We start from the raw sequence: 288,358 nt of genomic DNA on the forward strand, positions 1-288,358 counted from the left end.
CATGCTAGACGTATGTATGATGACAAGAAAGTAAGCCATGCATTTGTGCGTTTTACTTACTCCATTAAGTACTAGTTACATTACAATTAATATTCCACCCATACTTAAACTGCTTTCATAAACAAATGTGTGGGGTCTGGAATTCATTTTCATGCAAGGTCATCGAAAGCAAGGACAAAGGAATTGAACCACAATTCTCGCCAGATATCAGGGTACTGCTACTCTAGTTAGCACAACCATCTGTCGCTCCGGTACCTTGCCTTCTCACTGCAGAATGGTGTCATTTGCAATACAGGCTTCATTTTTTAGGCTCCTACCATTGCGTACCATGTCACGTTTCTGGGGAATCTTGATGGAAGTGGTTCGTATTCCTCTACCCATACAAGCTGATGTATTATTTTCCGTCTTTTCTCTTTGATAGTATCATCACTTGCAGTGCAGGATGTTCCAGTTTTCATGCGCCCCACCATCTACAAAGCATGGGCTAGAGCATTTCACTCTGGTATGTCTTTACCTTTGCTGATGCCTTCTTATTTGCGTCAATGCTAAGTTCATCTGCCAAATTTTTTTACCAGTCTGTACTTACCCTGTGCTTCATTTAAAGCATCTGTTTCTGATCTGCATGTTTGTACTCTGAATAGTGATAGATAGGGTTCCTCCCCTGATATATACTATAGCCATGTAAATGCTTACTGCTCAAATGGTCGCTGTAATAACTTACTGGTTCTTTAGGTCTGTTGTTGGAAGAAACCATTGCCTAATAGCATAGCTTATGCATGTTTTCATCTTTTCGTACTCATGAGAACTTGATAGTTGTTATGTCACTGTTTTCAAAAACTTTGCCACTCATTTGGAATGAAATGTTGACCCCCTGAATGTTGTAGATTTGCAAGAAGTTGCTCTTCCTCTAGAAGAATATCCGTCTTTGCAGGCATTCTTCATCCGCGGTCTCAAAGAAGGAGCGAGGCCCATTGATCCAGATCCAAACTGTCTGGTAACTGGTAACAAGATAGTTATTCTGTATAGCCATTAGTCTTATATGGTGATGACTAAAGACTGTGTCTGTATTGTGTTCAATTGTACCGTTAGGTGAGTCCTGTGGATGGTCGAGTTTTGAGGTTTGGAGAGCTAAGAGGTCCAGGAACCATGATTGAGCAAGTGAAAGGCTTTTCTTATTCTGTTTCTTCTCTTCTTGGCACGAGTTCATCCCTTCACGATGCCGCAGAAGAACTTTCTGGGGAGCAGATACAGGAAAATATGCCTGAGAATTGTAATGCAAAATCATGGTGGCGAGTGTCAGTTGCTTCACCTAAACTACGGGATCAAACACTATCGAGGTATTTATACCATAAATAAAGGATGATTTAGAATCACAAATTTCCGATTCAACTGCATAAGCTACTCACCAAGTTCACATCAATTAACATATTATTTCCCACCATTCAACAGTACACAAAAAAAAGCATATTCACTTGCAATTAACTCTACTTCATGCATGGTTATGTTTTTTTTATCACCCTTTATATCTGAACATTTCAACAACAATGTCTAATAGCACATAACTCCAGCATGCTGCACAAAACTGTGATATTAATGCGCAATTTATCTTCTTGAGTCATGATAAAACTTCAGAAGGGCGGGCCTAGTGCAAGCGGTAGAGTCTTACCGCCTGTGACCGGAAGGTCCCGGGTTCGAGTCGCGGTCTCCTCGCATTGCACAAGCGAGGGTAAGGCTTGCCACTGACATCCTTCCCCAGACCCCGCACAGAGCGGGAGCTCTCTGCACTGGGTACGCCCTTTAGTCATGATAAAACTTCACTTTTGTACAATACCGTGAGTCGAGATATTTTATCTCAGACCAGCAGTTTGCTTTTTCCTTCATTTCGAGGTGATTATAAAATACAAAATCTTTTCTGTTACTACTGTTTAGCGTGCCTATGTTTTGACAATTTTGTGGTATTAATTTGACTTGTCCTTGCCAGCCCAAAGAAAGGCATGTTTTACTGTGTCATATATTTGCACCCTGGTGATTATCATCGAGTCTATTCTCCTGTTGATTGGAACATTTTGAAACGTCGGCATTTCTCAGGTTTGTCCATACCCTACCAGTACCAGACTAATGTGGTAGGTTGATGTAGGAGTGATACAATACAATCGAAGTGTATTTGCAGGCCATCTTTTCCCTCAGAATGAACGTGCTGTGCGCACCATCAGAAACCTGTATGTTGATAACGAAAGGGTAATTTTGCTTAGCTGTTTTAGCATTCGTTTCAGATATGGAAGCAAGTTGACGAGGAGAAATAAAATCTGGTTTTCGATGGCTGTTAATGACAGGTAGTGCTTGAAGGGCAATGGAAAGAAGGTTTTGTTGCAATTGCTGCAATTGGTGCTACTAATGTTGGATCAATCAGGGTCATTTCTCGTGCTGTGAAAAATGAATGCCGGTTGCCAATGAATTTGTGAAGCTTTTGACGGATGGTATTTTTGGATGGCAGATAAGTATTGAACCTGAGCTGAGGACAAATAGGGCAGCGTCAAGGATGGTTCACTCGATGCCTCCTGAGGAACGTGTTTATGAGCCGGAAGGGACCGGCGTGATGGTTAAAAAGGGTGAAGAGGTACATTGTCCTTGCCTGAGCTGCTACTGCAGTGTAGCAGCTAGAGCTATATTATATTTTTAAGAAAGATATTGGGAGTGGTAACTGGAAGAAGCGCAATGGTTGGCAGGTAGCAGGATTCAAGATGGGATCAACCGTGGTGGTGGTATTTGAAGCTCCTGTGTCCAAGTGCAGGGCAAGGGAGGAGGCGGAGGAGGGCAGAGCAGATTTCGGTTTCTGCATCAGGGCTGGAGACAAGGTGAGGATGGGAGAAGCGATTGCGCGGTGGAGTAGCGGATCAGGATGACATTACTCAGCCTTTTGTGGTGTGGCTGGTACTCCGTTGTTTTTGGGTGTAAGAGGAGACGGTCCTGTGCATTGCTTATTTGCTGCTGGGGCGAGGGCTAGCTCCTAACAGAGAAGAAATCTGTAGCGTGTGTAGTGCTCTACTTGTGGTTTTTGAATTTTTGATACTGCTCCAGATCACAGAGGGATGGCTTCAGATGTACTGCCATAGATGTGCTGCTTCTGTTAATAAATCTCATGGTCCCTTCCCACATAGTGACAGGGGAAACACGGGCTTGCCAGGGGAACCCACTTGACTTACCAATCTGGCCTGGTGAAGTGCCGCGATAGCACGAAGAAATGGCGCTCACAGTAACAGGCAAAATACAGCATCTTTTGAATGTCTTTATCAAAAAAAGAAAAAAGTATAGCATCTTAGTGCGACGTATCATAGTCTGACATGGAATTAGTGCATTTGGAGGCTCTCGGCTTTCCATTTTGCCCTATCAGCAGTGAATCTTGCGCGATAGATTTTCTAATTTCGACTTATGTTTAGAGAAGGTTCTTTTTCAGAGCTGTTTTTTTTTTCTTCTTCTTGTTATTATTCTCTCAAGTTTATTGGTCTGCCGGTGTCCTGGCTTTGTGCAATGCAAAACATGAACTAATGGTAGCACTAGAAATTTGGACTCTGTATGTAAGCAAATGAATGAATGAATCCGAGGCCGATGCGATGATGAATGTAGTTGGCAGGCTATTTCACGCCACAGTATTGTTTTGTCGCGTGACGAGGCTCAAATTTCGAAAAATCATAACCCTTCGATACGATGTCGGATGAAGATAATTTTTATATGTAAATTGTAGACTTCGATGAGATCTACAACTTTATAGTTTTATTTTTTCATTTGAGGACAGTAAGATACTCGAAAAAATAATATAAAATTTCAGCACCATAATAATCGCCTACTAGCGCTTGCCGCATTAGAGCACTAATATATTATTTGTATGGAGTTAAATGAAAATATTTTTTATACCAAAGTTGTAGCTCTTAATGAGATCTACAACTTTGTAGTTTTGAGTTTTTTCATAAAAATAATATAAAATTTCGGCGTCTCCCGAAAATAGAAATCGCTTTTGAAACCAGTCGAGAACCAAATTTGTCCGGTTTTGATAGTTAGAGAGTGTTTCTTAACTGGTTTCATAGTTGAAGGTTGAAAATCGAACTTCGGCGCGAGTTGAGGGTTGGAAAGTGTACTTTACCATTATATATATAAACTACCTGTTTTTCTTCTCATCTAAACAAAAATTCTTCCACTTCTATAAAGCCATTTTGCATAGAACAGATAACGATAGGCTGGCTTATCATTGTCCTTCTCATCTCTATAGCCATAAGGTCAGCATCAACGTTTAATACGGATTTGTGTCACCTCACCCATACATCTTTGACACATATTCGTTCTTCCTTGCAGATACTCTCAGAAAGCTTCTTAAAAGCATATGGTAAAGACATTATCAATATTCATCATGGCCTTCTTCCCTCATTTAAGGGAGGGAATCCTTCAAGACAGGTATCATACTTGTGTTAACCTAATCTGCTATCTACTTTTTAAAAAAGAAAAAAGAAGAAGAGGTATTATGTTCCATTTTTCAGGCCTTCAATGCTGGGGTGAAGTTAATCGGGGCAACTAGCCATTTCGTTACTCAGGAACTTGATGCTGGGCCAATCATTGAACAGATGGTATTCATACTTTTCACTCAGCAGCTAACTTAGGTGTCGAATTGATGGATTGCATCATCAGTTACAATTGGTAGTAAACTATACATGATGCATGCCAGATTCTGTCTATCGATGTGTGGAATCGTCTTTGGCAAACAGCTAGTTTTTTTTTGAACGCACAGTCAGTTTGTTTTTAGAGTCCCTTTTAGCCTAAGACTGTAGGGTTTCACATAGTAATTAGCACTGACCTTCATTCAAGGGGACCCTACGTTCATGCTTGAAGACATTGCCATCAGAGCTCTGTGACATTTGTTGTGCAGTGAGATTCATGGATGGGAAGTTATACTAAAACATGACGCTTTTAATATCCAGTTGGTGGTTAGAGATTTAGTTTTTCTCTCTTGTTTTTTTCCTGTGCTGCAGGTTGAGAACGAGTTTCTCACCGAGACACGTTACAGAGTTTTGTTGTCAAGTCTGAGAACCTTGAGAAGCAGTGCCTAACAGAGGCTATCAAGTCATACTGTGAACTCGGTGTCCTACCATATGAACTGAAGAAGACTGTCGTGTTCTGAGCGTCCTTTATTTTCTGTCTTATACTCTTGTGGATTGGTGTATATTTTTTCCCTCACAGAACAAGTGATAGATGATTCACTTTCTAATATATCTCAACAATCGCTTCCTAGCTTTGTATGATCGTGCATAACTGTTTGGTTGAAAGTTTCTACTGCTGATACGTCGGCTGAAGCTGATTTGCTACGAGAAAAAAAATACTATTCTACGATTGATAAGCTCGAGCGAACAGGCAGGCAAGCAGTTATTCATCGAATACTTGCTTGTTCGTGGCAATTTTGATTCACGTACTTTTGCATCGTTTGAGAGAATTTTGATTCGCATACTTCTTCATTGAGTTTGACGAGGTTTCCTGGTACATATCACCGACAAACATCTACTGTGTTTATCGGGCTCATATACATTTTCTAAAGTGAGAGAACCAAACTTGGCCCCGTTCATTTGGACTGATTTGGCTTATAAGCCATGACAGAAAGTACTGTTGGCTAATTTAACGTAAGAGAAAAATACTATTCGTTAGCTGATAAACTATGGCTTATAAGTCAAATATGATCAAGCGAACAGGCTGCAACATTCTAAGATGTTTGCTTAAATATAATAATATTATTATTATTAGCTTTAAAAATATTGTTAATATGTGTTTCGTTATAGGATATATCGGGACATGATGATCTTTTTTTTTTTTTGGATGGAATGGTACGGTCGGTGTGTTTGTTTACTTTTTCACATTTCAAATCTAGTCTCATTTAATCATATTTAGTTATTTTTATCCAAATAATATGGTTAAATAAAACTAAAAAGTGCATTAACCAATTAGTCACCTAAGTGTTACTAAATGAAATTAAAGCACATCTTTTAGTCAGACTGCCTCATCTTTTATTAACTTTGGATCTAAACACCTTAACTAAAAATAACTAAAATGCCTCTTTTAATTTTTTATAGTCCACCAAACTAAATAGGGGTGACTAACTAGCTGTGAACCAAACGTGCCCTTAATTTTCCGTTGATTTGTCGGAAAAAGATGGGATGGCCCATCTGTCAGCCTATAGTCTTTTTTATTTTCTTTCCTCACTCTCCAAGTCGGTTCTTCTTCTCCTCTCCCAGTCTCCCCCAGTGGCCCAGCTCGCCCCTTCGCCCGCCGCCTGAACTCGTCTCGCCCGCGGCCGATCTCCTCCCTCCGCTCGCCGCGCCGCAACCCGGAGAGGAGACGCTCGGTCGAGCATCAACTGGGGCCCAGCGTCCTCGCGACCAGCTCCGGCGCGGCCAGCACACAGCTCCACAGGTAGGTCCCCCGTCCGGACAGCGCCACGATCTTCTCTCTCCTTCCCACGCCAACAGCTCGTCCCTCTCGGTCCCTCTCCGTCTGCTTGATTCTGCTCCTCTGACCGGCCCTCGCTCTAAAAATGTCATTACGCACCCAATCCGCTTGTAGCTGTATGCTGCAACCCTACTCTGCCTTGTCTTCTTCCATCACCCTAAGCATACCCATCAACGACTGGGCCGGCCGTCGCTGCTGACCTGCTGTCCTACTTTGCCACCCGCCACCTTCGCCAGTTATTCCCTCCCCTTGGTCTTCCCTTCCTGCTGTGCGAAGCCGTGCGCCCAAACCTTAACGTAATTCGTAGGTACGGCCTCTCCTTGGTCTTCCCTTCCTGCTGTGCGAAACCGTGCGCCCAAACCCTAACATACTATTCGTAATCGGATCTGAATCTAATTACTAGTGTATATGCATGTATTATGATTTATGCCTACTAACCTCGATTGCTTTGCAAAAAAATAATTGGGTGTACATGTGTATATTGTATCAATCACATGCTTTCTATGCCATTGTATTCGCTGGGTTCTGGTCAATACAAGTTGATTGCTCTGTTTTTAATCTTACACATATATGGGGGCATAGTTTTTCTTTGGTCTGTCAACTGTAAACATGTGGGCTATGTTTGCTCTTACCTTAAATGATTTGGTTGGGGTCAGTTTAGAGCTTCAGGCCCAAACATGACTACTTAAGAGACAGGGTTTTATTCCCCAAACTGAAAGACCCAGGGGTTACGTTTCATCTCTTCACCGCAATTACTACTTGCCAGATGTGTGGTTGTTCCGAAATTTCTTGACTATGTTTCAAAACAAAAATGCAAATAATTGATGTGTCCTGTCCTGATCCAAGTTTTTTCTTGCAGCAAATTGCACCAAAAACTGCTTGGGACTAAAAGGCTTTGTTGTTGTTGTTGCTGCTGCAAATTGCACCAAAAACATTGACCTCCTTCCTTTTGTATCTGAGATTCTGAGGTATTTTTGGCTCACGCTGAAGAATTAGTTTGCACTTTGGAGAAAAATGAGCGGTGCTCCAAAGAGGTTGCACGAGGAGGGTAGCCACACCACGCCAGCAAAACGGCCTTTGGATGACAGCAGCTTGTATTCGAGTCCTGGGAAAGTTATTCAGTCCAGTGGCAGTGATTTCCATAGTTCTTTTGAACATGATGGTAGATTTGCAAAAATACAACGTGTGGAGCCTCGTGATGATAAGAGGCCATCCCTAACACATCGGATGCCTGTTAGCTCCACCAACTTTGCTGACCACCCCATCTCGTCTGACAGCAGATCAGAATCAAAGCAAAATAAAGATGCAAGGGACACTAAGGCAGATGATCGTGAGACAAAAGCTGATGCTAGGGATGTCTATAGTGATTCAAGGATTGAAATTCAGGCTAATAAAATTCAGGGTGATGTAAAGGTAGACAATAGAGCGGATGAAAGCGAAATAAAGGCTGACAGGAGGGGCCATCCTGATTACAAAGGTGACATCAAATTTGACAAGGATTGCCATTCTACTGTTCCAGCAAACGTAGGCTGGAAGGACAACATGGAACATAGGGGTAAAAGATATTTTGAACAGCCAGCTGATAATGTGGATGGGCGTTTGACTTTGCCCCATCCTAGTTTACAAGGTACTGATGAAACTCTCAAATTTCCAATTTCTGTGGAAGAACGTAACTCCAAGGATGCACATGAATCTGTTGGTGACAACAAAGCTGAAACAAGAAGCGAAGATAAATTCAAAGACAAGGACCGGAAAAAGAAGGATGAGAAGCATAGGGACTTTGGTGCAAGAGAAGGTGATAGAAATGATCGTCGAACCGGTGTACAGCTCAGTGGTAGTAGTGTTGAGCGAAGAGAAATGCAAAGGGAAGATAGGGATGCTGACAACTGGGACAGGGAAAGAAAAGATTCCCTGAGAGACAAGGAAGACAATGATAGGGGGAAGGATTCTGCTTGGAAAGATTCATCTGTAGTAATTGAGAAGGATAACACTATAGTGGAAAAGGCTTCATCCGATGGAGCTGTTAAGAGTGCTGAGCATGGGAATACAGCAACAGAATCCAAGGCACCTAAGCATGATTTATGGAATGCTCATGATAGGGATCCTAAGGACAAGAAAAGAGAGAAAGATGTGGATGCAGGGGACAGGCATGAGCAAAGAAGAATATATAATGACAAGGAATCAGATGATAATGGCACCGAAGGAGGTATGGAGAAAGATAAAGAAGTTTCTGGAAGTTTCCAACGCAGGAGGGTGGTGCGACCGAGGGGAGGTAGCTTAGCATCTCAGCGCGAACCTCGATTTCGATCCAGAATGCGTGATGGTGAAGGGTAAGCTTGATGCAGCATCCTTGCTATACTTTCAAAGTTTTTCCAACAGCATGATAATATAAAGTAAAATTATATGACGCCCAGGATGGCATGCCCTGGACATCCAGGTGTAACGTCAAGATTCGTTTTGACAGAGAAATTTGACGGGGCTATTCATCTGTTCAATTTTATTGGGGTGGGAATGTGTGTACCTCCTTCACTGGCGAGCCCTCTTCTCTAAGATGCTGGGTTCCTTCTTCTCCATGCCCAGCGTGTTCTCCATTAACTCTGGTGTGTTAGGTTTTCGGGTTGGAGTTTAGGGTTTGGGTTTTGTGGTTCTTGGTGGCCTCCAGCGATAGAGGGATGGTCGGGGAGGTCGCCGGCCCGGGGGTGGTGGTGGTTCATGGGTGGAATGGTGAGGCGGCAGGGTCGCCGCTGGTGCTCGCTGATTTGGTTATGGACGGCGGTCGTTGGGCAGAGATGGGCCGTCGTGCTTGCAGTGATTAGGGCTGGCCATGGTGGAGGGTGGTGGCTCCAGCGGAGCCAGGAGGGGCAGTGGATGAGGTGGGGGATTGGGATCCATCATGAGGGAGGGAGGCGGCGTGCATGCTGTGGTCGAGGTCGAGACCGAGGATATGTGGGTGGGGATCGGGACGATGACAGCTCCGTTCTTTCCATCAATTTGTATCGGTTTGGATGCCCAGGAAGTCCAGGACATGCTTCCTGGTGGGCACAAAAACAAGTCTGTAATGTAAATGCAGTTGCATGGCATTTTTCATTTCTGGAAATTCAGTCTTCCGTAACTGAAAACTGAAGATAGGGACCTGATGTTAATTTGCTAGAGATTATTAATTAGTGATAGTCCTTGATATCTTTATTTTTTGTTTTGCAGGTCTCAAGGTCAGTCAAATATCTACATTCTTATAGGAGCTGAATACAATGAATACTAATGCTTTCCTTTGGAATGGGAGTAGTCGAAAGATCTGCTTCAGCATATATTCATTTTACACTTCATATAAGATTTTATGCTCAAACTTTCACTCCAGTGTTAGAAGTTGCTTACATTTTTATGTTGGGAGAAATGGAAGTTCTTTACATTTTTGTGTTGGAAGCAATGCATTTTACAGTGTGACAAGTTTTAGTGCGCTTTTCTATTTGGGAATTGTTATGGAAATTGGAAACCATGCATGCATCAGTGTTATAAAAGTTAGAAGTCCAAGTCGGATGTGATCTGTTCGCCAGTTTCTAAAAAGAGTAATATGCAGCAGCGGTCCCTCAATTTGCCCCTGGATGTCATTTGGGTCCCCAAACTATTTAACTGAGAACCATAAAACTCACTAAATAATTCACCCAAGGTCCAAAACCTGTGATAAACATTTTGGCTGCTTATTATGTTAATACTAACTAAGCATGCTATGTTGATATGGGCGCTAACAAGGTATGAACTAGGGAGAGAGAACATGAAAGAATACAATGCTTAGAGATGCTAAGTATGCAGATTAACACATTAGGTCAGTCAAATACAATGAACCACTGGGCAAGGTCAGGACCTGACATTAATAGTTCAGAAGCTGAGCTAGCCCAGCTGGTCGAGGGTGTGGATGTATACCTAGACAACCTAGGTTCAAGTCCCCTTGTCAAGGCAAATTTGGATGCCTATTTTTTTTTTCTTAATAAAATGCCACCTGGTCCCTCCTAGTTTTTTAGATGAAATCCCTGGACAAGTTTAAGGATCACTGATGTATTTCACTCTTCTTAAAACTACAAAGGTAGGAGAGGAACGAATCAAGATTCAATTTCTTTCCCACCAATCTGCTATGATCAGAGCATCTTCTCGACAGAATAATTCTGAAGATTAGAGAGTGATCAGCCCCCATGTTGCTGTATTCATCTGGTTTCACAATGTTTGGTATCATAGTGATTGTGTCTACTGCCACCTGGCCCATCACAAATTTCCAGTCATTGTTTTCACTGTATCTGTTGACTGTTCTCGCTTTTCCACTCCTGCACTTGATATTCCCTTGTTGCCTTTGCCCACAAACCCTCCTGACCACAACAAATTGGATGATGCCTCTGCATGCTGTTCTTCTGCTCCACTGCCACAGCTTCCTGCCCCAAGTGCTTGCATCAGCCGTCAAATTGCTGCCGCACATGCCCTCATAGTCTCTCTGCCACCAACTCGCATACAGCCTTTCTGCACTGAAATTGTCCTCAGCAATCCTTCACAATCAGTTTTCACCGCAATTCCCCTACTGTAGCTGTACTCGCCCTACTTTTTCACACCCGCCCTCCGATGTTGCTGCACTTGCCGCATCCAATTATTCCCATCAAACACCACCTGCTCCACTAAAACCAGCCACAAAATCATCATCTACTTTTTGCAACCATCTGCCAGCCCTTCTAGGTTTCCTGCTGCTAGCTCCAACAGCTAGCTCCACAGCACTATGATAATTTTGGATCATAAAGATAACCTTTATAATACTGATAGCATTCCTAGTACTTGTAACCTTGTTAAGACTAATAACCTTCTTAATACGGTTTCCTTATCAGGTGCATTGTAGAAATGATAAGCATCCTGTCGCGTAGACTGTAATCTTTAACGTGTTGTTTTGATATCTCAGTCTTCTTTTCATTGCAGGTAAGTCTGAGGTGTCTGCCATTGTTTACAAAGCTGGGGAGTGCATGCAGGAGCTGCTGAAATCATGGACAGAGTTCAATGCAACTCAGGATGCTACAAACGCTGAAAGTCTACAGAATGGTCCTACCCTTGAAATTCGAATACCTGCGGAATTTGTTACTTCCACTAATCGTCAAGTGAGTATACAAATTTGGCAGACAATCTCTGTTTTAGTCACTTTTGGCTACCTCAGCTCTCCATGTTGGGACTGAACTCTGTCAGCAACTCTGTTATGAGTAATACTGTAGGAGCTTCATTTGGTTGTTGTTAGTTATGGACATGTTTTCTATTTGCCTCACAGCTGCACATATGCATACCAGCATGTTTCCATTTGTTTTGCATTTTTTTAAAAAATTATCCTCCAAGCTTGCACTACTTGTTTATCTCCTTTATTCGATTGTCAAGATTGCTATTGTGCAGGTAAAGGGTGCTCAGCTTTGGGGAACAGATATTTATACAAATGATTCAGATCTTGTGGCTGGTAGATTCCTTCTTACTGTTCTAAGCTTGGAAATAGTTCAGAAAGTTTTCCTATGTACTAGTGTACTACTGTTCTAAGTTTCTAAAAGGTGCTCAGCTACTAATGTGTGTTTCTTTTAGTGCTAATGCATACTGGTTACTGCTCCCCTACATCCTCCCCTCCACCATCTGCCATCCAAGAGCTTCGTGCAACTGTCCGAGTTCTACCACCACAAGAGAGTAAGTTTCCATACATTTCGTGATAGTTCTGTCGGCCTTGGTTGGAACAGATGGTGCTTACTCATAACACTTTGTATGTGTCGCAGGTTATACTTCAACATTGAGGAACAATGTGCGTTCACGTGCTTGGGGTGCTGGGATTGGTTGTAGCTTTCGGATAGAACGCTGCTGCATTGTTAAGGTATGAAGGGTGCGGTCAATATAGAACATTACCGTGCCTCCTTTTTTGTTGGACTCTCGATGTAGCCACCTTCTGAAACCTTGTAATGGTTCTATTTCGTGGAATGTTTCCTTAGTTTCCTTTACATGCTTTTTCAGAAAGGTGGTGGCACCATTGACCTCGAGCCGCGCCTTAGCCACACATCAGCTGTGGAGCCTACTCTTGCTCCGGTTGTGGTTGAGCGTACAATGACGACAAGAGCTGCAGCTTCTGTAATTTTCTTTTGATTTTCATTTATCTTTCCCTGTTCTCACAATTTTATTCCCAGTTCAATCAATGTTTGTTTTGGTCTGAGGTAGATTTCGTAACCAGCAAACTTTTCTCTACTCTAAACTAAGAATTTTCCAACATGCTTTATTACAGAATGCTTTGCGTCAACAAAGATTTGTCCGTGAAGTGACTATACAGTATAATCTCTGCAATGAGCCATGGTACCTTTCTGATCTGCACTCAAAGATGTCATTTGTAGTTCACTACTACAATTATGTTCGGTTCATAACTTGTATTGCCATTTGTAATTTTGTATAGCGTGTTTTCAATCTTCTTGGTACAATAGACTTCGTGTGCCTTTTGAAGTTGTTCTCTTGCAGTTAGTTATCTGTTTAGTTTTAGGATGCTTAATATGATCTGGCATTTTTCTTTGTCCAGGTTAAAATACAGTATAAGCATTGTGGCAGACAAGGGATTGAAGAAGTCTCTTTATACTTCTGCTAGACTGAAGAAAGGAGAAGTCATATATTTAGAGACACACTTCGATAGGTATGAGCCTCTGCCACTATTTTTATTTAGTTCTGAATATTTGTTCATGGCTTCTTTGGTTGCTTCCCAAGTTGTACTTTGATAGAACTCACTGTTGTTACAATTTTACACAGGTACGAGCTGTGCTTCAGTGGAGAGAAGCCTCGTATTGTTGGATCAAGCTCCAATGCATCTGAAGCAGAAGCAGAAGCAGAGAAACACCAGAGCAGCAGTCACCACTCACAAAATGGTGACAGACGTGTTGTGGAGCATGAAATACGGGATGTGTTCCGATGGTCCCGCTGTAAGAAGGCCATGCCTGAAAGTGCCATGCGCTCCATCGGTATCCCGCTACCAGCAAACCAGCTTGAGGTATTTCAACTTTGTTGGTGATGAGACTTGAAACTCTTCATCAGGAGACAGAAACACGACTTACATTTGGCATTTGCTACCTCGGCAATGATGCAGGTGTTGCAGGATAACCTAGAATGGGAGGACGTGCAGTGGTCGCAGACCGGCGTCTGGGTGGCTGGGAAGGAGCATCCCCTCGCCCGAGTGCACTTCCTCTCGGCGAACTAGAAGCTGCTGATGTTTTTTTTTTGGAACCAACAAAATAGTGAACTATCAATCAATTCTTTCGGGCAAGAAAGGAGCTTATGAACATTGCGTTTTCTTCTACTGTTAGTGTACGTATGATGCTGATGCTCCATGACATGTGTAAAAAGAGAAGCTCACCTGTTGTAGGTTATTTGTGTGGTAGTCTCCTCCTCTTGATAATAACCATACTCGATAGGGTTGCTTACTTTCTTGCTCCTGCCCATTTCTCAAAGATACCTGATTAAATAATTGTGTTTTTTTTTCTTAACTTGAATTGTTATTGGATATAATATCTGAAGGTAGTATGTACTTAGAAGTCTCGGTCGTTGGTCCTAAAAACTTATTAGGGTCCGTTCGGTTTCCTTGGAATGGACCAGGAACAATTCCATCTTCTTATGATTAGTATAAATTTATGAAATAATCCAATTAGGAATTATTCCGGATTCTATTTCTAAGGAACCGAACAAGCCCTTATAAGATGCGATGCGGGTTCCTTTAAATAATCTTATTAGATGCGATGTGGGTTCCTTTAAATAATCTTTAGCTGTCTGATCGTCCAACGTCCATGTTGCAAGTACAGGACGATTCTTCTTCAGTGCCATGCCCGTCTGGCCGTCGAGTGAAGCATTTGTAGTAGATTCCTCCTGTACCCGAGGTAGTAGTAGGAAAATAACAAAATACCAAAGGTCGTGTTTAAATCCAGAGGCTAAAATTTAGAGATATCATATTGAGTGTACGGATAGTAATAATAAAATAAATTACAGTAGTCCTTAGTAATCTGCGAGACGAATTTATTAAGTCTAATTAATCCATCATTAATATATGTTTACTGTAGTATCACATTGTCAAATCATGGACTAATTAGGCTTCAAAAAATCGTCTCGCAAATTAGTCGCAATCTGTGCAATTAGTTATTTTTTAGTCTATATTTAATACTTCATACATGTGTCCAAACATCCGATATGATGGGGATTAAACTTTAGAGGAGGAACTAAACAAGTCCAGAAAAGGATGTAATTCTAGTTTCATCACTAGTTAAACTTTGTAACATAAAATATGTATAGCATGAAAATATATCGCACCATAAATTCAATGGTACTTATTTGGTATCATAAGGATTAATATTTTATTAAAAAAATTAGTCAAACTCAAGATGATTTAGCTTCCGGAATTGTATTGTTATCGGGACGAATGGAAGGAAGCACAACATAAAAAAAATCATAAACAAAAGCTGAAGCATCTTGGCAGTATGATGTAAAGTATTGGTGTTCAAGGTGCGTTATCTTATTTCATTCATTTGAATTTGATGAATGAGACGACTGATGGACATATACCCATGTGATCGTGTAATATATACTAACCCCAGGCCAGCGACTAGGGTCTATAACAACATACAGTACTAAAGCAAGTTGGCGTGAAGTAATAGCATTAGTAACAAGGAGAGTATGGGCTGGCCGGATGCTGTGTATTGCTGTAGGTAGGCCGTAGGTGCTGTATTAGAGAGAGGAAATATTATATGTTCTACACCAAGTGCGGACAAGTGGCGGCCATCCATCCACATCCACATTATTTATCCCACGTTCCACAGGCACAGCCAGGCCATTCCTTTCATTTTCATCCTTGTCAGTAGTCACAAGCTCACTCACAGTCAGTCACTCAAAGCTGAAGAGTGAAAGAGATCCATCGAGGGGGACGGACAGCTTCATTCAATTCAATTCGTAGAAGAAGAAGATCGAGATGGAGATGGCGGGGTCTCTCCCTGTGCCCAGCGTGCAGGCCATGGTGGCCGCCGCTGGTCATGCACCAGTGCCACCCAGGTATCTCCGTCCAGAGGTGGCCACGGATGTCGTCGTTGCTGACGACGGCGACGCGACGACGACCATCCCCACCATCGACTTCCAGAGGCTCCTGCTGCTCGACCCGGAAGAATCTGCGCGCCTCCATGGGGCCTGCCAGGACTGGGGCTTCTTCCAGGTTATATTAATTAATTCCCTTACTTTGAGTTTTCCTCCTCTTCTTCTTCTTTTGTGTGTGTGTGTGTGTGTTTGTGATAATAATAACTGATATCTGCTCTTGCAAAAAATAAATAAAAGCTGATAAACCACGGTGTTCCGGAGGATGTGATGGAGGCGATGAAGGGCAGCACCCAGGCATTCTTCGCGCTTCCTGCGGAGGTCAAGCAGCAGTTCCGTCAGGAGGCAGGCCAGCTGGAGGGCTACGGCCAGCTGTTCGTCGTCTCCGAGGACCAGAAGCTGGACTGGGCCGACGTCCTCTACCTCAACACGCAGCCGCCCGAGCACAGGAACCTCAGGTTCTGGCCTCACCAGCCCGACAGCTTCAGCCGGACGCTGGACACCTACTCCGCCGCCGTCAAGCACGTCGCCGACCGCCTGCTGGGCGCCATGTCCAGGAACCTGGGCCTCACGGACCCGGAGCGCCTCGTCGCCGGCGTCAGCGGCGGGATATCATTATCATCGATGATACAGTCGGTGAGGATGAACTACTACCCTCCCTGCGCCGAAGCGGCGGACAAGGTCCTGGGCTTCTCCCCGCACTCCGACTCGGACCTCCTCACCCTCGTCCTCCAGGTCAACCAGATCCAGGGCCTGCAGATCAGGAGGCCGGGCGACGGCGCTTGGCTTCCCATCACGCCGCTGCAGGGCGCCTTCGTCGTCAACGTCGGAGACGTCCTCGAGATCTTCACCAACGGGGGGTACAGGAGCGTCGAGCACCGGGCCATCGTCAACGCCCACACGGAGCGTCTGTCCGTCGCGGCGTTCCACTCTCCCAGCATACATGCCACCATAGGCCCGCTGCCGGAGCTCCTCGGGGACCAGGAGGCGCCCAAGTATAAGACGCTGGACCACCAAAGCTTCATCACGCTCTTCTTCTCCGCCAAGCTCCAGGGCAAGAGCTTCTTGGAACGGATGAAGAAGAAGCATCTCTCTGATTAACTAATTAATTAATGAAAACCCCTGCGTAGTACCTGCTGCTTCCTATCCTTTCATTAAGGCAATTAATCTCACGTTCATGCTCACGCTTGCCTCCATTAGCAGCTACTACCTTTTTTTAGAATGGAAGCAGTCACTGCACGCATTTTAGCTTTTGGAGACACTCTTCCTTTGTTGTTGCATCGCTAAGTTTCGGACTTCTAGAGACGATCCATCGTCATTTCCAGATTATAATAATAGGCCCGTTTGACAGGCTTCTGTACCGATATTTGGAGCTGTTTAGAGCCGTTTTGTGCTAAACGAGGTAAAACAAAATGATTTTAACTAGAAAGCCTCTTAAACCGTGCTCTCACAGAGATTTGATGTGGGATGGAGCCAAAAATAGTGGCTTCACCCGCCTTCACCTTATCCTACATGGCGTTCTGTAAGAGCATATTTTAAGGAACTCTACATGTAGAGCTGTTTTCCCAAATGATTTACCAAAACGACTCTAGCTCCATCGATAGAGCTGTTCATGGAGCTGAAGCTAAAAAAACGGCTTCACTAGTGAAGTGGAGTCATGTCAAACGGGGCCAATTGTTGTACAAACAGACACTACCCATCCGTATTATAAGGGCATGTTTTGCACAGCTCCACCAGCTCCAAATTCAACCAAAACAGCTTCGCTCCACGAAAAGTTAGCCAAACAGTCTAGCACCACAGAATCCCAGATTCACCAGAACAGTGGATCTGATGGCCAGATTTACCATTTTGGCGGACCTCCGTAAGGGATTGTGGACGGCAAAAATGGTCGGTCGGCTCGTCGTCGGGAACACACGCAAGCAAGCCGAGAGAAACCACGTGGAGCAGATCCTGAATTCTCCCCGGGTTTAGGGAAACACCGGACCGGATGGTCGTGACCTAGGGCATGCCAGTCAATTTGACCCTATAATTGATAAGGAGAGAAAATTGATCAGTAATTTAAGGTGGAACTTGCCGGTGTTATTCCAAACAGTTCCAAATGTGTGGCTGAGTAGCCGATGAGATAATGCTATCGACTAAAGAGTCGATATCCAGCATGTTCACGATGCATATCGAATAAAATAAACATGTCGTCAATTATCAGATATTCACGTGTATAGATCTTAATCAGCCAATGATCATGAGAACATATAAAGGTGTGATGGATAAGCATGAAAGCATCTATATTAATTGAGAAAAACACCAGCTTTTAACCGCGTAAGAACAAGTACGAACATATGAATAGCCAGTATATTCTGAATAAGCGGGCTATCGGCTAAAATAACCGTTTTCAGTGAAAATAAGCTCATAACATGCAAACACTCAACCATTAAACTTGGACAGATCCATAAACCTATCAGATCTAACCTATTATCTCTAACAGTGGGGTTCGACCGGATCAATGATAGCCATAATAAAGATAACATATTAAACCTTCAAAGAATACGAGTCTGTTCACACTCAACAGAATCATGGAAGCATGTTACGATCGTGAAAGTGCGGGCGATCGGCTAAATAGCCGATGCGAACATAGCGTGTAGCCAGAGGCTATGTTTGACCATAAGCAAGACTTATTACTTGATGATTTCCGATCTATAGTGCTAACAGTGGGGGTCGACCGGATCAATGACAACCATAATAGCAATTTTAGACCAAATTTCATCAACTAACGAGCTTACTTAGGATCAAACACGCCTTGACCACATGCTTTCTTCGATCAAGATTGGAACAAAATGGCTAATCTAGCCGAAACCATCGTCAAAGTAGGATGTGAGCAGGACAGAGCAACAAGACAATACCTTAAAGAGATATAAAGCTAATCCGTTTCAATCTTAATCAGGCAAGGGGTGATGTTGTTACAAATAGTAAGAGTACTAATTATAACAAGATCGATAACTGGCAGATCTATTAAAAACAGCAAGGAAACCCTACCAATCTTAATAGATTTAACCAATAACTAATTCGTATCAAAATTTGTATAAGATCGAGCCAGACCGATACAACCTTACAAATTTTGATAAGAATCAAGGGGTAACTTGTATAAGAGATTGTAAGAGATTCGAGCTGGACCGATGCAACCTTACAATAACTGATGATAACTAACTTATGCAAAGCTTACAAGAGGTTGAGCCAAACCGATGTAACCTTGTAAACAAAGTATAAGTCATGACAAATACTCACAAACGAATCAGATGTCAGACCTAACCGATGCAACCCTACTTGTCCGAAGAACTCACCGAGATCTACTCTACTTCTACTCCTAAGGGGTGGCGTAAGCCGAAAAGTAAAGGGACTTGTTTGGTTGATCGATGAGAGATGTCTATTACAATAGCCAGGGTCCAATATTTATACCCGTGGCTAGACTATGAGTCCTGGTCGAACAAAACTGGTTAGAAAACTTAGAAAAGAAAACAGAATATCCTAAATTAAGATAACTTGGACTCTAAACTTCCCTCTCTATGAAGTCCACTGTATCTTCTCGCTTCAGGCCATCGCTATTCCCCGCTGCCAAGGCCCATTCTTGGAATAATGACGTCATGCCACCCAGCTAATCCTGATGGTAGCTTACTCAGCCAATTCTACGAATATTTCGACTTCCTTCAATGGATTTCAAAATCTAGGGTTCTCACATATACTGGTCAAAATTTGGTGTCAACACATGCCCCTTAATTTTGGAGTAAATGATTTTATCCCAAAATTATCTTCTGTGGCCGTTGCACGTACTCTGTCTTTTGTCCACTCTAACACCCCACTTCAAATAAGCCCTAAACAGGGATAGCCGTCGATACTCTTTAATCTTCCTCCTCGCATCATCTTGAGTTCTTTATTCCTATCGGTAGCATCTAGACCGGGCTCATTCCGCTAGCCGACCTAAGTTTGTCGATCGACCCTTTTGACTGGTCAATCTCTTAGAGCGAAGTAAAAACACAAAGTCGAAGTGAACAAATTTTCAGGTCCACGGTCCGAAATTCATTGAGAATGCCAAAATTCTAGTAAATAGGATTTCAAGTCCATGATCCTACAACTGTCGCACCCTCATTTGGCCATGCGTGGACTCCTCGATCTCTGGAGCAACCTTTCACCTTCTAATAAACTCGTTTTTACCCAACCTGAGGAATTCCACCAGTGCTTCTTACTGCGGTTATAAATATAGCTTCAAGGTCTGGCCAGGATCATACCCACTTCTGCCTTCATATCCATCGTTGCACAACTCCTTCCTCTCCAGATCCAAACTATTCTCCCTCCTTAAGACCATGGCCGGTGGCAAGCGCCCTGCTGGTGATATCCTGGAGGAAGAACTCCCAATGCGCCAATGCCTCTACCGTCAGGGGTAAGGCAGATCCCGTCTACATCTTTTGTTCTTCTCAATGATCGCCTTAACTGACTTCTCTTAGTCTACAGAGCTATATCCCCCGCTAGTGCCCATCATCATGTGGTGGGGCCTTCTGGCCCCGCTCGAGATGCTGAATCGATGGCGCCGGCAGGATCTTCCGATGACTCATCCGACTCCTATAATGGAGATGACGTCTACCGTTATTTCTGTGAGTGGAATGCGGTGATGGATCGCTATTCGGAGATTGCCCTGAGTGCCTCCTAGGCCATCCTTGCCGCTGTAGAAGGGGAGACCAATGCTATCCGAGCGTAACTGGTAGCATCTGATGCCAAGGTCGCTGGTAAGTTCTTCAAGATTATCATGTACTTGATTATTATGTTTTGCTGATCTCCTCCTGACGACCTCTTTTCTTCTTGTTGTAGCTCTAACGGAGCAACTGGAGGCCCTCCAGTTGGCGGCAAATGATGTGGCCAACGCCCTAAATGCTCAGGGCGGCGTGTTGGTGGCCTGCCTCCGGGATGTCCCCGTGCATGCGAGGAAGGTGGCTCTCCACGACGCCCATCATGGAGCCACCGTAGCCCTGGCAATCACCCAGGTGCTCTCCGGGCACGATCTTCACCCGCTGCAGCCAGGCTTCCTATTGGTATTTTTTAACACAAACAGAAAGATTCCGCAAGCGCACGGAATTACCGTTGCAGCTTTCACCTAGAAGTATTCAGAGTATCGTATTTTCCACATGGAATGGATGTATTTCTTCTAGCTAATTCATCCAAGGACAACACAAGGATAGCTTGATGAGGGTAGAGATGGATTCCCATGACTTAGGGTCTAAGGATAGATAAACTCTACTATTACTTGCTTACTTCAGGCACCGGATCACACCTGGTTTGCCAGGCGAGGCCAGCCTATAGCTCTACGCCGTACCCAAACATGAGGGATTACGAGGGACAGATATGGCTATCACCACCTATTTCCTACCCCTCAATCGAAGGGTACGAGTCAAACAAAGGTAACCTCTAGCCTAGACACCACATCTATGCTATCGACTACTACTCTAGCGTCGATCAGGGTTATCCGTCTTTATCAGGAGCCCTCTACTAGAGCATCCACCACGGGAATGGACGACGAACCCACAAACAAGTAAAAGTATAGCTCAACTACTCAAAGACTTTATAACCAAAGGAACCACAAACACTTACTAAAATACCCGTCGAGGTACAAAGCTTGTGTTCGCCGAGGTACAAGCAGGGGAAGATTACTGACAAGTTCGGCACTTCTTCCCCGAACTCTCTCTCACATCTCTCCCTAACTTCTTTACTAGAGCTAGCTAGGGTCTAAGCCCATGAGTGGTGTTGCTCTTCTATTGCTCTTGTGCTCTTCTCTTGTGTGTTCTTCCAAACAGGTAGGAGAGAGCCTCCTTTTATAGCTAGAGAGGAGGGGGTCCTTGGAAATGTGCTTGATCTCCATATGGAAGGAGCAAACCATCTTTTAGGTATGTTGAATCCATCCAATACCCGTGGAACCAACGTAGCAACAGCAGTATCTGTCAACCGACCAAATTCTGGGCCAAACTGAGCTAGTGGGGGTGCGGCTGCACCCTGGCTAAGCCCGAATGCACCCATCTTTGGTAGGTCGCCTCTTGTGATCATTGTGACTCGGCCCATGGTTGTATTCTATGAAGATAAGGTGGATTTGCCTCAGTTATGGGCATGTCTTCTTCTTGTATAGGCCCTGATTTGTCTGGTTGTGGGTCTCCTCCCCCTTGGGCTCATGTTGGATGTCTATAATGTTGCATTTCTTGTATACTTTAGGCTCTTTTCCTATGTAATCCCGACATGTCCTCTTGTAAATGAATAATTACCAAAACTTGTGGAATTGATTAGTTTTAAAGCCCTATTTCTAGGTTTGGTGTTGTATGCTATGATTTTATGTGATAGTTGGCGGTTAAAAATGTGAGTTAAGGACCGCCAACAACTCCCCCATACTTAGCCCTTTGCTTGTCCTCGAGTAAAGTTTAGGACTAAGATGGGTCATCTCCTTGATATGATATCTGCATACAAGTTATTCCAAGCTTCACTTGCACTTGTGAACCTTGAAGTGTCTACCACATTATCTTAGGTATTTGAATAATGAAACAACATGGATTCAAATTCCCTTGCATCAATTAGTTCAGAAACTTGGGTTTTTCATTTTATTTTGAAATGTAAACATAGCTTAGCTCCTCAAATGATTCTCTCAAATCACTCAAGTATGTGGTTGGTTCCTCACCAAGGCATATCATAATGTTGCCTTCTTTCTTTCCTACTTCTAAAAAGCTTATGTGGATCTTTGGGTAGGGAAAGATATGAAGGCATACTTACTCTACATATTTTGCTAAGTCAAAGCTCGGATCCAAGGAGAAAGATGTCATACCCTTAGATCAATAAGTGCAAGTGTGTGGATAAAACATTTCTAAATTTATACTATACTCCATTTGTATGAGTGATCTCTCTCTAGCCTTTTATTTCGAGACATGGCTATCATTTTTATGAGCCTTCACGTGCTCATCTTCTTCATCTTTTTCAATACCTTGGGACCTTCATGTGTCCCTATTTTTTTTATTTTGGACCTTCTTGTGTCCATATGTTTTTTTTCTTTTTCATACTTTTGCATAGCCCATGTCTCTTAAACCACATATTGAGAGAGATCACTATCTTGTAAAACATGGAGTATTTTCCTAACAAAGTTTTTTTGTCTACTCCCAGTGTAGGAGCAGAATTTTGGGTGGATGGAGGCATGTTTTAGCGTATTCCCAGTGTAGGAATAGCTTATGTATGTGGGTGTACGTGTTCTTAATCTTGAGGGCATGATAACTTTCTCAACAAGGGTCAACAAGATTTGATAAAACTCAATGCAGGAATAAGTAGCATAATCATGGAGGTTTTAAGTTCTAATCACCAGATATGGCTTTGGTTGGAATTTGCATATCATTGAGAAGCATGCTATTTGAATTTTGATTTTGTAAAATAAATCCCAAGTTCTTTGCATAAGAGAGCAAGGTTCATTTTCATCCTACTATATCTCATATTCCAATTACTTAGATAACATGGGGTCCCTATGATAGTTGGTCACAAGTTATAGGAATATTAGTAAGGAATAAAAAGTATGCAAATTTTATCAAAGAATAGCACAGAGATTGAGTGTCAAAAGTTTTGCCTTTTTAATATGTTTAGTTTTTAAACTTCAAAATTTAGGAGAGATGAGGGGTAATGTTGGACAAACCAACGTTGATGAGGAAGGGGCTGAGGGGATCAGAGTGGTTTGGCTTAACCAAAGGTTTAACCAATCCTCTCTGGAACTTTCTGCTTCGTCCTTCTACAAGTTGGATCATTCGGTGTTGTGCAATGTGTTGGTGGGAGATCTTTGAATGTGTGTTAGTTGTGCCTAAAGATCTCCCCCACACTTATTCTTGTACTTGTTTATTTGATAAAGAAACAAAAACAAAGGAAATAACAAAGGCTCTACCGGTTTGAACACCGGGAAGCCTAATTTTATTATTTTTACTTTTTATTTTTGTTATTTATTATTACTATTATTATTATTATTATTATTATTATTATTATTATTGTTGGGTTCATAAACCCGGGGTCCCTCGAGGACCGGCTTCCATGCCAGGGCTCGGCCTAGGAGGATGGACTTTTTTTCTTCTGAACCGGCCCAAGAGTCTAAATTCAACAGACCGAAGCACTCGCTTCAGGCCCTGGCCACCTTCGGCCCATTTTTCTGACCGGAGCACTAGCTCAGGCTTAGGCCAACTCCAAACGGCCTCTCCAATCGGAGCGCTAGCGTCAGGCCTCGGCCGCCTTCGCACGGCCTCCACTCGGAAAGCCTGACACGAGGACCGCCTCTGACTCCGACCCCGTGTCTCCGACTAGGGTTTATAGAAAACCCTGCCGATCGCTATTCTCCGACTGGCGCACCAAAACCGACTCGGGCCATCGACCGAGGATGCTCGCTCGGAAAGAACCAGAAGGCGTACAAAGGAAGGCAAGATGGGGCTCGCAAGTCAAACCACGGCACCAGTGACCATACCTTGCGGAACAACCAGCGCCTAGGGGCTCCGATCCCAGTACCTCTATGCCACCCGCGAGCATCGCCGTATTGGCACCTGGTCAAACCGATTGGTGAGTACCGCTACTCGCCTACATCCTCGAAGAGGTTCTCCCGCCTGAAAGGACAGAGGCCCGATGAATCGCTCGATGCGCCAAGACCTTCGTCGCACTCGGTGACAAGCTCTACAAACGGAGCCCATTAGGGGTACTCATGAAGTGTATCCTCCCTAGCCAAGGGAGGGATCTCCTCGAGGTTCATGCCGGCATTTGCGGGCATCACGCGGCCCCAAGGTCACTGGTTGGAAAAGCCTTCCGCCAAGGTTTTTACTGGCCCACCGCACTATGAGATGCAGAGGAAGTCATTCGCAGGTGTGAGGGATGCCAGTTCTACGCTCGACAAACCCATTTGCCAGCACAAGAGCTCCAAACCATCCCTATCACCTAGCCATTCGTGGTCTAGGGCCTCGACATGGTAGGACCCCTCAAAAAGGCCCCAGGTGGTTTCACTCACCTACTCGTAGCGGTCGACAAATTCATCAAGTGGATAGAGGCCAAACCCATCACCAACATCCGGTTGGAGGAGGCAGTCAAATTCTTCCTTGACATCATCTACCGATTTAGCGTTCCCAACTATATCATCACTAACCACGGGACTAACTTCACCGGAAAAAAGTTCCTAAACTTCAGCGACGGATACGGCATCAGGATCGACTAGGCCTCGGTCGGACATCCATGAACTAACAGTCAGGTCGAACACGCCAATGGCATGGTCCTCCAAGGACTTAAGTCACGCATCTTTGACCGACTCAACAAATACGCTGGGCGATGGGTTGTGGACGTCCCAGCGATCCTCTGGAGCCTGAGAACAACTCCAAACCGATCTACGGGATTCACATCCTTCTTCCTAGCCTACGGAGCCGAGGCAGTGTTGCCCTCTGACCTCGACCACGGTGCACCAAGAGTGAAGGCTTTCGACCATGACCGAGCCACGGAGGCCCAACAAGACGCAGTCGACCTACTCGAAGAGGCCCGTGAAGCAACCATCATCCGCTCCGCTCGCTACCAACAAACCCTCCGTAGGTACCACGAAAGGAAGATCAGAGGAAGGATTCTTGAAGTCGGTAACCTCGTACTCCGAAGGACCCAATCAACGAAGGAAAAACACAAGCTCTCTCCACCATGGGAAGGATCCTATACGGTAACCGAAGTAGTCCGACCGGGCACCTACTGACTGGAGGACAACAACGGCAACCTTCTCAACAACACTTGGAACATTGAACAGCTACGTCGTTTTCCCCTAAATTTGGTCTAAACCACTTTTTAGTTAGAACATGCTCCCGTAAGAGCACCCCTGCCCGAAACACTTTCAGCTCAGGATGCTCGGGGGCTCCATAAGGGTACAATATTAAAATATTACCTCTCTTTTTACTATCGCACGTTAAAGCAACGGTGTCCCCAAACAGAAACACATTCCATTCCCTGTGTTTACCTTATGTAACTCTGTTCTTACTCCCAACCAAACGCACCTTGCCTTTTTGTATGGTTACGAACAGCTGAGCCTCGCGGGCCACGCCCCGGGCTCACAAGGTCGTAGCCTACGGAACAAATGGGCAGGTACGAGAAAGAAAGGATAAAAAACAAAAGTTATGCTAAGATAAACACATGGAACGAATATCGTGGTTCTATCACAAGGACAGCACAGATGTGTTCATTAATACAAAACTGTTCACACGAGGGCTAACCCATGATTGACAAGCGCAGGTACCGGTCAGATGTTTCCGACTGGAGCTCTTCGAACCCTGTCACTCCAGTCGTGCAGGCACCACCACACGAAATCTCCGCGGAGAGACCAACTGCCCCCCTAAGTCGATCGAATCGCTTAGTATCCACACATGAGATACAGGTAGGAAGCGAAGGGGCGCCCCATGCGGGCCACGCCGACTCTATCTTGAATGACGAGCATGGGTCCCGGTCGGACATTTCCGACTGAAGCTCTCTGAACCCCATCTCTCAGGTCATCAAGGCGAGCATGTGTTCATTAATACAAAACTATTCACACGAGGGCTAACCCATGATTGACAAGCGTAGGTACCAGTCGGACGTTTCTGACTGGAGCTCTTCGAACCCCGTCACTCCAATCGTCAAGGTAAAACACTATCAAAGGCCCTCTATTTCATTACAAATCATTCATACATCCATATGCGCATTCATCTCATACGCCTAAACCCCTCGAACGGTTAGGGCACGAACCGCCCGGGGGCTCGGGAACTAAGCATCACACGTGCAGCGAAATGCATCAGAATGCTCCGTGTTGTGCCACGAAGCGGTGGCTTGCCTCATTCGACATGAGCAACCAAACAGAGATAGGGGAGAAAACCGTAGATGAGCACCGTGCGGCCTTTGCCCGGTCTGGCAAACCGGGTCATCTCAACCTTCTCGTTCGATCCTGAACCTCTCGCCAAGCCCACAGAATCTCCATCGAGGGGAGGCCATTAGGCCACCCGGGTCAGTCTGATGAGGACATCGCCACGCTGGACACACCGACGCCATGGTCTTCCCCAAGTTGCAATTCGTTCCCAACTCAGCTGCCATGTCACCCTTGGATTCAGCAGACACGTCGTCACTGTTTCGGTCATAACTTCCTCATACGACATCGAAACGGGCCGTTCTTGGATGCGTTGGAAAGGGGACGACGATGCTGTCATTTTGGATCTGGTCCCAGCTCCAGAAGGTCCATGGATCATTCTATGTGACCACAACAAGGTGCTGCGTCACCTATTTGGGCCAACTTGGCCATGTATCGTGTCGGGCCTTAAGCCCAAGTTGTGGGCGCCCAACCCCTGGCTGTCCCCAACCCTAGGTCGAGTCTTAGACTATAAACACAGCCGCCGCCGCTGTTACACAATTGGGTTTTGTTTAGAGTTTAGTTTTCCATCGAGAAACTGAATCATTCATTGTAACTGTGGTGACAAATCCTTTTACAGTGATCCAGGGCCCCCGTTCTTGATCTCCTCCACTGTGTCGATTAGTCCTTTGGAACCGAGTTCTAGAACCCTCTATTGATATTCGTGTCATTCATATTTGCAATATCAGATTACGTGTTTTACCTTCTTGCTTGTGCTCTTCGATTCGCTTGCAAGAAAAGCCTTCTTGGCGAGATCAATCAAGTTGTGCTTGGTTGATAACCAACGGAGTAGTGGTGTAACAGTTGCAGGGTTCGAATCGTGTATGATTTGAAGCCGGATCGCCAATGTCGAGATCTCAACAAATCGAACTTACCGGCTACCTCTCGGAAGATCGGGCCTGTACTCATCAATTGGTATCAGATATTTCAGGTTTACCGTGAGGTATAATCTCATTTGCCTTACATTCATATTTGTTCATTACCTAGAGTCCACAAAAAGCCCAAAAATATTTCAATTTCCGCTGTCCTATCGCCCTTTGTGCCTTTGCAATTTCGTTTTAGATTCATGTTGTTGAGTTTGTGTCCGTGGTCGAGTCTTGTTGCTGGTTTAGGATTGTGTTCATGGTCATAGTTCAATCGCCCGTTGCTGTGCTTTTTGTTTTCCGCCGCTATACCATCCACCGTTCCCAAACAACAAGTCGAAGCCACCACATTACTCGACTTGCCCCGCTAGCCGCCTTGTGTAACTTCTCGCCGCCGCGCAAACCCTAGATAGTTTGCCAGCCGCTCTTATTTTGCCTGCATCGCAACCCTCCTTACATCATCATCAGGCGAATACCTACTGTTGTTAGTCATAGTGACGATCCTGTGATCGGTGTTAGAGTTTAGGGACGCTTTGCCCTAACTGCCGCTGCCGTATTGTGCCTTCCGGAAAACATACTTTGAGATACCTTCGGTAAAACAGGCATAACTTTTCGCTCGTTTATCAGAAAAATCTGAAATTTTTTCAGCAGCTTCTTGACACCATTTGGACCCGACCCAAACTGGGCTATGCCCTGTTTGGTTTCATCAAAATTGCCAAAAAAAATCGGGAAAATATAGAAAAAAAAATTGTCAAAGTTTTTGCACGCTTTTCAAAGAACGTGCTGGATTTCTGTAGACCACATCCCACCTCAGTTGTAGGTGCCAATTTTTGTGGTTGCATCTTTTGTGATCCTTGTTCAGAGAAAAGTATAAAAAAATAGTAAGAAAAAATTTTTTTGTTTCCTACTAGTGCCTTTTGGAAAAATTCAGGAAAAAGGAGAAATCCGGGCTATTTGCTTGTTCTGTGAGTTCTTTCGATATCGGGCCTGTACTCATCACAGTCTCTGGAACGACCTAGGCATCTACCGGGCTATAGGTAAAGGAGTAGTGGAATGCCACAATAGGGCTATGCCGACCCCATCATGAACGACGGACCCGGATTCCGCTCGATCACACCCGTTAGTGAGCTCACCGAGCTAGTCTTCAAGCCCGAGCGATCAGACCAGGCGTCGAAACTTAGCCCCTCTGGTTGTGAGGAACCAGATGAGGTAGCGCAAAACGACTCACACCAACCCCCACGAAGGCTCGACAAGGCTCGGGGGCTCAAATGCCAAGGGACCACGACTTCGAACTCACATCGATAGGATTGGTGACATCTGGCTATGGCTCTTGGGACCACGACTCTGAACTTGCGTCGATAGGATAGGCGATATCCGACTACGGCTCCTGGGACCATGACTCCTAAACTCGTGTAACGGCTTCAGATGGCTTCACTGCGCTCCAAAGAAATCTTGGGACCACGACCCTGAACTCGCATCGACAGGATCTATGACATCCGGCTACGGCTCTTGGGACCGTGACTCCTAAACTCGCGTCGACAGGATCTATGACATCTGGCTATGGCTCCTGAGACCGCGACTCCTAAACTCGCGTAACAGCTTCACTTAGGATCCAACGAGCTCCGGCTCATCTAATTCCTAAAAACTAACTAAGCTAACTCTCTCGATCCACGGCGTGCATCGACGCCTGGGTCCGTTCATGACTCTGCCTCACTCGATCCCGTGGCGCGCATCGACGCCAAAAGATCAGTGAGCTCTGACACAACCGAACCGAGCTATCTCCACCCATGGCGCGCACCGACGCTAGGGTCTATTCATGACCCTGACTCACCCGATCCCACAGCGCGCAACGACACTGTGGTTAAACAAAAATTCCGACTCACCCGATCCCAAGGCGTGCATCGACACCTAAGATCGGTGAGTTCTGCTTTTTTTATCCTATCCCCCACCGCCTCAGCTGTGCAACGATGCCTTGGTTAAAAAACACGCATACACGCCTGCTGAGACAACACCCCCAGCCGGTTTGGCCCAAACCACCTAGGGCTCGGGGGCTACACCCGCAGGTGTGCTCGCGCACACCCGTAGACAAAGCAGAAAAACATCCCCCGTTGACAAACTCAGAAACACCCCCAGCCAGTTCGGCATGAACCGCCCGGTGGCTCGGGGGCTACACCCGCGGGTGCGCTCGCGCGCACTTGTCGGCAATACAAAAATCCCCCGGACGATTCTGCCTAAATCGCCCCGGGGCTCGGGGGCTCCTGTCGGGTTCATAAACCCGGGGCCCCTCAGGGACCGGCTTCCATGCCAGGGCTCGGCCCAAGAGGACGGCCTTTTTTTCTTCTAGACCGGCCCACGAGTCTAAATTCAACAGACCGGAGCACTCGCTTCAGGCCCTGGCCACCTTCGACCCATTTTTTCGACCAGAGCACTAGCTCAGGCTCAGGCCAACTCTGAACGGCCTCTCCAATTGAAGCCCTAGCATCAGGCCTCGGCCACCTTCACACGGCCTCCACTTGGAAAGCCTGACCTGAGGACCGCCTCCGACTCTAACCCCGTGTCTCTGACCAGGGTTCATAGAAAACCTTGCCAATCGCTATTCTTTGACTGGCGTGCCAAAACTGACTGGGGCCATCCGACCGGGGACGCTCGCTCGGAAAGAACCAGAAGGCGTACAAAGGAAGACAAGACGGGGCTCACAAGTCAAACCATGGCACCAGGGACCATGTAACACCCCTGGTGTTTGGCTTCCACATTTGCACTTGCATTTCATGAACATGAGCATCATTCATCCATTCATGAGCTTGTATTGCCTAAAACATGTTTTTGAAACATTGCAACGTATCGTTATATTTCATGTGTGTTGTCTTTATGAAATGAAGAGTGTGTAACACTTAAGTGCAACATGTGCAACTCACTTTAGTGAAACAAAGCTAGTTAATTCCATGCAACAAGATCATGAAACATGTGAAACATGACTACGAAACAGATGTAACATTTCATGTGTTTTTCATTGTTTCAGTACATACAATGCTCGATTCTTGTGTGACCAAGGTGTGGTGTGGCTAATAATTCTCTTAAACAACTTAGTGACACCTAGAATGTCATTTGGAACATTGTTCATATTGATCATGTTGCCTAAATAGGATTTCAAAAAGTGGTTTGACTTGTTTTGACCCCTAAACCCTTTTTGTTTGACTGTTTAAAAAGTGTAGCTTAGAATATTTGCATGTCTGAGCAACCTAAAGCAAAGTTGTAGCAAATTTAGTAAGGAACAAACTTTGTTTAGAAGCCAAGTTATGAAAATGTGCACAACATGTTCAAAAGAGACCCACAAGTCAGTATTGAAGGCTGATTCAACATTTGAAAATATTTCTAAGTGTTAGTTGCAGTTTCAGTTTCATGAACTCGACTTTGGCTTGATATAACTCGTGATCCGTCGTGAATTAGCTGATGATGTCTAAAGCATTGTTGTAGCCCTATTATAGCTTTACAACTATCATGTATATAGTTTTCATTGATTCATCATGGTTTATGAGATCAAGCACCGTCAAGTCTCACTGTCAGGCGTCGAACGATAGCTGAATCGAAGCTACAATGCCTGACCGTTTTCAGAAAACAACCGACGTGTGGGTGACACTCGTCACCGGCTGTCTGACTGCACTACCATGCGCCGTGGCCGTCCTAGCATCGTAGGCCAGTGCTTGAACCCCCCACGCACCTGCCCGACCGGTTCACCGTTCATTTTCTCCATTCCTTCGCCTCCACCGTGAGCAGCAACAGAGCTCCGCCGCTCCGCCATTGCCGAGCAAGCCGCGTCGTCGCCTAGCTTGCTCGCCACCGCAAAAACGCGAACTACATCTTCACCACAGCTCCGCCGTGTTCTCCTCTACCTCCTCCACCTCTTAGCTGAGCCGATTGAGTCTTGGTAAGGGCGCATTGACCACTCCCGCCACCGCCGCCATGAGCATGTCCTCGCCGGAGTTGAGGCCACCGTGGTCGGGGTAGCTAGAAACCTCCTTGTCCTCCTATCTTTACTTGGGTAGCACCGTAGCGACCCCCTGTAGCTCATACCGAGCTCGGTTGAGGCAGCCATGGCTTGCCATCGCCGGCACCTCACGCCGGAGCTCTGCCGTGCCGCCATCACCGGCGACGAGCCACTTCCGCTAGGTCTTAGATCTTGCCACTTGCACAAATCGGTTCCCCTCATCACGTAGAGCACGTAGGTGGCCTTGGTGTCGCCGGAGTCCTCGCCGTCGGCGAGCTAGACCACCACCGCACCATCGAACGCCGCCTCCCCTGTTTCGCTGTCGCTGACCAGTGGGCCCGGCTGACGTGGGGGTCCCTGTTGTCAGTGACTGCAGATTCAAAAGCTAGCTCATTTATGCTGATTTTGATGCTATTTTGTGAATTTTGTAACTCCAAATGTGTAGATCCAAATGGTGTGATTCAAATTTTGGTAGGCTCACAGTGAGTCTAGTATTTAAGAAAAATATGACATGAGCACATGATGTAGAAATTTTGGATGAATTAAATAGGAACTTGAAATGTGTTTTTAAATGCATGCAAACTTGTTTAAATTATATCTTGAGTTTCAGTGATCCAAAAATTATGAAATTTTGTGGGTAAACTATTCTTGCTTAGTAGAAGCTCTGGTAAAAATTTGAGAGTCATTGCATGTATGGTTTTTGAGTTATAGATTTTCCTTTTATCATTGATTGATACTTGTGTGAATTTTTGTAAATTATCTAGGAACCCTATGACCATGAAACTTTGTGGGTAGTATCCTAGTACCTTAAGGATACTAGGAAAAATATGAAATCTGTTGCTTGACATTTTTCACTAAGGTTTCCTAATTATGCTATTTTAAGCCATTATGCCTTATCATTTTTGTGTAGGCTGTTATACTTACTCAAATGGTGTGAAATTTTTATGGTAGTCTACTTAGAGCATGTAGTATCTACTATAATGTTTGTAGATTTAATGGTGTAGTTTTTATATATGTTTACCATTTCCTCTAATTAATTAAATAAATTAAGAAAGGTATGAAAAGAAATGTTTTGGTGATGAACACACTACTTTTTGGTGTTCTTGTGATATGTGTAATAAGTGAGTAGAGTTAGTTTTGTCCAATTATGTGTTTACATCATAAGTTAATAATTATTTGTTTGCATTATGTCCCTCTGGACAAATCTGGGGACTTTAGAAAGTTCCCCATGATATTTTGGTTTGCTATGAATGTGATGAATACAAAAGTTGTGGATAATTTATGTATCTATCTCCTGTCAAAATTTGATGGCATTTGGCCTAGTAGTTTAGGAACTACAACTATTTGAAGTCAGGTTCCAGTTTTGTCTACTCTCTATCTTGTAGGACAGAGTTCTGTTGATTAAAGAATTTGACCTAGTAAAGGTTGGAATCGTGCTTAGAGGTCTGAAAATGAACTATAGACAATTTCATAAGCTTTCTAAATTGTCTTGTTGCTTGTCATTTGGATTTATAAATCTCCAGTTATGGCCAGTTTACTGTACCGCTATATAGTCTCCATTTTGCTGAAGTACAAATGCTTGAGTGTATGCTTGTTGCAATGTTCTCGTTGATTGTTTAGGGGTTAGCCTAACTTGAGAATATGCTTAGGTGTAGGTGCTAGGTCATTAACTGAAGATGAGTAATTATACATTAGGTTGTATAAACTTGGTAAGTAAAGTGATTTGAATAGGGCTTAAGTTGGAATATGCAGACTACAGCGAACATGTGCATTCCCCGAGCATCCCTAACATTTGTTCATGTGCATCCATGATATTTATCTTGCGCATTCATGCAATAGGTGTGCTGGAGGGAGTGACGTTGCTGGAGTTCAAGGGAGCCAACCAGGAGGAGGAGCCCGAGGTGCAAGAAGCCGACGAAGCAGCCACCGCGGAGGAGTTGCCCGAGTGCCCTGACCACTAGCCTTCCTCTTTCCTAAAAGGCAAGCCCCGGAGCATATTAAGCCTCCCATGTTTTTACAAATACATTAAGTATCTTTTATTCATTGATGATGCATTAAGTATAGGAATTGGTTGGAACCAATTGCTGCATTATATATTCCTCCTTGTCCAGATATCGCACTGGAATCCTATTTAAGTTTAGGAACGGGTTAAATGCTTAGCCATGCTTAGTATGGTAGAAGTCAGGTGATTTCCTGTCACCTGCGAGCTTTAGGATGAGGTGGATCACGGTTGGCTATATTTGATATCATGGAAAAGAACCATGTTAATAATAAATTAAGACTGGGCGGAGTCTTATGTAGGTTTGGACATAGTGACTCCATCTGAGTCATTTAAGGACCGATATGCTATACGTCCTCATATCATGTTGAACGTAGCCTAACACTTAGCTAGCCGGATAAGTCGTTCCGACCGCGAAGCCTAGTAGCTCGGTTCAGGCAGGGAACACGAGCAGGGGTCCACAATCTAGATGGAAGTAAGGATGTGCAGGGAACCATTAGCATAAGTCCAAGGGCGGGTTAAGTCACCGAGCACTCATGGTAGAGTGGTTCTCTGATTTTGCGGCACTGTTCGGACTCGCGACTTCTGAATTGTACCAACGGTGACTTGTTTGTGACCCTGACAGGGGAAGCAGGGTTTGTGTTTAGGAATACCCCTCCAGCTAGATAGGAATCGATTCGAATCGCCATCTCTCCCGGATAGTGAGAACTTGACTGAGTAGCGGCAACGTAGATTCAATTAATTTAACGATATGGTTAAATGGAGGATGATGATAAGGTTGCCACAATGTATACCTGATATGGTTATTAATGTTTGGACCCTAATAAAATGATTGTTTAGTATAGGTGCTAATACAGATGACAGGTTAATGGCTAAAAGTCACTGCTAGTTCAGGTTAAGAGTTGATCATTATTACTTATGCTTTTCTGCAAAAAGAAAGTGTCAGCCAGATCCACTAAATTAAGCTATGCATAATCCTTGGTGTCATTTGTTTGGTTTTCGATGGGTAAGTCTAGCTGAGTACATTCTCGTACTCAGGGTTTATTCCCTCTTGTTGCAGATGACCTTCTATATTAGGGATTCTATAAGTATTGTCTCCACCCGGTGGGTGATGAAGACTAGATCATGGGCATGATCTCTGTTTCCCTTATCTGAATGCTTTTGCAGGTTGTGATCAGTGAACCAGTATTTGTATTTGAACTTGGGTGTGTAAGTCAAACTATTTGCTTTCGCATGTTTTACAAGACTTGTTTTGTAATAATGATGACTCTGTGATGATATAATCTATTTGCAAACGTCTACGAAATGTTGTAATGTACAATATGTTATGTTGAATTACTGTGATCTTGGTTGTATGCAAGTTAGTTTGAAATCCTTCGAGATTTCAGTTGACTACTGGGTTTATATGGGCTCAAGTTTGAGAATTTGATCGTTTCGGCGATTGTTTTTGTACTTGTGCTCTTATAAATTGGTCGGTTCTGTGATAGACCATACCCTGCGGAACAATACTTTACAACCGCCCTGCCACAAACAGTATTGTAGGCACCAACAATTACCTCTACAGTATTGTAGGCGCCGATCAAAACACCCATATGGTAAGACCCCCATGTGCCTCTAGGCATCAACAGTATTGTGGGCGCCGGAATTCACCCTACCAGGTGAACGTGGTAAAGCCATGCCTCCAGTCGGCGAGACAACATTTTTGCAGGTACCAATGTCCTCTAGTCTTGAAGAAAGTAGCTCAACCTCCCACATATACCTGACATTCTGCAGTGACATCAACAGTATTGCGGGCGCCCACCATTATCCCATCCCCGTCGGCGTGCGCAACAAGGCTTAGAAACGACCGTACTCTCTCTCTCTTTCACTTGTAAAGCCATCCCCTTCTTCTATAAAAGGGGATGTGCTCCCTCCAAACACAGGCAAGTTAACCCAAGTCGACCTCTTCAAGTTCAGGTTCATTAGATCGATAACTCACAACCCCTCAAGCACACGCTTGGACACTTCATTCGTAGCATAGCTCCTATCGATCTCGGCCCTTCCGACTGGACACCCCATCTCTCTCTCTCATTTGTAACCCCACTACAGACTTTGAGCACCTGGGCTCAGGAATAAAGTCATCGACCGACCCACACTAGACATAGGGTACATTGCCTGAACCAGTATAAATCCTATGTCATTGAGTGCTTGGCCACCTCCGATCACAACGTGCAGCAAAACTACAAATATTTACTAGTTGGTCACTTTCTATACCGACAATTATTATTTTTCATTTTATTTTACGTGTTTACCCAACTTTTTATCATTTAGCATAAACAAGGCTAAGGTAAAGTTTGCAAAAATAAACATAGCCTCGATTTATCTCCATAGTAGATTACTTCTATTGTTTATGAAAGTGATACTCAAAGTTCATTAATCAAATTTAAACACCATGTCAAATTTTGATTAGAGAAGGCTATTTTAACCTAAGCACCATGCATAATTTAAAACGCCTATGGATGTTCCTCGAGTGAATACATCCAAACCAGAGCATATGTCATAAACAATGGAAAAATGAACTAGCAAGTCATATTCTTATGGAGACAAGCATGAGTAACGGTGTTTTGTGAACATTTATTTACCTTTGCATACCTGAGCATACTTACTGGTAGCATATGAGGATGGAAACCTTGGGGTTGCTGCACGGTGGCTTGATTGTACGAAGTCTAGCTCAGGCGAGTAGCAAGGCTAGGCCGTACACACGGTTAGTGTGCATGGGCCATGGGCCTTGGCGGTAAGGAGCAAAGGTATGAAAGAGGAGAATCCTCCTCTCTCTTCTTTTTCTATACTCTTTTTCTTCTTCTTCTCTTTTTTTTGTCATTCATATATTTTTTTATAATAGATTTTTTACTCTCTTTTTTTTAACTTCCCTTTTTTTAGCAAGGCAGAGCTGACATCATCTTTTTTAACCAAGATGGTCTTTGGTGTGAATGGAACATGTGGCGAGGTTTGCACCATCCTTCTCCACACTTGGACTTTTGTGTAAAAGTCAAGTGTGTGTGTCGGGGTCTCCTCTTGAGTGTGTTCCATCACAACATTTAGTCGATGTAGCTCTCATGTTTTTAGCATCGTATGCCCCTTATTCTTCTTTGTCTCAACCTAGAATGGTTAGTAACAAGAATACCTGAAGGTGCATACTATCTTGATAACACGTTCTTGCTTTTATTGTAAAGTAAATTTTTTTATGATAATCATTATTATTAATATATTTTTATGATAGTCTGGGGTATCTCCCGGCAGTGGTTGATTTATGGTCTTAAGCTTGACTGTGGGAACTTCATCTTGCAGCTATCAATGGTGATATAGTTCCCAGCTTTACCACCAAACATTTGAGCATTATTGTTCAAGCTGCAAAGTTAGTACTAAAGTGCTGCTATAGGATTTGCAATGTTTGTGATAAACGAAAGCATCCACAACCATCCTATTGAAAAGTTTGTGAACAAGGATTAAGAGGAGGTTGTTGTCCTAGTAGGAGCACTTGGTACTAAACAAGATCAACTCTGGAGACTCTGAAAGTGAGCATGAAACTTAAGGGTTTTCAAAAGAGAAGCTTTCATGCTCAACTATCAGGTCCTTCTTCTTGGTCCCTAGAGTTGCTTTAGAAATGTTCGTGGCATAGAAGTTTTCATTTGGCTGGCCAGAGGGACAAAGCTTTGGTTTGAGAGAGGGTGGTGATGAACGTTCTGTTTCACACGAAAGTTCATGTGAAACAAACGGAGATATGAATTTCACCTCCTCAAACAGGTTATGGTTGGGTTGCTGCTTCGCCTTTGGACTTTTGGAACAAAGGATAGGAGTGGTGGAAGAAGCTTTTCCCAACTTTTCATCATGGCTCCCATGGGAAGGTTTTACTTGAAAAAGTTTATCCAATGGGTAGCCTATGAGAAGATCAAACTCAAGGATGGCAAAGATGTGGAAATCTATGAAAACCTCGGTTTCGTTCAAAATGATTGGCATGGCCCTAGGAATCCCACAACACTCAAAGATTAGTCTCGAGGGACTTTTGAAGAGTTTATTGGTTGAGACCAACGGTATTTTGCCCAAAAGGGCTTCTGTAAGAAATTCTGACATGATGTTAGTCTCGACCATGGGGTTGTGCAGGGCTTCTACAACTATTCCCCTTAATGAGCAAGGCATGGTTGTGGAAGGTGAAAGAATCCAAATTGCTTCGGAAGAATGTTTCACTTCCATTAACCATTCCTTTGACGGATTTACCCTGGGGGAACTTCCTCGGGAGGATGTGTAAGCTTTTCGTGCCTTAAGAGTTTTGAGGTATTGCCATAATCCTTGAATTCGATTGGAAACTTCGAAGGATGAATTACTCATTCCTTCGATATTCATGGTTCAGGTGGGGGCTCATAAGTCGAACCTAGGGATGGTACGAGTTTGGATTTGACTAACGAGGACTCCTCCACACTGGACATGACTTTTGCCTAGAGGGGTTTGATTCTTATGACAGAAGAAGTGTGTTTGGCTATGAAGTGCTCAAGAAATTCTACTTATTCCGTCATAGTTTTGTGTGTAAACCATCCTCTAGTAGTCATGTCTAGGCATAGGTCAGCATCTATGTCAAGACCCAAACAAAAGAGATGCAAAATCACACCATCAGGTAATTACAAGTCTAGGCCAGCATGTATCAACATTGAAAACCTAGCCTAGGCTGCACCTATAGACTCCTTCTCATTCCACTCGAAGTCAATGATTGCCCTTGGTAGAGAGCCAATACGGGGCATGGGGAAAAATGCAAGACAAAACTTGTCTTTAAGTTCATTCCAGTCCCCATTTGTACTTTCTACGGCAAATGTGTACCATTGTTTAATCTTCCCTCTGAGAGAGAATGGAAACAACTTCCACCTTAGATTTTCTTGTGTCATGCCCGAGATGCTTAGGCACGAACACACTTCCTCAAAGTCTCATAGGTGATGGCAGGGGTTTTCATTTTCATGCCCTGAGAAGGGTAGTGCCCGAATCATGGCTATTAAGCCAGGGTAGAGTTCATAGCCAGATGAATGGTTTGGTTTTGGAGAAAGTGGTGACTCATGGAACTCCCCCTTTGAAGCAGAAAGGTTATGAATAGGAGTTTTATTCATGGTAGAAAAGGTAAAAGAAGATATTTTTTGTTTTTATAATAGAAAAGATAAAAGATACAGATACGAGGACGAACTAGGTTCGAAGAAAATAGAAACCATTCCCCGGTAACGGCGCTAGAAAGCTAGTTGGTATTTCTTAATGCAAATAGAAAGATTCTACAAGCGCACGGAATTACCATTGTAGCTTTCACCTGGAAGTATTCAGGGTATCATATTTTCCATAGGAAACAGAGGTATTTCTTCTAGCTTATTCATCTAAGGACAACACAAGGATAGCTTGATGAAGGTAGAGATGGATTCCTATGACTTAGGGTCTGAGGATAGATAAATTCTACTATTACTTGCTTACTTCGGGCACCAGATCACACCTGGTCTGCCAGGTGAGGCTGGCCTGTAGCTCTACGCTATACTCGAATGTAGGGGATTACGAGGGACGAATAGGGCTATCACCACCTACCACCTACCCCTCCACTGAAGGGTACAAGGAAAACGAAGGTAGCCTCTAGCCTAGACACCACGTCTACGCTATCGACTACTACTCTACCATCGATCAGGGTTATCCATCTTTATCAGGAGCCCTCTACTAGAGCATTCATCATGGGGACGGACGATGAACCCATAAACAAGTAAAAGTATAGCTCAACTACTCAAAGACTTTATAACCAAAGGAACCATGAACACTTACTAAAATACCCGTCGTGGTACAAAGTTTGTGTTTGCTGATGTACAAGTAGTGGAAGGTTACTGACAAGTCCAACACTTCTTCCCTAAACTCTCCCTCACATCTCTCCCTAACTTCTTTACTAGAGCTAGCTAGGGCCTAAGCCCATGAGTGGTGTTGCTCTTCTCTTGCTCTTGTGCTCTTCTCTTGTGTGTTCTTTCAAAGAGGGAGGAGAGAGCCTCCTTTCATAGGTGGAGAGGAGGGGGTCGTTGGAAATGTGCTTGATCCCCATATGGAAGGAGCAAACCACCTTTTAGTTTTAAAGCCCTATTTCTAGGTTTGGTGTTTGTATGCTATGATTTTATGTGATAGTTGGCTGTTAAAAATGTGAGTTAAGGACCGCCAACACTTCCCAGATGGTGAAGACCCCGATGACTACCAGGATTTGGTGGATGACTTTGAGGGAGCTACCGACGCCATGGCACACATAACCCTGGCTGAAGGAATCATCAACCGTGTTTTCTTTGGCCCTTAGATTGTAATAGGGCTATGTTCATTAAATAAAATCTCTTTTCGTACCCGATTCATTAGTTCTTTGCCTTATGGTCATTAAATCTATGATTTTTCTTTCTTCTGTCCTAGTATAGAAATATGTATGAAATTTATTCTCTAGGTTAGTCCAATTGGCAATAGAATTAACTAGTAACGATGAAAACCAGGTGAAAGTTGGTCCTGATAGGGACAAAGAGATGAAACAAACTCGATGAGCTTCTTTAATGGATGCTTCACTCAACTGAGTAAGATACCGACTGACATGTTCTATTATACTTGTACTATCTTGATCAGTGAACTTAGCAAATTTTGGAAGCCTGTAATTTGTAGAAAGAGCAACTAAATCATACCACTCTAGATATGGACGTTTGTACGAAAAGGTCTGCCCTTTTGGTTTTAAACTGAACTGATTCCTCATCATTTCAGTTACTCTGAGCAACAACTCATCAGCATTTGAACTTGGATTTCTTTGCAATTGCTGACCCATCTACGGATTAAAATTTTAGGTACCTTGATATCCTGGATTTGGAATCATATGAAGGGTATTATAATATGTGCCATAATGATATCCTTGTGGAATCTCTATCTGCTGGGTCCTTTGCTGATATGCTACTTGAAGTCTCTGATTGTAAATATTGGGATCTATATCTCTATGAATCCATTGAACTAATGGTGCTATTTTTTGAGCTGATGGTGGCATTTGGCCTGATGTGCCAAAATTAACCATTTGATTCTGAACTTGCCCCGTCGGCTGTTGCACATGCTGCACTAATGATCTAGGATTATACTGTATTTGATTAGTAGTAGTACCCTGAACTTGCTCAGATGAGATCTGAACTACCTGGGCATCATCATTGCCAGCTAGTGCTGCTTCTTGATTACTAGTACCGGCTTGATTAGTCTCCTGAGTCGATGGATGTGGAATGTTGTAATGAGCCTGTTCAATCTGATCAATTGGATATCCATAAAACACCTCCATGATATTGTGGAATGTGTTCAAGAAAGCTGTATTATGATTCAACATGGCATCATGAACAGATTTATTTACATTAGCTACAAAGAATCACCTATAATCAGCTTCATCTGTATCTAACTGCCCATGTATCAAAACTCTTGGTAGTGGATATTTTTGAATAACTTTATTGTCATGTGTCTTGGTGTAGGACAACAAACACCTGTTCTGAAACTCCTCTATAGCTTTACCAATGACATTTTTATCCTCATCAGGTAAGTCATCATAAAACACCATAAGAATGTCCTTATTGTTGTGAGCTACCATGACGATTGTGGTCCCATCGAGCATGCCAAAACGCGTGTCAGTGCAAAAACATGGCAATAAGCCCGACACGCGACAAGCCAGACGATCTAAGCAAAGTCAACCTGGAGATCTGCTTGGCTTCAACATAGGACCAGCCGATCCTAATAATCCGGAAAGTGTGCCAGTCAATTTGACTTGCAATTGACAAGGAGAGAAAGCTTTATCAGTAATTTATGGTGGAACATACCGGTTTTGCCTAGATAGTTCCAAGTATGCTGCTTCGAGAGCAGCCAAACAGGGGAATCGACTAAATAGCCGATATGAGGAGAAATCGACTATTAAAGACTATGATGCTCGTGGGTTATGATTGATTTATGACAACAAGTACAATACACCCAGATATAAGTAAAATAACATCATCAGCTAGATGGATGTAACCAGTGTAAAGCATTGAGCCAATAAGTTTAACGAGAAAAGATATAACATGCGAACAAATCTATGGCAGAACCTCCTAAGAAATCGGGCCCATATGCACCTATCGTTGTCTTGACAGACCTCGGATAGCGTACACGAGTTCCCAACAACTCAATAGGTCTGTTGGGTGTCCTCGGAAAACCCGAATCATCCACGATTCTCTTTTCAAATAGGATCCCAATCATAGACATTGCAGATTACAACAGTTTGTTCAAATATATATACCAGAGTAAAAGATAGCGGAAGTCTTAAGATAACATAATTACAAACCAGTTGTTTTCAAACTTATAATACCATAAGTGTCATACAACCATAGTAGCGGGATAATATTACATTAACTTTATTTATCATACAAACTAGTGCCTTGTCCAAAGGCCATTCATCATTCCTCATCGTCATTGACTTCAAACACAGAGATGCAGCAGGGACCAAAACAAACCTGCGCATGCGACTCGCCTGCAACAAGGGTTAACAAACCCTAAGTACAAAGGTACTCAACAAGACTAACCTGACATAACAGGATGTAAGACTTTAGAGATGCAGGGGTTTGGGACAAGGTAAGGATGTAGCAAAATTCAAAGTACTTTGCCAAAAGCTTACTATTCTTATCCTATTTTTCAGTTTTACCCTTAAGTCCTTTTAGTTCATTATCTCAAACTAAATGTGCATTTCCCATATTCCATTCCTTCTCATTTCATTCTTTTCTCATATTTTAGTAATTCACCAGTCCTGCATTGCTTCTGTAATGAATCGAGTCTCCATATCCGCGGAGCACCGGCAATTCGAATTGATTCAAGTCCCAGCTGGGGATTCCTTATCACACGACATATGTAGAACTTAATCTTGCATATATCAACCTCGCTACCGGATCCTCCTATACTAAGCCATCTCCATGCCACCCGAGAGCACAGCACACCTCAAATCCGGCCACATTCCAGCCACGAGGGTACACGCTACTCCCGCCATCTCTCCACTTCCAGTGCGTGGGCATTCGTCTTAGTATCGGATTAGTCAAAGTAGGCTTACCGGAGTATGTGACCAGTACTACAAAGTGTCTCGTTCAGAAGATCCACAATGAGTGGCCTTTAAGCGACATAGTCGGCAACATTACCCAAAATTCAAGATAAGTCACCTGACTAGTCTCTAGTTCATTCTATCTTCTTTCTTTCTTTGGCCAGTATGCCATCTTTGATTGTATCAAAACTTTTATTTGGAAATCCTACCATAAAGCATACTAAGCATTCTACGCCTTTGTAAATGAAAACATCTTCAAGGATGGTAAACAAGTAACAAGGTAGGCAATGCATCAAGTAGGTAACATTTGAATAAATCAACTTAATGCAATAAGTAACATAGGTGATAAACTTTTCAAAGTAAACGAGGTAAGGGTTTAATGCATAAACCAGGGCTTGCCTTCGTTGACGATCTCAGGTTCCGGATCAGCACCACTATTATTGAATCCCGTGACAACCGGGGATTCTTCCAGAACTTGCTCAACTAGAATCGGTTCACTCTTGGATTCTACACGAAATAATAGCATATGCTTCAACATGATGATAATGTAAACATGATGCTTTCATAGTGCATGAAATATAACAACACCTTGAATACAACTTTCCTTCATAGTACAATTACAAGCCAAACTAACCAAACCATATTCATAATGGATGTGACCACGTCAGCACCGACCACTTCGGCGAGCTCTCCGACCACTTCGGCGAACTCTCCGACCACTACGGTGAACTATCCGACCACTACAGTGAACTCTCCGACCACTACGGTGAACTCTCCGACCACTACGGTGAACTCTCCGACCACACTGATCTTGAAACCCTACTGGTCACAAAACATGACCCAAACAAAAATTAAACCCTAACCCTAACAATTAGGGTTGCTTTTATTCAATTTTTTTAATTAATTTGAAATAAGCCCAAAAAAAACTTGTTCCAAATGACCTAAAAATTTTATGTAAGCTTCCTCATGACAAATTAGTGTACCAAAACAAATTTCATAATTTTTGGAATTATACAGTGACCTACAAAAATTATGGAAATTGCATTTTTCAATTAATGGACTGAATATTTGAACATTAAAAATTTATCCACATTTCAAGTTTCAAATTTTTAAATCATACTAGAACATGTGCAGAAGCTACACACAAAATTTCAGAATTTTTGGAGCTATCATGAATTTCCTACAAATTCTCAAAGTTTCAGCACTATTCATAAATTCAGAAAATAAAAATTTTCACTGTTCTTCTTCCTCACTCATACTGACAGGCGGTCCCGCTTGTCAGTGACATAGAACAAGACACGGCGGCACAGCCAGCTCTGACCAGCAAAATGCACCGGTGGTGATTCTCCAGTGAGACGGACTGCACCAACATGATCTACACCATGTCGCGAATCTAACCCAACCCTCAGAAGAGCAACAGGCACACCAGATGGAACCCTACGCTGGCCATGGCGACTTGGACTCGACGGCGGTCGACGTAGCTATGGCCACGGTGTAGTAGAGTCAAAAGAAGAGCGAGCATCATGCTTAGGAGCTCACCGTGATCACGAGGGTGTACTTGGTGCAGGCGGAGACGTACTTAATCGCCCTAGCCACGGTGAGGTGGGTCACAGCGGAGCTTCGGCCGGACTCGGGGAAGACGACGTTGCGCGGTGGCGCTGGACTTCCAGGAGCGACACGATCAGGCTTGTGAGGAGCAGGAAGACGAGGCGGAGCTACTGGCGGATGCTACTGACTCAAGATGCTACGGCGGTGGCAAATTTTGCGAGCGCAGCGAGGTCGTCGGCGGCGAGCAGAGGCAGGAAAGGAAGAGAGGGACGACGACAGTACGACTATTTATAGCCGGGAGGAGCTCGTCTGGCTTCGACAGCACACAACGAAGACGCCACGGCGATGAAGACGTGCCAGGGCGCGAGGAAGTGGCGCAAAACGCTCGGCGGCGGCAGAGGCGTGGCACCGGCGGTAAGCGGTGATGTAAATCTTAATTTTTGAATTATTTACAGAACTGCCACTGAGTCTATTTTTCAAATTACTCCCAAATTTTCTAAAGAAGTTGAAAATCTCCAAAAATGAAAGTTGTTTAATTTTTCAAACTCTACAACTTTGCTTCTAGAAATATTTTCAAATTCTGCCTCCATTTTGAAATTTGAATTTGGGGTGCATTTGAGCATTTGAATAATTTCAAAATTACTCCAAATTTTATATGTAAACTTGAAAAACTCTGTATACCAAAGTTGATCTACATAAAATAATCTCCAACTTTGCCTTTTGCCTCAACCCCAAATTCCACATGGATTTTGAATTAGTTAAAAGGGGCAAAAAGGACTTTTATAAATTGAATTTGAATTCAAATTTGATTTGTCTCCCTTTTACTTAACTTTTGATTTTTGACCAGTAACATGGCCCATTAGGGTTATTTGAGTCAAATGACACATGGCCTCACATGATCACATGAAATTTGACCCTTGTGGTCATGATCTTTATTTAGGGTTTTTGAAACACATCACATGAAATAACAACGTTATGAAATAAACCTTATTCAGTGAATGCATTCAAAACTTTATACTATATGAATGCTTTGCAATGCACATGATGACATGTCAAATTTTAGTGTTAGGTCAAAACACCAGAGGTGTTACAACCCTTCCCCCTTAAAGAAATATCGTCCCGAGATTTAAAACTTAAGGCTAAGTAATGGAAAAGGAAATGTGTCAAGCTAACACATCATAACTTTATTCAAAAGGCTAGTGAGGGGGGTTTTCCATTCTGTTAACAACAAGATAAGTTACAATATAGACAAGGTATTGCAACTAGATAGAAGCGAAGAAGTCAGGAAAGTTCTCTTCTAAGTAATCCTCGGATTCCCAAGTAGCTTTATCTTCCGTGTGTTGATTCCATTGTACTTTGTAGAACTTGATTGTACGTCTGCGAGTGACTCGATCTTTCTGATCTAAGACTCTAATGGGGTACTCGGCATAAGTCAAATCCGATTCTAGTTCTACATCACCAAAGTCAATCTCTTGGTCAGGTACTTGAAGACACTTCTTTAACTAAGATACATGAAAGATATCATGCACAGCTGACATGTGATCTGGTAGCTTGACGCGATAGGCGACTGGTCCACATCGTTGTTGGATTTGAAAAGGACCTACATAACGGGGTGCCAACTTTCACCGAATCCCAAAACGATGAACTCCTTTCATCAGTGATACCTTGAGGTAGACATAATCTCCCACTTTGAATTCTAGCGGTCGTCTCCTCTTATCAGCATAGCTTTTCTGTCGAGATTGAGCTACCTTCATATTAGCTTGTATGAGTTTAACCTTCTCTTCAGCTTCCTTGACCACATCTGGTCCAAAGAACCAACGTTCTCCAGCTTCTGACCAATTTAAAGGTGTCTGGCACCTACGGCCATACAATGCTTTGAATGGTGCCATTTTAATGCTCTCTTGATGGCTATTGTTATATGAAAATTCAGCTAAGGGAAGGCATTCATCCCATTTAGCACCAAAAGAAAGAACACATGCTCTTAACATATCTTCAAGAATTTGATTTACCCTTTCAGTCTGTCCATCTGTTTGCGGATGATAAGTAGAACTACGGATAAGTTTAGTTCCTAAAGACTCATGTAGACTTTTCCAAAACTTGGATATGAACAATGACCCTCTGTCAGAGACAATGGTCTTGGGTGCCCCATGCAGACTGAAGATTCTATCAAGATAAATCTTTGCATACTGCTCTGCTCGATATTTATCTCTGACTGGTAGGAAATGAGCTATCTTGGTTAGATGATCAACAATAACCCATATTGAATTGTAGCCTGCAGATGTCCTAGGCAACCCTACTATGAAGTCCATACAGATATCTTCCCACTTCCAAGATGGAACTGGCAAAGAATGTAATGGACCTGCAGTCTTCATATGAACTGCTTTGACTCTCTGGCAAATATCACACTTGGCCACATATTGAGCTATTTCTATTTTCATTTTGGTCCACCAATATCTTTTTCTCAAATCATGATACATTTTGTTGCTACCCGGATGAATGGAGTATCTTGTAGAATGAGCTTCATCAAGAATCTGCTTTCGCAGCTCTAGATTTTTGGGTACTACCAATCTATCCTTGAACCATACGATATCTGATTCATCAATCTTGAAACATGTTGGTTTTCCAGATTTGACTTTATCCTTAATATGGGCTATGCCCTTACTTTTCTGTTGAGCAGCAATGATCTGATCTTTGATAGTGGACTCAACTACAATATTGGACAGGGAACCTTGTTCTATGATTTATAAATTCAGATGCTCCATCTCTTGACCCAATGTTCACTGCATAGGTTCTACAATCAGGCAATGACAATGATGCTTGTGACTCAGGGCATCGGCAACCACATTAGCCTTGCCCGGATGATAGTGCACTTCTAAATCATAGTCTTTGATATGTTCTAACCATCTTCTTTGCCTCATATTCAACTCTGACTGAGTGAAGATGTATTTCAAACTTTTGTGATCCGTATAGATATGACAGACATTGCCCAATAAATAATGTCGCCAAATCTTGAGTGAATGGACAACAGCAGCTAATTCAAGATCATGGGTGGGATAATGTTCTTCATGCTTCTTGAGTTGTCTGGAAGCGTATGCTATGACTCTGCCTTCTTGCATTAGAACACAGCCAATACCAATTCCAGATGCATCACAATAGATATCAAATGGCCTCTCGATATCAGGTTATGCTAAAACTGGTGCAGTTGTCAGCAACTTCTTCAATGTCTGAAAGGCCTCTTCACATTCTGTTGACCATACAAACTTAGTTTGATTTTTCAACAGTCCAGTAATTGGCTTCGCAATTCTAGAGAAGTCAGGGATAAACCGACGGTAATACCCTGCCAACCCCAGGAAACTACGAACTTGATGAACGGTGGTAGGTGCTTTCCAATTAAGGACTTCTTCTACCTTGCTCGGATCAACAGCTATACCTTTAGCAGATAGCACATGACCTAGAAATTGTACTTCCTCTAACCAAAATGCACATTTGCTGAATTTGGCATATAATTGGTGGTCTCTTAACCTTTGTAGAACAATACGGAGATATTCCGCATGTTCCTCTTTGCTCTTAGAGTAGATAAAAATGTCATCAATAAACACCACGACAAACTTATCCAACTCAGGCATGAAAACTGAGTTCATCAGGTACATGAAATGAGCTGGGGCATTGGTCAGCCCAAAAGACATGACTAGATACTCATATAGACCATATCGGGTAGTAAATGCTATCTTCGGCACATCTTCTCGTCTGATCTTAATCTGGTGGTAGCCTGATCTTAGGTCTATCTTCGAAAATACCTTAGCTCCCGCAAGTTGATCAAAAAGCAAATTAATTCGGGGTAAGGGGTATTTGTTCTTGATGGTGACTTCATTTAATGGCTGATAGTCAACACATAACCTCAAGGTTTGGTCCTTCTTCTTCACGAAGATAGCAGGGCATCCCCAAGGTGCTGAACTGGGTTGAATGAAACCCTTGTCTAATAACTCTTGTAGTTGCATTTTTAATTCTGCTAGTTCCTTGGGTGGTATCCTATATGCTCTTCTGGACACTGGTGCTGTCCCTAGTTTTAGATCAATTTTGAACTCTATGTCTTGGTCTGGTGGCAGACCAGGCAGATCATCGGGAAAGACATCCATAAATTCACATACCACTGAAATTTTCTCGACTCCTTCAATAATAGTTGCACAGACTGTTTCCACTGTACTCTTAGGAAAGGGAAGTTGGATGAGAAGTTGGGCTTTGCTGCCAGGTGCATTTACCCTTATGGTTCTACGCAGGACATCTATGATAGCCCCGTGTTTAGTTAACCAGTTCATACCAAGGATCACATCTATATCTTGATCCTTTAATATCAGCATATTGGTAGGGAACTCATAACCTCCCAAATCAATAGGTACATGTTGAACTACCTCTCTTGTACAGATTCGTCCCCTGGGTGACTGTATATGATAGGGTTCTTTTGTTTCCCCAATAGCTATCCCATGCTTCACAACAAATGTACGATTGATGAATGTATGGGATGCACCAGAATCAAATAAGGTAATTGCAGGGTGCTTAGCAATGGGAAACATACCCATCATAACTGGTTCTCCTTCTGGAATAGATTCCACTTGAGTATAGAAGACCCTTCTAGTTTTCTTCTCAGCCTAACCCTTTTGATTGTTCTGAGCATTGCCCTTGTACTGATTCTGAGCTTGATTAACAGGGGCTTTGGGTGCATCAGGATTGTTCTTCCTAGGATACGGACATTCTCGAGAAAAGTGTTCGGGTTTACCACAATTATAGTATGGAAAATTGTGATTCTGGGGAGTAGCATTGCAGTTTGCATTATTAGTATTATTTTGCTGCTGCGATGCTTGATGAGTATAAGGCGTATTAGTTGCAGAGCGAATATAGATCTGCTGCTGGCTTTGGCCTTGTTGTGGGCAGAATGGTGCACGGCCATGATTCTGAGGATGGTATACGATCTTCTGACGCTTTCCACTCGATGATCCGGAAGCAAATATTTTCTTCTTCTTCGCCTCCTTGTGTCGGCGGTAATTCTCCTCTGAAGCGATAGCAATGTTGATTGTCTCGTGGTAAGTTGTGTTACCACAAGTTGCCATCATGGTTTGAAGTTTAGTGTTCAGGCCTCTAAGAAAATGATTCTTTTTCTTCCTATCAGTATTCACATACTCAATAGCATACTGCGACAGGTGGTTAAAACGCCCAACATAATGCATCACTGGGTGCTCCCCTTGCTTAAGAGCCAAGAACTCTTCTAACTTCATGGTCATCACACCGTCTAGAATATAGTGTGCCCTAAAGGCATCCTTGAACTCCCTCTAGTTGATTTGGTGACCAGCGGGCTATACTGCTACCAAATTTGCCCACCAGGCACCAGCAGCTCCTCGGAGTTGCTGTGCCGCAAACCTAGGTTTCTGAACCTAGGTACAGTGAATCAGCTCGAACTTTTGCTCTATTGTCCTAAGCCAATAGTCTGCTTCTAAAGGTTCGTCTGCCTTAGAGAACACAGGCGGACGTGTGTCAGTAAAATCCACATAAGTTGACTCATCATTTCCATTACGACGACCATGATTAGGGTATGGTGCCTGCTGGTTCTGCGCCAACTCCCTTAACACCCTAGCATTCTCTGTCGTTGCATTGACAAGTGCGGCTATGGCATCTGCCATAGTCGAAGGCATTGGTGGAGGATTAGGGCACTCATCATCGTCATGTGAGCCACTAGCACCAGTTCGGGTGATAGGACGAGGCATCTGTTAGAGAAACACGTTTACTTACATTATTCTTTATTGAAAGTATTTAAAAGGTTTCATACTACAAAGGGTCCTTATTTATATTCCATGTCTTGTATCCCACAAGACAACCCTGGTTTTTCTAGGAAAGTAGTAAAGGAACTACTACTACTCCAAGCTCTCAGTCTTCGGCATCCATGCCCATATCAGATGAAACCTCATCTTCATCTGAGAAGTACACCAACTCCTCAGGATCCGCCTCCTCTTCTTCATTCTTGACTTCTCCTGGAGCTACAATCATTTCTTCATCGGTAACTTCACCATCCCCATGAGGTGGATGAAGTTGAGCGTACAACATGTGGACATTCTCATGAAGAATAGCATTGTCCATCTCCAGGTCCTCTACGTAGAATTCCAACTCATTGACGCATTCATTGGCCGCATCCTCTCGTGTCCAGGCTTCATTCCGCAGCTCCATGGTTATGGTGATGCCCCTTTGCATTTCTGCCAGCTCTTCTTGGTCTTTGGCATGAGCTCGACGAAGAGTGTTGAGCTCCTTGTTAAGGTTCTCGACGTTGGCGGGGTTGCTTGAAGATCCTTCATCTCCTAGGGTCTTGGCACTACCTTCACCAAGCTCGTGGTTTCTTGGTGCCAACTGGTGACAAGGGACTCCATGAGGTCCGGTGGACTTGCATGCAATTTTCTTGATCTTTGCCATAGCCTATAGAATTTAAGGTAGGACTATAAGAATAGCTTGAGGATAATGGAGGTTAGCAAGAATGGGATTGACATTACTTACCCAACCACTTTTAAGGGGAATTATTATGCAAGGTGCTCAAGCATGATGCATGAATCGATCTTACAAATCTAAGTACAAAAGATTTATATAATCATAAGTACTAGATTTTTTTAATACATAGGACAAACCTAATCATATTATCCACCACAAACTTTCAAATAAGACAGGATTGAGTCTAGATCAAAGGTAAGAAGAAAGAAATTGAACTTTCAAAATATCATGTTTACTTTCCTTGATCCAATTCATTTTGAAGGTTTTCAAAAGTAACCTACAATGATCTTAGATGGGAACTGCTCTGATACCAGCTATGGCAGAACCTCCTAAGAAATCAGGCCCACATGCACCTATTGTTGTCTTGACAGACCTCGGATAGCGTACACGAGTTCCCAACAACTCAATAGGTCTGTCGGGTGTCCTCGGAAAACCCGAATCATCCACGATTCTCTTTTCAAACAGGATCCCAATCACAGACATTGCAGATTACAACAGTTTGTTCAAATATATATACCAGAGTAAAAGATAGCGGAAGTCTTAAGATAACATAATTACAAACCAGTTGTTTTCAAACTTACAATACCATAAGTGTCATACAACCATAGTAGCGGGATAATATTACATTAACTTTATTTATCATACAAACTAGTGCCTTGTCCAAAGGCCATTCATCATTCCTCATCATCATTGACTTCAAACACAGAGATGCAGCAAGGACCAAAACAAGCCTGCGCATGCGACTCGCCTGCAACAAGGGTTAACAAACCCTGAGTACAAAGGTACTCAACAAGACTAACCTGACATAACGGGATGTAAGACTTTAGAGATGCAGGGGTTTGGGACAAGGTAAGGATGTAGCAAAATTCAAAGTACTTTGCCAAAAGCTTACTATTCTTATCCTATTTTTTAGTTTTACCCTTAAGTCCTTTTAGTTCATTATCTCAAACTAAATGTGCATTTCTCATATTCCATTCCTTCTCATTTCATTCTTTTCTCATATTTTAGTAATTCACCAGTCCTGCATTGCTTCTGTAATGAATCGAGTCTCCATATCCACGGAGCACCGGCAATTCGAATTGATTTAGGTCCCAGCTGGGGATTCCTTATCACACGACATATGTAGAACTTAATCTTGCATATATCAACCTCGCTACCGGATCCTCCTACACTAAGCCGTCTCCACGCCACCCAAGAGCACATCACACCTCAAATCCGGCCACATTCCAGCCACGAGGGTACACGCTACTCCCGCCATCTCTCCACTCCCAGTGCGTGGGCATTCGTCTTAGTATCGGATTAGCCGAAGTAGGCTTACCGGAGTATATGACTAGTACTACAAAGTGTCTTGTTCAGAAGATCCACAATGAGTGGCCTTTAAGCAACATAGTCGGCAACATTACCCAAAATTCAAGATAAGTCACCCGACTAGTCTCTAGTTCATTCTATCTTCTTTCTTTCTTTGGCCAGTATGCCATCTTTGATTGTATCAAAACTTTTATTTGGAAATCCTACCATAAAGCATACTAAGCATTCTACGCCTTTGTAAATGAAAACATCTTCAAGGATGGTAAACAAGTAACAAGGTAGGCAATGCATCAAGTAGGTAACATTTGAATAAATCAACTTAATGCAATAAGTAACATAGGTGATAAACTTTTCAAAGTAAACAAGGTAAGGGTTTAATGCATAAATCGGGGCTTGCCTTTGTTGACGATCTCAGGTTCCGGATCAGCACCACTATTATCGAATCCCGTGACAACCGGGGATTCTTCCAGAACTTGCTCAACTAGAATCGGTTCACTCTCGGATTCTACACGAAATAATAGCATATGCTTCAACATAATGATAATGTAAACATGATGCTTTCATAGTGCATGAAATATAACAACACCTTGAATACAACTTTCCTTCACGGTACAGTTACAAGCCAAACTAACCAAACCATATTCGTAACGGATGTGACCACGTCAGCAACGACCACTTCGGCGAGCTCTCCGACCACTTCGGTGAACTCTCCGACCACTACGGTGAACTCTCCGACCACTACGACGAACTCTCCGACCACTACGGTGAACTCTCCGACCACTACGGTGAACTCTCCGACCACTACGGCGAACTCTCCGACCACACTGATCTTGAAACCCTACTGGTCACAAAACATGACCCAAACAAAAATTAAACCCTAACCCTAACAATTAGGGTTGCTTTTATTCAATTTTTTAATTAATTTGAAATAAGCCCAAAAACAGACTTGTTCCAAATGACCTGAAAATTTTAGGTAAGCTTCCTCATGACAAATTAGTGTACCAAAACAAATTTCATAATTTTTGGAATTATACAGTGACCTACAAAAATTATGGAAATTGCATTTTTCAATTAATGGACTGAATATTTGAACATTAAAAATTTATTCACATTTCAAGTTTCAAATTTTTAAATCATACTAGAACATGTACAGAAGCTACACAAAAATTTCAGAATTTTTGGAGCTATCATGAATTTCCTACAAATTCCCAAAGTTTCAGCACTATTCATAAATTCAGAAAATAAAAATTTTCACTGTTCTTCTTCCTCACTCGCACTGACAGGCGGTCCCGCTCGTCAGTGACACAGAACAAGACACGGCGGCGCGGCCAGCTCTGACCAGCAAAACGCGCCGGTGGTGATTCTCCGGTGAGACGGACTGCACCAACATGATCTACACCATGTCGCGAATCTAACCCAACCCTCAGAAGAGCAACAGGCACACCAAATGGAACCCTACGCCGGCCATGGCGACTTGGACTCGACGGCGGTCGACGTAGCTATGGCCACGGTGCAGTAGAGTCAAAAGAAGAGCGAGCATCACACTCAGGAGCTCACCATGATCACGAGGGTGTACTTGGTGCAGGCGGAGACGTACTGAATCGCCCTGGCCACGGTGAGGTGGGTCGCGGTGGAGCTTCGGCCGGACTCGGGGAAGACGACGTCGCGCGGTGGCGCTGGACTTCCAGGAGCGACATGATCAGGCTTAGGAGGAGCAGGAAGACGAGGTGGAACTACTGGCAGATGCTACTGACTCAAGATGCTACGACGGTGGCAAATTTTGCGAGCGCAGCGAGGTCGTGGGCGGCGAGCAGAGGCAGGAAAGGAAGAGAGGGACGACGACAGTACGGCTATTTATAGCCAGGAGGAGCTCGTCTGGCTTCGACAGCACACGACGAAGACGCCATGGCGATGAAGACGTGCCAGGGCGCGAGGAAGCGGCGCAAAACGCTCGGCGACGGCAGAGGCGTGGCGCCGGCGGTAAGCGGTGATGTAAATCTTAATTTTTGAATTATTTACAGAACTACCACTGAGTCTATTTTTAAAATTACTCCCAAATTTTCTAAAGAAGTTGAAAATCTCCAAAAATGAAAGTTGTTTAATTTTTCAAACTCTACAACTTTGCTTCTAGAAATATTTTCAAATCCTGCCTGCATTTTGAAATTTGAATTTGGGGTGCATTTGAGCATTTGAATAATTTCAAAATTACTCCAAATTTTATATGTAAACTTGAAAAACTTTGTATACCAAAGTTGATCTACATAAAATAATCTCCAACTTTTCCTTTTGCCTCAACCCCAAATTCCACATGGATTTTGAATTAGTTAAAAGGGGCAAAAAGGACTTTTATAAATTGAATTTGAATTCAAATTTGATTTGTCTCCCTTTTACTTAAATTTTGATTTTTGACCAGTAACATGGCCCATTAGGGTTATTTGAGTCAAATGACACATGGCCTCACATGATCACATGAAATCTGACCCTTGTGGTCATGATCTTTATTTAGGGTTTTTGAAACACATCACATGAAATAACAACGTTATGAAATAAACCTTATTCAGTGAATGCATTCAAAACTTTATACTATATGAATGCTTTGCAATGCACATGATGACATGTCAAATTTTAGTGTTAGGTAAAAACACCAGAGGTGTTACAAAATCGACTGTCTAGTACAAATAAATCTACAAACGCTCTGAATCTAATATGTTACCATCAATAGTGAGGACCGACCGGATCGATATAACTATGATAATAATAAGAAACTAAAGCCAAAGAATCTATAAAACCATCTGTATATTGATAGGTTCACAAAAAACATGCTATATGTGTGAAAGCACAGGCGAATCGGGTAAAATAGTCATTGCATGCATAGCAAACAAGCAGAGTACATATCTCGATCATGAACAAAACCACTAATCGATAATCTCTAATCCAAAGTCTTACCAGTGAGGTTCGACCGGGTTGATGCAACTATGGTAGTGTCATTAGATCAGATCTCATTAACTAGTGAGTTTATTCAAGATTGAAACATGTCTTTGAATGCATACTATGTTTGATTGGAATAGAGATAAAATAGCCGATCTAGCAGAATTAAGCCATCAATTATGAGATTCAAAGTATGTCCAAAATAGAAGATGACCAATTATGATGATATGATACTAATCTATCTCTATCTCAATCAGATGATTTGTTATGATTAATGAAACATTAATGATAACAAGATCGATAACTGGTGAATCAACTAAAAACAGCAAGGAAAATCTTATTAATCTGAGTAGATTCAATAACTAGTGATATTGTATTAAATAATAAGTTATTTAACACAAGATCGATAACTTTGATCTATATTATGATTCGTACGAGATCAATCCACTAATGCAGCCTTACAAACTATGATACAAATCGATAACTAACTTATATTATACTCGTAAAAGATCAATCGGCTAATGCAGCTTTACAAGCATAACACAAGTCATGATGGTACTCACAAGCAAGTTGGATATCGATAAGTCGATGCAGCCCTATTTGTCGAAGAACTCGTCGAGATCTACAGTACTCCTACTCCTAAGGGTTGGCGTGAAGCCAAAAAAGTAATTGTATTGATTGATTGTTTATTTTTTACAATAACCAGGGTCCAATATTTATACCCGGAACCTAAACATGAATCCTACTCAAATACGACTCATTACAATTCTTGGAATAAAAGAAAACATTCCTCACTTAAGATTACTTTGACCCTAATCTTTTCCTTTTTGTATAATCTGACATATTTTTCCCCGACGCCATCCATACGTAGTCCATTGATGTTATCTGTTGATGTCATCCAAAAAAAGCCGATCCTAGTACTGCATCTGAATCAGTTGATATCGATCCTTACACAATCGATTCCTTGATGACACAATCCTAGAAGCTTCGAGTTCCCATGTTCTCCTTCCCAAATTTCGGTGTAAACATGAGCTGTGCTGCAGGAGTCCTAGTTTTAAGTGCTTTATTTATTTGTCGTATTCCTTTAGCATGGTGGTATGCTTCTTGACGAATTTTTTTTGTTGTAGTGCAGAGTCGACGGAGGTCCTGTAGCCATCTACTACTGATGATGGAAGGCACATGGAGGAGCCAATAGCTCCCCATGCCAAGCAAACACAGGCAAGGGTAGAACTGGATGCCCCCACCGTGGAGCAACCGACGGTTGCGGAACCGACCACCCCTACTATGGAGGAGCCCTCAACAATTAGACCAACCTCACCTGGTGAAGAATTGAATGACAAGGCGATCCTGGTGTAGAGGAGGTGTGGGATGCTACGGCAACATCGAGTAGCCCTACCAGAGCAGGTACAGCGCCTCCGAGGGACACGCCGAGCAGTTCAGCGCAAGTTCCACCCATGGTTGATGAACAAGCATTGTCTACAGTGGCGTCAACGGTGGGAGAGGCACTCGGATGCTCTGTCAGAGCACAACAGCAGCCAAGGAGGGTATCTTTGCTGGTGGCCGCCATGGAGATCGAAGAGATAGTGCAGGAGCCCACCCTGCTGCCCCAACTCCTCCGCACGGTCATTCAGCATGGTGAAGAGTTTGAGATGCTGGAGGAGGTGGAGGTGAGAACGGAGATAAAGAAGCTAAGGGCTGATCTGACATCGCTGATGGGCCGTATTGAGGTAAGCCTGAAGAGATCTTCTTTGTCCTATAAATAGTGCAGTCTGTTAATCTATTTGTCCGCTATAGAATGTGATGAAGGTGTCCGAGTAGCGCTGGTGGCAGCTAGAGGAGATGGCTCCGGTACTAGAGGAGAACAAGAGTACAAGCATCGATGAAAGACCTCTAGGCATACCTGCTCCAAGAGCGGCACCGTAGGGAAGACCTAGAGGTGAAGGTTCTAGCATTGGAGAAGGCGCGCCAACAAATGGAAGTGGAGAGCCAGTCGATGGCCGAGCAGCTCAGCCATAGCACTGATCGGCAGAAAGGTAGGTCTTGGAATTTCACTTTGGTGGTATTCAGCATTGTGAGATGTCTGATTGTTATACATAGCACTGGAGATGGAGCCCAGCCTTTCCTAGGAGGCCTTCAACCAGATTCAGGAGGCAAAGGAGAAAGCGGAGGAGAAGGTCAAGAAAATCACTGAAGATCTTCGACGTGAGTGTTTTTCACGCTATTTTGAATTGTGTGACGTTACCCGCATGCTTAGCATATGGTTGTCTTGTTTGTAGAGTATCGACGCTAGGCCCAAGCATAGTTCTAGGTGCTCATGGAACAATTAAAAGCCCATGATGAAAAGCTGGAGGCGATGATCGTGGGAATCTAGCCTGTGCTAGATGGCGTCGATCTTGAGCAACCCAAGGGAGCATGGCTGCTCGGAGACAAGCCGTACCAGTCGGTCGTGGATCATTGCTAGATAGCATGGGCAAATTTCAAGGAGTTCACACACAGCGCCACCCATGGAGCCGTCGTCCATGCACTCATGTAGCTACGGTCACACTACCCTTTAGTGGATCTCCAACGGGTGGCGACTAGGTACGCATAGGGCAAAGACACGGAGAAGATCACCAGGTTGGAAGACAATGCAGAAGAACTGGCAAAGAGGTTGGCTAAAGATGTCGATCTGTTCAGTGAAGGGGGAGCAATGCTCTGTAGAGTAGAAAAAACTCATGTTGAATCATTGTACAAAAGTGCTTAGCAACTTTTGGTGAGCACTTGTTGTTATGGAATATTTGTGTTTATATTTGATATAAACCATCTGATTAGAAGTGTATAGCTAAGTCCCTAGCCCTAGCTAGTCTATTGACCATAACGTGGGGCACAGGGGCCATGTGCATGTGGGAAGAATAGGGCATCGCTAGGGAACCATTGCCGACCACCCATGATGAGAGGGTGAATGTTCATGCACTTGTAGGGAGAAGTTAGAGACAAGGCTATCTCTAGAGGCATTCGAGCGTCAACATGTCTGTTCGGGCATTTGCCTTAAGCACAGTTGGCATGTCATCTTTAAGATGTTGTATGCATAAACAGAATCGCTTAGAAAAAAGCACGAACATAACAGTATGGAGAAACATTAGAACACAAATTTTATTGAATACTTGAATATGAGTGGTACATATCTTTGAAAGGAGACCCTTCAAGGGTAGAAGTGCCTAAGAAGATCAATGTGCCAAGAATTTGGGACATCTCTTTCATCCATGTTGCATAGCCGGTAGGAACCTAGTCGGGTGACCGCCTTGATGATGAAGGGGCCCTCCCAGGGTGAAGATAGCTTGTGCATCCCGTCGGTCTTCTGCTTCTTGTGGAGCACTAGGTCTTCGACCATGAAGAACCAATCATTGATGTTGTGGTTGTAATATCTTTGCACACTATCAAGGTACTTCACTGTCTGAACACACAAAACTAGACGCTCCTCCTCTAGGCTGTCTAACTCAACGAGCCAGGCTTGGTCGGAGTTTTCTTTGTTGTAGTTCTCCACTCTGGGTGCTCGGAAAGCGATGTTGGCTGGTAAAATAGCCTCGGAACCAAAAACCATGAAGTATGGGGAGACACCAGTGTTGCGACTAGGCTGGGTCCTTAGTCCCCAGACCACAGCTAGCAATTCCTTGAGCCACTTGCCAGGGTGCTTTTGCTCGTTCTTGTAGAGCCTTTTCTTCAATGCATCAAGCATCATGCCGTTGGCGCGCTCAACTTGGCCATTAGCCCTGGGGTGCACGATCGAGACATACTTAACTAAGATGCATCTTTCATCGTAGAAGTCCTAGAAATTGGCACCGGTGAACGTGGACCCTAAGTCGGTGATGATGCTGTTCGGTAGGCCAAACCGGTGAACTCGGCTGCCTTCTTCGCTGTAGCTTGGACTAGGGGTTTGTATTCGATCCACTTGGAGAATTTGTCGATGTAGACATAGACCCAGCGAAAACCTCCCAGCACGGGCTTGAAGGGCCTGATCATATCTAGTCCCTAGCATGTGAAGGGCTAAGACATAGGAATCATTTGCAATGCCTGGACCGGGACATGGATTTGCTTAACAAAAAACTAACAATTCTCACACCGGCGAACGAATGTCTCAGCGTCGGCAACTGCTGAGGGCTAATAGAAACCTGCATGGAAGGCCTTGCCAACCAGTGTTTTAGAGGCTGCGTGACTGCCGCAAGTGTCGGCGTGGATCTCTTTGAGTATCTTCTCGCCCTCTTCCATGGAGACACACTTTTGGAGTAGCTCTCCTTTGGCATTCTTGTGATACAACTTTCCTTCAACTAGGACATAATGCTTGCCGTGGCAGGTGAGGCATTCTCTCTCTGTATTGTCAGCTGTGACATCTATAGTGGTGAGGTATTTGATGAAAGGTTCCCTCCAATCACTGCTTGGGCCAGGGACCGCTACGACTAACATCTTGGTACGTGGTTTTCTTCAATGCCTTCTTACCCCTGCTTGATGGATGGCGTCATGAGGTCCTAGATGAACACTCCAGTAGGAACTTCAGCCTAGGTCGACCCTAACTTTGACAGCTCATCGACTGCTTGGTTATCAGCCCAGACCACATGGTGGTACTCGATACCGTAGAACTTGTCTTCTAACTTTCTTATTGTGGCGTAGTAAGCGTCCATCTTCTCATTGGTGTAATTCCAATCGATGTTGAGCTAATTGATCACAAGGGTGGAGTCGTTGTACACCTAGAGGCGTTTCACGCTGAGCTCAATAGCTATACGGAGACCATGAAGTGCCACCTCATATTCAGCGATATTATTAGATGCTCGAAAGTATAGGCGAAGAACATAGCGAAGCTTATCCCCCAATGGCCAGATGAAAATACACCTACCCCAACACCATCGAGGTTGAGAGACCCATTGAAGTACATGGTCTAGTGCTCGGGGTGGTCAACCGAGATAGGAATCTTCATATTCGTCCACTTGGCGATGAAGTCAGCGAGCGCCTATGACTTGATCATGTGGCAAGGCCTAAAGTTGATGGTATAGGTGTCGAGCTCAACCGCCCATGTAATGATGTGGCCGCTAGCTTCCTTATTGCGGAGGATGTCGTCGAGTGGGTACTCAATAACTACCGCTATGTGGTAGGCATCGAAGTAGTGATGGAGCTTCCGAGATGTGATCAGGATGGTGTACATCAGCTTCTAGACCTGGGGGTAGCGAGTCTTAGACTCATTTAGGACCTTGCTGATGAAGTAGACTGGGTGCTGAACTTTGTATGCGTGTCTGGCCTCTTCTTGTTCAACAACAATGGTAGTGTTGACTACCCGGTTGGTCGCAATGATGTAGATTAGAAGGGTTTCATCCTTTTGGGGGTCGGTCATGATCGGAGGTGTGGTGAGGAACTGCTTGAGCTCAACGAATGCCTTGTTAGTGTCCTCCAACCAGACAAATTTCTCTTGAGCCTTGAGTAGCTTGAAGAAGGGGAGTCCCATTTCGCCTAGACGGGATATGAAATGACTTAAAGCCGCCATGCACCCTGTTAGCTTATGGACGTCCTTGACACAGGTCAGTGGCTTCATGTTGGTCACCGCCACTATGTTCTCTAGGTTGGCTTCAATGCCACAGCGACTAACAATGTTGCCTAGCAGGATACTGGATGGAACACCGAAAATGCATTTAGTGGGATTCAGCTTCCATCGGTACACTTTTAGGGCTTTGAAAACTTCGATGAGGTCAGCGATGAGAGTGTCAGTAGTCTTAGACTTAACCACCATGTCATCAACAAAGGCCTCGATGTTCTTCCTAATCTAGTCCTTAAGGCTATGTTGGATGGCTCTTTGATAAGTCGTACCCACGTTCTTGAGCCTGAAGGACATGGTCATGTAGCAGTAGACGCCAAAGGGCATAATGAATGACGTCTTAATATGGTCTTCTTCCTTCAGCGTGACCTAGTGATAACCAGAGTAGCAATCTAAAAAGCATAGGAGCTCGCAACCGGCTATAGAATCTATGACCTCGTCAATGCGAGGTAAGCAAAAAGGGTCTTCAGGGCATTGTTTGTTGAGATCGGTGTAATCAACGCACATTCTCCATTCTTTATTCTTTTTTCTATTAAGAACTGGGTTGGCTAACTACTCTGGATGATACACCTCTTTGATAAACCGGTAGCTAAGAGCTAGGTTATTTCTATCCTAATGGTCGCCTTTTTGTCCTACGTGAATTGTCAAAGCTTCTGCGTGATCAGCATGGCAGTCATCGAGAAATTTAAGGAGTGCTCGATCAGCTCCTAAGGCACACCGAGCATGTCCACCGGTTTCCATGCAAACATGTCAACATGCTCCCTTACGAAGCTGATGAGAGTGTCTTCCTATTTGGGATCGAGGTCGGCCCTGATCCGAGTAGTCTTAGACTGGTCGCCGGGGACAAGGACCACTTCCTTCACCTCCTTGGACTTGGTTGATGCTCGAGCGGCCTCCATGGTTGGGATCTCTAGGTCCTGTGGGGAGATCTACTACAAAGACGTGAGGCAGTCCTGCATGTGGATGGAGATGCCAGTAGCCTCGGTGAGCGCAAAGCTTTCCTTCTCGTAGGAGTAGGAGACATTGAGGTTGGAGCATAGGGAGAGGACCCCTGCTCCGTTGGCATCTTTAACACTAGGTACATATAGTGTGGCACGACCATAAACTTGGTGAGGGCTGGTTGGCCAAGGATGGCATCATACGCAATGTTGAAGTTGGCAACCAGGAAGTTGACTGTAAGGAAAATGGACCCTAAGCCCATTTACTTTGGATTTTGGTGTTTGATGACCAACACAACCAAATTGGACTAATGAATCTACAAGTGTTTGTTTTGTAGTCCAACAGGGTGCAAGACATGACTTGGATGAAGGCGACGTGATGATCTGATGATCAACACCTTAAGAAAGACCTTAGGAGCACAAGAAAAGACCCAAGATATCAAGCAAAGTCCAAGCATGAAGATAGGAACCAAGCCGTATGAAAGATCATGAAGAAATGAGCTCGTAGATGCAACCGGACGCAAGGACTGGACGCTGGACCAGTGGCTCAGCAGACAAGCAACCGGACGCGAGGACCGGACACTGGCGGCAACCAACCGGACGTAGGAACGCAGCGTCCGATCGAGTACAGAAAGGTTCCAGAGCGGCATATCTGTGGCCAGACGTGTCCAGTGGTAGGCGACCGGACGCTAGCCAGCGTCTGATCAGTGTTTTGCCGGCTCAACAGTTGGGATGATCGAACATGTCTGGTCAGGATGATTCAGCGTCCAGTCAGTAGCAGTTTCGCGGGAATTTGACCCCAGCGGCTACTTTCTCAGTGGGGCTTCTAAATACAACCCCCAACCGGCCATTTGAGATGTGTGGAGCTGAGGAAACATACCAAGAGTGTTGATACACCATTTGAGTGATCTCCACATGCATAGTGCTTAGTGTTTTATTAGGTGATTAGCATAAGTGCTTTGCGAAGTGCTTAGGTTGATTAGACCACCGTTTATGCGCTTGCTCTAGGTGTTTGCCTTGTGTTTAAGTGAGGTTTGCATACCTCTTGCCACCCCATGCTTGCGAGCACAAGTGTTGTACATCGGAGGGGCTTGAAGTCTTGCGAGATCACACCAACAGCGTTTGTGGTGTGGACGCCACCGTGTACCGGAGGGAACAAGGCCTGCGGCATTTTGACCGGAAGCTTGATAGTGAAGACGGCGGGGAGCATCCGGGAGAGGCTTGCCAAGAGGCACATCGGAGACCCACTTGCATGTGGGGAAGGCCCGAGGCTATCCACGGAGTTACCCGACTGGGAGCTTGGCCCTTGCGAGGGATTCCTTACTATGGGCTCCAACGAGGACCAGGGGGAAGCTTGCGCGCTTCTCGATACCTCGGTAAAAATACCAGAGTCGTCGACGGGAGTTTGCATATCTCTACCTTGCTCTTTAGCTTCCGCATTTACATTGATTACTTTACTACGTTTGCGGTAGAGATAGCAATAGAACTAGCAAAACCATAGTTGCACATCTAGATAGCTTATCTATTGCATAGGTTTTGCTAGGGTTAGAAGAGGCCATAGTTTAGAGTTAGATTTTTAAGTTGCCTAATTCACCCCCCCCCCCCCCTCTTAGGCGTCATGGTCCCTTCATTGACGTAGTCAATGTGGAAGTGCTTGGCAGTGCTGAATTGTATCGGTAGTGTAATCTATCCTAGAGGCAAGGAGGCTTTTCTGGGAAAGATGCCCCACAATGGAGAGTCCATGGGGGTAAGGTCTTCTTTCTTGGTCCCTAGCTCCTCTAGGGACCCAGTGAACAGGATGTTTAGGGTGCTCTCTCCATCGATGAGGACCTTCTGGAAGCGCACGTCCTTGATGATGGGATCCGGGACGAGTGGGAAATGCCCTAGGTATGGGATATTTGACCACTGGTTGGCCCTAGAGAAGGTGATCGGGTGCTCCGACAAGTTGAGGTACTTGGGATCAGCGATGGGGCTATCATATGAAGCGACCAACATGACATGTCAAGCTACAAGCTTCTACTCCCGCTTATCTTCAGATATAGCTCTCCCACCAAAGATGGTGGTGACGGCCTTGGTGGGGTCCTGGTATGTTGGGCCCTTGTTCTTGCCTCATTCTCCACCTTGACCATCCTCGGTCTCATCATTGTCATGACATGGCTTCTTTGAGGATTTGCTGTCGAGCGCTGTTTTTAGGCCTCTACACTCTCGCATGGTGTGCTTGGCATCCTTATGGATAGGGCATGGGTTGTCTAGTAGCTTGCCAAAATTAGCATCGTAGGTGCGCTTGGCACGAGCGTTGACAGTGTTGATGGAGTTATTAGGTCAGCGATGGCAGCCTTATCTGCCTCTAGAGCTATCCAAGTGGTCGTTACACTAGGGCTCGCGATCATCTTGGCAGTGGTCGTAGTCATCACGATAGTCTTGGTCATCATGGCGGTGGTCACGGTCGTCGTAGTGCCTGTCTTCACAATAGTCATCGTCGCGGCATTGGTGGTGAGTGGAACATGCAGCCCATTCAGCTTCTTCGATGTTGGCATATCCGTTTGCTATTTATATCAGTTCGTCAATTGTTGTGGGCCTCTTATGGTATAGCTTGCCTTGGAGTTGCTCATGTCGGAGCACCTTGGTGAAAGTGTGGTAGAACCGCCCGAAATAACACACTTTTGGAGGTGCTTGTCTTCCACTAAACACTAAGCGCTTCGAAAGTTAGCTACATTGGACAGTTCCATCGAGCACACCCCAAGGTAGAACTCAAAACAATCCACGTTTTACATCTAGAATCCAAAAATGAGTACGAGTTTACAATACTTAGTCCATTTCATACAACAAGAGTTCTTGAAAAAAAATTATTACGATACCAGAGTTTAGAGTGCGATACAAGGATCCGTCTGTGCCCACCAGAAGAATCCTCCACACAAGAGCTACTCCTCAAGCTGCACCTGTAACAGGGTAAAATAAACCCTGAGTATACAATGTACTCATAAGACTTACCCAATTAGTGGGAATAGTTTCTCGACTCCAAGGGGTATGATAGACAATATGGGTTTGCTATTTTCTTTTTGTTTGTGAAAAGCATTACTAGAAGTACATCCTTTAGATCAAGTTTATTTAGCAGTCATGATTACTTCATTAGCTAACCATTCTAGGTAAGCACCTGTTCTACTTTCAAGCAAGGGTTGAGCAATCAGAACCAATTTACCATCTTTCATCTTCCAGTTCTTACTACGGTGCTAGACCATAGACAAGTCATACCATCTCATAGAAACAGTGATTCGTGAACCAATGTATCCCAACTGGGTACCATGAAACACACAACTTGTTTATACCCTAGGCACAAACAAGACCAACCCATTTCACTCTTGTTAGGGGTCTAAGTCCCCGTCCAAACTTGGACTCTAAGCCCCCACACTTGAGACCCAGTCTCAATATGGTGCTTAGACCTCCACCTTTCCCCACCTCTAATTAGTCAGTTCGGAAAGAGCCAGAACCCACGACAAGAGCATAATGAGCCTTCTCGCTCCCATAAGCAAGTATGTGCTCAGAATAAAAAGTCTATGACCTAACTACCATCCACAGCAATGGACGATCCTAAATCAACACGGACAGGGAAAATAGTGTAACCAAGCTAAGCCCTGTGGCCGCGGGACACAACACGTCACACCCACCATAACCCATACCATATCCCTGCCCGGTCTCCATTTTCCTTTCATCATTTTTATCATGAGAGTAATTATAATAATCACCTATTATGAGTAACGGCAGGTTACTCACGCTACCAAAAACCTAAGTATAGCACCTACTCGAACCTGTACTAGTAGGACTCATAGGACAGTTATATCTATGCAGGTGGTTTTCATAAGATTCCTATAACGTAAATGCACATACAATATATAAACAATGATTATAAAAATAAGGGGTTATGCACTAGGGCTTGCCTTGGGCAGGCGTGGTGTCAACTGAGTCAGTCGGTGGTGGCTCTAGGACCTCCTCCTACACAAGAATATCCTCCTCGTACTCCTCGATGATCTCCTTGAACTTGTGCTCACTGTGGTAGAACCGCCTAATCTAATACCTCCTAGGAGTACTAGTCTTCCATTAGACACTAAGTACCCAAGGGAGGACACCAAATTACACGGTTTTGTCGAGCACACCCTAGGGGAGAACCCAAAAATCCATATTTTTCTATCAGGATCACAAATGAGAGAAGAAAGCTTACAACATTTTAGCCATTTCTTACATCACTTTCCATGTAACATCACAGTATAATATTTATTATTTACAATAGTGGAACATGAACATGTTATCAGAGTTATGAACAATTTAAGTTAACAGCGGAATATAAACATATGATCAGAATTACAGCGGAAATAAATATCTATTCATGAAATGATGAAGCATTGATATATAAACTATAACAACAGATTATAAAACTTCCATTTATAAAAACATTTAGTGAGAGTTATAAATAAAAACTATGATCACAGCGTAAAGGAATCATCTCTGAGCCCACCAGGAGGAATCCACACACAAGGGTCAGCTCTAGCATCCACCTGTCACCTACAACAGGGGAAATAAAAACTTGAGTACTCAGTTGTACTCAACAAGACTTACCCAACAGGAGAAAAGAAAATACTCCAAGGATATGCAAGGCCATCTGGCTTGTGGGTTTATTGCATCTGTAGGAAGCATTACTAAACGTGCGTCCTTATATTCGATTTTTATTAGCAGTCGCATTAGTTCATTAACTAAACATTCTATGTAAGCACCTATGCTACTTTCAAGCAAGTGATAAGCAATCAGATTTCCTTTTACCATCTTTCATCTTCTAGTTCTTACTATGATGCTAGACCATAGACAAGCCATACCGGATTACCTGGCAATTCATGAATCAATTCCCCAGCTAGGTACCCCAAAAATACACGCCCTGCTTATACCCTAGGCATAAGTAGGACCAACCCACTACCCTCCTGTCAGGGGGTCCAGGTCACCGTCCAAACTGGGACTCCAAGCCCTCGCCCCTAAGTCCTAGACTCAGTGCGGTGTAAGGACCTCCTACCCAAAAACCACCCTGACAGTCGGTCCAGAAAGAGCCGAAACCCATGACAAGAGAGTAACAAGTCTTCCCTACGCCCATACCCAAGTATGTGCTCGGGATAATAAGTCTATGACTTGCCTAGAGCCCAATGCAACGGTCGGTCCTTAATCGACACAGATAGGAAAAATAGTGTAACCAAGCCATGTCCCGTTGGCCGTAGGACACAACCTCTTACAGCCACCAATATCCAAACCATATCCTTGCCCAGTCACCATTTTTCCTTTCCACCATTTATATTTTTCAAGTGATAATAATACAGTAATATATTTCCTATCTCTCATGAGTGACAGACAATCACTCGACTTCTACCGGAGTCCTGTAACATAGCAATCCACATGATCCTATCATACTAGTAAGACTCATAGGATCAAGATATATATGCAAGTGGGTTTCATTCAACTCCTTAAAACTTAATGCACAAATATAATTTAAAGTGCAGAAAAGTAGGGGTTGTGCACCGGGGCTTGCCTGGGTAAGATTTAATTAGAAGTTAGCTTTCCATCAAGGCGACACGATCTCCAAAAGTACCATTCTCCAGCAACTCCTGATGACTCTGTGATCCATCGACGTCCCTATTATGATATGCAATATGATGCAATGCAAAGACGTAATTAATCAACTGCAACCGTGACTCGTAAAATACGATTTACGCATTTCAAGTTAACGAGCTAGTTCTAACGACGACCGTACTTAGACTCCATATCCATGTTGTCGAATAAGGCGTTATTTCCCAACAACTGTTTTAGTTATACAAACCCAAGTTGTTACTTTATTCCATTTTATCAATTTAATCTTTATTTGAAATAGGACATCATTATCTATCTAGCAAACTAATTATTCTAGAACTACAAAAATTACCATGAGCAGCTAATAATATTAGTAATTTACTGTAAAATTTTTAGAGTTAATACTATCACCGATTTATCACGGAAATTCCTATAAGTTCACATTTTAACAATATTAAACATTTTAAAAATAATTAGAGCAACCCTAAAAACATATCGAACAAAATACACTATTAAATAGATCATGCTTTTAGGAGCCTAACAAAATTGGTTTCATAATTTTTGGACAACTACACAAATTTATATTGATTTTACAAGTTTATTTTTGAAACTAAATTAACAATTACTTTAGAAAACTAAAAGGGCTAGTGGCTTGGCTCGGCCCGTAGACACGCGTGAGGCCCATGCGGGAGTGGCACATGGCCAGCCCAGGCATAGGCAGACCAAGGCCAGTAGACCGATGGGATATCCACCACCTTGGTTGCGCGGGCCACCGCTGGGCGTTCCGACTCCATCCTGACCACGTCCCCCATCGACGCCTTCAGCTCCAACGATAAGGGTGAGCCATGCAGCCCTCCACCCAGTGAGGCAGGGAGCTCAGCCTCCCTTGCCTCTTCTGCCACAGCCGGTGGAGGAGGGGCCATGAGAGTTACCTCCAACGTGACCTCCGCCATCAGCACCGGGATCACCACCAACGCCGCCGCCTCCGCTGCCACCATACTAGCAACCGACTCGGGGGGCACCACACCCGGAAGGGAAGACTTCGTCACCGCCACCCTGTTCCCCCCGTCACTCGCCGTGACACACTACAGGGTGGGCCACCAAGTCTCCCACATGGGAGTTGGGGCGATGCTCAACCCCGACATCGCCCGGCCACTGATAAAAAGTGTAGATAAGTCACACTCCAAAAAGACTCAATAGCAAAACATCGAAAAGGGACAAAGAAAAACATATCGGGAGGTGAGCAGCATGACTCTAAAGGCAGGACCCGACATCAATGGGCCTACAGGGAAAGGACCGCTCCCAGGCTGCGACCCGTGCCCCCTCACTTCAGCCGAGGGCGGAGTCCTCCTAACCAGTTCATGTCTGGCCTGCAGGTCACCGCGACCCACGGCTCAGGACTCCCTGACCGGAGCAGCGGGTGGGGCATCCTCTGGCTGCAAGTCGCGCGATGCACGGGTGCCAGTCCACTCCTTAGACCACCCAGCTTGCATGGCCATGCCCATGGCAGGCAGGGCATCCTCCGGCTACAAGTCGCATGCTGGCACCGCTCCCGGCGATGCACTAGTGCCAGTCCACTCCTTAGACTGCCCGGTTTGCTTGGCCGCATCTACGGCAGGCGAGGACAGGACCGGCGACACCACCAAGGGGCACGGTGACTATGTCCACTTTGCCTCCCATTCACCGATGACATCTGCACTCGCCGCGCGCTTCCTCGGCACGGGAACCGCCGCGCGCCGCTCCACCTCCTGCTCATCACCAGCGGATGTCACCGTAGGGTCACGACACTCCGCCGAGGTCACAACGACCTCCCGACTTTCCTCCTCCTCAGAGAAAACCATGTCATCCACATCCATGGGATCCTCTGACGTGTGCTCCGACTCGACGTCGCTCCTATGTTCCCCGGCCTTCATGCGTCGGGCGATCTCCTGCTCCTTCTCCTAGTTTCGCCGAACCTCCTTGGTTCTCTTCTTCTTCCTGGCGTCTACCGCCTCCTTCTGGGCAGCCTGCCAGGCCATGCCCTTCAGTCCCTTGGGAAGTTGTGACCGGGACTTGTAAACTCCAAGCCCCTACGAAATGGATGGCCCAAAATCAAGAATTAGGAAAAGCAGAGGAAGAAGCACAGATGAAATAGAAGGGAGCATACCAGTCTCGACACGATCGTGGAGTTGAAAGGTGCGGGCTTCCCATCGACTATCTCTTTGGGCTTCAGCTACATCACCCAGCCAAGGTGACTCCAGACCTCATCATCCGGCAGATCCTCCGACAACGCACGGTCCAGGTCCGATGGGCCGCTGTACATCCACATCAGCCGCATCCTCTCCGCCAACGGCGCAACCCGGTGGCGGTAGAGGGTGTGGAACACCCACACCCCATCAAGGCTGCACTTTATGAGCTTCTGGAGCTCCTCCTCGATGACCCCCACCTTATGCTTCTCCTTACGGGAACAATGCCATGACCAACTGTCCTGCTTCTCTGGCCTCCCACCGGCGAACGCCAGGAACGGCACCTCCGCTGGATTCCTGATGTAAAACCACTCCCCACGCCACCCCCAGTTGGAGTCATAGGGGATGTATGCAGGATACAAGCCTCCCACGCTCGGTTTCCTCTATAGGGCGAAACCCCCCACCGGCGCGATCTCGGTAGGATTCCCCGCCGTCAAGGCTCTCCTAGAGAACAACCGTCGGAAGAAATCCGCGTGTGGCTCCATCCCGAGGAAAGCCTCACAGACGGTGATGAAGCCGGCGATGTGCAGCACCCCCATCGGATTAAGGTGTTGTAGCTTTGGACCCCACTCATTGAGGAGCCCATGCAGGAACCAGTGCGCGGGGTACCCTAACCCATGCTCATGAAAGGTGAGAAAGGACACCACCTCATTAGGCTGAGGTTGTGGGAACTCCTCCCTCCTAGGAGCCCTCTAGTGCGCCACCTCCTTCGGCAGTAGAAACCCCTTTGCAACGAAGGCCTTCAACACTGACTCCCTCATGGTGGATGACATCTAGTCTGACATTTTGCTCTAGGATCGCAAAAGGATTTGTGAGTTTTTTCTCTTCTCCCTCGCTCTCTCCCTTTTCTTTCCTAGAAACCATTGTGGCTCTCAAGAATGCTCTCTGTGAGGAGAAAAAGGAAAGCAGGCGGCAGATGAGGAATAGGCAAAGGAACAGGGTGAAAACCCTCTCCCTTCTCCTACTTAAGGAAAAGATCATGGCAGTTGGAAAGCACGGCGATCGGGAGAAGGCAAAACGCTGGGAGCGAAAAACCCTCTCTTTCCCATTTAATGCAGATGAGACGCGCTCTGACCGATAAGATGTGCCCTACCTAGTGGAATGGCTCCTGATCAGATGGGACATGGCCTAGGCATGGCCCACCACTACCGCACACCAGCAACTACTGCGCGACAGGCACAAGAACCAAAGCACCACCGCACGCAGGCGGCTCTCCACATCCCCAGGCGGGACATGGAAAAACCCAAAGCGGGATCTCAATCGGGAGAGACCATTGGGCTTCCTAAGTCAATCGAACGGCTCAGAAAAACATACCAAGGCAGGTAGGAAGCGAAGGGACGCCCCATATAGGCCATACCGACTCCATCACAAACGATGAGCATGGGTCCCGGTCGGACATTTCCGACTGGAGCTCTCTGAACCCCGTCACTCAAGTCATCAAGGTAACACTGCTGACCCCCTCTATTTCTTTATAAATCATTTCATACATCCATATGTGCATTCATTCCTTACGCCCGCGCCTCCCAGATGATTTGGGCCCTGAACCGCCCGGGGGCTCGAGAACTAAGCATCGCACATGCAGCGAAATGCATCACAACGCTCTGTGTTGCGTCACAAAGCGGCGGTTGCCTCATTCGACATGAGCAAACAATAGAGACAGGGGAGAAAAATGCAGATGAACCTCGTGTGGCCCTCACCCAGTCTAGTAGATAGGGTCATCTCAACCTTCTTGTTCGATACTGAACCTCTTGCCAAGCCCACAGAATCTCCATCGAGGGGAGGCCGTTAGGCCACCTGGGTCGGTCTCCGGAATGACCCAGGTATCTACTGGGTTGCAGGTAAAGGAGTAGTGGAATGTCATAAGAGGGCTATGCCAACCCCGTCACGAACGACGGACCCAGATTCCACACATAGAGGAAACAAGGACGGGGTAACACACACAACTCACACCGACCCCTACTAAGGCCTAATAGGGCTTGGGGGCTCAAGACACAAAACGCCTAGGTCTGCGACCCCGAACTCACCCCATCTAGCTATGATCTGACTGCACTCTAAAACTACCTAGGTCTACGACCCTGATCTCGCCCCATCTAGCTACGCTTCAACTACACTCCAAAACTACCTAGGTCTGCGACCCCAATCTTGCCCCATCCGGCTACGCTTTGGCTACACACCAAATGCCTGGGTCCATGACCCCAAACTCACCCCACCAGGATCCACGACTCTAACTCGCTCGATCCCACGGCGTGCATCGACACTAGGATCAGTGAGCTCCATCTCGTCCGATCCCTTGACTAACTGCCTCGCCCAATCCTATGGCGCTCATCGACGCTAGGATCAGTGAGCTCTGTCTCATCCGATCCCTTAACTAACTGCCTCACCCGATCCCATGGCGCGTACCGACGCCAGGATCAGTGAGCTCTATCTCATCTGATCCCTTGACTAACTACCTTGCCCAATCCCATGGCGCGCACCGACACTTGGATCAGTGAGCTCTGTCTCAAACTGATCCCTAAACTAACAAAACTAACCGCCTCAGCTACGCAACGACGCCTTGGTTGACAATTTCGTCTTAAACTGAAAAACACGCACACATGCCCATTAACAAACACCCCCATACGGTTCCGCCCGAACCGCTCAGGGGCTCAGGGGCTACACCTGCGGGTGCGCTCGCGCGCAACTGCTGACAAAACAAAAACCTCCCCCGCTGGCAACACGGAAAACCCCCTAGACGGTTCTACCCGAATTGCCCAGGGGCTTGCTCGTGCGCACCCGCCGTCAAGGCAAAAATCCCCCAGATGATTCTGTCCGAATCGCCCGGGCGCTTGAGGGCTCCTGTCGGGTTCATAAACCTGGGGTCCCTCATGGACCGGCTTCCCCGCAAGGGCTCGGCCCAAGCAGACAACACATAACTCTTGGGCCGGCCCAAATATCAGAACGACAGTCTAGAACGGCGATCTAATCACCGACCGGAAGGCCCGGCCGAGGAGGAACGACACCTACTTTCTGACTCTAGCCCACCTCTCTGACCAGAGCGCTCACTTCAGTCTTGGTCACCGCCGGACGGCCTCTTCGACTGGAAGGCCTGGAAAGAGCACTACTTCCGACTCTGACCCCACATCTCCGACCGAGGTATGCAAAGACCCTTCTCACTACTCTTTGCAAAGACCCTGCGCAACTAGAGTCGACTGGGTCCAACCGACTGGGGACGCATGCCCCGAAAGGACCAGAGAACGAATGGAGAAAAGCAAGGCAAGGCGCACAAGTCAAACCACGATACCAGGAACCATACCATATACACCTGCAGAAACAGTACTCTACAACCTCCCTAACACACAGTGTTGTAGCCGCCGACATTTCCCCTGCAGTATTGTGGGCGTCATTAAACTCCCATATGGTAACGCTCCCCCCCACATGCCTCTAGGCATCAACAGTGTTGTGGGTGCCAGGATTTACCATACCGAGTGCACATAGTGAAATCCCTCGCATGCATCTAGGCATCAACAGTGTATGTAGGTGCCGACATCTGCCGTACCTAGACAAGGACGATGGAACCTCCCATGTGCATCTGACATCCAATAGTGTTGTAGGCGCCTACCATCATCCTATACCTGCCGACGTGGGCAACAAGGTTTAGAAACATACATACTCTCTCCCTCTCACTTGTAAGGCCATCCCCTTCATCTATAAAAGGGGATGCGCTCTCTCCCAAAGAAGACTCAGTTGATTCAAGCTCATACTAGTTGATCCAGGTCGATTCAAGTAACTCTAGATTCATTAGATCGATCAAGCTCACTAGCTCACAGCCATAGAACCGCTAGGTTCAGACCTCAAGCACACACTTGAACACTTAGCTCATAGCGGAGCTCCCGTCGCTCTTAGCCCTTTCGACTAAAGCCGACCAGACCTCTTGTACACCCCTTTTCTCTCCTTGTTTGTAACCCCACTGCAAACTTTGAGCACCTAGGCTCAGGAATAAAGTCACCGACCGACTCAAACTAGACGTAGGGCATGTTGCCTGAACCAGTATAAACCTTGTGTCATTGAGTGCTAGGCCACCTCCAATCACAATGTACCGCAAAACTACAAATATTTACTAGTTGGTCACTTTCTGCACCGACACTACCATAAAAATTTCAGGACTAAAGCTATCACCATTTTACCCAAAAAATCCTACAATGATTAATTTTAATAATATGAAGCACTGTCAAATGATTTAATAGCTCCTGGTATCAACATGTATATATATGAACTATATACATTATTAGATATATCATAATTTTAGAAACTTAACAAAATTTATTTCACAATTTCTAGACACCTACATGATTTTTTATTAATTACCAAAGATCAACTCAGAAATTAAATTAGGAAACTATTTACTAATCCCTTGGAAAAAGAAAACAGATTCTCCGTGCATCCCACAACATGCGGCCCGCGCTGCGCAACGCACGTTCACAGCGGCCCGCTGAAGTGGCCCACGCGACGTCGGCCCACGCGTGAGACGACCCATGGCGGGGGAATCCCGCACACGATGGCACTTTTGCAAAATTGACCTCGAACTTCTTTTGAACTACAACTAAGTCCTAATACTATTTACCCCTCTCTTAGACCATCTCACTTAACCCCTCGATCTTTCCCTAATTCACCCGTGCACACCCTCGGCAACTCAGTGCACAGCAGCGTGGCGAGCGGTGGCACTGGGTGCCTACGCCGACAACCTAGGACCTATGTGGGCCCACCTAACGGGTCGATCACCAACTTCGATCTCGGTGGCTACGCTAAGCAGCGGTGATGGGTGGCAGGACTCGCTAGGGAAGGTTGCAGTGGTGGGTGGCCATCTACGACTATGACACAACTATTCCAATGAGCTCGGGCGACTAGTAGCCTAACCAGCTAACGTGCGAGCAACAAGGCTCACCGTGGACCTAGCCAAGGTTATGGTTGGAGTGGAGGATGATGGAGGAGGGTTGGCCATGTGTCAACCGGGGAAGTGATTGACGTTTCGCTAAGGCACGTAGGGTGAAGAGGGGATGGAAGCAAAGCTAGTTGTGCACTTGAATTAGTTCGGGGTGGATCGATGGAGGGCTGCCCTCGAGAATGGCCGAGCGCAACCTTATCGACACAGCGGTGGGAAAACCCCAAATTGGAGCTTGGTCGTGCCTACTTCAAGGCTAGGTGGGGTCGGGTGGCTAGAGGAATTAATGACAAGGCCATGGACACATTGAATCGGATTGAGGTGAACTCTCCCTGGCTGATTACGAGGGCATGGCTCAGATGACAGAGGCAGCAGGGAGAGGGGATGGGTTCGAGCTCTGGCCGTCCTCACCTTGATGGCAAGCGGTCGGTTGGACCTAAGGTAATGTCTTTGCACTTGTTACGTGACAATGTGGCCAGACCATGTGCACGCTCGAAGGCAGGTGGGGGCACGGCATGTGTGGCCGCAGCGCCATTAAGGCGAGGCGATGGCGCGAGGCAGCTGGGACAACCCACATGCGCACAGTGACAAGGCAAGCAGCAGCAGCGAAGCATGGCATCACGGCAATAGCAGCAATGCACGACAGCGGCCAAGGGTGGCAGTGGCTATGCCCCAATAGCTCGACAAGGTGGCAGTGGCGGTGACAGTGGCACGGTGGCAAGGGGAGCAGCAACACAGTGGCCTATAGCGCTAGGCCACAGCTAAGCCATGGCCAGGCCGAAAGCTACCTCGATCGGCCACACACGGCAGTGCACGTGCACGTGGGGTAGCCAGTGTGGTGACACCGTGCGCCCAAGCATGGTGACCGTGCCCACGTGGCCAACCAGCCCGAGATCGTGTCGTGCACGAATTTTAAAGCGTCGATAGCAACTAAACTGTTGAGGTTAACACTGAACCGCCTTCACTATGCTAAAGAGGGTCTATTAGGATACCAATCCGAACTAAAACATGACACCACCTCTTAACTCAATTTCACAAAATAAATTCCCAAACCTGGCATTGTCTTGCTGTCAATAAACTTAAAGAATCTTCTAAGTCTTGAGCTGAATTCAATTTCAAGTTCCATTTCTAAGCTATTAGAAATACTAGCTAGCAATATTATTTTTCTACAGCAAGAGTTGCATTGTCATCTACAAAGTTTGTACTTCAAACTTTATTTAGTTGTCGCACACATGTTCTATAATATTTTTGCTCAATAAAAATTGGTTTTCATCCCTACTTGACATAACATGAGCTATTGAATCAATTTTTATTTAACATTTTTATTGGTTATTTTAGGTTATAAGAAATTTATCTACACACTTTTATCATATGCTTTATCACATAAACATGATGCTCATGACATGGTTTAGTAGTTTGTTTAGGGTGTAACACCGAGGGTGTTATAGAAAGCATCGATGGCCTCGGCATCAGTGATGTTGGAAACGGAATTTCTTGTCTCCGAGAAGCACCTGATGAAGTCATGCAGGGACTCCCTGGAGGATTGATGAAGCTTCTCCAAGTCATACTTGGTGCGGAGCTGCTCGCACATAGCCATGTAATTGTCGGTGAAGACTTTCTTGAGGTCATCCCAAGATCAGATGGAATTCTCTCACAGGCTGAGGAGCCAATTGTTTGTAGACTGGTTAAGCATGATGGGTAGATAGTTCACCATGATGTCTTCATCTCTGCCTATGGCTCTTATGGCGATCTCGTATAGAGTTAGCCATTGAGCGAGGTTGGCCTTTTCCGTCATAGGTGTTAACACCAAGAACCTTGAAACCCACAGGCCACCGGATGGCTTGGAGCCTTTCCGTGAAGGGGCAAAGTCCTGATGCGCCGACAAGAAGTGGCACTTGATGGGCAGCAAATCCCTCATGTTTGGCGTCAAATTGCTAAAGACGCTTCATCTCTGCTTCGTAGCATGCGGACTTGTTGTTCTCGATGTGGCCGCAAACATCTACGTCGGCATTGATGTGGTCACGAAGGTCACAAGGGGGTTGATTGACCTCCTAGTTGCGGTTGCTGCCCCAACCTCCCTAGGGGCATGGTAGGCGGCCATCGTGGCATGAATGAGCTTCATAGTTGCCTCTGGATCCTTTATAGATGTAGGGACCTCCAGCTTGAGGTTGGGGGCCCTCGGCGTAGTGATGTTGGTCTCCTTTGTCATGGCAGGAGCGGTGGCTATGAGCTAATGCGGTGGAATAAGATGGGGATTCATTCTAGAACTCGTTGACTTGGACTTACGCTGCTATGATATGTGCTCGGAACTTCACAACCTCTGGAGTGTGAGGGAGTTTGTCGAGCTCATTGAAAGCAATAGCTAGATTGGCGCTTGGAGTCTGGTAGACTGGTTGGTTGCCCACTAGGTCAAATGCCTCCTCTAGATTACATTGATGGCAGGGTGGGCCGCGACCATCTTCCTTGGCCACTTAGGCTGCTTTTGCATCTCGGCGACATTGGCGATCGGCGTTCTTTGCTAGATGAGCTTCGCACTCTTTAGAGGTTTCACCGTTCTTAGTGATGTTGTCGTGGCTGACATGGAAGATCATGCCCCCAAACCCTAGAGGGAAAGTAGGGCAACTCGATGCGGTCTTGGTTGAGCCCTTGGAATAATCGTCGGGGCTCTCATTCAGAATGTTGTGGAGAGATTCAGTTGGAAGAGAGGATTTATCCAAATGCTGGTGAACAACCACCATGTTGACCACAGGTGTGGGCTAGCTAGAGTTAGTCAGGTCGATGATGTAGACATCGGTGATGTGGTCACGCTCGATGTGGTCAACAAAGAGGTGGTGGATGGCGTTCTGGTATGCAAATCCTGCACCCTCTAGTCTAAAGGGATAGGGCTTTGGTAGGTCCTCCATCAGGGCCTCATAGTCGGCCAAACATAGGCTGGTAGCGAGAATTGGTCAGCATCGCACCATGTGCCCCTCTAGAGTAGCCATGATCACCATATCAGAATCTAGCTGTCTTGAACGATGTCACCGAGCAGGTCGCTAGGTGACATCGTTCAAGGCGGCTTGGTGATCTTGGAGTATTAGAAACTCATCGCTCGCTCTAGATTGATTTGAGACTAAATCCATGAGGAGCTAACATTCTGCTAAGCGGTCTATGACCTGATCGATGGATCTGATTAGATCATCATTGTTGATGGATCTCCTAACCCAGCGGTGGGGCGCTAGCATCAAAGATGTCATTGTAGGTGTTGGCGTGATTGGCGCAGGGTGATCCGGCATCGTCTCCACGATCTCCCCGTTGCCGTCAGGGCCGATGACCCAAGTCATAGATCCAACCGTGAAGATCTGGCCTGGCTCGAGAAAGGCCATGGAGCTCGGAAAAGTGACCATCTAGTACGCCATAAATTTAGCACGCACACCCTCTGCCAGGTGCACCACTATCGACGAAATACATCTAGTAGTCTATCGAAGGGTATGCCCATGGTAGTAGATGAATCAGTGGAGGTGCACGTGAGGGAGCCAGATGGTGACACAGAATGCGAGAGACAACGATTAGATAGGTTTAGGCCATCAACTTGATGAAATACCCTACGTCCTATGTCTTTGTGGATTGTATTGCTTATAATCAGATAAAAACAAGGGGTTCCCTACCCGCCTTATATAGCTTGAGGGGTAGGGTTATAGATCGGTTGTTTCTATCCTGATCAATTTTATAAGATAGGAAGTTACAGATTTTACGAGATCTGGCATATCCGAGCAGGTTTCCTAGATCATCGAAGATCTTCACGTAGTCTCGCGAGGCACGTTGACCTGTGTAGTGCCTCGCAAGGCGTCATCTCATAGGCTGGGCCTCCACCAGTGGCGTGGCCCATGCGTAGTCTTGTGGGCTGGGCCTTCCCTAGCGGATCGGCCCATGTATAGCCCTGCTGGTTTTGGGGGTTATACCCCCACAGCTGATACACAAATTCCCATGTTGTTATCAGCTGTCAACGATCAATTTTCAACTGTTCTTTCTAGCAAGACTTAAAATCTGGCCTCTTGTAGCCATTTTTAGCCGATTGGTCCTTAAGGCCAGCCTCCGGTTCTGATTGGAAACACAAAGTCGCAGCGAATAAACTTCTAGATCCGTGGCCCGAAACCGGGTGAAAATGCAAAAAAAACCCCAATAGATGAAAATTTCACGTCTGTGATCTCTGCAACCATTGTTTTCCCATTTGGCCACGCGTGGCCTCCTCGATCTTTGGAACGGCCTTTCACCTTCCATTAATTGCACTTCAATCCAACGCGGCTCGATAAACCTTCGCACATCAATCTTAGCTATAAATATATACCCTCAGGGGATAGCTGAGAGATCATATCTGCACTCGCCTTCGCTCTCGCCACTGAACAACTTCTCCTTTCTCATTTCTAGATCTAAGAATTCATCCTATTAAGAGGAATGGCAGAGGGCAAGCGCTCTGCCAGTGAATTTCTAGAAGAGGATCTTCCACCACGCCAGCGCCTCTACATCCCAAGGTATGTCGGATTACATTCCAAATCTCATGATAATCCTCTAAACTTGGTGATTCTCTGCTTCATAGGAACATTTCTCGTGCCAGCATTCAAAATCTGCGAGCGAGATTTGAGGCTCAGCCAGCGGCATCGGTAGCCTTTCTAGGGACTCTTCCGACTCATATAATGGAGATGATGCTCAGTGTTATCTTCATGAACGGAATAAGGCGATGGGTCATAATTGGGAGGTGACCCTTGAAACTAAGCGCCTGGAGACCGCTTTGAACGCCTCCCAAGCCACCCTCGCTGCCACGGAGGGGGAGAGTAGCGCCGTTAGGGCACAACTAGTGGGGTTTGTCGCTAGGGTCACGAGTAAGATTCTCAGGAGAGCTTTGTTTCTTCCTGCTACCTTCACTTCATTGCGATCTTCCTAATGATCCTTGTTCTTTTATTGTAGCCTTGACGGAGTAGCTGGAGGCTCTCCAACTGGTGGCAAACAATGCCACCGGGGCTTTGAACGCCTAGGATGACCTACTTATGAATCACCTCAAGTGCGTGCCGGGGAGATCGCTCTTCACGATGTCCACCATGGGACCATGGTCGCCTTGACCATCACCCAGGTGTGCTCTGGGATTGAGCTCTGATGGCACCAGCCCAGCTTTGTAAGTGGCAAGGACCACCACTGTAACACCCTAGGTGTTAGGCTTGCATAATTTGATTTGCATTGCATGAGCATCGAGCATTCATATATAAGCTTTTACAATTGAAACATGTGATTGAAACATATGAAACATGCTTGTTATTTTATGTTTCCTTGTATGTATGCATATGATCATGTATGAATGAGTGCAAGTGGTTGATGTGAGTCACTAAAACATCTTAGCTACACTTAGGATGACTAATGGAACATTGTCCATGAAGATCACTTTGTCTAATTAAGCTTCTAAGTGATGCTATGTATGTTGACCTAGAAAGTTTTATGTGTAACCAATGTATGAAATGATTGTGTGACCCTAGGAATAGCTTAAACATGTTTAGAATGTCATTATGAACAACTTTGGTATTCATGACTAAGGGTAATTTGGTCACTAAGTCATAGTTCAAGTGTTAGTCATCATTTGAATGTAGTAGGTTTGACATAGTTTGAACTATATGGTAGAGACTTTGCATGGAGGTGTCACTAAAGCAAAGTTGTAGTATTTGGTGAGAGGAACAACTTTTATTTTTGGGTCACAAGCTATTTCAGCTCCTAACATCCTTGAAATTGGCTCACAAAAATCAGCTTTGCACTGTTTTTAGCACTTAAGAAAAATTTTCTAAGTCTTATACATTGACAGTCCGACAGCCTCAACTTGGTGATGATTTTACTCACTAACTGTTGAGATTTGGACTTTGGTTTCTTAAGATAATTTGTAGATGGTACTTAGGGCTACAAGATCTGTTCAGGTTGTTTGCACTAACAAGCTATGGATTAGGAGATTTAAACGATTGAAATTCGCTCTGTCAGGCTTGGGTTCAGGCACTGAAGAATGCCGTGCCGCGCGCTGTCATGGCCGACCATGGACAGAGCATGGCCGTCGTGCGGCCGCCGTTGGCCGATGCCTGGCCCTCGACGCCACGCGCTGGCAGCCAATATCTGAGAGCCGCGCGCCTCATTTCCGCTCACTCCCGCCCGCTCTCTCACTCTCTAGTGCTCGCCCTTCCTCTCACCGTGGAACTAGAGCAGCGCCGCCGAGCATAGCGTAACTCCGCCATCGTCTAGCACCCATGCCACCGCACCGTCACCGCTTCCATCTCGCCCATAGCTGCGCCACACTCCCCTCTATCTCCTCGACTTGATAGCAGCAGCTAACGAGCTTCGGTGAGGGCATATTCGCCATTTTCTTCCTTGCCGGAGATCTCGGCCGCCATGGCCGCCTCCACGGCAAGCTCGCCGCCATGTTGCTTGCTTGGGCATTTGCTTTGATTCCTTGCATTAGGGCTAGTCTATGGTGTGTTCTTTCTTTGTGCATGATGTTACCGCGGTTAGTGGTCTCGCCGGCGCGAAACACGGCGACCCGTGCCGCCGCGCTCACACCTCCATGCCACCACGCATGTGGCCAGAGCACGTCGGAGCACCTCGCGTCACCTAGATAGCCGTAATAGATCTGTGTTGTCACCATGGTTTTGGTGCGCTCTTCACCGAGCTCCGCTATGGCCTTCCATGGCCGGTGCACCGCAGCACCGTGCTGCTGTGCCGCCATGGCCAGCGATGAACACGTTCCTATGCACGCGCGCCTCCACTACCTAGGTCATACGATGCGCCTTGATGTGTAGAGCATGATGTTGGGGTTGGGTTGGCTGGAGAGCTCGCCGGCAATGAGCTGAGGTCGATCCACGTCGAGCTGCGCTGCTCCCCTGTTTTGTTTCGCTGACGCGCGGGCCCGTCTGAAGCATGGACCCCGGCTGTCAGCGACAGTTTCAAAGGATAGCTCGTTTATTTTTAGATTTACAAGCTAGCTTTGGAAAATCATAAGTTGAGTTGTAGGGATCCAAATCTTGTGAAAAAAATTTCGTTGTGTTCCTTGGGAAGTTTAGTACTTTATAAAAATATGATATGTACAGTTTATGATATTTTTATTGGAGATTTAATCGTGTTTAGATAAATGCTTTTTGTATGTTTATAATCTTGTAAATTAGATATCTTGAGCTAGAAAAATGATAAAATGGTGATTCCAATTTTGTGGGTTTTGTATTGACATGCTCTAGCTAGGAAAAATAATAAGCTTCCTGTAAACTTGATTTAAAAATGGTCTTTCTATTTATTAATTAATAAATGGCATTTTCTAAGGAAATTTGTAGGGATAAAAATACGTAATATATTGCTATGCAAATTTTTGTACAGTAGTATGGCACTAATATGAAGCTAGGAAAAATATATAATCTGTTGGTTGACACTTTTCTATAGGGTTTACTATTTTCACTAAATTAACCCTCGCTAGCTTATCATTTTTTGCATAGGATGTTATACATGTGTAAATGGTATGAAATTTTCATAGTAGCCTATTGTGAGCATTAGAAGTCCACTGTAATTTTATGAGAATTTATTGTGCAACTTTGGTGTATGTTTATTATTTACCCTAATTATTTAATTAAATTAATAAAGGCATTTAAGTAATTAAATTGGGGTTCACCATGATGTTTTCTATAATTCTTGTGATGCATAGTAACTGTTGATGTTCATAGTAAGGTGTAGAAGCCATTGATTGTATGCAACTAACTAATTATCACTTTATAATTCAAATACCAGGCTGCATGTATAGTTTTGATTGTGTGAATGATTTCATATGGATAATGGTCTTTGCTGTAAAACTTATTAATAATAAAGTTGTAGGTAACTTACTAATCTACCTTGTGTTAAATTTTCACAGTCATAGGACTTAGGGTTTTAGAGTTATAGCTGTTATAAGTTTGCTGTCCGAAATATTTACTTCCTAGACAGATTTGATTAAATGGTTTGTTTGCCCTATATAACTATTGAATCACAGTAAGAGTATTAAAAGAAAGTTGTAGACAATTTCTTAAGCTTTCCAAAATGTCCACAACCATATGATTTCGATGTATATAACTCTAGTTATAAGTAAAACAAGAAGTTGCTATTTTGTGGTGTAGTAAATGAATTATAGAAGTGTTTGATTAAGTAATTAAGAAGAGATATGCGCCTACTCAGTAAAAATATGATGCACTTGTTATTACTTTAACACCATGCTATTAAGAATACTTATAAGAATGCATTCATCATGTGTCATCATACTATACTTGTCAGCATGTATGCATTCACAATATCTTATGCCATATTCATGCATATAGGATCGACAGAGGAAATAATGTTGCTGGAGTTCAACGAAGGAGAGGAAGGGGACCAGCAGGAGATTCCTCAAGCCACAGCTCCCGAAGAAGAGGAGCAGACCCCAGAAGAGCTTCAGGAGTGCCCTGACCACCGCCTCACTTCCTTTCTAAAAGGCAAGCCCCGGAGCATTCTAAGTCTACTTGAGTCCCTTATGATTAACGCATTAGGTTATAAGAGTTGGTTGGAACCACTTGATGCATGGAACTACTTTGTCTAGATATATATACACCTTAACCCTGTGTAGGTCTAGGATCGAATATATGCTTAGCCCTGCTTAGACCGGTAGAAGTCGGGTGATTTCCTGTCACCTGTGAGATATAGGTGGATACCGAAGCACGGTTGGCTATATTTGCTATCGTGGAAAAGAACCATGGGATACAAGTAAATGGAGGCTAGACGGAGTCTATGGTGGGTTGGCTCATGTGATTCTGTCTGTACCGATTAAGAACCGTACCGTTGTTGGACCTTTTGATAAGATTGAACGCATGCCTATCACTTAGCTGGCCGGATAACTCGTTCCGACCGTGAAGCCGAGTAGCTCAACTCAAGCCAGGCCCTGCTCTATAAGAGTGCACACTCTAGATGATAGTAAGGATGTGCGGGGAGCCAGACGTGAGCCCAAGGGTATGCTAGGCCTAAATGTCCTGGCAGTTGGTTGTCCCTAATTATGCGGCGCTGGGCGAACCCGCGAAATGTGTACTTGAGTTGTACCAAAGGTGACCTAAGGTGACCATTGATCTGGTCTACCTAGGTTTGTGTTAGAAATAAATTCCCAGCTGGTTGAAATCGATTCGAATCGCCGTCTCTCCCGGATAGTGAGAAACTTGGCTAGCTCCAGCATCGTAGTAATTGTATTATGGAAGATGATGGTTCGGATAAACATGGGATTACTATACCTGCTATGGTTACTATTGTATTCTCTTAAAATGATGTATCACATGTTTGGCACAGGATAGTTGCTAATTTAGAGATGGATAGTTATAATTAACTTGATAACAGAATTATAATTATATAATTGAGTTAATCGCTTTTTATGCAAAATGTTGTCAAGCTACCTTCACTTATAAAGCCTTGCATAATCTTTGGAGTCAATTTATTTCTGGTTTATGACGAGTAAGTCTAGCTGAGTACCTTCTCATACTCAGGGTTTTATTCCCATCGTTGCAGATGGCACAGTATATCATGGATATTGCAAGAGTTGCTTCTATCCCGCTGTGGATGAGGAGTAAGCCTTGGCAGGCTTCTTTACTAATCCCTCTATATGCTTTTGTGGACTGTGATTGTATGTTGGCACTGTATTAAACTATGTTGGCAAATGCTACTTTTGAACTTAATTTGCTTCCACTATTATCTATCAAACTTGGTTTGTAATAACTTTATTTCATACTCTGATGATGGAAATGTATCTACGAACTTTTATGTAATATGTGACATGTATGTTGAATCATGTACGATCTTGGTTGTTTGTGGATCATTTATCGAGACCCATCGTGGTACTCGACAGACTACCGAGTTTATATGGGCTCAAGTATGACAGTGCGACCGCTTGCGGGCTGCCATTGTACTTGTGCTCTTATAAATTAGTCGGTTCTACGACAACCATGACTTGGTGGTGGACTACGAAGGAGTAGCTCATGCCATGGTCGAAGGAATGGTGAACAATGTTTTCTTTGGCCCTTAGTTTGTACTTAGGGTTATGAATGAATCAAAATTCCTAATCTATTTCTCTGCGTTCATCTTTGTTTGATTCTATGTGAGTGCCTCCTCGCAATGCCACCGACGTTCCACCGAATCGATCCTATGTGATTTATTTTCTTTTCATTTTTGCACTATAGGCGATGCATGCCACACCGGCTTCTTCCTTCTTAGGCCAAATTAGGATTATTTCTTTTTGTTCTAAAGGCGATACTTTGCTAGTACCGGCTATCAAATCTGATGATGACGCAATCAAGTGCTAAGCAATCTTCTCTAAAAATAGTTCTAAAAACATAGCCGATGACACAAGAACTCTAGAATCATCGGTGGCCAAATTTTCTTGGAATGTTGCGTGCTTACATCCTATCTCGATTCCTTGAAATAGAATAGCTATATCCCCCACAAATTAATTTATAAAGGCATTGTTTAGCTATTCTGTAACAATCAACTGGAGAACCTATTAAAATAAACTTTTAGAGCCGATTGCTTAGATCAGCTGTTGACATTCATCATTGATCTTGATAATGCCTCCTTCCTAGATTCTACCAGAGAAGCACTCACAATCCTCAAACTCCTAGTACGCTAGATCAGCTGTTGCTACGCTTACAGACGTGTCGGCTTGGACTACCTCGACATTGTCTCCTTGCCACTGGATAAAACATTAGTGCATTGTTAAGGGGATGCAGCAATTAGCATGGATCTAGTCATGACCAAGGAGCAAATTGTACATCCCTTTGCCATCGATGATGAAGAAACTAGTAGGCAGAGTCATACTCCCAATCGTTAACTCGACGCTAACTGTCCCCTGGGTCTTAGATGCATTACCACCAAAGTCCTTTAGCATCATGTCAGTTTCTAGCAAATCTCTAGGACCTTTTCCAAGCTTGCAAAACATGGTATAAGGCCTTCCCATCGACTAACATCTTGGTCATTGGCTTCCCATCGACAAATCCTTTCATGTACAAAGCCTTTAAGTGTCAATGCTGAGATGGCTTGTCAAATATTGCTTGTTGGGATTGGAGGGTTAGCTGAGTGACTACTTCTCCCAATTCTTCTTCATCATACTCTTCTTTATCACACTTGGAAGGAGCCCTGAACTCTGCAGGTAGGATGAAAACCATATCAATATTAGTCGATGGTTTACCCTTATCAGCTGTTTATTTGATGTGCCATGCCCAAGGTCTGTTAGATTTCTGAGCTTCCAATTCTTTGTTCCTTAAGTGCTGAACTCTTCTTTTTTGACTCCTTATTAGACCTTCTAGACACCATTGACCCTCTTGCCAAACATACTCTTTTTCTTCTTCATCACGACCGGCCTAGTTCTGATCATATCCACACTTGCCTAGCCGATTGTGAACTTCTTCATTTTTTACACGCCGGTCCATATCGTTAGATTGATAACTTAAACGCTCATGGATAGACTGGCGGTTGGTTTGAGATCGCCTAAACTCTGAATACTGATTACTACACTCGGGGCAGTTACATCTTGTAGACAATTTCAAACCTTCATTCCAATAGTGTCTAAAGAAATGATAGTTTCAATGTAACTCAGCTTGCTCTCTCTCATACCTTTCTTCTTCACACTGGTGTTCATATTCTTTTTCTTCAAGCCAGCGCTGGTAGTCCTTCTTCTAGTGTTGCCACTTGTTCAATAAAATCCTAGAAGTCATGCGAGGATGCATAGCACTAGCTCTAGAGGTTTCACCTTGCTCATATTGGCTCTTTTGCTAATAGCGCTGCTGCCCAGCCTTCTTATACTCATTAGTCGATATCTAAACTTTGGGGTTGACTGACACATCTTCTTTAGCCTTAGTCGATGTCAAGACCTTCGTCTTTCCTTTATCCAACTAGAACTCTACCATATGCACCTCTGGAAAAGGATGCTTATCTATGTCCATTGCTGGTTTCTTGGCTGGCTCAAACTTGGTCTTCCCTTGTTCAATGGCCTTCTGAATATGTAGGCAAAAGATTATGTACTCATTAGTGTTATGATTAGTAGCACTATGGAATTTGTAGTATTTTCCCCTTAAGTTCTCTAGCCGAAGGGATCACATGCTTTGCAGGTAACCTCAACTGCTTCTTCTCCAGCAGCAAATCAAAGATCTTATCAGCATTCTTGATATCAAAATCATAGGCACTTTCTATTTCTTTCACCCAAGGAAAAGATACGGGAGCCTTGCCCCATGTCCACTTGGCGGTTACAACTTCTGGATCATCTCCATCAGAGTCTGTATCATATGGATCAGACATAGTGGCAGTACCCTTTAAATACTTATCTCTGCGCATGGTTCGAAGCTGGCCTTCAAAAGCATACACTCTCTGAAGCAGGTGAGCCAAATTAACAAACTCTTGGCCATTGAACTTCTCCCTAATTACTGGGGACATCCCTTGAAGGGTCAATTCAGCCAATTGGCCATCGGACAGATTTAATGAGTAACAATGGCTCCTTACTTCTCTGAACCTTTGAATGAACTCAGAGCCTAACTTGTTGTTCCTCTGCCTTATGTTTGTCAAATATGTGATCTTCTCTCCTATCCCATTGTAGAAGTATGCATGGAACTTGTTTTCTAGATCGGCCCATCCAGTGATTGAGTTTGGTTTGAGCCATAAAACCAACTGAAGGCCGGTCCAGACAGAGACAAGGGGAAGTACCGAACTTTATGCACGTCCTCAACAGATGCTTCTCCAAGCCAGATGAGATAGTGGCTAATATGCTCCATGGTTGACATGTCATCTATCTTGGTGAATTTGGAGAAATTAGGGACTCTATAGTGCTAGGTAAGCTACAGAATATCATACCAGGCCAGATACCAACACTGGTAAGAGCTAATCTGATTCTTAGGCTTCAACCCAAACTAGCTCTACATCATAGTTATTATCCTATTGACTAGCTCTTCAGTATTCATGCTAGCAACTTGTTGTCTTGGGTGTCCTTAGACTTGAGCCTGAGAGCCTTGTACTTGGAGCTATTGACCCTAAGCCTGAGATTGCTGCCCCTGAACTTGAGGTTGCTGTGCATTATAACTGTATGGATTCTGATACCCAGGATGTGGCAAAAGCTCATATGTGCTGGCATCAGAAACCAAATGATATCCTTCGGGGAGTCGATCCGAGCATTATGAGTGGCATATCCTTGCAATCGACTATTGAAATAATTTGGATCAACATTCTTGATGATCCTTTGCACTGATGGAGCAATTTTATGGGCTGACTAAGGCGTCTAGCAGAAAGTGCTGAATCTCCTCTAGGTCGGCCGTTGCCCAACCTACTGAGTAGCTGGTGAGGTTGGCTGCTAAACTACATATGTCTGGGTCTGCCAGTAGGAAGCTGAGTCATATACGTGACAGGGGCACTTGGTGACTGTTGTATTGGTGGTTGCCCCCTATAATTTGCTCTTGCCCCCCTGCTATTGGCAGGGATTGTCCTTGCCCTCCTGCTGTTGGATGAGCTTGTAGGTCTTGAGTTTGTCCTCATGGAATCTATTGTGCGGTGGCTATTGATACTGCCCATCATTCGGCTGTTGGCTAGAACTGGGCACACTACTCCTAATAGGCGAAGGATTATAGCCATTGAAATATGATGGTCCTACCTGATCAACTAGCGCTCCAAATAAAACTTCTTTCATAATATTGCCAGTTGTATTAGCTCACACCCGATTATGATTTGTAAAGGCTTCATGAATGGTTTTATGGACCATCTAGGCAGCAATTATAGTTTCAGCTTCCTCGTTAGGATCATTCTGTTCATGTAGGAGAACTCTTGGCAATGGGGTCTTCTGAATGACTGAATCATGCGTCCTATTGTATGACAGCAGATACTTTCCTTGGACTCTTCTATTGCCTTATCGATGAGCGCCCTCTAATCATCAGGCAAGTCTTCAAGGTTGACCTTGAGGATGGCGTCATTGTTCATGTTGACGATTGTGGTCCCACCAGGCGTGCCAAGAGCGTGTGGACGGCAAAAACGGTCGGTCGTCTCGCTGTCGGGCACACATGCAAGCAAGCCAAGAGAAACCGCGTGGAGCAGATCCTAAGCTCTCCCCGAGTATAGGGAAACACTAGACTGGATGGTCGTGACCTAGGGTGTGCTAGTCAATTTGACCCTACACTTAATAAGGAGAGGAAATTGATCGGTAATTTAAGGTGGAACTTGCAGGTGTTATTCTAAACAGTTCCAAATGTGTGGCTGAGTGCCGATGAGATAAGGATATCGACTAAAGAGTCGATATCAAGCATGTTCATGATGCATAGCAAATAAAATAAGCATGTTGGCAATTATTAGATATTCACATGTATAGATCTTAATTAGCCGATGATCACGAGAACATGTAAAGGTGTGATTGATAAGCATGAAAGCATCTATATTAATTGAGAAACACACTAGCTTTTAACTGAGGTAAGAACAAGTAAGAACATATGAATAGCCAGTGTATTCTCAATAAGTGGGCTATCGTCTAAAATAGCCGATTCCAATGAAAGTAAGCTCATAACATGCAAACACTCAGCCATTAAACATGGACAAATCCATAAACCTATCAGATCTAACCTATTATCTCTAATAGTGGAGTTCAACCAGATCGATGGTAGCCATAATAAAGATAACATATTAAACCTTGAAAGAATACGAGTCTGTTCACACTCAATAGAATCATGGAAGCATGTTACGATCATGAAAGCGCGGGCGATTGGCTAAATAGCCGATGTGACATAGCATGCAGCCAGAGGCTATGTTTGATCATAAGCAAGACTTATTACTTGATGATTTCTGATCTATAGTGCTAATAGTGGGGGTCGATTGGATCGATGGTAGCCGTAATAGCAGTTCTAGACCAAATTTCATCAACTAATGAGCTTACTTAGGAACAAACACGCCTTGACCACATGATATCTTTGATCAGGATTGGAACAAAACGGCTAATCTAGCCGAAACAATCGTCAAAGTAGGATGTGAGCAGGTCAGAGCAACAAGACGATAGCTTAAAGAGATATAATGTTGATCCGTTTCAATCTTTATCGGGCAAGGGGTGATGTTGTTACTAATAGTAAGAGTACTAATTATAACAAGATCGATAACTGGTAGATCTATTAAAAACAGCAAGGAAACCCTACCAATCTTAATAGATTTAACCGATAACTAATTCGTATCAAAATTTGTACGAGATCGAGTCGGACCGATGCAACCTTACAAAGTTTGATAAGAATCAAGGGGTAACTTGTATCAGAGATTGTAAGAGATTCGAGCCGGACCGATGCAACCTTACAATAACTAATGATAACTAACTTATGCAAAGCTTACAAGAGGTTGAGCTGGATCGATGCAACCTTGTAAACAAAATATAAGTCATGATGGATACTTACAAACAAACTGGAGGTCGGACCTAACCGATGTAGCCCTGCTTGCCCGAAGTACTCGTCGAGATCTACTCTACTCCTACTCCTAAGGGGTGGCGTAAGCCAAAAAGTAAAGGTATTTGTTTGATTGATCAATGAGAGATGTCTATTACAATAGCCAGGGTCCAATATTTATACCCGTGGCTTGACTACAAGTCTTGGTCGAATAAAACTGGTTATGAAACTTGGAAAAGAAAATAGAATATCCTAAATTAAGATAACTTGAACTCCAAACTTCCCTCTCTATGAAGTCCACCATATCTTCTCACTTTAGGCCATCGCTAGTCCCCGTTGTCAAGGCCCATTCTTGGAATGATGATGTCATGCCACTCAGCTGATCCTGATGGTAGCTTACTCAGCCGATTCTATGAATATTTTGGCTTCCTTCAATGGATTTCAAAATCCAGGGTTCTCACATATACTGGTCAAAATTTGGTGTCAACAAGGGTGCTCCACCAAACTCAAATTGGTGGAGTTGAAGAAAATTATGAATCTGGCTAGCCAACAACTGGTTGTTTTAGCCTCTCCCAACAACCGGATTTTTTCCATGCACTTATATTGTCATATAGCTCTATTTACACCACCTTATTACTATTTACATTGATTCTTTAGTGTGATTTATTGGATAGAGTGATGTAATTTGGGAATTAAACAAATATATGCCAAATTTATCAAAAAAATTACATTTTTTCTATGGATTCTAGATACCAGAGAAATATATATCAAATTGTTCACAAATGTCATCAAACTGTTCACGAACTTACAAATTTACAAATAGAACAAATGGAAGAACACATGGCAGAGAAGAAGAGCAGAGAAGAACATAGAGCAGGGGCCTAGGGGCCATGGGGACAATGGTGGATGGCCGACCTCATTTGCAGCGGCAGATGGCCGGCATGGGGATGGGCGGCGCAGAGGGGGTGGCTCTAGAGGCTGGCAGCGGAGGGCCATCTAGGAGCATCTGAGGCAGCACCACAGGCTGGCCTAGGGGTGGCGGGGGTGCCGGGGATGCATGCACATGCGCCCTAGGATGGAGATGCAGCGCTCCATCAGAGGGAGAGGCCCACAGACTGAGGATGTCGGTCGTCGAAGGGAGTAGCGGCGGTGGTGGCTCGTAGTAGTAGCTTCCACAGGCAAAGACGGAGACATACAACCAGACAGATCAGAAAACAGAGAGGGACATCAGATGCCCCATGACACTCTAGGAGCCAAATCCAATGATGCTAAATCCAGTTGTTGAGATAGCTAGAAACCATCGGATGTTGTTTAGCAAATCTAAAAATTATACACCACAGCCCCTGGTTACACGAACTTATCGGTTCATTCTAATTTTTTTGTGTCTTCTTCTCTTCACCCGTGGTTGCACCGTGCACCCTACCCTGGCCATGTGCACCCACCTGATGAGGCAAGACCCCACCTTCCTTCGGCCACCATGTGCCCTTCCCTGGCCCTACGAGCCTGCCTAGCGAGGTGAGGCCGTGCCCTCCTCCGGCCACCGCGTGCCCTAACTTGACCCCATGCTCCTGCCAGCATGGCGAGGCCACGCCCGTCCGACCCCATGTGCACCCCTCAAGCCACCATGCCCGCCACTCCCTTGGTCGTAGCCATGCCAAGCGCCCCTCCCTTGGCCATAGCCAGCTTCCCATGGCTGGCCGCTGGCCACCCCATGCCCAGCCGAGCCGGTCGAAGGATGAACAAACCAGGAAAACCTATCTAAGGGCAAATCTATCTATTCTAGTTAAAGTGCCCTTGCATGGATCTGGAGCTACTATGTTATCCAAACGGTTCCCTGGTGGATATCAGATCCACTAGTAGAGTTGCTACATGGTGAATCCAAGATCTAGATTCACTTTTTCAATTGTGGAGCTGTCCCAAATAGACCATAAATTTCAATCACTACTACACTAAGACCTTTCACAGCCACGTCGTAACCCCCATTGCAGTCCAATTTTGGCCTCAGTAGTAAGCTATCGACAGTGATAGTCATAGCCATCACCGTCGGCATCTGAGACTAACTTGGTGTACACTACACCACCGTATTGGATTATCATCCGTCCATGATAAGGTCCTTACTTCCGTCGTATTAGAGCATGACCCGACTATGGGTATACACTAACACCATCATATTGGCAAATTATCTGCCTATGTCGAAGCTATCAAAACCATCGTGTGGCCACATCAATTGCCTGTGTAGTGTTCACCAGCACCATCGCCTTGTACTTTGACCTGACTGTCTACGGTGCGGGTTCATTGTCCCTTCGACGACCGAGACATCTGTGTAGAGGTTAACACCACCATCGCTTCAACATATGAACCACCAGTACAAAGGTCATGGTCACTATCACCTTGCACCATGATCCTCCTTTGATGATCGTTTAGTCGGTGTCGGGTTACTAAATGATTCGGCAGTGATATACTTTTGATCCTTGTCGCATCATACATATAGCGACGATGTTGGATGTTTGAACCACCACCGGCGGTGGTGATAAGAAAATAATGAACAGTGCTTACATCCGACGGTGACAGAATTTCATCCAGTTTCACAATAGTTACTAATTCAGCTAGGCCCTTAATAGCTTCATGAACACAAAGCATATAAATTTATAATCATTACATCTAGAAATCATGTACTTTTTAAAATAACAATGGATGCTACCATAACATCTTTCTTAACTAATGTCCTAACACAAGTGGTACATAGAGCATACTAAAGGTACTGATCTATACAGACTTACATAGCGAAACGAAGTAGATGTGCTCCTTCTAGGTGGCACACCTGCTTGCAAGGCAAAATCAATATAATTAGTGCATCCTTCGGATTGGTAGCCACTGCACCATGGAACCCCTCTTCTTCACCTCGGATCCACAACCTAAAAAAAGCAGTAGAATTAATAATATTGAATATACTATTCCTTTAGTTAACAAGTTGTGTTAGAACCTCGGATCCACTGCACCATGGAACCCCTCTTCTTCACCTCAGATAGGGACGAGGATCCGTCTGAGCCCACCAGAAGAATCCTCCACACAAGGTACTTCTCATGCATCACCTGCAACAGGGGTAAATAAACCCTAAGTACACAATGTACTCGCAAGACTTACCCGACTAGTGGGAACAATTTCCCGACTCCAAGGACTATGAGAAGCTTTATGGCTTGCTGGTTTATTTTAGTAGAAAGCAATACTAATAGTGAGTCCTTATTTAGGTTGTTATTATTGGCCGCATTAAGTTATTATCTATGCAGTCTATATAAGCACCTATTCTACTTTCAAGCAAGGGCTGAGCAATCAGTTCCATTTTATCACCTTCCATCTTTTAGTTCTTACTACGATGCTAGAGTTAAGACAAGTCGTACCGACTCGGCAGCGATTCACGAACCAATGTGCCTAGCTGGGTGCCCTGAAAACACACGCCCCGCTTATACCCCAGGCACAAGCAGGACTAACCCATCACTCTCATGTCCCGAGTGTCCAGGTCCCCATCCAAACTTGGACTCCAAGCCCCCACTCCTGAGTCCCAGACTCAGTGTGGTGCCAAGACCTCCGCCATCTCTGCCTCCAATTAGTCAGTCCAGAAAGAGCCAGATCCGTGACAAGAGAGCAACAAGTCTTCCCTATGCCCATACCCAAGTATGCACTCGGGATAATAGATCTGTGACTTGCCTAGCATCCATTGCAACGACCGGTCCTTAATCGACACGGACAGGGAAAAAGTATAACCAAGTCATGCCCTGTTGGCCGCAGGACATGACCCCTTACACTCACCAGTACATAAACCATATCTCTGCCCGGTCACCATTTTCCTTTCCACCATTTTATCATGAGTGATTATATTTTATCACCTATTTGCGAGTAACGGCAAGTTACTCACGCTACCGATATCCTAAGCATAGCAGCTACTCGACCTGTACTAGTCGGACTCATGGGTAGATATATTTATGCAGGTAGTTTCCATGAAATGCCTGTAACTTAAATGCACATCACACACACACACACACACACACACACACACACACACACACACACACATATATATATATATATATATATATATATATATATATATATATTCAGTGATCATTAAAAATAGGTGTTATGCACCGGGGCTTGCCTTGGGCAGGCGACGGGCCAGTAGGGTCAGCACAAATAGACTCCTGGGCTCCCTCCTACATGAGGATCTTCTCCTCGTACTCCTCAATCACCTTGTCATACTCTGGCTCGTCGACGGGTACAAAGTCTACCAGCTCATAATCTATATGCATGAAATGATGCTACAATGCTTAGGAATATAGCAACAACAACTTTTAAAACAAAAGCACATCTGTCTAACTACTAAGCTAGTGCTACCGACCATAGTACTAAGCTATCTCTTGTTACCAACAGCAAGTTTGAAGTATGATATTCATTATTATTATAGCAACTACAGGTATTCTTACTCCTAATGTTGATTTACGCTATATAAGATAAAGCAAGGATAATGGCTACTCTATTTAACAACATATTCTAAGGCTACAAAATTTACAGCAAGTACATAATAATCTAGTGAGCCTACTGTAAAATTTTTATATCCATAGCTATCACCAATTTTCCACAAATATTTCTACAAATATTAATCTACATAATATTAGCTCTCTCGTTTTGAATTTATGACCCAATACCTTCTATAGCTAACTGCAATCTAACTATACTAACAAGTAGATGGTATTTTTATGATCCTAACAAACTTGGTTTCACTATTTTTGGACATCTACAAGATTTACCACAAATTATCAAAGTTTAGCTTGAAAACTAAATTGAATAAGCATTTACAGTTTACTGGAAATTGGAAAACGCCATTCTATTGCATGGCCCACCCCGGCTTCCCGCCCACGTGCAGGCACAGCAACTGGCGCGGCCCGCTCGGTGTTGCGAGCCACGGCCCAACTCAGGCGGCCCACAGCGAAGCCCGCGCACGGCTGGCGCATTAGCAAAAGAGCCCTCGCACATTACCCTATTCGCAAAACTAACATGGGCACTATTACACCGAGTCACTGGTTTTTCATCTACAACCCTGCCCTTTCCCATCTTCACCGCGGCGACATCCCTCGGCACCCATGCGCGCACCGGCATAATGGCGCGGGCACCGGGCGGCTACACCGGCCACACTCGACCCTCCAATCCCAACCTAAGGAGCCTATGCTCACCTTGACTTCAATGCACAACGATTGGAGGTGATACGATGAACGGGGACGCTGTCCCGAGCTCCCTCCCCGGCGATGGCCCTTTCCCTGCGACGGTGGACGTGTTCCCGTGAGCCACAACCTCGACAGCGTGAACCAGCTCACGGGTAGGCAATGGAACCTCACCCCATGCTTACCGGTCACGGTGGCTTGACCAGAGACGGCTCAAGTGGACCTAGCCACGCGCACCCGGTAGGCCTTGCGGTGGCGGCTATGGTGAGACTACGGTGGCAGCGCTGAGCAGGCCATAGTAGGGCGAACTAGGGCACACACGTGGTAGAGTGGAGTAGGGCAAAGGTGCAGTGACAAGCAATTGGACAGCGGTGGACTTGGGTGCGGGGAATTTCACGGTGCGGCTGCGGGTCTTAAAACGACCGACGACGATGGAACTGTCCAATTAATCATGGCCAAGGTCGGCAACAGCAGTGGACGCATTCGGCGTGCGGCTAAGTACTTGCTCCATCCCAAGGCATGTAATCTCCCTACCTTTGCAAACGCTGCGCTGTCTTGGCGCGGCCCAGCGACAGAGGAACAGGGGAAGGTAGGCACGCCGCCCTGGCACTATCGCCGTAAAGGCTGGCAGGGCAGGGGAATTGTGGCTTAGCGTGGCAGCAGACACGGACGCACTGGTGAAGTGTGTAGCCATCCCACGCGCGTGTAGCTATGGTGGGTCAACGGAAGCAGTGCCGCGTGTGGTGATGAACGGCGCGTAGCGTGGCCGGGCGCCGTGCGACGCGAAGGCGAGGCAGAGAAGCCGGTCCACTAGCGTAGTGTGAGTGTGTGTGTGCATAGTGTGTCATGCAGCAATGGCAGCATGACCAGTAGCGCGGGACCTAGCGGCGCAACCAACCTGTGCGTGGACAGGGCGTGGGCCGGTGTCTAGGATGTGGCACGGCAGCCGCGGTGGTGCTAGCTACACGCCAGCGTGTGGTGGCAGGCGGCCATGGCTTGCAACGCAAGGACCCCACGCGCTATGTGCTTGCAGGGGTGGTAGCGAGGACGCGGCCAGCGCGGTAGCACGCTGGGCGGCCAACAGCGGTGCCAGACCGAGCCAAGTGGTGATCGCGGCCAGCAGCGACTCTGTTCATAGATATGTGACCTGCACGCTTTTTAAAGTGGCTAAAAAACTCAAATTCGATGCTCCAAATGCCAAACTAGTTGATCAATACCCAATAGGGTACCTAGGGCCATCAAACTAAGTCAAAACCTCTTGCCGCTACCTAACCCAATCGTTCTACAGAAATTGACGAACATGGCTTTGTCGACCCCTTTTCAAACTTACGCGAATGACTTAAAATTCGAACAGTTTCGCGTCGAATTCTAATTCTGACCTACTTGGTATACTAGCTAGCGAACCTCGTCCTCGTCCACACCTATTTCATTGTCGTCTACGAAGTACGTACTACAAACTCTATTAAAGTTCGCATAAACGTGCTATAGCATTTTTGTTCGATAAAAATTCGCTTAGAATACTAAACGATACTTTGAACGTTTCAAGTGCCGAACATTGATTTATACTTCATGTTACACACTATGGCACATAAGTATGATGCTCATGTAATGTTTTAGCAAAAATAGTACAATGTAACACTGAGAGTGTTACACAAGTCAAAATTGGCCTATACATACATAGAATGAAAACAACTCCCTACCTAAACAACGACTGTCGTGACGATGAAATACAACAAATGCACCTTTACTACTTTGCAAATGACTCCATAAACAAGGGAACATAAGTAAGATAGTAAGGCATGTTCATATAAAAAACACCCTCTTGATCTACAAAAGAAGATGGCATGAACCTTTCTGCGGTCCATATCATATGCAATCAGTGTTCTATCCTTCCTAATAAGGAAAATGAAATTCTATTGTGGGTGAACTATAATCACTCTGTACTCTACATCACAAAGCTCAGAACCAATTTTAATATTCATGTGTCCAAATAGTTCCTCCATGTCCACAACATGCTTCAATCTCTAGTTATCAGTACCATAGTCTTCAAGTATCCACTCTAAAAGCCAAGACATATTGTGAAAATTAGCACAACACACACAGGTGACCCTGAGCTTGATGGATGGACATTTTAGCACCACATAGTTTATGAATTATCCTCCATGTCTTTCCCTCCATATCCACAACAACTATCATAGAGTACTCAAGCATGTGCATAAAACCATTAAGAAAAACACTTCTCGATTTTGAACATAGTACAATACTATCGCCCCATTTAGATTCCTTAAAGATCCATACTATAGTTTTAGATGAGTAGATCTCGATACCTATGCATGCACCATCCACCTCAATAAATTTAATCACATGGAAGTGCGAGGACATTGGGTCGAAACCTAAGCGAGCCTGACCAATAGAACGGATGCTACGTGGCAGTACATGCCATTTGTGGGTCGCTAGATTGTAGACAACATAGCAACGTAATACATCAGGCCCAGCACACCAGCAAAGGATGAGGCCGCTGTAACAATCTGAGACTAGGACTTTTTGAAGTGGGAAGGGCAAGAAGGACAAGGAGGGTCGTTCACCGGTGATGATGGTGAAGTGGCGATTGCCTTCCACTAGCTGCCATAGAAGAAGTCGACAATAGTCTATGAAAGCTGCTTACGGTGATAGGAGTCAGAGACGACACGCTTCCAGGAGCGACAGACACACTTATAGCAGCACAAGGACCGGATGGGGAGGTAGCGGAAGATGTCGGCAAGCACATTGTCTGAGAGGCTATCCACCACGTTCCTCATGTTGGGGTCTCCTTCATCTAGAAGGACACCACCAGCCGCAGAGATGAGGCTGCCTTGCTGTGGAATTGCATCAATAAATATGAGTAAGGAGATGAGTTTCAAGGAGAAGGGACATCGATGCAAGTAAGGCCTTATTACACTTGCCTTTGGATCTGGCGACAGTGACCATGAGTGGTAATGCCCATGACTATGGATGAAAACGGTATGGATATTTATTCGACCGTCCGTTCGACCAAACAAATATGAACACTTATCTGGATAGTTACTCGGATATCCGTAATTTTTTTTGGATACGGATAATAAAACAGATATCTTAGGCGGATATAAATTACGAATGTAATATCATTGATATCCAACGGATATCGGATAATCCGGTTAAGTATCGGATATATCTGACCTGCATGTAATGGATATTATCCGAATATAGGCCCAAACGCCACAGCCCAATAACCTTCCTATGAAACCCTCGGCACTTCGGCAACACAGACACGGCGTCCGCACTCTGCACTCCGCACTCGCGCCGCTGGCCTGCTCCATCTCTACTGCTCTGCCGGCTGCCACCTTCAACCCTCCGGCCTTCGCTGCTCGGCTGGCGCCTGCTGCCCTACTCCATCTCTGCCCCTCGCATTCGCAACTCGCAACCCGTACGCCCTCTCCGCTGCTCACATCTCGGGTTAATCAGATCCGCGTCGGCAACCTGTGGTGTGTTGGTCGGCGTCTGAAGGAGTGGACGCAAGAGCAAGAGGAGGAGGAATGAAGCTACTGTGAAGTACTCTTGTGCGTCATGCCGTCGTCGTCCGTTGTCTTCGGCCAGCCACTGCCATAGACCCACAGTCCACAGATCAGGTAACGCCTCTCTTCTCCTCTGCTCCAAGCCTCCAACCCATCCTAGGGTAGTTAGTTAGTTACCCAGTAGGGTTTTGATTTCATAAGCTTCTATGTCAGGCTCACGATTGTTGGTTTTTTCTTTGAATATGTTGGATTTAGGATGGCTGCTGCTAGTGCAAATGAGAGTGTATGTGCAAGCACGGGAGCATCCCCTGCTACTGCTCCGGTTGGCACAGGTGAATCAGCACCTAACCCCCAACCTCCTGCTGCTCTGGCATTGAAGGAAACAACCACGGTTGCTGGAGGTGGACGTGCTGCAAATGTTGTCATTACCGAGGAAGAGACTAGAGTAGATGGAACTTGCAGTGTAGGAGTTGAGCCTTCTACAAAGAGACAAAAGAAGACTACCTCAAAGGTTTGGGATTTTTACACCAAGCTCACAGTGACACACAAGAGAGATGATGGAACGATAGAGGTACAAGTTTGGGCAAAATGCAAGAAGTGCAGTTACAAAACTCGTGGTGAGTCCAATAAGGGAACAACAGTCCTTTGGAATCATGTGAATGCAAAGCACGATGTAAAGAAAGGGTAGCAGCAACTTAAAGTTGAAAAGAGTGAAGGTAAAGATATCATTGAAACTTATAAATATGATCCTGAAGTTAGCCTGAAAAAGTTCTATCAAGCAATTGTCATGCATGAATATCCCTTTGTGATGGCTGAGCATGAGTTCTTTGTTGATTTCATCAAGTCTTTGCGCCCTAACTTTTCATTCAAGAGTCGTATAACCACTAGGAAAGAGATATTGGACATGCATTTAGCTCAAAAGAAGAAGTTATTTGACCAACTTAAAACTATATCTTGTCGGTTTTCTGCAACTATGGATATGTGGACTTCTAATCAAAACAAAGGCTATATGTGCATCACAATTCATTGGATTGATGATAACTGGCAAATGCAAAAACGGATAATTTGCCTTCCTTTTGTTAAAGGGCAACATAAAGGGACTGTACTGGCAAGTGAATTTATCAAGGGAATCATGTCTTGGAACCTAGAAAAGAGGTTATTTGCACTCACCCTAGACAATGCTTCGAACAATAATAAATGTGTGATATCAGTTGTGAAGGAGCTTAATAAACTTGCTAAGCTGCAGAAGTATCCTCCTTTGATATGTGGTGGTATTTTCTTCCATGTAAGGTGTTTATGTCACATATTAAATTTGGTTGCTCAAAATGGATTGACAGTGATTGGATCTGCAGTTAAAAATATTAGAGCTATCATTGTTATTCTGAAGAACTCTCCATTGCTGTGGGAGAAAGTTTTATCAAACACTAGTCACAAATTCTTGAATCTCATATAGACTTTCTAAAACTATGTCACACACTTGTAAAATTTGAACTACATTTTGTTCAAACTTTCTCAAATGAAAAAATGTCCTATATAATTATTGTAGATCTTGATGATCTGAACAAACTTGGTATTCAAAACTTTTCAATTTGAGACAATCTAGGGTTCCGAAAACTAGTTTATAGGCGTCAAAATTTAAAAAACACAAATTTAAACCATCCAAACTTTCTCAAATGGAAAGTTAACCAAAACAACAATTGTATATATTGATGATTTGAACAAACTTGTTATTCAAAACTTTTCAATTTGAAGTCATTTAGAGTTCATAATACTAGAGTCAAAGTGTTGTTTTTTCATTTGACCAAATTTGACTTGGTCAAACTTGCTCAAATGAGACACTAAATGACCTCAGATGAAAAAACTCTGAATACCAAGTTTGATCATCTCAGCAAGATCTACAATTGTTACATAGCTCATTTTCCCATTTGAGAAAGTTTTATCAAACACTAGTCACAAATTCTTGAATCTCATATAGACTTTCTAAAACTATGTCACGCACTTGTGAAATTTGAACTACATTTTGTTCAAACTTTCTCAAATGAAAAAATGGCCTATATAAGGATTGTAGATCTTGATGAGCTGAACAAACTTGGTATTCAAAACTTTTCAATTTGAGATAATCTAGGGTTCCGAAAACTAGTTTATAGGCGTCGAAATTTAAAAATCACACATTTGAACCGTCCAAACTTTCTCAAATGGAAAGTTGACCAAAACAACAATTGTAGATCTTGATGAGTTTAACAAACTTAGTATTCAAAACTTTTCAATTTGAAATCATTTAGAGTTTATAATACTAGAGTCAAAGTGTTGTTTTTTCATTTGACCAAATTTGACTTGGTCAAACTTGCTCAAATGAGACACTAAATGACCTTAGATGAAAAAACTCTGAATACCAAGTTTGATCATCTCAGCAAGATCTACAATTGTTACATATCTTATTTTCCCATTTGAGAAAGTTTTATCAAACACTAGTCATAAATTCTTGAATCTCATATAGACTTTCTAAAACTATGTCACACACTTGTGAAATTTGAACTACATTTTGTTCAAAATTTCTCAAATGAAAAAATGGCCTATATAAGGATTGTAGATCTTGAATCCATGACCATGACTCCATGAGACCCATGAAGCCATGAGCTTGGCTATTTCTACTCATGCCGCGAAGATTGGTGCTTGTATGATGTTTGATGTTTGATGTATCTGTATCTTTATCTTATTTGTTGCTTTACTCTTTAGTCTTTCGGCTTAATCTAGATGGATTATGGACTCATAGAGTGGTGTAATGGTTTGCGCACGTATGATATATATATATATATATATATATATATATATATATATATATATATATATATATATATATATATATATATATATATATATATATATATATATATGCTGCTTTTACTCAATATCCGAATAGATATTTATATCCGACCTTCTCCGAATCCGATTCATACCGTATTTGATACTCATTATTCGTATCTATAACCGAGTCAATCTGTATTTGTATATGTATCCGAACGCTATCCGTGTTCGAATCCGAATCCGAACAGAAATATGAAAACAAATATAATATGAGTGATATCCGTTCATATCTGATCCATTTTCATCCATACCCATGACAGCAACAGCTCATTCGCCGATGGATCTGTGCGAGCAAGCCAACGATGTGCACCAGCGCGAAGCAAGAGTTGAGCAGTGGTGATGAGCAGGAGCGGCGATGACGAACAATAGCAATGAGGACAAGAAAAGCTATGTGTGTGGGGGAGGGAGAGGAGGGCGGTGGGGGTGGGGGATGTTGGGGTAGCAGTTGCTTACTCTTTGCGTAACTTTTATGACATGCGAGAATTGAACTTTCATCAGTTCCACGTGGGAGGACGCAGGATTGGAAATTTTGCAACTAAGCAGCGGTGAATGCATAGTACCATCATCGGCGGCTGGGTCCTATTACCACCAGGAGACCTTCGTACATAATTTTAACGTTTGGCATTGGAACAAAGCGAAACTACGCACTTAGAAAACTAAGAAAAGCACAATTTCAGTACTCAGATTGAAAGGAAGCCAAATTGAGTTCGATGGTGAATAATAAGGCACACAGATTTACATTGAAAGAAAGCCAAACTGCGCACTTACAAAACATGAGGAAAGCACATCCAAGACCTTGATGAAATGCATCATAATGGATCAAGAAATTCTTGCTCAGATCTGGCAAAACCAACACTAGGGTTGTAGTCAATCTTTTCTTCAATTCTTCAAAGTTAGCCTAGCACTTCTCAGACCACACAAACTTAGCATTTTTCTCTAACAAAGCTGTCATAGGCTTAGCAAGTTTAGAAAAACCTTCTATGAACCTCCTGTAGTATCCAGCCAGTCCCAAGAAACTACAAATCTCACCAACATCGGTTGATGGTTTCCAATTCAACACATCTCTCACCTTACTTGGATCTACTGCTATTCCATCATTAGAGACAACATGGCCTAGGAAAGAAACTTCCTCCAACCAAAACTCATACTTGCTTCGCTTAGCATACAACTTGTGTTCTCTAAGCTTCTGCAAGACCAACCTTAGATGTTCAGCGTGCTTTTCTTTAGTTTTGGAGAATACCAGTATATCATCAATAAATGCCACCACAAACTTATCCAAAAACTCCATGAACACCTTATTCATCAAGTACATAAAGTATGCAGGTGCATTGGTCAATCCAAATGACATAACAGTGTACTCATACAAACCATACCCCGTAGTAAAAGTTGTCTTGGGTATGTTAGTTGCAAGAATCTTCAATTGATGATAACTAGAACGAAGATCAATCTTAGAGAAAACACAAGCACCTCTCAACTAATCAAACAAGTCATCAATTCTAGGTAACAGATACTTGTTCTTGATAGTAACCTTATTTAGTGACCGATAATCAACACACATTCTCTGAGTACCATCCTTCTTATCTACAAATATAACTGGTGCTCCCCAAGGTAACAAACTAGGACGAATGAAACCTTTCTCTTGTAACTTCTTTATTTGTTTCTTAAGTTCCTCTAATTCTTTAACCCCCATTCTATATGGATGCTTAGCTATAAGTGTAGTTCTAGGTAATAATTCAATAATAAACCCAATGTCACGGTCAGGTGGCATACCTGGCAAGTCATCGGGGAACACATCCGGAAACTCATCCACTACCGAGTCCTCCTTGTTGACGCTATCTTCAAGCTGGTTCATTGTGGTTGTCGGCTATGCTTGTACTACAACATCGACACTGATCCTATCTCCATTCGGTGTGGTCACAACAACTACCTTCTCTTGACACTGAATCACTGCTTGGTTTTGCTTCATCCAATCCATACCTAGAATCACATCAATGCCAGATGTTCTCAACATAATGGGGCTTACTTTGAACTCTACCCCCCTTAGAGTTAGACTAGTTGGAAGACAATGATATGAAGCTTTGCATACTACGTCCTAGTGAGTTTACTAATATAGGATCTTTCATGGCACATAAGGGTACGCTATGCGTTCTAACAAATGCTTGTGATATGAATGAATGCGAAGCTCCAGAATAAAAAAGAACAGTGGCAGGAGTAGAATTAACATCAAACATATCGAGCATGACTTCTGGTTCTACAAGCGCCGTCTCTATAGACACATGATGTGGCAGAACCTCCTAAGTTATAGGGCCCACATGCACCTATCACTGTCCGACGACCTTTGACATTTATGCATATGTTTCCAATAACTTAAAAAGACTGTCGGGTGTCCTCGGGGAACCCCGAATCATCCATGATTTCCGAGTAGGATCATGTTACAGAGTCATTGCAGTATTACAACATTTATTCAATTATCGACACCAAAGTAAAAACAACGGAAGTCTTACGATAACATAGTTTACAAACCAGTTGTTTCAAACCTTACAAACTAAGTTCGATAATTATTACAAACCATAGTAGTAGTGGAGTGGCATAATTAACATATACATAACACACAAAATAAACATCCTGCCCAAGGATCACACATTTACTTCTCATCATCAGAACGAACGATAGTCATGCAGCACGATCCAAAACAGATCTGCTCATGAGGCTCACCTGCAACAAGGGTCAACGAACCCTGAGTACAAAAGTACTCAACAAGACTTAACCGAAATAAAACTGATAGAACTTAGGAATGCAGGCTCAGGGATTCAAGGTATGGCTTTAGTAATAATCAAAGTTCTTTTGCATAAAAGCTCTTTTAACAACATTCTTTATAAAGAAAACTCCTTAAGAATTGTATACCAAGCTGACATGATCCGTACTGAGATCATGAAACTTCATATCCAACACCTTCACAAGCCTTATTCAAGTTCCAGTTATTAATACTACGATGATGAACAGTGAGTTGAGTCTCCATAACCGAGGAGCAACGACGATTCTAACCGATTAAAAACCCAGCTGGGAATTCTAGACCACACGACATATGCAGGTCCCCGACCTACATATACCAACCAACCCTCGGATCCTCTAAAACAAGAACAGGTCCGCGCCACCCGAGAACACAGTACTCCACCATTCCAGCCCATGGCCACGTGGGTACACGCTATTCTCGCCATCTCTCCACTCCCAGTGCGCGAGTAGCCATTCTCGTAATAGAATAGCCGAGTTTAGGCTTACCGGAGTATGTGGTTAGTACTACAAATTCTCACCTCATGCAATTCAACAACGAACGTGCCTTAATCGACATAGGCGGAAAGACCCTGCTCACAAGACCTCCATGTCAGGTGGCTCACACTCACCGAGTCCACCCGGTCTAGATTTATTACTCCACATACCCATATCACATGCTCACATAATTAACCAATGTTCCATTTAAAACTTGCAGGTGACAGGTAATCACCCGACTTCCATCGTTCTATGCATAGCTAAGCAAAACTAAGCATATACGAATTTAAAACTGGTAATATGGTAAATATGGAATAACAAGGGTGGAAATGCACCAATTAGGCTCTTACTTAACTCCTAATCATTTAATGCAGTAACGGAAAGCAAAAGCGAAATTAATTTATAAAACACAAGGTAGGGTTGTATGCATCCGGGGCTTGCCTTCGTTGACGGAAAAGTCTGGTTCCTACGACGTTTCACAAGTATTCGATCCGACCATAACAGATGGATCAACCTCCTCCGCAACTTGATTAACTACCATGTGTTCACCTTCGTTTACTACATGTAGTAACATTGCCATGTTTAACATGATGCGGAATATGAAACATGATGCTCGATGATGGATGCAAAAATTAATAAATTGGATAAAATTTTCCTTCGTAGTACAGTTACAAACCAAACTAACCAAACCATATTCGTAACTGATGTGACCACGCCAGCACCGATCACTTTGGCGAGCTCTCCAACCACTTCGGTGAACTCTCCGACCACTACGGTGAACTCTCCAACCACTACGGCGAACTCTCCGACCACTACGGCGAACTCTCCGACCACTACAGTGAACTCTCTGACCACTACGGTGAACTCTCCGACCACTACGGTGAACTCTCCGACCACTACGGTGAACTCTCCGACCACTACGGTGAACTCTTCGACCACTACGGTGAACTCTCGACCACTACGGCGAACTCTCCGACCACTACACTAGCTGATACACCACTCCAAATATGAAACATGATGCTCGATGATGGATGCAAAAATTAATAAATTGGATAAAATTTTCCTTCGCAGTACAGTTACAAACCAAACTAACCAAACCATATTCGTAACTGATGTGACCATGCCAGCACCGATCACTTTGGCGAGCTCTCCGACCACTTCGGTGAACTCTCCGACCACTACGGTGAACTCTTCGACCACTACGGCGAACTCTCCGATCACTTTGGTGAGCTCTACGACCACTTCGGTGAACTCTCCGACCACTACGGTGAACTCTCCGACCACTACGGTGAACTCTCAACCACTATGGTGAACTCTCCGACCACTACGGCGAACTCTCCGACCACTACACTAGCTGATACACCACTCCAATTCCATACTGGACCGAGCACAGCGATGACCATGGCGGCACGACGGCACGACCGCACTACACCGGTGACACAAGCACGATAGAGGTTAAACACTAAACATAGAAGGGTTCAGCACCTCACCCCGAACACGACTGAGCAATGAGCAGGGTCGGAGGAGCAACGGAGAGGCGTGACGACAACTACGGTGATCACGGCGGAGCAAAGATCGTCAGTGAGGGAGAACTGGCGACTGCAGTGATTAAAATGAGTAAACAACAACTGACTAAGTACAACAGCACCGAGACGATCTTTGCTCCGCCGTGATCACCGTAGTTGTCGTCACGCCTCTCCGTTGCTCCTCCAACCCTGCTCATTGCTCAGTCGTGTTCGGGGTGAGGTGCTGAACCCTTCTGTGTTTAGTGTTTAACCTCTATCGTGCTTGTGTCACTGGTGTAGTGCGGTCGTGCCGTCGTGCCGCCATGGTCACCGCTGTGCTTGGTCTAGTATGGAATTGGAGTGGTGTATCAGCTAGTGTAGTGGTCGGAGAGTTTGCCGTAGTGGTTAGAGAGTTCACCGTAGTGGTCGAGAGTTCACTGTAGTGGTCGGAGAGTTCATGGCGAACTCTCTGACCACTACGGTGAACTCTCCGACCACTATGGTGAACTCTCCGACCACTACGGTGAACTCTCCGACCACTACGATGAACTCTCCGACCACTACGGTGAACTCTCGACCACTACGGTGAACTCTCCGACCACTACAGCGAACTCTCCGACCACTACACTAGCTGATACACCACTCCAATTCCATACTGGACCGAGCACAGCGATGACCATGGCGGCATGACGGCACGACCGCACTACACCAGTGACACAAGCACGATAGAGGTTAAACACTAAACGCAGAAGGGTTCAGCACCTCACCCCAAACACGACTGAGCAACGAGCAGGGTCGGAGGAGCAATGGAGAGGCATGACGACAACTACGGTGATCACGGCGGAGCAAAGATCGTCGGTGAGGGAGAACCGGCGACTGCAGTGATCAAAATGAGTAAATAGCAACTGACTAAGTACTACAGCATCGAGACGAAGCCGTAAGTACATTGATTACGGACAACGGCTCACCGGAGGGCTCTGGCCATGATGACACGCCCGCGGCGGTGAAGTTGCCGACCGCGAGGAAGAAAGACGTGGACAGCGGATTCTCGGCAATTTCAGGCGACCAATGTTAGCTGGCTGGATTCGCAAGGAAAAGACGGAACTAGGACGACCTTTACCGAGATGGCAACGGCGCTGGAGAGATGATGCGAGCTTGTTGGAGCGATGACAACGGCGGTGGTGAAAACAAAGGAAGAAGAAAAACGACGATGACGGCGTCTTGGTACTTATAGCGCGCGCAGAAGCTCAAGGAAGCCACGACGGAGCCGTTTCCGCGCCAGCGCAACATCAAGGATGGCCACGACGCGCCTGGAACGCCGAAGAAGGTCCGACGGCAATGTAGCTTAGGCAGTGAACACTGTTCACAGAAATTACAAAATTGCCATTCGCCAAAATTCACAAATTACTCACAAATTTTCATAACAACTTAAAAAAACTCCAAAAACAAACTTTGTATAACTTGCCAAGCTCTACACTTTTGCTTTTAGGCTCAACCCCAAAATATACTTAGATTTTGAAATGGATTTTTAGGGTAGGATTTAAATGCTGAAAATCAGGGTTTTCTCGAAAAATTCAAAATCCAAACAAACTTTGAACTTGAGTCAAACAATACAATTCAACACATACCACATGAATATAAACTTGTTTTAGTGTATGCATCTCAAAGTTTTTTTAATATAACCAATTGCCTTGCAATGCATATGATGATATGGCAGTTTTAGTATTTTAAACACCCGGGGTGTTACAATCCTTCCCCCTAAAAGAAATCTCACCCCGAGATTCAAAGCCATAGAGTAAGTAATGGAAAAGGAAATGTGTCAGTCCAAAAACATCCAAAACTTGCCTATAAAACAGCTGAGGTTCCTTTATAAATAGGGTTCGCCATAACAGAGCAAACTAACATTATGCTATATCGACGCAAGAAACTCTGGAAATTTTTCTAACAAGTAATCTTCTGATTCCCAAGTAGCTTCCTCTTCTGAATGTTGATTCCATTGTATTTTATAGAACTTCATTGTCCATCTTCGAGTAACACGATCTTTCTGATCTAACACTCGGATAGGATATTCAGAATAAGTTAAATCTGGTTCTAGTTCCACTCCTTCAACTTCAACATTCTGTTCAGGCACTCGGAGACACTTCTTCAATTGAGAAACATGGAACACATCATGCATAGCTGCGAGATGTTCAGGTAATTTCAAGCGATATGCTACTTTTCCATACCTCTCCAAAATTTGATACGGTCCAATGTATCGGGGCGCCAATTTTCCTTTAACACCAAAACGGGTAACTCCTTTCATTGGTGATACTTTCAAATATATAAAATCTCCTTTGTTAAATATCAATGGTCTCCGTCTTCTATCCGCATAACTCTTTTGGCGGGACTGAGCTATCTTCAAATTATTCTGTATTTGCCTAACCTTGTCTTCTGTTTCTTTCACAAGGTCAACTCCAAAGAATCTTCTTTCTCCAGGCTTAGACCAACTCAATGATGTTCTGCATCTATGACCATAGAGTGCTTCAAATGGAGCCATTCTAATGCTTTCCTGATAACTATTGTTGTATGAGAACTCGGCCAAAGGTAAGCATTCATCCCACTTATTGGAATAGTTAAGGACACAACACCTTAACATATCTTCAAGTACTTGATTAACTCTTTCAGTCTGTCCATCAGTCTGCGGATGATAAGCTGTACTATACAGAAGTTTGGTACCTAACGAAGCATGTAAGTGCTTCCAAAAGCTAGAGACAAACTGTGTACCCCTATCTGACACTATGGTTTTTGGTATCCCATGCAAACTCATGATTCTTGCTAAGTACATCTTGGCATATTGGATCGTGGGATATATTGTCTTGACTAGAAGAAAATGCGCTGACTTAGTGAGTCGATCTACAATAACCCATACTGAGTTAAATCCCTTTGATGTCTTGGGTAGACCAACAATAAAATCCATACTTATGTCCTCCCACTTCCAAGATGGAATAGGTAATGGTTGTAACTCACCAGCAGACCTCAAATGTATAGCTTTCACCTTTTGACAAGTATCACACTTTGCTATAAATCTAGCAATCTCTATTTTCATTTTAGTCTACCAGAATCTTTGCTTCAAGTCATGGTACATCTTGTTACTTCCCGGATGGATAGATAACCTAGTAGCATGTGTCTCATCTAGAATTGACTGCCGCAACTCAGGAACTTTTGGTACCACCAGGCGATCCTTGAACCACAACACATCTTCATCATCTATGCTGAAGCATTTTGCTTTCCCATTCTTGACTCTTTCCTTGATATGGGCTATACCCTTGTTTTCCTTCTGAGCAGCAATAACTTGATCTCGAATAGTTGCTTCTACAATTATGTTGGTCAAACTTCCTTGTTGAATTACTTCTACATTCAACTTTTCCATTTCTTGACATAAAGTCAAACCCATTGTTTTCACTGCCAGACAATTGCAATAACTTTTGCGACTGAGAGCATCTGCAACTATATTTGCTTTACCAGGGTGATAATGTACTTCCAAATCACAATCCTTAATCAGTTCTAACCATCTTCTTTGTCGCATGTTCAACTCTGACTAAGTAAAGATATACTTTAAGCTCTTGTGGTCTGTATACATATGGCATGTATTACCAAGCAGGTAATGCCGCCAAATCTTCAGAGCATGAACCACAGCTGCTAACTCCAAGTCATGAGTCGGATAGTGTTCTTCATGTTGCTTAAGTTGCCTGGACACATAGGCAATGACTCGGCCTTCTTGCATCAACACACATCCAATACCAATACCTAAAGCATCACAATAAACATCAAATGGCTTCTCGATATCAGGTTGGGCTAATACTGGTGCAGTGGTTAACAGTCTCTTCAAAGTCTAGAAAGCCTCCTCACAATCTAATGACTAGACAAACTTAACTTGGTTCTTCAACAATTCAGTTATGGACTTTGATATTTTTGAGAAATCTGGAATAAATCGACGGTAATACCCCGCCAATCCCAGAAAACTCCGAACTTGATGAACTGTGGCTGGCGGTTTCCAATCAAGCCCATCCTTCACTTTGCTAGGATCAACTGCAACTCCTTTGGCTGACAAGACATGTCCAAGAAATTGCACTTCCTTAAGCCAAAAATCACACTTGCTGAACTTGGCATATAGTTGATGTTCTCTCAAATGGGTCAGAACAATTCTGAGATGTTCCGCATGTTCTTTCTTAGTCTTGGAATATACTAAAATGTCATCAATAAACACTACTACAAACTTGTCTAGCTCAGGCATGAATACTGAGTTCATTAGATATATGAAATGAGCTGGAGCATTTGTCAAACCAAAAGACATTACCAAGTATTCATATAATCCATATCTTATGGTAAATGCCATTTTGGGAATATCTTCAGGCTTTATCTTGATTTGGTGATACCCTGATCTCAAATCTATCTTGGAGAAAACTTTGGCTCTGGCCAATTGATCAAAAAGCAAATCTATCCGAGGTAATGGATACTTATTCTTGATGGTCACTTCATTCAACGGACGATAGTCAACACATAACCTCAGGGTCTTATCTTTCTTTTTCACAAAAATTGCCGGACATCCCCAAGGTGAGGAACTAGGTTGGATAAACCCTTTCTCAATCAATTCTTGTAACTAAGTTTTCAACTCGGCCAATTCCTTAGGTGGCATCCTATAAGCTCTCCGAGAAATCGGAGCTGTTCCAGGTTGTAACTCTATATTGAACTGTACATCCCTATCAGGTGGTAGACCGGGTAAATCTTCAGGAAACACATCCAGAAATTCACACACTACCGAAATATCTCTAATCTCTTTAACAGCAGTTGCACAAATCTTGCTCACTGATCTTCTTAGGGTTGGAAGTTGGATAAGAAGTTGAGAATTACTATCAAGCAAACTTACTCTTAAAGTCCTATTTAAAGCATCTATAACAGCCTTATGCTAATACATCCAATTCATTCCCAAGATTACATCTATATCCTGATCCTTAAGGATAATCATGGTAGTGGGAAAAATATGCCCACCTAGGTTTCCGGGTACCTGGTATACCATTTCCTTAGTACACAGATGTCCCCCGAGTGACTGTATAAAGAAACTTTCCTTGGTTGCCCCAATTGAAATTTCATGCTTCACAACAAATGTTCTATTGATGAATGAATGCGATACGCTAGAATCAAAAAGTATAACTGCAGGGTGATTGGCAACAGGAAACATACCCATCATCACTGGCTCCCCTTCTGGAATTTCTCCAGCTTGAATATAGAACACTCGTCCTGTCTTCCTCTCATCTTTGCCCTTCTGAGCATTCTGATTGGGGTTCTTGTTTGGTGCCTGACCCTGTTGTTGATTAGCAGGGGCTTTCTGATAATTTTGATTAGCCTGCCTAGGATATGGACATTCCCTGGAGAAATGACCAGTCCTTCCACAATTGTAACATGGATAGTTGTGACCCTAGGACATTAGAGCATTGCCACCAGGAGCATTGGTCGATTGTGAACTCGGATAGGTTATAGCAGGATGGACATTCGACTGTTGCCCGGCTTGAGATTATGGCGGACGGTAAGGAGGACGATTATGATGTACTGGATGATAAATCACCCTCTGCCTCTTCTGATTTCCCCCAAAAGATCCGGACGGCATATTATTTTTCTTTTTGAGCTCCTTATGATGCCGATACTTTGACTCTGAAGCAATTGCAATATTTACGGCCTCATGATAAGTGACATTGGTGTAAGTTGTCATCATTGTTTGCAGCTTGGTATTCAAACCTCTCATAAACCACCTCTTCTTCTTGGCATTTGTATTGACATGTTCAGATGCATATTGTGACAGGTGATTGAATCTTCCCACATACTGCATCACGGTTTGATCTCCTTGCTTCAAAGCAAGGAATTCATCTAGCTTCATAGCCATCACTCCTTTAGGAATATAATGAGCTCTGAAAGCAATACAGAACTCAGCCCAAGTTATTGGAATGCCAGCTGGTTGCATAGCCACTAAGTTCACCCACCAAGCACTTGCTGCTCCTCTAAGTTGCTGGGCGGCAAACGTAGGTTTCTGATACTCCGTGCATGGAATAAGATCAAATTTCTGCTCCATGGTTTGAAGCTAGTCATCAGCCTCCAATGGTTCATCTACCTTGGTGAACACCGGTGGTCTTGTATCTGTAAAATCAACATATGTAGCCTCCTGTCTATTATGGTGGCGACCACGGTTTCCATGCATCAGATTCTGATTACTCTGAGCTATCTCATGAAGCAAACGAGAATTTTCGGCCATCACATTGACAAGTGCGGTTATAGCATCAGCCAGATTTGTTGGAACTGGTGGCAGATCTAGAATACCATCCTCATCTTGTGAAGTTCTAGGAATATACGAACCCCGCGTACGACGCATCTGCTCATAACAAACCAAACTTTATTCACACGTCTTTATTGAATTGTACCAAAGCTTACTCTAGACACATTAGATAGAGTTTACTAATGTACAAACAAACCCACGAGTACGACAACAAAACTACGTAACTTAACTAGAGCTACTATTATACAACTCTACTCTTTTCCTCAATTTCTTCAAACTTCAGGCTCGGTATCTATTCCGGAATTATTACCGCCTTTATCATCACTTTCATCGATCATTACTAATTCTTCAGGATCTTCTTCCTCTTCCTCTCCCGATTCATCATCATCAGCAAGGATGACACCGGGGTCCATGGCATCAGCTTGAGGCTCATGATTCGGATTTAGTAGATTGCTAAGCCTATGAACTTCCTCATGTAGATAGGTATTATGTTCTTCTAAATCTTCTACATAGAATTCTAGCTCATGAGTTCTAGCTCTAGCTACATTTTCCCTCTGCCAAGCTTCATTTCTTCCCTCCATCGTACGAACCAACATACGTTCGCAGTTCCTATGCGTGGTGGTGAGATGCCTCAATTGACCCTGTAATTCTCCTATTTGTATAACATCTAAAGCCCTATCTCTAGTAGCTTGTGCTAATTCTGTAGAAATCCTCTGTATCTCTGTTTGGGGATTAGGCCTAGAACTGCTACTGCTAGCACCATCGTTTCTAGGGGCAAGTTGGTGACGAGGAACTCCTTTGGGTCCAGTGGACTTACGGGGTGTCATCTTGGCACGAGCCATACTATAGGAAGCCAATTTAATCCAATTAAGACCATTTGATCAAAATCCAAAAAGTAGCTAAGATGGATTACATTCCTCAAACCAGACTCACTACTCAACTCCAGACTAAGAGGAGAAGGAAGTAACAAGTGAATTAATAATGATGCATGAATCATTCTTACGAACAAAAACATCAACGTTAATACTGCACATAAATAACATTTATTTTTATATAGGGCATAATAATATTACTACTCCACCACACAAAACCTTTTTAATCAAATAAGGAATGGTGAGAAAGAAATAAGATAAGTCAGAAGCAATTTGGACTAAATTAGCAAGTTAAATTTAGTCATTCCAAATTATTTTGAAGTTTTTTGTAAAACAATACAACAAAAACCTTGTAACGATGCTCTGATACCATTCTGTGGCAGAACCTCCTAAGTTATAGGGCCCACATGCACCTGTTACTGTCCGACGACCTTTGACATTTATGCATATGTTTCCAATAACTTAAAAAGACTGTCGGGTGTCCTCGGGGAACCCCGAATCATCCACGATTTCCGAGCAGGATCACGTTACAGAGTCATTGCAGTATTACAACATTTATTCAATTATCGACACCAGAGTAAAAACAGCGGAAGTCTTACGATAACATAGTTTACAAACCAGTTGTTTCAAACCTTACAAACTAAGTTCGATAATTATTACAAACCATAGTAGTAGTGGAGTGGCATAATTAACATATACATAACACACAAAATAAACATCCTGCCCAAGGATCACACATTTACTTCTCATCGTCAGAACGAATGATAGTCATGCAGCACGATCCAAAACAAATCTGCTCATGAGGCTCACTTGCAACAAGGGTCAACGAACCCTGAGTACAAAAGTACTCAACAAGACTTAACCAAAATAAAACTGATAGAACTTAGGAATGCAGGCTCAGGGATTCAAGGTATGGCTTTAGCAATAATCAAAGTTCTTTTGCATAAAAGCTCTTTTAACAACATTCTTTATAAAGAAAACTCCTTAAGAATTGTATACCAAGCTAACACGATCCGTACTGAGATCATGAAACTTCATATCCAACACCTTCACAAGCCTTATTCAAGTTCTAGTTATTAATACTACGATGATGAACAGTGAGTTGAGTCTCCATAACCGAGGAGCAACGACGATTCGAACCGATTAAAAACCCAGCTAGGAATTCCAGACCACATGACATATGCAGGTCCCCGACCTACATATACCAACCTACCCTCGGATCCTCTAAAACAAGAACGGGTCCGCGCCACCTGAGAACACAGTACTCCACCATTCCAGCCCATGGCCACATGGGTACATGCTATTCCCGCCATCTCTCCACTCCCAGTGCGCGAGAAGCCATTCTCGTAATAGAATAGCAGAGTTTAGGCTTACTGGAGTATGTGGTTAGTACTACAAATTCTCACCTCATGCAATTCAACAACGGACGTGCCTTAATCGACACAGGCGGAAAGACCCCGCTCACAAAACCTCCATGTCAGGTGGCTCACACTCACCGAGTCCGCTCGGTCTAGATTTATTACTCCACATACTCATATCACATGCTCACATAATTAAACAATGTTCCATTTAAAACTTGCAGGTGACAGGTAATCACCCGACTTCCATCGTTCTACGCATAGCTAAGCAAAACTAAGCATATACGAATTTAAAACTGGTAATATGGTAAATATGGAATAACAAGGGTGGAAATGCACCAATTAGGCTCTTACTTAACTCCTAATCATTTAATGCAGTAACGGAAAGCAAAAGCGAAATTAATTTATAAAACATAAGGTAGGGTTGTATGCATCCGGGGCTTGCCTTCGTTGATGGAAAAGTCTGGTTCCTACGACGTTTCACAAGTATTCGATCCGACCATAACAGATGGATCAACCTCCTTCGCAACTTGATTAACTACCACGTGTTCACCTTCATTTACTACATGTAGTAACATTGCCATGTTTAACATGATGCGGAATATGAAATATGATGCTCGATGATGGATGCAAAAATTAATAAATTGGATAAAATTTTCCTTCGCAGTACAGTTACAAACCAAACTAACCAAACCATATTCGTAACTAATGTGACCACGCCAGCACCAATCACTTTGGCGAGCTCTCTGATCACTTCGGTGAACTCTCCGACCACTACGGTGAACTCTCCGACCACTACGGCGAACTCTCCGACCACTATGGTGAACTCTCCGACCACTACGGTGAACTCTCCGACCACTACGGTGAACTCTCGACCACTACGATGAACTCTCCGACCACTACGACGAACTCTCCGACCACTACACTAGCTGATACACCACTCCAATTCCATACTGGACCGAGCACAGCGATGACCATGGCGGCACGATGGCACGACCGCACTACACCGGTGACACAAGCACGATAGAGGTTAAACTCTAAACACAGAAGGGTTCAGCACCTCACCCCGAACATGACTGAGCAACGAGCAGGGTCAGAGGAGCAACGGAGAGGCGTGACGATGACTATGGTGATCATGACGGAGCAAAGATCGTCGGTGAGGGAGAACCGGCGACTGCAGTGATCAAAATGAGTAAACAACAACTGACTAAGTACTACAGCATCGAGACGAAGCCGTAAGTACACTGATTACGGACAATGGCTCACCGGAGGGCTCTGGCCACGATGACACACCCACGGCAGTGAAGTTGCCGACCGCGAGGAAGAAAGACATGGACAGCGGATTCTCGGCAATTTCAGGCGACCAATGTTAGCTGGCTAGATTCGCAAGGAAAAGACGGAACTAGGACGGCCTTTATCGAGATGGCAATGGTGCTGGGGAGACGATGCGAGCTTGTTGGAGCGATGACAACGGCGGTGGTGAAAACAAAGGAAGAAGAAAAACGACGACGACGGCGTCTTGGTACTTATAGCGCGGCGCAGAAGCTCAAGGAAGCCACGACGGAGCCGTTTCCGCGCCAGCGCGACATCAAGGACGGCCACGATACACCTGGAACGCCGAAGAAGGTCCGACGGCAATGTAGCTTAGGTGGTGAACACTGTTCACAGAAATTACAAAATTGCCATTCGCCAAAATTCACAAATTACTCACAAATTTTCATAACAACTTAAAAAAACTCCAAAAACAAACTTTGTATAACTTGCCAAGCTCTACACTTTTGCTTTTAGGCTCAACCCCAAAATATACTTAGATTTTGAAATGGATTTTTAGGGTAGGATTTAAATGCTGAAAATCAGGGTTTTCTCGAAAAATTCAAAATCCAAACAAACTTTGAACTTGAGTCAAACAATACAATTCAACACATACCACATGAATATAAACTTGTTTTAGTGTATACATCTCAAAGTTTTTTTAATATGACCAATTGCCTTGCAATGCATATGATGATATGGCAGTTTTAGTATTTTAAACACCCGAGGTGTTACACATGATTCACCTTCCCATAATGCGGTGGCTTCTGGTTGCTAGTATGCCTTTGGGAGGTTTGCTAGTTGGGCTTCTTAGGATAGTTATATGATAGGTGACCTTCCTTTCCATAGCAGAAACACTTGTTGGGGGTGCTAGGGGCACTAGTCTTCATGGGAGTGTTGTTAGGCGTTCCCTGGCGTGGTGTCTGCTGGCCACTCTGCTGCTGGGGACATTGATTGCCATTCTGCTGTTGGTACAGTGGTCGTTGCTGGTTTTGGTTGCGCTGAGGATACTGACCATGATTCCACTGATTAGGTGGTCCCTGGTACCTCTGTTAAAACCTTACTAAGGGTTGGTGCATGGACGAGTATTGCTTCTAAAGGCCTATCCCTGAAGCCTCCTCTTCTTGGCCTCCATCTCTTTACGCTTATTATCAATAACAATAGCGCTATTCACCAATGTCTAGAAATTGGGGTATGTATTGGACATAAGCTGGAGTTATAGACCATCATATAGACCCTTGAGAAAGTAGCATTGCTTATCAGCATCATCAGCCACCTCATTCGGAGTGTAACGTGATAACTAAGCAAATTTGTCACGATACTCAGCTACAGACAAGGATCCCTATTTCAGAGCTCTAAACTCCTCTTGCTTCAGCTTTATCAATCCTTCAGGTATGTGGTATGATATGAAATTCTCTCTAAATTCCTACCAGGTGACAGGAGGAGCATTAGCGGGACATCCATACTCAAATGACTCCCACCAGTCTTTAGCTTCTCCCTAGAGTTGTCCGGACGCATACAATACCTTCTGCTGGTCATCGCACTGCGCTATGTTGAGTTGCTTTTCCACTACACGAAGCCAATCATCCGCTTCCAATGGATTAGTGGCATGAGAAAACACCGAGGGCAGCCCTTCAAGAATTCACCATGCTTGTCACGCGGTGCTCCACCAATTGGTTGATTTTGCTGATTCTGCACCAGAGCTTGCATAAGCTGTGTCTGCACTACCAGAAGTTGCTCAATAGTCGGTGGTGGTGGTGGTGGTGGATGTGGGGAAACACCTCCACGACCTCAGCCTCTTCCTCTTTCAGACATCTGACATCCAACACAAACATTCAAAATTTAAAGATTTCCAAGTTATAGGCACTTATAGAGATATAGAATACATTCTAGAATTTTCTAGACGAGTTCCAACATCAGTAGTTTGGTAAAACAGTCATATCTCGAGTTCCAGAGATCGACAAGAGGTGTGTTTTATATGGTTGGAAAGTTTAAGAAATTATCTATAACTTTTATTCAGATCACATGCCCAGATTCTGTCGTTAGGTTATTCAAAAATAGGATACAACCGAAACTATTCAGATTTCAGACTGCGCAGAAACTTCAACTTAAAACAGCCATATCTCATAAACCAGATCAGATATAGGAGTGATTCTAGAGGCATTGGAAAGAAACTTAAGTCTAGTTATTCCCATAAAAATTTCATAATTTTTGGTCAAGTAGGTTTAGATTGGCATTAAGATAAGGATAGACTGCTCCAAAAAATAGATTCTGAGAGAACAAGATATACCAACCCAACTATTTATTTATTGACTAAACTTTAATATTCTTAACTATGGAACTCGTGGACATGCCCACAAAGTTCCAACACTCATTACAAAAATCCAACTCACACATAAACATAATAACAAATTAACTAGGCATACCAAAGTTCACACCACACTACTAGACTCGACTTGACTCAACTTGATCCGTGCTACTAACGTCTTATTACATAGAAAGGACTCCAACACCTATGGGGAAGCTTCTCGTACATCTTTTGTAGGTTGAGGCACACCCTTTGCTCATCTATCACTTGTCGATATCTCTTAAGGGTCACCTCATGGGCCTTCAACTGATCTTCCAGCCATCGATTCTTGTCCACTAATTCATAGGCATAATTCACCATCACTTGAGTAGTGGGATCCGTACCTTTAGGGTCCATTATTGCCCATTCCAAGTCATGATGTGGTGAGGGAGGAAACAATATTGATCTTCCTTCATATCATCAAAGCGACGACCACGGAGACCCATGCAGGCTATAGCGGCTGCATCTTCTATGCTATCTTCTATGGTGGCATAGTGAGCGTGATGCGCATAGTTCGAGTCCAGCTAGTATGCGTCCTTCTGTTCATCCTTGATGGAGATACACACCCTGGTCTTCCAATAAGTGTCCTCCAGCAGGTGCGTATGCTCGTTGTAGACGTACTCCATAGCTACGTCCCAATCACCATAGTAGGTCTGAAGAATCCCCATAAGTCGGTGGTGTGAGATGGTGGATTCACACCCTGGCTTGTACCAAACCTTCGTAGTCCATCCCAGGGGAGGGATCGGCTTATCCTCTTGAACGCCATCTTCCTCCTCCTCATCATCAGACAATATGACGACATCTACTTCTTTGGGTTCTTCTTCAGGCTCTTCCTGGAATAGTTCAGGCGTAGGTGTAGGTACTAGTGAGTCAACTTCTTGCTCCAAGGGTTCCTCCTCCTCCTCATGTGGATCCATGGGCACATTCAAACCACGAGGTGGGTAGTAACCTCCGGTGCTGATGCGAGCAGTCTTATTGGCATGAGGTATCTACAGAATTAGATTTAGTCAGATTAGAAGCAATAATTTTCATAACAGAGTGAGGCAAAAGAAGCATAGAATTTAGCAAATAACAAGGGTAAGATGGAAAGCATGAAATGAGTGAAGTAAAAGAGGCTAAAACGACCATTGCTAACTAGGCTTGCGTCCTACAGTCAACACGGCTCTAATACCAATCTGCCACACCCAATTTTTTAAGGATAAAATGGGATGCAAAATCTTATGTGCGCCTAGAGATCAATCACACAATAAGCCGACAAATTATGAATAGTATCATCACATGTGTTTATTACATCATGAATAATAGACATAGTCTTCACATAAATATAGTAGAAGTGTAAGAAAAGATCTCTCGCGAAAGCTTTATATCACAGGGATGTCGACTGGTTGACCACAAGTCTAGTATTCCTCAGGAAAATTGTCCTTACCATAGCCATCTGTTACCTATCCGGGATTTTTATCCAAATAATGAAAATAAACAAGCATAAGAATATGTTGTACTCAACAAGTGTAACATGGGGTTCATGAGGCTCAAAAAGGATTGGCACAGGTTTAACAGCATTTAGTTTTTAGTTGTCACAATTTTAGCATAAGAGTAGTAACAAGTTGTTTCAATCACAAAGCAAAACACATGATCAATGTAATCATGAATAATGAATAGCATAAATAGATAATTCTTAGTGATCATCTATTCCATAAATGTTCCAAGGCCGCTCGTGACTGTGAGCATGGCTGATATACCAGTTTTACACTCTACAGAGGTTGTACACTTTCACTATGAGTCGTGATACCCATATGCCCGGGTTTATAACTCCCAAAACACTTCTAAGGTGAGCAGGTAGGGGTCACTATGAAGCCTTTCAAAGGTTCATCTAATAAGTTAGGGCCACTAGGTTTCTGTGCCCTGCGAATGTAGGGCTCCCCTTTCGACAGGCACAATGACATGCAACCTATACACTGACGGACAGAGACCGCACTATATCCAACCCGAAACACACCCCTCTTGTGCAATAAAGGTATCCTCTAACAAGCTAGAAAACACTGTAAGTTCCGGATGATCACTTATAGATAAGTCCTTAGGAAGAGGAATCTGAAGTATTTAGAAAGTAGCTAAACACTCCAGCCCCCTATTTCTAAGTTGCTAAAAAGTCAAATTTTAATGTTTATTACATATACCATTAATTAAGCTATAAGATCATGGTTTAGTTGAGCACTATTAAAGCTACCCAATGCATATCCCATCAGAGACAAGGTATAAGTTCAATTCTAGGAAATCCTTATCAAGGCGACACATGCAACATGAATTAAATATATTAAAGTTGATAAGAAATAAGGATAATCTCATGCTATACTTGCCTTGAATAAAGTACTCCTGCTGTTCCTGCTCGTCAAAGTAGTATTCTTGGTCACCCACAAACTGCTCACCGTCTATACTCGATAATCACAACAACATACAAGCATCTAGAAGCAATCATGCATAGCAAATAAAAGCTATAGATTAGAATTGTACACCAATCATCATAAAATCAAGATAAAAAGTTTGTAAAATGAATCTACGTCTCGCTACGATCACACAGACACGAAGATCAAAAAAATCAGAGCTAAAACAAAGAAGTTATGAATTAAACAAGATTTCCTTTAGTAAAATAATAGATTATATCTAACCTCAAATTTTAAGAGTTGAAAACATATCTAATAGTAGTATGAACATGTAGATTATGGAATTACGAACCTAACGCAAGTTGAACGGATCAAATCGGAGTTAAAACAAAGATTTTATGGCTAAAACAAGATTAGTGGCAAAAATGTAAATAGCTGAAAATGTATTTTGGATCTAAACCGGAAGAAACTACGCTTTCTAAAGAAGAAAACGTATTCTGAAAAAGTGCTATGGACTGCGGGTTCTATAATTAAAAACCCGATGGGCTCTTTAGAAAAAGACAGGGACGGCGGGTTGAGACCTAAATAGTTGAATGGCTTCTTTGCATTGCAAATATGCCAGCCGAAGGGGTATCGACTAATATCGACCGTTGGATTAGACACGGGCGCCCAAGATTGGATCGGGTGGGGGCAGTGGCCGGCGATGAGGTCGGCGGCAAGCTCCACGGTGGCGCCATGGCCGGAGACAAGCGACGCTCGCGATTTAGAGCCTACGGACCACGGATTCATGAGAAGAAAACACTAGGAGAGAGAGAGGAGATGACGGCAAGCTCATCTAGGTAGTTTACCTCAGCGTGAAGCGGACAAGAGCAGTGTGGTGCTCGGCGAGGCGGACAGCAATGGTGGTGGTGCTAGGTCTGCGGCGACTCGGCACGATGCGAGGGCAGCGGCGGCTCTGAAGCTCGAGATAGGTGTGGCACGATGCGGGCATCCAATTTTTATAGCGGGAAGCAGCTTGGGTGGCACGACATGGCGTAGCATAGAGGAGGCGGTCATGGTGGTGCGGTGGTGTCCAGGGCGGACACGCGCGAAGGAAGGCGATGACATGTGGGACCCGGCTGTCAGTGAGAGGAAGGAGAGGAACGGCGTGGCGACATAGGCCTTGCTGGGCCGCAGCTAGGCCATAGAGCGTGGGAGTGTAGGCCCATGCGGGGAGAGAGGGGAAGGGCTGCCCTTGGGCCAGCATGCCGAAAAGAAGGGGTGGAGACTTTCTTTTTTTCTTTTTCTTTTCTAATTTCTAAACTAATTTTGAAATACAAATTCAAATCAATTTGAAATTTGATTTCAAATCACACAATACAAAAAGAATATGCAGCAGCATGAATGCACATACATGATTGTAAACCTATGTTTGATTTTATTTTTAACAAAATTATTATTTTCCTAAATTTAAAAGCTCACAAAATACATAATTAAGTCATTTTCTCCTATTTTAAAATCATGGAATTTTTAGGGTGTTATAATACATTCATACCGAATAAGTAGGTTGACACTACCAAGCTAACAAGCATGCCGAAAGCTAAAATGCAGATACTAATTAGGTCGACATTATGTAAAAAATTAAAAGGCCTTCGTATGTACATCATTGGTTGCATAATTAATCATTCTCCATGTAGATCCTAGTCGACCTCCATTGGATCATTGTGAATCTCCATAAGATCCTACAGATCGTTGTCGACCTCCATGGGATCATTGTCAATCTCTATGTCATCCCGAGCCTTGACCACTAGAACCCTATCCACATCCATTGGTACACTTTCATTTAGCTCATCGACTTTGTTCATAAAGCACTGATTCGATGATCCAATATTGAGGACAATAAGGCTCACAAGCTGCACTCCACGAAGATAAAAGGCCACAACTCCAAAATGAGAAGATGCATTATCATCTGTAGATCCAAGAAAATTATTGTAGCTAGGTTGGAGGTGAAGGAGTAGAGAGCACGAGAGAGTAATACAAAGGAATATAAAATCCGGTGAAGGATCAGATCTAGTGTAGTCACCTTAGATTCTGATGGAGTGAAGAAGTAGGGATGGCATGCTGAAGATTTGTGTGCCTATAACGCCCAGAGTTCAAACGGCTCAGATCCACTCTTCACGCTGAGGAAACCACACCTACCAGGCTACCACCATCCCACTTACGCTTTTATCCTCGCTTCACGTAAAAGGATTAACTCGGGGATGGTGGTGTAACACCCTAGTGTTAAGCATTGCATTTGTCACTTGCATTTCATGAGCACAAGCATCATCCAAGCGTTCATGAACATGAGCATATAAAATTTCATCTCATTCTTATACCTTATCACATGAAATGTTGATTTTATATATATGCTTATGCTTGCAATCATGTATGACTAATGTATGAAACAGTTGTAAGGGCACCAATATACCTTAGACACATCTAGAATGGTGAATGGAACAACTTTTGTATTCATGACATGGACCAATTTTGCTTCTAAGTGTTGGTGTACTTTGAACTGTCATTTTCATGAGGCTAGTTTGACCAAAGTTGAATAGTACCTTAGAGTGTTTGCATGGTTGTGTGACCTAAATAAAAGTTGTAGTTCACATCAAGGGTAACAAACTTTATTTAAGGGTCATGAGCTGAATCAGTGTCTAACTTAGTCAAATAGGGCTCACAAAAATCAACAAAATGTTGTTTTGAAACTTAAGAAAATTTTGCTGTCACGTCCCGACTATAGTTTCAAAGTACTCTACTTTGGAGCTTTGTAGTTTGAAAACCGTTGGGAATTAGACCAAACTCCTTTAATCATTTTTGTAGTACTCACATAGCTCTACAAATTTGATTAAGGAAGTTTTCAAAAATTCACCACGGATTAGGAGTTATAGAGTCACGAAGTCATGCTGTCAGTCGGGTTCAACGGCGTCTGAATCGGCACCGCGCGCGCGTCATGGCCGACCGGCATAGGCCACGCATGCCGCGTGGTGGCTGTACGCTGACGCCGGCCCCACTAGTCAGGCTGACGTAGGCAACAAAGCCACGCGATGCCGCTGCCCTCCCTCTCTCGCCCGCATTCACGCTCCTCTACCTCATTTCGCCTCTCTCTCGCTGCACTAGAACAAAGTCGCCGTGCACCGCGCCATCGCCGCCGAGCTCCGCTGAGCTCACGCATCATCGTCGCAGCACCATTCTCGAATAGCTCATGCACACCACTCGGCCATTTCCTCCTCCACCTCATCAACCACCCATCGCCTTAGCCCGAGCCAAGGTAAACGCCTAAGGGCAAGTCCGTCATCGCTGCACCCTCATCGGAGCGCCACTGAGATTGCGCTCGCTGTGGCCGTGCTCCACCGAGCCATCTTGCTCATGTGTTTCACTTATTAGGGATAGTCTAGGGTTCGAGTTAGGTCACGTCACTGGCCATTGAGCCAACGCCGGCATACCGGCGCCGGAACGCCACTACGCACCGCTATGCCGCCATGCACGCGGCCAAGCTTCGCCGCCGCTCCACCCTGACCTAATCCATGCCGTAGAGCTTTGCTAGGGTTTGTAGATGCCATAGCCACGCTCGCCTGGCCATGCCATCGTTGGGGATGGCTAGAGCACCACCGCCGAGCCACCATGCTCATTGGCTAGCTAGCTCTGGTGATCCTTCAAGCAAACCTAGGGTACCTGTAGATGTGGAATAGGATGGGAAACACGTTGGTGCCGACCTCGTCGCCGGTGACCTCGCCGTCGGTGAGTTCTCGCCGGTCAAAGCCAACCCCTGCCTCTGTCTCTCTATCATGTGGGGTCAGTTGACCCACGGGGACTAGTCGTCAGTGCCTCTATGGTGTATACGCCGGGTGCACCTAGCATTTAGGGTTTAGTTGTTTTTGAATTATTTTCACATATTTGAATACAAACTTCAAAAATTAATATTTGGAGCTAGGAGTGTCTAAATAAGGTGAACCAAATTTTATTAGATTCATCATAAAGTGTATTATTTGATAAAAATATAAAATCTACTGTTTAGGGTATTTTTCTAGTAGAATTAAATTGAGCAAGATAAGTGCTTCTAAATGTGTTTATATCTTGTAAATTACATAACTTGAGCTAGAATGATGATCAAATTATGATTCCAATTTTGCTGGTCTTGTGTTGATATACTCTAGCTAGGAAAAATGTTAAACCTATAGTAAATATAATTGAAATATGATCTTCCTATTTAATCTTAATTAATTGCTAGTTTCTAGTGAAATTAATTGGGGTAAGAATACATAACATATGATCATACAAATTTTTACACAATATTCTTGTGCTAGGAGGAAAGTAAGAAAAATATTAAATCTGTTGCTTGACACTTTTTATTAGGTTAAACTATTTTTTGCTAAGATAAGCCTATATAACTTGTCATTTTAGTAGAGATGGCTATGCTTATCCAAATAGCATAAAATTTGTACAGTAGACTATTAGGGTCATATGTAGGCTACTGTAATTTTATCAGAATTTATTGAGAATTGGAAATATTTATCTTTAAATCACCTTATTATATAAAGAAATTAATAAATGAAAATAAATAAATTAGTTAGGCTTAACCATGATATTTTCTATGGTGTTTGTGATGCATATAGCCTATTGATGTTATCATATAGTCTTAGGAATGATTGGTTGTAGACAACTAGCTAATTATTATTTTCTAATTCACTTAGATGATTGCATGTGTAGTTTTTATTGTGGTAATAATTTCATGATGATAATAACATTTTCTGTGAAACTTGTTAATAACAAAGTTGTATATAACTTACTTATCTATCTTGTGTTAAATTTTCATAGTCATAGGCCTTATGATTTAATAATTGTAGCTATTAGAAGTCTACTATCAGAAATACTTGCTCTCTGGATAGATCTAAAAGATTGAATTGTTTAACATAGATAGCTACTAAATCACATTAAGATGATTAAAATAAAGTTGTAGGCAGTTTCATAAGCTTTCCAGAATGTCTACAAACATCTTATTTAGATATGTATAACTCCAATTATGTTTAAAACAAGTGGTTGCTGTCTTGCAGTCTAAAAATTGCTTAGATGAGAATTTGTTTAGTTACTAGAGAAGAGATATAGACCTACTCAATAAAATAAGATGTAACTTGTTATCACCTTAATACAATGCTACTGAAAACACCTATGAGAATGCATTTCATCAGACCCCACCATATCATACATGTCATTATATATGCATCAATGATATCTTATTCCATGATCATGCATATAGGATCGTCCGAGGGGATAGCTCTTTTGGAGTTCAACAAAGAAGATGAGGAGGAACAGTAGGAGACACCTCAGGTCATAGCTCTAAAATAAGAGGAGCAAACTCTTGAAGACCTCCCTAAGTGCTCGGATCATAGGTCAACCTCTTTTCTTAAAGGCAAGCCCTAAAGCATTCTAAGTCTTCTATGTTTTATAAAACTTCACTTGAGTCCTTTTATGTTTGATACATTAGGTGATAAGAGTTGAATTGAAACCACTTGATGCATAGAACTACCTTGTCCAGATATATACACCTTTAACCCTATGTAGGTCTAGGATTGAATACATGCTTAGCCATGCTTAGACTGGTAGAAGTCAGGTGATTTTATGTCACCTGCGAGATATATGTGGATACCAAAGCATGGTTGTCTATATTTGCTATCGTGGAAAAGAACCATGGGGCAATGTAAATGGAGGCCAGGCGGAGTTTATGTGTAGGTTGACTCATGTGAATTCATCTGTGCCGATTAAGGATCGTATCATTATTGGACGCTTCTGACAAGATTGAATGCATGCCACTCACTTAGCTGGCCGGATAACTCGTTCCAACTACGAAGCCGAGGAGCTTAACTCAGGCCAGGCCCCGTTCTATAAAAGTGCGCACTCTGGATAGTAGTAAGGATGTGCGGAGAGCTAGACGTGAGCCTAAGGGCAGGCCAGGCCTAAACGTCCTAGTAGTTGGTTGTCCCTGATTGTGCGGCGCTAGGCGAACCCGCTAATTGTGGACCTGAGTTGTACCAAAGGTGACCTAAGGTGACCATTGATATGGTCTACCTAGGTTTATGTTAGGAATAAATTTCCAGCTAGTTGAAATCGATTCAAATCGTCGTCTCTTTCGGACAGTGAGAAACTTAGCTAGTACCAACATAGTAGTAACTGTATTATGGAATGATGGTTATGATGAACATAGAATTATTATATCAGTTATGGTTACTATTGTTATACTACTAAATGTTATACCACATGTTTGACATAGGTTAGTTGCTAATCTAGAGATAAATAACTTTAATTAACTTGATGATCGAATTATAAAATGTATAGCTGAATTAATAGCTTTTTATGCAAAATGTTGTCAAGCTAGCTCCATAGATTCATTGATCATCAGTATCCAGTATGTCTTCGCTATTAATGCTACATCAACCGACTCGATCTGTTGATAGCATATTAGACTAGACATTGTTGGTCAATAGATCTATCTATTAAGAAGAGCATGGGGTCAACCACTCGCTATGTCTCCATCGGCTATTTAGCTGATGGCCTGAGCTTCCACACATATAATATGCCCTCACAATTCCTTTGTGATATAAGTAGATCTATCGACCACTGGTATCTGATCTAGGGTCCTACTGTTAATGCTGCATCAGATGACTCGACCTGTTGATGGTACAATAGATTGAGTCTAGCTGTTTATAGATTCATTTATATCCGATGGATGAGTGATCATATGTTATACGACAATATCACTGGAATCGGCTATTTTAGCCGATAGCCTATTTTGTTGAGGATGTACTGGATATTTACATGCTTTTATTTATTTTTATCTTGGTTAAAAGCTAGTATGCCTCTCACATGAATGCTTACACGTCGATCCTTACATCTTTTGCATGCTTTCATGATCATCGGCTAGTTAAGATCTATATCTTTGAGTAACTGACAATTGTCGATATGCTTATTCTACTCATCTTGCATCGTGAACATGCTGGATATCGACTATCTAGTCGATAGCCTTATTTCACCGGCTACTTAGCCGCATATTTGGAGCTATCTGGACAAACACCGGCATGTTACATCTTAAATTACTGATCAATTTTCTTTCCTTGTCAATTGTAGGGTCAAATTGACTGGCACGCCCTCGGTCACGACCATCCGGTCCGGTGTCCCTCCTAAGTCCGGGGAGAGCTTGGGATCTATTCCACGCGATTTCTCTCGGCTTGCTCCGTGTGTCGACGACACCCTGTCGCTTTTCGCCATCGACACATTCCTAGGAGGCCTCGCTATCATTTCAACCGACGTGGAAGTATCACACCGTCGCTTCTATCGCTATAGCAGTGAAAGTGGCGACAGTGTTGTGTCAATCTGTAGTAGTGGATCTCAAACTAATAACCGCTTTAATTGAACTTGCACTTTATCGGATAGCTGGACGATGGGTGCAATTGTTTGAATATTCTTATGGTGGCTACAACAAAAATATTTGAATATTCAATAGACTTTTTATGACATGGGTTACTTTCGTAGTTTCGCTAGTACACATCGGTAGTACCTCTTGACAACCAATCGGGTCATGGTTAGGCTGACTTTGGTCGTGGATGACAATTTAGGCCCTGTTTCGATCTATGGGGCTAAACTTTAGGCTGTATGGATCTAGGGGCTAATGATTAGCTATATACCCTACGATGACCCATTTGCCTCTAATTAGTACCTATGCACAGATATGCATAGAGATGGGTGAGGGTAATATGCGTTTTTCCCATAAGACCACTTTTAGCCCACCTTGGAGGGGCTGATGAAAAAAGCGTCGGCTAAAGTTTAGCCACCACTTTTAACCGTCCTGTTTGCATCCATGAGGATTAAAAATGTGATTAAAAGAGGTGGACTAAACTGCCCATGATCTAATAGGACCTTAGCCTAAGGCTGTCAGCACCGCAGCCTCTATCGCGCGCGCTAAACGGCCTGCAGCACGCGGTAGCGTTCGGCGCGCCCCCACCACAGAGCTGCAAAGCAGCCGGTACCGTACCGGCCGAATAGGGGCACGCTACTTCCAGCGTACCGCGCGCCCACACGCTAAGCACTGTAGCACGGAGAGAGAGAGAGAGAGTTGGTGAGAGAGAGAAAGGGGGAGGGAGGGGAATAAAATATGGAACAGTGGGTATAGAGTATGGGATAGAGATAACACGTGTGCGAGAGAAATGGGTATAGAGTAGAGAATCTCGATGACTAGGATAGAATATTCCTTTTAAGAGATGGAAATAGAGGTGGACGAATGTGGATAGCCTAAACACCTGGTCCGGCCGTGGAGCGGTCTTGTCATTCATGTCTAGATCATCGATATATAATATATAATATATACTTACTAGCAAATAAAAGAATGGATTTATATAGAAGACTCAAATAGTCTTAGTTTAGGCACCATAAGGTATTGTGTGATTTTAGGAAAATCATGAGGTTGATTTGATAATTTTTGAGATAAAATAAACTTAATATATTTTTAAATATTAAATCAGATTTTAGTTTTCTTATTAATTGCATAAACTGTATAGGATAAAATATAAAAGAATAGTTATAGTATGATTGCCTCTTCCTAATCTATCAAAGAAATGCAATTTATCTTCTTGGTGGCTGATCTAGCACTTGATGTCATATTATATTAGATAATAAAACCGCCATCCACAACCGTCCAAAGTGCAAAATCAAACGATTTTAAAATATGAAGAGCTAAAAATCTGAGATATAAATATAAATATAAGTAGATAAAAAAATCAGACTATTATTGTAAAAAGTTGAGGGATGGAAACAACTTTTTTCTGTGTGTATTAAAGATATGAAGGCACGCCGAATCGGCGGCCTTCTAGGGTGTCCACGTACGCTCTTTTTATATAGTACGTTAGATAGAGATTCCACGGCTTAGATGAGATAGATGAAGCAACTGCACCCATTAAATGAAGTACGGCTTCCTGCTGATTGTACGTGATACGCAAATGGACGGTGACGCCTAGCAGAGGACAGGAGATTCTCGACATGCATAGTCGGTGTCTAACTAGCATGGTGGTCGGTACACATCCTCGCATGCCGCTGGGGCCTTGCTTGCATGCATGCAAAAGCTGCTGACCCACGCATGCGAGTACTCGAGTGCATGCTGCTGTGGGGCCTCGCTTGCATTGATGCATGCATGAGCTATCTGTTGTCCGGCACCGCGCCACGTAGCTCCGCGACAAAACCACACACGACGCATTGCACAGCACGCTTCACGCCCTCCTCCATCCCTGCACACCCGTGTCGCTCGCGCTTCCTCAACCAACCACTGACAGATGGTCCAGCCGAATGTCCCACCACCACCCTGCCAGTTGTCCAGCACCGCGGCTTCCCCGCCCCATTCACACACCCTCCCTCCTCAGAAAACGGTGCACGGCCGTGACGTCTGGCGCTTACACATGGGGTCAGCCACCCGTTGCGTCCGTGGTGGCCCACCCATCGGTGACACTGATCTACCTCCTGTACCGGTCGAGCCCGCCACGCCTGCATCGAACGCGCAAAAGCCTAGCCCCACCTGGAGTGCTCCCACTAACCCCGCGATGCCTATAGCAGAGAGACACCCCTTCCCATCCCCACCCAAAACCCCAGTTCCCCAAAACCCTGCTGCCCCGAATCTCGTTCCAATCCCGAATGGCTGCCGCCGCATCCGGCAGCACGCCGCCGCCGGACGCCGTCGGCGCACGGAGGGGCCACGGCCGCCCCGTGGGAGCAAGAGCGGGTGCGGGCGCGGGCGCTCGCGGAGCACGGCCTTGAAGAGGCCCCGGCCGTCGTCGCGGTCCCCATCCGGGTCGCCCGACGGGCACCATTCCCCGCGCCCCGCGGTGGCCCTTTCCGCGCCGCTGCCTCCCGGCACCGACGTTGAGGTCCACGTCGACGACGACGGGTTCCACGGGTCCTGGTTCGAGGCCAACATCCTCGACTTCACGCCGGCCCGCGGGTACCGCCACCCGGCGTGGTACACCGTCAAGTACGCGCACCTCCTCACCGATGACGACGAAGGCATGCTGGCCGAGCCCTTCGCGCCGTCCCACATCCGCCCGCGCCCGCCACCGCCGCCCTGGTCACCCCTGCCGCACTTCTAGACCCACGACATCGTCGAGGCATTCCACAACGAGGGGTGGTGGTCAGGCATCGTCGTGTCCGCCCCCGACCCCGACGCCCCATCCGGCTCCAGCTCCGGCTCTGGCGCCGCCGAGGTCACCGTCGCATTCCCCATCACCCGCGAGGTCATCGAGTTCGTGCCCGGCCTCGTCCGCCCCTGCAGCAACTGTGTCGATGGGGACTTGATCCCTTCCTAGGTCACGATGGTTGTCCGCCCCAAGCGCGCAGTCAAGGTCTACGAGGTCGGGGACAAGGTGAAGGTGGTGAGGCAACAGAGCACGTACGATGAGTCCTGGTTCCCTGCCACAGTAAGGGTCATCGTCGACGACCTCAGCTACGTCGTCGAGTACTTCGATCTGGAGGAGGGTGAGGGCGGGCCGGAGAAGGCCACCGAGTACCTGCATTGGTGGTTCATTAGGCCAGTTGTCGAGCATTCGCCAAGGGAGAGCGAGTTCAAGCTCCAGCCTGGCGCTGCTGTGGAGGCCTACTGTGATGGGGCATGGTCACCGGGTGTGGTGGAAAGAGTCCTCGGCGAGGGTGAGTATGAGATCGGTATTGTTGCCAAAAAGTCAGAAATGCTGGTGACCAAGGTGGTGCCATTGCTCAAGGCACAGTATAGTTGGAATGGCAAGCAATGGAGGATTGCGACCCGTAAGGTACTACAACAGATCTGTCTGTTTGTCATAGCTGCCTTTATTAGCTCACATCGCATATGGAACCTGCTAGCAATTCTTTAGATGGCTATTGGTACTGGAGTAGTTGACAAGTCAAGTATGACAGCCATTGCCATCTCAGCCGAAAAGATCCATATCACCATCCAGGTTCGTTATGCTTCGCTACAGAAAAAGCTCTTCTATCTCATTGCCTCGGTACAAACTATCGTTTTTCCCTAATGCAGCCATTCTAGCTGATGAGATTGAGGCATCCAAATTACCTAATTATTATTTATGCATCATGGTTACTTGGTTATAATTAGTCTTCAAGCTATCAATACTTTGCATTTGACTATGTGGAACGCATGAAGTTTCGATAATGCTTTGCACCAAAGCACCTGACAATGAACACTGATATGCACCACCTCCTCTACATATCATACTTAAATGGTTCTGTTCATTGAAAGAAAGAAACACATCTCAGCCTGGATACCTAAATAGTGTCACAAGCTTTTACAGTTGCTGGCACCATAAGACCATGAAATCTCCATTCTCATTGAAAGGGACCATTTAATAAGGTATATAAATGATACATTGTTGCTTTACAGTTCACAGAACCTTCCTGTTTAGTTCTTGTTGCTTCTATGCAGTATGTAGTCTGAACCCACCTAAACCTCTATGCAGTGGCACAGGTCTCATATTCACTCAGTTAACTCACTATATCTGTTCAACACCGTGATAGCTCTCCTTTTTTTCGCAGATCTTTTTCCTACAAGCAAAGAGTGGTGATGCCCATGTTGCATATTATCATAGATCTTTTTCCTACAAGCAAAGAGTGGTGATCCCCATGTTGCATATAATCATAAATATATCTCATTTAATTTTCTGTGAATCGTAAATATATCTCAGTGATGCTTAATAACTTGGCATATATGTCTTTTGGTTATTTGATTTGTATGATTATATGTTGCCGTAGCATTAGCACAGCCATTGAAGGATCTGAGTCTAGCTCAATCCGTGGAAGGTGCGGCTTAACCCTACACCACCCAGGTTTGGGTCCTCTTCGACTCAAATTCGGTTACATATTTCTTCTTATATATAGTGTCACATGGTTCCTCCTTGTTGGTCAAGTTTTTATTTCATCTATTGGTTCCAAAGATGGTTCATGATACCTCTTCGGAGATGGTTCACGACTGGTATGTAGACCTGTGTTGTTTCAGATATCCTCTATTTTATGTCTTGAACCAAAACAAAGGGAGTGGTGTGAAAACCTTGTTCTAGTCAACAATACATTTCCTTTTTTGCAATATTATCAGTCAGTACATGATAAGTCTGAGTTGGATTCATCCTTGGTCAGATGGATATATTTGAGACCTCTGACTATATCATGCTGCTAAGCTAACATAGATTTTCGGCGTTCTAGGTGTTCCGCCTCTCTGGAGCCGGTTCTGTTGGTGCCACCACCCAAGACAGGAGGAGAGAGGAAGATGACCTTGCCCAAACACCAAAAAATTGTGATTCAGAGGAGGCCAGCAGGAAAAAGGTACACACACTACTCTAGCTACTTTGGAACATCCAACCAGAGGAGTAGATCATGCAGCATCTTCATCTTTATATAAGGCTGCCCCCCTCCTCTCCTTTGCTTCTTCATCACAGGCACTGATGACATAAACCATCTCACTCATTCTCTGTACAAGTGTAGCCAGATAGCTGCAGCTAGCTAGCTAGATAGACATAAACACATCTCGATCACTCATTTCTCTGTAGAAGTGTAGGAGAGGCCATGGATGCCACCAGCAAGAAAGCCTATGGGGTTGCCATCATCATACAGCTCATCTACACCGGCATGTATGTTGTCTCCAAGGCGGCATTCAACCATGGCATGAGCACCTACGTGTTCATCTTTTATCGACAGGCGGCGACCACTGCTCTATTGCTTCCCCTAGCCATTGTTCTTGAAAGGTAACTGAACTTATCTAAGGCTAATTTTTTTTCTTCAAGCTGTTCTTCTATTTTTTCTTCAATTTTTCTGTGATTTTTCCCCTAGCCATTGTTCATGAGAGCAGTAGTAGTCTGTATAATTAAAACTGGAAATTGCTTTTTCCTTCAATTTTTTTCTTCTAATAATATATATGATCGGTGAAACAATTGATTGATATATCTGTGATTGATTTGATGACAGGAGGAATGCACCACCCATGTCGTTCTGAAGCTGTTCTTCTATGCATTGCTTGGGTATGTAACAAACACTTGATCCATCAGTGGTACTAGCAGCTAAGCTTCCTATACTGAATACAACTACTAATGATTAACACCATATATATGACATGTGGTGTCTTTGATGAACTTAATTTGTAGCAACACATTGAGCATGAATCTGCACAACATAAGCCTCAAGTACACCTCTGCAACCGTAGCATCGGCAACGAGCAACTCTGTCCCTGTGGTCACCTTCTTCCTGGCAGTCCTGTTAAGGTAATAAGCCCCTGGCCAGCGTTAATTACCAAATTCAGTTAATTAGTCTCCAATTAAGGGTGCGCCTTCCTTAGATTAATCTATAATTAACTGTAATTATCATTGTTGATTTGACTGGTGGCAATAGTATAAAGCAGAACAGGAAGTCATCATTATCAAACCTGAACATTATAATAGTTTATTTATATACACGTGTGTGCATGCAGGCTGGAAGTGGTTCGGCTGAGAAGCCCGTCAGGCATGGCGAAGGCGGCGGGCGTGGCGCTATGCCTGGCCGGGGTCCTGACCATTGCCCTGTACACGGGTCCCTCGATGAGCCCGGTGAACCACCACCGCGCCTTCGCCGCGCACCATCCTCATCCTCAAGCTCATGCTGATGGCGACGGCAAGGGGACATGGATGAAGGGCATGTTCCTGATGCTGCTGTCCAACACGACGTGGTTCCTTTGGATCGTCCTGCAGGCGTCGCTGCCCAAGGAGTACCCTAACAAGCTGCTATCCATGCTGGTACAGTTCGGCCTCAGCACCGCCCAGTCCTTCCTCCTCGCCGTCGCCGTCGAGCGGGACCCGGCCGCCTGGAAGCTGCAGCTCAACGTCGGCCTCCTCGCCGTCGCCTACTCCGTGAGTAGTAGTATTATGAGCAACGACGACGACGAAGAGATTATCAAGCAGATAAACAACTAACGTCGACGACAATGCGTGCATGCATGGTCTTGTGGTGACGGGCGTGTCGTTCTACCTACAGGCGTGGTGCATCGAGAAGCGTGGGCCCGTCTTCCTGGCCATGACCAACCCATTGGGCCTCCTGCTCACCGTCTTCTGCTCCTCCTATAATGTAATCCTAGCCAATGTTGTGCTTTAAATCTAAGGCCCCGTTCGCTGGTCTGAAACTTGGCTGAAAAATACTGTTTCGGCTGGTTCGTTGTGAGAGAAAAACACTGTTCGATTGAATGGATGAACAGTGCCACGTGAGGGGAACCAGCCGGCTGGCTGGTTTCCTCCAGACCAGCGAACACCACCTAAGTGTTTTAGTTGCTTGAGCCTAACTCCATCAAATACTTCTTTCCACTAACGTGCCATTGATTTGCTGGCCTACAATAGGCACCATGTAATGACAACCAACCTCTATGTTCGTTTACAACATTGAATCATGCTATATTTCTTTTCCATATTTACCCGTTTAATGTACCAAATAGACCAACCTTTCGTACAAATACGATGAGAAACATATTAAACATATGAGCCACCTATACGAAACACATCACCCGCGCGGCGAAGCACATCACCCGCAGCGAAGAGCGAGCACCGTGGCTACTATACGTGATGGTGGGCTGAGGACTGAGGTCCACCCTCACGCTGCAGATTTCCAATCTCCCATCTGCTTTGCGACTCTCACAGGAACTCGCTCGACCCCCAAACCCCTCTTGCCCTAGCGCTCCCCGCCCCCCGCCTCCGCCTCTCGCCGACGGCGAGATGATCCCCGTCAGCGCCGATGTCGCTGCGGAGCTGCGCCTCCTGCTCGAATGCGCCACGGACTCCAACTTCGACTCCATTCGGCGCGAGCTTTGCCAGGTACCCATCTGTACTGCTGGACCATCCCCGCTTCCTGCCAGCGTTACGTCCCCTTCCCTTCGATTCGTCGCTTCCCAGTCTGGATCCGCGGGTTCCAGTCCGTTCTCGCCAATGCTGCGTCGCCTGTCTCCTTGTGAGCGCGATCAATTCTACCCTAGGTTACGCTATGGTAGCGTTTAACGGTAAGATTGTCGGTTCTGAGTTTAGACTTGTTAGAGTTGCAGGCCACAAGTTCGGCGCCTAGCGACCTAGGTTGTTAACTTTTCATCCATTTGATTACTGCAAACAAGTGGGGTTTTGGGATTTATGGCCGTGCTTAAACTCTGCGTGAATAATTAAAACTCATTCGCTTTACTAGCTGTGCTAATGTGACTAATCTATCTCATTTCCTCAAGCACAGAGCTCGTGGTGACTTTTCATTGGCAATTTTAGTTCAAATTCTTGTTGAACCACCTACTGTAGTTTCGAAAAATAGACAATTTACCTACTTTGCTGGTTAAAATAAATTTCTTCTTTGGCTTCGACCATATCTTAGTTCTAATTACTGAATACTGAGTCTGCTCGATGTTTTCTAATTCAAGTTATATTTCCCCCACCTTTTCAGTTAGTTGACAGTGGCCTGGATGGATGCATTTTGGTGCTCCGAGTATGTCTGAATCAAGTGTCGCTGAATGCTGGGGAGGTCAAGAACCTCCAGTTGCAACAAAAGCTTTTATCTGATGTTTTCAGATATTGTTTGCATAAGACATGCTTCGCAACCAGTTTTTGTGAGGTGTTGACGACAATAGCCTTGACGGATGATTTTCTTGAAAGCTTGTCAAATCTGCTGGAACTATCAGTTGCTGAGAAAGTTGGTGTTGGACTTGCGCTCTCAGATTCTGAGGACTCAGAGTTAAAGCAGAAAGGTAGACATTTCTGTGTGAGTCTAGTGATATCATATCTGCTACTCTTATTTTCAGATGGTCATTGACATTGCCTCTTTTGTTTCAGGGCAATTGTTTTCAATTGCTCAAATTGAAGAGCTGTGCACGAATCCTATCCAATCTGTATCAAATGATCAAATTCATGAAATCGTCGTGTTTCTGCATCAGTCTGATGGCCTGTCGAAGCATATGGACACTTTAAATAATGTTATATCTCTACTAAAAGTCACAGAGAGGCCGTTTTTTGCACCTGTCCCAAATGGAGATTTTGATAGACAACCAAATCCTTCAAGGTATTCAGTTTTACTAATCAAAATCTTATTGCCTGTTTGGATCCTCTCCTCTAAACTTTAGATCTATAAAAACTTTAGAGCTAAGTCTCCAAACAGGTGGTCTAAAGTTAGCTCTAAACTTTAACCCACCTCACATTAGAGCTTTAGAGCTCAAAACTGAGCTAAAGTAGTTTTTAGAGCTCTAAAGTTTAGAGGAGGGGATCCAAACAGGCCCTTAATATTTGTACTTCTTTGTTCCCATTTATTGACAAATGCTTTCCCCCCTCTTTTTTTGTGCCATGTAGACATTTGGATATGTACTTTTGTAGCACAGATGATGATTTTGAGTTGCTTCTGTCTGAAATTGGGAAAGAAATAAGCATGGCTGACATTGTAGCCGAGTTGGGTTATGGATGTACTGTTGACAACACTCACTGTAAGGAAATACTTTCCATTGTTGAGCCTCTTGATGATGTCGCTGTATCTAAGTTGCTTGGGGCTGTTGCTGGCACTCGTAGTGGTCTTGGAGAGGCCCATAACACATATGCAACATTTGTATCTGCTATTCGTAATAGCCACACAAATGACTCACCTCAGCTTACTAAATGGAACACAGATGTTCTTGTGGATTCAATCAATGAACTTGTAAGCTATTGACTTGCTTTTTCATTGGGTGTTCTTTTTTTGTTTTGCACCCTTACACTCCATCTCTCTTTGTCATGCAGGCCCCAAGTACAAACTGGGTGCGTGTAATGGAATATCTTGATCATGAGGGTTTCAATATACCTGATGAAACAGGCTTTTATCTATTGATGTCTATATACACACGTGCTTGCAAGGTATGTGTATAAACATTTTTATTTTTTGAAAATTAACTAGTTGGTTGACAAATTAATTGGATTATACAGGATCCATTTCCACTTCATGCTGTTTGTGGGTCATTGTGGAAAAACACAGAAGGCCAGATATCGCTCTTAAAGCATGCGGTTTCTGCTCCACCTGATAAATTTACATTTGCACATTCTTCCAGGCACCTGGTAATTTTGACATCATCTGGCCTCACTCTTGATAAAACTCTATCCAATTCACACCTAACAGTAGTTATATACTGTAGACATTTCAGGATTTGGCAGGTCCTAGCCAAGGCAATCATGCTTGGTTCTGCCTCGACCTTCTAGAAGTTTTATGCCAACTAGCTGAAGTTGGGTACACTGCATCCGTACGATCAATGCTTGAGTATCCACTGGGACATTGTCCTGAGCTCTTACTTGTTGGTCTTAGCCACGTCAGTGTATGTATTTCTAGTCCCACCTAATGAGTTCGCCTCTAGTTTCATGACTTTAATAGTGTTAACGTTCACCTTGTCTCTTACCTTTTGGTGTTAGCTGCATCAATGTATGCATTTCTAGTCCCACATAATGAGTTGCCTCTAATTTCATTGATTTTAATAGTGCTATAAGTTCCCTTTGTCTCTTTGCAGATCGTGTATAATCTCCTCCAATATGAAGTACTGCCCTGCGTATTTCCTGCTTTACTGAAGGATCCAACAAAGCGCAATGTAGTGAATTATCTCTGGCATACAAACCCATACTTCACGCTTCGAGGTTTTGTTGATGCTCATAGTGATCCAGATTGTTTGCTAAGAATTGTTGATGTTTGTCATGACTTGAAGGTTTGTATAAGAAAAATACACTTTATTTTCTAAAATTGTATTTTATCAAAACTTATCCACATGCTTCTAATAACCATTTTTTTCATCTGTTCGTTATTGGGAGTATGCTACAATATTATTTCAATGCTGTAACACTATTTTGTCAAACCAAATTTGTTTCACTCAACTTTTATTTCTACTTGAAACAGATTCTGTCTTCTGTCCTTGATTCTACTCCATTTGCATTTTCTATTAAATTGGCTGCTGCTGCCTTGAGGAAAGACTATAGTCATCTTGAGAAATGGCTGACTGAAAAGTTATCTCTATATGGAAAAGGTTTTGTTGAGGTAATATGCATAATCTATTCTTGTAGGCTGCTACACTGTATCTGACCTCTTCCACATCCATCATGTTGTTCAATTCGGCTAGCAAACTACCCATTTATTTCAATGCTCGATTATAAGGTTTATCTTACCTAACTTAACTCTTTCTACTCTCAGGAATGTGTTAATTTCCTGAAAGCAACTATGAGCAACACAGATTATGTCTTAGAGGGCACGACACAACCTCAATCTATTGTCAAAAACATATATTGGGAGTCTTGTTATGTCTTCATAAAGGTCTGCATGGTTTATTTTTTATTTTGCTCCTCCCCCTTTTTTTTGGTGGTGGTGGGGGGGGGGGGGGGGGGGGGGGGGGGTAGGTTGGGTGGGGGAATCAGTATGGACTCATGTCATGCACATTTTCAGGTTCTCCAATCTCACTCGGGGCAGCTCTTGTCAGATGTAATACTGGATGAAATAAGGAAACTGTGTTCTCTGTATGAATCGAGGAATCCTAGCTCTGCTGTAAGAGAGCTTACTAGTTCAGAGGGAGGGTCAGATGACATTGAAGTAGAGGCTAATGCATATTTTCAACACATGTTCTCTGGACAGATAAGCGTTGATTCCATGATACAAATGCTTGGGCGCTTCAAAGAATCTACAGATAAGAGGTGCAAATTTCAGCTATAACTGGAATTAATTTGGACTGATTTTTGTTGCTTTTCTGACTCACCGTGTGGTTTGGACAATCACTTCACAACATGCTTCAAAGACTTGTTGATGGAAATAGGTTTGGACCAGCTTATAAAATACTGGAGAAGATATACGCTCAACAACTTAATTAACCCGAGTGCTAAAATTACAGCCATGATCATTTCTTTGAAACTTAGCTTTTTTGTTTGTTGGTATTACGCTGTATATTCTATTTAAGGTATGCTTTATAGGCATTATTCGTTCCAAATTGGGGCAGTACTGTGTTAGGATTGCATTTTTTTCGACATAAGCTTAGGATAATCTGGAAATTTCAATGCTTACTGCCAGTTCCTTTTGCCTTCAAAGTTGCTGCCTGACTAGTACTCTGTTCCGTTGTGCAATAATTTCTGTAGATCTGTGTGCTCCAGTAGAATTTTGTTTACACTAGTCTGTGCCCAGCTCTTAACAATTGTATTATTTGAATGCTTTGGTTGACAGGGAGGTATCTATTTTCAACTGTATGATCTCAAATCTTTTTGAAGAATATAAGTTCTTTCCCAAGTATCCTGATAAGCAGCTTAAGATAGCAGCTGTTCTGTTTGGTAAGCACATCTTTATTTTGATTGGCCTTCACAAGCCTTTTACTGTATATATATTTTCTCTCAAACACGCTGCGAACTGCGTAAAATTGCAATATGAAGAAGATGATTTGTTACAGCTAGTTTGCTAGATTACATTCTGTTATGGTGTCGGTAAGGAGGTACTGAGGTAGGGAAGGTGGAGTAGGCGGAGTTCCTTGGCTTCGCAGTCTATACCTGCCGGCAGGATCGGAGCGAGGTTTTACCCCGCAGCTCCCTATTTTGTTAGAGGAAGAAGAGACAGGGAATAGATTGATTCATTGCTTAATCTCGACTCCAGGTTGCCAAAAGGTTTACATAGGCCTCTGGCCCAACAGCTCCTAAACTGAAGCCTAAATTGTCTCGATCAAATCTCACAAACCAAATCTCCTAATTGCTTATTTCCTTAATCGATAAACTAGGCTCGGCTGCAGGCCGGCGATCATGGTTGAACCCGCGCCAAGCCACTTTCCTGGCCGGCTGGTGCCTTGGGCTTCTTCCCTCTCCGCGTGTACTGCTTGCCGCACATAACAAAATAACGCTGTTTATTGTATGTAATTGTAACCTGATGTTACTTTTTTTTCATGCAACACTCTTTTCAGTTCAATGACAGGTTATCTAAATTTAGTCTCTTACAAAATAATGCTCTTGGCTTATGATCCAGGGTGATAATTATTCTACTTGACGATCGTAGTATCTCCCATTCTATGAAATTCCAACTGAAATGAAGCTTCTATTTTCTTATTGTTTTCCAGTCTGTCATTTTCCGCAGTTTTGCTCTATGTTCATTTGCGCTACATTAAAACTGAAGTTAATCTTAGTCTGTCTAAAAAAGGAAGTCCAAGGATCAAACATGTCGTGCTGGAGTGATAGTTTGAACTGAAAGCATGCATGGCAGTTTTTTTCCTCTTGTGAGTGATTTTTTGGTATAGGCAAGATCAATGTTATCAAGTTGTCTAGTCAATCCTAGTCGCCATAGGACCGACCAAGCAACTATCTGTGATTAGTCGTCGACCAGGTCCTAGTTGTCCCCTAGTCGTCCTATATATATCAGGACTATTACCAAATATATATACTAATATACTATATGTTCTAGAGTACAAATCAAGCATGAAGATAACTCTAGGGTGGTGGCTGCATGTAGGGTTGCAAATTGGTCTGAAAAACATGAGCCCAAGTGGCCTAAGCCATCCCAGATGCAGCTCATGCCCTTAGCTGCACAGCAATTCCATTCTGTTTCTGGTCGTCCGCCCCCCTATTCATCCGTCTAATCGTGATTAGTCGACTAATCGGACGACCAGAAAACTAATTGGCCTAATTGAGTCGTAGTCCCTAGTCGAGTCTAGGATACCAACTAGGGTTACTAATCGCAAGATAATTTTTGAGTCTATCTTTTCCTGCATCGACTCAAAAAATAAAATTCTTCATTTGCATCAGTTGTGATGATTCGTGAGGCCAAGAGCCTCTGTATCTTTGCTTTGGCTAAGGCTTGGTTATGATTTTGTCATTGGTAGTCTGTAATGTAGCCCACATACTTGCCAGTTATATGCTGAGTTTGAAGATGGCAACCATCCACCTATGGATTGATGTTGCTCCTTTTGTATGTGGGGGTGTGTTTGGTTTGATCCCTGGCTCAGGCAGCGCTGCCAGACGCAGGTGTCCGAAATCAAATGCCTTGGAGTGTGGCCAGCTCCAATCCAAACAGGCCCTTCGGCCAGTGGTTCGGCTGATGTGCTATTTAGCTGATGGAATGAATTATTTTTTGTCTAAAAAATGTCTCTAATACAATTCTATTCCTGAAAATAGGATCTCTTATTAAACATCAGCTTGTGGCTCACCTTGCGCTTGGAATTGCTCTACGTGGTGTCCTCGATGCCCTGCGCAAATCTGTTGATTCAAAGGTTTTCTAGGACCTCTCTGACATAGTGACATTCTTTTACATCTCCAATTGTTCACTGATGCTTCAAACATGTAATGCTGATGGTGTTATTGGCTTGCAGATGTTTATGTTTGGTACAACAGCACTGGAGCAGTTTATGGATCGTGTCATAGAGTGGCCACAATACTGTAATCACATATTGCAGATCTCGCATCTTCGTGGAACACATTTTGAAATGGTTTCTGCTATTGAGAGGGCCCTAGCCAAAATCTCATCAAGTCAAAACGAGCCAAATGTTGGCAACCTGCTTTCTGCAGAGCAGCATGTTTCTGGTTCATCATCCATGGAAGGCATAGAGGTAACTTTATCACATAAACTTGAGGAAGGAGAACACATTTTGGTGGCAGGCTTTGAATTTGAACTGAATATATAATGGCTCTTGCAAATTGGTTTCCTTTTTGTTAGCAATTTAGGATTATGGGAGATTGCTACATGCTGACTGATTTGCTATGTTATTAACTGTCTCTTGAATGCAATGGTTGGATTTTCATGATTCCTTCTACATTTTTCTAAATGATATGGTGAATTACTGAATTTATGTAGGTGTCTGAATCATCATGGCTGATGGGTACCATCCCAAGTCAACTAGGAAGGCCTCTTTCTTCTTCTCCTTTGCAACATAGGCAGCAGGGTCTTCTTGGGGAGAGGTCTAAGGTTTCTATGAGTTCACTGAACAAGAGCATTGTATCCAGTCAGCCTCCCCTTGCTTCATCATCTGCTGATTTGACTATTAATCCAAAGGTATCAGGAAATTTTCATATGCATGCCTCCTAATTTCTGATAGCAAGACATTTCGATGTAGTGGCTGTTTCCATTTCTCTCTGCAATATCTGTATTCGAGATTCCTGTTTGCTTGTTCCCTTCACCTATATATGTTCAATGCAGACAACTGCTCCACCCTCTTTACTAGCTTCACCTCATCAGTCTACCAGTGTGTCAACGAGTGTGCATACTGGATTTCTGCGTCCTCGAAGTACCTCAGGTGGCTCGCTAGCTTAACACATTCATGATAACATCAATTACTCAAGCCTTTTACCTTTAATTTACAGTTACACTGTTATGCCTGTCTTTTCTAGGATTGCCTAGGCAACCTTCATATACTACTGGATTTGGGACTGCTTTAAATATAGAGACGCTTGTTGCTGCTGCGGAACAAAGAGATACACCAATTGAGGTTGGTTTTGTTTTTTGAGTTTGCTCTTTTGGGTTAATACATAACTCGTCCTGTGCTAATGGACTTCTTCTCTTAACCTAGACACCTCCACCTGAAGTTCAGGACAAAATTCTTTTTATGATCAACAATATATCCATCTCAAACATGGAAGCTAAGGCAAAGGAATTTAATGAGGTCATACAGGAACAGTATTATCCTTGGTTTGCACAATACATGGTCATGAAAAGGTATCATTCTGAATTTACTGATTTCGTATAGATTTGTCTGACAATGCTGAGGTATACAAATCACTGCTCATCTTGACAGGGCAAGCATTGAACCAAATTTCCATGATCTGTATTTGAAGTTCTTTGATAAAGTAAACTCAAAATCCTTGAACAAGGAAATACTGAAAGCTACATATGAGAACTGCAAGGTTTTTGTTCACTCCAATTCGTCTGCCCTTTTTTTATGTTTTTGCTAGACATTTTGTTTAAACTTGGACACTTTTGCTGCAGGTCTTGTTAAGATCAGACCTTATCAAATCTAGTTCTGAGGAGCGCTCCTTGCTAAAAAACTTAGGCAGCTGGTTGGGAAAGTTCACCATCGGTAGGAACCAGGCACTAAGGGCTAAGGAGATTGACCCAAAATCTCTTATTGTGGAGGTACTGCTTCTCTGCATTAAACTCAGTAGTTGGGAGTTCTGAAAGCTCCCTTAGGCCGTCTAGAGCTTTTATTTAGTATTGCTCTATATTATTTAATAAGATATTTCTGTTTCACCCGTGTTTTTTGTGGTAAATTATTTATGTGCTTCTTGAGGTGTGTACAATTCATTTCAATCGATTCAATTTGTCTGCCTATAATCTTTTGAGAATTTCTTTCTTCAGGCATACGAGAAAGGATTGATGATTGCGGTCATACCATTCACTTCAAAGGTGTCCATTCCTGCTATCTTTTTTGTAAAAGATTTCTCCAAAGATTATAATCCGATTAAAATAGCCCAAAAAAAATCCAATTATTAACTTGGGTGCATATCATGAGTCATGACCATTGGCTGCTCTGCAGATTCTTGAACCTTGCCACTCAAGTATCGCATATCGTCCTCCAAATCCCTGGACCATGGGAATTCTAAGTCTACTTGCTGAAATTTATAATCTTCCAAACCTCAAGATGAATCTGAAATTTGATATCGAGGTTCTCAACATTTCCTTTCTTGATAGTTCCTTTATTGGCCTTGTATCTGCCCTAGCTACCCATGCTAACTGTTCTTTTGAGATTTCAGGTTCTATTTAAGAACCTTACTGTTGACATGAAGGATGTGAAACCAACCTCCCTGCTTAAAGATCGTCTGCGAGAAGTCGAGGGAAATCCAGATTTTTCAAATAAAGATGTTACTGCATCTCAAACCCCTGTGGTTGCAGAAGTCCCTTCAGGAACCATCCCATCACTAACTCATATGGAACAGCAGCCTGAGATCAATATCACATCCCGAGCTATGAGCCTTCCAAATATACTTAATCAGGTTGGATTTGAACCTCTGTATCAACTATGATGTGGTACACTCTTCTGCCATTATAGTTGGAAAATATTTTGTTTGCAGTATGCTGCTCCTGTCCGTCTACCTACAAACAGCACAGTAGAAGATGGCAAAGTTGCTCTGATGATGCCTGAGCATGTGCCCTCGTTGACCCAGGTTTCGCCAGCACAAACACAATCACCATCACCATCTCCATTCTCTGTTAATCAGGTTAACTTAATGTTTTAACTGCTGTTATTTATCTAAACAACTAGATTATGTTATATGATTTGTTTACCATTTGCGATATGTAGCTTATGGCGGCTATTCCACGTGATGAGATACGCTTCAAAATAAATCCAAAGCTTGGCTCCCTTGGTCCACAATTGCAGTATAGCAAGTATGCTTCCAAGTTTCTGAAAGGAATTTGGTATATTTCATTTGAACTTCTTTTGTTGCTGATAAATTACTTGCTTTATCTAGAATTATGGATTTGGCTCTGGATAAGGCTAACAGGGAGATAATACTCCCTGTTATTCAAAGAAGTGTGACAATAGCAAGCCGAACTACAAAAGAACTTATTCTGAAGGTTACTTTCTGACCTGCTTTGGTTTAAGATGTTAGTGTGATGATATTGTTGACACTTATATTTCTTGAAGGATTATGCACTGGAGTCTGATAACAATATGATAACTCGATCTGCACATTTGATGGTTGCAACATTAGCTGGAAGTCTGGCACATGTTACTTGCAAGGTATTTCTGCTTGAGGCCTTTGAGACTATGTTGATTCTATTAGCCCCTAAACATTTTGTATCTGTTGAAGACAACTGATAACTGTATTTCCTTTTTCTCTGCTATAGGAACCTCTTCGTGTCGCACTATATTCCAATCTTCGGAATCTCATTCAAAACCTTATGAGCGGCACTGAAACTATCGAGCAACTTATTCACATGCTAGTCAACGATAATTTGGATCTTGGCTGTGCCATCATTGAGGCTGTGGCAACACGTCAGGTAGCACCTTGACAATTCTAATTCTGCTGAGCTATGTACACCTTTTATTTCCCCTTAGGAGCGTAAGGTTCAAAATCCTGGATTGTTCTTAAAATTCCAACAGAGTTGTCAGTCTTCTGTAATTGCTTCAAGTCATTTAAGCTCAGACATCTAACAATGATTACTCATAAAGATAAACTATATTATGTTAAGGGGTAGTTCGGTACTACCACCGTCCTGAAATATAATGGATTTGAGTTTGTCGTAAGTCAAACTACATTAAGTTTGACCAAGTTCATAGAAAAGAGTATTAAGTATTATCAACCTCGAGGAGATAAACTATAAAAATATATTTCATAAATGTACGAGTATCTAATGATGTTCATCTAATATTGTAAATATTGTTCTTCTCAATAAAATTGCCAAACTTAGGATAGTTTGACCTAGGGCAACTCAAAATCCATTATATTTCAGTATGGATGTAGTACTTATTATTAACGACAACTTCTGTCTGATCACCATTAATCATGGAGATGTGGACCTAGTATCATTTAGCCAAGCACGTGCTTTTCATTAGAGAGGGCAATGGATTAGCATTCCTTGTCGCAAGTCGGGACCCTAGAATTAAAACCTCGCCTTCACAACTTAACATTTTAACTTAACATTTTAGCGAAATTGACTAAAATTTGTTGGAGATGATTCAGTACAATTGCCCACTACTTTGTGCGGTGTGACTAGATGTGTATGAGGGTTTCACGTCGAAAGTCAGAGTGTCGGACTCGGACCCTAACTAAAAACCTCGCGTTAATAACTTAAAATTTTATTGAAATTGATTGATTTGTTTTTGGAGATGACTTAATACGATTGCTCACTACTTTGTGTAGATCAGTGTGAATAGATATATACGTGGGCCCCACGTCGAAAGTCAAACCCTAAAATTATTATTTTTTATTTTAGCGAAATTAACTGAAGTTTATTCGAGATTTACTTAGTACGATTGCTCATGACCGCAGATCGGTATGACTAGATATATGTTTGGGTCCCATGTCATAAACTTAAAACCCGCCTTTAAAGGCCGGTCTACCTCTCAAGTAGTCAAGTCCACATTTTGAGTCAATGTTCGATGGATTTTGGATTTTGTTGGATTGAATGATTATGGACATCCAAATCCAAATAGATCCTATCCAAGTGCATCCAAAGCAACTAGAGTCCATTTGGACTTCGTATTATCCAAATTCACTACCACCTCTACTTTGATAATGGATAAGTGGCTGACGCTCTTTTTCTTTCCCCTGATCCTCATGACTAACATGCTTTTGTCAGGCTGTTGAATTGATTGATGTAGAAATAGCGCAGTCATTTTCACAAAGGAAACAAAGAGAGGCCGGTGGTCCTGCATATCATGATTCCTTTGCTTATGCTCAAGGGCCGTTTGCTCGTGTACCTGAAGCACTACGTCCTAAGCCTGGGCATTTATCTACTTCCCAACAAAGAGTGTATGAGGTATAGCAGCAAAACATAAACTTCTGAATTGAAATTATGCATGTTGTTTCTGTATTGGACACATGGCTATCTGCATCCAACTCTGCTCTTTTCAGGACTTTGTTCATGTGTGGAATCCCCATAGTCAAAATGTCGGTGCTACAGGTTCTGGTCTGTCTGGTGGTGCTACTGCCTCGAGCACTCTTGGTGTACCTCGAGCTTACAGTCCAAATTCAGCACCGGTATCCTCAAGTAATTTGTCAACTATTCATATGAGTGGACTAACATCTATAACTCAGCCAGCGGAACTGGGGTCTGAGGAATCAGTTACTGGTATTGCACAATTTTCGAGGTACACATGCTTTGGCTATCTTTTACGTGATGTGTGGTTCTTTTTTTTTTCTGTTGCTTGTTTTGGACCGATTAATATCTTGTGTCTTCCATAGTAATCCTGCCCAAGTTGGAGCAAGCGAGTCTTCTGTCCTACTTGGTGGAACCATTGGTGCTGCATCTACATTTTCTACATTGGCATCTAACGACCTTCCTGCCAGTGCAATGACTGTCACAACCAATGTAATATTTCCTGTTGACCTCATGACTATGTTGCCATATATTATTTTCTAAGACCTTTCTAACCTTCTGCCAGGAAATAAGTGCTATGGTGCCACCTCCATCAACATCTGCTGCCGATCGCCTAGGATCTATTTTACCTGAACTTTTGAATACTGGGGATGCTTTGGAGAGATACCAACAGGTTGCCCAAAAGGTACTGATATTTTGGTTCGTGCTTGTCACCAAGATCCTTTTGGGCTTGTTTTTATTAAATATAATATAATGGGAATTACTAAGTTGAAATGAACATGCCTTTGCTTTTATATCCTTACACTTTACTGACTGAAGCCTTCTATTTGATGGTTCCTAAGTTAATGATCAGATGTTCTCGTCCTGTGAAATATGCCTACAATCATTTGGTATCCTATTTTATTTATGAGTTGGTTCAACCAGTTTTTTTTTTCCCCCTGCTTTGCCTGTAATCTACTATGAATGGTTTTGTTTTCTTTGGTAACCTATTGATAGACTAATATGTGTATTCTTTCCCTACAGCTGGAAGCATTGATTGTTAATGATGGCAAAGATGTGGAAATTCAGGTCAGACAGTGCTTTGTTTATACTGCTCCAGTACATCAATATTTCTTGTAGGATTCAAGGCCTATTTGCTTAGCAAAATGTGGCATGCTATTATGCTCTGCTTCATATGTGTATTTTTTGCAAATAGGTCACCTTTTCTTCTTATCTGATGATACCTAATGTAATGTTTGTGTTCAGTCTGTTATTGCGGAAGTTCCTGATATCTTACCTAGGTGTGTTAGCCGGGATGAGGCTGCATTAGCAGTAGCACAAAAGGTAATTGATCTATTTGATTAGGAATATACGCATTTCTCAGTTGTTTGTTCTTTGTAACTTACTGTTTTGACTGTTTTAACAGCAAAGCTTATTTTGGTGCATTATGTCCCAGGTTTTCAAAAGTTTGTACGATAACACATCAAATAGTACTTACGTCTCCTGGCTTCTAGCAACCTTAGTTGCAATACGAGATGTCTGCAAGCTTGTTGTCAAAGAGCTAACAAGTTGGGTATGTTTCATTGTTTTATTCAACCTTTGTATTCCATGTTGTTCAACAACTGAGTGTTGCAGAAATGCGTATGTTGCGATGGATTTGCGGTCACACAAGAATGGACCGAGTTCGGAACGATGATATACGTGATCGCCTAGAGGTAGCACCAATTGAAGAAAAGCTTGTCCAACATCGGTTGAAGTGGTTTGACCATGTCCAAAGGAGACCTCCAGAGGCACCATTGCATTGTGGAGTCCTAAGCCAAGCTAATAATATGAGGAGAGGTAGAGGAAGGCCGAAGTTGACATGGGGGGAGGCAATAAAAAGAGATTTGAAAGCTTGGGATATACCTAGAGATCTATGTTTGAATAGGAGTACTTGGAAAGCAGCTATTGAAGTGCCTGAACCGTGACTTGGGGCTCTTGGTGGGTTTTAACTCTAGCCTACCCCAACTTGCTTGGGACTGAAAGGCTATGTTGTTGTTGTTGTTGTTGTTGTTTGTATTCCATGTTATCTGCTTTATTGTGATATAGTTGTTAACGGTGAATTTTTTACGTTGAGACAAGTTGAGTTACTTAATTATGTTTTGATTTTGTGTCATTCCATTTCCATTTTATATTTTTATATTGTACATACATTCTATGGCTGAGATTGTTGAAATTTGATAGTTCATAGGTTTCTTTTTATTGGAGTGAAGCTTTAGATTTTTTGGGTCTTCTTTGACACTAAAGTAAAATTTTGTTTGAGTAATGTCAATAGCATTAATTGCGTGAACAAGCCCATCAACAATATAAAACACAAGCACCAAATATTAACCTGTGAGCTATGATTTGGTGTGAGGTCTTAATATGGAACTCTTACTCTATAGTCTATACCTTTTTGTTTCAATTATAGTACCATTTCATTTTCCTTTTTGATGAAGTTGATTACCTTGATGTCGCCCTGGTTTGGTTCTTCTGTTTCATAGTTCATCATGAGGGATTTGAAAGCGAACTAATTTCCTTTATTTGTTTATTATCCTTTTGGTTCAGGTAATATATTCAGATGAAGAGAAGAAGTTTAACATTGAAATCATTTTTGGCCTTATTCGTTCCGAGTTGCTGAATCTTGGGGAGTACAATGTTCATTTGGCAAAGCTAATTGATGGGGGAAGAAATAGTATGTTGAGATACAAAATATTTCCTTTCATTTTTATTTATTCTTATTTTATACTTATGCACATTTATCACCAAAAGCTACTGGATGGTCTCAAAGTTAATTGGTGAGATATCTGTTGCTACATGTATACCTGGATTATATAACCTAGTAAATTGTAGTGACAAACTAATTGAGATAGATGCATCATGCTTTTAGGAGGATGTAGCTATGCCTCTTGAAATCCTGTAGCATAAACTCCTAACTCATCAAATTGTGAGCAGAGGGAGCATACGATGCTGAATTCAATGTTCAAGTTGGATCTTTTACAATTTAGTTAGCACAATGTGTCAGTATTATAGTTTTGTACGGATTTCACCCTTCTTTCAATTGAACTAAATGATTTATGTGCATCTTACACTATAAGTGTGATAAGGTGCACATGCAAATAAATCAATATCTTGTCTTTTTTTTTTGGGGGGGGGGGGGGGGGGGGGGGTGATGGGGGAGGAGGCAGTTCCTCATCCATTAAGGCATTAACAAAGCAACAAAAATACATGAATGTTCAGCAGGGAAAAAACGACCTAGAGAACAGGACAAGGAAGAAACATATTGGGTGCTTTCACATGTGTGCGCAAAAATTTTTTTAGGCCTGGCATCAATTGCCCACTGGATTAGTGCAAGTCTTAGACGGTGATCCCTGTTTAATCTTCTGGACTGGCGTAATTGTTCCACGTTTTTGTTCCTGTAAATCAGAGAGCTTCATGGACTGGATTATTTTGTACTATTCTTCATTTTTAAATGAGATTGTTATTGTTTTTCAGTTACTTGGATTTACCTGCTTTCTTTTGTCCTACTCAGAGGTAGCAACGGAATTTGCAATGTCTCTTGTCCAAACATTGATTACTCAAGATTCTGTTGGCGTCTCAGAGCTTTACAATGTTGTTGATGCACTGTCGAAGGTATGTATAATTCTGGACATGATCTTTATTTTCTTCTAGTATTTATCCAAGGACCAGGTTCAACAGTAGGAAATGTTGGTTTGCAGCTTGCAAGGAGACCAGGTTCACCTGAATCATTGCAACAATTGATTGAAATTGCAAGGAATAATGTGAGCACCACTACTGGTTTTGTTGTTGGGAAGGATGAAAAGGTCAAACTGCCAAAGGATAAAAAGGTTTATGATCTGATCTAAAAATATCAGTTGCCTTCACATCTATGAATATTCTTTGATATCTCCTGTCCTCAAAATGTCTGCCCTGTTTATTCAATTGCATTGCTCTTACTCAATTTGTAGGTTCTAGCTACCCGGGCAAACAAAGAGGAAAGCACTGCTAATGAAATTACACTAGTTGATCCAAATCAGGTTCGGTTGACATGCTGAAACTTCTTATTCAGTTTTGTGTATCATGAATCCTACAGATTTACAGAACCTTAGTTTGATTTTCATAAACCTATTCTCTTCATTTTTAATTAGATGTTTTGGTTCTGTTTCTGTTTTCTTTTGATTCCGTTTTTCAATTTTTTGGGTATGGAATCAGAATTCCTTAGTGTACTCAAGAGTTTTTTGTTTGGTTTAATTAGCAACATTTTTGTTTGTATCTTGTTTGTTCCCTTTTCCACTCAGAATTTCCTGTCATGATTGCGGTGATGTGGTCACATATTAGCATGTTAGTTCAACCAGGAGATAAGTTGGTTGTATCGGTCTTCCATTGGTGGTGTTACCTGTATTTTGTTGCGGTTCTTGCTCATGCCATTCTCACAACTATACCTTGAATCTATTTTTGCTAGACTGTTAATTAATCTGCTAAGTTGTTTGATGTACAGGTGGCAGTCCTGTTTTCTGAGTGGTGTCAGATGTGTAATCATGTGAGTGCTAGTGATGCGGCATACAGTCATTTTGTCACACAGTTGCAGCATGATGGTCTGCTGAAGGGAGATGATATCTCAGAACGCTTCTTTCGTATTCTCATGGTGATGAATCTACCTTTGTACCAGATTATGCAGTACACTTTGGCATACTCAGATACTTATTTTGAATCATTTAGGAACTTGCTGTTACACACTCTCTAGTCTCCGAGCAAATCGTTGCTCCTGGTGGATCATCTCAGCAATCACCACAGCAACACATTTCATATTTCTCCATTGATTCATATGCAAAGCTTGTAGTTATGGTTCTCAAGGTACCTAAAGGATTTTCCACATGTATTAAATGTGACTTTTAGACTGCAGTTTTTCAGTGGAGTTCATTATAGTCATGCATCATAACTGTTTAAAATTGAGTAAAATGTATTTTGGCTATAAGTGTTTTTTGCATGAGAACCGGGCCTTTGGGTATCTGAGGTTATCAGAAAGTGACTAGTCATGTTGGATCAAACTGCAGATTTTGATCCCTGCATTCTGTTATGTTTAGTTCTATTTTATTTTTCTGCTATCGAGGTTTGTGTTGTGCAGAATGATTGATGTACTATAGTGTCAAATCTGTTCTGTTCTATTTAGCTGCATTATCATGGTACTTGAGTAACATTTGAGCTATTAGTTGAGCTGGGTATCATTGGAGTTATATCTGGTAGGGATCTTTATATTGCCTAATTAATTCCATTTTTCTCTAGAAGGGTAATTCCATATTCTCCTTGAGTTATTGGCAAATGGTAATACCAGCTAAGATTGATAGAACTCAGGTCGAGTGTTATTAATTCCTTGCTTCTTGTTTGTATTCAGTACTCTTCAGTGGAGATAACGCCAAATAAAGCCAGTATACTTTCCAAGGTTCGTTTTTACAAATTTGTTATGGCTTTGGAACCTATACATGTATTGATAGTTCATAAAACAAGTATTTTCCAATTTGTCTTGTCCAGATTCTATCTGTTACAGTGAGAACCATTCAGAAAGATGCTGAGGAAAAGAAAGCTTCATTTAATCCTCGGCCATACTTTCGATTGTTTATAAATTGGCTCTATGACCTTACTACTACCGATGGCCACCATGATGGTTCTAATTTTCAGGTACGCATGTTAGCTATGTATTGTTTAGTACTTTTATTGTGACATCTGTGATATAGCAATATTGATTGGTGACAGGTTTTGACTGCATTTGCAAATGCATTCCACATGCTACAACCCTTGAGAGTTCCTGCCTGGAGGTCTGTCCATCACTTTTGGTCTACTTTGTCAATTTTACCTTTCTATTCTATGTTGATGTGTTCAATTATTGTGTCACGTGATGTTTAAAAGCACGTGTATGCAAGTCCTGGTGATTATGCTTAACTATAAGCTTTACATTGCTATACACTTAGTTGCCATCCATAACATGTGTTACATTGAAGCAGTAATGTCCTGGTGGCCCAATAAAATATTTGTTGTACGAACTGACCTTACATCATTTAATCTGGATTGGGATCATAATGTGAGCTCACAGAACTAGGACTTCTTTTTTCTCTCCTGTTTATGGAGTTCCAACCCTCAATTCTTGCTACTCACACTGCTCAGGTGATGGGAGCAGAAATTAGTTCACCTAGGCAGCTTAATGTTCAAACTCCAAACTCGGAGCTGTTCTTTTTTGCACCATGAAGTCAAACTGATTCTTCTTTCCCTCTACTTGTGTTTACTTTTACACTAGGCATACAAGTACCTGCTTCTTGTCATTTCTGCTTTATTATCGACTAAAACTATTTTTAACCTTTTTTGAACACATGCCATGTTCGCTATTCTGAATTATCTGATTAAAACTATCCTCTTCTGTAGCTTTGCTTGGCTTGAGCTGGTGAGTCACAGGAGCTTCATGCCAAAACTGCTGATGTGCAATTCACAGAAAGGTTGGCCGTTTTTTCAGCGGCTGCTTGTTGCTCTTTTCAAATTCATGGAACCATATTTGAGAAATGCTGAACTCCCAGAGGCGGTAAGATTTGTAATTTTTGCAATTATTACTAACCTGATTCAAGGAATACTTCTTAATTTTTATATCGTATTACTTTTTTTTTGTAGGTGGACCTTTTATACAAAGGAACTATGAGAGTTCTGCTTGTACTACTGCATGACTTTCCTGAATTTCTTTGTGATTATCACTTCAGTTTCTGTGATGTGATTCCTTCAAGTTGCATTCAAATGCGCAATGTCATTCTTAGTGCTTTTCCACGTAACATGAGACTGCCAGACCCTTCTACTCCTAATCTAAAGGTACATGCCATCTGTGGAGCAGTGCTTTCTCTGTCCTGATACCAATTGGGCATATTTAAGTTGTTTTTTCTTGTTTTACAGATTGATTTGTTGGCTGAAATTTCAATAGCACCACAAATCATGTCGGATGTTGATGGTGCCCTCAAATCAAAGCAGTTGAAGACTGAGGTTGATGAATATCTCAAGGTCAAATAATTTTTCTTGTTATTATCCTTTGTATGAATTTGGACTGCTATCGACTGCTATTCATGGGCTGATATGCATGCTGTTCTCACTTTGGTATCACACAGAGGCCGGAAGGCTCTTCCTTTCTAAGTGACCTGAAGCAAAAATTGCTGCTTCCTCAGAATGAAACAACTGTTGCCGGGACACGCTACAACGTGCCTCTGATCAATTCACTTGTTCTTTATGTTGGCATCCAAGTGAGTTTTCCCCCAGTCAGTTTTCTCATTAAAAAGAAAACACATTATGCAAAAGTATGCACTGAAGAACCAAAGGATGAAAGTTATGCTGTTACATCACCTTAAGCATCCTCTGAATTATTATTTTCATCATGTTATTATCATTGGCACTCATGATGTGCTGCTTTGATGCGCCATGCCCCACTTCAGTAATTACGAGGCCACAATCCCATGAGTTCCTGCAGAAGAATCCAAAATTGCCCTACCTGATCTTCGTTTGCTCTTTGAGAAAGATCCAAACTTGCATTAGGCTTTGATTGCCTGATCAAAGCATCTCTCCCTCCAGCTAGTATATTTGAATGTCTAATTAGCTTTTGCTAAAGTCATTGTATCATACAGCATATAGATGGCAGAACCTATAATCTGTTCTGTTTCTTCGCCAGAAATTGCATTAATGATGCAGTGTATTTTGGTTTAATTTGTTTGTGTTTTGTTCTGTAGTTCTTTTTTTTCTAAAAAAATATGGTTTGCATCTCTAACCTCGTACTTGAATCAATATATAGGCTGTGCAACAACTGCAACTGAACAAAGCTAATGCATCGGCATCAGTACAGCAGATTAACCATATGCCTCCGATGGACATTTTCCAGATTGAAACAGCTACCGAGATGTTCAGAAATCTTATAACAAGTTTGGATACAGAGGGCCGCTACCTTCTGTTGAATGCAATCGCTAACCAACTGCGCTATCCCAATAGCCATACGCACTACTTCTCCTTCATCATTCTGTATCTATTTGCCGAGGCTACCCAGGTATTGCGAGATGTTACTTGTACGATTACATGTGCCACCTTGCTTTCTTGGCTTCATGTTGTATGTGGTGCATCCCTCTGTAACGAATCTCCGCACGCATCTTCACATCCCCTTGTAGCATCTGATTCATTTTTTGGAGGCTGCTAGTGTTTGCCATATTGTATATGCTTTGCTATTAGGATAGATTCTATGACATACCCTCTAATGTCCATGCTATGTGATTGAGCAGGAAATTATCCAGGAGCAAATAACGAGGGTTCTTCTGGAGCGTCTCATAGTGAACCGCCCCCATCCTTGGGGGTTACTTATTACTTTCATTGAATTGATAAAGGTACGTGACATGCTTTGTTTCGTGTCATTCATTAAAATATCGCAAACACGAGCACTAAATGTACCTTTCTTGTGTTAGAATCCGCGTTACAACTTTTGGAACCGGTCTTTTACACACTGTGCACCTGAGATTGAGAAACTGTTTGAGTCGGTGGCAAGGTCCTGCGGTGCAAAAGCTGTAGACGAAGGAATCAGTGTGCAGGATGGCAGTCACTAAAGTTATTTGCTTTGTTGAAGTGTTGTTTTTGTACTATTTCTTCTGTCTGGCACTGTAAATTTTTGCGTGCCGCCCTATCTGCGCTTGTACAGATCGTCTGTATATAGCAAATAAAGCTGGAAAATTATAGTGCGTCATGTCAACTATTTGGTGCTCCAGGTGCAATATTTTCTGTCGATTGGTTGACCTTTCATTCAAGTCTATCAGAATGGTAGATGGTGCAACGATTGCTACCAAATGTTTGTCAAGAAAATCATCCTTCAAGGCGGGCCTCTGAACACTCGCACTCGCTACCCCACTCGCTGTACTGTGTGCTGAATTCATATTGATTTATGCCTGGCCTAACACCCCCTTCTCTTAGAACGGAACATTTCAATATCGGTCTGTACTTGTCTACCGTTTAAAATTGCACACCAAATAAGATATTATTTGAAAATTGCAACGAGTGATGTAAATTGCGGGCTATAACATTTTACAGAGCGTTAAAGAAAAGGCATTTATAAGGTGATTGATCTGTGGTGAGGTGGTCCATCATATTCCACTTCTTAATTCTTTGTTTTGTGGATTGTAATAAGTTGATGTATCACCACTTCATACTTTAGGTTTATAATTAGTATTATAGAGCATCTCCAAGGGTTTCCAATGAAGCCTCGCAATCTAGGATTTTTGGTAAAAATGTAAAAAAAACATCTTTAACAGTTCCAATCCTCACCTCCCAATCTTTTCGTGCTTGGAAAAAATAGACCAATCGTGTGAATATATCTGTGTGTCCACCACTCGAGTATCCATATGCCAATTTTAAGGTGGAAGGATGTGAAAAAGAATAAGATGTATAAAAATGGTTAGGATAATTTAGAAATAGTATAATATTTCTTATGTATGTCTTTTATATTTTAGGAGTGAATTATTGAAAACTGTGGAAGATTGTCTTATTTATTCCTTCCAATAATTTTTGGTGAGTGGAAAACTCTATGGTTTTGGGGGAAAAAATTGTTGGAAACTTTTAAAGATGCTCTTAGGCTTATAATTAATATTAGTACGAGAAATGAAATTATTTTACTATGCTTATAATTAGTAGTAGTACGAGAAATAAAGTTATTTCACTAAATTTGAGGAATGGACTCACGATGCAATTAGTGTTTTCAAAAAAGAAATTATGCAGATTATCGCCTCTCCAAACCCATGTTTCACCTCGGTAGCTTGAAGCGGCCACGTCACCCGGAATTCAACTAGAGTGGCCACGTCGCCTTTAATTGCTTTGCGTGGTCAGCAGCGAGCCACATCACCCCAAGTCGGCCCAATCAAATTGATGCCTCCCCTTCTCGCAAAAAGAAGAAAAAAAAAGACCGTCTCTCCCATCGCCACCCGGCCGTGGCTTCCGCGTGTGCTCCTGGGCTCGACGAAACGTCGAAACCCTGGGGGCTGCCCATCATGCTGCAGACCAACCAAATTCAACATAAATAAGGTGCCAGCTTCTCTAACTTGCACGGTTAAGCTGCGTTTAGGCACACAACACGAATCCTATTCTTTTCTTCCCTCTTGTAGGGTCCCTTTGAATTTTATGACAGGACATGTCCCCAGCAATCCTACACTAGTTGTTCTTTTTGCTGGCTGCTTCCAAAAAATACTTACCTAGAAACTAATCTCATATTCACCGATTTCCTCTTCGTATACTATGGATAGTACATAAGTTCTCGCCGTTAAGATGCTTGCACCTGAATGCACTCATGACGTTTGATAAATAGTTTCGTCACTGATAAATAACTGTTCTTATGACTTCATTGTTGTACTTGCATTATTCCTGCTGCACGCTGGAATCTAGCAGTATATAGTAATATAATATAGGAGCCTCCTACAAAACCTAACGGGGGATCAAGCCATGTCGCTGCCATAGCTTTACAGAGCCGCATCGCAGCGACAGTTTTCTGGATCGTTTTCTCAGACAGGCAACCATGTTTACAGGTACCAATGATGGTTCAGCAGTTTTGCTATTCCTATTAGATAGAGTCTTTGTACACCTCACACGGGGCGCTATTATTTATATATGATAGTTGTTATTTATGTTAAAAGCAAAGGGTTCCATCGTGGAGGGCCTCACCTGCATGTATAGTGCCCTCACTTTGCTTGGTTAATTTCTATCATAGGCTATAACCCAATTTCTAGAAATTTTGAAATTGGTAGTAGTTCTCACAATCCAGTTGTCTTGCAATAGTTCCAGTGTCTTTGACTACCTCAAAATATTTCAGAGCAGCACAAAGGTGGTTGGGCTTGCTAGGAAGGTAATCTATTACATGGACCTTCAGTATCAGGGTATTTTTATTTGCTTCTTCCTCTAATTTCTGAACTATAGCTATTATTGGCTTCCTTCATTAAAAAAGGATTAGCAGATACATTGTTCTATCTTCTATCTTGGTATGTTAGAGCTATTAAATTCCTGTGTTTTCATTTTGCTTTTGTGCTACCTAGGGTTTTTTACCATCCTAATACTTGATAATTTTATAGTCATGTCTGTTATGGTTCACACATTTATTTGAGCATGGTGCAGTCCTACACACACATGTATGCCTGACTTGAGCAGCAGAACATGGTCTTATCTAAAAACACAGCCCCCTCTTATTAAGGACGTAAAGTTTGGTCGTTTATCCTTTTGCCGTAACTGTGCTTTGTTCGACAATGTTGTTCAGTAGAGCTGACAAGGGCAACATAGACCCAGCCAACCTATAAGTCTGATCTTATGTTAGCATAACAGATCTAATTGTTTCTTAACAAACTAATATTTCTTTTGATGTACTCATCAGAGCAGAGTAAATAGTTAAGATAGGTTCGCAACTCTTTGGGACCTGATTCCCTCCCCCCTAGATCACAAAAATTGTTTATACAGGATTGATTTATGCTCAAATAAATGTGTGAACTACAACATGTTCAGATATGGAGCATGGTGCAGTCCTGTATGACACAGCTGTGCTTTCTTCGTGCTTAGATCTTTTTTATCATATTTGCTTCCATATGTGCACATAAGTTGATTGTGCAAATGACTGATTAGTTGGCCTGAAAAGACGGCAATATGTCAAATGTTTGTCTCAGCCTTACTTCTTTGCTACCTCAGCTTACATACCCACTGGGTACTAACATCCTATACCCATACCCGCGAAAAATATTTATACCCGTACCCGCAAACAGGTACAGACTTGTACCCATACCCGCACCCGAGTGGGTATTGATACCCGATGGGTAACCCGTACCCGATTGAGCACCGGCCTCAGACATTTCAGCAATAAGAACACCGGAACACCAAAAAATAATAATAATAACAAGCTTACAAGCTCATGAGTTAATAAAAGGCACTTTAGAAAAAGCAAATGGTGGCAGCCGGTGGGTCTCCATTGTGGAGTTCTTGCTCGTTGATTGCGGTGCCAGATTCTGCTGGCATGCATGGTCGCATGGACTTGGGAATATTTGGCCTCGTCGCAGGCAAAGAGGCTATTGCCTATCGGGACTCGGTGGAGGAGACTCGCTGGTTGCTTGTGCTATCGGCGCTCGCGCGGGTGTGGCGTGGGAGACCGGAGACGAGGAAAGTTGCGGCCAGCAGGGGAGAAGAATGGGTGTAGGGTTTCAACAGGTCGGCGGCCAGGGTATATATATTTTAGATGGGTCTGGACCGAATACTTGGGCCTGCGTGGGCTAAATTCAAATGAGTGGTTTCAAGTGCTTAAATGGCTATATTACCCGCGGGAATACGGGTGTGGGTACTAGGTTCCCGTACCCTTACCCGCTTACCTCCATTAGCATACCCACAGGTGAAGAAACTTTCCCATGCCTGCCCCTTAATCGGGTAAAACCCATCCGGTAGTCGGGTTTCGGGTATCCATTGACATCTTTAATTGTGCTTCCTGACCTTAGGGGGTTCGGTTGGTTGGTTGTACCTTTCTTGACAAACCCATGGACCATTTCATTGGATGAATAAAAGATTATGTTGTTGGAGGATAAATATAACAGTTTCTGCTTTTCCTCTTGGCTTATACCAATGAGATATAGTTAACTCACTTAGGTGGATTAAATTTGTGGATTCATACATGGGATTACGGTTTGTGGTTATTGCTCTCTGATCCAAACTCACAGTTTCAATTAGGTGGATTAATTTTGTGGATTCATACATGGGATTACCGTTTGTGGTTATTGCTCTCTGATCCAAACTAGTACGCAATTGATTAATTGAAACTTTCATTGTTTAAACATGCATGCTAAAAATGACAATTGAATACCTTTCTCTGATTGCATGGTAGTATTTATTTTACACTATTGTTTGTGGCATTGTTAATTTACTCTTAGATTAGCTACACATTCTGATTTAATGCGTAGAGAGGACCTGCATTTTATTTCAAGATTCATCATATCAGTTGTCTAATTTTCTTTACATAACCTAACATGGAGTGTGTTCTTTTCGGTGTTGTCCTTCCTCAGTTTAAAGGCAACATTTTGTCAAACATTTTCACATAATTTTGTATCACTTTGCATGTGACTCATAGGACACCTAAAGCTTCAAGTCTATAAGCAATACCATGTGAAAAGAGACTGGAAATGGTTTAATGTGTACAGAGGACCTACATTTTATACTAAGGTTTATCAGTTGTCTAATTTTCTTTATATGACCTAACATGGAGTGCGTTCTTTTCGGTGTTGGCCTTTTTCGGTTTAAAAGTAAATAAATGTTAACAGTTCTGAGATTCTTTTCAGCATTTTTTAAACATTTTCCCACAATTTTCTATCACTTTGCACATGAGTTTCAGGTCTATAAGCAGACTCTAAGGTGGTGTTTAGTTGCAGGGATGGGATCATCCTAGGTGGGATTATCCCACTTGGATTGGTGACAGGGATATTCCACCATGGAAATGGAATATACCGCACAGATCCGAGTTTACCTTGCCCCTATAAAATTCACGTCACGGATGGGGACGTCACGGACGGTGAGCCTATGTAGTCGCCGGCCGCGGGCACGGAGGCTTGCTCCGAGTCAGGCAAGGCAAGGCTCCGTCGTGGGGCGGAGGCGACGCTCCTGGCAGGTAGCCGCGCGCGCAGGCGAGGCAAGCGGTCGCGTGCGGAAGCTACACGGGCGGCGCTCCAGCGAGATCCGCCCCTGGCACCGGCGTGCGGGCGAGTGCCGCCCTGAGCAGCCATGTGCTAGCGGATGAAAGAAGAAGAAAGAAAGGGTAAAAAGAGAGAGAGAATGACAGGTGGACCCCACTAGCCAGGTTTCTGATCCCACTTTTGAAAAATGAGACAAACACAAAACAGGATCGTCGGTCCGTCCCATCCCTGGACCCTGGGTGTCTCCGAGCAAAATACTACTCCGTACCTAACAGCTCGCTCCTGCAAATATCGGTATCTAGCTGATACTACATGCCCTTGTCCTGCAAAGGAAAGTGAATCAGTTAGTCGCATGTGTGCATTCCATTCTAACCTTAGCAGGGCCCGGGAGAATGCTTCTGTTTGCATGAATAATAGTCAGCACTGTGGATCGTATGTAATATCACTCACTGCGACTTTGCCGGTACAACAGATTATATCATCAACCAGGTTACATTGAAGAAAATGCCTCATCCATAACAGTAACCTATCTCTCTCTCTCTAGGACAATCCCATAGTGTCATGTCGATTAATTTCCCCCTTGATTGCAGCTTTCTGAACACGCAGCCAAAAGACCTCGCTCGATGCACTGCCAAGGGAAATAAGTGCACAAAATGCCCCCCTAAGACAACTTGATAAATGGCAAATTAACAAATAAAAAATACTAAGAAGTGCTGTTTTTGGGTGGTTGTTTTTTCCACAATGGTCGAAAGTTTTTGGCTTGTTTGAAGTCAACTTTGATCTTAAATAACTTCAATGTGTTGGGTTGGGATATTTAAAAATGACATGAGTAGCCAAAGTTGTATTTTGGAGACTTCATCATGTTCAAAACCAGTGGAGCTGGACCTTCCACCCAGACACATTACAGTTTAGGACATTAGCATGACATTATTAATTATTAAAGAGAAAACGACAGATGGGACAATGGCTAGCAAGAAAGTGAGTATAGCAGGTGTACCTGAAGAAGATAGCTGTGAAGCCAATCTAATGTTTGAGGAAACGAATTTGCTGAGATATCAACAATGGTCAATCCCTGAGCAAGTTTTTTTTAAAAGAGGCTTAGAATTACACGCTCAAACTCCAGACAAAATAGATCAAGTTCATCAGATGATAACAAACAACCTAAAATATACGAGCCTGTCAATCAAGGAAAACTTGCCTGTGACTCAAAAGAACAAAGGTAGTCCTGAATAAGCTTAAGGTTGTTTATAAGTTTCCGATGATCCTGAGTAACATCAGAAAGTTAGCACCATGTAAGAGTTAGATACTACTTGCATGAGGTAGCAAACCTGAAAGTAGGCCCCACAAAATCACTGCTTATTAGTAACATCTCTACCATGCATAAACTTATTGTTATATATATACTTAACCCATAGGAAGACCCTGATATACTTAAAAGAGGAACTTCAAGGTGTAGCATGTGTGACACATGGACACCCTTCATTGAGTATATGTTACTATCTTCCATATGGTGTCACAGCCACAGGATACATATGCTTTATACAACATATATGACAAAGCTTGCCAGTTAGGTGACTGCAAGTGCTGGTAAGACTTCATGCAAGCATTGCAGACAAATAAGACCTATCATTTTATATCAATTACAAGAAGTATAAGGGTTGCACAACAATTTTCAAAGAAATGTAAGTTTGTAGATTGTATGAGTACCAAAGCTTCCATAGATACCTGAGGAATGCAATTATCTCTGAAAGCTCTAGTGGCTATCCATTCCTCTAACAATGCCTGAACAGAACAACAAAGCAAATCATAAGAGAAGATAAAAAATGAATCAATAACCCATGTAACGAGAATGCAGAAGCAATGAATGAAAAATATGGTCCACAAATCAGCAGCTCTCATTCAAAAGGTGTGTGCAGCCAGATATAAAACAAAAATAGATAGGTTTTTTCCCTGGCAGCTGGCACTATGCCAAGAAGGTCAGTAACATTGAGCTTTAAGAATTTACATAGACATTTTTAATCCTCTTATGTATTCAATACAAATTACAAATGCTATTTCAAAGACAGTAAAAACCAAAAGTATGTTATGAAAATAAAGTTAGATAGGCATTTAAAATATAAACCAACGAGAGCACAGACTTTGTGATCAAAATCAGACATCCTCAGTACAATCGGAACAACTATCGGTTCAGCAGCAGGTTTGTCTTTCTTGGTGGTGTTATTCTTCTGTTGGTCCAAATCTTTGTGCCCATCACCTACAAGGCATAGAAAACAGTTCTCTTTTAAGCGCAACAGAAAAACTCAGAAAACAACCTGGCATAGCACTGTGTTCTGGAAATTTGGGGCATGTTTAAGATTTTGTTCTGTGCTTCCTTATTTGACCCCCCCCCCCCCCCCCCCCCCAACCCCACCAACACACACATTCACTTGTTGATGTTTGTAGAAAGATTATGCTGGCCTTAAACTAATCTGGTAAATTTGATAGTTTACTCTCTTTTTTTGGGAAACCCCAAGCTTGCCTTAAACTTGAGTAAAGACATATTGACCACATACTAATAATAAATCATTTTCACTTGCTTTTTTTTCTTACTTTCATCTTTGGGATTTTTTTCTTGAGAACGTGCAGAATCGTGAATCTTGGTTTCATGGCTCTCAGCATAAGATAGTCCTTCACTGGTTCTACCTTCCTCCAGCATGCTTTCTTTTATTTTGACAAAGTTTTTGTTTTCCTCCATAGGATTCATTCTGTTCTCTGCTAGTCCATTTTTGGATTGGTGTTCGGTCTTCCTTTCTACAGAGATGCCTGGATTTTCAGAATCCGTTACTGTCTTCTCTGTCCTGGAATTACCATCTCTCTTTTCCTCATCCATAAGATAAATGCTTGGATCCAAATGTATTCCCTGCAGTGAGATACTTAGATCAGATATGAATTATCTATACATATGGCACCGTACTAAAAGGTGTATATGTTGTAAATCATATGGCTACCTTCAAACCCCCAATCCAGGTATTAAAAATAAAGAAATTCTAATTACAATTTGCTAGACAGGCAATATCTGGTGTCAAACAAATTGAAACACTAGGTCACTAACAAAATACCAAAAGTACAATGGACCTATGAAGCACAGACACCCTACCAGAAAGCATAAATGTGTTAAACACAACAAGCACCGGAGGTGTGTCATCCAATGGATATGCCTTCATCTAAAATAAACGAGTTTATCAACATGGTTCTGCAATAGGTACAAGGAATTATGCATAATTGCCATATCATACAAATAGTCATATGCACAAGAGAATTCACTTACAGCACAAGACATATGCAGACCTATGCTTAAATCTACCTAGCATAATGATGTATCTAAGCCTCCATCCCATGCCAAAGCACAGGTCTAAGGATCGGCCCAGGTTCTCAAATGGGCAATGGTGACGCTGTGTATGGTGGGGTAGGGATTCGGGGGGTTTTCTCGACTTACGTGAGAAGGTTACCTTCTATCATAAGTAGAATGGCTGGGGGCTGTCTTATCCCCCGCGGGTCAAATTTTTTAATCTAAGCCTCCTGCTGATATAAACATACATAATTATTTTTTCTAGATAGTATTATTTCTGGGTAATCATGCTCTCATGTGCATGTTTTCTAATTTCTAACACATAACCATGCCAATTTTATATTCTTTTTGGAAAAAAAGACATTGATATATTCTGTGCATGTCTTGTGTCCCGTACCCATCCATGTTTGCATCCATGTACACTGATGAAACAAAGTGAGAGAAAGGTATGTGACATCCAAGTCTGGTCGGGAGGTTTTTCTGTGATCGGATAGTGAGAAACACATGAAGGTAACACAGATATTTATCCTGAATGTACACAACAAAAGGCAGCATACCTCTATAATAATTGGTTTCCCATCTTTCATGGCCTTCTTCAAATCGCCAGCCAAACCTAGCGAAAGGTAGCACGAAGTATAGGGCCGACATTATCAGGTAACCAAGAGAAATCAATGGAGTGACTATAGCTAGTTTTATCCAGATAAAGTGACAATGTCGTCTGCAGAGCAGATAACGTGGGCATAAAATATGGCATACCCTTGCGTACAACTCTGCATTCTCTGCAGAATTCAGTGATAAGCTCTTCGGGTGAATTAAAATCGCGAGCCCACACGGGAACTGAAGTAAGTGGCGCACTGCATGTGTTAATCACATGAGTAATTTATGTGCCCAAATTCAAATCACGAATGATCCACATATCTTTGCAAAAAGGAGGAACCAAGGGCAGCAACGGAACTAGGTACTGGAATGTATATTTTTTTTCCTCAAACAACCAAAAAAGAAGACACAACTTACTCTGTTGATGTCCGCAGCAGCTCATACACCATGTCTGTCTGCAATTGCACAAGGGTTGGGAAACGAGGCATATGAGACATGAGCTATAGACTGGCGAAGATAAGTAATAAACCCACCTGTAAAACATTAGGCAAATTGAGCCTCTGAGCAAGTTGTGTAGCGATTGTTGATTTTCCAGTACATGCAGTTCCACACACTAAAATTACTAGTGGAACCCTTTGATGATGGAACCTGCACGCGATAGGGGGATGAGCGCAGCAGAAACATGTTATTTGAATGCCGCTGCTGTACAAGAGTTTCTTTCTGGATTAACAAGCCTCATAATGTTCACATTGTTTCTCATCGATCACTACATACATACTCGGCTAGAGAGAAACAGAAGGTGTTTTTTTTTTTTTTTGGCCAGTAGAGCAGAGTACCTTGTCATCATTTTATAGCGATTTATGTAGTCCTCTCCATATCCCCGTTTTTCCATAAGCTGTGGAAGGAGGGAAGTTATAAGTTTGTGTAATCAGTTGATAAAGTAGCATGCAGCAGCCGCCAAGTGAAGCAGGAAGGTACCTAACCTTGAATAGATTAGCCTCTAGATCACTCTGGGAGCTTCAAAATGAGTTGTTGCAGGAGTTAAAATATAGAGTATTCGAGAAGATAGTTGAAGGCTAGCATATAGCATGTTGAAAATGAATACTAGGATAGTTAGATGGAAGAGTGGGGAAGAAGATGCGTAGGTAGGTACACATCAAGCAGGCTGTTGTCGACAAGCAGCTTCTTGAGCTCAAGGGCAATCTTGATGGCGACATGATTAGGAATCTGCGTGTGTGTGTGTGTTTTGAATATAAAAACAAAACAAAGGGGAACAATGGACGGGTTAATTGATTGATGGATGGATATATATATAGAGAGAGAGAGAGCATTATATAGAAAGGAAAGAGGGAATTGCTTAGTAGTGTGTGTGTGTACCTTGGTGACTGTGAGCATCCTGCTGAGGAGGAACCTGGAGAGGACGTAGTAGTGGTCGGCGTTCTCCCCGAGCCACACCTTGACCTTGACGAAATCGTACTTGGAGGAGGCGTTGCGGGAGGGGAGCGTCTGCGTGGCGGCGGCGGAGGCATCACCGCGGTCGGGGGGCGGCGGTGGGTCGGGATCGGCGACCGCGGGTGGCGGTACTGGCTCCTCCTCTTGCTGCTGCTGCTGCTGCATCTGGAGGAATGGCGCGGAGACCAGACTATATTATTATTTATTATATAGGAAGATTGAATGAATCGAATCGAGACGCACGCCTCGAACTCGATCGATGGAAGTCTGGATGGATCGGAGGAACACTGGCTGGGCTCGACCCGGCCCAGGCCGCGTTCCCCCTCCCTCGCGTCGGGTGCCGCCGCCGCACTCGCTCACTACACGTGTTCGCTTCCTCTCGTTTCGTGCAGTGCACCCATGGCCCATGGCCATGGGCTGGACCTGGACCACTGCACATTATTCTTTGATCTATAATATATTCTATATTCTGTATTTATTTTTATTTCAAAAACAGAATCTCTATTTTCTATCTAATATTATACTAATATAATCAAGGAACAGAATAGGAAAGGAAACAACACGGTGCCCGCAGCATACGGAGAGAGCTTCCTCGTTCTTATTCTCTAATAATAATTCACCGAAATTTAATCTAGCTCAGGTACATATCAAACACAAAGAATTTTGGCTGTACCTAATTGAGGCAATACTTCGTGTATTGGTAACGCAATTATTATATATATACTCATGTATATATAAGCTATGTCATCCCTCCGTGCGGTCAAAATGGTGTTAATTTTGTGTTTGTAAATATATAGAAAATGTTAAATCAAATGTTTTTTTTTCTAAAATCCCAAGCTTTAGCTAGATTGTTACCATTTTTTGTCGTCACGAGTTAAATTACATGGGGGTGTTGCATTCATGTCGGTCGCACCAGGCGTCTATATGTGCAAAATTTTTAAAATATGTTTAGCATATGATCATCTTTCCCTAGGAAGTTTTCTAGCTTTTTGGGATGAGGAAAATGCACAGGCGGTCCTTCAAACTTGGCAAGGAGTACCATCTTGGTTCCTCTATTTTTAAAATGCCAATTCTGGGTCCATGAACTTGGCTTCGGGTGTCATCTAGGTTCAAACAAGTTTGGATGAAGACAAACTTTATATCAAAATTGTGGTCCTCAACAGGATCTACAACTTTGTAGCTGAAAAGTTTTTAAATTAAAACTGTTTAGGGTCCCAAAATACTGTTGTAAGTTTACAGATTTTAAAATTTAAAATTTAAAATTATCAAAAAATCTCAGATGTTGACATGGTCTATATGAAAGTTATATTTATCAATACAATCTATAACTTTGTAGTTGAAATTTTTTTTATTTGAAGTCGTTTAGTATGTCAAATATGTGTTCTAAGTTTCTTATTTCAAAATCTATAAACTTATAACACATATTTGGGATACTAAAAAACTTCAAATAAAAAAAATCCAACTACAAATTTTTAGATCGTATTGATAACTATAACTTTCATATAGACCATGTCAACATCCGAGATTGTTGAATAATTTTAAATTTCAAATTTCAAAATATGCGCACTTACAATAGTATTTTGGGACCCTAAACAGTTCTAATTCAAAAACTTTTCAACTACAAAGTTGTAGATCCTATCGAGGGCTACAATTTTAATATAAAGTTTGTCTTCATCTGAACTCGTTTGGACCTATTTGGACCTGGATGACACCTGATGCCAAGTTCATGACACAGAATTAGCATTTTGAAAGTAAAGGGATCTAGATGGCACCCCATGCCAGGTTGAAGGACCGCTCATGCATTTTCCTCTTTTGGGATTTGATTCCTTTCTCCTTGAGCTTAATCTTTTTATTTGAAACTTCCAAATATTTTTCTTGAGATCTGAATATTTTATTTTAGCTCCTCGTCCATCAGACATTCTCCAGCATTTTTACGCAATTTTATTAAGCTTTGAAGTTTTTTCGTGATCTATATAATAGTTTTAGATCCGTTGGAATTATTTTTGATCAAGGGGTTAGGATAGAAGGTTGGGTGGAACACTCTGCAGAAAAAAGCAACAACAATTGTAGTTAGGTCAATGTTGCAAAAGAGAAGACAACATGGTTTATATCCGTGACAAATTAAAAAGAAGCACAGACTAGGTGATCAAAGCTTTGGTTAGAGCATCTATGAGGGATGAGCTAAAAATAGATGCCAAATCCTTTGATTTGGCCATTTTGTAAAATAGAAAATCGCCTAAAAAAAGAGTGCTACAACAGTCTAGGTAAATTTTTCATTGTCCATATTTAAATCTGCCACATCATCAGGCTTTCAAAGATTTGATCCCTCGATATTCGTCCGCTGCCAAATGGGCTCGCAAGCTGCAACGTCGCACGGTGGGGCATCCAATCTGTGGCATCTCCGGCCAGCTGATAGCCAAAGCGGGCTTGTTGGAGAGGCCAACCAGCGGCCGGCCATTGCCCATTGCCCAATGGCCACGTGGCTGCTTGGTACAGAAGCGGCTGGCCCCTGGCATCTCGGTGCAAAACACATTGGCTGCCTGAAAGATGCTGTGAGATCCTGAAGATCGTGCACATGGAGGTCAGAGTTAGTCAGGACGCGACGGGGGCAAGGGGCGGCTGGCTGCCGCGCCGACTGTGAACGGATGTCCGAGAGGCGCATGAACGTGGATGACGAGGAATAGGGAAGGGTTGTCCGAGACAGCTGTGCCGACGGGGAAGGACCGTTCGAGGGAGTTGCGCCGCCAGGGAAGGGTTGTTTGGAGGCGCACGGGGCAAGGGACGTCCAAGCGAGCCGTGCGGATGGGGAGGTGAAGGGATGTTCGGCGGCAGGCGCGCGAATGGGGAAGGAAGAAGACGCCGCGCTGGCGCACGTAGGAGGTCGGAAACAATCCGTCCGCGCAAGAACGAGAGGGACGAGCACGAATTCATGCGGGGGATGGGAATAGCGAGCGGCCGCAACGTGCTATCTCTGGCTAGCGACAAGTAGGGATACATCACTTCTTATTTTAGCTCACCAGATACAAAAGCTATTAGAGGTCAATTTCTTTCCAAAATTACTAAAATTTGGCTCCCACACAAAGATAGCACATATCTTGGAGATGCTCTTAGGTAGAGAGTCATCAAGATTTACTCGATGAAGACAAGGGAATAGGTCTGATGGATACTACTCGAGATAAGAGAGTGCATCAGTGTGGATTTTCAATGTTCATAGAAATTTGCTTTGATACCCGCGTGCATCTATAGGTCTACCCATGTGGCTTCAGTCTATGTGGAATCTCAGTTCCACCACGGAATCGAAGGAGATGCGGTGACACCGTTGTAGAGAGCACCACCAAGGAAAACCTTATTGTGATGGATGATGCAAGGGAGTTTTGGAATAAAATGTTGGCACCAAGCATCTAAAGGACGATGATGCATTGGATAGATGTATGTCAAAGGTTTGGGTTTCTTGAGCTAATTCGAGGAAGGATATAGATTCTTGTAGAAATGTTTTAGATCTAGATTCTCTCAAGAAATATTTTAGATGATGAATCAGAATTACTCTATGGAACCATTTGGCTCGCTCGCTGGATTCTTGATAATAGAATTAGAATGAGGAGAAACCAAGTTTTAGGTGTTTATTTGGATTAACATAAAAATGAGAATCGGTTTCTAAGGGGGTGTTTAGTTCGCGAAATGAAAATTTTTGGATGTCATATCGGATGTTTCAGAGATGTCGGAAGGGGTTTTCGGATACTAATAAAAAAACTAATTACATAGCTCGCCTGGAAACTGCGAGACGAATTTATTAAGCCTAATTAATCCATCATTAGCACATGTTAGTTACTGTAGCACTTATGGCTAATCATGGACTAATTAGTCTTAAAACATTCGTCTCGCGATTTTCAACCAAACTATGCAATTAGTTTTTTTCGTCTATATTTAATACTACATCCATGTGCCGTAAGATTCGATGTGATAGTTTGGGGTGAAAATTTTTGGAAACTAAACCAGGCCTAAGTGATTCCCCGTAAATTTTTTCTCTCTTTGAGGCATTTGGTAGCAATTATAAGAATCATTTTGAAATTTCTCTCTGCCAAAAGCATGACGTGTAGCAGTTTCTTAGGCTGCTAGTTAGTTTTATTTTGCCACAATCCTAGTTTGCCACATATATTCGGCGAAATAATCATTTTGCACCTTATTCACTTTATCGTATCAGCCATGATACGATGTTTTTCTCTCACAACAAAACAGCATCAGCTGGCTTATAAACCACATAAACGATCAAGCGAACAGGGTGTTGATCATTCGACTATCATTTAAGGTTCAATTTCATTCCTGAATTTTAAAAATGGCTGTTTTGTCTGATTTAATAGAACTTTTATGGTTGATAGATGAAATTTAAGTCTAGATTCGCGCGCCTCGTTGAAGTCCTGGTAAGCTAAGGGCATGTTTAGAACGCAGAAATTTCACAGGAATCAATTCAATTTCACGAAAAAAACACAGGAACGGAAAAAAAAATCCCGCGTTTCAAACTGTCCCGACTGTTGTGGACTTGTGGTCAATGTTCTTCCCTGCTTGTATTGCTGTTTGCGCACGACAAAGAATGCAGTCTGCTACTGCCACAAGGTTCCAACAGAGTTGCAGTGAGAGCACATGCATAGATGCTGTGAGCGCGCCAGAGACTTCTGAGAGCTGCAGGGGTTGGGCGGCCGTGTTCGGATCTAGTTACTATTGTAAATTTTTACAATCCGGACACTGTAGTACGTTTTGTTTGTATTTGACAAACTTTGTCTGATCATGGACTAACTAGGCTCAAAAGATTCGTCTCGTGATTTACAACCAAACTGTGCAATTAGTTATTTTTTACCTACATTTAATGCTCCATACATGCGTCCAAAAATTGATGTGATGAAAAAAGAGTGAAAAAATTTAGAATTTAGAGGTGATCTAAACCAGGCCTAGTAGTAGCTGAGCCAGCAGCTAAAAAAATAGCATGAGTGGTGTAGATCCAAACATACCATCATGTACCGTACCACTAGTAGCTGCACTAATAAGCTAGCAGTACAGTGGAGCAGATGCTAATGCAGTAGTTAGCAATGCTATAAACTTAGTAAATCCAAACAGGGTGTACTTTGATCAAATTAATATTATGTTTCCAAGTTTACCAAATCAAATTTTATGTTCAAACAAAGAATGAAGACACATGTACATTCATATATAAGACGTACAGATAATACAGCTTATCTATTGCCAACGGTACTTTTCAGGAGCGTTTAGTCCCGAAAATTTTTGGTTTTGGGCTACTGTAGCACTTTCGTTTGTATTTGGCAAAAATTGTCCAATTATGGACTATTTAGGCTTAAAAGATTCGTCTCGCCAATTACAGGCAAACTGTGCAATTAGTTATTCTTTTTACCTATATTTAATGCTCCATGCATGTGCCGTAAGATTTGATGTGACGGGAAATCTTGAAAATTTTTTGTTTTTGGGTGGGATCTAAACGGGGCCTAATGCAGTACGTGAATAGTACATGAAAAATAATATTCAGCCTGTGACAGGCTGATTATCATTACACACCCACCGCTAGCTGCCCGCTGCATCCCCTCCAAGGACGACAGGAGTACGTGCTCGAGCAGGTATGCAGTGGCAGAAGAAGGGGCCCGCCCCCCCGGCCGCCGGGAACAGAACAAAACCAAAAACCAAAAAAAAAAAAAAGGGCGTGCCGGGACATCCGTTTTGATATATGATGGATATATAAATGGCAATAATGGCAATGGCAATCCCTTAATTAGCTTAGCTTACATGACGAGATGAAATGAATGGAATCAAAATCAGTTCACAAGTTACTGTAGCCGACACCTAGGGCCAGCCAGCCGCAACAGCTGAAACCCAGCAGCCGAACATGGCATCAGTTCACGAGTACTGGACGATTGATCTGTAGAATGTGTTTGGCCTCCAGTTGGCTGGGATGACGTCGCGTGCCACCAGCGTCTTGCCGGAGTCGCTGCGGGTGCGGATGGAGAAGGGCGGCTGCAGGCGGTGGTTGGAGTCGAGGCGCCAGATGGATCCCCAGGACTCGCGCATGGGCGTCCACCGCCGGCTGCCCTTCTCCATGAGGTCCACCTGCACTACGTCGCCGTCGCCGTTCTCGTACTCCACCAGCACGGCGAAGTAGACCTGGCTGGAGCCCTCCTCGACGTGGAAGCCGACCTTGAGCCCCGGGAACTCGCAGGGCACCCTGGCGAACTGGATGTCGATGATGCCGGCGCGGCGGAGCTCGTCGTTGCGGCCGGGCTTGGCCAGCTTGCCGAAGGCAGTGCCGCTGAGGTCGAAGTGGTAGGGCGCCACGCCCGGGGTGTAGTTCATGTCCGTGATCACCACGGTCTCGGTGCGGCCGGAGCAGGCGGCGTGCTTGGAGGTGGAGCACCTGATCTTGTAGCAGGAGCCGCAGCCCTTGCCGCCGCGGTACAGCGGCTGGTTGCCGCACGAGGTCATGGCCATGAACGGGTACTGGTTCACGTTCTTGAACCCGCAAGCGCCGCCTGCATGCATGCATGGAGGAGCCATGGCTGAATGAATTCGTTCATCAAAAGCAAATAAGTAAGGAAAATGCATGATTACTAGATAGATCCCGCCCGGCCCGATAGAGATACATGCATACCGTTGTCGTAGGGCCCGGCACCGTTGGGCTGGCCGTACCAGGTGGCCCTGGCGTTGCCCCACTGCATCTGCATGCCGGCGGCATCGCTCGTGTTGTAGCTCACGCCGCCGGCGGCGGCGCAACTGGCCAGCAGGAGGGAGACGGCGGCGGCCGCCACAAGCAGAAGCAGGGAGAGCGAGAGGGACCCCATTGCCCCGCGCCCGGCCGCCTTTCTTTGCTCTGCTGTGCTCCAACTAGCTACTACTACTAATAAAACCAACTGCAAGAGATGAGAGGAGACGAGACGAGACGAGGGGGGAAAGAAATCTGTCTGCACTGCACTCTTCTGAGTTCTGAGGTAGGAATACTCTAAACTCTACCCGTCGGTCTAGCTAACTCTGGGCATAATTAACCGAAGACCGAAGACCGAACCGAAAAGACCAAGACCGAGACCGAAAAAACCGAGACCGAAAAGTTCGGTCATGAGTTCGGTCCTGGCTCCCAACTAACCGAAGTAACCGATAGAAGTTCGGTCATATGTGTCGGTTAACCGAAGTGACCGAAGTGACCGTAGTTCTGTAGACTTCGTTCGTAATGTACTGATGAAAGCCCATTGAATTGAGGCCCAGTCCAATGTACTGATGTAACCCTAGGTATATAAGAGTAAGACTCCGAACTCTTCCAGTCTTCCTTCCTGTTATATTGTGTTGATATTTTTTTGCCTTCAAATAGCAAGCATGTTGTTGAAAATTGCTATAGATTCTGCTATTGTTTGTGGCCGCTACTCAGGTCCGGTTAGTTCGGTCGTGACCGAAACCGAACCGAACTAACCGAGACCGAACTTCCTCGGTCTTCGTTTTTTGCAAAGACCGATCGGTCCTAGGTTTCTGATGACCGAACTGACCGAATGACCGAGGAACCGAACCGATCGGTTCGGTCTGACCGAATGCCCAGGGTGAGGTCTAGCTTACCGTAGGAAGGAACGCAAGCACTCGAGGTAGACAATATTATATATAATGCAAGCAGCAAATGCATGGATGGCATGCAGCAGTGTGTTTGTTCTTCGTCCGGTTCGCTCGAATCAGCCATACTCAACAAAATAGCATCAACCGATTTATAAGCCATAAAAACGATCAAACGAACAGGTGCTTGTCCGTCCAGGCCGAATTTTTTATTTTTTAGCCTTTTTTTTAAATTAGCGCCGAGGTCTTGGGCTCGACGCAGACGTGGTGGTAACTTGGCAGATAGCTCGGCGCCATAGATCCTAACGTCAAGCTTGGCGCCGTAGATCCTGGCGCCGAGCTCGGTGCCGAGTTTGGCGCCATGATCTATGGCGCTGAGGTGGTATTTTAACCCCGGCCCCAACCTTCCTGCTCGAGCCTTTTTCTCTTCTTTCTCCTCTCTCTCGGGTTTTTTCTCTCCTCACTTCGTCCTACCTCACGAATCGGCATATTGGACCTTGAAAATTTTGATTTGATCCGTAGATCTTCGAGAGCAAGGTATCCTCACTCCCCTCCTAGTTTTTTTCGCATCGATTCGGTATATATTAGTCGAATTTTTCAACCTAAGAATCGTCATTACTTAGGGTTTGATGCAATTTTTAATATTTGTATTATACAACCGTAGAATGATGCGCATGTTGTTATGTTATGGGTTCATTGTTGTGCATCAAATGAGAAACCCTAGGTTTAGGGTTTAATATTAATTGCTTTCAATTCTTAGAACGAAATTGGTTGTATTGTAGTTATGGTTCTCATTGACATTAATTTGTGATGTTTTGATTTTTATTTGTTAAATTACAACCGTTTTGTTAGATGCAAGAAATATATCGGGAGGAGTTTTGGCAAAAACGGGGTCGTCCTCGAGAATTATACCCCGACGCGTCTAGCAAAGATGCCCCCGTCCCTCCTGACCTCCCTGTCCCTAATTGTGACTGTGGTTTCCCGGCCGACGTGTTTCAATCAAGACATCCAGACACAGTGACGCGTTGCTTCTACACATGCAGTCATTTTAATGTAAGTAATTATTTCTACTATCTTTTTTTCTTCATTTGTGTAAGTAGGCTACTAATATTTTATTGGAATCTTGTTGTGTAGGATCATGAGATGTGTTTTTTCTTTCGGTGGATCGACGGTGCAGAGAAGTTTGACCCTAGGTACCTCCTTTTCGACGATTGGTGTAGACGGAGACATCCACGTGAGCACTTCCAGCGTTGGGTTCCACCCTCCTAACCTCCCGCCAATGATGACTAAGGAGAAGCACATAGCCGTAGTTAGACGACTCGAGGAACCTCCTCTGTACGAATACGGAGATCGAGCTGTGATAAACCCTAAGAATACGTTGGAGTTTGTGTGTCCGAACAAACACGAAGTAAGTGGAAAAGTGTATCTATTTAAATGTTTATCTCTATTGGTGTGCGTGTACTAATGTATTCTCTTGTAGCGTTATGAATTTGCGAAGTGTTGTTTCAATGAGTGGCTCTACGGTCCTAAGAATCAATGGCCGGAGCCACCAAAGGCAAAGGAAAAGAAGAAAGAAAGGTTAATTTACAAAGCACCTCCAGTCAAGTGCGAATGTGGTGCTAAATCCAACTACAGTCTAGTCCCTTTGGAGCTTGGAATAGGCCATTATTGTGGCCATATGGTTGACTATGATGAGGTTGATTATTTTTGTGGTAAACATGAAATCGTATTTTATTTCTTTTGCTAAGACATATATGATATATTTTTTTATTTGAATAGAGCACTAGGAAATGCAGGTGGGAATGTTGTGATGGTCAAGCTAAGTTCTTAGATGAACTGAAGAAGAGGCAAGTAATTGCACGGAAGAGAGGATATGGACCTGACTACGTCAACCTATTCGTTAAACATCACAAAAATAAGATGCGTGAGTTTACTAGACAGCGCGGTATTCGTAACCCGATCGATGTTGGGCTTGACAAATGGGGATTGGAGAGACGGAGGACGTTAGAGGAGGAGAGGGCAAAGAAGGAGGCAAGGGAGGAGACAAGAGTACAGATGCAGGTCTTAAACAAGCATGTTGTTGCATTATGTGCCAGTGAGTGCTTGAAAGCCTTTTTTTCGTTGCCTGATTTTAAATGTAATATAATCGCATTGCTAACTGATTGCATTTTACACATGAAGGGATTGGATGCAGTGAGGATCATGCCGCAGAGGTGGCTCGTGTAAGGTATGCAGAAAAAAAGTTAGATGAGCACAAAACGCGAGCTGGTCGCACCATTCAATCACCGATTGTGTTATCTGATGAGGGGGACAAGGATGAGGACGACACTGCCAGGTTGAGCGATCTCATCGCTCTGACTGAGGTGGGCTTACAGGCGGAGGAGGCAGAGGACGACACTGGCAGACTAAGCGAGCTCATCGCTCTAGTAGAGGCAGACTTGCAGGAGGAGGAGGAGGCTAAGGATGCCACTGGTAGACTGAGCGAGCTCATCGCTCTAACAGAGGTGGGCTTGCAGGTGGAGGAGGTTGAGGACAACACTAGCAGACTGAGCGAGCTCATTGCTCTAGCAGAGACGAGCTTGCAGGTGGAGGAGGATGACGACGCGTTCTTCACTCATGCCACAGAGGCCGCAGATGAAGTGGAGGCCGCTTACTACAGGCGACACGTAGGTCAGAGCAATGCAGGTGAGCCTAGCCACAGCAACAAGGTTGTGGTAGAGGACTGGTACTCGGATGATGAGTTGCTTACTCAGTATATTTTAGACTGAGGATTTGAAAGTGCATTCGCCCCCTATGTGGGTTTTGGTCTATTGATAACATCCAAATTAGGGACTAATGTGATCTTAATGAGATATGTCATAGCTATTAGTCTCATGAAAGATTCAAAGAGTTGATAAAGATGAAATGGTATCCCTCAATTCTTAAAGTTGTAAAGGCGGACGAATTCAAAGCGCTCTCCAAAGATTTTATTTTTGTTTTTGAGTTTAGGATCCACCGCACTATAAAGAGGGATATAAACTTAGTTGGTCTGAGGAAGATAGAGTGCTCAAGCATAAAAATAAAATCAAAAGAGAGACACTCTAGCACTCCACGAGCACGTAGAATATTTCTCAGTGACTGTTGGTGTCGGAAGTCCCGACGTAAGCTGGAACTCCCGACCGTAGGAAGTCACGACTCATGTCGGAAGTCTTGATGCTCAGTCACTTAGCCTGCGCAGTGACTGTGGCCGTCGGAAGTCCCGACGTGAGTCAGAAGTCCCGACCCAAGTCGGGAGTCCCGACACCTAGGTTTTTGTGGCCGGCTATTTGCGCACGTCGGAACTCCCGACAGTCTGTACGATACGATTGGACTATACACGTTCTAGTAGTTTTATATTTAATCTGTGTACTACATTTGTTCCTTTTTAGCAGTGTAGTATAATTAATGATTCACGAAAAAATTCGCAAGAGTTTCTCTTGTTTCAGGAGCATCCACAGTTACAAACAGAGACATCATTATATAATCCAAATATTTAATCTTTCAAAGAGCGCAATATAACCACATCGAACATCATAATCAACATAACATGTCCTGCATAGTCCAATAGTCCACAATGTCCATACAGTCCTAAACAGTTAAAGGAAAGTGACTACAAAATCCATAATAGTACATACTAACATCTACCATAAATCCTCACTGCCTCCTAGTCTTACCCTTACCCTTATGACCGAGAGCGCTCGTACCTGGAGTGTAAGTGTCAGGTGGACAGCGTCGCCTAGTGCCTGGAGGCTATGTAGGTTGAGTTGAGGGAGCATCCTGGAGCTGAGAGGGGCCAAGCTCCCCGTGCCTCTGGTCCACGTCATCGTCGTCGTCCTCATCTTTGTCCTCGTCCTCGTCCCCTGTAGGTGCTTGGCTAGAGGAACCTAAGCCTCCTCTGCCTACAGAAGGAATGTACACATCTTGCGCCGTGTCTGTCCTGCAACCACAACGAGCAGCCACGCGGCGTAGCCGACGTGACAGCCTCTGTTGTATAAAATTATGTTAACTGAAAGAATCTAACGTATTAATAATATATTTGAAAGAATATTTTGAATCTTAGATCTAGGAAGCTACGCGTGTCGTCGTCCCTGACTCTCGGACGAAAGCGCTCGATGTCTTCAACGGAGCATTTGAGGATATTGCCCTACAACAAAGTTCTCAGTAATAATACTTCTAAATAGATAGAAACATGTTTTGTTTTCTTTTGTATAAGAATCTAACGTATTATAAGGATGCTACGGCTCGAAGGTGGCACTAACTAAAATAGATACCTCTAATGCATAATGTATTGGTATGCAACTTAACGTAGAAAAATAAGACAATTGACTTACCACTTTGTCCAAGATTGGTCCTGCCTCCACCTACCTTCCTGCACGAATAGACTGGTCGTACGTCGTGTCTTCGTCGTCGAAGGACTCGATGTCGGCGTAGTCATCTTCTGTCCACTGTAGCCTCAGCCTGCAATGTGTCGCATGTTGGTACCAAGCTTGGTACCGCCTGAACTCACGATTCATGTGCGGCTCGTTGTTCTCGTCCACGTTGCCGTGCATCTGCTCCCATTGCTCAATGTAGTACTGGTGGTGCTTCTCCCAGTCAAAAATCTTTCTGTTCTTCTAACGATCCAACCTGCACATATGTCATCGTTATTTGAATCCATGTACATGTCACCATATTAATGGAAATGGACCATCACGAGACATTTGAAATAGCAAAACACTTACTTGTGTAAGTCAACGCCAGTCGAGAATGTAGCACAGGCACGCTTTTCATGTCAACAAACTCAACATATCTATAGCGATCGCTTTCAACGGTGCCTCCATAATATATGGTCACTAGGTTGTCCATCTATTTCAAACACGTAACAAAACATATGTCCTTTAGTCCAAATTAGACGATAGATAGTACTTAATAAGTACTTTCTAACTACAAACTAAGTAAATAAGATAATAACTACATAAATAGATACAGCGTACTCACTAAATAGCTAGATCCTATTTAGTTAACTAAATATATAACTAACTATCTAAGTAGCTATCTAACTATACCAATGTATCTATGTTTCTATCTATCTACATATCTATCTCACTAACTAAATCAGCTACCTGAGTCGTCACATTAACTAGTAAATAACAAATGCCAAAACTACTATACTACAATCAAAGCTAACTAAGTACGTACATTGCAACTTCATAATTTTTACCTGTCCAACGATGGAGTCGCGGACGTTGACGGAGTCGCAGCGGACGCCGAGCGTGGGTGAGGCCGACGAGCCAAGCCAGCGGTGGCACGGCGGGGCGCTGTAGGTGCCGGGGCCGGCGGTGGCAACGGCCGGGCGTTGCAGGTGCCCGGGGCCGGCGATTGGCGCGGGCGCGGGATGGCCGGCGCTCCGCGCGGCGAGGCTGGCACGGCGCGGCCATGGCACGGCGGGCACGGCGCCGCGCGGCGCGCGGTCAAGGCAGCCGCGGGCGGCACGGTAACGATGGACGGGCGTGGGCGGCACGGCACGGCACAGCGGGCGGGGCGTGGGTGACATGGCGCGGGCGCGGCGACCGGCGTGGGAGAGGGCGCGGGCGCGAGTGCAGGCGCAGCCGAGGGGCGGGGAAGGGCGCGGGTGCTAGCGAGGGTGAGGGGCGTGCTGCGTGGGCGGCCAGGGGGCGGGAGAGGGCGCGGGCGCTGGCTGCTGTGCGCTACTCGGGCGGGCGCTGACGGTGCGAGAGAGACAGGGAGAGGAAGAGAGAAATGATTGGGGCCCATACGTAAGACAGGCTTGGCGTCAGTAACCACGGCGCCGAGCTCGGCGCCAAGATCTACGACGCCAAGCTTGACGGCAAGATCTATGGCGCCAAGTTCGGCGCCAAGATCTACGGCGCCGAGCTTCCTGCCAAATCACCGCCACGTCAGCGTCGAGCCCAAGAGCTCGGCGCCAGCAACAATAGCGCCGAGACATATAAGCTCGACGCCAGCAATAATGACACCGAGCTGAGGATCTGGATTTTGAAATGTTACCGGAGATATGTTTATGAAAATTAAAAAAAACTAAAAAATAAAAAATTCTGCCGCCCAGGCCCAGCCAGATCGTGCAAGCATATGCTCATTGCTACGCGTGGCTGCCATGTCGATGTTGTTGGGGTTTGGCGCCGCTGCCGCGCATCTCCCCCACCCCGGCCAGTGCCACGCACATGGCTACCCTGCCTGCTACACCATCATCGATCGCCATCATGCAGGCATCGTCTCTTTCTTTGTTTCTTTCTTTTCTTCTCTCTACCGTTCTACCCCCAATGTGGCATGGGCATAACTTCCTGCCACGGATTAGATATACAGATGACTGTTTACTTAGGTGATAAGCTACCACTAAAAATATTATTGACATAAGAAAAAAATACTATTTATTAACTGAAAATATATGACTTATAAGACAAACGAACTGAGCGAGAGAGGAGAGAGCTAGCTAACAGCACTTTAAGCTCCGTCTGTGGACTCCATACACTGTCACGACGCAATTTTTAATTTCTCTCTGCTGTGTGTCACTACTCTACCCCGTCCCGTCCGTCGGTTATTTCCTGTCAGTTCACTGCTGTCTGGGAAGTTAGTGTTTTTACTTCCCTGTCGGTACGTAGGTAATTTGAGTGATAATACACCGGTATATATAGGACGGTATATACATACCGGAATGATTCTTTCCAAAGAGGAAAATAAAGGCAATTAATAGCCTCCGGAATGGTATTCACATGTAGTATCATGTATGGTTTGCACTGCATGGTGGCGGTGGCGGAGAACATGAAAGTACGTAGCAGGAATTCTTCGAAAAAAAAAGTACGTAGCAGGTAGCCATAGGTGCCGTACCGTACCACAGATCAAGATCGACAGCTAAGCTAGTAGGATCGAGGCCTCATTTAGATTGAGGTTAGGAATCAGTATTTCGCACTGTAGTACTTTTGTTTGTATTTGATAATTATTGTCCAATCATGGCCTAACTAGGCTCAAAAGATTCATCTCGTAATTTACAATCAAACTATGTAATTAATTATTTTTTTTATCTACATTTAATACTCCATACATATGTCCAAAGATTTGATGTGATGAAGAGATAGTGAAAAAACTTACAATCTAAACGAGGCCCGAGAAGCAAATGGCGTATATATATAGTATGTAGTAGCTAGCTAGCAATATATAACGCACACATGCATGGTCGATCTCTTAGATGTAGATGCACGCACTTGTAGTTCTAGACTAGAGAGAGAGATGTACATGTACTCACTCCAGTTAAATTAAGATAGAGAGCCGAGATGCATGCATGCAAGGACCCTCACCATTGCATCATGCACATTGTGTATATATAGAGGAGTAACATGCAATGCATCGGACATGAGTCCTCTCGCGACTAGCTAATTAACCATGTGGATTGATATGGTATATAGATAGATGATATATTGGTAGTGTACTTATCTCTATATAGGCATGTGGTAGCTTGCTAGTACCTTATTATGATATGACGGCCTCCTTCCTTTCCACAGATTATTATTTATAACAACTTCGTAAAATATGTCCGTGCATTACAATGCAACATACAACTCTTGTTATACTACGGTACTTGCTGTACCAATGATAATGTGCTCTAGCTATTTTTTTTTTTTGTTTTGTTTTAATTAATCATGGCCTAATCTTAAGTCAAATAAATTCTAAGGTCTATAATAAATGATATTGCAATAAAGTAGTAACCCCAGATGGAAAATTAACTTAAATAGGAAATTTTCAAAAAAAAACTCAAATAGGAAATTGGCAAGAGATTGACTTAATAATATAAATATGTGGCTACTGTGTGTACCCTACAGAAAGGTGGAAGACGAGCCATACGCGCCGCATGCGTGCCACGACAACGTGAATGGCCGGCTCGGATGGTCATTGAATTGGCCAATAAATGAATGGTGCGACGACGACGTCAACAAAGATTTTTCACCATTAAAATCAAAGCAAAAAGGTGAGAGTGAGGAATGAAGACGAGGGAGAGGCAGCGACGGACATACAGGGAAGACAGTAAAGAGAGTGAGAGACCAAAGATTTTTTTTTTTTGTTATTTAATATTAGGTATATTTTCTCTATCGCGTAGTAGTAAATTGTCATGCCGTGATTAGTAAAACCGATTGAAATTTACCGTCCGCTGATATACAAATTAAAGATCCTCAGCACACAAATCTTTAATTTGTCACGAGTGTACCAAAGATATCGATGATAAGGCAACGAAGAACGTGGTGGTTGATAAGATCCGTGTGGATGCATGTGTTATGTATATCAGTAGTCGCCGGCGGCATCAACAACTCCGATCCACTGCTCGCGTGCTACGCATCTCTTCATCCATCGCTGCTGTGCTTATCATTAAATTAAATACTGTTCAAAATCAAAACGAAGCTCATGACTACTGTGGTCTCCTAGTCATTATTTTAATTACGGTCGGAAATGTTAAGAGTCTTTTAATTACGGTCGTTAAGGGTATCTGGCTATTATTATTATCATTATCATTATTATTATTATTATTATTATCATTATTGTTATTGTTTATTGAGCTAAATACATCGGTGGTCTCTGAAATTGTCAAAAGGTGCCACTTACATCCACGTCTTTTGGAAACATATTTTTTGGCCTCTAAACTTATTAAATGATGCATCACATATTCCTAAACATGTAAAATGGTGCACCGCGGGTCCAATTACAGACCAAATAGATTACTACGGAATTTTCAAAATTCGTGGATCTAGATAGTACCCTTTGACAAGTTCTAGTTATATATAGCTCATGCATATGCTTTTGGCCATCCTGGCCGTTCCAGTAGTATCCGAAGACTTAGAGCATTTTTAAATTTTAGAGGATTTTCTTTTGCAAAAAAAAGAATATGGGTTACTCCATTAGATCATGAGCAACGTATATCTGGCGAGTGCTTCAAACTTTTGTTTGCAATGCAACAAAGTGTTTTTGCCCTTGTTTAGTTGGGTGAATTTGGATTTTGGGGCTACTGTAGCACGTTCGTTTTTATTTGGCAAATAGTGTTCAAACATGGACTAATTAGGCTCAAAACGTTCGTCTCGCAATTTTCCACCAAACTGTGCAATTAGTTTTTCTTTTCGTCTACATTTAATGCTCCATGCACGGGCCACAAACATTCAATGTGACAGGTACTATAGTAACTTTTTGGAAGTTGAGGTGGAACTAAACAAGGGCTTGGTAGGAAAGTGGGCAGCAAACAAGAGCAGAGGATATTCTGGCCCGCTGATAAAGTTACGTTCCTTTGCATCTAGCTACCCGTGGCCTTGCTAGCGAGCGGCCCAACAACGCAGGCGGCTCTATCGTCATATTCCGAGACCCAATCCTCTGACCGACTACTCGCAGCTTCATCCCCCCCTCCCCCAAATAAATTCTAAGGTGCATGAGCGTCTCTTCTAAGGTATTGTCTACAGTTAAGGGTGACAATGAATGTTGTCTACGAACAACCCTATCTTAGCTTGCACAATACCACATGAGCAGCGGCAAGTGGTCACCCGCAATCGATGATTGCAGGCTTGCAGCCTGTATGGCCGTGCACCAGGACCAGTCACCTCATCCACTGTTTGTTTGGGCTTGTATGGCTGATAAGTTATAGACCGTTGGCTGATTTGGTGTGAGAGAAAAATATTATTTAATGGCTAAAAAAGTACGACCTATAAGCCAAACACGCCCAAGCGAACAGGGTGTATATAGTCAGCTGCTGCACTCGTAGTCTATGGTATGCAAGCATATTTATTTACTTCATTTTATACGCTGCTCTCTCTACTGTCAATTGTTTTTATTTTGGGCTAGCTGCTAAATTTTACATTATGTGCTCTTAGGAATAGAGGGATAGTGTTAAGAATGACTCCACCGGGTTCATTTGCATGGTGATGAGGAGAGCAAGTTTCAAGATAAGGTTGGTCTGCATCCCTTGTTCCCCCCCCCCCCCCCCCCCCCCCCCCCCCCCCCCCCCCCCCCCCCTTTCTGTACCAGCTGTATGAAACGCACAAGTACGCCTTTGACTAGAATTTGGCCAATGCCCTTTTCTTTAAGCCTGTTGGACACCCTCAATCTCAGTCAGTCAATCCTCATGGTAACTTATGTTCCCAATTTCCATGTCAGTTCTTGTGCTACTTACAATCTGTTGTTTTTTTTAATGCTAGTTAACTTTGATGTACTTTTATACTTGAGTCCTTTTTTTACAGTTGCACTATATTATTTTCGTTCGGTATCAGTTGAATTAACTTGTTATTTATACTTGTAATATTGGCTTGATCCCGCTTAGCCCCATGTCAAAAGTTGTGGTTTGGGATCCAAAAATCCTTGGATTTTAGTCATAAATGGTGTAATCTAAGAATTGCTGGCAGAATCCTCAGTACTCCTACCAAATAAACAAACATTTACCTGTGTTAATATTTGGTTTGGTTGCTGAGGAGAGAATGCGTAAATTAGTAAAATGCTCTTATAATCATATAAGCTACGACCCCCCCCCCCCCCCCCCCCCCCCCCCGCGCGCTTTTTTCCCCATATAAATAGTAACATTCATTTTCTTAGTTCTTGGAAAGGTGTTAAGTTCAGAAAGATTAATATGGTTTCATAGGAAATTAGGAACTGTTTTCTTGAGGACTAGACTATTAGGACAACTTTTCTGTTGCTGCTGTCCTAATGCCTTTTCGTTTCTTCCTTTTTGGCCTTTTCTGTTGGACTGGATCTATTCATATGTGTTCTTTACTTCCTTTGTTTTTATTTATTGATACTTGGTTGACTTCTACTTTTGGGTTGTTTTGCCTTCACTCTTGAGATACATAGATGAACTGGTTGTTGTAATGGCTGACGAGATAAATTTGAATGCCACAGCTTACAAGTGTGTGAAAAAGGATAGTAAAGTATTTATGAGTTTGTCTTTTTTTTTTGAATAATATCTGTTAATAGGCATGTAGGTATGATGTGTGTCAACAGGCGATAGATGAGCAAGATGCTATGTCTGATTTCTGCCCCTAGTTGTTTGACACATTACACATACGGTGCTGCTTTCGAGAAGTTGTACCAAAGATAACTATGTAACCTGTTTTGCCCGGGGCTCTATTTTCTGCCCTTTGAAGCAATTTCTATTTCTATGTTGATACGTAAAAGGTATTCTGGTGGCGTAAATGTTAGATTTTAAAACTATTTTGATTGTTTGAATACTCAAGGTTGAAATTAGAAGAGTTTGCACCACATGGACCCTAAAGCAACTTATTTATATTTTGATGGAGCAACGTTTGATGGTATAGTTAAATCATTCATTTAACACTCATGTCCATGCACCTTGTACTCTAGGTAGGTACATGAAACCAAATCGTGGTGACATGGAGCTGCCTCCTGGGTGGTGTGTCCTCTGCATCGTTACCACCAATGTAAAATGAGTGGAGATTGTTAGTTGATCTCCACCAATAGGCTCCTATTGGGTCCTTGTTTCTGCTCCCTAATCGGGGGAGCCCAACCCTAATACGGTTGGTGGACCCCTGTCGCACAGCACACATAAAAGGAAGGTGGGGATCAAGGCTCAAGCTACGAGGTTCAACGGAGCCGCCATACCCACCTACAGAAAACCCTAAACCGATCCAAAAAGAGGTGCTGCTAGTGACGGGATGTGCCCACCGACGACACCGTCACCCCTGCAGCGTTACCGCCGCCACCACTGTACCTCGCCACCGAACCGGGGCTGCCTCGGCACCGGTGTCCGCGAGGTCACGACGCTACTGTCCTAGGGCGACTAGAGGAACCCTAAAGGAAGAGGTCGTCCCTGGATCTACAAACAGTGGTACCAGAGTTAGGTTGCATCTGTGTAACCCTAACCCTAATCGGGTAAAAGAAGAAAGAAAGAGTGACCGGGGTGGCGGAAGTCACTGTCTACCGATCACCACCGCCACCGCGCGGGGGGAAAAGATGGCCGCACCGTTGTTCTACACTAGCGCACGGCAAGAACAGAAAAGATATGTGTTCGGATCAGAGAAGAAGAGAAAAGAATCGAACACATCCTTTCGGATCTGAACAGAGAAGGGGTTCCCTAACCCTAACCCTAACTGGGTTAAAGAAAGGGGGAAAGAAAAGGTTTCGGCCTTAAGATGAACAGAGCCGAAACCCTAACCCTAGAACGAATCCTCATCCCTAACCGGTTGAATCCGAGAAGAAAGAAAGGAAATCCAAAGAAAGAAAAAAACAGGGGTTGGAACCGAACCCTAACCCTAGATCCCCATTCGGATGAACGAAAAGAAAAAGAAATCAAAAGAACAGAAAACCGAATCGGCCGAATCGAATCAAAAAGCGAAACCCTAACCCTAATTTTGACCCCATCCCCACCACGGGTTAATCCCAGAAGAGAGAAGGGGACAGGGAAGAAGGGAAAAAGGGGACAGACCCACCTTCGCCGGCGCGGGAGAAGAAGAGCCGAACCGGCCCTTCGCCGGTGCGGGAGAAGAAGAGCCGAGCCGGGGGGCGCTGCGGCCAGGCCGCTCGACGCTGGCGTGCTCACCCGTTGGGGAGCACGCGCACCGGCGACGGCGCCATGCTTGCTCCACCGCCCGCTCGCTCGCTCGCTGTCTCACTCTCGGTCGCTGCTAGATGCGCTGAGGAAGAAAGAATGGCGCAAGAGAGGAGTGGAGAGCGGCGAAGAGAGAGAAGCAGAGCGGCCAAATGACCTAGGGTTTCTGGGCGGAGGCCACGGCTGCGGTTTTGTTCGCGCGAAATCGACGCTCGGCCGTCGGATCGGCGCGGACGGCCAAGATTGATCGGGCCGTCGCCGGCCCAGGCGGGCGCGAGCGCGCCACGGCACTTTGTCGGCCCAGGCCCAGGTAGCGGCCTGGGTGCGGCCTGCGCGCGCGCGGAGAGGCGGGCCGAGCCGGCTTTTGCCGGTTTTGGGCCGAGAAAGAAAGAAATGAGCCCGTATTTTCCTTTTTTCTTTTTCTAGAAAATTGAAAATGCAAATTGACTCAAAATAAAAATAAAATTCAAGAAAAAGAGAGTTTTTCCACAGCCAAAGAAAAGTTGTTTATTCTCCAGTTATTTTGAACCAATGCGATATTTAACTGGAGAAAAGGAAAGTTTTTACAGTAAATGTTTATTTCCTGGAAATTGATTAATGGATTAAAGAAAATAGAAAAAGCAATTTTCCCTGTGGGTAAAATTCAAGAAAAAGAGAGTTTTTCCACAGCCAAAGAAAAGTTGTTTATTCTCCAGTTTTTTTGAACCAATGCGGTATTTAATTGGAGAAAAAGAAAGTTTTTCCGCTGCTAAAGAAATTATTGATTCTCTAGTTGTTTTGAACCAACGTGGTATTTAATTGGAGAAAAGAGTTCTGACATGATTATGATGTTGTTATTTTCTGACCAACATTGTTAATAACAATATCATAATTTTAATGATTTATGCATTAATTCTACTTCTGTCCAACGGTGATGTAGAATTAGTGTATAAGAAAAGTTGATAATTTTAATGATTTATGTATTAATTCTACTTCTGCCCAACGGTGATGTAGAATTAGTGTATGAGAACAGTTGTAAAAGTTAATGATTTATGCATTAATTCTATTTCTACACAACGGTGATGTAGAATTAGTGTGTAAGAACAATTGTGAAAGTTAATGATTTATACATTAATTCTATTTCTGCCCAATGGTGATGTAGAATTAGTGTATAAGAATAGTTGTATGTTTTGATTTTGACCAACGTTGGAATCAAGACATGCAAATGGTGTTAATTTTATGTTAAGAAAAGTTTTGACCTAGTTTTCATCTTGTCTAAGGTGGACTGGGTAGTCACCTCACCGTATTCCACTGAGTTTGTGGCACCAGTGAGGGAGACAAAAGAGAATGATGCCACTTGGACAACTAAAGAAAGGGATTTTGAATTCCAAAAGATGTCCTATGCCTTTTGAGCATAGGAAGTGGGTCACTGCCAATAAGAAGTGTTTGGCTGTGATAAAGAACATGATTGAACCTGTAATTATGGGTTCAATCCCAGAATATGACACGGTCACCGAGTATCTCGATAGAATAAAGAGTCAGTTCATTGGCTATAAAGAGTCAGTTCACTAGCTCTTCAAAGATATATGCCACTCAGTTGATGAAGCAGCTAGTGATAGAGTGTTAATCTGGAAGTGGTGGCATAAGAGAGCTCACGATGCGTTGTCGAAATTATGGCACTGTCGTTTAGGCCATATTTCGAGGGAGAGAATAGAAAGATAAGTTAAGAAGATATTCTTTCTCCATTAGAGCTCTCAGATTTAGAACAATGCAGAGAATGCATAAAAGAAAAGTATGTAAAGAAGATTTAGAAAGATGACAAACGAAACATAGGAATTTTATAGATTATTCACACAGACATCTGTGGTTAGTTTCCTGTAAAGAGTGTGGATGGTAATGATTCGTTCATAACATTCACTGATGATTACTTCCGTTTTGTATATATTTATCCAATCAAAGAAAGAATAGAAGCATTGGATAAATGTAGATATTTAAGGCAAAAGTTGAAATCCAACGCAATTTAAAGATAAAGATAGTCAAGTCTAACCGTGGGGGAGTACTACGGTCGGCATACCCCATATGGCCAAAGTTCCTGGACCTTATGTAAGGTTCTTACAGGAGAATGACAAAGTAGCCTAGTATTCTATACCGGACGAACCTCAGCACAATAGAGTAGCTAAAAGAATCAATCATACCCTGATGGGTATGGTGGGCAGTATGATAAGTTACTCCACCTTACAGTTGAGCCTGTGGATGGAGGCGTTAAAAACCCCATTCATATTCTCAAAAGAGTACCAAGTAAGTCGGTGCCCAAAACGTCGTATGAGTTGTGGACAGAAAGAGTACCCTCACTAAACCACTTGTGTGTGGGGGGGGGGGAGCCCTGCTGAGGCTAAAGTATTTAACCCAAACATTGGGAAGTTATATCCCAAAACAGTAAGTTGCCATTTGTTTGGCTACATAGAAAAGTCAAAAGGTTTTCATTTCTACTGTCCAGAGAGACACACAAAGTTTGTGGAAATGAGACACGCTATTTTCCTAGAGGATGAAAAGATGAGGGGGAGCATGGTAGCTCGAGAAACTGACCTTGAAGTGAAGTGGGTGTATGCGCCCACTTCAATAATTCATGAGCCAATTTTCTCACTACATGTTGTCGCTGCACTGATAGTGCAAGATACTATGGTGTCAGCACCTGTTGTTATTCCACCTGTGGCAACAATGAATGAAAATAAGGAACCTGTTCTTTAGGATCCTATATAACCTATTGCCACACATGAGGGGGAGCAACAACAGCCTCAAACAGAAGATGTGCTAAATGTGGAGGCCCCTAGAAGGTCTCAAAGAGTTAGTAAATTAGCTATTTCTGTTGATTATGAAGTGTACAACACTAAGGAATTTCAAATGGAGGTTGATTCCACCTCTTTTGAAGAAGCCATGAGAAGTGATCATTCATCAAAGTGGTTTGAGGCCATGGAAGATGAAATAAAATCAATGAATGCCAATAGAGTTTGGGACTTGGAAATAATTCCTAAAGGAGCCAAAATAATAGGCTGTAAATGGGTCTACAAAACAAAGCTTGACTCTCAAGGGAATATAGAGAGATATAAAGCGCAAATTGTGGCGAAAGGCTTTATGCAAAGAGAAGGAATTGATTACAATGAGACGTTTTCTCTAGTCTCATGTAAAGTTTCCTTCAGAATTATAATGGCATTAGTGGCACATTACGATTTAGAATTACATCATATGGATGTAAAGACGACATTTCTCAACAGAGACTTAGAGGAAAATGTTTACATGGCACAACTGAAAGATTTAGTCATGGAAGAAAAAGAACGAATGTGATGTCGCCTAAAGAAATCTATTTATAGATTAAAACAAGCTTCAAGATAGTGGTACTTGAATTTTAATCAGACAATAAGGCACTTTGGGTTTTAAAGAAAATATAGAGGACAATTGTGTCTATACAAAGTTTAAGAATGGGAAGTTTATCTTCCTTGTCCTATATGTGGATGATATCTTACTTGCTAGTAGTGATGTCAGTCTACAACTGGAGACAAAGAAGTTTTGTCCTCAAAATTTTGATATGAAAGATTTTGGTGAAGCCTCGTTCGTTCTAGGGATCGAGATTTATCGAGATAGAAGAAAATGGGGTATTAGGACTATCACAAAAGACATACATAGAAAGAATCTTAAAGAAATTCAGTATACACAAATGCAGTCCCTCACCTACTCCTATAGTCAAGGGCGACAGATATGGGGATTTTCAATGCCCCAGGAATCAATATGAGCTCAATCAAATGAAAGTGGTTCCATATGCTTCAGCTGTCGGAAGCTTGCAACATGCTCAAATATGTACGCGCCCTGACTTGACATTTGTTACCGAGTTTTTACTTGGCAGATTCTAGAGCAATTCTGGAACAGAATACTAAAATTGATAAAGAAAGTCTTGCGTTATTTGCAAGGAATGAAAGGCCTCATGATGACGTATAGAAGATCTGATTGACTCCACATAGTGGGATATTCAGATTCTGATTATGCGAGAGTGAATATATATCCAGACGTGGATTTTCTATCATCTCGCAGAGGGGAGGTATTTCATGGAAAAGCTTAAAGCAAACTGTCACTACATCGTCCACAATGTATAACAGTTTGTAGCGTGTTATGAGGCAACGGGCAGGTGAACTGACTAAAGAAGTTCATACCCGGTTTAAAGATGGTTGATGACATCTATAGACCACTAAAGTTATACTGTAATTATAATCTGGCAGTACAGGATGCTCACAACATAAGTCAAGTGGTGCTGCCAAACACATTGACATAGAGTATTATGTTGTGAAAGATAAAGTCCGAGATCAAGTCATAAGTCTTGAGCATATAAGTACATAAAAGATGCTCGTGGATCCGCTTACAAAAGGCTTACCACCCAACATGTTAAGAGAACATGGTGTTCAGAGAACATATAGCTAGCATGGGTTTAAGAGAAATGCTAAAATTCCTAGACAAAAGAAGGCCCAAAGATAAGTATCTATTTCAGAGCAGAGTAGTGTGTTGTAGCTGTTAAGTCTATCGGCAATGGACCGTGACGATGAGACATGCTCTATGCGCTAATCTATAATGGAATGAACAAAAGTAAATGATATGAAATTGAAAGATGAAATGAGATCAAGGGGGAGAATGTTAGTTGATCTCCACCAATAGGCCCAACGGTCTATTGGGCCCTTGTCTCTGTTCCATGATCGGGGAAGCCCAACCCTAATACGGTTGGTGGGCCCCTATCGCACAGCACACATAAAAGGAAGGTGGGGATCAAGGCTCGAGTTATGAGGTTCAACGAAGCCGCCATACCCACCTACAGAAAACCCTAAATCGACCCAAAAGAGGTGCTGCCAGCGACGGGATGTGCCCACCGACGACATCGTCGCCCCCTGCAGGGTCTCCGCCGTCACCCCTGCAGCGTTACCGCCGCCACCACTATACCTCGCCACCGAACCGGGGCTGCCTCGGCACCGGTGTTCGTGAGGTCACGACGCTACTATCCCAGGGCGACTAGAGGAACCCTAAAGGAAGAGGTCGTCCCTGGATCTACGGGTTACACAAAGGTACACATTCGATTCTAACAGAGATTGGTTGTTGATGAATAACTTTGTCAGATCCCTCTCCTTGACGCACTAGCCTAACAAATGACTTGTATTAAGTTAGAATGGGTGTTGACAGTGTTGTGGCTGTCTGTTGCAGTTCTGAAATGTTTTAGTATAGATTATACAGATTTGATGTCTATCTATAGGAATGTGGTGCTCTTGTAAAAACTATACATATTTTTTCTTGGCTCATTAGTTGTAACGAAACCATGCACCCTTTTGTCGGTTCATCTCTCTCTCTCTCTCTCTCTCCCTCCCTCTCACTCTCCCTCCCCCTCCCCCTCCCCCTCCCCCCTCTCTCTCTCTCGCTCCCTCTCCTTCCCCCTTCCCCTCTCCCCCTCTCTCTCACTCTCTCTCTCTCTCCCTCCCCCTCCCCCTCTCCCTCCCTCCCTCCCTCCCTCCCCCTCCCTCCCTCCCTCGCTCGCTCGCTCTCCCCCCCTCTCTCCCTCTCCCTCTCTCTCTCTCTCTCCCTCTCCCTCTCCTCTCTCTCTCTCCTGTGGCTTGGATCAGCTGGTCCTAGCTTAAGGAAACCACACTGATTGCTTAAGGAAACCATCCTTTAAAAACGACATCAATAGTGTAATTTATACTAGGTTTAAGAGCATGTTTGATTTAGAGCAAATGAGGAATGTAGTAGATCTTGATTTCTTTTGGTTGACACCAAAATCTGCTTATGTTTTCATAATTTGTCCATGTCCAAGTCCAAGTCCAAATTTCTTGCAAGTTGCAAGCAGTGACGATTAAGCTTTGATTTAAGTTTCAGAAGAAGAAGAAGAAGAAGAAAGGGCCGGCCCAAGGAATTGAAGCCCATCCTTTGAAGCCTCGAGGGACCCGACATGGGCTACTTAGGATGGGCCTTTGTCACCGATGCGAGTTGGGCTGGCATCGATGTATCGTAGCGTTTGTACTCCACTCTCAGCAGCTAAGCTAGTAGTAGCATCGATGTATGTACCCGTGACGGTCCGGTGAGTAGCTTAGCACTAGTGCTGTTTTTTCTTCGTCGCATCGCTTGCAGTTTCTCTTAATTAATTCTCTCAGCACATACATATATGACACATCGACGACGACATCGTCTGATGATATGCGCCCGGCTCGTTTGGGCTTGTTCAGCTTATAAGTCGTACTTTTTTAGCCAACGAACAATATTTTTTCTTTCAGACCAAATCAGCCAACAATACTTTCAGTTATGGCTTATCAGCCAAACAAACTCAAACGAACAGGACGATATATAGATAGATAGATGAACAAATAATGTGAAGCAGCCAGCGAAGCCAGCCAGCCAGTCAGTATATATATAAAAATAAATGAAGTAGTAATAAAACCTTAATTAGATAGGGAGGCCGACGGCGACGATTGCGTGTAATGTAATGCAATAATGTATTCGGATGGATGGACGGAGCATTTGGATTCACGGGTGAACGTACGGGCGTTGTCACGGGACGGGTATATATGCCGACGTTACGCGCCGGCGCATCCATCACGCCATGCGATCAGATCAGCATATACAAACACACTGTACAATTCATCTCCAATAATCCTCGAACGATCGAGATATACATACATATATATCCGCTTGCTTTTCTAGCAAAAAAAAATCATATAATAATTAAGCTAAGCTGCATTGCGTTGTTGCATACACTGATCCACACACGTAGACATAATATGCAAGTCAGCTAGGGTGTTTACTAGCTAAGAGCGTCTTCAAGATACTCTCTCTACTTGCCTTATTATCATAAAATTTGGAAAACAAAAAAGATAGACAAAAATAAATCCAACAGTACGTCTCTCTAACCTACTCTATATGTATATTTTTTTGTTCTCTAAAGTCACTTCTCCCTCTCTAATTTTGGAGAGGTTGCTGTACATGACTCTCTAAACACAAATATATTTCCCGTAAATTATTTCTTCACATAAGAAAAATTATTATAGGCTATTCGAGTATATATAGAGAAGAAAAATTGACCGTTGAAGACACGAGAGATATAAAAAAGAGGATATATGTTTATTGAATGGCATACTAAATTGAGTTTTAGAGATTGAAATTTATATAGAGACGCTTGATGAGTTGCTCAATAATTGACTTCCCGGCCCTTTGACAGACAAGTGAACACAGATGCATACATGCATGGATCAGAGCAGCCGGGCGGGCGGTTGTTATATGTTCCAGCAAGCCTTCATGCGTACACACAACTCCCATCGTTGCATTGGCAATCATCTGCATGACATCCCATTGATTACTAACTAGCTAGCTAGTACTAATAAGTAGTCCTATGTACTGTACCACCTCGATCCATCCGAAATGAAAAGGATGCAAACTAGTTTAGTTTAATTAACACACGTGTGACTTTAAGGCCCTGTTTACTACAACTCCAATTCACTAGTGAAGTCGTTTTTTCACGTCGGCTTCACGAGCAGCCCTACTGTTAGAGCTCAAGCCGGTTTGATGAACCGTGTGTTTGGCAAAACAACTCTACATGCGGAGCTTCTTAAGGGTTTGTTTGGGTTTGGTCCACCAACTCTGCTCCACAAACTTCACCACGTAGCAGCTCCATAAAAAAACCTGAAGTTTCTGGAACACTCCTTTTAGGTGCTGTGAAGCTGCACCTGTTTGGTTGAAGAACGTAGAGCGGAGCAGTCCCAAACAGAGACCATAAAACATGCTCTCACAGAATCTCGTGCTGGGTCCATCAAAGCGAGTGGGAGGTAGAAGAAGATACTAATTGTTGCTAAAAAAAGATACCATTTTCAGTTCCATCTCGCATTGATGACTTGTGAGAGTGGTTTTTAAGGAGTTCCTCAGATGCAACTGTTTTATTTTACCCTATTTTTTTTTTAAAGAAAACAGGTGCTGGAGCTTCCAAACGAGACCTAATTAAACGGGTAAACTTTGAGAATTTATTTTAGGACGACTCTAATGATATATACTTATATAGAGTAGTATTTTTTTAATAAATTTAGTTAAATTTGATATATATCGATCTAGAATTGCGTATGTCTTTTTTCTGAAGGAAGCTAGTACGACACATAATACTATGTATGTAGTATGAGAGGAGGAGGAGTATCAAATCAAATTAATCAAAAGTGTGGGCGTGGCGGATCGAGATGCAGGCAGATGAATCACAGCTAGGTACAAGTAGAAGGCTGGCCCGTGAACCCCCCGAGGCCACGGGCCAGCAGGCAAGCAAGCTGATGAGTGATGAGTGGGCAGGCCCGCAGGCAGAAGCTGATGGAGGTCGTGGTCGCGTGTCGCTCCCTTCCACCCGCATGTGAGCAGCGCCGGGGCCCGCCGGCGATCGCCGCTGGCTGCGGCCCGGTCCCATCGTCGTGTAGCGCTCGCTTTGGCTCTGGTTTCTGTTGTGAATGCATACCGGCCGATGGATTGGTTTGCTAGTGCTGCTGGTCTGGAATTTTGGTCGCGATGAAATTTTATTTGCAAGTGCGAGGATCGGATTCGGACGGATCGGAGTAACTAACTAATAACGCCTCCCGTGACCCGTGTCCATTTCAGTTCATGTGTCTGTCTGTCCGATCCGTCCGGTGGCCGCGACCTCCAAATGCAATCCCGGCCGCCTCTCCTATAAATACGAGACATGGTAACCGACGGCAGGCTCATCCACCGCCGCGCCGGCAAAGGCAAGCACTCAGCGCGCAGAGCGATTTAACTAGATAGTGGCCGGCATGGCGGTACTGTGGTCCTTGTGCTCCCGCGCCGTGGCTGCTGCGCTGCTGTGCCTGCTGGTGGCTCACGGCAGCAACTGCGCCAAGCACAACAATGGTGGTGGTAGTTCCGGCGGCAAGAGCCACAAGCAGGGCGGACGAGGAGGCCATGCCCATCATGCCCATGCCGCCCCGACCCCGTCTCCTTCTCCTGCGCCGGCGGCTCCACCTGGTGGTGCTGCTGGTACAGTCCCGCCGCCCGTGTACCCGACCCCGACGACGACGCCTCCGCCGGCAAGCAACGGCAGTAGTGGTGGGTGGCTCAACGCCCGTGCGACATGGTACGGTGCCCCCAACGGGGCGGGGCCCGACGACAACGGCGGCGCGTGCGGCTTCAAGGGCGTGAACCTGCCACCTTTCTCGGCGATGACGTCCTGCGGCAACGAGCCACTCTTCAAGGACGGCAAAGGATGCGGCTCCTGCTACCAGGTCTGTAATGCATGCATATATTATATTTGCCATTGCCAGTACGCAACGCAAGGACGATGTCTTTTAGCTACCTACCTAGCTAACTGTACTGTACATGCAATGGCATGGCACTCATGCGTATGGAAGCAGATCCGTTGCAAGGCCCACCCTGCGTGCTCCGGCGTGACGGAGACGGTGATCATCACGGACATGAACTACTACCCCGTGGCCCCCTACCACTTCGACCTCAGCGGCACCGCCTTCGGAGCCATGGCAAAAGACGACCGCAACGACGAGCTGCGGCACGCCGGCATCATCGACATCCAGTTCAAGAGGTAATTAATTGGCGCTGTCCACAAAAGCTATGGTTAGTATCTTTTAATAATACATTAATTTTCCTTTTTTTCTCTCTCTCTTTAACGGCCGTAATGCAAGTACCTACGGATCCGAGTAGTATTATCTATCTATCTATCTATTCGATTTCTAGTCTATGCATGCATGTACTTCGACTGATATATAATGTATGCATGTGCCCAAATTAATCCAAAACTAAATAATAATATATATATATATATATATATAATATATATATATATATATATATATTATATATATATATATATATATATATAATATATATATATATAGACACACACACACACTGATGAAGTAGCTAGCTAGTGGCAAAATTAATTTGAATGGTTATTTGCACATGTACATTCTCTGCAAATTACAATTGAAGTAAGGTAAAGTAAATTAAGCAGTGAGCACCAGATTGGCATCACCATCAGCATTTATTATTTATATATATGCATAAGTCAACATTTCCTTGTCCTTAACACTTGACAGTATATTTCGGATGTGACACATATGTATCAATGTATATATGTATGTATTCATAGGGTGTCCATATATATACAGAGAGGCACCTTTATTGTAGCTACGCTAGCTAGCGAATAAATAAAACCTAGCTAGCTACCATATATATATATATATCAGTGTCGTACATACTAAACCACAAAATTAATTAGTTAAGATGTACGACTACCTGTGTATGACAACAACAACAGCAACAAGCTAATAAGACAGATCGAGTACGGTGACACTGACAGTGTAGCTAGCTAGCAAGTAGTAGCAACACAGGCATATATATGTATGTAGAAATGATGCTGCTAGTGCTAGCTAAATGAAGTTAATGATATATAGTATTAATTAATTACGAAAAAAAACACCACACCTACTTATTATTATGTATGTGTTGTGCTGCCGGGCCGCCCGGGTTTGCATGCAATTACTTGCAATTGCCGATTGCCAATTGCAGGGTTCCGTGCCAGTACCCTGGGCTGACGGTGACCTTCCACATCGAGCGCGGGTCCAACCCCAACTACCTGGCGGTGCTGGTGGAGTATGAGAACGGCGACGGCGACGTGGTCCAGGTGGACCTCATGGAGTCCCGCCCGACGACGGCGAGCCCACCGGCGTGTGGGAGCCCATGCGCGAGTCCTGGGGCTCCATCTGGAGGATGGACACCCGCCGGCCGCTGCAGGGGCCCTTCTCCCTGCGCGTCACCAACGAGTCCGGCAAGACGCTGGTCGCCGACCAGGTCATCCCAGCGGACTGGCAGCCCGACAACGTCTACAGCTCCATCGTCCAGTTCGACTGACGACGACTAGCGATCCATCGATCGGTTCCCCGGCCGGCCGGGCCGGCTACATCTACATGATGATACATATATATATACTCCAAATCTTCAATGCAAATGCAAGCAATTCTCAGCTAGCTGCTACGTACGTACCTATTATGCATGCACAGATATACACATAGCTAGCTCTATACACACACATCCCAATGCAGTCAGTAAGTAATACATTCCATGGATGGATGATATATAGATAGATAGACAGGCAGACGACGTCTGTTGGTTGTTTTCTTGTTATGGGGGTTCTGCTAGCTAGCTGCTGAATACCACTACTATAATGCTGCTGCTTTTGGCGAGACGTCGCTTGTGACGTCCGTCCAGTGCATTATATTGTGCCTGTATCTGTATGTATGTCCAATCCAGTCATCATATATATATATATATATATATATATATATATATATATATATATATATATATATATATATATATATATATATATATATATATACGGAGTATATATGAATCATGCATCTTCTATCCATGCCCACCTCGATCGTACGTACGTGCATGCATGCATATGCATATGCATGAGCTTGTACAAGGCCCAAGTTGTCAATAATTAAGGCACTACATACATACATAGTATAAAGTACTAGCTAGCTTGCATTTGCATTGTGACACGTACAGCAGATCGAGTACGTCTGGCCTCTCTTCTCTGCTGCCTGCTGTGGTCGGTCGTGAGTCGTCTACCAAAGAAAAAACATACATATACAGACGCATGGAGCGCCGCCGTCGATGGTTCCAAGGCCACACATTACGTACTCGAGCTACCGTGGGAGCGATCAGAGAGAGCTTAATTGGTAGCTAGCTTAGCATGCATGCATGGACATAGGACATGCATGGCCCTTGCTGCTGCCTTTTCTCTTTTGTCACCTTCAGCCCGTGCCTTAGCGCTTCATGTGCAACAAGTGGTTGTGGTGGCGCTTTCTTTGGTCTTTTGCGTTGGCCCTGCATGCATGCTTTCCTTGGATTTGCATGTCCTCCTCTCTATGCTTGCTTTATTCGCACCACTCACGGGCTTTTGTTTTAATTGGCATGCCTGCCGACCTGCCACACCGTAGTACCCACGCTATTGCCCGTCTAGCTACTCTAGTGGCCTCAGATCTCAACAACTAACTTAGCTACCTCCATCTGCTTACATATATGAACCCGTGTGCATGCATATTCATATTCATATAGGGTCTCATTAATTGCCTCCGTTATTAGCATATATCTAGGTTTAATTTGTGCAATAGTACTTGTTTACTCGTGTTTGGTTGCCTGCAGAAACTCTTACATAGACTTATACGACGTTCAAAGTAGGCACTGTAGCATTAGCTAGTACGCTAGATTTTTTTTTCTATTAGAAAATGCAATGCATAAGACGACGATGAGTACACAAAAATAAAATTAAACATTCTCAGATTCTCTACCTTATTAGAAACATGAGACCTCTAGTAGAACATATAAGGTGACTATATGTAATAAAATGTAAACAAACAAACACAATTTTATTGGATGTGGCTTGAACACCAAGGCACTGCATACGTTTATATTGGCTAATCGAAGCATTTGGTGTCATTCTCGTTTTTTTCACTGACAAAATCCAGTTATAAGCAGGAATTAAACAAACAGGGCTTTAGTGTAGTTAGTTTAATAATCTATCTAGTCTTGCATCATCCATCCCCATCCGGCCTGCTTTAATTAGCACTAGCTGTATATATACTACTTATTAGCAGCAGCAGCAGCAGCATCTAGTGGTAAACAACGGATGCATTCATGCAATGGGTAACCAACTGCAGCTACCACTCTCCTTCTCTGATGGACAACACTATCACTATACTCGAAATTAAGTAGGGGAGTATGCAAAAAGTAGTTCCACGGTCGCATACATAGTATGTGTGTAGATAAAAAAAAGCATAAGCTAAGATAACCGCCCAAGTGCTACGAATTATCACTACATGCATGTTTATTAATTTAATTTATTGCTGGTTCTAATTAACAATGTGAATGTTGTAAAGCCCATTTCTCTAGTAGTGTGGATCACGTACTAGTGTAATGTGTTGTGGAGATACATGATATATTTATTCCATATGTCCTGAAATAAAGGCATCAAAGTTTTAAAATTTCTCTCGAATTAAGGTCTTATGAATTGCAACACCCTATCAATCAATATATTTTAAATCCTACCAATGCATGCTGTTTAAACACCATCTTGACCAAAATGATTCATGTAATTTGGTAGCCGAAATCAATGGCATGCATATGCATGCTTGCTTTTTTAAACTTGCCATAGGAAATTAAGGACGACCAAACTAATTAATTAGTGACGAACAAGCAAGTTGGTCATTTGCCACATGCCTTATTTGGTTATAAAATTGTTTGCATGTATAGCTTGTATTTCAGGATTGAGGTGGTATATAACTTAAGTATACAACGGTTGTTTCCCTACAAAATAATATAATTTTGCCAAAGTCGATTGCCTTCTTTTCTTTACCCACCGGCCTCTACTCCATAAATAATATATAGCAGAGTACTCTATAGTAATAAATAAAAAATGCAGATGAGTAGGTATTTATGTTGTTCCTTGCATTGCATTGGGGTTACCTTTTGTTATCTTGCACGCGGCAACGCTGAATGCGCCGCGCGGTATGGACATCGTCGTCCTAAATGGAGTGTAGTAGTATATCGTTGTGGACCATCATTGCAGTGCCTTTTTGCCGTCCAAACAAAAGCTGCTAGCTTTTCCGTGCAATCATCATCGACAACATTCCTGTGGTAGCCTAGCTGGTACTACGTACTATGCTGTGCGCATGGTACATGCATATATGATCGTAATATAATGTAGCTCTAAAGTTCATCGGCCGAGGCAATTCTCTAGCTAGCATGCACTTCTGGATAATATATGCTGATTATATATCTCGTCTGCCTCTAGCTAGTGCTTCACCCTAATCATATCAATTGTTATTATTTGTAGTCGACGGTGGCACAGTGGATGCATGCATGAGAGCAACCTTTGGTTATTATTGGATGGATGATTACTCCCTCTATTTCTTTAATTTTATTTATGATGAGGCCGGGAAATATTAGAGCATCTCCACTAGGGATGCATGGGACAAGCACCAAGCACTTTAGTGTGAGACATAAAAATATGTAAAATGGGCCAGCTCGATCAACAATGATGCGGCGGCTTGTAGCCTATGCACTATATATGGCCCGAGAAGAAAAATGATATACTGGGCCATTTAACTAACACGTAGTGCCGTCCCATATAATTAAATTGTGCTGGTCAATCATATCACGGCCCATCCATATATGACGCCTTCGCTACCTCAGTATTGTGAATATATATATATATATATATATATATATATACTACTATAAAGCTCCATTTGTTAAAACCAAATAAGTGCATCAACGAGATGGTGTGACGACGACGCATCTCTTCTCTACCCCTATAAAACACCATTTAAAATTATTCTACACACACCAAGTAATTACCGGAGATGATTTTAGCTACGTCCACACCACTGCATGCACCATCGTAAAACGTAGACATCAGATCATCTCTCATCCATTCCCTCTCCTTGTTCAACCAAATCCAACGGTCATCATTCATTGGATTTGCACCTTGTTGCACCGCGCGCCCCTCCCTCCACGGTTCAATTCCTCGTGCAGGCATCTTTTTTTACCCGACGAAAAATGAAACGTCCCCGAGACGGACCGCCTCCCACGCGCGAGCAGGCGGCTTGGAAGACGGCGAGGAAGTCGTGCCCGCGGGCGTCGAGGATTTCGTTGCGGACGCCGGCGGGCGTGTGGGCCTAATCCTGCCCACGTCCTCTCCTCCCACGCGGCCCCGCCTATGTCCTCCGCCGCGACCCCCAGGCGTGCCCCGCTCCCTTCGTGCGAAACAAATCCCGACGCCTCCGCCGCTTCCCTCGGCTTCCTCTGCCACACGCCCCCCTTGCGCGAAGCGCCGCACCGAGCGGGACAGCCGGCCACCGCATCGGCGCGAGCGGGCGGCCTGGACCAGGCGCGGCGGACGACCTCGCACGATTTGCCCTGCCCCGCGCGCTATCTCTCTGTCCCGCGGAACCGCCGTCCGCCCGCGTACGCCGCCCCAGCTCCGCAGCTCGCCCCGCGTGCGTGAAATAGAAGCAGACGGCGGAGGCGAAGCAGCGACCCAGCAGCGGAGGCGGCTCCTCCTCGCCCTCGCCCTCGCCGTCCTCGGTGCCTGCCTTAGGGCCGGACGCGCTCCGCTCGCTTGGCGTAGCGCGCGCCAAGCCGGCCGGACGGGGATGCGGCCGTGGACGTCGATGCGTCCAACTTCACCGCCTTCCTCCAGCACTCATCAGAGTCGCTCGTGGTCGTCGAGTTCTTTGCCCACTGGTTGGCCCCTTGTATCTGACTTGATTGATTAGTTTTTATTTTTGTCCTTTTGGTTCCCGTTGATTCAATGCGGCTAGCCTCCCTCCAATCCCCTCGGCACGGCGCACCTGGCCGCCGCCGCGACCCAGCACGTGGCCAACGCCGAGCGGCGGCCGACGAGGCACGGTTCAACGGCGAGCGGCGGCTGACGAGGCACGGATCCTTGCAGCGGCCAACAGCGAGCGGTGGCTGACGAGGCGTTCAAGGTATCTTCCATCTCTTCTCACCCTTCCTTCGTCTCTTCTCTTTTGTGAAGAAGAATCATCGGAATTGCTTGATAAGAATCAACGTGATGGATTAATATTGAACAAATGGTGATTCACTGGCCACTTCCATTCCATGCCCACCAGGTGTTTGTTTCTATGCCAATGTGGTGAAGCCATCCGTGGATGCGTGCATGGTTCTGCCAAACGTGGTGATTTTTCTATCCACGTTATAGGATGCATGAATGGAATCTGACCCTGGTGATTGTTTTACTTTTTTCCTTCCTTCAATGGGTAATAGATTAATCATGCTCATGTGTTCGAGAGAAAAAAAAAATAATAATATCCGTGACTGCGCTACATTTGTCATCAGTTAGAAATCACTGCATTATGCAATGCATTGGTGCACTGAGCATTACCATGCTCCTTTTAGTACTTAGAAATCACCAGTGGGTTCCAGGTTCAGAGCAGAGCTTAAGCTCAACGCCGACGACTGATGAGTCCATGGAACAACCATTGAGTTATTTTAATTTTGACTACTTTATCGGGGATCGCTCCAGAAGTTGAACTCAATCCTTACATTTTTAAATACCCCTGTATCCAAGCAGAGACTTCCTGTTTTTCTGTGCCTCTCTTCTACCACATCCATAGTCTTAGCAACTTAGAAACTGAAGCACCATCCGAGAATCATTCCTGCCGACAGTTGCATTTCATTTATTTAAGATTTTTGTGTGCCCTGTGCCTGGATGAAATAACAAACTGTGAGCGGCCTGCTAGCTGTTATCTGGGGATGCGTTGTATGCCTGTTGTTTTAGCACAAATGGGTTTGGAAAACGTTACTTTGCTATTACGAAATGACAATTTTCTGTTGCCTTAAAATAAGTTTCTGGATGTGTATCGTTTTTATTGGTACAATTTTAGAAAATAATGGTAAACTCTGTTAGGTCACTGTTTCCAACTGTCATTGTTGATGTCTTGTGCAGTAAAAGTCCAGTAGGGGATCACCCCTCCTATTTCCCTCGAAAAAAAATCACTGTCACCCTTAGCAATCAATACGAGGAACTTACTCGCTAACCCAATATGCATGCTTGTTGTCCAGGTTTGAAGTTTCTTAGTACCCATCTAGAGCCGTGGAGCATAAGTTTTCATTCTTTGTAATGCCGTGGGTATCTTCTTCACAGGTGCCTGGATGGAGTGGAACAAGTCACAACATTTGGTGATGTTTACCCTTTACCAGCTGAACAACAGGTTTCTGTTTAATCTCCTTTTGTTGCTTGATTTTGTAATCAATTAGGTAATTAGTTTTCTCTTGACTACAGGCATTTTTAGCCATATGAGAGGGTTCTGACTGATTTCCGAATCCTATTGTAATTTCTGAATCATATTGTGAAGCAACTGTTCTTTGGTACGAAGTCTTTTCTGGACTGAGATTTTTCAACATCACTAGGTTCGTGCCCGTGCGTTGCTACGGGATAGTTAACATTTTATACTAAAAGCACACGGATCGTACGATAAGATAACAATACTGTAAAATTAAATACCAACGTTAAAGTGACATTTAATCATCGCTCGCCCCCGCTCCCTTCGTGCGAAACAAAACCTTGACCGCTCGCTTTAATGTTGGTATTTAATTTCACAAATTTTGTTTTTTTGGATTAGATGTCACTTTAACATTGGTATTTAATTTTATAATATTGTTATCTTATCGTACGACCCGTGTACTTTTAGTATAAAATGTTAACTATCCCGTAGCAACGCACGGGCACGAACCTAGTGAGTGTATTAACTTCCTTTTCTTTTTCGATAGGCTACATAATGACAGTAATCTGTTTTACTTTCGTCGTAGATATATAGGCATCGTGGTGGATTCACAGGTTGGTCAAGAATCAAGATAGTGAGTTTGATTTATACCTGTGTAGCTATGCTGGCATTCAGGATGGTGTCCCTACCTAATTGCTGGATTCAATTTATTTATGTTTACTACACTATATGATGGAATTGTCTAATTCATGATTTAGAGTCTTTGCCGGGAGCAAGTAGTACATGTCATTATCATGTTCTGTGGGATGTGAACAAATTTGCTGCTGATAGTGGTTAAAAAATTCAAGCAAATTTTGTTTGCATGTTGCAGGTAATTTTCGGCAGCTATGATCCCCTTAATTTTCAGACAAGTTAACTTGTTAATTCCTTTTGAACTATCTTTGAGTGTGGCTGCAATTACTTGGCTATAGATCAATTTTAAATTTATATTTTTTAATTTATGAACTGTGCACTGAATGTTGCTACCTGAATGCCAATTAATATGGTGACTTTATAGGTGTGATGTTAAAAAAAAAGTTGAGCAATAAACAACCTTATATCTTTATCCCTTTTCTTTGATGGGTTTGTGAACGAAACCCTTTGCACCATCAACAACTCTTCAAGTTGGGTGTATGTGTCAACAAATTAGCTACAAGTCTTTGGTTATTAGCTTGCTAGCTTCTACAGGATGTAAGTTTTCTTTCTTTCAGAAAATGATTTTTTCTTATTAGAGCAGTAAGTAGATCAAGTTTCTCAGTATCTTGAAAAAGATTGTTTGATTATCGTTGGAAGAAAGATGGTATGATTCTAATGCTTCTATAAAACTGATGTAGGTATTTATCTGTTGTAGTTGTAGGTATTGATCTGCTATAGTTGTAGGTATCATTAGTTAAGAACTCTACGTTACTTGTCTATTCTGGTTTTGCACTTTGTTATTGCTAGACAATAAAATCTGCAAGTGACTTTAGTTATGCTTGGTCCCTTTGTATAGTGGCAGCTCTTTTTTTTAGGGAAACAGGAGGGGTTGCAAGGTAGTGGCAGCTCTTCTACATCTCGATTTCTCTGGAGAAAATAACTAAAGCAAACCCCCCCTCCCCACACACACACACGAAACCGAAGCGGCATCCTCTGAGAACCCACTGGGATGTTGGACCGGCGAGGGCGGCGATGCCGGAGCACGTTGACGGCGAGGCGGAGCAGGACGCGGCGGCGTTGCACTTCAAGGGCGGCACGACGAGGACGAGCTCGGCGAGGGCAGCCTAGGCGCTGCAGAACCGCGTGCATCGGTTTCCCGTACAAAAATATTGTCTTTTGACTTTTATCGTAGCGTTAGTACGACCATACTACTAGTTGGAGAATAAGGTATCTTTGTATCCTCACCACGACTGGTCTGGCACTGATGAAGAAGTGCTAGAGAGAGTATGCTCCGTTAGATTTGTTGGATCTTTCTGGATCCTATCAGTTGGAGTGTTTATAAGTGCAAGCGGTTGATTGGCTTGTGGTGCAGTGATTTTGACCTCTTCTGTGATAAGGTCTGGTTTCTCTCCAACATTCTGTTTAGGTGGTGAAGATTTATAAACCTGCATTCCTTTGGGGTTTGCCAGCCGATGTTCTTTTAGTGGTGACTAGAGATCTCATTGTCGGTGGCGAGTGACTTTGGTGGTCTTTGAAGCCTTTTATGATGAAAGTGTTTGCATGTGTACTTTTCCTTTTTTCAGTAGTGTGATTTTGGCCGGTGGGCGGTGGTGGCGCATGTTCGAATTAAGAAGACACCCAGATTGGTCCTTTATGTAAGTCCTGAAATCAATTTGTTTCAAGCTACAAATGAAGTGGCCCATGGGTCGCTGAGCACACAAATGAAGTAGCATATGCTATTTAAAAAATTTTAATTTGTTCGGAGAAGTAAGTTTTATCAAATGATAGTATATGGGATAATAATAATAATAATAATGAAGCTAGCGAGGCCAGCATCAGTTACACAAAAAGAAAAAGCAAAAGAAAGCAGAATTGCATGCAAGGACAGCATTATATATATTGGGCAAGCGGCTGAGTTGTGCGTGCATGGTTGGTCGATAGATGAATGTAAGATCGAGGATGCATGGTGAAGCATGCATGCTACATATGCATGTAATGTATTATTAGGCTTTAATTAGTCGGTGCAGTGGAAGCCTTTGGGGGCGGTCTTGCCGCAGTGGTTGAGGACGAGCTAGGGCGAGGTCGATGGGGAGGTTGAGGTGGATGCCCAGGACGTTGGCCTTGATGGCGGTGCAGAGGCAGACGGCGGCCTCCAGGTCGACGAGGCCGTCCAGCAGCGGGCAGCAGGGCTCCGTGGGCGGCAGCCCCACCTTGGCCTTGATGAGGCCCAGCACGCTGGCGCACACGCCCAGCTTCAGCGCGTCCCGGGGGCACCCCACCCTGCCGCCGCCGCTGCTTGGGGCCGGATCGGAGGGCATGGCGGCGGAGGGCAGTTGGTGTAGTGCGCCGCCGACGCTAAGAGCACAAAGCAGCAGTTGACTACGGCGAGCAGCACCACCAGAGCCGACGCCGCCATTATATATCTTGTATGCTGAGCTGGTGCTCACTAGCTTATTTTGGGCCGGCCGTGGAGTGGAGGGCAGTGCAGTGGTGTGTGTGTTACATGCATGCATACGTATTTTCGAGAGAGAGAGAGAGTATACAGATCGATACGTACAGTACATGAGGGGGCTAGGGTAGCTAGGCAGTGGCTGCAGGCCGACAAGTACACTGCATCTGCTTGTATGGCAAGCAAGCAAGCATTTCAACTAGAACACGAGGGCCACACCATGACACCACACCACACGTGAAATGCTAGGAAGCATGGATGAGAGCTAGCTCTCGGTCAGATCCACGAGGAATCGATCGAGCTGGCACTGCACTGCACTGCACATGCATTATACTGTACGTACATTTTTAATTTCATTTCATGCCCACACATGGATTCACGGGAAGCAAAGAATCTAGTAGCATATTTTGTGGTGTTTTGGAGTGTCATGCATGCCCGTGACCTTACGTGATGACCAAGTTGCATGCATGCACATGCATATCAGCATGGCTATTTGGATCTCGTTGTGCTACTTCTTGTCGACGTCCAGGATCAACGAACGAGCAAGCAAGCTGCTGATCGTGCTTAGTAGCAGCATAGTACGTACTTTTGCTTGGGTAAAACAAACTACTAGCTAGCAGTATGCCATTTTCTGCGGGCGCCCTCATCATTTCGTTCGTTAGCAGCCTCAGTTCAGTTCGTTCTTACCAGCCTCAGCTCCTCGTGCAATTTTTGCATTTCGGTCCCTTTTTAAAATATTTTTTACAAAAAGACCACAGCCAAAACTTTTGCTACAAATAGACCATTTTTAAGCGTCTTAGGAAATCACGCCGAGGTATGAAGGTCGGCGTCGACTGACACGATGCCGAGTCCTTGTCACGTCACCGACGACTCCGGGGCTGGCGCATGGGGCCTAGTACGTCGGCGTCGTGTCAGCCAACGCCACAGGCCTAACTTCGGCGCGGTGGGGAGTCACGCCGAGCTCTTGGCACCATCCGGCGCGCGGCCCAGGCGGCCCAACAACGCTTCGTGGGCCAAGAGGTCGACGTGCGATCAGCTGACGCCGAGATGCTAACCTCGGCGCGGCCCGACTCAACGCCGAGGTTCGGTCAGTTGAGGCCGCGCCGCGGCCCCCTTCTTCCTCCTCCCTCCATTCAGAACCAACAGGTGGCCATTTCCCACTCCCTCTCTCTTCCCACGAACCCTAAATCCTAAATCCAGCTCTTGGGAGTCCAGATCGAGGGTTTTGACGTTTTGCCAAGGTACTCCTCTTTCCCCTCTTTCATTTCATCCATTTAGATTCGGTTGTTTGTGTTTTTTTTTTTGAACTTGGCATTATAGGTTTGGTTCATGTTCATGTCATTCGTGCAATGTATGGTGGTTCAAATGATTGAATGACCCAAATATATGGTTGTTGTTGTTGTTGTATATGTTCTGGTTTATAATCATTGAGTTAAATTTTGTGTTTGTTGGGATTCAAATTTGCTTAGGGTTTGTAATAAAAAGCTTATTTGGGAGGTATGGTGATTTAGTGTTAGTAGCTTTACATTCGTTGCAAGGTACTTTGGATTGATTTTTTTTCTACGTAATGTTAGGATGCCAAGGCGTGGTAAAGCTCGTATTCCAAGGTAATTTCAATGTTTATTCATTATTTGTGCAACAAATAGAAAACCCTAGGTTTAGGTTTGGTTCTCCGTTAATATGACTAAATTCTTTCAATTGTAGCTATGGTCGCCAGAGGGCAAATCCCTACGACCTAAAGCCTCTCCCTGAAGGTGTTCCTCGACCCATGTGCTTTTGTGATGATCCTTGCAAGGTAGACATCTCTGAAGATGAGGAAACATATAGACAGAGGTACTGGATGTGTCCCAATTATACATGGGAACCTACAAAGCAACAGCGCCGTGCATCGATTGTGAGGATTTTTATTGTGTGTTAATTAATTTTCTTGTGATATTAAGTATTGCTTATTTATTTGTTTTGTAACAATTTGTTTTTCTTGCAGACCGTTCCACCACTGTGTGACTTTGAGCAGTGGATTGACACTGAGATCAAGGAGTCGGACAAGCAGCATCTAGAAGGCCTGAAGGAGTGGGATGCGGAGGTTAAGGAGAGGTTTGAGCAGAGACGCAGACATGAGGCTATAGAAAAGGAGCATAAGGAAGAGGAGGAAAGGAGGCGTGTTGCTGCGTACAGGGCGGAGAGGGAGAAGAAGCTTGAGCGTGTGCGCCGAGCGAAGGCAGCGATGGAGGAGAATCCCGATGCCCAGAGGAAGGGAAAGTGGCCTCGTTGCACTCAGTAGGTATTTGGTTTATTCATGAGCGATGTCTGGTGGCTCGGCGTTAAGTGACCCCGCGCCGAGCTATTGGGCCACTAAGCGTTGTTGGGCCGCCTGGGCCGCGCGCCGGATGGTGCCAATATCTCGGCGTGTAGTCCCACCGCGCCGAGGTTGGGCCTGTGGCGTTGGCTGACACAACGCCGACGTGTCGGACCCCATGCGCCACCGTGTCGCCGTCGACCGGGGTCGGCCGTGACGTGGCAAGACCTCGGCGTCGTGTCAGTCGACGCCGACCTTCATACCTTGGCGTCATGTTCTAAGACGCCTAAAAATGGTCTATTTTCAGCAAACGTTTTAGCATAGGTCTTTTTGTAAAAAATATTTTCAAAAGGGATCAAAATGCAAAAATTTCACCAGCTCCTCCCCCGAATGGCCCAATCCCCATGCGTGGACTATGGTCCACATCATCCAACCTTTTTTTTTTACAACACATCATCCAACCTTGTTGTCGCGTATGAAGGTGACGACTGAACCACAGCTGAGAATGCAAACTCCATTTCGGAATTGTCAAGTGCCGGCCACTAATTAATACTACCTCCATTCTCTTTCGTAGGGCGCACACGTACCCATAACAATATTCAAACTTAAAATCTTTGACTACTAATTTGACTAACAATTTATTATTATTATTATAACAAAAATTTAATATGGTTAGACTTGTAAATCAATATATCTACTATCCAATCATCATAAGTTTATAAGTATAAAAGAATATAAAATAAAATAAATAGATGGTCCAAGTATAATTTAAGAGACCGTATCATATCAAGTTGTGCCTTATAAAAGAGAATAGGTAGGGGGGACTATAATGCAGACTAGCTTGCCACATATTGGCTCACCTATTGTCACTACTAGAAACTAAAATATCATTTTTCTATCGGTTTATAACCGATAGAAAAAGTCAATTTCTCTGTCGTTACCAAATAACACACATGTATCACTGCCACCTAGTCCTACCTGACTGAATGTAACTCACAAGGAAAAAGGAAATAAGACGTTTTGATATTTAGATACATTGCTTTAATCATATATCTAGACACATGGTGTATATTTAAGTGTATAGCAAAATCAATGTATCTAAAAAAAGTCAAAACGTCTTATAATTTGAAACAAAAGGAGTAATAAGAACGCTACCTAACAATTTTACTGTTACTAAATGGAGGCACCAAATTAAAGAAAGCTTTATGTTAATCATGAGATGCATTAGAGAAACAAATTTTTAAAAATTCTCACAATAATCAAACACCTAACATTTAATCTGTTGATAGGGTCCTAATTAATCATCATCGCCAGTAATAGTCATTGACCTATTTTGTTTTTTTTTAAATACTCACCTCTGTTGGCTACATTGTTACTATCTACATGAACTCTACTTCATGTCTGAACCATGAAACTTGGTCTCTCTCATCACAGATTATGGTCCCTCACACGGTCCCATTAGAGATACATTTGTTTCTCAGCTTCAGATTCTAGATGATGAACTTTGGCTTATGCTTTGAGATTTTAGTTTTTACAGAGATCAACTGAAAACAAAAAAAACACCCAATAGGAAATTATAATGATATGTTGATCGATCTTCAACAGTATTATCAGTCTTTTGTGCTTAGTTGAACTACGTACCTACTTGTATTAATATTGATATATTAGAATTTGATTAAAATAAACATACATGCATATTGTGCCACCATGCACATCAAGTACATATGCGTGCATGGCCATAAATATATATGTTATGTTCAACAATCATGAAACATATTTTCTTAAGAACTCATATACTATATCTGTACGTGTCGTAGCTAAATGGCAAAGTTAGGTTCTTCCCAATGCAATCCCATCCCATTGGATTGATCGCAGGCCGGACCATTGGGTTTAACGTTCATCGACTTTGCTGGCAGTGAGCTCATCAATTCTGAAAGAAAGAAACGAAGGTCCGTATACAGCTACCTCACATATTATCATGCATGTGTCTACTATCGCCATCCATTCTTGTTTCTAAGAGGCCGGGTCCCTTGTTGACGGCAGGCACGGCAGGACAGGGACTCCGATCCTGCAACAAATAAGATGGTGGAGGGTGGAGGAGGCTGTGCTAGCTAGCTGTGTGCTCGTGGCACTCTGCTACTCCACTCCTCGTACAGCAGTCACCAGTCAGCAGAGGCAGCTAGCTGGGAACACCATCGTATCATATCATAACATATACTCGATCACTCCTATATTACAGATTAAAAGAGAGAGATGGCGGATCATGAGTCGCTTCCGCAGACCTGCGCGGCGGAGGGCAAGACGACGACGACGACGAAGGACGCGTGGGACTACAAGGGCCGCCCCGCCGTCCGCGCCTCCTCCGGTGGGTGGTGGTCCTCCGCCGCCATGATCCTGGTGGTGGAGCTGAACGAGCGTCTGACGACGCTGGGCGTGGCCGTGAACCTGGTGACGTACCTCATCGACACCATGCACCTGGGCAGGCGCCGCCTCTGCCAACGCCGTGACCAACTTCCTGGGCGCGTCCTTCATGCTGTGCCTCCTGGGTGGGTTCGTGGCCGACTGTAACGACCTGGATGAGTGGGAGGAAGAATTGGGGCGAATCGGTGAGCTTTATTGCGAACTGTAACAGTGTTTGTATACAAGAGCGGATGACCGCTTGAAGAATGTACGGCTATTTCTATGAATCTATCAACTAAGCGGTTCCTGTTTTCTCCCCTTTTCTCACCTAACACCCGGCGGCTTATATAGCCAGCAGTCCGTAGCTGTCAAGTAATCATCAACAGCTCATCACCAACCGTCGTTGACGGCCACGCCACAATCACAGGGAGTCACTGCATCGTGGGTCCACCTAGTCGGTCATAACATTCTCTCCTCCTTAAGACTCAGACTGTCCTCAGTCTGTGGACTCCTGAACCTGCTCTGGGGCAATGTCTGCTTCATCCTCCCAAGTTGCCATATGTTCAGGCATCAAACTCCACTTCACCAACACCTGCTTCACCCGTCTTGCACCGCGCAAGATTTCTCTGGTGGCCACAATCTTTCTCCGGTTGCTGTACAAGCATTGGGATCTGTACTGACTGAAGTCAACTCCTCCGAGACAGTCTGATCTTTCGGAACATGTTTCTTTAGCTGGGATACTGTGCAGTACAGGATGCACTCTACTGCCTTTAGGAAGGTCCAGCTTGTAGGCCACATTGCCTATTCTTTGTAACACCTTGTAAGGTCCATAGAATCGAAATGAAAGTTTCTTATTGGAGCTAGCCGCAACTGATGACTGCACATAAGGCTACAGTTTCATATACACCAAATCTCCTGGTTGGAACTCCCTTTCACTTCTGTGTTTATCTGCATGGGATTTCATTCTTTGATGTGCTCGTTGGAGTTGCATCTGAATGATCCTTTTGAGCAATTCTCTTTCTTTTATCCACTGCTCCAATTCTGGCACAACACTTAGATTTAGATTAGTGATGCCTAACTGCCTTGGGCTCTGGCCATACAATACTTGAAATGGTGACTGTCCCAATGCTGAATGATAATTCGTATTGTACCAGAACTCAGTAACTGATAGCCATTTGCTCCACTGCTTCGGGCAAGAGTGAACTGTACACCTGAGAAAGCCTTCCAAGCATTGATTGAGCCGCTCGGTTTGCCCATCAGTCTGGGGATGGTAAGCCGAGCTCATAAGCAACTGAGTGTCTATCAGTCTGAATAACTCTCTCCATAGAGTACTGGTAAAGATAGGATCTCTATCTGAAATGATAGCTCTAGGAAGTCCATGCAATTTATAGATGTTATCCTAGGAACAACTTTGCAATGTGTAAAGCAGTATAGGGATGATGTATAGCAATGAAGTGACCATATTTAGAGAATTTGTCTATGACCACCAATATAGCATTGTATCTGTCAGATGTAGGCAACCCTTCCACAAAGTCTAAGCTTATGACCTCCCACGCCTGTGATGGCACTAGAAGTGGTTGCAGTAGGCCTGGAACCTTGGTGTGTTCCACTTTTGCTTGCTGACATATGTGACACTGCTGAACAAATTGTTGTACTGATTGCTTCAAACTAGGCCAAGCAAATAGAGCCTTAACTCTCTTGTAAGTTGCAGAAATGCATGAATGACCTCCAATTTCCACTAGCATGTAAGGCTTGTAGGATGTGTTGCTGTGCTAACTTATTGTGGCCTATCCCAAATCCTGCCCTGGTATCTGATAACACCCTCTGTCAGGGCAAATTCCTTATGATTATTTTTAGAGATTGCGAATTCAGCCAACAACTTCTTATCTTCCAAATGTTCCTCATAACCTTCTCTAAGCTGTTGCACCCAAGATGGAATGCACTCTGAAATAGCCACTATCTCCTGTTCTAGCAGCACATCTGGATAAAGCATCAGCAGCAGCAGTTGGTGATCCCTTTCTTATACTGGATTTGATAATCCAAGTCCATGAGCTTGACTAAAGCTTTATGCTGAATTTTTGAAGTAACCCTTTGCTCTGTCAAGTGCAGCAAGCTTTTATGATCAGTTCTGATAAGAAATTTCTTGTGTTACAAATATGGTCTCCATTTTTCTATAGCCATCAGAATGGCTAAGCACTCCTCTCATATACTGACATAGCTTGGCTTCTAGTACACAGATGTTTGCTCAAGTATGCCACCGGAATGATTAGCTTGCATTAACACAGCTCCAATTCCATAGGCACTTGCATCAGTTTCCAGCACAAAAGGAATCTCAAAGTTAGACACCGCAAGAACAGGTGCTTTGCACCATCTTTTGTTTGAGTAACTGAAATGCCCTGTCAGTCTGTGCTTGTCCACTGAAACTGATAGCCTTTCTTCAATAATTCAGTTAATGGTCTAGCCATCATCCCATAATGCTCTATAAACTTCCTAGTAATATCCTGTTAATCCTAGGAACCCCCTTAGCTGTTTCACATTTGTTGGAGTCGGCCAGTTGACCACAGCTTGTACCTTTGTGGGATCAGTAGCCACCCCTTCTGCTGAAATAACGTGACCAAGATACTCCACAGCTAGGTTGGGCAAATATACACTTTGATCTCTTGATGTAGAATTGGTGTTTCTCTAGAATTGCAAACACCTCAGCCAACAACTTCACATGCTCTTTCAAAGTGGTACTGTAAATGAGTATATCGTCCATGAAAACTAAGACACCTCGACGTGGGCCACCACCATTCCCTTCTGGACCGTGCTACGCCCAGATGACCACCTTCTCCGTCTCCCAGGCGCAGGCCATGGACCGCCGCCTCGGCAGCCGTGGCTTCGAGATCCCCGCCGGCTCCCTCACCGTCTTCTTCGTTGGCTCCATCCTCCTCACCGTCCCCGTCTACGACCGCCTCGTCGTGCCCCTCAGCTCGCCGCCTCACCGCCAACCCGCAGGGCCTCTCCCCGCTGCAGCGCATCTCCGTCGGCCTGCTCCTCTCCGTCCTCGCCATGGTCGCCGCCGCGCTCACCGAGCGCGCCCGCCGGACGGCCTCCCTCGCCGGCGCCACGCCCTCCGTCTTCCTGCTCGTGCCGCAGTTCTTCCTCGTCGGCGCCGGGGAGGCCTTCACCTACGTCGGCCAGCTCGACTTCTTCCTGCGCGAGTGCCCCAGGGGAATGAAGACCATGAGCACGGGGCTCATCCTCAGCACGCTCTCGCTCGGCTTCTTCTTCAGCACCGCCATCGTCAGCGCCGTGCACGCTGTCACCACCTCAGGCGCAGGCGGGCGGAGGTCCTGGCTCACCGACGACCTCGACCAGGGCAGCCTCCACAAATTCTACTGGCTGCTGGCCGCCATCAGCGCCGTCAACCTGCTGGCCTTCGTGGCCGTGGCCAGGGGATACGTCTACAAGGAGAAGCGCCTGGCGGAGGCGGGCATCCACCTCGTCGCCCACGATGACGACGTCCTCGTCCATGCCTCAACTGCTGCTGAATGAACCTGAACGTTTGTCTGATGAATGCATGCATTGCTTTTTTTTTTTTTGAACTGCAATGGTAGGAAGCTCTGCCTTTTCAATTAAGATAAGGAAAGAAAGTTTATATACAAGCAAGGAACACTCGAGATTAGGGATTTCAAACCCCCACAAGCATGTAAAGGAGGGAATGCATGCATTGCATGTATTATTGTAGGGAATACTCGGACGGACGGACGGGCAATTAGATAGATAGATCAACATCGGATTATTATATATATATTGTGGATTCTACTAATTGATCAACAATTAAGCACATGCATGCATAGCATTCCCAAGATTAGTGAGGAATCCAAGCATGCATCCTCAAGGCCGGAAAATTAAAATGCAACGATTTGAAGTTTGCAGAGCATACGCTGGTGTATATATATCCGCATGAGAAAAAAGAACAGTTGCATATATATTATTGGCAACAGCTTCAATCAAATATATAATAGCGATAACATTTGCAAATTTGCACACGAAATATCATGCATATATAATCGCCTGGTACGGTAATATGACGATATATATAATATACGAACGTCGTACAGCCCCCAGCCTCACAGATCATGGGGAACCAGAGATATATATGATGGGAGCAAGCTAATTAAGATGTATTTTCATTTTCTCGCCGCCGTTCATTTCATGTCAAAACTTATATACTACGTACTTGACTTCCTACACATACAAATCTGAGCAGCTCAACGTTGGGGCTCAGAGGTGATGATCTGTCTGCTGCTTTCGGCTGCCGTCGAAGACTTCACCAAATATATCATGACATCCATCCCATTTCCCCTGCTCTCTCGCCTCCCAGTAACCTCCCACATAGCGGAATGTCCCGTCGCTGCCATCCCTCCGGAACCATCTTGGTTTCCAACCACTGTCCTGCATCTTCCGTGACTGCAATGCAAAGCCACCGTCAAATTAGAAATTCCAATTAGAGCTCGCTTTCCCACAAAAATGCGAAGAAAGATATATATATACCATTCGTTGCCTCGTCTCCAGTCGCAGCTTCTCAGCATTGGCCTTACCATACTCCCCGTTCCTCTACATGTCGCTGATCTGGTCTGAGTCTTGAATCCGTTGGTGGAAGTCTCTCCTAAGCAATTAGTTGACAGTTTCGTGCTTCAGAAGTGGCGCGAAGAATAAATGATAATAATGATCCAAGCATGCCAGCAGGTCTATCTACCTTGAGTTCTGGAGTCAACTCGTTCAGAGTTATTGCGAATGATGAAAGGTTATAGCGAGTAGGATTAGTTGAAGGTTCATTTTTCTCCCACAACAGAAGAGTCGCATCTGTATTCTGGCCTGATGCACTGCAGTTTACTCTGGGTGCATCGTTAGCAACGGTGCAGTACATGCTCTCATCCCACTTTCCCATTAGGGTCGCAACCTTGGAACCATCAACATCCTTAACGAATCCTTGAACCTTGCATACAACTAGATCCATGAAAACGATTCCCAAGGAGACATAGGAGTGTTACGGGAACTGTTAGTCATACTGCATTTTACCTGGCGAGGGTTGCGCTCAAGGAAAGATTGTTGTTTGAATATCAGCTTGCATGAATATCCCCTGTTCCCACTTATATTCATCGTGCCATGGTGATGACAACAAACTCTACCGATGATAAGGTTATTAATTGTTGTTGTAACCTGGTATGGAGATTAAAAATAATTATTTGTTTTTCTAAAGAGTAAAGTGAAAAAACTGAAACTAGCACATCAAAGGTCACTGCGTGCACGGGAAGATGGTGTGCTACAATACTTGTAGACCTGCTACAAAAGGGCTCGACACTAGAAATGGGTGAGTGTATTGGCAGTCTGCTAGTCATGCCACCAACAATCAAGAAAAGGATATTTACCTTACTCCATCGGAAAGTTTCTCCATCATCAAATTCTAGAGTTAACACACCAACAGGATCCAGCTGGATTGTTTGCCCCCAGAACTTGCTCTTTACATTGCTGTCGCCCCAAAATTTCCAGCCTTTTCCTTCACAATGGCAAGCCATGACCATTGGATGATGACTAACCTGGTGCCAGAAATAGAGCATCATAATTAATTCCAGCTAGTTTGCACTGAAGGTCTAGCATCATAAAACAGTATCGATGTGACCACAACAATCAGTTGACAGGAAACAATGAACCAATGATGCACCGTGTCACTTTTCATTGAAATTAAATCACTGCTCTGACTTGTAGTTTTTTTTTTCAACTGAAATACTGATTTAGTGTCGGTGGACCAAAGCTGGGCGGAAGTAAATATGAAACTAGAGTTGTGGCGGCAGACCCTTAAGTCTAAAGGTTTTAGATTAAGCAGAACTAAAACTGAATACATGAGATGTGACTTTGGCGGAGCTGCACAGGAGGAGGGAGATGTGAGTTTGGAAGGTAAGTAGTGCCTAAGAATGATACCTTTCGTTATCTAGGATTGATGCTACAGAGGGATGGAGATATTGATGCGGACGTTAGCCATAGAATCAAAGCAGGGTGGATCAAGTGTCGATAAGCTTCTGGCATTCTTTGTGACAAGAGGGTACCACAAGCTAAAAGGCAAATTTTATAGAATGACGATTAGACATGCTATGTTGTAAGGAGCAGAATATTGGCCTACAAAGATTCGACATGTTCAACAATTGAGTGTTGTATAAATGCGTATGTTGCGATGGATTTGTGGTCACACAAGAATAGACCGAGTTAGGAACGATGATATACATGACCGCCTAAGGATAGCACCAATTGAAGAAAAGCTTGTCCAACATCGGTTCAGGTGGTTTGGCCATATCCAAAGGAGACCTCCAGCGCGCCAGTGCATCGTGGAGTCCTAAGCCAAGCTAATAATGTGAGGAGAGGTAGAGGTAGACCGAAATTGACATGGGGAGAGGTAATAAAAAGACATTTGAATGCTTGGGATATACCTGGAGAGATCTATGTTTGAATAGGAGTGCTTGGAAAGCAGCTACTGAAGTGCCTGAACCGTGACTAGAGGTTCTCGGTGGGTTTCAACTCTAGCCTACACCAATTTGTTTGGGACTGAAAGGCTTTGTTGTTGTTGTTGAAATACTGATTTAGAAACTAGTCACACTGCATAATTCAGTAAATATTGCCAGTTCATTAATTTGTGTCAGGAGACCAAGTATACCTCTTATGATTTAACAGAAACAAAAAAGGGTGACTTTTTAACAAAGAATAGACCTTTTCAGAGAAGAAACGGATTTCATTTTCAGGGTAATCAGCTTCATAGGTTTCCCCTAACAATGGATTGAAAGGTTTGCAGGGGCGCCCATCCGAGGAAGCATACCCAGAAACCGCAAATGCAGCAACGTTAAGAATTCTCATCAAACTGTCCCCCTGAATTCAGAAGCACAATAATTGAGATATTATTTAACAAGTCAAATCTAGTTAATAAACCTTACAATAAAGATTCTAACACAACTAATTAATTATTGAGTAGGAATTTGTAGCAAGAGTAATACCTTTCGCCCACATTCATATGCACGATCCAACAAATAAGAATATTCCAAGTCCTCAAAGCATTTTTGAAGAGATGATAATGGTTCGTTAAAGTAAACAGGCAGACATACTCGTGTAAGATCTCTTCCGACATTATCCTTGATCATTGACCAAAGACTAACACCCTTTTCCTTCTCAACTGGATCAGGCAACTTCGTGCGACGCTTGAAAAACGGCGACAGGCATTCACTGTTACCCATACCAGCTTTTGGTTTCACAAATTTATCACCATATAGAAAGGTATCCTTGCCAGAATTTGAACCTTTCATCTTCAAGCAAGAAATTGCTGCTGAATCGCTGAAACTCTGCCTTGTATCATAAAAATGATAGTCATCGTCATCCAAAATTTCATCCAACTCCTGTTGTCCAACATCATCAGAAGATTCTGTATTGCTGCTCTCTGATGTTAAATTAACAGTAAGCAAACATGTTAAAATATAGTTTAAGGGGAGGGGAAGGGGAGCATGCATGTTTTGAAGACAGAATTAAGTGCATATGTTAGAATAATAAAGCAAGCATAAACAACAAGTGAAAGAAAAGGATTTCAAAAATCAAGTACCACTACATTTTCCGCTCGAATATTCAGGTTTCATCAAGTGCGAGTGGAGCTCAATCATATTAGCATTATCATCTGCATTAAGTACCTGAAAAACACAGTATATCATCGTGAAACCATGAAAAGGAATTGCAACAGTCAAGAAGGTGAATGTGCACAGTAAACATGATTTCTGTAGAAGGCAGTTGCCAATTGGTTGATAGGTCAGTAATGCATTTCTACAATGAGAACATGGCCAATAGAACAGAACTCTAGATACATTACACGCACACAAAAACCAAAGGGTTTTGTGTAATATATCTAGAGTTCTGTGTTTTAACAGAGGACACATCCTTTTGTGATCAAGCAGAGGAGTTGATTCAGCATCCTTGTGTCCTGTGTTTTCACTCGATAGGTCTGGACTCTGATCCTGAACAGATTAGGATTACAGACAATTACTCCTCGGCCTAGAGTGACTTGCTTTTCCAAATGGTGGTGCCAAGCAATCAAGGGGTTTGATAAGAAGATGAGAAAAGGACTGAATTATTTAATCATCTTGGTCGCTTGGGAAATATGGAAATATCGCAATGCTTGTGCGTTTGAAGGAGTTCTTCCAAATGTCAAATTGCTTCTACAAGCTGTAGCTAATGAGGGCATTCTGTGGTGCACGGCTGGAGCCTCTGCTCTTAAGGAGATGCTTCTTCAGCTAAGCACTGAAATATGAGTGCTGTTTTAGTCTACTGTGGTGTGAGTGTTAGGTTCGCGAGTTTCTCTCCCTTGTACTAGGAGTAAACTCTTGTCTCTCCTACATATTATTTCTCTTCTTAATGAAGTGACACGCAACCCTCCTGCGTTATTCAAGAAGAAAAAAAACATATTGCATAGACTTCAGATGGCTCGCTATGCCTCGTCATTTCTAGAAGGAAACTTGCAGAGAAGTCGAAACAGTTCTTTCTTTCTTTTCTCCTCTTTTGCTTGACATGCAGTTAGTCTTTTTAGCTTATTGGCAAATTTAACTTCTGAACAAGCAGAATCCATCAGACTTAAATAGAACTTAAAGGGGTAAACTGGGTATCAAATGCCTCTGAAGAGCAGAATTAAAACCGAAAACAGTAGGGTAGCATGCCTTCACTAATATACTAATGGGCATATCCTGCAAGAACATTACCTCAAGCTGCTGTGGAAGACTGCTGATAAAGCTTACATATTCTTCACAGCGTTGTTTCATCTGTGTGTGATACTGTGAGAATTCCGAATGGACAATCTCTTCACAGTCTTTAATTATCTCCTCACCAAGGCCTTCTTCATGCATGCGATTTCTAAGCCTCTCTGTAGAAAATGATGCATCATTCTGGTTACTCAATAAGCCCCCATCTGGAGAAGATTCAGCTCGAGCAGAAACTAGGGCTTCAATCCAAGCCACTCGTTCATTAGCAGAGTCTGTTCTCAGCTGCAGTGTCTTGGTTGGAGTAATTATGTAGAACCGCCTGTCATCTGACTTGCTTTCACGGAATGAGGAGATCTGGAGATATTTAAACTTGACAAAATTAGCATTCAGAAGACAAAATCAAAGTTATGATGTTATGAAAAGTAGTTTTAGCAATTCATATAACCACTGCAGATCATTGTTAATACATTGATGGGCAAATCTTGGATGCTTCAGATTATTTGTTTTTTTTAATAACAGAGAGCTGCGTTTTATTCTTTTAAGATAGTAGGAAAGGTATAGAAACTCAAACTATCCAAGATGGAGAAGAAACACAAAGCGAACAACAAAAATAACAATTGGAATGGTATGGGCTATCGGATACGAAGTGAAATAAGTAGGATGGAGACAGTAAATAAACAATAAGCACGGAGAGAAAAGCAAAGGTGAGTGTGTAAAGCGGCAAAAGCTAGTGATCAGAAAAACCACTGTAGCAGATGGTTTCATTTCAGCGCATTGTTAATTTACGAACGCAATTATGTAATGGTACTACTGGTACTTGCAGACAAGACCCTTCACTTTGTGACGGTCTTGTGAAAAGAGAAGTCTTGTTCACGGAAGGGAAAGCATAGCATGGTAGTTCTTGGCTGCATCATCTTTGAAGCAGAGCATGCTAGTTGTTGACAGGCAATCGAATTGTTTGGACAGCAAAGTTTAATCTTTTGGAGCCCATCCCATTCCCATTGACATTGCGATTTCTGTTGGATGGAGGTTTGTAATGCTATCTCTGTCCCATTAAATCCCATTACCCTTCGGTAGCAGACGAGAGAGGCGAGAGCGGGCCTGACCTTGAGGTGCACGAGGCCCACGGGGCGGTCCTGGCCGTATTGGGCGGGCCCAATGATCCGGGTGGCGGCGGCGGCGGACGCGGAGGAGCGGCGTGGGATCTTGGAGTAGGTGAGGACGTCGCCGCGGATGGCGAACCAGCGCGGGCGCCAGCCCTTGCCGATGTTGGTCCACTTGTAGAGCAGCCCGGCCACGGACGGCGGCGGAGGGGCAAGTGGAGGCGGAGGGGATCCTCCGTCGGCGGGGAGGCAGCACAGCGGATGCAAATCCCTCGCCCGCATTACTATTTTCTTTGGGTTCGATTTGGAGCCATGGATCGCAATTCCTCGCTCGCATTTGGCTCCCCTGTCCTCCACTCCTCCTGCTCTTTATATACAACTAGAGAACGAGAAGAAGAAAACCCCTCGCCGGCCTCCTGCTGGCGCCCACTCCACTGACCACTGGTTCTTGCTGACGTCGCACGTCTCCTTCTCGAGAGCACTTCACTGCTGCCGTCTCGTCTTGCTAGTGATGATTGCCGCCACTCCACGGGGACGGGGCTGCTCACTCACAGTCACAACTCACAGGCGCCCGCAGGCCGCAGCCGTGACCAAGACAACAACACTGGCCGTGTGTTTGGATCACCTCCTGTCTCTCTTGCCTGTTCTGTTGGAGATATGGGCAAGTTGGCTGATGAAAAATATTTGCTTAATTAGGAGTCAGATGAAAAGATGATGATTTTTGTATGGTGAACTAAGTATGCAAAATAGTAAAATTAAGAACCGAAACATCCATTCTATTTTTGGAATGGATGTTTCGGTTCTTAATTTTTACTTTTTTATTTTTCATTTCACCTCAGAACTATTAAAGCGACCGTTTCAGTCGTAGAAACTTTATTTTTAGGGCTCAACTTCATGTGCGTACTATTAAAATGGTTCCTTTCGTTTTCAAACTTTTTTTTGGCTCAAACTTGTCCCTCATCCTATGTGGCATGTCATGCATCTCCCCATCTCCGGCGCACCAACCACGGTAAATTGATAAGAGGTGTGGACTGCGTATAATGCTCAAGCCCATGTCTGTGCCCGCCTATAGCTAACCTTGAGAATTTCTAAAATTTGGGATGACCATCTTCAATAACTCTTGGAGTGGAGCTAGGTGCCTACTGGCAAACAGCTCAACAAGCACATAGTAAGAGTCTAGCTAGGGATTTTTTGTTTAACAAGCTAGCTAGGGAATATTAGGCCCTGCTTGGATAAACTTAACCAAATCATGTGTAAACCCCTATTATGTTGCGGCACTTATTTATCTTCTTTTCATAGCAAAACCCTCTACGGGGATCTTGGGTGAACTAGATGGCCGTTGAAAGTCGGTTCTCATCCTTAAAGACGATAAAAAGTACTCCCTCCATTCCAAATTATGGCTCTGTTCGGCTTACCTCATATTCGGCTGTTCGACTTTTTTTTTTCAGCTGGAACAGTATTTTTCTCTCACAATAATTCAGCCGGAACAGTGTTTTCAGCCAAGTTTCAGACCAGCGAACGGGGCCTATAAGTTGCTTTGACTTTTTGGTTCATTCATTTGCTATATATCTAGACATATTATCATATCTAGATGCATAGCAAAATAGATGTATCAAAAAAATCAAAGCGACTTATAATTTGAAACAGAGTGAGTAAGTCTCATGTCATGACAATCTCGCCGGAGAGGGAGGCCAGCCAAGAGCGCCACTCACCGGAGAAGGGGCAGGCCTGAGCACGGTCGCCGGTGTGTGACGTTGGACTCGCTCCCATCCGTGCGATCCGGTAAATCAGTTATCCGCCTCTGAATATAGGAAGAGATTTTTAGAGACTCGGAGATTGTTTGCACACCTTTATTAATAAAATCGGTTGTCTTCTAAAATTATTTGTGTAATAGTATTTAAAAGGTTATAGACTCACCAGTGCTAAAGAAAAACAACCTTATTAACCACAAGCTCAGCATGCTGAGACTTTACATCGGCTAGGCTCCGTTTGGGTGTTGCTGTTTCTTAAAACTGTAGTATTGTGGATCCACAGTTTTAAAAACGTAGACATGTAATGTCATAGTATTTAGAAATCGCAGTGTTTCTCTATTTAAGAAAAGCCATGGCGTGTTTGGCTACACACCAATACAATGCTTTTGAGACTAGTTGGTTGTGTCTTTGCTGCTAAAAATAGCATGTGTCGGTGCAGAAAGTGACCAACACGTAAATATTTGTAGTTTTGTTGTACGTTGTGATCGGAGGTGGTCTAGCACTCAATGACACAGGGTTTATACTGGTTCAGGCAACGTGCCCTACGTCCAATTTGAGTCAGTCGATGACTTTATTCCTGAGCCCAGGTGCTCGAAGTTTGCAGTGGGGTTACAAACGAGACGGAGAAAGATAGGGGTACAAGAGGTCCGGTCGGAGTCTAGACTGAAGGGCCGAGAGTGACGGGAGCCCCGCTACGTGCTAAGTGTTCGAGTGTGTGCTTGGTGTAACTTTAGAGTGTCTAAAGTTACAGCGGGTGAATCCATGTAAGTGAACTGATTGATCTCTCTATTGGAAGACAGCGCATCCCCTTTTATAGTTGAAGAAGATGGCCTTACAGGTGAGAGGGAGAGAGTACGTATGCTGCTTAGTCTTGCTGCCCACGCCGTCAGGTACAAGATGATGGTAGACGCCTACAATACTGTTTAGTGTCAGATGCACGTGGAAGGTTGCGTCGTCTTCTTTAGGTATGGCAGACATCGGTGCCTGCCACACTGTTGATACCCAGAGGCATGCAAGGGGATTTTACCATGTTCGCCTGGTATGGTAAATGTCGGCGCCCACAACACTGTTGATGCCCAGAGGCATGTGGGGGAGCCTTACCGTTTTTGTCTAGTATGGGAGTTGATGGCGCCCACAACACTATAGGGGAAATGTCGGCGCCTACAACACTGCTTGAGGTCTGTCAAGCCAAGGAGGTCGTAGGGTACTGTCCTACAGGTGTATAGGGTACGGTCCTCGGTATTGTGGTTGACTTTAAGTGTCCTGCCTTACTTTCTCCATCCGTTTCCTAGTCCCTACCGAGCGGGCGTCCCCGGTTGGTTGGTCCCAGTCGACTCTAATTGCGCCAGCCGGAGAGGAGTTGTAAGCAAGGGTTTAGCGTATTTCTGGTCGGAAAAGCGGGTCGAAGTCAGAAGTGGTGTTTCGGCCAGGCCTTTCTGTCGGAGAGGTCGTCCGGAGGTGGGCCGGTGACGGAAGCGAGTGCTGTTCCTGTTTTGTGAGGCCTTCCGATCGGAGAGGCGGGCCGGAGTCGGAAGCAAGCGCCGTTCCTCCTCGGCCAGGGCTTTCGGTCAGAGATTGGATTGTCCTTCTGGCCTGTCGTTTAGGTGTTTTGGGCCAGCCCAAGAGTTGTGCGTCGTTCGCAACGTTGTTTGCTAGGCCGAGCCTTTGCTGGGAAGCCGGTCCATGAAGGACCCTGGGTTTATGAACCCGACAGCATGTATCTCTAAAAATAGCAGTGAAAATGAGACATGCCATTAGAGGTAGACACGCGTCGCCGAGCTCTGTCAAAAATAAAGAGGGTTGGGACTGAGTTTTTTAGACTAAAAAAACCATGGTTTTATTAATACCGTAGTTTCTAAAACTCCAAATGAATGACATTCAAAGACCTTATGTCGGGTTCATAAACCCAGGGTCCCCGATGGGCCCGCTTTCTAGCAAAAGCTCGGTCCAGCAGACGGCATTACAACAGACGCGTGACTCCTGGGCCGGTCCAGATAACTAACGACAGGCTGGAAGAGCGATATAGTCTCCGACCGAAAGGCCTAGCCAAGGAGGGGACAACACTCGCTTACGACTCTGACCCGCTTTTCCAACCCGGAATACACCGACTCTCTGCTTACAGCTCTTCTCCGACCGACGCGGTCGGAGCCGACTGGGAACGACCGACCGGGGACGCCCGCCCGGTGAGGACCCAAGAATCAGGCGGAGCAGATAAGGCAAGGCGCTCAAGTCAACCACAATACCGAGGACCGTACCCTGCACACCTGTAGGACAGTACCACCAGGCAATACCAGAAGGGTGTATTCAACCTTTTCAGACATGTCAGAACACGAACAATATTGTGGGCGTCGTCATTTGTCATACAGTATGGTAGGCACCGACATTTGCCATACCAGAAGAACACAATGGAGCCTGCCACATACATTTGAGCGTCAACAATATTGTGGGCACCGACAGACTGTCTTGTACCCGATGGCGTGGGCAACAAGACTAGGTAGCGCACACACTCTCTTTCTCTCTCTCTCTCTAAACTTGTAAGGCCATTCCCTTCACCTATAAAAGGGGATGCGCTCTCTCCTAAAAGGAGGACGATCATTCTGACTCTCTCTCTGCTAAGCTTTAGATATTCTGAGCACTCGAACAGCTCTACGGCTCTAGAACTCTAAAGCTACATAGAGCATACGTTCCAATACTTAGCGCACGTAGAAGCTTCTGTCACTCTTGGCCCTTCGGTCCAGAACCGGACCGGACCTTTAACACCCCCTTCTTATTCCCACTCGTTTGTAACCCCACAACAAACTTCGAGCACCTGGGCTCAGGAATAAAGTCACCGATCGACTGGAACTGGACGTAGGGCATGTTGTCTGAACCAGTATAAACCCTGTGTCATTGAGTGCTAGGCCACATCCGATCACAACGCACGGCAAAACTATAAATATTTACTTGTTGATCACTTTTCGCACCGACACCTTCTTTCTTTCAGATACTGGCATTTTAAAAAATCATGGTATTGACGTAAAACTCTAAAAAACCTTTGTATCCAAACAGAGACAAAGCTTTTCTGTAGTAACTAGTAAGTGCCCAAGCCACCCCTAGATTAGGCACAATAATACCATCAAGGGCACATGCTCCGATGCTTTATAATCCCTTGCAGGTACAAATGGTTGGTAAGCTCATACACATAAGAGTAATATATATTAATAAAAGTAAGAGTAAAGTCCACTAGCAGTCCTCAAACTTGTTCGACTGTATTATCATAGTCCCTAAACTTACAGATTGATCGTTTAGGTCCTCAAACTTGTTCGACTGTGTCATTGCACTACTACAGGAAACTTTACTGAGGCAGACAAAAAGCGTTAACTGAGGCAGTTTTTGCAACCGCCTCGGTCGAAAGGTCACGGTTAATCGTGGCCTTAACCGAGGCGGTTGCCCTGCTCGCCCCGGTTAATCGAATAAAAAAACAAAAAAAGGAAAAGCCGTGGATAAGCCCGGCGAGCCATCCACGCGCCGCCGCTCGCACCGCCGCTCGTCGGATCTGCACCGTTGCTCGCTGGATCCGCCAAGGAGGATGAGATCTGCGCCGCCCCATGCTGGATGCACGCCGCACCAGCCTGGAGCTGCCACTGCCCGTACCTCCACCTCGTCGTAGTAGGTGCCGCCGCACCACCGCACCTTCACAGGATCCGGCCGCCAGCGACAGATCCAGCCACCACAGTCATGGATCTGGCTACCAACAGCAGATCCAGCAACCATGGTCGTCGAAGGAGGGGCGCCGCCCGGTTGTGGAGAAGGGGAGCCGCTGCCGGCGGCGGGTTGTGGAGGAGGGGCGCCGCCGTGGCTGTCGGATTGTGGAGGAGGTGACGAGCGCGAGAGAGAGGGAGCGGGAGGCGCCGCGCGCGCGCCGCTGGTCCCCATGCTCCGCGCACACGCAAGAGAGTGTGAGGGAGGCGCCGTGCGCCGGGTGCCAAAAAGAGAGAGAGAGAGAGAGAGGAGCGCGAGAGAGAAAGGCGTCAGGCCACACGCGAGAGAGCGTTCGGTGAGCGGCGCCGCGCTCTACGCGACTGAAGGGAGAGGGAGGTGGGGATAGAAGTTAGGGTTTGGTGTGGTCGCGGTATATATACCCGGAACCCGTTACTGGGCCTAGATGGACTGTTTGGGCCACTATTCACCGAGGTGGGCCTTATAATGTGACCGTCTCGGTAAATATATTAACTGAGGCGGTTGTGTTTAGGTAACTGCCTCGGTTAATAAGCATTAATGATTAACTGAGGCGGTTGCTAGCCTGGCTGCCCTGCCTCGAATAACCAAGGCGGGCAACCAGGCCAACCGCCTCGGAGCTCCAAAGTGAAACGCTCTGTAAAAGATTTTTTGAAGTAGTGTTGGTTCCTAAACTTCTAAATCACCCGTTTAGGTCCTCAAACTTGTTCAGTTGTGTCGTCTCGGTCCCTAAATGTTTTAAATATTTTTCTTTGTTGCCTGACCATAATAGGAAAAAAATACTAATTACTAGCTAGAACTGTGGCTAACAAGTAGATAGGAAGAGTGTAGTAGCTAGGGAATAGGGCTTGTCTGAATAAACCGCCTGAGATCCACGTAGAAATAAATTGAAGGTTTGCTATGAAAATGCAGAGGTGAAGACAGCGGTATGAAAGAGAATTAATAAAGCATGAGAGAGAGAGAGAGAGGAGAGTATGCCTGGCTTTGGAGGAGCAGCCCCCTCATGTCCTCCATGTGAAGGATGACTATATTGTACAGGGCAGGGCAGATCATGCTAGCTTCATTGGCGCTAGCTTAGCTGCAACTGCAAGTTTTAGTGATGGATTGGTTCCTCATGGGTGATGGATCGGATAAGGGGGTGTTTGGATCTGGTGACTAAAGTTTATGAGGTGTTATATGGGGTGTCACATAAAATGTTCGGATACTAATAAAAATATAAATTACCGAATCCGTCAGTAATCCAGGAGACGAATTTATTAAGCATCATTAATCCGTCATTAGCCTGTGGTTACTTTAGCACCATATTGTCAAATCATGGACTAATTAGGCTTAAAAATTCGTCTCGCAGAGCTATCTCAATCTGTACATTTAGTTTCGTAACTAGTCTATATTTAATACTCTATGTATACGTCCAAACATCTGATGAGACGGCCACTATCTAAACACCCCCTATGACGATGATCGATGACGAGACACTACAACTGCAACTGCAACGCAACTACTCGAGTAATAGTGTTGCATGGTCAGCATCGATCCATCTTCTGAACTGAATGTGATGGTCGCCGCCGCGCCGTCGTCGGTCAAAATATTCTGCGATGGGTGATGATCGTCGGGGGGCCGGGGGCCGGGGCCCTGGGGAAGACGTTGATCGACTGCATGCAGAGGTGTGATGGGTTGCCTATGAATGATGATGTGTGGTGTCGGCCGATGGTGCCTGTTTGGGCGCGTGCGTGCGTGTTGCTCTATCACAGGCTCCAGATCATGACGTTCGTGCACACCAGCTAATCAATATGCTATCTCTCTCTCGTCTCTCGTACAGTATCTATGCTAGGTACCGTTTAGTTGGCAAAAATTTTGGCGAAATGTCACTGTAGCACTTTCGTTGTTATTTGACAATTAGTGTCCAATCATAGTCTAATTAGGCTTAAAAGATTCGTCTCGTGAATTTCGTCTAAACTGTATAATTAGTTTTATTTTTTTATTTATATTTAATGCTTCATGCATGCGTCAAAGATTCGATGTGACGGGGAATCTTAAAAAAATTGGCATTTTGGAGTAAAACTAAACAAGGCATAGTGTATGTAGTATTAATTAATTGATAGCTGTTGGAACACAGTCTCGCTCGGCACAACCAACGTATTAGCAACTCAGAGCAGTTTGGCTCAAATTAGTAGCCAAATTCTATAGTTTAACCATTTGGTAAAATACAAAACTCCTCAAAAAAAGAATAGATCTACAACAGTCTTACTATTTTTCATCTTTAGATTGCTAACGTATGTGATTGGCTAAATATGATCACCTAAAATCAAGGGATATAGCAAACTTTCTATTTTACAAAACCAGATAGCACATCTATTGGAGTCTACTTTTTGCTATACAAATTCAAAAATAACCTCTAAAAACAAGAATAGCCAAGCTGCTGGAGTGGCTACCTACTCCCCGTCTCCTTTTTAACTCTCGTTCTCACTTTTTGGAAGACAATCATACTCAACTTTGACTAAATATATATTAAAACATTAATATTTATGGTACCTAATTAATATCATTAGAAAAATAGTTAAATCTATTTTTATTATAAATTCATTTGGAGATATAAATGTTGCTAATATTTTCTATAAATTTAGTCAAACTTAAAAAAAATTAACTGACCCGCACCCTATAGCGACACTTATACAGGGACGGAGGGAATATAAAATTGAGATCAACAAACGGTAGGGATGTAGGTTTTAGTTACCTTGGGCCATTACATCGACTCAAAACTTTTTTAAATGAATTAGAATGATATTTCACACAATTTGAGTTAGGGAAGAAATAAACTAGAATGGAATTTTACTGTAATGAGTTAGCTAGCCAAAACAACATCATTGTACCCACTTGCACTCATACCGGGCAATATTTAACCTATTAATTAATTGAGTTTTTGTCACGATTCACTAGCCCAAAACTAGCAATCACTGTCGGTTTAAAACTGACTTTCACTGTTGATTTTGATCCGGCGGTGACTAACCGGCTTGACATGGCTCTGTTCGCTTGAACTTATCAGTCGTACCGTTTCAGCGAAATAACAGTATTTTTCTCTCACAATAAATCAGCATGAGCATCAGCATCAGCCATTTTTTCAGCCAACCGAACAGGACCATTGGCATTTCATTACCAAAGTTTGGCAAAGGGAGGTGGAGAGGCATGGGATCTAAGGAGTCATTGGGAGGGGGAGTGAGAGGGACCGGACACGAAGGAAGGGCAGAGATATATGGTGGCACCACCGGATTAACATGCCGAGCCCATCAACAGATGGGGCGCCGCCCCCTTCTCACATATCGGGATCCACCGCCGCCACCGAAACTTTTGGTGGAGTTGGCGATGGCCGCCATGGACTCCAGTGAGGAGCAATTACCACACGCTCGCCTTTCGGACACACACTCGCCTCGCCCGTGTGGCCATCCCCATGCCATAAATGGATGCCTCCACCCAAATCCACTTGATGCAAAGGGAAGAGAAGGGCACCAACTACCATTGCAGCCGCCGAACAAGAAGGGCACGGAGCGCTAGGAAGAGGGGCGCGCGTCGTCCGCTATTGAGACGGGCGGGGAAAACCAGGAGAAACAAGAATGATTGTCTAGAGTGCACACAAGATATAGAAAAACTATTAAAGAGAGGAAAGATATAGAAAACAAATTACACAAGTGACTCTAAGAGCCCGTTTGGCACGGCTCCCGCCTGCAATCCCACTGTTCATTCACTGTAGCGGAAGCCAGATTTCTCTCTCCTTCCCTCCCTCTCACAGCCAGCGGCTTCATCGGTGAAGCCAAAAATTTTGGCTCCACCGGCTCCGTGAACAGTATCCGAGCTGCAATGAGAGAAGAAAACGGGAGAGAGAAAATCGTCCTCGAGCTACAGTGTTTCTACAGTGATCAGTGCAGTGATCGTGGAGCGGAGCCGGAGCTGCCCGGAACCGTGCCAAACGGGCTCTAAATGACGATTGAGAGAGAGAGCTCGAGAAGAAATGCTCTTGTACGAGCCTATGCTGTATAGGCTACTTGTCAATAATATACATCGCTCTTTTCCTAAGTTTAAATCAACTGACTGCATGTACGCTCAGGGGAGTGCTCTACCGCTGCTGCTGAAAACAAAAGAGGGACGAGGAATGGAAATGGAAGGCACTGGCTGGCTCTGTCCCGATTTATTTGTCGTTTCTGTTTTTTTGCTACAAGTTTAACTCGATTTGTAGAAAATACTAGTAACATTTGTATCTCTAAATAAATTTATTAAAAAACTAGATTCAAAGATCTTTCCGATGATACTAATTATGTATCATAAATATTAATATTTTTTAATATATATTTTGTTAAAATTGTTTCTCGGGAAGAGAAAGCGACAGATATTTTAGGACGGAGGGAGTACTTAGAGTAGCCAGCAAACGTACGTACGTGATGAGGATCCACACGTGCGCCCATGTGATATTCACGCGCTCCTCTCCTAGCTCTCCCTGCGACCAACCAACAGGCAGCAGTAGCAGATCAGAGGCAGCTAGCGCTCGATCAGTCACCGCGTCGTGTCATTCCTAATCCTCCTACAGTCCTACGCATCAATCACTCACTCAGGGCACGTTTAGTTCGCCGGAATTTGGAGGGGCAAAGTTTATATAGTGTTAGATTCCCTACTGTAGTATTTCGTTTGTATTTGATAATAGTTGTCCAATTGTTGACTAATTAGGCTCAAAATGTTCGTCTCGTAAAGTACAACCAAACTGTGCAATTAGTTTTTAATTTCATCTACTTTTAGAATTCCATGCATGTACCGTAAATTTGATGTGACGAGAAATCTTTTTTTTTTTTGCATAGTATCAAAGTTGGGAACTAAACAAGGGCTCACACAACAACCATGACATGACTACATGAGCACCGATTTCAAGTTCTTCGGCTACAGATCATTTTTAATGGGCATCTTTCATTGCTTCCACACATTTTTGCCACTACCCCCCACCACGCATCATCCCTATTCCCTACCACAGAGTCCATTTTCAAAGATGGAGATGGTCGTTTTCGATTTCCGAACGCGGGCAGGGCGAGTGGAGTTGAACTAGCGGCCTATCACTCAGCACTAACACAAGGCTACCACTCCACACACTCACTCATGAGTATATATGAGATCTATCTTTTTATATATATATTTTTATAATCTTGTAATGAATATTTGGTTACTAAATTAACTCAACTAAAAAAAAGTTTCAACTACAAAGTTTTAAATTTTGTAGAGCACTATAACTTTAGTATATGATGTGTCCCCATCCGTGATTGTTTGAAAATTTTAAAAATTTGGATCTCAAAATATATGAATTTAAAACAAATATTTGAGACTAAAAAACTTCAAATAAAAAACTTATCAACAACAAACATGTAGATCGGTCTGCCACTGCAACTTTCGTAAACCACGTGAACATTCAAGGTCGCTTAGGAATTCTAAATTTTGAATTTCAAAATTTAAGAACTTACAACACATATTTAGGACCTTAAATGACTTCAAATCAAAAACTTTTGAACTACAAAATTATAGGTTGTATTGATAACTACAACTTTGGTACAAATCATGTCAACAACTGATGTCGTTTGAAAATTTCAAATTTCAAAATATGTGAACTTAGAATAATTATTTGGGTCTCTAAACAATTTCAAATCAAAAACTTTTGAACTACAAAGTTATAGATCACGTCAAGAGGTATGAGTTTGATATAAAGTTTGTTTGATCCGTGTTCATATGAAAAAGTTTTGTTTCATTTTTTATTATAACTATTTATAGAGATGGACAACTTAAGACGTCTGCCTCCGTAAATTGATTTACGAAGGCGAACACCTAAAATGAATGTCTCTGTTAGTAGCGATTTTCAAATACGGACATCTTAAGATATCCGCCTTTGAAAACCAACGGAAAGTCCCAAGGTCGGTCCCCTATATGAGAATATAGAAGGTTTACTTTAAATTGAGTTAATGTCTTCACAAGACTCTGTTCTCCCATGGAATGAAGAAGAGGATCTGTACATGCAGAAATAGAAGAGCATGAATATTACTATATGGACAAGCTACTGTACATAGCTAAAAATCAAAGTTCCATCAATTGCTACTTCATGACCAACAGCCAACGTATACATTAGTCATATGCAATTATACATTCACCAAGTGCAACTTCACTACCATATGCATTGGTCAATAATAGAATAGAATGTTTGTATCTACCGAATTGAGTGTGATTCTACTACTCCATCAAACAAATTATGAAGATAGACTTCATTTTATGGCCGTGGCCCGATAGTTTAAGAGTAACACATTAATTTAATATGTACACCACATTACTGTAATTGTGAAGATGGACGATTTGTGAAGAAGAAGCACATTATTTGTGGAAGATGACAAATGCGAGCTGTGTCAGGCTGCAGATGAGTCCGCGGACCACGTCATCTGCTCTTGCCCTTTATTTGCGACTCCTTTTTGGAGTAACGTAGGAGGACATGAAGCACAGCTATCCCCTGCCTGCAACCTGTGAAACTCTCGCCTCCTAGATAGAACCTCTGATGAAGACTACATTACATGCAAGGTCGACTTTCCTGCCCTTATGTTGCTGGGAACTCTGGAAACACCGGAACGAACGATGTGGTTTTCCATGGGCTACAGCCCAGCTTGCAACAGCTACTTGCAACCTGCAGAGAGACGGCGAGGTCTAACAAGACTGAAGCTGAACGTGCAAGTGTGGTGTGATATGTTCACTGTACAGTAATCTCCCCCGATTCTACTATCACCTGTAAACTAAAACTGCTGGTCTTATTGGCCTGCTTGGGCTTCAGCCCTCCACCACCAGTTTGCTGGGCCGCCGCACGTCATCCTCTGTGGACTGGCCGCCGCGGCCAGTGCGCGCCGCGTGCGCCCGGCCGCCTCACGCCGCCACCGTGCGTCCCCATCCTGCCTACGTCCGGCCGCTCACTCCGCCATCCCCCGCGCGCACACACATCCTGTGCCGCGCAGCGCCGCCCCGCACCCACAACGCCTCCGCGCGGCCATCCACCATCGCGCGCCCAATCCACAGTGACATCGTCTCCCGCGGTTGACCGAAGACACCATGACAGGGAGGACCCGTATGTTGCAAATGCATGTTTCAAGTGTTTCAGACGTTTCAGAAGTATGTTGCAGTTGAATCATCTTGATATTGCAAAAGTAGATCGGGGATGTTCTACATGTTTGCACATGTTGCAAAAGCATGTTTCAAGTATTTTAGACGTTTCAGAAGTATGTTACAATTGTTTCATCTTGATGTTGCAAAAGTAGATCGGGGGATGTTGCATATGTTGCAACTGGTTCAGAGGCGTTGCAAGCTTTTGTTCAAAATATTTCATCTGTTTCTAGACGTACGTTGCAATTGTTCCGATCTGGATGTTTCATATGCTTCACACAAATGTTGCAATAATATGTCCCAAATGTTTCAACTGTTTCAATCTTATGTTGCAACAAGTTGTTCCATGTTGCAAATTCTAAGTGTTTTTATTCGAGTGTTTTATGTTGTTCGGCCGGGGACGAGCTGGGGGCCGGCGGACGGGGGTGCACGGCTTGCCGGGGGGCTAGCGGACGGGGGCACTGGGGGCCGGCGGAAGGGGGTGTTGCGGTCAGGGGGGCGTGCTCGTCGCGCGCGTGGGGCGGTGCGTAGGCCAACGCGGTGGGCTACGAGGCGAGCTGGGGGCGCGTGACGCGTCGGAGGGCTAGCGGACGGGGGCGCCGGGGCCGAGGGACGGAGGTGTTGTGTTCGAGGGGGTGCGCTGGGGGGCGTGGTCGCCCGTGTGTGGGGTGGGGGCGAAGGCGGATGCAAGTGGGCTGAGCGGGCGTTCGGAGGCTCGTCGTGCGCCGGACGTCCGGACGCTATCATGCCTATTGGGCTGTCGTTGGAATTGCTAACGTCAGTTGGCAGCTGCTTTTGGTCCTGGTGATTGCGGGCGCGGAAGAGGATTGCCGCCAGGGACGTAGCCAGCGGTGGGGCTAGGGGGGCTTCAGCCCCCCCTACCCATCCTGAGCACGTGGAGGTTTCCTAAGTTCTTCCTTAAAATTTTATGCATACATGTATTAGGTAGGAGGGGCTAAGGTTAAAAGAAGATAAAAAAACCTCTATTCTTTTGTTCAGCCCCTCCTAAATTTTTTTCTGGCTTCGTCACTGGTTGCCGCTATGGAGTTGAGGAGGTGGGGCTTCAATTCTCTGACGTCAGGTTATTGGCGGCTATGGAAGGAAGTTGGAAAAAACTCTAGAACCTTCGATGATCAAGTCGCAGGATCAAATGTTGTTTTGCAGGCCATCATTGATGAAGCCAAACTTTGGTATCTCGTGGGCTCGTGGGGTTCAGCCAGCTTCGGAGTTTGTTGCCTTGCGTGAATTCGCCGCAAACCTTTCATGTAAATTAATTCCGAAGTTTAGTTAAGAGTGGGATTGATTTGAGGGTGACTGACTTCCTCAGTAATCCCTGAATTACTCGAAAGAGTTGTAATCGGTTAAACTCTATTTCTACCTCTATATTAATTATTGAGATACGTGTCACGATGACATGGTGGTGAGGCATGCACGGGCACATACATACACACACGGTGTTGTCCTTGTCCTCGTGGTCGCCGTCAATATGTTTCGTGCAAATTAGGAGCAGGTGAGTGGGTCATATAATAAATTTTATTATATATGTGTGTGGCTCTTGTGTGCCAAGTATTATGACTTTTGGTGCAAATTTACGCTCCTGTTTTCATTCGGCACAGAGACTGAACCTTCTTTGTCCTTCCTATTTTTGCATATATTTGTGTATACTAAGGGTGTTTGGTTTTTTAATCGCTCCTAAAATTTATGTCACATCGAATGTTTAGATGCTAATAAGGAGCATTAAATATAGATTAATTACAAAACTAATTATATAGATAGAGGCTAATTTATGAGACAAAATTTTTAAGCCTAATTAATCCGTTATTAGCATATGTTTACTGTAGCACCACGTTGTCGCAAATTAGTAGTAAGTTATGCAATTAGTTTCGTAATTAGTCTATATTTAATACTCTATGCATATGTCTAAATATTCAATGTGATAGGAATTTTAGGAGGAGGTGAGGTAACCAAACAAGCCCTAAGCTGCGAGCATCTGCACACTCCGTTCCATTGGAGAGCACACAGAACGCTTTTAAAATATAAATTTTCCATCACAAAAAGGACAAACACAACGTGGCCGTGGCGATCGCATCCACCCACCTCCACTCCGCTGGCAGGCGGAGAGAGGCGTCCATCAATCACGATTCACACAACGCCGGCCCGTGTGCCATGGCCATGCCGCCGCCGCCGCGGTCGCTCCGCGTCGCCGTCATCGGCGCGGGAGCCGCGGGGCTGGCCGCCGCGCGCGAGCTGCGGCGCGAGGGCCACGCTCCCGTCGTGTTCGAGCGCGCCCACGCAGTCGGGGGCACCTGGCTGTACGACGACCAGCAGCGCCACTCCAGCAGCAGCATGTACGCGTCCCTGCGCACCAACCTGCCACGCGAGGTCATGGGCTTCCTCGACTTCCCCTTCGCCGCCGCCCCGGACTCCGTCGACGCGCGCAGGTTCCCTCGCCACCAGGAGGTGCTGCGCTACATCCAGGCCTTCGCGCGCCGCTTCCACCTTCACGGCCTGGTCCGCCTCCGCGCGGAGGTGCTCGCCGTCACCAAGGACGACGACGAGGGGAGCAGCAACAGCGGCAGCTGGAGGGTGAGGTGGTGCCGGAACGCAGCCGCCGGTGACGAGGAGGAGCAGGAGCAGGAGGAGGCGTTCGATGCCGTCGTGGTCTGCAACGGCCACTACACGGAGCCGCGAACCGCCGACGACATCCCCGGCCTGGACGCCTGGCCGCCAGGCAAGCAGATGCACAGCCACAGCTACCGCGTGCCGGGCCCGTTCGCGGACCAGGTGGTGGTCATCGTCGGCGCCAGCAAAAGCGGCGCCGACATCTCCAGGGAAATCGCCGGCGTGGCAAGGGAGGTGCACATGGCCGACAGATCGGCCCCCGCCGCCACCTGCCAAAGGCTCCCCGGCTACCGCAACCTCTGGCTCCGTTCCATGGTGGAGCGCGCCGACGCGGACGGCACCACCGTCGTGTTCCGAGACGGCAGCTCCGTCAGAGCGAACGTCGTCATGCACTGCACCGGCTACAAGTACAGCTTCCCCTTCCTCCTTACGACGACGGCGGGGGTGGACGAGGGCGAGGATACCCCCGGTTCCACCGTCGTCTCCGTCGATGACAACCGCATCCACCCGCTGTACAAGCACGTGTTCGTGCCTCAGCTGGCTCCTCACCTCGCCTTCATCGGCCTGCCCTTCAAGGTGACCCCTTTCCCGATGTTCCAGCTCCAGGCCAGCTGGGTCGCCGGCGCTCTGTCGGGCCGGATCCAGCTCCCGTCGGAGGAGGAGATGATGGAAGACGTGAGGGCGCTCTACACGGAGCTGGAGGCCGTGGGATGGCCCGTCAGGTACACGCACTGCATGAAGCACACCCAGTTCGAGTACGACGAGTGGCTGGCGGAGCAGTGCGGCGGGCACGCCGGCAGAGTGGAGGAGTGGAGGAAGGACATGTTCGACGCCGCCAGGAAAAAGACGGTGGAGTGCCCGGAGACGTACCGAGACGACTGGGACGATCACCATTTGCTGGAACAAGCGTACCAAGACTTCAACAAATACTCGTAATTGGCACTTCTTTTTTCTTGTGATTGGAATTTGGAAGCTGAACAAACAATTCAGACTTCAACGAATACTCGTGATTAGCATTTCTTGTAATTGGAATAAATACTCGTAATTAGCATTTCTTGTAATTGTAATTGTAATTTGGAAGCAGAACAAACCATTATTGCTTGCATTTGCATATGCTCCTACTATAAGCTAGGGATCTGTGTAAATTTTGCATTTGCATATGAAAGACAATGATGTAAACCGTGAAAGGTACTTCAATTCAGCTTGTTTCCTTTTCTTTTCTTCTATAAAAGATTAATTTCAGGGCAGGGCAACAATGATCTTTGAAATCAATCAAAGACAATTATGTTTACCGTGCAAGGTAAAAAGATTAATTTCAGGACTTTGAAATCAATCAATCAAAGACAATTATGAAAATCGAACCCGGGTCTGTATCGTGGCAGGGTACTATTCTACCACTAGACCACTGGTGCCCTTGATGTTAAGTTTGCATGCTACGTTCTAAGACTAATACATATAGGAGACAATGGCAAAACTCATCGTCAGCTGCATCACGATGAACATCTGAATATATATATGCAGGTTTTGTGCCTACATTATCCAAGTTCTGTACACGGTTCAGGCTGCTTTCAATTTGTTGGATCAAATCTAATGTGCAATAAAAGAAAAAAAATCAAGGTGTTTTTTTTTATCGAGCAAACCCATTTTCATTACCGCATAACGGAAATACAGACAGATATAAGGAAGAAAGGGAAAGTACATTTCAGACAGGCATTTCGTCCACTGCATCCAAATATTTATACGCCCCTGTCTCCGAGGGAGTGTGTATGAGGAATGACCAACAGAACACTAGTAGGAGTATCTTATTACAGGCCCAACAAAAGAGCACTTCCGAAACTCCAAGGTTTTGACTTGCTCAACTTTGTGAGGCTTCATTCTTGAGGATGCCTGCCTTTATCCTCCTCTTCGATTCGATCCGGCGCCATAGAGATCATCAATGCCGTCGCCGTCGCCGTCTTCAGCATGTAATGTGTTGGCCGTTGGCGCATTCAGATTTCAGAATCGCGATCAAATCTTGCTTTGTTGCCTGCAATGCAGAGAGTGCCTGCCTTTGTTGGAGTAGAGTACAAATTAAAATCAAATCTTTGTTATTACAAGAAGAAGAATGGAGGGTAGTTGAATGAATGTTTGGTGATTGCATTCAGAGGGTGCATGAATCTGCTGGTGTTGGCTCGACTCAAATGAGCACTACTAGCACTCTGCTGCAGTCTGCACTAAGCCACTAGTACTGCAGTCTACTACGTCCGTCCGTCCTAATCGTCGTCGTCGTCCTGCAGCTCGTAGATGGCGTCCGGGTGTCCGCTCTCCAGCGCGCTCACCCGCCTCCCTCCGTATCCTCCTCAGGACGCCACGGGGCGATTTAACTTTCTCGTTTTCTCATGGCAAAAGAAAGGAAACCACGGGGCGATTAAGGAAATCATAATTGCATGCGGGCGTGTTTTATTTTCTCATGCACACCACGTACCGTGTGTATATAAATAAACCCTAGAAGCTAGTATTTCTTTGCGGCCATCAGATAGTACGTGCCTCCCTTGCATGTTGACTCCTGTACCTCACGGTCCAATATGAATAGCAGGTGGAGCCTTGGGGTGCTTGATGATCATCTTGTTCCTCGCTGCATCGTCGACGACAGTACTGTGTAAGTTGCATCTGACCATTTCTTATTTTTACTCTTGTTAGGTTATTATACGTGCTGATGAACCAATATATCTTCCTGATGCTGCAGCGGGTCGTCCTCACTTGCTCGAGGTCAGAACTGCAAGGACAAAGAGTCGTAATAATGCTACTACGACACTAGGAGATGAGAGCAAGCTCATGGTGATATTTTGCGAAGAGAAATCCTGTGGTGAGAACGGCGAATTTGATTGCTACTGTTGCTTACCGACAGACGTGTGCTACAGCACGCAGGCTAAGTGCACGGCGGAGTGCCCTCGTTGCGATCCTCAGTGCCCGCCGCCGTAGTCGTCAGGCTCCCCTCGGATCGACCATTGTGATCAACACCAACGATTACAGTAATAATTAAGGTTCCATATGTACCCCTCGTTCGTTCTTCCAATCTTTATGTCAAAAATGAAATTGCCTTGTTCTTTAGGGGAAAAAACATGCACTGCAACACGAACCCCCGTCTGGCATCATATACGCTAGTAAAATCCGTGGCAGGTGTCCCACCTCCACTTTCCCACACGAGCGCGGTAATTATGGGCGTGTGGGCCTGCTGGACGCGTGCGTGGCGGCCATCCGCAGACGGGCTACATGGTCGGACGGAAAACGGGATGGAACTGTTGCCTCCGTAAAAAAAGAATGCAACCCTCCATCCCGATGAGTCAAAGATTTTAAATTTAGATCAAATATAAATAAAAAAGTAATGATGTTTATAATATGTAATAAGTATTATTAGATTAGTCATGAAATATATTTTTATAATAAACTTAATTGGAGATATAACTATAGATACTATCTTTTATAAATTTGGTCAGACTTAAAGATTCTCTGACTTCTCGGGAAGCGAGATTTGCATTCTTTTTGGGACGGAGGGAGTATTCATCAACAGGCAGATCACCACGTTTAAAGACTTCTATAGAGATAAGTGAAGTAAATCGAACGGCTGCAAAAGTTGGAGAGTAGCGAAAACACATTTTTCCAAGGCAATAACGGCTAGCGAGGCCTTTTCTCATGGGCCGTTAGAGGCCCAATTTTGTTAAAAGGGCTCAGCCCAACCAGAGCATCCTTGCGTACGGTATGCAAAATTCTTCACTCGCCTCACCCTACAGCTGGTGCATCAATGGTGGAGGAAAGAAAATAGAGAGATGAAGAAGAAGAGACCAGCCCTACAGCTGGTGCATCAATGGTGGAGGAAAGAAAATAGAGAGATGAAGAAGAAGAGACCAGCCCCTCTTCAATTATGTTCTGCATCCGCCACTGGTTCTCACAGACCCAAGAATTTTTAACCCACCCAAAGAAGTTGCTATATGGGTTTGGATTGGATGGATCAAGTGGATTTTGTGGGTCATCTGTTTACACCAAGGAGAAGGGGAACAGTTGCTATATGGGTTTGGACAAGTGGATTTTGTGGGTCATCTGTTTACACCAAGGAGAAGGGGAACAAGAAGATCTCGGCGATGGAGATCCTCCTCATGATCTGAGCCGGTGTGGCGACGTCCCTCTTGGTCGTCTCGCACGTGATCACCTTCGTTACTGCCGAGCCCCCGGCCGTGGAGCTGTCGCGGCCAACGTGGTCGGCTCCACGGCGAGTCTCATGCAGGCCGCAGGCGGCAGCCTCGCAGCAGTCTGAAGCCGGCGCGCAACATAGTCTGATCAGGCGCAGCAGCTCATTTCGGATCGTCGCTCTTTTCTGTCTTTTCGTCCTTCGTGTTTAGTAGGCTAAGGGAGCACCCCCTCCTGTTTTCATCCATAAAAAAAGTGTGGTGTGCTTTGTATTTCACTGGTGTCCTTCGTGTTTAGTAGGTTAAGTGTTGTTACTCATTTCACAGTTGGATGATCGTACGTGGTTCCTTGTGTTTAAGTGTGGTCGTTTGTTGGTGTTCTTTGATCACTGCTCCCCTCTAGTTGTATATATATATGGTGTTTTGATCACCGTTGTCCTCTTGTCTGTTTTAATGTAGCCCTTAGCCCTGTGCATGGGTGGGTATACACGGTTCTCACCAGGGGTGGAACTACAGGGAGGCTAGGGGGCTCGTGCCCCCTACAGCTGGTGCATTAATAGAAATATGGGGAGGGTGAGAGAGAAGAGGTGGCGGAAAGAAAAAAAATGGAGAGAGAAGAAGAAGAGACCAGCCCCTCTTCAATCATATTCTGCATCCGCTACTGGTTCTCACAGATTTTTTAACCCACCCATGAAATGAAAGAAGTTGCTATATGGGTTTGGATCGGGTGGATCAAGTGGTTTTTGTGGGTCATCTCTTTGCACCAAGGAGAAGGGGAACAAGAAGGTCTCGGCGATGGAGATCCTCCTCATGATCTGAGCCGATGTGGTGACGTCCCTCTTGGTCGTCTCGCACGTGATCACCTTCGTTACTGCCGAGCCCCCCCGGTCGTGGAGCTGTCGCGGCCAACGTGGTTGGCTCCACGGCGAGTCTCATGCAGGATGCAGGCGGCAGCCTCGCAGCAGTCTCAGGCCGGCACGTAGCATAGTCTGATCAAGCGCAGCAACTCATTTCGGATCGTCACTCTTTTCTATCTTTTCGTCCTTCATGTTTAGTAGGCTAAGGGCGCACCCCTCCTGTTTTCATCCATTAAAAAAAAGTGTGGTGTGCTTTGTATTTCACTAGTGTCCTTCGTGTTTAGTAGGCTACGTGTTGTGACTCATTTCACAGTTGGATGATCATATGTGGTTCCTTGTGTTTAAGTGTGGTCGTTTGTTGGTGTGCTTTGATCACTGCTCCTCTCTAGTTGTATATATATGGTGTTTTGATCACTGGCCTCGTGTCGGTTTTAATGTAGCCCTTAGCCCTGTGCATGGGTGGGTATACATGGTTCTCACCAGGGGCGGATCTATAGGGAGGCTGGGGGGCTCGTGCCCCCCTACAGCTGGTGAATCAATGGAAATATGGGGAGGGTGAGAGAGAAGAAGAGGTGGAGGAAAGAAAAAAATGGAGAGAGATGAAGAAGAGACCAGCCCCTCTTCAATCCTGTTATGCCTCCGCCACTGGTTTGGACCGTGTGGATCAAGTGGATTTTGTGGGTCATCTGTTTGCACCAAGGAGAAGGGGAACAAGAAGATCTCGGTGATGGAGATCCTCCTCATGATCTGAGCTGGCGTGGCGACGTCCCTCCTGGTCGTCTCGCACATGATCACCTTTATTACTGTCGAGCCCCTGGCCGTGGAGCTATCGTGGCCAACGTGGTCGTCTCCATGGCGAGTCTCATGCAGGCCGCTGGCGGCGGCCTCGCAGCAGTCTGAGGCCGGCGCGCAGCGCAGTCTGATCGGGCGCAGCAGCTCATTTCGGCTCGTCGCTCTTTTCTGTCTTTTCGTCCTTCGTGTTTAGTAGGCTAAGGGAGCACCCCTCCTGTTTCCATCCATAAAAAAAGTGTGGTGTGCTTTGCATTTCACTGGTGTCCTTCGTGTTTAGTAGGCTAAGTGTTGTTACTCATTTCACAGTTGGATGATCGTACATGGTTCTTTGTGTTTAAGTGTGGTCGTTTGTTGGTGTGCTTTGATCACTGCTCCCCTCTAGTTGTATATATATATGGTGTTTTGATCACTGCCATCCTTGTGTCTATTTTAATGTAGCCCTTAGCCCTGTGCATGGGTGGGCATACATGGTTCTCACCAGGGTGGATCTATGGGGAGGCTGGGGGCTCATGCCCCCCCTCCTACAGCTGGTGCATCAATGGAAATATGGGGAGGGTGAGAGAGAACAAGAGGTGGAGGAAAGAAAAAAATGGAGAGAGATGAAGAAGAAGAGACCAGCCCATCTTCAATCATGTTTTGCATCTGCCACTGGTTCTCCCAGATTTTTTTAACCCACCCACGAAATGAAAGAAGTTGCTATATGGGTTTGGATCGGGTGGATCAAGTGGATTTTGTGGGTCATCTGTTTGCACCAAGGAGAAGGGGAGCAAGAAGGTCTCGGCGATGGAGATCCTCCTCATGATCTGAGCTGGCGTGGCGACGTCCCTCCTGGTCGTCTCGCACGTGATCACCTTCATTACTGCCGAGCCCCCCGGCCGTGGAGCTGTCGCGGCCAACGTGGTTGGCTCCACAGCGAGTCTCATGCAGGCCATAGGCGGCGGCGTCGTAGCAGTCTGAGGCCGGTGCGCAGCATAATCTGATCAGGCGCAGTAGCTCATTTCGGCTCGTCACTCTTTTCTGCCTTTTCGTCCTTCGTGTTTAGTAGGCTAAGGGCGCACCCCCTCCTGTTTCCATCCATAAAAAAAGTGTGGTGTGCTTTGCATTTCACTGGTGTCCTTCATGTTTAGTAGGCTAAGTGTTGTTACTCATTTCACAGTTGGATGATCGTACGTGGTTCCTTGTATTTAAGTGTGGTCGTTTGTTGGTGTGCTTTGATCACTGGACCCCTCTAGTTGTATATATATGTTGTTTTGATCACTGCTGGCCTCGTGTCTGTTTTAATGTAGCCCTTAGGCCTATGCATGGGTCGGTATACACGATTCTCACCAGGGGCGGATCTACAGGGAGGCTAGGGGGCTCGTGCCCCCCTACAGCTAGTGCATCAATGGAAATATGGGGAGGGTGAGAGAGAAGAAGAGGTGGAGGAAAGAAAAAAATGGAGAGAGATGCAGAAGAGAGCAGCCCCTCTTCAATCCTGTTCTGCATCCGCCACTGGTTCTCACAGATTTTTTAACCCACCCATGAAATGAAAGAAGTTGCTATATGGGTTTGGACCGCGTGGATCAAGTGGATTTTGTGGGTCATCTATTTGCACCAAGGAGAAGGGGAATAAGAAGTTCTCGATGATGGAGATCCTCCTCATGATCTGAGCCGGCGTGGCGACGTCCCTCCTGGTTGTCTCGCATGTGATCACCTTCATTACTACCGAGCCCCCCGTCCATGGAGATGTCATGGCCAACGTGGTCAGCTCCATAGCGAGTCTCATGCAGGCCACAGGTGGCGGCCTCGCAGCAGTCTAAGGCCAGCACGCAGCATAGTCTGATCAGGTGCAACAGCTCATTTTGGCTCGTCGCTCTTTTCTGTCTTTTCGTCCTTCATGTTTAGTAGGCTAAGGGAGAACCCCCTCCTATTTTCATCCATAAAAAAAGTGTGGTGTGCTTTCCATTTCACTGGTGTCCTTCGTGTTTAGTAGGCTAAGTGTTGTTACTCATTTCACAATTGGATGATCGTACGTGGTTCCTTGTGTTTAAGTGTGGTCGTTTGTTGGTGTGCTTTGATCACTGCCCCCCTCTAGTTGTATATATATATGGTGTTTTGATCACTGCTGGCCTCGTGTTTGTTTTAATGTAGCCCTTAGCCCTGTGCATGGGTGGCTATACACGGTTCTCACTAGGGGCGGATCTATAGGGAGGCTGGGGGGCTTGTGCCCCCCTATAGCTGGTGAATCAATGGAAATATGGGGAGGGTGAGAGAGAAGAAGAGGTGGAGGAAATAAAAAAATGGAGAGAGAGATGAAGAAGAAGAGACCAGCCCCTCTTCAATCCTGTTCTGTATCCGCCATTAGTTCTCACAGATTTTTAACCCACACATGAAATGAAAGAAGTTGCTATATGAGTTTGGATCGGGTGGATCAAGTGGATTTTGTGGCTCATCTGTTTGCACCAAGGAGAAGGGGAACAAGAAGGTCTCGACGATGGAGATCCTCCTCATAATCTGAGCCGGCGTGGCGACATCCCTCCTGGTTGTCTCGCACGTGATCACCTTCGTTACTGTCGAGCCCCCTGGCCATGGAGCTGGCGTGGCCAACGTGGTGGGCTCCATGGCGAGTCTCATGCAGGCCGCTGGCGGCGGCCTCGCAGCAGTCTAAGGCCAATGCGCAGCACAGTCTGATCAGGCGCAACAACTCATTTCAGCTCATCGCTCTTTTCTGTCTTTTTGTCCTTCGTGTTTAGTAGGCTAAGGGAGCACCCCTCCTGTTTCCATCCATCAAAAAAAATGTGGTGTGCTTTGCATTTCACTGGTGTCCTTCGTGTTTAGTAGGCTAAGTGTTGTTACTCATTTCATAGTTGGACGATCGTATGTCCTTCCTTGTGTTTAAGTGTGGTCGTTTGTTGGTGTGCTTTGATCACTGCTCCCCTCTAGTTGTATATATATATGGTGTTTTGATCACAGTTGGCCTCGTGTCTGTTTTAATGTAGCCCTTAGCCATGTGCATGGGTGGGTATACACGGTTCTGACCAGGGGCGGATCTACAGGGAGGCTGGGCGGCTCGTGCCCCCTATAGCTTGTGCATCAATGGAAATATGGGGAGGGTGAGAGAGAAGAAGAGGTGGAGGAAGAAAAAAATGGAGAGAGATGAAGAAGAAGAGACCAGCCCCTCTTCAATCCTGTTCTGCATCTGCCACTGGTTCTCAAAGATTTTTTAACCCACCCATGAAATGAAAGAAGTTGCTATATGGGTTTGGATCGTGTGGATCAAGTGGATTTTGTGGGTCATCTGTTTGCAACAAGGAGAAGGGGAAAAGAAGGTCTCGACAATGGAGATCCTCCTCATGATCAGAGCTGGCGTGGCGACGTCCCTCCTGGTCGTCTCGCATGTGATCACCTTCATTACTGCCGAGCCCCCTGGCCATTGAGCTGTCATGGCCAACGTGGTCGGCTCCACGGTGAGTCTCATGCAGGCCACAGGCGGCGACCTCGCAGCAGTCTAAGGCCGATGTGTAGCACAGTCTGATCAGGCTCAACAACTCATTTCAGCTCGTCGCTCTTTTCTGTCTTTTCATCCTTCGTGTTTAGTAGGCTAAGGGAGCACACCCTCCTTTTTCCATCCATCAAAAAAATGTGGTGTGCTTTGCATTTCACTGGTGTCCTTCGTGTTTAGTAGGCTAAGTGTTGTTACTCATTTCATAGTTGGACGATCGTACGTCCTTCCTTGTGTTTAAGTGTGGTCGTTTGTTGGTGTGCTTTGATCACTGCTCCCCTCTAGTTGTATATATATATGGTGTTTTGATCACTGTTGGCCTCATGTCTGTTTTAATGTGGCCCTTAGCCATGTGCATGGGTGGGTATACACGGCTCTGACCAGGGGTGGATCTACAGGGAGGCTAGGCGGCTTGTGCCCCCTATAGCTGGTGCATCAATGGAAATATGGGGAGGGTGAGAGAGAAGAAGAGGTGGAGGAAGAAAAAAATGGAGAGAGATGAAGAAGAAGAGACCAGCCCCTCTTCAACCCTGTTCTGCATCCGCCACTGGTTCTCAAAGATTTTTTAACCCACCCATGAAATGAAAGAAGTTGCTATATGGGTTTGGATCGGGTGGATCAAGTGGATTTTGTGGGTCATCTGTTTGCACCAAGGAGAAGGGGAAAAGAAGGTCTCGCCGATGGAGATCCTCCTCATGATCAGAGCTGGCGTGGCGACGTCCCTCCTGGTCATCTCACATGTGATCACCTTCGTTACTGCTGAGCCCCCCGGCCGCGGCCAACGTGGTCGGCTCCACGGCGAGTCTCATGTAGGCCGTAGGCAGCGACCTCGCAGCAGTCTAAGGCCGATGCGCAGCACAGTCTGATCAGGCGTAACAACTCATTTCAGCTCGTCGCTCTTTTCTGTCTTTTCGTCCTTCGTGTTTAGTAGGCTAAGGGAGCACCCCCTCCTGTTTCCATCCATCAAAAAAATGTGGTGTGCTTTGCATTTCACTGGTGTCCTTCGTGTTTAGTAGGCTAAGTGTTGTTACTCATTTCATAGTTGGACGATCGTACGTCCTTCCTTGTGTTTAAGTGTGGTCGTTTGTTGGTGTGCTTTGATCACTGCTCCCCTTTAGTTGTATATATATATGGTGTTTTGATCACTGTTGGCCTCATGTCTGTTTTAATGTAGCCCTTAGCCATGTGCATGGGTGGGTATACACGGTTATGACCAGGGGCGGATCTATAGGGAGGCTGGGTGGCTCGTGCCCCCTATAGCTGGTGCATCAATGGAAATATGAGGAGGGTGAGAGAGAAGAAGAGGTGGAGGAAGAAAAAATGGAGAGAGATGAAGAAGAAGAGACCAGCCCTCTTCAACCCTGTTCTGCATCCGCCACTGGTTCTCAAAGATTTTTTAACCCACCCATGAAATGAAAGAAGTTGCTATATGGGTTTGGATCGGGTGGATCAAGTGGATTTTGTGGGTCATCTGTTTGCACCAAGGAGAAGGGGAAAAGAAGGTCTCGGCGATGGAGATCCTCCTCATGATCAGAGCTGGCGTGGCGACGTCCCTCCTGGTCATCTCACATGTGATCACCTTCGTTACTGCCGAGCCCCCTGGCCATTGAGCTGTCGCGGCCAACGTGGTCGGCTCCATGGCGAGTCTCATGCATGCCGCAGGCGGCGACCTTGCAGCAGTCTAAGGCCGATGCGCAGCACAGTCTGATCAGGCGCAACAACTCATTTCAGCTCGTCGCTCTTTTCTATCTTTTCGTCCTTCGTGTTTAGTAGGCTAAGGGAGCACCCCCTCCTGTTTCCATCCATCAAAAAAATGTGGTGTGCTTTGCATTTCACTGGTGTCCTTCGTGTTTAGTAGGCTAAGTGTTGTTACTCATTTCATAGTTGGACGATCGTACGTCCTTCCTTGTGTTTAAGTGTGGTCGTTTGTTGGTGTGCTTTGATCACTGCTCCCCTCTAGTTGTATATATATATGGTGTTTTGATCACTGTTGGCCACATGTCTGTTTTAATGTAGCCCTTAGCCAGTTGCATGGGTGGGTATACACGGTTCTGACCTGGGGCGGATCTAAAGGGAGGCTGGGCGGCTCGTGCCCCCTATAGCTAGTGCATCAATGGAAATATGGGGAGGGTGAGAGAGAAGAAGAGGTGGAGGAAGAAAAATATGGAGAGAGATGAAGAAGAAGAGACTAGCCCCTCTTCAATCCTGTTCTGCATCCGCCACTGGTTCTCACAGATTTTTTAACCCACCCATGAAATGAGAGAAGTTGCTATATGGGTTTGGATTAGGTGGATCAAGTGGATTTTGTGGATCATCTGTTTGCACCAAGGAGAAGGGGAAAAGAAGTTCTCGGCGATGGAGATCCTCCTCATGATCAGAGCTGGCGTGGCGATGTCCCTCCTGGTCGTCTCGCATGTGATCACCTTCGTTACTGCCAAGCCCCCCCAGCCATGGACCTATCGTGGCCAACGTGGTCGGCTCCACGGCGAGTCTCATGCAAGCCGCTGGCAGCGGCCTCGCAGCAGTCTGAGGCCAGCGCACAGCACAGTCTGATTAGGCGCAGCAGCTCATTTCGGCTCGTCGCTCTTTTATGTCTTTTCGTCCTTCATGTTTAGTAGGCTAAGGGAGCACCCCTTCTGTTTCCATCCATAAAAAAAGTGTGGTGTGCTTTGCATTTCACTAGTGTCCTTCGTGTTTAGTAGGCTAAGTGTTGTTACTCATTTCACAGTTGGACGATCGTACGTGGTTCCTTGTGTTTAAGTGTGGTCGTTTATTGGTGTGCTTTGATCACTGCTCCCCTCTAGTTGTATATATATATGGTGTTTTGATCACTGTTGGCCTCGTGTCTGTTTTAATGTAGCCCTTAGCCCTATGCATGGGTGGCTATAGACGGTTCTCACCAGGGGCGGATCTATAGGGAGGCTGGGGGGCTTGTGCCCCCCCTACAGCTGGTGAATCAATGGAAATATGCGGATGGTGAGAGAGAAGAAGAGGTGGAGGAAAGAAAAAATGGAGAGAGATGAAGAAGAAGAGACCAGCCCCTCTTCAATCCTGTTCTGCATCCGCCACTGGTTCTCACAGATTTTTTAACCCACACATGAAATGAAAGAAGTTGCTATATGAGTTTGAATCGGGTGGATCAAGTGGATTTTGTGGCTCATCTGTTTGCACCAAGGAGAAGGGGAACAAGAAGGTCTCAACGATGGAGATCCTCCTCATGATCTAAGCCGGCGTGGCGATGTCCCTCCTGGTCATCTCGCATGTGATCACCTTCATTACTGCTGAGCCCCCCAGCTGTGGAGCTGTCGCGGCCAACGTGGTCGGCTCCACGGCGAGTCTCATGCAAGCCGCTGACAGCAGCCTCGTAGTAGTCTGAGGCCGGTGCGCAGCACAGTCTGATCAGGCGCAACAACTCATTTCGGCTCGTCGCTCTTTTCTATCTTTTCGACCTTCATGTTTAGTAGGCTAAGGGAGCACCCCCTTCTGTTTCCATCCATAAAAAAATGTGGTGTGCTTTGCATTTCACTGGTGTCCTTCGTGTTTAGTAGGCTAAGTGTTGTTACTCATTTCATAGTTGGATGATCATACGTGGTTCCTTGTGTTTAAGTGTGGTCGTTTGTTGGTGTGCTTTGATCACTGCTCCCCTCTAGTTATATATATGGTGTTTTGATCATTGTTGGCCTCATGTCTGTTTAAATGTAGCTCTTAGCCATGTGCATGGGTTGGTATACACGGTTCTCACCAGGGGCGGATCTACAAGGAGGCTGGGGGCTCGTGCCCCCTATAGCTAGTGCATCAATGGAAATATGGGGAGGGTGGGAGAGAAGAAGAGTTGGAGAGAAAAAAATGGAGAGAGATGAAGAAGAAGAGACCAACCCCTCTTCAATCCTGTTCTGTATCTACCACTGGTTCTCACATATTTTTAACCCACCAATGAAATGAAAGAAGTTGCTATATGGGTTTGGATCGGGTGGATTAAGTGGATTTTGTGGGTCATCTGTTTGCACCAAGGAGAAGGGGAACAAGAAGGCCTCGGCGATGGAGATCCTCCTCATGATCTGAGCCGGCGTGGCGACATCCCTCCTGGTCATCTCGCACGTGATCACCTTCATTTCTGCCGAGCCCCCCGGCCGTGGAGCTGTCGCGGCCAACGTGGTCGGCTCCACAGCGAGTCTTATGCAGGCCGCAGGTGGCGGCCTCACTGCAGTCTGAGGCCGGTGCGCAGCACAGTCTGATTAGGCGCAGCAACTCATTTCGGCTGGTCGCTCTTTTCTGTCTTTTCGTCCTTCGTGTTTAGTAGGCTAAGGGAGCACCCCTCCTGTTTTCCATCCATAAAAAAAGTGTGGTGTGCTTTGCATTTCATGGGTGTCCTTCGTGTTTAGTAGGCTAAGTGTTGTTACTCATTTCACAGTTGGATGATCGTACGTGGTTCCTTGTGTTTTAGTGTGGTCGTTTGTTGGTGTGATTTGATCACAGCTCCCCTCTAGTTGTATATATATATATATGGAGTTTTGATCACTGCTGGCCTCTTGTCTGTTTTAATGTAGCCCTTAGCCCTATGCATGGGTCGGTATACACGGTTCTCAACAAGGGCGGATCTACAGGGAGGCTTGGGGGCTCGTGCCCCCCTACAGGTAGTGCATCAATGGAAATATGGGGAGGGTGAGAGAGAAGAAGAGGTGGAGGAAAGAAAAAAATGGAGAGAGAGATGAAGAAGAAGAGACCAGCCCCTCTTCAATCCTGTTATACCTCCGCCACTGGTTCTCACAGATTTTTTAACCCACCCATGAAATGAAAGAAGTTGCTATATGGGTTTGGATCTGGTGGATCAAGTGATTTTTGTGGGTCATCTATTTGCACCAAGGAGAAGGGGAACAAGAAGATCTCGGTGATGGAGATCCTCCTCATGATCGGAGCCGATGTGGCGACGTCCCTCTTGGTCATCTCGCATGTGATCACCTTCGTTACTACCGAGGCCCCCGACCATGGAGCTGTCGTGGCCAATGTGGTCGTCTCCACGGCGAGTCTCATGCAGACCGCTGGCGGTGGCCTCGTATCAGTTTGAGGCCGGTGCGCAGCACAGTCTGATTAGGCGCAACAACTCATTTCGGCTGGTCACTCTTTTCTGTCTTTTCGTCCTTCGTGTTTAGTAGGCTAAGGGAGCACCCCTCCTGTTTCCATCCATAAAAAAGTGTGGTGTGCTTTGCATTTCACTAGTGTCCTTCGTGTTTAGTAGGCTAAGTGTTGTTACTCATTTCACAGTTGGATGATCGTATGTGGTTCCTTGTGTTTAAGTGTGCTCATTTGTTGGTGTGCTTTGATCACTGCTCTCCTCTAGTTGTATATATATATGGTGTTTTGATCACTGTCGTCCTCTTGTCTGTTTTAATGTAGCCCTTAGCGCTGTGCATGGGTGGGTATACATGGTTCTAACCAGGGGTGGATCTATAGGGAGGCTGGGGGGCTTGTGCCCCCCCTCCTACAGCTGGTGCATCAATGGAAATATAGGGAGGGTGAGAGAGAAGAAGAGGTGGAGGAAAGAAAAAAAATGGAGAGAGATGAAGAAGAAGAGACCAGCCCATCTTCAATCATGTTCTGCATTCGCCACTGGTTCTCACAGATTTTTTAAACCACCCATGAAATGAAAGAAGTTGCTATATGGGTTTGGATCGGGTGGATAAAGTGGATTTTGTGGGTCATCTGTTTGCACCAAGGAGAAGGGGAGCAAGAAGGTCTCGGCGATGGAGATCCTCCTCATGATCTGAGCTGGCGTGGCGACGTCCCTCCTGGTCGTCTCGCATGTGATCACCTTCATTACTACCGAGCCCCCTAGCCGTGGAGCTGTCGTGGCCAACATGGTTGGCTCCATGGTGAGTCTCATGCAGGCCGTAGGCGGCGGCGTCACAGCAGTCTGAGGCTGGCGCGCAGCACAATCTGATCAGGCGCAGTAGCTCATTTTGGCTCGTCGCTCTTTTCTATCTTTTCGTCCTTCATGTTTAGTAGGCTAAGGGAGCACCCCCTTCGTTTTCCATCCATAAAAAAAAGTGTGGTGTGCTTTGCATTTCACTGGTATCCTTCGTGTTTAGTAGGCTAAGTGTTGTTACTCATTTCATAGTTGGACGATCGTACGTGGTTCCTTGTGTTTAAGTGTGGTCGTTTGTTGGTGTGCTTTGATCACTGCTCCCCTCTAGTTGTATATATATATGGTGTTTTGATCACTGCTGGCCTCGTGTCTGTTTTAATGCATCCCTTAGCCCTGTGCATGGGTGGCTATACATGATTCTCACCAGGGGTGGATCTATAGGGAGGCTGGGGGGCTTGTGCCCCCCTACAGCTGGTGAACCAATGGAAATATGGGGAGGGTGAGAGAGAAGAAGAGGTGGAGGAAAGAAAAAAATGGAGAGAGAGATGAAGAAGAAGAGACCAGCCCCTCTTCAATCCTGTTCTGCATCCACCACTGGTTCTCACAGATTTTTTAACCCACACATGAAATGAAAGAAGTTGCTATATGAGTTTGGATCGGGTGGATCAAGTGGATTTTTTGGCTCATCTGTTTGCACCAAGGAGAAGGGGAACAAGAAGGTCTCGACGATGGAGATCCTCCTCATGATCAGAGCTGGCGTGGCGACGTCCCTCTTGGTCGTCTCGCATGTGATCACCTTCGTTACTGCCGAGCCCCCTGGCCGTTGAGCTGTCACGGCCAATGTGGTCGGCTCCACGGTGAGTCTCATGCAGGCCATAGGCGGTGGCCTCGCAGCAGTCTGAGGCCGGCACGTGGCATAGTCTGATCAGGTGCAGTAGCTCATTTTGGCTCGTCGCTCTTTTCTATCTTTTCGTCCTTCGTGTTTAGTAGGCTAAGGGAGCACCCCCTCCTGTTTCCATCCATAAAAAAAGTGTGGTGTGCTTTCCATTTCACTAGTGTCCTTCATGTTTAGTAGGCTCAGTGTTGTTACTCATTTCACAATTGGATGATTGTACGTGGTTCCTTGTGTTTAAGTGTGGTCGTTTGTTGGTGTGCTTTGATCAATGCTCCCCTCTAGTTGTATATATATATATGGTGTTTTGATCACTACTGGCCTCGTGTCTATTTTAATGTAGCCCTTAGCCCTGTGCATGGGTGGCTATACACAGTTCTCACTAGGGGCGGATCTATAGGGAGGCTGGGGGGCTTGTGCCCCCCTACAGCTGGTGAATCAATGGAAATATGGGGAGGGTGAGAGAGAAGAAGAGGCGGAGGAAAGAAAAAATGGAGAGAGATGAAGAAGAAGAGACCAGCCCCTCTTCAATCCTGTTCTACATCCGCCACTAGTTCTCACAGATTTTTTAACCCACACATGAAATGAAAGAAGTTGCTATATGAGTTTGGATCGGGTGGATCAAGTGGATTTTGTGGGTCATCTATTTGCACCAAGGAGAAGGGGAACAAGAAGGTCTTGGCGATGGAGATCCTCCTCATGATCAGAGCTGGCGTGGTGATGTCCCTCCTGGTCGTCTCGCATGTGATCACCTTCGTTACTGCCGAGCCCCCCGGCCGTTAAGCTGTCGTGGCCAACGTGGTCGGCTCCACTGTGAGTCTCATGCAGGCCACAGGCGGCGACCTCACAGCAGTCTAAGGCCGATGCGCAGCACAGTCTGATCAGGCGCAACAACTCATTTTAGCTCGTCGCTCTTTTCTGTCTTTTCATCCTTCGTGTTTAGTAGGCTAAGGGAGCACCCCCTCCTGTTTCCATCCATAAAAAAAATGTGGTGTGCTTTGCATTTCACTGGTGTCCTTCGTGTTTAGTAGGCTAAGTGTTGTTACTCATTTCATAGTTGGACGATCGTACGTCCTTGCTTGTGTTTAAGTGTGGTCGTTTGTTGGTGTGCTTTGATCACTGCTCCCCTCTAGTTGTATATATATATGGTGTTTTGATCACTATTGGCCACATGTCTGTTTTAATGTAGCCCTTAGCCAGGTGCATGGGTGGGTATACATGGTTCTGACCAGGGGCGGATCTACAGGGAGGCTGGGCGGCTCGTGCCACCTATAGCTGGTGCATCAATGGAAATATGGGGAGGGTGAGAGAGAAGAAGTGGTGGAGGAAGAAAAAATGGAGAGAGATGAAGAAGAAGAGACCAGCCCCTCTTCAATCCTGTTCTGCATCCACCACTGGTTCTCACAGATTTTTTAACCCACCCATGAAATGAAAGAAGTTGCTATATGGGTTTGGATCGGGTGGATCAAGTGGATTTTGTGGGTCATCTGTTTGCACCAAGGAGAAGGGGAAAAGAAGGTCTCGGCGATGGAGATCCTCCTCATGATCAGAGCTGGCGTGGCGATGTCCCTCCTGGTCGTCTCGCATGTGATCACCTTCGTTACTGCCAAGCCCCCCAGCCGTGGACCTGTCGCGGCCAACGTGGTCGGCTCCACGGTGAGTCTCATGCAAGCCGCTGGCAGCGGCCTCGCAGCAGTCTGAGGCCGGCACGCAGCACAGTCTGATCAGGCGCAGCAGCTCATTTCGGCTTGTCGCTCTTTTCTATCTTTTCGTCCTTCATGTTTAGTAGGCTAAGGGAGCACCCCCTTCTGTTTCCATCCATAAAAAAAGTGTGGTGTGCTTTGCATTTCACTGGTGTCCTTCGTGTTTAGTAGGCTAAGTGTTGTTACTCATTTCACAGTTGGACAATCGTACGTGGTTCCTTGTGTTTAAGTGTGGTTGTTTGTTGGTGTGCTTTGATCACTGCTCCCCTCTAGTTATATATATGTTGTTTTGATCACTGTTGGCCTCGTGTCTGTTTAAATGTTGCTCTTTGCCATGTGCATGGGTTGGTATACACGGTTCTCACCAGGGGCGGATCTACAGGGAGGCTGGGGGCTCATGCCCCTACAGCTGGTGCATCAATGGAAATATGGGGAGGGTGAGAGAGAAGAAGAGTTGGAGAAAAGAAAAAAATGGAGAGAGATGAAGAAGAAGAGACTAGCCCCTCTTCAATCATGTTCTATATCTGCCACTGGTTCTCACATATTTTTTAACCCACCAATGAAATGAAAGAAGTTGCTATATGGGTTTGGATTGGGTGGATTAAGTGGATTTTGTGGGTCATCTGTTTGCACCAAGGAGAAGGGGAACAAGAAGGCCTCGGCGATGGAGATCCTCCTCATGATCTGAGCCGGCGTGGCGACGTCCCTCCTGGTCATCTCGCACGTGATCACCTTCATTTCTGCTAAGCCCCCTGGCCGTGGAGCTATCGCGGCCAACGTGGTCGGCTCCACGGCGAGTCACATGCAGGCCGCAGGCGGCGACCTCGCAGCAGTCTAAGGCCGATGCGCAGCACAGTCTGATCAGGCGCACCAACTCATTTTAGCTCATCGCTCTTTTTTGTCTTTTCGTCCTTCGTGTTTAGTAGGCTAAGGGAGCACCCCCTCCTATTTCCATCCATCAAAAAAATGTGGTGTGCTTTGCATTTCACTGGTGTCCTTCATGTTTAGTAGGCTAAGTGTTGTTACTCATTTCATAGTTGGACGATCGTACGTCCTTCCTTGTGTTTAAGTGTGGTCGTTTGTTGGTGTGCTTTGATCACTGCTCCCCTTTAGTTGTATATATATATGGTGTTTTGATCACTGTTGGCCTCATGTCTGTTTTAATGTAGCCCTTAGCCATGTGCATGGGTGGGTATACACGGTTATGACCAGGGGCGGATCTATAGGGAGGCTGGGTGGCTCGTGCCCCCTATAGCTGGTGCATCAATGGAAATATGAGGAGGGTGAGAGAGAAGAAGAGGTGGAGGAAGAAAAAAATGGAGAGAGATGAAGAAGAAGAGACCAGCCCTCTTCAACCCTGTTCTGCATCCGCCACTGGTTCTCAAAGATTTTTTAACCCACCCATGAAATGAAAGAAGTTGCTATATGGGTTTGGATCGGGTGGATCAAGTGGATTTTGTGGGTCATCTGTTTGCACCAAGGAGAAGGGGAAAAGAAGGTCTCGGCGATGGAGATCCTCCTCATGATCAGAGCTGGCGTGGCGACGTCCCTCCTGGTCATCTCACATGTGATCACCTTCGTTACTGCCGAGCCCCCCGGCCGTTGAGCTGTCGCGGCCAACGTGGTCGGCTCCATGGCGAGTCTCATGCATGCCGCAGGCGGCGACCTCGCAGCAGTCTAAGGCCGATGCGCGGCACAGTCTGATCAGGCGCAACAACTCATTTCAGCTCGTCGCTCTTTTCTATCTTTTCGTCCTTCGTGTTTAGTAGGCTAAGGGAGCACCCCCTCCTGTTTCCATCCATCAAAAAAATGTGGTGTGCTTTGCATTTCACTGGTGTCCTTCGTGTTTAGTAGGCTAAGTGTTGTTACTCATTTCATAGTTGGACGATCGTACGTCCTTCCTTGTGTTTAAGTGTGGTCGTTTGTTGGCGTGCTTTGATCACTGCTCCCCTCTAGTTGTATATATATATGGTGTTTTGATCACTGTTGGCCACATGTCTGTTTTAATGTAGCCCTTAGCCAGTTGCATGGGTGGGTATACATGGTTCTGACCTGGGGCGGATCTAAAGGGAGGCTGGGCGGCTCGTGCCCCCTATAGCTAGTGCATCAATGGAAATATGGGGAGGGTGAGAGAGAAGAAGAGGTGGAGGAAGAAAAAAATGGAGAGAGATGAAGAAGAAGAGACCAGCCCCTCTTCAATCCTGTTCTGCATCCGCCACTGGTTCTCACAGATTTTTTAACCCACCCATGAAATGAGAGAAGTTGCTATATGGGTTTGGATTAGGTGGATCAAGTGGATTTTGTGGGTCATCTGTTTGCACCAAGGAGAAGGGGAAAAGAAGTTCTCGGCGATGGAGATCCTCCTCATGATCAGAGCTGGCGTGGCGATGTCCCTCCTGGTCGTCTCGCATGTGATCACCTTCGTTACTACCAAGCCCCCCCAGCCATGGACCTATCGTGGCCAACGTGGTCGGCTCCACGGCGAGTCTCATGCAAGCCGCTGGCAGCGGCCTCGCAGCAGTCTGAGGCCGGCGCGCAGCACAGTCTGATTAGGCGTAGCAGCTCATTTCGGCTCGTCGCTCTTTTATGTCTTTTCGTCCTTCATGTTTAGTAGGCTAAGGGAGCACCCCTTCTGTTTCCATCCATAAAAAAAGTGTGGTGTGCTTTGCATTTCACTAGTGTCCTTCGTGTTTAGTAGGCTAAGTGTTGTTACTCATTTCACAGTTGGACGATCGTACGTGGTTCCTTGTGTTTAAGTGTGGTCGTTTATTGGTGTGCTTTGATCACTGCTCCCCTCTAGTTGTATATATATATGGTGTTTTGATCACTGTTGGCCTCGTGTCTGTTTTAATGTAGCCCTTAGCCCTATGCATGGGTGGCTATAGACGGTTCTCACCAGGGGCGGATCTATAGGGAGGCTGGGGGGCTTGTGCCCCCCTACAGCTGGTGAATCAATGGAAATATGCGGATGGTGAGAGAGAAGAAGAGGTGGAGGAAAGAAAAAATGGAGAGAGATGAAGAAGAAGAGACCAGCCCCTCTTCAATCCTGTTCTGCATCCGCCACTGGTTCTCACAGATTTTTTAACCCACACATGAAATGAAAGAAGTTGCTATATGAGTTTGAATCGGGTGGATCAAGTGGATTTTGTGGCTCATCTGTTTGCACCAAGGAGAAGGGGAACAAGAAGGTCTCAACGATGGAGATCCTCCTCATGATCTAAGCCGGCGTGGCGATGTCCCTCCTGGTCATCTCGCATGTGATCACCTTCATTACTGCCGAGCCCCCCAGCTGTGGAGCTGTCGCGACCAACGTGGTCGGCTCCACGGCGAGTCTCATGCAAGCCGCTGGCAGCGGCCTCGTAGCAGTCTGAGGCCGGTGCGTAGCACAGTCTGATCAGGCGCAACAACTCATTTCGGCTCGTCGCTCTTTTCTATCTTTTCGACCTTCATGTTTAGTAGGCTAAGGGAGCACCCCCTTCTGTTTCCATCCATAAAAAAATGTGGTGTGCTTTGCATTTCACTGGTGTCCTTCGTGTTTAGTAGGCTAAGTGTTGTTACTCATTTCATAGTTGGACGATCATACGTGGTTCCTTGTGTTTAAGTGTGGTCGTTTGTTGGTGTGCTTTGATCACTGCTCCCCTCTAGTTATATATATGGTGTTTTGATCACTGTTGGCCTCATGTCTGTTTAAATGTAGCTCTTAGCCATGTGCATGGGTTGGTATACACGGTTCTCACCAGGGGCAGATCTACAAGGAGGCTGGGGGCTCGTGCCCCCTATAGCTAGTGCATCAATGGAAATATGGGGAGGGTGGGAGAGAAGAAGAGTTGGAGAGAAAAAAATGGAGAGAGATGAAGAAGAAGAGACCAACCCCTCTTCAATCCTGTTCTGTATCTACCACTGGTTCTCACATATTTTTAACCCACCGATGAAATGAAAGAAGTTGCTATATGGGTTTGGATCGGGTGGATTAAGTGGATTTTGTGGGTCATCTGTTTGCACCAAGGAGAAGGGGAACAAGAAGGCCTCGGCGATGGAGATCCTCCTCATGATCTGAGCCGGCGTGGCGACATCCCTCCTGGTCATCTCGCACATGATCACCTTCATTTCTACCGAGCCCCCCGGCCGTGGAGCTGTCGCGGCCAATGTGGTCGGCTCCACAGCGAGTCTTATGCAGGCCGCAGGTGGCGGCCTCACTGCAGTCTGAGGCCGGTGCGCAGCACAGTCTGATTAGGCGCAGCAACTCATTTCGGCTGGTCGCTCTTTTTCTGTCTTTTCGTCCTTCGTGTTTAGTAGGCTAAGGGAGCACCCCTCCTGTTTTCCATCCATAAAAAAAGTGTGGTGTGCTTTGCATTTCACGGGTGTCCTTCGTGTTTAGTAGGCTAAGTGTTGTTACTCATTTCACAGTTGGATGATCGTATGTGGTTCCTTGTGTTTTAGTGTGGTCGTTTGTTGGTGTGATTTGATCACAGCTCCCCTCTAGTTGTATATATATATGGAGTTTTGATCACTGCTGGCCTCTTGTCTGTTTTAATGTAGCCCTTAGCCCTATGCATGGGTCGGTATACACGGTTCTCAACAAGGGCGGATCTACAGGGAGGCTGGGGGGCTCGTGCCCCCCTATAGGTAGTGCATCAATGGAAATATGGGGAGGGTGAGAGAGAAGAAGAGGTGGAGGAAAGAAAAAAATGGAGAGAGAGATGAAGAAGAAGAGACCAGTCCCTCTTCAATCCTGTTATACCTCCGCCACTAGTTCTCACAGATTTTTTAACCCACCCATGAAATGAAAGAAGTTGCTATATGGGTTTGGATCTGGTGGATCAAGTGATTTTTGTGGGTCATCTATTTGCACCAAGGAGAAGGGGAACAAGAAGATCTCGGTGATGGAGATCCTCCTCATGATCGGAGCCGATGTGGCGACGTCCCTCTTGGTCGTCTCGCATGTGATCACCTTCGTTACTACCGAGGCCCCCGACCGTGGAGCTGTCGTGGCCAATGTGGTCGTCTCCACGGCGAGTCTCATGCAGGCCGCTGGCGGCGGCCTCGTATCAGTTTGAGGCTGGTGCGCAGCACAGTCTGATTAGGCGCAACAACTCATTTCGGCTGGTCACTCTTTTCTGTCTTTTCGTCCTTCGTGTTTAGTAGGCTAAGGGAGCACCCCTCCTGTTTCCATCCATAAAAAAGTGTGGTGTGCTTTGCATTTCACTAGTGTCCTTCGTGTTTAGTAGGCTAAGTGTTGTTACTCATTTCACAGTTGGATGATCGTATGTGGTTCCTTGTGTTTAAGTGTGCTCGTTTGTTGGTGTGCTTTGATCATTGCTCCCCTCTAGTTGTATATATATATGGTGTTTTGATCACTGTCGTCCTCTTGTCTGTTTTAATGTAGCCCTTAGCGCTGTGCATGGGTGGGTATACATGGTTCTAACCAGGGGTGGATCTATAGGGAGGCTGGGGGGCTTGTGCGCCCCCTCCTACAGCTGGTGCATCAATGGAAATATAGGGAGGGTGAGAGAGAAGAAGAGGTGGAGGAAAGAAAAAAAATGGAGAGAGATGAAGAAGAAGAGACCAGCCCATCTTCAATCATGTTCTGCATTCGCCACTGGTTCTCACAGATTTTTTAAACCACCCATGAAATGAAAGAAGTTGCTATATGGGTTTGGATCGGGTGGATAAAGTGGATTTTGTGGGTCATCTGTTTGCACCAAGGAGAAGGGGAGCAAGAAGGTCTCGGCGATGGAGATCCTCCTCATGATCTGAACTAGCGTGGCGACGTCCCTCCTGGTCGTCTCGCACGTGATCACCTTCATTACTACCGAGCCCCCTAGCCGTGGAGCTGTCGCGGCCAACATGGTTGGCTCCACGGTGAGTCTCATGCAGGCCGCAGGTGGCGGCGTCACAGCAGTCTGAGGCTGGCGCGCAGCACAATCTGATCAGGCGCAGCAGCTCATTTTGGCTCGTCGCTCTTTTCTATCTTTTCGTCCTTCATGTTTAGTAGGCTAAGGGAGCACCCCCTTCGTTTTCCATCCATAAAAAAAAGTGTGGTGTGCTTTGCATTTCACTGGTATCCTTCGTGTTTAGTAGGCTAAGTGTTGTTACTCATTTCATAGTTGGACGATCGTACGTGGTTCCTTGTGTTTAAGTGTGGTCGTTTGTTGGTGTGCTTTGATCACTGCTCCCCTCTAGTTGTATATATATATATGGTGTTTTGATCACTGCTGGCCTCATGTCTGTTTTAATGTATCCCTTAGCCCTGTGCATGGGTGGCTATACATGGTTCTCACCAGGGGCGGATCTATAGGGAGGCTGGGGGGCTTGTGCCCCCCTACAGCTGGTGAACCAATGGAAATATGGGGAGGGTGAGAGAGAAGAAGAGGTGGAGGAAAGAAAAAAATGGAGAGAGAGATGAAGAAGAAGAGACCAGCCCCTCTTCAATCCTGTTCTGCATCCACCACTGGTTCTCACAGATTTTTTAACCCACACATGAAATGAAAGAAGTTGCTATATGAGTTTGGATCGGGTGGATCAAGTGGATTTTTTGGCTCATCTGTTTGCACCAAGGAGAAGGGGAACAAGAAGGTCTCGACGATGGAGATCCTCCTCATGATCAGAGCTGGCGTGGCGACGTCCCTCTTGGTCGTCTCGCATGTGATCACCTTCATTACTGCCGAGCCCCCCGGCCGTTGAGCTGTCACGGCCAATGTGGTCGGCTCCACGGTGAGTCTCATGCAGGCCATAGGCGGCGGCCTCGCAGCAGTCTGAGGCCGGCACGCGGCATAGTCTGATCAGGTGCAGTAGCTCATTTTGGCTCGTCACTCTTTTCTATCTTTTCATCCTTCGTGTTTAGTAGGCTAAGGGAGCACCCCCTCTTGTTTCCATCCATAAAAAAGTGTGGTGTGCTTTCCATTTCACTGGTGTCCTTCATGTTTAGTAGGCTAAGTGTTGTTACTCATTTCACAATTGGATGATTGTACGTGGTTCCTTGTGTTTAAGTGTGGTCGTTTGTTGGTGTGCTTTGATCACTGCTCCCCTCTAGTTGTATATATATATATATGGTGTTTTGATCACTACTGGCCTCGTGTCTATTTTAATGTAGCCCTTAGCCCTGTGCATGGGTGGCTATACACAGTTCTCACTAGGGGCGGATCTATAGGGAGGCTGGGGGGCTTGTGCCCCCCTACAGCTGGTGAATCAATGGAAATATGGGGAGGGTGAGAGAGAAGAAGAGGCGGAGGAAAGAAAAAATGGAGAGAGATGAAGAAGAAGAGACCAGCCCCTCTTCAATCCTGTTCTGCATCCGCCACTAGTTCTCACAGATTTTTTAACCCACACATGAAATGAAAGAAGTTGCTATATGAGTTTGGATCGGGTGGATCAAGTGGATTTTGTGGGTCATCTATTTGCACCAAGGAGAAGGGGAACAAGAAGGTCTTGGCGATGGAGATCCTCCTCATGATCAGAGCTGGCATGGTGATGTCCCTCCTGGTCGTCTCGCATGTGATCACCTTCGTTACTGCCGAGCCCCCCGGCCGTTAAGCTGTCACGGCCAACGTGGTCGGCTCCACTGTGAGTCTCATGCAGGCCACAGGCGGCGACCTCGCAGCAGTCTAAGGCCGATGCGCAGCACAGTCTGATCAGGCGCAACAACTCATTTCAGCTCATCGCTCTTTTCTGTCTTTTCATCCTTCGTGTTTAGTAGGCTAAGGGAGCACCCCCTCCTGTTTCCATCCATAAAAAAATGTGGTGTGCTTTGCATTTCACTGGTGTCCTTCGTGTTTAATAGGCTAAGTGTTGTTACTCATTTCATAGTTGGACGATCGTACGCCCTTGCTTGTGTTTAAGTGTGGTCGTTTGTTGGTGTGCTTTGATCACTGCTCCCCTCTAGTTGTATATATATATGGTGTTTTGATCACTATTGGCCACATGTCTGTTTTAATGTAGCCCTTAGCCAGGTGCATGGGTGGGTATACATGGTTCTGACCAGGGGCGGATCTACAAGGAGGCTGGGCGGCTCGTGCCACCTATAGCTGGTGCATCAATGGAAATATGGGGAGGGTGAGAGAGAAGAAGTGGTGGAGGAAGAAAAAATGGAGAGAGATGAAGAAGAAGAGACCAGCCCCTCTTCAATCCTGTTCTGCATCTGCCACTGGTTCTCACAGATTTTTTAACCCACCCATGAAATGAAAGAAGTTGCTATATGGGTTTGGATTGGGTGGATCAAGTGGATTTTGTGGGTCATCTGTTTGCACCAAGGAGAAGGGGAAAAGAAGGTCTCGGCGATGGAGATCCTCCTCATGATCAGAGCTGGCGTGGCGATGTCCCTCCTGGTCGTCTCGCATGTGATCACCTTCGTTACTGCCAAGCCCCCCAGCCGTGGACCTATCGCGGCCAACGTGGTCGGCTCCTCGGCGAGTCTCATGCAAGCCGCTGGCAGCGGCCTCGCAGCAGTCTGAGGCCGGCGCGCAGCACAGTCTGATCAGGCGCAACAGCTCATTTCGGCTTGTCGCTCTTTTCTATCTTTTCGTCCTTCATGTTTAGTAGGCTAAGGGAGCACCCCCTTCTGTTTCCATCCATAAAAAAAGTGTGGTGTGCTTTGCATTTCACTGGTGTCCTTCGTGTTTAGTAGGCTAAGTGTTGTTACTCATTTCATAGTTGGACAATCGTACGTGGTTCCTTGTGTTTAAGTGTGGTTGTTTGTTGGTGTGCTTTGATCACTGCTCCCCTCTAGTTATATATATGTTGTTTTGATCACTGTTGGCCTCGTGTCTGTTTAAATGTTGCTCTTTGCCATGTGCATGGGTTGGTATACACGGTTCTCACCAGGGGCGGATCTACAGGGAGGCTAGGGGCTCATGCCCCCTACAGCTGGTGCATCAATGGAAATATGGGGAGGGTGAGAGAGAAGAAGAGTTGGAGAAAAGAAAAAAATGGAGAGAGATGAAGAAGAAGAGACTAGCCCCTCTTCAATCATGTTCTGTATCTGCCACTGGTTCTCACATATTTTTTAACCCACCAATGAAATGAAAGAAGTTGCTATATGGGTTTGGATTGGGTGGATTAAGTGGATTTTGTGGGTCATCTGTTTGCACCAAGGAGAAGGGGAACAAGAAGGCCTCGGCGATGGAGATCCTCCTCATGATCTGAGCCGGCGTGGCGACATCCCTCCTGGTCATCTCGCACATGATCACCTTCATTTCTACCGAGCCCCCCGGCCGTGGAGCTGTCGCGGCCAATGTGGTCGGCTCCACAGCGAGTCTTATGCAGGCCGCAGGTGGTGGCCTCACTACAGTCTAAGGCCGGTGCACAGCACAGTCTGATCAGGCGCAGCAACTCATTTCGGCTGGTTGCTCTTTTCTGTCTTTTCGTCCTTCGTGTTTAGTAGGCTAAGGGAGCACCCCTCCTGTTTTCCATCCATAAAAAAGTGTGGTGTGCTTTGCATTTCACGGGTGTCCTTCTTGTTTGGTAGGCTAAGTGTTGTTACTCATTTCACAGTTGGATGATCGTACGTGGTTCCTTGTGTTTTAGTGTGGTCGTTTGTTGGTGTGCTTTGATCACAGCTCCCCTCTAGTTGTATAAATATATATGGTGTTTTGATCACTGCGGGCCACTTGTTTGTTTTAATGTAGCCCTTAGCCCTATGCATAGGTCGGTATACACAGTTCTCAACAAGGGCGGATCTATAGGGAGCCTAGGGGGCTCGTGCCCCCTACAGCTAGTGCATCAATGGAAATATGGGGAGGGTGAGAGAGAAGAAGAGGTGGAGGAAAGAAAAAAAGGAGAGAGAGATGAAGAAGAAGAGACTAGCCCCTCTTCAATCCTGTTATGCCTCTAACACTGGTTCTCACAGATTTTTTAACCCACCCATGAAATGAAAGAAGTTGCTATATGGGTTTGGATCTGGTGGATCAAGTGGATTTTGTGGGTGATCTATTTGCACCAAGGAGAAGAGGAACAAGAAGATCTCAGTGATGGAGATCCTCCTCATGATCGGAGCCGATGTGGCGATGTCCCTCTTGGTCGTCTCGCATGTGATCACCTTCGTTACTACCGAGCCCCCCGACCGTGGAGCTCTCGTGGCCAACGTGGTTGTCTCCATGGCGAGTCTCATGCAGGCCGCTAGCGGCGGCCTCGTAGCAGTCTGAGGCCAGTGCGTAGCACAGTCTGATCAGGTGCAGCAGCTCATTTTGGCTCGTCGCTCTTTTCTGTCTTTTCATCCTTCGTGTTTAGTAGGCTAAGGGAGCACCCCTCCTGTTTCCATCCATAAAAAAAGTGTGGTGTGCTTTGCATTTCACTGGTGTCCTTCGTGTTTAGTAGGCTAAGTGTTGTTACTCATTTCACAGTTGGATGATCATACGTGGTTCCTTGTGTTTAAGTGTGGTCGTTTGTTGGTGTGCTTTGATCACTGCTCCACTCTAGTTGTATATATATATGGTGTTTTGATCACTGTCGTCCTCTTGTCTGTTTTAATGTAGCCCTTAGCGCTGTGCATGGGTGGGTATACATGGTTCTAACCGGGGGTGGATCTATAGGGAGGCTGGGGGGCTCATGCCCCCCTCCTACAGCTGGTGCATCAATGGAAATATGGGGAGGGTGTGGCAAAACCTCCTAAGTTATAGGGCCCACATGCACCTGTCACTGTCCGATGACCTTTGACATCTAGGCATATGTTTCCATGAACTTAAAAAGACTGTCGTGTGTCCTCGGGGAACCCCGAATCATCCACAATTTCCGAGCAGGATCACGTTACAGAGTCATTGCAGTATTACAACATTTATACAAATATCAGCACCAGAGTAAAAACAGCGGAAGTCTTACGGTAACATAGTTTACAAACTAGTTGTTTCAAACCTTACAAACTAAGTTCGATAATTATTACAAACCATAGTAGTAGTGGAGTGGCATAATTAACATATACATTACACACAAATTAAGCATCTTGCCCAAGGATCACACATTTACTTCTCATTGTCAGAACGAACAATAGTCATGCAGCACGATCCAAAATAGATCTGCTCATGAGGCTCACCTGCAACAAGGGGTCAACGAACCCTGAGTACAAAAGTACTCAACAAGACTTAACCGAAATAAGAACTGATAAACTTAGGAATGCAGGCTCAGGGATTCAAGGTATAGCTTTAGCAATGATCAAAGTTCTTTTGCGTAAAAGCTCTTTTAACAAAATTCTTTATATAGAAAACTTCATAAGAATTATATACAAAGCTGACACGATCCGCACTGAGATCATGAAACTTCATATCCAACACCTTCACAAACCTTATTCAAGTTCCAGTTATTAATACTACGATGATGAACAGTGAGTTGAGTCTCCATAATCGAGGAGCAACGACGATTCGAACCGATTAAGCCCAGCTAGGAATTCCAGACCACACGACATATGCAGGTTCCAGACCTACATATACCAACCTACCCTCGGATCCTCTAAAACAAGAACGGGTCCGCGCCACCCGAGAATACAGTACTCCACCAATCCAGCCCATTGCCATGTGGGTACATGCTATTCCCGCCATCTCTCCACTCCTAGTGCGCGAGTAGCCCTTCTCGTAATAGAATTGCCAAGTTCAGGCTTACCGGAGTATGTGGTTAGTACTACAAATTCTCACCTCATGCAATTCAACAACGGACGTGCCTTAATCGACATAGGCGGAAAGAACCCACTCACAAGACCTCCATGTCTGGTGGCTCACACTCACCGAGTCCGCCCGGTCTCGATTTATTACTCCACATTCCCATATCACATGCTAACATAATTAACCAATGTTCCATTTAAAACTTGCAAGTGGCAGGTAGTCACCCGACTTTCATCGTTCTACGCATAGCTAAGCAAAACTAGGCATATACGAGTTTAAAACTGGTAATATGGTAAATATGGAATAACAAGGGTGGTAATGCACCAATTAGGCTTTTACTTAACTCCTAACCACTTAATGCAGTAACAGAAAGCAAAAGTGAAATTAATTTATAAAACACAAGGTAGGGTTGTATGCATCCGGGGCTTGCCTTCGTTGACGGAAAAGTCCGGCTCCTGCGACGTTTCACAAGTATTCGATCCGACCTCAATAGACGGATTAACCTCCTCAACAACTTGATTAACTACCATGTTTTCACCTTCGTTCACTACACGTAATAACAATGCCATGTTTAACATGATGCGGAATACAAAACATGATGCTTGATGATGGATGCAAAATTAATAATTTGAATACAACTTTCCTATGCGGTACAGTTGCAAGTCAAACAGACTAAATCGTTTTCGTAACACATACATCAACTACCAAGGATCATTATCAACTAATGACCCAAGGTCATCACTCAATCCAAAATTTCAAACAAAACCTACATCATTAAAGGTTACTAGTTGCTTTTATGAATTAATTATTTAATTCAAAATTATGAAATAATTCAACTTATTCTAATTGAACTCAAAATTTTAGTACATGTTCATTACATGATAACTAAGTGGCAAAACAAATTTCATAATTTTTGGACAAATAAATAAGTCTAGAAAAATCATAGAAATCCATTTATTAATAAATTGAGCAATTTTTATCACATTCAAAAAGTACTGAAAAACATTATTTCATATTTTTCGTAAATAATATTCATCACAGAGAGGTCACACAAAAAATTTTATAATTTTTGGAGCTCTAAATAAATCTACACAAAAATAACAAATTATAGCACTATTCAATCATTTCTGAAAAAGGAAAAATTCATTTTCAAAACACCAGCTCACACAAACAACTCGGGAAGAACCAGGAGCTCACACAAATAACTCGGAAAGAACCAGGAGCTCACACAAACAACTCAGAAAAGAACCTGGAGCTCACACAAACAACTCAGAAAAGAACCTGGAGCTCACACAAACAACTCGGAAAAGAACCTGGAGCTCACACAAACAACTCGGAAAAGAACCTGGAGCTCACACAAACAACTCAGAAAAGAACCTGGAGCTCACACAAACAACTCGGAAAAGAACCTGGAGCTTACACAAACAACTCGGAAAAGAACCTAGAGCTCACACAAACAACTCGGAAAAGAACCTGGAGCTCACACAAACAACTCGGAAAAGAACCTGGAGCTCACACAAACAACTCGGAAAAGAACCTGGAGCTCACCCCGAACGCACTGGAGCATAAAGCTAGATCGGAAGAGCAACGGATGAGTGGTTCGATGTGCACAGGAAGCAGCAGTAGCTCACCCCGAGCTCGATGGAGCAACGAACGGGCTAGAGAAGCAACGGTGAAGCAGGTCAACGATCTGAGCAACCACGGCGGAGCAAAACGTCGACGGTGGCGGTGCTCCGGCGACTGCGGTGGACAAAATGATCAAGCAACAAGGTATTAAGCACCACGGCATCAAGGCGAAGCTGGAGCTACGCTGAGCAAGGACAAATACGCACTGGAGAGCTCTGGCCACGGCGACACACTCGCGACAGCGGTGCTGCCGGCCGCGAGGAAGAAGAGCAACGAACGGGGGTTCCCGGCAAAATCAAGTGACCAGAACTGGCTGGCTAGGTGCATAAGGAGCAGGCGAAGCTAGGACAGGCTTTGTTGGAATGGCAACGGCGCTGAATCGACGGTGAAAGCTCGACAGAGCAGCGGCGATGGCGTCGGGAAAACAGAGGAGAAGGGAAAATGAAGAACGGCGACTGCACAGGCTTTATAGGGTGGCCAGGAAGCAAAGAGAAGCCACGTAGGGGCCTTTCCCATGCCAGCACAAAGCCAAGGGCGGCCACAGTCGCGTCTGGAAGCAGAAGGAAGATCGTAGACGGTGAGTTGGCTTCCGCGGTTACTGTTCGTCAAAATTACCAAACTGCCATTCGATTTAAAAATCCAAATTACTCCCAAATTTATGTAACAACTCAAAAATCTCCAAAAATAAAAGTTGTTCCAAATTTAAAGTTCTACAACTTTGCTTTTATAACCATACCAAAATTCTTTCTACATTTTGAAATGCAAATTTGAATTCAAATAGTGGACATTTAAAGAATCATGCCTTTTCAAATTACTTCAAATTTTTTTTAAACAACTTTGAAAACTCCAAAAACAAACTTTGTATAACTTGACAAGCTCTACACTTTTTCTTTTAGGCTCAACCCCAAAATATGCTTAGATTTTGAAATGAGTTTTTAGGGTAGTATTTAAATACTCAAAAATCAAGGTTTTCTTGAAAATTCAAAATCCAAACCAAATTTTTAACTCAATTCAAACCATACAATGCAACACTCATAACATAAATGTAAACTTGTTTTAGTGAATGCATATCAAAGTTTTCCATATGACCAAATGCTTTGCAATGCATATGATGACATGTCCTGTTTTAGTATTTAAACACCCGAGGTGTTACAATCCTTCCCCCTAAAAGAAATCTCGTCCCGAGATTCAAAGTCATAGGGTAAGTAATGGAAAAGGAAATGTGTCATGAGAACACATACAAAATCTATCCATGAAACAGCTGAGGTTCCTTTTTACAAAACACAACTTAGCTCAACTAATATTACTCTATTCTATATTGACGCTAGAAATTCTGGAAACTTTTCTAACAAGTAATCTTCTGATTCCCAAGTAGCTTCCTCTTCTGAATGTTGATTCCATTGTATTTTATAGAACTTGATTGTCCGTCTTCGAGTAACACGATCTTTCTGATCTAACACTTGGATAGGATATTCGGAATAAGTTAAATCCGGTTCTAGTTCCACTCCTTCAACTTCAACATTCTATTCAGGCACTCAGAGACACTTCTTCAATTGAGAAACATGGAACACATCATGTACAGCTGCGAGATGTTCAGGTAATTTCAAGTGATATGCTACTTTTCCATACCTCTCCAAAATTTGATACGGTCTAATGTATCGGGGTGCCAACTTTCCTTTAACACCAAAACGGGTGACTCCCTTCATTGGTGATACTTTCAGATATACAAAATCTCCTTTGTTAAATACCAATGGTCTCCGTCTTCTATCCGCATAACTCTTTTGGCGAGACTGAGCTATCTTCAGATTACTCTGTATTTGCCTAACCTTGTCTTCTGTTTCTTTCACAAGGTCAACTCCAAAGAATCTTCTCTCTCTAGGCTCGGACCAACTCAATGATGTTCTGCACCTACGACCATAGAGTGCTTCAAATGGAGCCATTTTAATGCTTTCCTGATAACTATTGTTGTATGAGAACTCGGCCAAAGGTAAGCATCCGTCCCACTTAGTGGAATAGTTAAGGACACAACACCTTAACATATCTTTAAGCACCTGATTGACTCTTTCAGTTTGTCCATCAGTCTGCGGATGATAAGCTGTACTGTACAGTAGTTTAGTACCCAATGAAGAATGCAATTGTTTCCAAAAATTGGAAACAAACTATGTACCCCTATCTGACACTATGGTCTTTGGTACTCCATGCAAACTTATGATTCTTGCTAAGTACATTTTGGCATATTGGATCGTAGGATATATTGTCTTGACTGGAAGAAAATGCGCTGACTTAGTGAGTCGATCTACAATAACCCATACTGAGTCAAATCCCTTTGATGTCTTGGGTAAACCAACAATAAAGTCCATACTTATATCCTCCCACTTCCAAGATGGAATAGGTAATGGTTGTAATTCACCAGCAGACCTCAAATGTATAGCTTTCACCTTTTGACAAGTATCACACTTTGCTATATATCTAGCAATCTCTATCTTCATTTTAGTCCACCAGAATCTTTGCTTCAAGTCATGGTACATCTTGTTGCTTCCCGGATGGATAGATAACCTAGTAGCATGTGCCTCATCTAGAATTGACTGCCGCAACTCAGGAACTTTTGGTACCACCAGGCGATCCTTGAACCACAACACATCTTCATCATCAATGCTAAAGCATTTTGCTTTTCCATTCTTGACTCTTTCTTTGATATGGGCTATACCCTTGTTTTCCTTCTGAGCAGCAATAACTTGATCTCGAATAGTGGCTTCAACAATTATGGTGGTCAAACTTCCTTGTTGAATTACTTCTACATTCAACTTTTCCATTTCTTGACATAAATTCAAACCCATTGTTCTCACTGTCAGACAATTGCAATAACTTTTGTGACTGAGGGCATCTGCAACTACATTTGCTTTACTAGGGTGATAATATACTTCCAAATCGTAATCCTTAATTAGTTCTAACCATCTTCTTTGTCGCATGTTCAACTTTGACTGAGTAAAGATATACTTTAAGCTCTTGTGGTCTGTATACATATGACACGTATTACCAAGCAGGTAATGCCACCAAATCTTCAGAGCATGAACCATAGCTGCTAACTCCAAGTCATGAGTCGGATAGTGTTCTTCATGTTGCTTAAGTTGCCGGGATGCATAGGCAATGACTCGGCCTTCTTGCATCAACACACATCCAATACCAATACCTGAAGCATCACAATAGACGTCAAACAGCTTTTCAATATCAGGTTGGGCTAATACTGGTGCAGTAGTTAACAGTCTCTTCAAAGTCTGGAAAGCCTCCTCATAATCTGATGACCAGACAAACTTGACTTGGTTCTTCAACAATTCAGTTATGGACTTTGATATTTTTGAGAAATCTGGAATAAACCGACGGTAATACCCCGCCAATCCCAGAAAACTCCGAACTTGATGAACTATGGCTGGCGGTTTCCAATCAAGCACATCCTTCACTTTGCTAGGATCAACTGTAACTCCTTCGGCTGACAAGACATGTCCAAGAAATTGCACTTCCTTAAGCCAAAAATCACACTTGCTGAACTTGGCATATAGTTGATGTTCTCTCAAGCGGGTCAGAACAATCCTAAGATGTTCCGCATGTTCTTTCTTATTCTTGGAATATACTAAAATGTCATCAATAAACACCACTACAAACTTGTCTAGCTCAGGCATGAATACTGAGTTCATTAGATACATGAAATGAGCTGGAGCATTTGTCAAACCAAAAGACATTACCAAGTATTCATATAATCCATATCTTGTGGTAAATGCCGTTTTGGGAATATCTTCAGGCTTTATCTTGATTTGGTGATATCCTGATCTCAAATCTATCTTGGAGAAAACTTTGGCTCCGGCCAATTGATCAAAAAGGAAATCTATTCGAGGTAATGGATACTTATTTTTGATGGTCACTTCATTCAATGGACGATAGTCGACACATAACCTCAGGGTCTCATCTTTCTTTTTCACAAAAATTGCCGGACATCCCCAAGGTGAGGAACTAGGTTGGATGAACCCTTTCTCAATCAATTCTTGTAACTAAGTCTTCAACTCAGCCAATTCCTTAGGTGTCATCCTATAAGCTCTCCAAGAAATCGGAGCTGTTCCAGGTTGTAACTCTATATTAAACTGTACATCCCTATCAGGTGGTAAACCGGGTAAATCCTCAGGAAACACATCCAGAAATTCACACACTACCAGAATATCTCTAATCTCTTTGACAGCAGTTGCACAAATCTTGCCCACTGATCTTCTTAGGGTTGGAAGTTGGATGAGAAGTTGAGAATTACTATCAGGCAAACTCACCCTTAATGTCCTATTCAAAGCATCTATAACAGCCTTATGCTGATACATCCAATTCATTCCCAAGATTACATCTATATTCTGATCCTTAAGGATAATCATGGTAGTGGGAAAAATATGCCCACCCAGGTTTACGGGTACCTGGTATACCATTTCCTTAGTACACAGACGTCCCCCGGGCGACTGTATAAAGAAACTTTCCTTTGTTGCCCCAATTGAAATTTCATGCTTCACGACAAATGTTCTATTGATGAATGAATGCGATGCGCCAGAATCAAAAAGTATAACTGCAGGATGATTGGCAACAAGAAACATACCCATCATCACTGGCTCCCCTTCCAGAATTTCTCTAGCTTGAATATAGAACACCCGTCCTATCTTCCTCTCATCTTTGCCCTTCTGAGCATTCTGATTGGGGTTCTTGTTTGGTGCCTGACCCTGTTGTTGATTGGCAGGGGCCTTCTGATAATTTTGATTAGCCTGCCTAGGATATGGACATTCTCTAGAGAAATGACCAGTGCTTCCACAATTGTAACACAGATAGTTATGACCCTGGGATGTTGGAGCATTGCCACCAGGAGCATTGGTTAACTATGAATTTGGATAGGTTATAGCAGGACGGACATTTGACTGTTGCCCAGCTTGGAACTACGGCGGACGATAAGGAGGACGATTATGATGTACTGGATGATAAATCACCCTCTGCCTCTTCTGATTTCCCCCAAAAGATCCAGACGGCACACTCTTTTTCTTTTTGAGCTCCTTATGCTGCCGATACTTTGGCTCTGAAGCAATTGCAATATTTACTGCCTCATGATAAGTAACATTGGTGCAAGTGGTCATCATAGTCTGCAACTTGGTATTCAGGCCTCTCATAAACCACCTCTTCTTCTTGACATCAGTATTGACATGTTCGGATGCATATTGTGATAGGTGATTGAATCTTCCCACATACTGCATCACTGTTTGATCTCCTTGTTTCAAAGCAAGGAATTCATTTAGCTTCATTGCCATTACTCCTTCAGGGATATAATGGGCTCTGAAGGTAGTACGGAACTCAGCCCAAGTTATTGGAATGCCAGCAGGTTGCATAGCCACTAAGTTTGCCCACCAAGCACTTGCTGCTCCTCTAAGTTGCTAGGTGGCAAACGTAGGTTTCTGATACTCCGTGCATGGAATAAGGTCAAATTTCTACTCCATGGTTCAAAGCCAGTCATCAGCCTCCAATGGTTCATCTGCCTTGGTGAACACTGGGGGTCTTGTGTCTGTGAAATCAACATATGTAGCCTCCTGTCTGTTATGGTGGCGACCACGGTTTCCATGCATTTGATTCTGATTACTCTGAGCCATCTCATGAAGCAAACGAGAATTTTCAGCCGTCACATTGACAAGTGCGGTTATAGCATCAGCTAAATTTGTTGGAACTGGTGGCGGATCTGGAATACCATCCTCATCTTGTGAAGTTCTAGGAACATATGAACCCCACGTACGACGCATCTGTTCATGACAAACCAGACTTTATTCACAAGCCATTATTGAATTGCACAAAAGCTTACTCCAGACACATTACATAGGGTTTACTACTATAAACACCAGAACCTACAAGTACCAAAACAAGATACACAGCTTAACCATAATTAACTATTATACAACTCTACTCTTTTCCGTGATTACTTCAAACTTCAGACTCGGTATCCATTCCGGAATTATTACCGCCTTCATCATCACTTTCATTGATCATTACTAATTCTCCAGGATCTTCTTCTTCTTCTTCTTTTGATTCATTATCATTGGCAAGGATGACACCGGGGTCCATGGCATCAGCTTGAGGCTCATGATTCGGATTTAGTAGATTGCTAAGCCTATGAACTTCCTCATGTAGATAAGTATTATGTTCTTCTAAATCTTCTACATAGAATTCTAGCTCATGAGTTCTAGCTCTAGCTACATTTTCCCTCTGCCAAGCTTCATTTCTTCCCTCCACCGTACGAACCAACATACGTTCGCAGTTCCTATGCGCGGTGGTGAGATGCCTCAATTGACCCTGTAATTCTCCTATTTGTATAACATCCAAAGCCCTATCTCTAGTAGATTGTGCTAACTCTATAGAAACCCTCAGTATCTCTGCCTGGGGATCAGGCCTAGTACTGCTACTGCTAGCACCATCATTTCTAGGGGCAAGTTGGTGACGAGGAACTCCTTTGGGTCCGGTGGACTTACGGGGCATCATCTTGGCACGAGCCATACTGTAGGAAACCAATTTAATCCAAGTAAGACCGTTTGATCAAAGTCTAAAAAGTAGCTAAGATGGATTACATTACTCCAACCAGACTCATTACTTAACTCCAGACTAAGATGTGAAGGAAGTAACGAGTGAATTATTCATGATGCATGAATCGTTCTTACGAACAAGAACATCAAAGTTTATAATGCACATAAACAACATTTATTTTTATATAGGGCATAATAAGATTACTACTCCACCACACAAGACCCTTTTAATCAAATAAGGAATGGTGAGAAAGAAAATAAGATAAGTCAGAAGCAATTTGGACCAAATTATCAAATTAAATTTAGTCATCCCAAATCATTTTGAAGTTTTTGTAAAATAATACAACAAAAACCTTGTAACGAATGCTCTGATACCATTCTGTGGCAGAACCTCCTAAGTTATAGGGCCCACATGCACCTGTCACTGTCCGACGACCTTTGACATCTATGCATATGTTTCCATGAACTTAAAAAGACTGTCGGGTGTCCTCAGGGAACCCCGAATCATCCATGATTTCTGAGCAGGATCATGTTATAGAGTCATTGCAGTATTACAACATTTATACAAATATCAGCACCAGAGTAAAAACAGCGGAAGTCTTACGGTAACATAGTTTACAAACTAGTTGTTTTAAACCTTACAAACTAAGTTTGATAATTATTACAAACCATAGTAGTAGTGGAGTGGCATAATTAACATATACATTACACACAAATTAAGCATCCTGCCCAAGGATCACACATTTACTTCTCATTGTTAGAACGAACAATAGTCATGCAGCACGATCTAAAACAGATCTGCTCATGAGGCTCACCTGTAATAAGGGGTCAACGAACCCTAAGTACAAAAGTACTCAACAAGACTTAACCGAAATAAGAACTGATAAACTTAGGAATGCAGGCTCAGGGATTCAAGGTATAGCTTTAACAAAGATCAAAGTTCTTTTGCATAAAAGCTCTTTTAACAAAATTCTTTATATAGAAAACTTCATAAGAATTATATACAAAGCTGACACGATCCGCACTGAGATCATGAAACTTCATATCCAACACCTTCACAAACCTTATTCAAGTTCCAGTTATTAATACTACGATGATGAACAGTGAGTTGAGTCTCCATAATCGAGGAGCAACGACGATTCGAACCGATTAAGCCCAGCTGGGAATTCCAGACCACATGACATATGTAGGTTCCAGACCTACATATACCAACCTACCCTCGGATCCTCTAAAACAAGAACGGGTCCGCGCCACCCGAGAATACAGTACTCCACCAATCCAGCCCATTGCCATGTGGGTACACGCTATTCCCGCCATCTCTTCACTCCCAGTGCACGAGTAGCCCTTCTCATAATAGAATTGCCAAGTTCAGGCTTACCGGAGTATGTGGTTAGTACTACAAATTCTCACCTCATGCAATTCAACAACGGACGTGCCTTAATTGACACAGGCGGAAAGAACCCGCTCACAAGACCTCAATGTCTGGTGGCTCACACTCACCGAGTCCGCCCGGTCTAGATTTATTACTCCACATTCCCATATCACATGCTAACATAATTAACCAATGTTCCATTTAAAACTTGCAGGTGGCAGGTAGTCACCCGACTTTCATCGTTCTACGCATAGCTAAGCAAAACTAGGCATATACGAGTTTAAAACTGGTAATATGGTAAATATGGAATAACAAGGGTGGTAATGCACCAATTAGGCTTTTACTTAACTCCTAACCACTTAATGCAGTAATGGAAAGCAAAAGCGAAATTAATTTATAAAACACAAGGTAGGGTTGTATGCATCCGGGGCTTGCCTTCGTTGACAGAAAAGTTCGGCTCCTGCGACGTTTCACAAGTATTCGATCCGACCTCAACAGACGGATTAACCTCCTTAACAACTTGATTAACTACCACGTTTTCACCTTCGTTCACTACACATAATAACAATGCCATGTTTAACATGATGCGGAATACAAAACATGATGCTTGATGATGGATGCAAAATTAATAATTTGAATACAACTTTCCTACGCGGTACAGTTGCAAGTCAAACAGACTAAATCGTTTTCGTAACACATACATCAACTGCCAAGGATCATTATCAACTAATGACCCAAGGTCATCACTCAATCCAAAAATTTAAACAAAACCTACATCATTAAAGGTTACTATTTGCTTTTATGAATTAATTATTTAATTCAAAATTATGAAATAATTCAACTTATTCTAATTGAACTCAAAATTTTAGTACATGTTCATTACATGATAACTAAGTAGCAAAACAAATTTCATAATTTTTGGACAATTAAATAAGTCTAGAAAAATCATAGAAATCCATTTATTAATAAATTGAGCAATTTTTATCACATTCAAAAAGTACTGAAAAACATTATTTCATATTTTTCGTAAATAATATTCATCATAGAGAGGCCACACAAAAAATTTTATAATTTTTGGAGCTCTATATAAATCTACACAAAAATAACAAATTACAGCACTATTTAATCATTTCTGGAAAAGGAAAAATTCATTTTCAAAACACCAGCTCACACAAATAACTCAGGAAGAACCAGGAGCTCACACAAACAACTCGAAAAGAACCAGGAGCTCACACAAACAACTCAGAAAAGAACCTGGAGCTCACACAAACAACTCGGAAAAGAACCTGGAGCTCACACAAACAACTCGAAAAAGAACCTGGAGCTCACACAAACAACTCGGAAAAGAACCTAGAGCTCACACAAACAACTCGGAAAAGAACCTGGAGCTCACACAAACAACTCGGAAAAGAACCTGGAGCTCACACAAACAACTTGGAAAAGAACCTAGAGCTCACACAAACAACTCGGAAAAGAACCTGGAGCTCACACAAACAACTCGGAAAAGAACCTGGAGCTCACACAAACAACTCGGAAAAGAACCTGGAGCTCACCCCGAACGCACTGGAGCATAAAGCTGGATCGGAAGAGCAACAGATGAGTGGTTCGATGTGCACAGGAAGCACCAGTAGCTCACCCCAAGCTCGATGGAGCAAAGAACGGGCTAGAGAAGCAACGGTGAAGCAGGTCGACGATCTGAGCAACCACGGCGGAGCAAAACGTCGACGGTGGCGGTGCTCCGGCGACTGCGGTGGACAAAATGATCAAGCAACAAGGTATTAAGCACCACGGCATCAAGGCGAAGCTGGAGCTACGCTGAGCAAGGACAAATACGCATTGGAGAGCTCTGGCCACGGCGACGCGCTCGCGACAGCGGTGCTGCCGGCCGCGAGGAAGAAGAGCAACGAACGGGGGTTCTCGGCAAAATCAAGTGACCAGAACTGGCTGGCTAGGTGCGCAAGGAGCAGGCGAAGCTAGGACAGGCTTTGCCGGAATGGCAACGGCGCTAAATTGACGGTGAAAGCTCGACAGAGCAGCGGCGATGGCGTCGGGAAAACAGAGGAGAAGGGAAAATGAAGAACGGCGACTGCACAGGCTTTATAGGGCGGCCAGGAAGCAAAGAGAAGCCACACAGGGGCCTTTCCCATGCCAGCGCAAAGCCAAGGGCGGCCACAGTCGCATCTGGAAGCAGAAGGAAGATCGTAGACGATGAGTTGGCTTCCGCGGTTACTGTTCATCAAAATTACCAAACTACCATTCGATTTTAAAATCCAAATTACTCCCAAATTTATGTAACAACTCAAAAATCTCCAAAAATAAAAGTTGTTCCAAATTTAAAGTTCTACAACTTTGCTTTTATAACCATACCCAAATTCTTTCTACATTTTGAAATGCAAATTTGAATTCAAATAGTGGACATTTAAAGAATCACACCTTTTCAAATTACTTCAAATTTTGTTTAAACAACTTTGAAAACTCCAAAAACAAACTTTGTATAACTTGACAAGCTCTACACTTTTTCTTTTAGGCTCAACCCCAAAATATGCTTAGATTTTGAAATGAGTTTTTAGGGTAGGATTTAAATACTGGAAAATCAAGGTTTTCTTGAAAATTCAAAATCCAAACCAAATTTTTAACTCAATTCAAACCATACAAGGTAACACTCATAACATAAATATAAACTTGTTTTAGTGAATGCATATCAAAGTTTTCCATATGACCAAATGCTTTGCAATGCATATGATGACATGTCCTGTTTTAGTATTTAAACACCCGAGGTGTTACAGAGGGTGAGAGAGAAGAAGAGTTGGAGGAAAGAAAAAAAATGGAGAGAGATGAAGAAGAAGAGACCAGCCCATCTTCAATCATGTTCTGCATCCACCACTGGTTCTCACAGATTTTTTATACCACCCATGAAATGAAAGAAGTTGCTATATGGGTTTGGATCGGGTGGATCAAGTGGATTTTGTGGGTCATCTGTTTGCACCAAGGAGAAGGGGAGCAAGAAGGTCTCGGAGATGGAGATCCTCCTCATGATCTAAGCCAGTGTGGCGACATCCCTCCTGGTCATCTCGCACGTGATCACCTTCATTACTACCGAGCCCCCCGGCCGTGGAGCTGTCGTGGCCAATGTGGTCAGCTCCACGGCGAGAATCATGCAGGCCACAGGCGGCGCCCTCGCAGTAGTCTGAGGCCGACGCGCAGCATAGTCTGATCAGGCGCAGTAGCTCATTTCGGCTCATCGCTCTTTTCTATCTTTTCGTCCATCGTGTTTAGTAGGCTAAGGGCGTACCCCCTCCTGTTTACATCCATCAAAAAAAGTGTGGTGTGCTTTGCATTTCACTGGTGTCCTTTGTGTTTAGTAGGCTAAGTGTTGTTACTCATTTCACAGTTGGATGATCGTACGTGGTTCCTTGTGTTTAAGTGTGGTCGTTTGTTGGTGTGCTTTGATCACTGCACCCCTCTAGTTGTATATATATATGGTGTTTTGATCACTGTTGGCCTCGTGTCTGTTTTAATGTAGCCCTTAGCCCTGTGCATGGGTCGGTATACATGGTTCTCACCAGGGGCAGATCTATAGGGAGGCTAGGGGGCTCATGCCCCCCTACAGCTAGTGCATCAATGGAAATATGGGCATGGTCAGAGAGAAGAAGAGGTGGAGGAAAGAAAAAAAAGGAGAGAGATGAAGAAGAAGAGACCAGCCCCTCTTCAATCCTGTTCTGCATCCGTCACTGGTTCTCATAGATTTTTTAACCCACCCATGAAATGAAAGAAGTTGCTATATGGGTTTGGACCGCATGGATCAAGTGGATTTTGTGGGTCATCTATTTGCACCAAGGAGAAGGGGAACAAGAAGGTCTCGACGATGGAGATCCTCCTCATGATCTGAGCTAGCGTGGCGACGTCCCTCTTGGTCGTCTCGCACATGATCACCTACATTACTGCCGAGCCCCTCGGCCATAGAGCTATCACGGCCAACGTGGTCGGCTCCACGGCAAGTCTCATGCGGGCCATTGGCGGCGGCCTCGCAGTAGTCTAAGGCCGGCGCATAGCACAGTTTGATCAGGCACAGCAGCTCATTTTAGCTCGTCGCTCTTTTCTATCTTTTTGTCCTTCGTGTTTAGTAGGCTAAGGGAGCACCCCTCCTATTTCCATCCATCAAAAAAAGTGGTGTGCTTTGCATTTCACTGGTGTCCTTCGTGTTTAGTAGGCTAAGTGTTGTTACTCATTTCATAGTTGGATGATCGTACGTGGTTCCTTGTGTTTAAGTGTGGTCGTTTGTTGGTGTGCTTTGATCACTGCTCCCCTCTAGTTGTATATATATATGGTGTTTTGATCACTGCCGTCCTCGTGTCTATTTTAATGTAGCCCTTAGCCCTGTGCATGGGTGGGTATACACGGTTCTCACCAGGGGTGGATCTATAGGGAGGCTGGGGGGCTCGTGCCCCCCTCCTACAGCTGGTGCATCAATGGAAATTTGGGGAGGGTGAGAGAGAAGAAGAGGAGGAAAGAAAAAAATGGAGAGAGATGAAGAAAAAGAGACCAGCCCCTCTTCAATCATGTTTTGCATCCACCACTGGTTCTCCCAGATTTTTTAATGCACCCATGAAATGAAAGAAGTTGCTATATGGGTTTGGATCGGGTGGATCAAGTGGATTTTGTGGGTCATATGTTTGCACCAAGGAGAAGGGGAACAAGAAGGTCTCGGCGATGGAGATCCTCCTCATGATCTGAGCCAGCGTGGCGACATCTGTCGATGTTTGACCACCGATAGCCTATCACGGGGGTCCCCGGGGCAGTAGTGTTTGGGCTTCAGCGTATGCAGAACTCGACGGTTAACGCAAGAGACATTCGATTTATCCTGGTTCGGACCCTCGATCTTTGATCGAGTAATAGCCCTACTTCCAGTCGGCGTTAGCCTTTGCGTTGGATTGATTGTCCAGTGTTGTGTTGTGTACAATTGTTCTATCAAACTCCTAATGTAAGGAGCCCTGCCCTCCTTTATATAGTTAGGAGGTCAGAGTCCTAGTTGGTTTACAATGAGAATTCCTAGTAGGATTACAGAGTAACACTGCTACTAAGATTACAGGGGAAGAATCCTAATTAGACTAGGTCTTCTCCCTTCCTTGTGGGGTATCCCATAGGTCCCACACCGACAAGCCCCCGAGCACTTCATGGTTGAGTTCTGGAAGCCTTGTCTTGTTCCTTCAAGCCTCATTGAGTTGGAACAAGCGTCGTCCGAGTGCTTTCTTGAGCGAAACCGTGTAGTGCTCCGTGAGATCTTTGCGTGGTTTTGTATCTTTTTGAAGAAAAAAGTACTCCTATTTGAATGTAGCCCCCGAGCCTCTGGCTATTTGGTACAAGGAGCTTGAGGGTCTTTTCTTGAAATCGTCCCGATTCTTTGTTGAAAGGATCCCGAGCATATACCCGGGTTCTTTATCGAAAAGAACTCAGATATAGCTTGGTCCGGCTTCTTTTTGTCAGGAGTCCTTGAAGTAGCTTTGTCTTGAGGAGGTCTTCTTGGTGACGTGCGCTTTTTCGAAGGAAAAAGTGCACTCACTAAGTGTAGCCCCTGAGCCTCTTGCTATTTGGAACAAGGAGCTAGAGGGTCTTGAATCTTATATTGTTTGAAAATTGCTGTCTTAAAGAAGTCTTTGAGTTGTTCGATAGAACTGTATACCTCTCCTTTTGCAGCCCCCGAGCATATATTCGGGTTGTTTTGTTCAGGAGGAACTCGGAAGCAGAGTTTTGGCATATTCTCTGGTAGTCTGCTGTTGTCAGATGTAGTTGTATGGTGGTGTTTGAGTATAAATGCCTTTCATTCATGGGTTGCACTGTGCTGGTATATTCTTCCGAATATGCCCGTCTTTGAGTACTGTTCCCTCTCGCCTGAGTCTTCTATTATTGAGTCCTGTCTTTTCACTGTGTCCTTTGTTAGGCTTATTTCGTTGGTACTCCTAGTCCATGTGCACCGCTCCTTTGATCTATAAATACCCTTCTCGGAGTGTTTGTTTTCATCCATTGAACATTCTGTTGAAACCTTCGTGGTTATGAACATGGTAGTTTGTGAAGTAGAGCAGCCCCCGGGCGTGTTTTGTAGTTCCTATGTATCTTGTCATAGCTAGAGGAAGACTTGTGATAGGGATTAGAGGTAGGCTAATCCCGTAGCAGCATTGTACCAGGATGTATGTAGCAGTAGTTGGAGGAAGTCTTGTGATGTGGACTTTGTTCCTTCATCTGGCAGTTCTGGGTTGATCCTCGTCGCCTGTCTTGAGATTGTTCGGTGTAGATCAACACCATATCCAGCATCACATCGGTCTTGGGTAGACAGATGCCTACCTGCCTTCTCTGCTCCATGTTGTCCTGCCGTGCTGCTGATTTCCGCCTTGGATGCACTGCATTCGTCCTTTGAAGAAAACAGTGTAGCCGATGGCGGTTTGTCCTTCTGAGTAGCAATCCGGGACATGTAGTCGTTCCAGAGCCTAGCCATGTCCGTGTTCCTCTTCGCTACTTTGCTTTTCGTGGTACCAAGTTCGTTGGGTCTTGTAAGATTTGTAATCTTCTATTTTTGAAGTCACTTGTAATGGAACGAATCTTGTCTTCTGAGTTGTCCTTTACTTTTGTGCTGTAATCCCTGTCGTACATGAGATTACCGAGTTCTTTCCATAAATACCGACTTCTCATGCTCTTTGTGAGGCAGCCCTTCTTTTCTTCATGGTTGTCGGGTTGTTTTTTTGCAGTAATCTGATAACTCTGCCGTAGTGCTGGGTGGATAAGTCTGAAATCTGCCCATTGAATTGTACCGTTGTGTGGATTTGTGCCCTCCGTCATTTTAGTTGTGTCAGTAAATGGACCGTTGCGTTTTCACACGGTGCTTTAACGGGCCTGGTGGGCTATTTTTATCGCTGTAAAAATCTATTTAAGGACCCTTCATCTTCTTTTTCTTTACTGTCCTTCTTTTGCCTTGAAACCCTAGCTCTCAGACATCCGCCGTCGCCATTGCCGCCACCGTCTTAGCGCCGCCGTCCAAGCTTTCTCTTCCCCTAGGTCCTTTTCTACCTCCGTTAGTACATGGGTAAGAAGAAAGCCGCAAGCAAGTCCCAGTCAACCTTCGTGGACGAGGAGTCCTCACTCTCCGTGATTGAGAATCAGGAGTTGGTGGCCATGAGGGCTGCTCAGAAGTCTTGGCCGGCTCCGACAACAACCAAAGAGCAGCTTTGCAAGCTTGTCGGCGACGGCTTGATTCAGAGCAAGGCCTCTACTGAATGGAGAGTTCTAGGCGAGCATCGGGTCCCTGCCCCAGGTCCTGGTGAGATTGTTCTTTTTGTCTCTTTCATTCGCGCTGGACTTTGTCTTCCTGCCTCTGCCTTTCTTCATCAATTTCTCAACTATTTTGGGATTTGTCTAAATCATCTCGCTCCTAATGCAGTTCTTCACCTTTCTATCTTTGTTCATCTTTGTGAAGCTTTCCTTGGAATTCCCCCTTCTCTTTCTCTATTTTGTTACTTCTTTCACCTGAAACCCCAACCCCGTCGTGAAGAAACTAGTGTTCTTGGTGGTTGTGGGATCCAATTTCGCTAGAGTCTTAAGAGTAAGTTCTTTGACTATGACCTGGTTGATTCTATAAGAGATTGGCGTGCCAACTGGTTTTATGTCGCCAATCTGATCCCTTCTCTTGCTGTCCACTCTAGATCTGACCCCTTAGTTAATGACCGATGGGATAAGAACCCTGTGACGTCTGCTGAGGTTCAGGCAATCCAGCCATTCCTTGATAGGATTAGTATGCTGAAACAACAGGGCTTGACCGGTTTCAGCATAGTCTTGAGCTTCCTTCGCCGCCGAGTTCAGCCTTTGAAGGAGCGAGAGCACCTTGGCTTTGAGTACTCTGGGGCTGAGGATCCTTCACGCATGGTCCCAGCCCTTGAGCTGACCGATGAAGAGGTACTCGAGCATCTCTAGAAGATGCTAAAAGGAGCAAGCGTTGTCTCGCTTACCATCTCCGAGTTCTCTACCAACAACCCACCTCCAGTTGTAAGTCGTTTTCTCTTCGTTCGGGTACTTCCTGTATTTCTATTGTATCCATTTTTTGCTTAACTTTTCCTTGTTTTGTTGTTTCATTCTTTTTCGTAGGAATTTGGGTGCAACTTTGTTGACCCAATCCCTCTTGATGTTCTTCCTGCCGTGGCAAACACTGGGGAGAAACTTGCTGGGTCTTTTGCAACAAGTAAGTTCCCAATCTCCACAGTGTTTCCTAGGGTTTCTTCTGGATTTGTTGATGTATATGAAGAATATGTTCCTTGTCTAGTCCCTCGAGGTCCTCGTAGTGTTTCGAAGAGGGGGCAAACAGATGGGTCTTCATCTGGCCTGCCTTCTTCCAAGAAATCTCGCAAGCCGAGTACTTGTCCAAGTACTCTAGTTGTAGCTAGCATGCTCTTAGGTGAGCATATTTAATACTCTCTGTCCCTTTGTTTTCTTGTTTTTATCTTGAACCGAGTACTCTTGTTCCTTTTTAGCGGGTGCCCTGGTGACCTTGGTTGAGACTGAGGGGGAAGAGGATGATGAAGTACCCCTTATCATGCGGCGGTGAGTTGTTTTCATATTCCCCTGCCATTGAATTTCTCCTCTTTGTCTTGACTTTTAGTCTTGATCTTTTTGTAGTAACCGGACGTCAGTTATGGGTTCTTCTGATGCTCCTACGCCGGCTTCTTCTGAAGCTCCGGTGTTGAGTTCTTTGGTAGCTTTGGCACCGGGTTCTTCCGCAGCTCTGATGCCGAGTTCTTCCAAGGCTCCAGTCCCGGCTTCTTCAGGGGCTCCTACATCAGCTACACTGCCCCTGCCACCAAGTGGTGGGGACGTCTTTGCCGCTGTGGTCCCTCCTGCGAGGTCCTCTTTCTATTTTGCGAAGAAGAAGGTGGCTGGGTGAGTGGGTTCTGGCTTCACCTTTTTGCTTCTGTTCTCCTTTTCTCTTGTTCTCATCGGCGAGTTCTTTTATTAACTTTTAGGCCTTCATCTTCTCCCGTCCCTCCATCGGCTTCTTCTCAGCCTTCCGTGGTGCCATCAAGTACTGAACCTCAGGACTCGTAGCACACCGCTAGTGAAGTGGTCGCGGGGGTGACAAGTCTTTCTGGTGGTGATGCTGCTGCTGACTCGGTTGCCCCGGAGGTGACCATGGCCATTGCGGTGGGTCCTTCTGAAGGATTGGCCTCTTCTTCTCGGGAGATTGCTCTGGTAATTCCTTCTTTGCCTTGACCGGCTTCTCCTTCTCCTTCTCTTGCTTCTGGTGGTCCGCCTTTTGCTGATGATGTGGTGCAGCAGTTTGATGCCACACATCGGCTATCGGAGTTAACTATAGCCTGGGGAAGCTTGTCTTCCCTTGCGACTTCTTTTGGAGAAAAGCTCCAGGTAAGCTTTTTCACCGTTCCTTCTTTGGATGTTCGCCTTTCTTTGGTCCTCATTTTTTTTGCTTTTCTTTGTATCTTTTTGCTCAGTCCTTCTCTCATGATCATACCAGCTTCTTTTTCTTGTCTGAAAACGAGAAAAAGTTGTCTTCAGATGTGAGCACCCTGAAAGCTGATCTTGACCTCCTCCGGGCCGAGATGGAGGCTGAGCGTCAAATGCATCAGGATGAAGAAAAATATCTTCGTGCCCGGGCTATTGAGATTAAGAAGTAGAGGGATGCCGCTCTTCAGGAGGCTCAAAAGAACTCAGAAGTCATGAAGAACTTGGAGGCCGTGAAGAAGGAGTGCAACAGTATTGAGGGTTCTTTTTGTTTCTTTCTGTATTCAAATTCTCCTTTCTGCTGACTTGTTGTTTGCTATCTCATTCAGCTCTTCGGGTTGAAAAGCAGAAGCTCTCCGAGGGCGTTGAAGAAATGAAGACTCTTGTTCGTACAAGTCACAACAAGGCTGAGGAGGTAATTACTTATGCTAAGGAGGAACTCATGCTTGCTAAGTTGATTAGGCGTGGAGATGATAGAGATCTTGTGCAGGCCCAAAAAACCATTGAAGACTTGTCTGGCAAGTTGGCGACGGCTACTGAAAACTAGAAGGCTTTGTGGAAATCCTTTCATTCAGTAGCCAACGTTCTTTGAACTCCAGCGGATGACGGGCAATCTTGGGCTCAGTTGATTCCTTGAATTCCGACTCGTTTCCAAGAGTTTGTGAAGAGGTGCGCTCAACTGTGTACCAAGAATGTTCTAGCCTAGGTCCGGGTTCTTTCTCCAATGGCTCCTTTGTCTAAGATAGCAGAGGAAGCTGCTAGTCAAGAGTACATTGATGCCGTTGAGAGGATAGAGCCTGAGGTTGAAGACTTAGCTAGCAGAATAGTAGATAATCTCAACATTGTTCTCTCTTCTCCTGATGATGAGGCTTGATGTATTTGACCTTTAGGCCCGTACCTTGTAATATGACATTATGCCTCTTTTGAATGAAGATTTTTGTTGAGGGTCTTCTCTGCCCTGATGCCTTGTTTATTCCTTGGATGATTTGTCTAATTGGCTAGAGTTACTTAACTTGCCGAGTACTTTGTCTTGCTTTCGTCTTAGCCTTGCAAACAACTCTGCGTGCTATTTTGACAAACTTTCTTGATTGTGCCATGTAAACGACTCGTAGGTCTTTGCATTCTTGGGTATCCCCAGTGTAGCCCCTGAGCCTCTTGCTATTTGGAACAAGTAGCTGGAGGGTCTTGTCTTGAAATCTTTCTGGTCTAAGCCCAGGCTTAGTTTCAGTCGTTTTGCTTTTATTTCAGGTTTTGGCTTGTTACCTACCCTCATCGGCAGGCTCAAGCGTCTTTTCAGCTATTTTGCTCTTGGCCGGGATGCTCAGGCGTATTTTTAGCCATTTTGCATTTTCTTTCGGGTGTTAGCTTGTTAGCTACCCTCATCGGCGGGCTCAAGCGTCTTTTTAGCTATTTTGCTCTCGGCCGGGATGCTCAGGCGTATTTTAAGCCATTTTGCGTTTTATTTCGGGTGTTAGCTTGTTAGCTACCCTCATCGGCGGGCTCAAGCGTCTTTTCAGCTATTTTGCTCTCGACCGGGATGCTCAGGCGTATTTTCAGCCATTTTGTGTTTTATTTTGGGTGTTAGCTTGTTAGCTACCCTCATCGGCGGGCTCAAGCGTCTTTTTAGCTATTTTGCTCTCGGCCGGGATGCTCAGGCGTATTTTTAGCCATTTTGTGTTTTATTTCGGGTGTTAGCTTGTTAGCTACCCTCATCGGCGGGCTCAATTTTAGAAACAACTCGGAGAGAGCCATGAGACATTTTGTTTGTTGAGAGATAATCATCTTTATTGATCATGAATATTGATGTGTTACAATGATACATAGCGCTATTTGATCATGATCATTGATCTCCTGTGTCTTGAATACATATTTTCCCTTGAGTTGTTTTCACGCGTAGAATCTTCATAGCTGACTGATGTGCCATGTATTGTTGACTTCTTTCCCGTCTTCAGCCATGAGCTTGTATGTGCCTAGTCCGATGGCTTTTATGACGATAAAAGGACCTTCCCATAGACTGAGTAGTTTGTGTCGTTCGTTGGTTTTTTGTATTCTTCTTAGTACTAGGTCTTTGACTTGTAGTGATCGAGACTGGGTGTTCTTGTTATAGTGGCGTCTTAGTCCTTGTAGGTATCTTGCTGATTGCAGGGTAGCGTTTACTCTGACTTCTTCTGTACTATTGAGTTCTAATCTTCGGGTGTGTTCTGCTTCTCCTTCGTCGTATTGCTCTATCCTTGGTGACATCCAGATCAAGTCTACGGGTAGTATGGCTTCTGATCCATATACCAGGAAGAAGGGTGAGTAACCGGTGGCTCTGCTTATTTGAGTCCGTAGCCCCCATACAACCTTGGGTAATTCTTCAATCCATTTTGATCCATAGTCTACTAGTTCTTAGTATAGTCTTGGTTTCAATCCAGCTAGTATGAGTCCATTAGCCCTTTCTACCTGTCCGTTGGCTTCTAGATGTGCGACTGACATGTAATCTATGCTGAAACCGCAATCCTGTGCCTAACTTTTGAATTCTGTAGCTATGAAGGGAGAACCCAAATCTGTGATTATTCGATTGGGCATGCCGAAGCGGTGCATGATGTCTTGGATGAACTCGACTGCTTTGGCTGCGCTGTATTTTGCTAGTGGTTTGTATTCGATCCACTTGGTGAACTTGTCAATTGCTACAAAGACATACTCGAAACCGCCCTTTGATTTCTTGAGAGGTCCTACTTGATCTAGCCCCCAGCAGGAGAAAGGCCAAGCGGGTGGGATGCAGATGAGGTTGTGGGCTGGTACATGAGTCTGTCTTGCGAACATCTGACAACTTTTTGCAACTTTTGACGAGTTCTTCTGCGTCTTTCAAAGCGGTTGGCCAGTAGAAACCAGTGCGAAATGCTTTGTCGACTAGTGTTCTTGAAGTGGCATGATTTCCACAGCAACCTAAGTGTATTTCGTCTAGGATTTGTTTGCTTTCTTCAAATGAGACACATTTTAGGAGTACTCCTGATGATGCGGCTCTTCTGTATAGCTTGTCTTCTACTAGGACGTAATTCTTGCTTCTGCGGATGACTTGAGTGGCTTCCTATTTTTCCGCTGGCAACTTATTCTCTTTGATGTAGTCAATAAAAACCTATGTCCATGAAGTGTTGATCACCAGAATCAGGTTGCCTTTGGCTGTGAGTTCTGTGGTTATCTCACCGGGTTGTTTGATAGAAGGAGCTGATAACTCCTCTATGAATACACCGGGTGGGACCTTTGCCCTGTCAGATCCAAGCTTGGCAAGAACATCTGCTGCAATGTGTGACTGACGCGTAATCTATGCTGAAACCGCAATCCTGTGCCCAACTTTTGAATTCTATAGCTGTGAAGGGAGAACCCAAATCTGTGATTATTCGATTGGGCATGCCGAAGCGGTGCATGATGGCTTGGATGAACTCGACTTCTTTGGCTGCGCTGTATTTTGCTAGTGGTTTGTATTCGATCCACTTGGTGAACTTGTCAATTGCTACAAAGACGTACTCGAAACCGCTCTTTGCTTTCTTGAGAGGTCCTACTTGATCCAGCCCCCAACAGGAGAAAGGCCAAGCGGGTGGGATGCAGATGAGGTTGTGGGCTGGTACATGAGTCTGTCTTGCGAACATCTGACAACTTTTGCATCTTCTGACGAGTTCTTCTGCGTCTTTCAAAGCGGTTGGCCAGTAGAAACCAATGCGAAATGCTTTGCTGACTAGTGTTCTTGAAGCGGCGTGATTTTCACAGCAACCTGAGTGTATTTCGTCTAGGATTTGTTTGCCTTCTTCAAATGAGACGCATTTTAGGAGTACTCCTGATAATGCGGCTCTTCTATATATCTTGTCTCCTACTAGGACGTAATTCTTGCTTCTGTAGATGACTTGAGTGGCTTCCTGTTTTTCTGCTGGCAACTTATTCTCTTTGATGTAGTCAATAAAAACCTGTGTCCATGAAGTGTTGATCACCAAAATCTGGTTGCCTTTGGCTGTGAATTCTATGGTTGTCTCACCGGGTTGTTTGATAGAAGGAGCTGATAACTCCTCTATGAATACACCGGGTGGGACCTTTGCCCTGTCAGATCCAAGCTTGGCAAGAACATCTGCTGCAATGTGCGATTGACGCGTAAT

At 44.4% G+C, this 288,358-nt stretch overlaps 8 protein-coding genes, 1 long non-coding RNA gene and 6 pseudogenes across 17 annotated transcripts in view; 11 read left to right on the plus strand and 4 right to left on the minus strand.

Annotated features, from left to right (window-relative positions):
- The window catches only part of LOC136450956 (phosphatidylserine decarboxylase proenzyme 1, mitochondrial), a 9,123-nt gene extending 5,934 nt beyond the window's left edge, over nt 1-3,189 (plus strand). For 2 of the 3 annotated variants that reach the window (XM_066451655.1, XM_066451670.1), the window contains 11 exons: nt 1-30; nt 159-212; nt 296-361; nt 442-502; nt 885-994; nt 1,090-1,337; nt 1,982-2,088; nt 2,171-2,238; nt 2,334-2,411; nt 2,495-2,617; nt 2,727-3,189. The exon at nt 1-30 is cut by the window's left edge and continues 68 nt beyond it. In XM_066451655.1, coding sequence (XP_066307752.1) covers nt 1-30; nt 159-212; nt 296-361; nt 442-502; nt 885-994; nt 1,090-1,337; nt 1,982-2,088; nt 2,171-2,238; nt 2,334-2,411; nt 2,495-2,617; nt 2,727-2,903 — 1,122 coding nt within the window. In that variant the 3' untranslated portion in view covers nt 2,904-3,189. The remainder of the gene's footprint in view (nt 31-158; nt 213-295; nt 362-441; nt 503-884; nt 995-1,089; nt 1,338-1,981; nt 2,089-2,170; nt 2,239-2,333; nt 2,412-2,494; nt 2,618-2,726) is intronic. The other variant, XM_066451663.1, reaches the window with a different exon arrangement.
- Nucleotides 3,190-4,164: 975 nt separating this feature from the next.
- On the plus strand, nt 4,165-5,170 carry LOC136470361 (formyltetrahydrofolate deformylase 1, mitochondrial-like; the record flags this gene model as incomplete). The annotated part of the gene is made up of 3 exons (XM_066468235.1): nt 4,165-4,446; nt 4,530-4,618; nt 5,023-5,170. Coding segments are annotated over 3 exons (516 nt in total), but the record flags the coding sequence as incomplete, so codon positions are not given.
- Nucleotides 5,171-6,257: 1,087 nt separating this feature from the next.
- LOC136450970 (uncharacterized) lies at nt 6,258-13,983 on the plus strand. The gene is made up of 12 exons (XM_066451681.1): nt 6,258-6,447; nt 7,343-8,813; nt 9,685-9,692; nt 11,431-11,606; nt 11,890-11,950; nt 12,070-12,168; nt 12,255-12,349; nt 12,487-12,600; nt 12,752-12,819; nt 13,037-13,147; nt 13,261-13,498; nt 13,595-13,983. The coding sequence occupies exons 2-12, from the start codon at nt 7,498-7,500 to the stop codon at nt 13,703-13,705; spliced, it is 2,397 nt and encodes a 798-aa protein (XP_066307778.1). The 5' UTR covers nt 6,258-6,447; nt 7,343-7,497; the 3' UTR covers nt 13,706-13,983.
- A 1,382-nt stretch (nt 13,984-15,365) lies between these two features.
- On the plus strand, nt 15,366-16,710 carry LOC136509746 (S-norcoclaurine synthase 1-like). The gene is made up of 2 exons (XM_066504422.1): nt 15,366-15,697; nt 15,817-16,710. The coding sequence occupies exons 1-2, from the start codon at nt 15,461-15,463 to the stop codon at nt 16,675-16,677; spliced, it is 1,098 nt and encodes a 365-aa protein (XP_066360519.1). The 5' UTR covers nt 15,366-15,460; the 3' UTR covers nt 16,678-16,710.
- Nucleotides 16,711-130,042: 113,332 nt separating this feature from the next.
- On the plus strand, nt 130,043-132,886 carry LOC136470369 (protein AGENET DOMAIN (AGD)-CONTAINING P1-like; annotated as a pseudogene).
- On the plus strand, nt 132,679-134,503 carry LOC136470376 (WAT1-related protein At5g64700-like; annotated as a pseudogene).
- A 483-nt stretch (nt 134,504-134,986) lies between these two features.
- LOC136450977 (uncharacterized) lies at nt 134,987-155,651 on the plus strand. 2 transcript variants are annotated; one of them, XM_066451691.1, is made up of 51 exons: nt 134,988-135,213; nt 135,818-136,118; nt 136,204-136,429; nt 136,714-137,053; nt 137,134-137,247; nt 137,317-137,445; nt 137,523-137,699; nt 137,889-138,080; nt 138,269-138,406; nt 138,560-138,679; nt 138,809-139,053; nt 139,574-139,677; nt 141,499-141,593; nt 141,693-141,929; nt 142,175-142,372; nt 142,517-142,613; nt 142,708-142,805; nt 142,887-143,032; nt 143,112-143,220; nt 143,303-143,449; nt 143,672-143,719; nt 143,850-143,978; nt 144,067-144,306; nt 144,385-144,531; nt 144,615-144,700; nt 144,784-144,889; nt 144,960-145,055; nt 145,163-145,315; nt 146,618-146,797; nt 146,893-147,128; nt 147,223-147,349; nt 147,423-147,542; nt 147,881-147,925; nt 148,103-148,180; nt 148,293-148,409; nt 149,423-149,549; nt 150,387-150,487; nt 150,574-150,702; nt 150,823-150,891; nt 151,353-151,499; nt 151,574-151,708; nt 152,247-152,294; nt 152,384-152,530; nt 152,606-152,667; nt 153,269-153,422; nt 153,509-153,700; nt 153,782-153,886; nt 153,991-154,122; nt 154,665-154,913; nt 155,143-155,244; nt 155,323-155,651. In XM_066451691.1, exons 1-51 carry the CDS (start codon nt 135,115-135,117, stop codon nt 155,458-155,460), a joined length of 7,257 nt encoding a protein of 2,418 aa, XP_066307788.1. In that variant the 5' UTR covers nt 134,988-135,114; the 3' UTR covers nt 155,461-155,651. The 2 variants fall into 2 exon arrangements, with proteins under 2 accessions (XP_066307797.1, XP_066307788.1); XM_066451700.1 differs by lacking the exon at nt 151,574-151,708 and having other exon boundaries at nt 134,987-135,213.
- Nucleotides 155,652-160,897: 5,246 nt separating this feature from the next.
- LOC136450994 (P-loop NTPase domain-containing protein LPA1 homolog 1-like) lies at nt 160,898-166,334 on the minus strand. Of its 3 annotated transcripts, none has more exons than XM_066451707.1 (15): nt 166,166-166,334; nt 165,848-166,087; nt 165,624-165,697; nt 165,454-165,487; nt 165,307-165,365; nt 165,004-165,118; nt 164,888-164,925; nt 164,630-164,727; nt 164,431-164,486; nt 163,135-163,444; nt 162,684-162,799; nt 162,271-162,327; nt 161,744-161,809; nt 161,543-161,617; nt 160,898-161,173 (listed from the first exon to the last, which is right to left on the minus strand). In XM_066451707.1, exons 1-15 carry the CDS (start codon nt 166,328-166,330, stop codon nt 161,114-161,116), a joined length of 1,563 nt encoding a protein of 520 aa, XP_066307804.1. In that variant the 5' UTR covers nt 166,331-166,334; the 3' UTR covers nt 160,898-161,113. The 3 variants fall into 3 exon arrangements, with proteins under 3 accessions (XP_066307804.1, XP_066307820.1, XP_066307811.1); XM_066451714.1 differs by lacking the exon at nt 160,898-161,173 and adding an exon at nt 161,208-161,430; XM_066451723.1 differs by having other exon boundaries at nt 165,848-166,334.
- A 5,322-nt stretch (nt 166,335-171,656) lies between these two features.
- Nucleotides 171,657-172,876, minus strand: LOC136451010 (expansin-B4-like). The gene is made up of 2 exons (XM_066451732.1): nt 172,569-172,876; nt 171,657-172,449 (listed from the first exon to the last, which is right to left on the minus strand). The coding sequence occupies exons 1-2, from the start codon at nt 172,756-172,758 to the stop codon at nt 171,821-171,823; spliced, it is 819 nt and encodes a 272-aa protein (XP_066307829.1). The 5' UTR covers nt 172,759-172,876; the 3' UTR covers nt 171,657-171,820.
- A 21,907-nt stretch (nt 172,877-194,783) lies between these two features.
- On the plus strand, nt 194,784-197,119 carry LOC136451017 (expansin-B7-like; annotated as a pseudogene).
- A 3,591-nt stretch (nt 197,120-200,710) lies between these two features.
- Nucleotides 200,711-204,913, plus strand: LOC136509762 (uncharacterized). Of its 4 annotated transcripts, XR_010772516.1 has the most exons (5): nt 200,711-201,625; nt 201,770-201,834; nt 202,606-202,721; nt 202,804-203,027; nt 203,469-204,913. It is a non-coding gene; the product is annotated as an uncharacterized lncRNA (long non-coding RNA). The 4 variants fall into 4 exon arrangements; XR_010772511.1 differs by lacking the exon at nt 202,606-202,721; XR_010772522.1 differs by lacking the exons at nt 201,770-201,834; nt 202,606-202,721 and having other exon boundaries at nt 202,804-202,870; nt 202,942-203,027.
- A 658-nt stretch (nt 204,914-205,571) lies between these two features.
- Nucleotides 205,572-205,973, minus strand: LOC136470386 (14 kDa proline-rich protein DC2.15-like; annotated as a pseudogene).
- Nucleotides 205,974-210,555: 4,582 nt separating this feature from the next.
- LOC136470396 (protein NRT1/ PTR FAMILY 6.3-like) lies at nt 210,556-214,239 on the plus strand (annotated as a pseudogene).
- A 503-nt stretch (nt 214,240-214,742) lies between these two features.
- On the minus strand, nt 214,743-220,911 carry LOC136509788 (oxysterol-binding protein-related protein 1B-like; annotated as a pseudogene).
- Nucleotides 220,912-235,282: 14,371 nt separating this feature from the next.
- On the plus strand, nt 235,283-236,874 carry LOC136509804 (flavin-containing monooxygenase FMO GS-OX-like 4). The gene has a single exon (XM_066504424.1). The coding sequence runs from the start codon at nt 235,366-235,368 to the stop codon at nt 236,755-236,757; it is 1,392 nt and encodes a 463-aa protein (XP_066360521.1). The 5' UTR covers nt 235,283-235,365; the 3' UTR covers nt 236,758-236,874.
- Nucleotides 236,875-288,358: the final 51,484 nt, after the last annotated feature.

Source organism: Miscanthus floridulus, chromosome 1 (genome assembly GCF_019320115.1).
Source record: "Miscanthus floridulus cultivar M001 chromosome 1, ASM1932011v1, whole genome shotgun sequence".
Taxonomy (NCBI): Eukaryota; Viridiplantae; Streptophyta; class Magnoliopsida; order Poales; family Poaceae; genus Miscanthus; species Miscanthus floridulus.

Excerpts from the sequence above, each read along its gene's own strand:
- LOC136450970 (XM_066451681.1), top strand. The coding sequence starts at position 7,498 with ATGAGCGGTGCTCCAAAGAGGTTGCACGAGGAGGGTAGCCACACCACG. Across the intron at positions 12,169-12,254 it reads AGTTCTACCACCACAAGAGA|GTTATACTTCAACATTGAGG; the intron begins GTAAGTTTCCAT and ends TATGTGTCGCAG. Across the intron at positions 12,601-12,751 it reads CGACAAGAGCTGCAGCTTCT|AATGCTTTGCGTCAACAAAG; the intron begins GTAATTTTCTTT and ends GCTTTATTACAG.
- LOC136509746 (XM_066504422.1), top strand. The coding sequence starts at position 15,461 with ATGGAGATGGCGGGGTCTCTCCCTGTGCCCAGCGTGCAGGCCATGGTG. Across the intron at positions 15,698-15,816 it reads AGGACTGGGGCTTCTTCCAG|CTGATAAACCACGGTGTTCC; the intron begins GTTATATTAATT and ends AATAAATAAAAG.
- LOC136450977 (XM_066451691.1), top strand. The coding sequence starts at position 135,115 with ATGATCCCCGTCAGCGCCGATGTCGCTGCGGAGCTGCGCCTCCTGCTC. Across the intron at positions 147,350-147,422 it reads CAATGACTGTCACAACCAAT|GAAATAAGTGCTATGGTGCC; the intron begins GTAATATTTCCT and ends ACCTTCTGCCAG. Across the intron at positions 147,543-147,880 it reads ACCAACAGGTTGCCCAAAAG|CTGGAAGCATTGATTGTTAA; the intron begins GTACTGATATTT and ends CTTTCCCTACAG.
- LOC136450994 (XM_066451707.1), bottom strand. The coding sequence starts at position 166,330 with ATGGGCCATGGGTGCACTGCACGAAACGAGAGGAAGCGAACACGTGTA. Across the intron at positions 164,926-165,003 it reads ATTTGCCTAATGTTTTACAG|ACAGACATGGTGTATGAGCT; the intron begins GTGGGTTTATTA and ends GTGCAATTGCAG. Across the intron at positions 163,445-164,430 it reads GGAAACCAATTATTATAGAG|GGAATACATTTGGATCCAAG; the intron begins GTATGCTGCCTT and ends ATCTCACTGCAG.
- LOC136451010 (XM_066451732.1), bottom strand. The coding sequence starts at position 172,758 with ATGGGGTCCCTCTCGCTCTCCCTGCTTCTGCTTGTGGCGGCCGCCGCC. Across the intron at positions 172,450-172,568 it reads TGCCGGGCCCTACGACAACG|GCGGCGCTTGCGGGTTCAAG; the intron begins GTATGCATGTAT and ends GCATGCATGCAG.
- LOC136509804 (XM_066504424.1), top strand. The coding sequence starts at position 235,366 with ATGGCCATGCCGCCGCCGCCGCGGTCGCTCCGCGTCGCCGTCATCGGC.